A 269,223-nucleotide genomic window follows, 5' to 3' on the forward strand; every position below is an offset into this window, starting at 1 on the left:
TTTTCTAAGACCACCAGAGCGGGCACAAAAGAACCAGCGAGTAGGCAAGGCTAAAAGCAAAACTGCAAATTTATTCTTTGGTCATCTAGCTCCAGAGAAAAAGGTATGGGGGTGAAGTCTGTTGGCCTCCGGCAAAGGAGGCCGAGAGAGTCACCCAGTAGAGCTCTCGGGCAGAGTTCCTAATGCAGTCCCGACAAAGGTAGGGGCTGAGGAAGCCCGCGCATGGCGTCCCTCCGGAGCGGCTTTTCTAGGAGTGGGAGGGTGATAGGCGGGGCACGGGCGTGTCGGGGGCGTTCCCCAGGTGCAACCAGGTAAATCTTGGTCTCTTCGGATTGACATCACCTGGCGCATGCCTAGTTCGTCTGCACCTTCCCGGGTCGCCGGCTGCATTTTCGCACGCGCGGGAAAAGTTGGGGGGGGGATGAAGAACCCGGAAGTGCACCATCTTGCCTCCGTTCATCCAAACATTTTTCTTCCTAAATACTCCAAATAGGCCTTTCAGGGTTTTTCTTTTTTTGTTGTTTTTTTTAAGACAGAGTCTTGCTCTGTTGCCCAGGCTGGAGTGCAGTGACACAATCTCGGCTCACTGCAACCTTTGCCTCCCAGGTTCAAGCGATTCTCCTGCCTCAGCCTCCCAAGTAGCTGGGATTACAGGTGTGTCCCACCATGCCTGGCTAATTTTTTTGTTTGTTTGTTTTTCTAGTAGAGACAGTGTTTTGCCATGTTGGTCAAGCTGGTCTCGAACTCCTGACCTCAGGTGATCTGCCCTCCTCGGCCTCCCAAAGTGCTGGGATTATAGGCGTGAGCCACCATGCCCGGCTGACCTTTCAGTTTTTTCAAGATGATCTGACTTTGAAGAAAAGGCATTCATGGGAGGTCTGATGGTACATCTCACGTGGTCTCAGGCTGTCTCACATCAAGGAGAATGTGTCTCTACACAGCACACTTGTATTTAGGGAGGTGGCAAAACATACACAGGTTATTAAGTAATTAAACATATTAAAGTCAAGGATGGGCCCAACCCTTTGAGTGTTTAAAGCCTTTAAAGGTAGGGACAAACCCCGTGCTGACATGTGCCAGGACTGAGCCAGGCTGAGTCATGAGTGAGTCCGGAAGTGTTCTCTCCCACCACCGACATCTACTCAGCCCCTTTCCACCCAAAGCACCTCAGTGCCAAGCTTCTCAAGCATGATCCCTCTTCCCAAACAACTGGTCTTCACATGCCACTGTGTGATGTGGGTTGCTCGCTGTTCACAGACCTTTTTTATGGTTGGGAGAAACTAGGGTAAGGGGAAAGCTTAGCCAGCAGGTAGCTGTGAAGCTGGACCATCAGCCATCGCCAGGGGCACACCAGTGGGGAGGCGGACGGCATTTGTGCTCAGACTCTGGGTGCAAACTCCATGGGACCCAGTCACGCTCCTCTGTAGATGGAAGAGCAGCAAGACACTAAGTCTATTTTGAATTCTTCTCAAAGATGAATGGATTTATTGAGAGCATGGCTTATTTTTAGCCCTTCTCTTTGCATCATGGCTACATCCTGGTGGCATTTTGTTCATTTTGCCTAAATCTAACAGTTGCTTTTCAGATATACTTTTTCCCACTTTGACAACATGAGCCCTGTCACCACCCCAGGACATCAATGGAGGCCTGAACTCTGAGCACAGAGACAACACACGGTTTTGGGAGGCCAGTTTCTGACATGGGACATACCATAAACCCTGAGAAAACCACTTCTGAATAACTGATAAGGTCTAATTTGGACACATCATTTCTACCCTTTTAGGCTATAATTCTGAAAATGATTATTTTCCCAGAATATTTTTCTTCTCAAATGAGAATGAAAAAATCTGTTTCCATTAGGCTAGCTTGCTGTCCTGCAAAACCTTGCCCTTTTATTCTCTACCCTTCACTACCATGATGGTCCTCACGAGACTACCAATCCCACAGTAAAGTGACAGGAGGCCTCTAAATTGTTTTCTATCACCCATGTCTTAAATTACTGTATCAAAGAAGGGACATTTTGATGAGCTTTATCTTTTAACACAAACAATGTGTCATTCTCAGAGACAAATGATCTGGGTTCTCCAGGGTTCTTTTCTCTCCTGTATAAATCTAAGGGAGTAGACTATCTAGAAAACACATGTTTTCTAAGGTTCTACTGACTCTAACTTTGTGACCTGAGAAATGGCTTTCTAGTAAAAGTGCCAGAGAAGGATGAGGCCATTATGCATGCCACCCTGGTGACGTGTATGTGTGTGTGTGGGGGGAGGGGCTCCCAAAACCACTCCAAAGCTTTAGCTATTAAAGCTATAAATGGGGTCATGCTGATCAACTGAAGCAAGGTATATAAAAGTGCTTTGCAAACAGTCATATACAAAAATTATTCTATTCGGGTAATAGAAAAGAGGACCCCAGATAAATTTCTTAGGCTCTAGATATTAGGTCTCTACCCAGTTTAAAATACAGTCATGTAGAGGTCCCCCAATCCAATTCTAGCAACTGCAATGGAGTTAAAATTTGTCAAAGACAATAAACAGCAAGACAATAGTAATTGCTAATGAGAGAGGCCATAATTTTTAAAAATAGCTAGAGAGAGTAACTGCTGAAAGTGAAGGCTTCATTTGAAAGACATTTTGGAAATTTGCATTGGTTTTGTAACACCAAATTATGTGAGAAATGTTTATTTTTTTAAAAAAATCATAGGCCCGTTTTCAGTAGACTCCAGTGAAGAGTGCCCCAAGGTAGTCATGATGCTTCATGTCCATGCCTTAGTCCTGCCCCAAGTTCCCGTGCAATCTTAGAAAAACATCTGAATCTTTAAGTTCAAGTGCCCCCGGTTATGATGAGAATTCATAACAGATTCTCAGTGTTGTCATGTACTTCACTCCTAGTAGGTAAGTTAAAGGAAAGTTATAAAAACATTTGTAAGCACTCTTTAAGTATTTCAGATAAAAGACACTGTAACACAGCCAAGGCAGCACTTCTAACTTTTACAGAGCTGGCATGCCCTAAATCTTGTTTGTAAATAAAATAAGTGTGTTAGGAAAGGGATATGAAATACATTTATAAAGTGAAGAATTTCTTTTAAAACTCCTTTGGGAGGCAGAGGCAGGCGGATCATGAGGTCAGGAGATCGAGACCATCCTGGCGAACATGGTGAAACCCTGTCTCTACTAAAAACACAAAAATTAGCTGGGTGTGGTGGTGGACACCTGTAATCCCAGCTACTCGGGAGGCTGAGGCAGGAGTCTCAGTAAGTGTGAGATTGCGCCATTGCACTCCAGCCTGGTGACAAGAGCGAGACTCTGTCTCAAACAAAAAACCCACATTAAGTAAACATGTAAGTCTGTATCTTCAAAATCAAATTTTCTAAAAGCACAGTCCACCTGCAGTACCACTGACATTAAACAGACATAACTATTCATGGAGATCAGCAATAAGAGCTATCTTCACATAAGTACCACACTTTTAAGGAGCATCAGTGACCAACTGTGTCACTGATTCAGACCAAGAGAAAACATATTAGTTTGTGGAAAAGATTTCCCTGGAAATTTCAAAACATAGGTAATTAAAGAATAACCAGAGGTTGGGCACAGTGGCCACATGTATAATCCCAGAACTTTGGGAGGCTGAGGTGGGAGGATTGCTTGAGCCTCAGAGTTTGAGGCCAGGCTGGGCAACACAGTTGGATTCTGTCTCTGCAAGAAATGTCATTAAAACCTAGCCAGGTGTGGTGGCACATGCCTATACTGTAGTCCAAGCTACTTGGAAGGCTGAGGCAGGAGGATATCACTTGAGCCCAGCAGTTTGAGGCTGCAGTGAGCCATGATGGTGACACTGCATTCCAGCCTGGGCAACAGAGCAAGACCCTGCTGTCTCAAACAAAACAAAACAAAACAGAAACAAGGAGGAGGAGAATAATCAGGAATCACAAACAAGTTGACATTTTTCAAGCTTGCTTTTGATGTCTATCACTTTACTAAGAAAAATATAATAAATTCATTATATAGATAGAAATGACATGTACACTATTCCAATATTTGTTTCCTCTTGCAGGAGAAACCATCAAGAGGAAATCTTTTCTGGTGTATCATCATTAACACAACCCCCAAAATAGAGTAAGATTTAAAAATAGTTAATAGGGTGGTATATTTACACATACACACACATAATTTTTATATTTCCTGATTTAACAAAGACATGCTCTTGGGAAGCTGTAGACCTTATTGAAAAGTCTGGTCGTCTTTCCTTCTTTTATTTTCTGCAGTAAACAGACTGTATGAATCATTTGGCATCGGTGAATTGTGTTGTATCTTCTCATGCGTGTATTCTTGTCTATACAACTAGAAAGCGAGCCTCCAGAAGCAAGTTCCCTGTGGTGCTAAGCCCAGTGCCTTGTACATAACCTGGGTGCATTAATCATTGATTGATATGTGCATTTGCAGGGAGGAGCCTGGTAAGATACACTCAAAACCTTTATTCATTGATTTACAAAATGTACAATATTTACAAAGTTTAGGCATTAATCCCATATTGACATGAATGCTGTGGAGAGTCTAAAAATAAATATGTGGCACATAGCTTAATATACACATCATGGCTCTTTACACTTAAGCCATTACCAATGGTGAGATTTCATGGAGAATTTAATGTGTTGGAAAAGTCAGATGGCTGACCAGTCCTGGACCTTCCATGTGAATGACCTCTCTTGGCTCCTTGAGGCTGGAGATAGTGAGCAAATCACTTTCTTTCAAGAGAATTAAACACAAACCATTCTGACAGGCACATGGGATGCATGCAGCAACATCTATGCAGAGTCTGCAAGCACTCCCTGGGTGGCAGTTGAATCTGCACCACTGTGGAACTGATCCCTGTACATCAGCCAGGGAGGCTTTGGTGTGGTCACTTTCTTGTTTCTTATTCAATCACATGCAGTACTTGGAAGATGTCAGTGGAGTGTAATCATGCACAAAAATGGTACTTGTAGGTATGTACAACATCAAATTTTCATTGTCTTATAGCATCTTTAGATGCAATACCAACTATCTCCTCTTTTAGCAAGAGGGATGAATGAGGAAGCCAAACCCCTACTCCCCAAAGAAAAAACATCATCTGGGGACACATGCAAATGGCATCCTGCAACAGCAGGGCGAGATAAACTCCACATGATAAGATGGATGAATTCCCATGAAGTCAGGCCTGAAAGTATTCCTACGGGGATAATTCCACCTTTCTTTCCTCTTCAATCCCACCTCATCCCACATAACCTAAATCTGAAGGAAACGGCTTCACAACATTTTGTGTTTGAGTTTTGGTACCTCCATTTGGAAAGTGGAAATACTAGTAACATTCCTTATAGGATTCTTGCAGGGATTAATCCTAACTTATGTAAAGTGCTTAGCATAGTGCCTGGCACATATGAGGTGCTTAATAAATGTCTTGCTTTCTCTCCCTCTACTTTCCGACCCCAATTAAAAGCAACATATTGATAAACCTAACAAACTCTGAATTAAGGCCATTTGATGTAATTTAGATTATTTTGTATCAGAGTTACTGCTGTCAGTTCATATTTAGTCCCTGAGGGAATCTCATTTTATGAGCCAGAGACATTTTTCTATGGAGGGCAGATGGACCCTGACAACACTATCCTCCTTATTAGCCATGGTTCTACCAAGTTTCACACAAACACATCCCAAAACCCTGCACAGAAACTTAGACCAGTGATGGTCACCACCTGAATGATTCCTGGATACCATCACTGAGGAAACCATGAGAAAAATCCTTCAGACATATTGCTCTTGCTCACATGTTAACTTTTTCAACACTGGTGCAAGTATTATAGATAACTTTCAATAAACATATATTAAAAGCTCTACCACTGTTGAAAAATATGTATTCTAATTTGATCACTTTGTTCAGAATAATGAATTTTTTAGAATATATTTTAGTTTCTAGTTATGCCTTACAAAAATAAATACTGTTTAAATTATTTACAAGGAAGAAGAAACATCATAACTTGGGATACAAAAAATACAGGAAGGATGACAAAAATTTTACCATCTACTTCTAAAACAACATCTAAAAGAAATAAAAATTTCCCATTGAGTCTCCTTGTTAGTCTTGCAATCACCCCACTGGTCTACTTTCTCCTCATCATCGCATATTGTGCCTTGCTTCATTATCATTCTAAAGACAATTTAATGCAGAATCTTCTCCATAAAGTCACTGGGGATTTGGAAGTGGGAGCTCTTTGACAGTACGAACTGCCGATGGAGTAAGAAGCTGGCTGAGCCGCTTAGTCGGCCCTCAGAATGAACTAGGACTAATCTCCACACATTTTCCTTTCATTCTGAAATCCTCTGTCTAGATTACCTATGGCTGAATAGAGCCCCATATCTGGGGAAAACAACTCCATCCTGGTTTGGGGCTCTGGACACAACTGACTCAGGTGGAATCTAGGATCTCATGAAGCAGAATTAGGTGCCAAGTCAAGGAGAAGGCCGATCTCACCAATTACATGAAGTATATTATATGAAGAATATATTATATTATAACACAGTCACTTTATGGACATTGGCTCCATTAAGTTGGGGAAAATCCTCCTCCAGGCACCCCCACAAATGTAACGAACTTTTATGATTGCCTTTTTGTCTTCTGCACAGAACAGAGGGAATGTAATTCCCAGCACTGGGAGAAGACTGTTAAGAAAATTAATTGAACAAATGGCTGGAATTGTTGGAATTGTTGGAATTACTACTCTTCCAGGGACTCAGTCAGAATTTCCAAGGAAATAGTCCATTCGTTTTGGAGTCAATGTTTTAAAATTATAAAGCTACAAATGAATTCATGATTATATTTAAACCAATGGTTCTTTACTTTTCTCCTGAAAAGCCCACATCTATACATGCCCCTATAACATACTCCTAATATCTTAGAGTCTCAGGACCTATTGCATTTCATGCATGTATTCTTCCAAATTAAGAACCCCAGATCTCGATAAACGCAGAACTACTTCTTGGAATGAAAACAAAGGTTTATGGTATGGAACTTGGGCTGTACTGAGAGAAGGCTTTGATGGGTCCTGGTTAGACTCAAAATGGCTACAATGAAGCAACATTTATTCCTCATGGTTAAGTGGCAATGCTTGGCTGTGACGACCTCCAAGAGTGTTGTGTCACATGTGTGTAATTACTGTCAGGCCAATGACTCATGCAGGACTGTGGACCATCGAGATCCCCATGGATCGCTATTAACACATGGAGCCACTGAGCTGCTATAACATGAGCCCTAACCACAACCACAAGCAGGACACTATCACTGACATACAGCACGGGTGCCCGTTTGTCTGATTTATAGGTGACGTCGTGGCAAATGTGGCATCAGTTTCATTTCGGGGCAGCGGCAAGTTACAGATATTTCCTTCACAACAAGAAGTGCAGACCTGAAAGAAAGGAAGAAAAAAAGATAATGAGAAGCCAGCATGTCTTGGAAGGAGGCAGGGTTTTTGAAGGAACTGTCACCCACATGGCAAGACGCAAGTAAAAATTACCTGATCTATGAAGGAGATGCCAACTCTATGTTCAGGAAGGCTGGGGATAATATTTCATCTAGAAGCAATCTGGTCAACAGGAAAACTCCCCAGGCTAAACTTCAAGAGATCTAGGTTTTGTTTTTGACACCTCCCTACTCAAACGTTTCTTAGAAAGGTGTGTAGCCTTCCTGGGCCTCAGTTATTTCGCCCTTAAAACGGGAATAACGAAACTTGTCCTTTTTCCATGAGGCTCTTTCTGATTACTTGAGGAAGAGAGCGTAAGCCTTCATTTGCTAAGTTTTCAAGTGAGAGTCAAGTGGCAACAACCCAGGTAATTTCAACTTGCGTACTGACTTTCATAGAACTGTTTGCATGAAGTGTCTCCATTCTCATTGGGTGAGTTAATGTTTGAAGGGTTTTCATTCATGCAGCTATTCCTGCTTTACACCACCTTACTTGTGGATCATAAGAAAGAAACCCACAGAGTTAGTGACAAAAACTGTCTTGGGGCATGGCTACACAAAGTATAGACCAGCAGCTCCAATATCAGCTGGGAGTTTGTTACAAGTGCACAATCTCAAACCTTGCCCCAGATGGAGAATTAGAACTACATTTTAACAAGATTCCCAGGTGATTCCTAGTCATAGGATGGTTATTAATAATATTCTATACAGTCATTATCCTGCAGGGATTTGAGTCTTTAGTCACAGTTGACATGTGCCAGGAAGACAGTATAACGTTGCAGAGATAGACTCCAAACCAGAGGTGAGTTGGAATTCTGTACCTGTCACTTACCAGCTATGTGACTGAGCATATGACCCAACTTCTCTAATACTTAACTTTCTCCTTAGTAAAGAGGCCACAGTAACTCCTCAGAATCAAGTCCAATTTGCTGGAGAGGTCAGGGAAAGCCTTTGGTTTCACTCAGTTTGAACCAGGAGCAGAGTAGGCAGATTATATTTAAAATTTTAATTATTAGTGTATTCAAGAGGTTGCTTGAAAATTAGGTGTCTGCCTTAAGAAAAAGAAGTCCTTACTGACAGTGCTGTTCCCAGGTATTGGGAGTGGACATTGCCCAAACCAGCAGGAAGGCCACCTGCAGGAGAAGTGTTCAGCTGCTAAATAAAGGCCAAGGCCTGATATGTTAAGGTCACATGTATAGACAGCAGGAGGGCGAGGCTGTCTTTCTGTGATTCTCTATATGGCCCTTCAAGGCTACCTCCCAAGCTCATTTTACACTGAGTGCTTCTGTACGTAGGCACCAGGTGTTTCCATATACAGCCTTCTACAGGTACCAGGTGAAGAAGCTTAAGCAAACACACAAGATGGGTCTCTTGTCACCTATCTAATGACTCAAGAGCCAATGGACCCTCGCCAAACTGACATCCCAGTCACAACATGAGTCCTACTTTACAGAAAGTTATCAAAGCTGAATTGCCTCGGTCCCCCTGTGATGAATGAACGGGGTACATCTGCAAAGCTTCACCGTGATGGGCATAACTGGTCCCTCGCTCCTCTTTTTTCTAGTAGCTTTATTACTTTCCTCTGAGTGAAGAAAGGGTTTACAATAACACTGAATACCCTCTTGATGTGCGTTTACACAATTTATATCAGTTGTCCTATGCTCTGGTATAAATGTGTATTCTTTTAGAGCAAACACGAAAGGAAGAGTCTTTTCATAGAGCATAAAGACAGTCAAAAGGCAGCCTTCATGGGGGAATAAGAATCTGCTCCTGATTACTGGCAGATGTCTGAAGAGAAGGCAGCTGGCTATGTAGTACTGGTCACTTGCTTTGTTGCCCAGACCTTGTGGCCTTCATGCTCGGAGTCTCTGCAGCCAGTGGATAAGCACTCTTCCAGCGGGACGCAGCGTTTGGTGACTGAGATACTGTTTCCTGTGACTTCCATTGTGTGCTGAGTGTAGCAGTATCTGGTCTCTGTCAACAGAGAAAATATATTTTATTTGAGATGGGAAATGTTGGCCCAACCTGCCTAAAAGGAAAATAACAGGAGTGTCAGCATTATCATTTCAGAAAAGACCTAATAGCACATAAGATGTGCATTGCCGGCCGGGCGCGGTGGCTCAAGCCTGTAATCCCAGCATTTTGGGAGGCCGAGATGGGCGGATCACGAGGTCAGGAGATCGAGACCATCCTGGCTAACACAGTGAAACCCCGTCTCTACCAAAAAAATACAAAAAACTAGCCGGGCGTGGTGGCAGGCGCCTGTAGTCCCAGCTACTCGGGAGGCTGAGGCAGGAGAATGGTGTAAACCCGGGAGGCGGAGCTTACAGTGAGCTGAGATCCGGCCACTGCACTCCAGCCTGGGCGACAGAGCGAGACTCCGTCTCAAAAAAAAAAAAAAAAAGATGTGCATTGCCTTCAGTTTTTGTCCACCCCCAAAGACCTCCCTGGAGAGCTCCACTGTGCCATGGTAGGAGGACAGTCTTCAAAGAATATTGATTTCTCTGCCCAGCATTATTCCCATAAACCAAGACACAATGGTTTCTCCTTGCCTTTCAACACATTTTGCTACTGGACTGATTTTTATTTTTAGGGGATGAGTGGTTTGGGGGGGATGATTTAAGAGGTATAAGTCATAGCAATTTTAAGGAAGATGAAAGGACAAAGAGGTTCAAAGAACTCAGGGTTAAAATGAGTTAGGCAGGTAACAGCGGTCCTCAAGGAGATAAAACACTACAGCAGTGGCTGGCATGTGTGTGTGTGTGTGTGTATGTGTATGTGTGTGTGTGTGTGTGTGTGTTGGGGGAAGCAGCTATTCACAAGAGCAGAACAATTTAAAACTTTGTGCTATTGAGCATAACTGGGTCCAGGGTGCATTACAGAGAAAGACTGAAACAATAATGAACATTTTTCCAAAACTGAGGAGCTTCGTTTCTCCCTAGCACGATTTCAGTGTCCTCCTAGGATGACAGATGAAGACCATGATGGGAGTTTCCAGAGGTCCTTCTATGTGTAATGAATCTGAAAGCTTGTGATTTCTTCCAAAATTCTTTGGGGGAACTTTTTATGTGTAATTTAAAAACTAAAGAAAAATGGCTTTGTCAATGTAATTCTTTAAGACCTCCAGGCAACGTTCAGCCTTCTAAGTCTGGGATTTAGGAGAATGTTCTTGCTCTCCTTTCACATTAAAAAAGAAAATGAATAATTCTTAAGAAATGTCACTGAGCTGTTTTTCATCCACATCTTGGACCCAACTTTGCATGCTTTATACATTTCAGATATTTAGTGGCTAATATGGAATTATGACCTCCTATGAGGTTATTTATTAGGCAATAAAAACTCCCCCCTACCAGATTCTGTCATGATTTTGGCAGCTTTTAACTGAAGAACTAATGTCCAAAGAAGAAAGCGTAAGAAAATTTTAGGTTCTGAGAATGAGCTAATACAGACCCATTAGCACATCCTGGAAGTCATCAAAACTCAGGGGTTTTAAGTCTTCCTAGAGACCCTCACCTGACAGGAATCCCAAATGGTTTCCAATTAAATCGTACTAAGAGCTGCCACATTCCCAGTGGTGATGCTATTGGTGGGTGTGCCTGGGCAGAGCCTGTGTCAACACCCTCCCCTAAATGCTGTCCCACACTGCATCCTGGCTGGAATTGATAGTTGGATTGGGCTGAGGCTTGCTCCAAGGTTGCTAAGAGTCCTACGGAGCTCTTTGGGAGTAGGGTAAGGTCATCTGGGGAGCTCACAATAAGAATAGTTGAAAGTTTTCTACCTGGCAATAATTCTCCCAAAGCCCTAAACTATCTTAACATTGGAGTGATTGCTTTTCTGATGAAGATGAGGCAGCAGCTCTCCTCTTTTTTAAGCCTTTGACAGGTTTTGAAAAATGGAGGCCAGTGGACTGGGAGATTTACCACATCTTCTTAGAGGACTGGTTTACTTCTTTGGTATCAGACTCGATGGACGCTTTATGGTCACAATAGGTTCATCTTTCCCACCCCCACCCCAACTTCAAATGTTCTAGAAAGCAATAAAATCAGGAATGTTCTTATCTCCTGTCTCCTCTTCATGCAGACAGCTAAGAGCAGCTGCCAGAGGTTTTACTGCTCCAAATGTAAATCCGAGCAGATAAGATCATAGGCTTATGGAATAAGTAAATCACTACATAGCTGCAGTTCTGGAAATTAGCCTTTTCCTCCAAGTAGTGAATTATCCTGTTTTAAGTAAGCCTTAAAACAACAATTGGTGAACTTGATATGACTACTTCTTTGTTCATATTTTTCTGACTTTAACAAAATATCTTATACATTTATTAATGGACCGCGTATTCCATTGAATGAAAGTAGATACAACAACGGATGAAAATAATTTTTCAGAAAAACATGCAAAAGCTTAATACCTAATAAGCTGATTTTTTGCCATTCTGGGGGTAGAAGGGAGATCAGTGCAGTAAGAATTTTTTCTTTTACTTCACCCAGTCCAATTCATGAAACAAAAATATACAGAGAACACTGCCCTCACTTCCAGCAGCACAGACCTCAGTGCTGAAGCATCAATCCCTCAAAAGCATTTATTCCACTTCTTATCTTACAAAACTCCTAGGTGAGTTATGAAATGTTAATGTGGAAAAAGGTTCTGTGGTTTAAGAAGTTTTGAAAATGCTCAAAGTTGAACAGGTTTCTTCAGTGCACAATTTATGAGAACCTTCTATATGTGTTGTGATCTTGTGATCTCCAAAGGTATATTGTGGTGAGGAGGCAGAATTTCCCAAGTAGAACTAGGTGGGCCACATTTGGCTTATCACTGGACTGGAGTAAGGATAAAAACCAAGTTTCAGCCACAGAGCATTGTTCTCCATGCATTTCGAAAACTCATTGGGTTAGTAATGAGGTAATATGAGAATCAAGCCTGCTGATAACTTCACACTAAAAGTATTTCAAAGGCTTTTATCTAAAAGATAAAAAGATGAATTTGAATTTCCACCAGGTTAGTTTCAGTCTCTAAAATCTCATATTCTGCAACTACACGGTATTCCCAGAGGTTGTGAAACAAAAGTCTTTTACTATTAGATTCACAGGCATTCAACTAAAATCAGAAATGGAAAAGAGAACTTCATCAAGAATTGGAAAATACAATTTTTATGAAATTCATACCCATGTGCACGCATGCACACAGAGTTCATAATCTAGTTCTGAAATTTAAAAGTAACCCAAAGCTAAATTGTAAACTTTCATTTACCCACCAATACTGTTTTTACTAACAGAAACTATATTTAAACAAAACATACATAAGATGATTTGAATTGAGACATTACAAATGTCCAACTTTCTTATAAAAGGCTTTCTTGCCATTAATTATTCTTCACGGTTCTGCTAGTTTTAGTTTCTTCATAAACATACAGGTTGATAAAAGTGATGCTAGAGAATAATTCTTCACGTGCAAGAAAATTAATGGGTGGAGAATAGTAATACTAAGAACTATATTGAAAAATGAAAAGCCAGTCGCAGCTGCCTGCTCTCTCCCTGCCACCATTCCTTACTGTTCATGCAGCTCTTCACTTCTGCCACCTACTTCCCTGCAACGACTGTTCCTTCTACATCAAATTCCATGCCCTTTCCCCATGTCTGACCCAGCAGGATCTCTTTGTGACTCTGGGTCTCTACTATGGATAATCTCATCTGTGGGACTCTCCATCCTAGACTTCAGAGTTCCGTCTTACAGATGTTCTCCTCATCTCTGGTCTCCCCACTTTCAACACTTTCCCTAATATGAAAGTCAATATTCTCCCGTGTTCTGTCCTTGAACCTCTTCTCACTCAAGTGGCCTCATCAAACTTCTGATGCCATGTCTTCAGTCTGACTCTTTCTCCTGAACTGCAGAACCAAATTACCAACTATTTTCTGGACAGTGCCAGGATCACCTCACACCTAATGTGTCTCAACCCAATGCATTATCTCCCTCCCCTTTGCATCTTTTTATCTTCACATGTGTCTATCTCAGGAAGGGACCTCCTGGTCTCTTCTCCAGTAACTTGAACTAGAAATCTGGAATCAGCTCAGACTTCTCCCTAATCTGGGAGTCTCCAAGTCCTCTGAAATGTCTCCATTATCCATCTGGTCTTTCCTATTCCATTTTCCATTTCCTCAATTCAGGACTTCATCGTTTCTTGTTTTCTTTGTCTCTAACATGCAACTCACCACACACGAAAGCATGAATGCCACCTAATTGTCAAGGAATCCTGATTGTTGAATTACTATGCCTATTTGGCCTACCTGAGCGGCCTGGGAATAGGCCATTGCTCTCTCTGCTCCTGAAGCTGTGTGTCAAGTGCATTGGAGTAACTGCTCTTCCCAGACAGAATCATCAATTAATTTCATTCCTAACTCAGAGCCTGGCATTTGAAACTTAGCCCTCATTACTCAAGGTTCTCCTTGATGGAGGCTCCAAACTATCTCATTGCCTCATATATACCTTGAGACGTAGTACCACAACTTTTGACCATGCACGATGAAAAATGTGCATCCTTAGCTTGGTCTGCATATTTTTTCCTATCTTCTACTCCTGGACACCTGATATTCTTCAAGGCTCAATCCAAATGTGATAAATTCTGTGAAATCTTCCTGATCTTCCTCCCAACCAGGTCAATGCAAATCTCTCTTCTCCATGTTGCCCCAGTCCTTCTTAACTTTCTCATTTGGGGTATCTGGCTTTCCTTTTAGATCAAAGTTTCTGATCAAAACAATTGACCTTTTGTTTTTAAACTTTTTTTAAAATTTCACCTATTATTTTGAGATAACTATAGATTCCCATACATTTGTAAGGAATACTAGTAACAGTGAGATCCTCTACACCCTTTACCTAATTTCCCCAAATGGTAACAACTGCAAAACTATGGTATAATATCACAACTGTGATACTGACATTAACCCAGTCAAGATACAGAACATCTTCACAGCCATAACCATCCCTCATGTTGACCTTTTATAGTCACACCCTCTTCCCTCTTGCCCCCACCCCTTCTCTAAGGCTTGGCAACCACTAAACAGTACTGCATTTCTATAATTTTGTCATTTTGAGAATGTTATATAAATGAGTCACACACATGTAATATTTTGGAATTGGGCATTTTCACTCAATCTCATTCACTGGGTTTATTAATTTTTAAGAGTTTGTTAACTTTTATTGCTGAGTAGTATTCCATGGTATAGATGTTGAAAAGACATCCAGGTTTGTTTCCAGTTTAGAGATATTATTAATAAAGCTACTATGAACATTTGTGTAGAGGTTTCTGTGTGAATATAAGTTTTTACTTCTCTGTATGACTGACCAGAAGTAAAATTGCTGGGTTACATGGTAGTTGCATGTTTAGTTAAAAAACTGTCAAGCTGCTTTCCAGAGTGGCTGTGCCATTTTACATTCCCACCAACAACGTATGAGTGATGTAGTTTCTGCTCCTTTTTACTAGCATGTGGCATTTTTCCTATTCTTTATTTTAGGTATTCTGATAGAAGTACAGTAATATCTCATGCTTGAAATTTGCATTTCCCTTATGGCTAATGATGTTAAATATATTTTCATGTGTTTATGTGCCATCTGGTTATCGTCTCTGGTGAAATGTCTGTTCATACTTTTCCTATTTTCTAATTATGTATTTTGTTTACTGGTGTGTTCTGAAAATTATTTATATATTCTAGATAGCAGTTCTTTGTCAGGTATGTGATTTGCAAATATTTTTCCCATTTCATAGCTTGCATTTTCATTCTCTTAACAGGGTCTTGTGCAGGGCAAAAAAGTTTTAAATTTTGATGAAGCTCAATTTATTATTTTTTCTTTTATGAGTCATCAAGAACCTCACCTAGCCCTAGATTTATGAAGATTTTCTTCTATTTTTTCCTAAATGAGATATGCTTTTATATTTCACATTTAAGTCTGTGTCTCACTTTAACTTTCGTAAAAGGTGTGAGACTTGGGCCAAGATTCATTTTTTGCCTGTGAATGTCCAGTTCCTTCAGTACGATTTGTTAAAAAGGCTATCTTTTCTCCACTGAATTGCTTTTACACCTTTGGTAAAAATTAGTTGGGCATATTTTTAAGGGTCTATTTATTCTGTTTAACTGATCTATGTCTATTTCTCTGCCAATACCGCAGTCTTGATTACTACAGCTGTATATTAAATCCTGAAATAGGGTAATTTGATTCCTCCCACTTTATTCTTCTTTTTCAAAATCATTTTAGCTATCCCAGTTTCTTACCTTTCCATATAAACTGCAGAACACTTTTGTCTATGTCTTTAAAAAACAACAACAACAACAACAACAACAACAACAACTCTTCCTGGGATTTTGACAGGAATTGTGTTAAACCTACATAAAAATCTGTACAGAACTGGACATTTTACTCTGCTGTCTTTCAATCTATGAACATGGTTTTTCCATTTATTTAAATTTTATTTTTTTCATTGATGTTTTGTAATTTTCAGCATACAAGTCCTATATATATGTTGTGCTTAGATTTACCTGTAAGTATTTAATTCTTCTGAGCAATATAATGGTGTATTTTAAATGGTATATATAAGTGGTATATTTTAAATTTCAGTGTCCATGTGTTAATTGACAGCATATATAAACACAATTGAGTTCTGAATTTATCTTATATCCTATGACCTTGCTAAACTCATTTATTAGTTCCAGGAATTCTCTTCAGATTTGTTGGAATTTTCTACATAGAAATCATGTTATCTGTGAAAAAGGACAGTCATTTTTTTCCTTTACAATCTGTATGTCTTTTATTTATTTTTCTTGTCTTATTGCACTGGCTAGAACCTGCAGGACTGCACTAAATAAAAGTAGTGAAAGCAAACATAATTGCCTAGTCCTCTGTCTTAGCAGGAATGCACACAGTCTTTTATCATTAAGCATAATGTTAGCTGTAGGCTTTTTATCGATGTTATCAAGTTGAACAAGTTTCTCTCTATTCCTATTTTTCTGAGAGGTTTTAATCATAAATGGTGTTTAATTTTGCCAAGATACGAACATGTGATTTTTCACCTTTAGCCTATTAATACTGTGGATTATATTGGTTGATTTTCAGAGATTAAACCAGCCTTTCATCCCTGGATTAAGCCCCACTATGTCATGATGCACAATTCTTTTCACATATTGCTATGTTCTATTTGCCAATATTTTGTTAAGAACTTTAGTGTCTATATTCATAAAAAATAATAGATTGGAATTTTGTATTTTGTTTTTTTGTTTGTTTGGTGCTGTCTTGATCTGGTTTTGGTATCAGGGTAACTCTGGCTCCATAAAATGAATTGAGAAGTATTCCCCCTTCTCCTCTATTTTCTGGAAGATTTTGTGTAGAATTGGTGTTAATTACTCTATTAAAACGTGGTAAAATTTTCCAGTGAAATTATTTGGGCCTGAAGAGTTCTTTTATGGATGTTTTTAAATTATATAAAAAATTTTTTTAGTAGTTATAGAACTATTTATTTCATTTTAAGTGAATTGTGGTACTTTGTTTTTTGAGTTATGGTCCATTTCATCTAAGCTGTCAAACTTATGTTTTTGAGCTGTTCATACTATTCTCTTATTTTCCTTTTCTTAGTACCTTAATGTTTTTCTCCAATGATTTTAACTGAAAAAATTGTATGTCTTTATGGTGTACAATGAAATGTTTTAGTATACGTAATCTCATTGAGTTTTATTCTTATAATTATTTCCTGCTTTTTGTTTAGGCTTGTTTTGTTTTACTTTTGGTTTTTCTCTTCCTTTTCTACCTTCTTGATGTGTTAGCTTAGAGAGTTGATTTTCCTGTTTTTAAATAAGTGCATATAGTGCTATAAATTTCTGTCTCAGCACTGTTCATTGTCTTTTTAATTTCCCTTAAGACTTTATCTTTGATCTGTGGATTATTTAGATGTGCATTATTTAGTTTCCAAGTGTTTGGTAATCTTCCTTTTATTTTTCTGTCATTGATCTCTAGTTTTGTGTATCAGAAAACACTCTGCATGATTTCAGTTTTTAAAAGTTTGTCGAGGTTTGCTTTCTGGCCCAGGATATAGTTTATTTTGGTATGTGTTCCATGGTCACTTGAAAACAATGTATATTCTGGTGTTGCTGGATGGAGTGTTCTGTAAATGTCAATTAGATTCTGTTGGTTAATGGTGCTGTTGAATTCCATATCTTTGCTTATTTTTTCTGTAGTTCTACCATTGTACTCTATTGTAGTATAAAGTATGTTTACTAAGTTTTTTCTCCCTTTCTGATGTTTCAGGTTTCCTTCTTTTATCATTTCCTTTCTTCATATAGAACTTCCTTCAGCCATTCTTTTAAGGTAGGTCGGCTAGTGACAAATTCTCTCAGTTTTTCTTCCCTTGAAAATGTCTTAATTTCTTCACATTCCTGAGGGATATTTTCTCTGAATATAAGATTCTGTACTGATTTTTTTTTTCTTAACAGTTGAAAAATATTGTACCACTGACTTCTGGTCTCCATAGTTTCTGATGAAAACATTTCATTCAACTGATTTTTCTCATATCAGATGTTCTTTTTCTCTTGCTATTTTAAGACTTTTTGTTTTTAGAAGTTTGATTATGTGTTTTTGTGTAGATTGCTTTAGTTTTATCCTCTTCAGGGTTTGCTCAGCTTCTTAGAAAAATGTTTAGCTGCTGTTTCTTTGAGTACTTTTTTCAGCTTCACCCTCTTTCTACTGTTCTCTTGGAACTCTGATGATGTAGTGTTAAAACATTTGTTACAGCTCCATAGATCTCTGAGGCTCTGTAGAAGTTTCTTTCTCCTCAGACTGTTTTCTATGTGTTGTTCAGATTGGATAATTTTTATTGCTCTGTTTTCCAAATTCACTAATTCTTCCCTTTATTCCTTCCATTCTGCTGTTCAGCCCATCTATTGAGATTTTTATTTCAGGTACATTATGTTACAATTCTACAATTTCCATTTGGTTCTCCTTTATACTTTCTATTTCTTTAATGAGATTTTAAAAATTTGTTTCAGGTGTGTTTGTAATTACTTACTGAAACATTTGTATTATGGCTGCTTTAAAACCCTTGCCAGATAATTCTAACATCCCTATTTATCTTGATGTTGGTATCTATTGATTGCTATTTTTCATTCAGTTTGAGATCTTCCTGGTATGACAAGTGATTTTTTAAACTGAAGTCTAAACATATTGTTATTATGTTAGGACACTCTTGATCTTACACTCCCTGTTTGAGAGTGGCAAGAGTGCCTCATTAATGCTTCCCCTGTGGCCTCTACTGATGCCATGGGGTGGGAGATGTGTTGTAGCCTCATTGCCAATGGGTGGTGGTGAGAGGTGAAGTCTTGACTCTCCATTAAGCCTCCTTTGACACAACTGTGGTCAGGGGAAAGTACAGGCAACTCATTGTTGCTGGTGGAGGTAAAGTCTAGGCTCCCTAACATAGTCTCCATTGACACTGTGGAAGAGACCTTGTTATTGCCTGGTAGAGAGGGATAAAAATCCCCTTTACTTGTCCTTCTCTGATACAGCAGAAAGGTTGGGACATCTCATTATAGCCTGTTGAGGATGAAGTCAAAGCTTTCCATTTAGCCTCTGCTGGTATGGGGTTGGGGCTACAATTTTTTCCATAGTGTTTTGCTGAAGTAGAACAGCTATTGTCTAAAAGTTACCTTTCTAGGCTTCCCCCTTCCTAGTCCTTTTGCCAAAGAGCAAACTTTTGTTGGAGGTTTATTTTGCCAGTGCCTATCGCATTTTTAGGATGTTGACTGCCTCACCTTCAAGTCTAGAATATATGAGACTGAAAGAAAACCTAGTGAACTAAGCACTGTGTTATTCCTTCAGTCTTGAAGTCCCTAGTCTGTCATTTTCTTTACCCCTTTCAGTCTTTTCATGTTTTTGGTTTGTTTCTTAATAAATAATGTTCAGAAGTTTTTGTTGTACTTAGCAGGAGGAATTGAAAAGTACATCTGCTCCATCTCTCCAGAAATGGAAGTTTTCAGCTTTTGACATTTGGGGCTAATTTTGTTTTGGGCACACTGCTCAGTGATTTGTAGGACATTTAACAGCATCCAACAGCCTCTTCTCACTAGATGCCAATGTCACTGCCGACAATAACAACTAAGAATGTCTCCAGACATTGACAAATATACTTTGGGCAGGGAAGAGGGAATTGCTCCTGGTTGAGATCTACTGTTGTATTGTACATTATAATCTTGAGAATCAGGCCCATTCTTGTTGGTGTCTGCATTCCCTCCAACATATAACACAGGGCCTTGCACACAATAGCAGGCATTTAATTTCTAATAAACTCTGTATTGCCCGCAGAGATGGATGGGTGGGAAGAATATATCTAGCTGAGCTCTTCCATTCAAAGGTGAACCAAATGAAAACATTTTAATTTGGTTCTATGATGTCGATAACATATCTTCCATTGCTATATTTTGAATAGTCTCATCAAATTTAAAAGAGAAATAATACCACACTTCTGCCAGTAGTGCAATTTTCACATACTATCACCACCTCTCAAAATTATTTGCCAGGACTACCAAAAGTAAACCTATGTATATTCTATGAAGCTAAAATTCTACTCTTCAATATACATCCAACATGAATGGTAAGTCCTAGAATGTGCATAGAAGAACTATTCATACAAACACACTGTAAAAAATGTCAATTAGTGATAGAATGAATAAATGATGGTATCTGTTCACATAACAGTGAGAATGAATGGATTCCAACTAAATCTAAAGAAATGGATGAATCTCACATAATATTGAGTGAAAGAAGTCGAACACGAAAGAGTTGTACTGTATGATTCCACCTCTACAAAGAACCCAGTAAGAGGCAAAATTAACCTACACTACTGGAAATTAGGAGGGTAACTATATTAGTTTCCAGGGTTGCCATAAAAAAAACACTGAATGAGTGCTTAAACAAAGGTATTCTCAGTCCTGGAATACCTTTGTATTTGAAGGTAGTAATTGAAAATCAAGGTGTTGGCCAAGGCTGGTTCTTCTGAGTCCTCTCTTTTTGGGCAGTCTTTTCCTTGTGTCTCCCCATCAGCTTCCCTCGGTTCCTGTCTTTGTTCCAATCTCTTCTTATAAGGATGCTTGTCAGACTGGATCAGGGCCCACCTGAATGCCCTCACTTAGTTACCTATTTAAAGACCCTATTTCCAAATACAGTCTCATTCTGAGGTACTAGAGGTTAGGACTTCGACATATGAATTTGAGAGCAGGTAGGGGGAAAAGTGGGGAGGACACAAGTCGGTCCATAACTGCGACGCTTGGTGGTAGCAAAAGTGACTGAAAACAGGCATACAGGGAGCTTCTAAGATGCTGGGCAGTTTCTTAATCAGGGTGCCGCTTACATGGAGTGTTCAATTTGTTAAAGTCCATCACGCTATTTACTATTCTACATATACATATTATACTTCAAAGTTCAGTGAAATTGAAAGCAAAAGAAAAAAAGAGCCCAAGATGAAAGAAAATAGACTCAAGAAAAGGATGAACTACAAATTGAGTTGCAGATAAACTGAATTATTTAAAACTTACCCTAATTAGGAATTACTACAGTCTCTGCTTTCAGGCATCAGATTGTTCTTTTGGCTTTTCTGCTCTTATCAATTACTCTCCATAGATCTTTTACAAATATGTGTTTTCTCCTCTTGTCCCAAGTAAAAAATTCCTCAAGGCAGAAATTAAAAACAAATAAATGCTCATCAACCTGACTAAATCATAGCTGGTTGGTCTCCTCTACCCTGAAGTCAGCACCTCTTGAGGAAGCTGCCAAAGGGAGACTTCCCTATTTTCTTTTAAAAAATATTCCTTCACATTTCTTAATGAACCTCTCCCTTGAGGAACTTCTTTTAAAACTAATCACTTAAATTCAAGAGGCGATGTACTTATTACCAAGGCCAACTCCAAAAAGGCAGTTGGGAAGGTATGCAGAGGTAGTGAGGATAGACAGGACTTTATGGTGAACAATGGTTAGAATAAAAGTGGTAAGGCAGACCATCAAATGGAAGCGTCCCAGTTGAGGCAACTGGATTTGTAAAAAATATTTGGACAAAACATTGTGAACTGGAGAAGGTTAGATGCTCTCAGTGTATGAAAAATGTCTGGTAGTCGGCTGATAGAACTTAAGGGTAAAAACTTGCTGGAAAAGTTCTAACACTAATTCCGAGGATTACAAAGCCAGCTGAAATGGACTGGCTTACATTGTCTTACCAAGAAACAGAATAAAATTTAAAAAGCCAATTAAAATGTAAACAACAAAAATCTGTGTGAAAGCACGGGACTGCCGTTGTGGACTGGATTTAAAGAGCAAGGTACCAGAGAAAAGACAAGCCCCCTGAGTGGTGCCTGACATTCTATACCTGTTCTCCCCTCAAGGCTTTTGCTGATTCAAAAACTGCACAGGTGGAGAGGATGAGAAACCAAGCAGAAAGCTCTGCTAAGGGACAGAGAAGTAGGGCAGCACCTTCATCAGTCTCTAGGGGACTGGGAGCACAAACAGGAGGTCAGAGCTAGCAGGGCAGCCACAGGAGAAAGGAGGTTCAGAGAAGCAAGACTGATAGTCTCTACATAGAATTCCAGGACGGCAGTTATTTAGTTTCATCACTTTAAAAATGTCATCTGGTTAACTTCTACCTTCTATTGTTTCTGTCAATACTAGGCAGGTTGGCAAGATTGTGCAGCAACTAGTATCTGCATGCACTGCTGGTGAGATTATAAGTGGTACTGTCATTTTGCAAACGGTCAGGCAGTATCTAGTAAAGTCAATGCTTACATACTCCATGCCTAGCAATCCCACTTCTGGGAAAGACCCAGCAGAAACGCATATGAACATGTACCAAAAGAGATACAGAAGAATGTTCATAGTATTAAGAAACTGGAAACAATCCGAATGTCCTTCAGTAGGGGAACAGATGAATTTTAGTATATTCATATAATGATGTACTATACATCCCTGAGAAAACATGACTGTGCTGCTCAAAAATCATAGAGGAATTTCACATACATAATGTTTGAAAGCAAGGAGTACATTCTATACAACTCCACTTACATGATGCTCAGTGATAGTAATCTCAACATTGTTACCTTTGGGGATGGAGTATAATGACTGGGGCACCCCAGCAGCCTCTGGGGGTTCTATTGCTATAGGTGGAAACACGGCATGTTCACTTTGTAAAAATTCACAAATTGTGCACTTATGATCTCTTCACTTTGCAGTATGTATGTTCAACTTTAAAATTACTTTTAAAAAGGAGGAAGTCTAAGACTTTCACTGAGCAATATGACAATAATATGATAAGAGACATCATCTGAAAACATCTTATTAAAAAGCAGCCAGAAGTGTTGGATAAAATGTAACCAACACTTTTTGTAAATGTACAAATGAATTCTCCCAAAAGGAAAGTGTCAAGGGCCAACACTGGAAAAGGTACTGATTTCTCTCTCCTAGGGAAAGAACAATGTTAAAAGATAAGCCATAATAAATCTCAAGGTGCTGGGTCCCCATGGGATTCAGAGAGAGAACAGAGACTCCTGTATAAATGAAAACAAAATTGGAGGGCTATATTCTAACTGTAAAATTGCCTAAAAGGAAGAAAATTCCACCCTTAGGTTAAGTCAAACACAAAGGTTGTCTATTTCAGGCTGGGCTATGTCTGAAAAAAGTCAACAACAAAGAAATCATTACTGAAAATTTGTAACCATGGTCTTGTCCTCAGTTGAGCTGAGGATCATATTTACAATTCTTGCTTGTAGCAAGAACCATCAGGCAACTGATCTGGAAAAAGCTATCAAGGGATATGTCCAGCTTTTTCTTTACTTTTACAGAAAAACAGTGAAGAGCATAGAAGCTGGAGCCAAAAAAGTATGTGTCCTCTAACTCAAAAATTTCCTTTTCCTGATTATATATCAGCAATACTTTCAAATGGAGATTTTGCCTTAGAGGGAGGCATCTGTACTCCATAATTAAGAAGGAACATAATGTCTTTGGCTTAGGTATCCTCCACAAAACAGGCCTTTTAAAAAACTGTAATGTCTTTGACTTCACATTTAATTCCACAGACTTTTAATCACCATTTATACAATTCCTCTCTCTAGGACCTTTTCATCTTGCAGCACAGAGAAAAGTCATGGGCAAATGTAGATCCAAGCACATAACACTCTTGTTTGAGATCATCAGTTCCTTCAACTGGCCCCTCACATAATATGATTTCAAGAGCCTTTTCCATTCTGGCTCACAAAGTCAAGAAAAATTGGGACAGATTTATGAGTAGCTGATGAAATTAAAGTTGTTGCAAAGGAAGTGCTCAGAGACCAAAGATGAAATGGAAGCCAAGCAAGTAAAGCAACCAGAGTCAGTTATGGCGGGCATCTTAAGTTTCCGTTTATGGGAAGGAAGTATGGTACTGTGAATCTGGAAGCACCAGAGGCACAAATAATGTAATGGAGGAGAATGCACTTATATCACACACCTTCTGAAAAGAAGAGGGACAGGGAACCTGAATTAGCTACAGGTGTGTCCAGCTCATGCCGCCACTGCCAAAAGAGTGATTCCAGTCAGGAGGAAGCTTTCCTGACACTTACTTGGCCAAACAATAACTCAAAACAAGTCTGAATCCCTGAATGTCAGTTGCTAAGATACACTATGTCTCTATCCACATGCATGTGACTGAGGTCAGCTTTAGAAAATTCATGAAATTCAGTGAATCCCCTAAGCAATTTGGGGTGTGCACTTATTCCGTGTATATAAGATTGAATACTTAGGTGAGATGATTTTTTCACTTTCAACAAATTATTTTCACACCAGGTGATAATTTAAACCTAGTTAACTATGTCACAAAACAAACCAAAGAACTAGGAATGTCTTAGAATTTCCATATCTCAGTTGCCCTTCCTAAGCCCATTGGTAGTCCTAGAGCTGCTTCAGACTACTAACAAACAGAAAAATCTAGAGTTAGCTAGTAGTGAAATACATTTTCTATTTTAATTTATTAATAAAATGGCATTATTTCCATTGTTAGAAAAATCTGAAGAAAACCTGGAGGAAAGAGCAGAAGACTCATGGGAAATAGGGCTGGCCTAGCAGGAAGCTGAGTGTGGCCTCACCCCTTCTCAGGTTATAGCTTTAAGTTCCCACTCCTTACCTGATGCTCAAGGCCCTACAAAAATCACCTGGCTCCACTATTTTGGGTCCATAATCCTCTCATACAAACTAGTTGCTACTCCCATGTCAGGTCTCTCCCCATCCACTGAGCACACCTGGGGAATCTTGTCTCTACATCTTTGCTCTGAGTGAGCTCCTGGAAGACATGTTCTCTTCAATGCTGGACCTCCAGTTCCAAGTTGTTGAGCTACTGCAATCTTTCCAGCACGTGATGCTTTCGCTGGCCACCTCAGTCCCCAGTAGCTCTTCTTCCTGTAAACTCCCAGAGCGCTTAATGCCAGGTTCCACTTGGCACTTACCTTTGTCCTGCTAATTTTGACATCTGATATGTTCAGATCCTATCGACCTAACTAAACTGCCTGATCCCTGAAAGAAGAAACCAGATTCCTATCTTTCAATTTGTAATTCCCCAAGGGGCCTAGCATGGTTGTTTTGTATTTTGAACCTCAGTGCAAGACTTTCTATTTATCCCTTTAAATTGAAGGACAAGAAGATAAAAGTAGAGGGGAAAAAAGAGAAAAGGATAAATTGTGTAGAGACCACTCTGCAATACCTTTAGGTATCTGGACTTAGAAATGATAGATTATGACCTCAAAAGAAAGCATCAAGATGGAACTCCCTCTTTTCTCTGAGAGGCATTCAAGCAGTGTTTCTGGTCCCTTGTTTTTTTCTTTTTGACAGGGATATACTTGTATACCATTAAACGTGGCCCAGAGCCTACACAGAATAGCAGTTCACATTCCTTTTTCCTCTGCAATATCTCCACTAAGGTTACCTCAAAGCTCAGTCAGTACCAGAAGAAGCACAGTCACATTTTGCTATGGTCTGAATGTGTCCCCCAAAGTTCACATGCAACTTAATCACCAGTATGAGGCTATTAAAAGGCGGGGTGTTTAAGGAGTGATTAAATCATGAGCATGGAGCCCTCACAAATGGGATTGGGGCCCTTATAAAAGGGCTTGAGGGAGTGGGTCTGTTCCCTCCCCCCGCTTTTGTCTTCTGTCATGTGAGGGCACAGTGTTCCTCCCCTCCAGAGGATGCAGCAACAAGGTGTCACCTTGAAAGCAGAGAGATGATGTGATGCCCTTCTAGAACCTGCCGGCACCTTGATCTGGGACTTCCCAGCCTCAAGAACTGTGAGAAATAAACTTTTATTGTTTATATATTACACAGTCTGAGGCATTTTGTGATAGCATCACAAGTGGACTAAAACACACTTCCCACTAAAACACACTAGCTCTAACCAACGGGGTGCCAGCTTCAAAAGCAAGTCAGCTAGCTTTATCGCCACAGGAGCCAGCCCAAAGACGACTACATATACAAAGCAAATCATCTTGGTTTTGCCTAAAGTCACTGTTCATAATGGTTCTCAAATTTAGTTGCATATTAGAACCATCTGGAGAGCTTTTAAAAATCCTTATGCCTACCTGGACCATTTAATATGAATCGCTGGGAATAAATCTAGGTGTCAGAGTTTTCGAAAGTTTACCAGGTAATTTCAATAGACAGCCAAGTTTGAGAAGCAGTGGTTTAACCAGATCTATTAGCAATGGTCATTCCACAGTGGGTAATGTTAGAAAATACTGGCCCATTTGGAAATGAATAGTGACTATAGGCGGCAATAAAACTTATTTTTGATTACTCAGATGGCTGGATATCTAGTTTTCAGTTAAGCCAATCTTTAGTGCTTCCATGTTTTTCTCTGTCCTGTAGACCCCATTATCATCTCTACCTAAAAGTAAACAAGAAGAGTCTAGAAATGATAACACCACATTTCTCTTATGTACAGGAGCTCCCTGTAGTTCTTGCCCCTGACTTTTCATTAGAATCAACTGCAATATTTAAAGTACCAATGCAGGGCCCTAATCTCCAAAATGCTGGTTCAATTTGTGTACAGCTGTGATTCTTAACTCATCACCTGACAACCCTTTAGAAATACAAATTCTCAGGCCCTATCTCAGACCTACTGAATCAAAAATGTAGGTGTAGAAGGGTGTGGGAGCAGAAATCTGTGTTTTAATAAGCCCTCTGGACAACGATGATGCTGCTGAAGCTTGAAAACCACTGGTCTAGGCAGGGCAAAGCTTTCAGTGATTGCTTTGAAAAGTTTCACAGGTGTTTCTACTGCACACCCTAGGTGGAGTTTCCGGGGTTAAAGAGTACTAGCTTGGATAGTTGACGTTTCCTTTAATTTTGGTTTCCACGCTCTCCCAATTTCCAATCCTCCATGAGAAGCAGAATACCACTCACTGGGCTGAATATGAGAACTCTTGTATAATTCCCGTGTTATGCTGAAAAATAATGGATTTGGTGGTGTTGTGTCCAAGCCATTTTAACAACTGAATTAGATCAGCAGTGAAACCCATCTAACTACTCATTCAAACATTTGTCAGTAAAATTCCCTGTTCTCATTATCTCTACCCCCACCAAATAAATAGACTTTCCTCCAAAGTAAAATAGCCAGTTAACAGTGACTCTGTAGCCAAATATAACCATCTATTTTTTTATAGGATAAAAGAGACATGAATATAATGGGTATTTCTTTATTTTGAAATGGGCCTTTGGGTCAAAATTCCATGCTTCAGTTCAGTGTTCATCTCATCCTTCAAAAAAAACTTAATAGTTTAAAAATCTCAAGGGATTTTATTTGTGCAATGATGACATTTAGAATTCTAAATTTTAGAGACTGCGTGAAAGTCTCTGGCAAGATATGTAATCAATGGAATCTTTATATGAACATCAATTCATACATTACATCAAAGAGGTTACTATGCACTGACTAATGCCTCAAAGAGTGGCAGACAGACTGGCTGTTCTCTTGTCCTACATTTCACTGGACCTAGGGGTACAGGGGAAGGTATTACCTCCTGTGGAGTGCCAAAAATACTTCACGAGAAAGGAAACAATCCTATGGCTCAGTTTATGTCTCTGAGAATCTCTGATATGTTACTGGTGTGGTACAAAAGATCTAATAGCCTTAGAAAAGAGGAGCAGCTGAGATTGCAAGCATGCCTCTCTTTATACATGCACCAAAGTCAAAAGGGCTGTTCACTCACAGACAGCCCAGGGGACCCCAATCAGTCTACTGAGAGTTTACCTCGAGGGCAGTAGATGTCTGGAGCCCATCGGTTGCACTCATAATTGTCTGCTGCCTTTTCACAGGTGAAACATTTAAATCCACCAGGATATGGTGTGGCTAAAAAAAAAGGATTAAGAGAAAAGATTAATTTTTAGACAAGGCACAAAATCCTGTGAAGTTTGATGTTTTCTTCATTTTAAAGAAAGGATTCTCAAGACAACTTAGCAGTTTCTTAAACATTCAACTACCATATGACCCAGCAACTTTACTCTTGGGCATTTATCCCTGAGAAATGAACATTTGTATTCATGCATAAATCTGTACACAAGTGTCAACAGCAACTTTATTTGTCATAGCCCAAAACTGGAAATATCATCGATGTTCTTCAGTGGATGAATGGCTAAACAAAGTGTTGGACATCCATACTATGGAACATTAGTCAGCAATAAAAATGAATGAACTGTTACTACTTTCAACAACTTGGGTGAGTTTCCAGGAAATTATTTGGAGTGAATAAAGCCCATCCCAAAAGGTTATATATTGCATGGTTCCATTTATATGACATTTTTGAAATGATTAGTGGTTGTCAGGGGTTAGGGATGGCAGAGATGGGAGTAGGTATGGACAGGTGGGGAGAGAGGTGGGTTTGAGGCCAGCAGGAGGAACCCTTGTGCTACTGAAAGTTTTCAGTGTCTCGACTGTGGTGGAGGATACACAAACCTACACATGATAAAATTAGGTAGAACTAAACGTCCACACACAGAGTAAAATCGGGGAAATCAGAATGACATTGGTAGATTGATTGTATTGATATTAATATATTGGTTGTGATATTATGCTATAGTTTTTTTTCTTTTGGGTTTCACTCTCGTTGTCCAGGCTGGAGTGCAGTGGCATAATCTCGGCTCATGGCAACCTCCATCTCCCAGGTTCAAGCGATTCTCCTGCCTCAGCCTCCCAAGTAGCTGGGATTACAGGCATGTGCCACCATACCCAGCTAATTTTGTATTTTTAGTAGAGATGGAGTTTCACCATGTTGGCCAGGCTGGTCTTGAACTCCTGACTTCAGGTGATCCACCCGCCTCGGCCTCCAAAAGTGCTGGGATTACAGGTATGAATCACCACACCCAGCCTATGCTATAGTTTTTCAAAATGTCACCACTGGGACAAACTGTATAAGGAGTACATGGGATCTCACTGTATTATTTCTCGAACTCCTGGCCTCAAGAGATTTTCCAGCCTCGGCCTCCCACACTGCTGGTGTTACAGGCATGAACTACCACACTCAGCATCACTGTACTATCTCCTAAAATTGCATATGACTGTAAAATTATCTCAATAAAAATTTTAATTAAAAAGGCATTCTCTGGATTTCTAATAGCTTACTCATGTCAACTTATACACAGATGTCAACATGCAAATAAAAATATTGGGTTGAATCATCATGAAATTTCCTGATGTTTGAGCATTTCAATCTACAAGAGTGGCAATTTCTCTGGTACACTGTAAAATTTTTATCTGATCAGACCTGATGTTATGAATCCCTGGAGATGGTGAGCCTTAGCTAAGAGAAGAGTCTTCATTGCTCAAATATATGCTGCCCATGCAGAGATGACCCTCTTCAGGTGTCTTTTGGATCCATGTCCATAGAAGCCGGATGCTGAGGGGACGTGGGGATGAGGCACCAGAGGCTACCAGCTCCAGCCTGAGGACTAGGCCATTCCAGGAAACCCCACTTAACTCTTCCCACCACTCCCACTGGTGAGTTTCTTCTTCCTGCCTTCAGAAGGAACCATCCTCCAAGTGCTTTTATTCTTTACCTATAAGCTCAGGTGGGGAGGGGTCACACGAGATTCTAGCTCTGGAGATTGTCAGGGGCACCCAGGGCCTTCCCTCCACAAAAAGATGAGGATCACCGAAGAATGTCAGGCCCAGCTGTTCTTTGTCCTTACCACTGATGTGCATTTAATTGCTTCTTAGCTCTAATCATTTGCTTGCTTCACTACTTAGAGTTTTGCCTTTCATAAACAAAACTTGTGTTGTTTAATTTGTAAAATTACCTGGCCTATTTGAAAGCTGCAAACACTCAAACACTTCATCTGCAGGAGCCAACTGTTCTCCCTCGCAGATGGCTGAGCCTGCATATCCCACTGGCGGAAATAATCATCTCAGGGTAAATTGCTCTGCCCACATGGAACCAATTAGATATGTTATCAAAAATAAATGAAGGAGAAGGCAGCAGCTTAAGGCCAGAACGATGGACCAGATATCACTTTGATTTTCACCTTGCCGAGAATAGCTGCCCATCTATGTACATGCTTGCATTACTTCACAGACCTGACTGTGACAATATCAAATAATGTATCATAATCAAAAGTCATAAGCAGTCTAAAAAAGACGAGTAATCAGAACTTTTTATGGGCCCATTTGCATGTTCTAAGTCTCTCACATAGTAACTCAAATTCATAAACAGAATGACAGAAAAAGTGCATAGATCATCTTACAAAATGATGGAAAGCAGCTTAGACACAGCCATCCAACCACTCCATTTTCATGAGGAAATTTTAATAGGGGGGAAATGTCATATAATTGTGATAAAGTATTTTGTAAACTATAAACAAATACTTTTTATATCTTCACATTACCCACCTATAGAAAAATGGGTTACACTTGAATTGAAAGGTTCTATTTAGCTAAGGACAGGTATGCCTTGTTGTATCACAATTCATTTTAGCACACTTTGCAAATACTGTATTTTTACAAATTGAAGTTTCGTGGCAACCCACACTAAGCAAGTCTATCGGTGTCATTTTCCAATTGCACGTGCTCACTTCATGTCTGTGTCACATTTCGGGAATGCTTGAAATATGCCAAATTTTTTCATTACTTTTGTATCTGTATGGTGACTTGTGATCAGTAATCTCTGAAATACTATTATAATTGTTTGGGGGCACCACAAACTGCACCCACATAAAATGGTGAACTGAATAAATGTGTATGTTTTGACTGCTCCATCAACCTGCTATTCTTCCATCTCTCTCTCTCTCCCTTTCCCTGCCCCAGACCTCCATATTTTCTGAGATACAACAATACTGAAATTAGGCCAGTTAGTAACCCTACAAATGCCTCTAAGTGTTCAGGTGAAAGGAAGAGTAATACAATTTTCACTTTAAATCAAAACCTAGATATGATTAAGATTGGTGAGGAAGGCATGTTGAAAGCTGAGATAGGCTGAAAGCTAGGCCTCTTGTACCAGTTAGCCAAGTTGTAAATGTAAAGGAAAGGTTCTTCAAGGAAGTTTAAAATGCTACTTTAATGAATACATGAATGTTAAGAATGTAGAACAGCCTTTTTGCTGATACAGAGAAAGTTTGAGTGGTCTGGATAGAAGATCATACCAGCCATAGCATTCCCTTAAACCAAGGCCTAATCCAAGGCAAGGTCCTAACTGTCATTAGTTCTATAAAGGCTCAGAGACATGAAGAAGGTGCAGAAGAAAAGTCTGCAGCTAGCAGAGAATGGTTCATATGGTTTAAGGAAAAAATCCATTTCCATAACATAAAATCATAAGGTAAAATGCAAAGGGCTAATGAAGAAGTTGCAGCAAGTTATCCAGAAAATCTAGTTAAGATCACTGAACATGATGGCACTGAAAAGATTTTCAGTGTAGACAAAACAGCCTTATATTGGAAGAAGACACCTAGGACTTTCATAGCTAGAGAGGAAAAGTCAATGCCTGGCTTCAAAGGACAGGCTGATTCTTTTGTTAGATGCTAATACAGCTGGTGACTTTTAAATTGAAGCCAATGCTAATTTATCATTCTTAAAATCCTTGATACTTTAAGAATTATGTTAAATCTACTCTATCTGTGCACTATAAATGGAACAACAAAGCCTGGATGATAGCACATTTATTTACAGAATGGTCCACTGAATATTGTAAGCCCGCTGTTGAGATCTACTGCTCAGAAAAAAGTATTTCTTTCAAAATACTACTGCTCATTGGCAATACACCTGGTCACTCAAGCGCTCTGACGGAGATCTACAAGGAAATTAATGCTATTTTCATGCCTGTGAACCCAACATCCCTTCTGTAGGTGATGAATCAAGAAGTCATTTTGAGTTTCAAGTTTTATTATTTAAGAAATATATTTGTAAGCCTATAGCTGCCATAGATCATGATTCTGCTGATGAATCTGAGCAAAGTAAATTTAAAAACCTTATAGAAAGGATTAATCATCTAGGTACCATTAAGAACATTTGTGATTCACAGGAGGTCAAAATATCAACATTAACAGCAGTTTGGAAATATGTGATTCCAACCATCACAGATGACTTTGATTTCAGTAGAGAAAGCAACTGCAGATGTGGTGCACGCAGCAAGAGAACTAGAATTAGAAGTGGAGCCTGAAAAAGCGACCGAATTGCTGCAATCTTTTGATAGAAGTTAAATGAATGAGGTGTTGGCTTCTTATGAATGAGCAAAAAAAGCAGTTTCTTGAGATGGAATCTACTCCTGGTGAAGATGCTATGAACATTGTTGAAATGACAAAAAAGGATTTAGAACATCATAGAACTGTCGATAAAGCAGTGGCAGGGTTTTGATAGGATTAATTCCAATTTTGAAAGAAGTTCTGCTGTGAGTAGAATGCTGTCAAACAGCATCACATGCTACTGAGAAATCTTTTGTGAAGGGCAGAATAAGCTGATATGGTAAACTTCGTTGTTGTCTTATTTTTAAAAATTGCCACAGCTATCCCAGCCTTCAGCAACCACCACCCTGATCATTCAACAGCCATCAATATCAAGGCAAGACACTCCACCAGCAAAAGGTTCAGATGATCCTTAGCATTTTAACAATAAAGTCTTTTTAAATTAAGATATGTACATTGTTGGCGGAACATGGTGGCCAACAATGCAATCTCAGCACTTTAGGAGACCGAGTCAGGGGGATAGCTTGAGCTCACAAGTTTGAGACCAGTCTGAGCAACACGGAGAAATCCTGTCTCTACTAAAAATACAAAAATTAGCTAGGCGTGGTGGCGAACACCTGTGGTCCCCGCTACACAGGAGGCTGAGGTGGAGGATCGCTCAAGCCCAGGTGGCAGTGGTTGCAGTAAACCGAGACTGCACCACTGCACTCCAACCTGGGCCACAGAACCAAACCCTGCCTCAATAAAAAAAAAAGGAAAAAAGATATGCACGTTGTTTTTTAGACATAATGCTATTCCACACTTAATAGACTATGGTATAATGTAAACGTAACTTTTATATGCACAAGGAGACCAAAAAATTTGCATAACTTGCTTTATTGTGGTTAATTGCTTTGTTGTGGTGGTCTGGAACTGATCCTGCAATAATCTCTAAGGTATTCCTGTACGTGTCTGAAGAATTAAAATATCAAAAACAAAACAGGTTCTCAAACGCCAAAGCCATGCAATGCTCTTGAAGATATTTTAATTAATCATATAAAATATTTTAGGAAATTGTCCTGATTGGATACATTAAAAAATAGTTTCCCTATCAAGTTTAAAATACTCAATACATAAACAACTTTCAAAGATTGGACTTCAAAATAGCTTGTAAAATTTGAAGTGGAATGATCAAAGTAGACATTTTGGAAAAAAAAGATATAAAGCATTTGTCAAAGAACAGCATTTCTCAAAAAAATGATCATCATATTCACCAAGGTTTATGGCTGCAAGCTACCCGTACCACTTCAGTTTGCATGATTAATTCACTAGGGCATCAAATTTTATCTGTTCTGTCACTGCAGACAGTAAAATTTTTGGATAGAATATTGAATTAGTTATTCCTGGAAACTTTCCCATCAGAGATAAATTAAGAATTCTGAATGAAGACTGACGATCCAACTACTCCAAGAACAAACTTATTGAGACCCTAACCCTAGTAAGTTGTAGTGCTCCCAAATTTGAATTACTTAATAGACTTTTCAAAATGATCTTTTGTGAGACAAGTGACATACTAAATCAAACACTTATTTCTTACATAAGCAGGCCTGGATTCTGAAATTAACCCAAAGTATACTGAAATTTAAAAAGGAATGGGGACTAAAATACTATGGCAGCAAAATGAAGCTTTGCTTAAATTCATTTATCTCTGAGTTTATCAGCACGTATCACTGACAATTAACCAAATTATCTCATTTTGGGTGAATTTTCTTTTAGAATCTACAGTTCCATTATCTGTGCACAGTCTCGGTGGTTAGAGTTTAATATTTGCTTATAGGAACTTTTATTGACATCTTGGCAGGTAATACCAATTAGTGAATAATCACACCCTGATTAATAACAAATCTCTGCAAACATACTGCTTTAAGTGGATAATTAAGGTATAATACCAAGTAAACGGTTAAATTCTTCCCTCTTCAGATATTTTGCCAAAAATGAGGTCTACAGATGAACAACTATCACTATCTCCAGTAACTTGCTAACTGACACTGCATCTGATAAAGAGGTTTTTTTTTTTTTTTTTTTAAAAAAAAACGACGGAAAGAGGTTCCTAAGAGATGTGCTATTTGCTTCTTTGTTACTTCAAAGCATTGCAGAGCAAGCGGAGTTTCAAATTGTTGTGGCCCCAGCTGTGAATGAATCTAATTTGGCTCTTGATCACAGAGTTAATAAGCTCAGTACTCTGTATTTCAGGGCATAAGTCCTTGGTCCCTTAAGAGAAGGTGATTGTAAAGAAAAAAAGAAACACTAAAGTGCCCAGTTACTTCCTGTAAAATAATCTGTCCATTAACTCTCATGGTCAGCCATAGTTCAACCGACCATGATTCATTTGTACAGTATCAGAAAAGATTTAGTCTTTGTTTCCACCTCTTGGAACTTTTGCCTAGACAAAGGCCTTCAGTTACCAAAACCGTGGTGAGAACAGACTTTTGTTTTGAAAGGTATGCTGATGTGTAACGCATCCAAACATTTTTTGATTCTTACCAAATTAACTTCCATTGTTTATGAAAACTGGATGCAAATATAAAATTCTAGAAATCTAATAAATGTATCTTTTTTCTCAGTCCACTTGGCAACAAAATATTGTGAGTACAATTTTAATAGGGGCATATTTCTAACAGAAATAAATACATTATCTGGTACCTTCCCAGAAAGTCCCCTTATTCTCCAAGATTTACGTAATATAGTCTGAACAAACTTATTTGGCTCTCTACACGGACACAAACAAGCCCCCACAGGAATACAGCTCTTTGGTGCACATGATTAAGGAAAGATTCAAAACATGCAACCAGAGGAAAATTGGATATTCTTAGGAAAGGTTTCCTTCTATTCTAAGGAAAGAAATGGAGGCCAAGAATAGGTTGCACCCACTTAGTATATTAAATTCTGCTATCTCTTATGATGTCTGATTACCAAATAAGCAGCTCCATTTCTCTTAATACTAACTCTTGTTTTGAAATTTTTTATTTGATTTGGTATTTTAATCATAGGCTGGGAAGAAATTCATTTTTCACATAAAAACAAGCAAAGAAAAAAACAATAACAAATGACACAAGGATTACAGAAAAGAACATTATTGATGACAGTGCTTCAGATTTGAAAGCCATGAAGTTTCTTTCTTTTAAATGTTCAGAAACTTCAAAGATTAGGAAACCAGAGAGCAAAAAAGATTAGTCATGGGAGGCTGAATTTTCCCAGCCTGGGTTCCAATCTCTCCCCAGTTATTGTCAGTGATGGCTGTTCTGTGCATTGGAATGAGGAGAAAATAGCTTCTGTTTGTCTGGTACAGAAAATGTGTGTGTGTTCTCATGCCTCCAGCATCACTGTATTCCTCCTTCAGCAGGTTCTGAGCTTCATGTTACATATTGTAACATTAATGAAATGTGGCTCACTCACAAAAGAACCCTGTTTGTGCCTTCATCTACAAAGTGAGGTGACTACATAAATAATTCAAAATCAAACTAATCCCAGACTTCCCTCATATATTTTTTACCGTCTATGTTCAACAGATACCTGCTTATTTGTAGAGACTACATCTTAACATGGTCTATTGCTCAAGGACAGAGAACCATGCCATTTAAAACATCAAAGTGTGAAAACACACACACCACAAACTTCTAAAATAGTTCAAAGAAATTAGAAGTTAATGCTGATTTAAAAGTGGACAGAACAGGCCGGGCGTGATGGCTCACACCTGTAATTCCAGAACTTTGGGAGGCTGAGGTGGAAGGATCACGAGGTCAGGAGATCAAGACCATCCTGGCTAACACAGTGAAACCCGTCTACTAAAACTACAAAAAAAAAAAAAAAAAGAATTAATCGGGTGTGGTTGTGGTTGCCTATAGTCCCAGCTACTCGGGAGGCTGAGGCAGGAGAATGGTGTGAACCCAGCAGGCGGAGCTTGCAGTGAGCCAAGATGGCACCACTGTACTCCAATCTGGACGACAGAGACTGTTTGAAAAAAATATAAAAATTTAAAAAAAATTGACAGAATAAACAAAGTTCTGGCCAAGTAGCAGCCATTCATAGTAACTTCACTCTAACAAAAATTTTATACAGTATTCCCATCATAAGTTATGGAAGGAGACTCTAAAGAGAACTTGGACCCTGATCTGCTAGTGAATCATCTACTTATAATCTCCCTTAGGAACAACTTCTGTCCTTCTCCATATCTCAAAATCATATCAGAAAACCTCAATTCTTTTTTCTTTTACTTTTATTTGTATTTGTTTTATGCTGCATTTATTCCTATGCCATATGTTTTCGTTTCTTCAGTTTCTTACGGGATATCTTTTTCTTCTCGGCAACCTCCTCTTCTGGTTTAGGAACAATTTGATTCTTTTCAATAAGGGTCACCTCGATGTGACAGGGGGAGCTCATGTACGGCTCTTTAAGTAAGTTCAGCCGTGCATCTTGGATCCCTTGCTCACCTGGATAGGCTCAATGACCAGGGAATCTACATCTAAACCCTTAAGTACAGCATGACTCTCTGTGTTTTTAAGCATGGGCAGCAAAAAATCAGCACTCTCTTCAGGCCACTGATCCTGTGTTCAGCTTCACTGTTTGGCCTGGGCACAGCTACCAACTCCACCATTGTAATGTTAGAATGGTAGACATTAGTTTTGTAAAATGACACCTTTCAGACAACTTAGTGGCTTTTTGTACAGGCATACACTTGATGGCCTGGGCAGTTTCACAGGTGTTCTTAAAATGAACATGAAGATCTGAACCCTGATTTGCATAATTTGGTTTTCCAGGTCAAGTTTATAGTGAACCATTTTTACAGATCACCTCAGGCCAGTGAGGGGAAGAGGAAGCCCTACTAATTCTTTACATATGGCGAGTTTCTTCTAATCAGGCCATGGCTTTATTTAATTAACATTGGTCATATGAGCAGAACTTTTCCATCAATTTTTCAAGAGCAGAAGTGATTTCCCATGGCTTGCAAGACTCAGCCTTCAAGACCTCCTTCTGAAATTGACTTTCCAAATAGAGGCCCACCACACAGGGCACTGACCCACCACACTACTGAGGCAGAAGTGGTGTGTGTGTTGTTAAATCCAGTCACCTTAATTCTCCTTCCCACTCTGTGTGTACAATCACAGCCTCCGTGTAGGTCCAGTGTGGACCTTTTCTGCAGCCCAGTTACTACTGAGTCTGTCACTGAAGTTGAGAAAGAATCACACAGAAGTTGAGAACTCTGGCAATCAACCCTAAGAGACAGAAACCTAGGTTTTTGATTCACCAAGTCTAATAAAGTAGCATGCCTGTTTGCAGAAAACAGCAAAATGCAATCTAGAAAACAGAACAAATATTAAAGCACCTTCTCTTCATGAATATTATTAAAATAAAAAGCCCCACGAAACAAGCAGTCATATAAGTCTTCCATATGATTAACCAGTGGGCACCAGACTATACTGGTAAGAGGGTACGGAGACAATAGAAATCTAAAAAAATTATTTGCTGCCTATTAAAAGTGTATGGGAGTTATATAACACTGGAGCAGTGTATTCTCAGCACCCCCAGTTTACTAAGCCAATGAAAATAAAAGCAACAATGTAAACAACCATTTGATTGCTGGTGTGGTATAGGCCTAGTGTTTTACAGATATTATTTCTGTTCCATAAAATAATGCTACAGAGTATGTACTATATTACTTTATCACTTTAGAAAAGACAAAATTAACACAAAGAATTCTCCTAACATTGATTGAGCATTTCCTATGTCTCACACTCAGTGCTAAGTGCTTCATACACATTTTAAATTTAATCTTTACAATGACAGGGAATTTATTTTAAGTCAAAAGCAGCCAAGCTAGTTGCTGACCCTAGTGGGTGGACTCCAAGCCCCAGGGCATTCTGCATACCACCTCTCAGCTAACCCAGAACATGCAGACATTAAATATTCCAACCACGTGGATGGAAGGAGTCCACATGGCTGCCTTCACTTTGTAGACTATGTGATCCTCAAAAGCAAGGACTGTGTTTGATTTGCCTTTATGCTTTCAAGCCTATCACAATCCTTGACACACAGTGGACACTCAAACTATATGTGTTAAGCAGAGCATTTCAAAAGAGTCATGCACCTTGGGGCAAAAGCTGAAGGTCAGAACACACACAATACAACCAGCTCTCACCTCAACAGGGGCCATAGAGAAGACGATTCATACAAACAGACACAATAAATACAAAGATACAGAACGAAAGAGGAAGTCAAACTGCTGTGTTTCCTAAAGTGTGATCCTTAGAATATCTGCAGCAGAAGTACTCGAAGTTCTTGCTGAAAGCAAAAATCCACAGGTACAGCCTGAGATACATGCAAATCAGAAACTCTGGGGCAGGGATCTGGGCATCTATGTTATTATGCATTCCCTAGATAATTCTTAAATATAGGAAATCAAAAGGAGGGAGAGGGCATTGGAAGTTATGGGAGGAAATTATGCTGAAATTGAGAATTAGATGCACAGAGAGGAAGACCAGCTATTATCTCACCTATAAAGGACTGATCTTTTACAAACAATCCTCCTTCTGGGATATGGTAGTTCACTTTAATAGCTGACTTAGGACCGGCATGAGTACAAGGGGAAGAGTGTTCAGAATCAGAGTGATTGTGTAGGGAACAGAGAAAACAAGCCCAATAATTTGCCTTAACACCACCAAAAATCTTCTTGTGAAAAGGTGAGGGTAAAGCATAAAACATCTTTTGTAAATTACTGCGCCCCGCTAACTAAATCACCAGAAGTTTTCACTATACTGAAGGATGCCTTCTCCTGGCTGGTTTTGGAACCACTTCTTATTTGAGATAAAGTGATATTTCTGCAGCAAAGAGAACAGTCTTACTTGAAGGGTGGAGGTAGATAATGTCTTTCACTGTGAAATCTCGGGACTGAGCAGCTTTCAGACAATCCGCCAGCAGGCTCAGGAGCAGGAGCCAGGCCAGAGCAGGGCCAGGTTCCATGGCAGACCAAAGCGTCACTCATACAGAGGGCCTGGGAGCGGGCACTCAGGACGACAGCAGAGAACTTGCACCTGAAAAATGAAGAATCATCTCAGTGATCGACTGCAGAAAGCCACAGGAGGCTTGGCTGAGCTCCCATGCTGGTAAGATGGGATGGAGAGGGACAGGGCATAAGGAAGTGGGTAGACATGGAGAGAAACTTTATCAACAGTAATTTTAGAGAACTTAGAACATTCCAGCCCAGATACAGTCTTAATCAGGTTGCTAAGGCTCAATTGGTAGACATATCCTCTTATACCCAGCAGAGACTGTATCAAGGAGACTGAATTTTAATGAAATCCAGCTACTTTTTGCCAGGAGGCCACAGGATGGCTGTCAGAGTACGATAAAGAAGTCAGGAGCAAAAGCTCAGAAGCATTTCCCTGAGAATGGTGCAGGTCAGATAGGGAGTGCAGCCGTACTGGGCCACGGTGTCCATGCAAACCTGTAGAGGGCAGACTTTCAGATTTGGGAAAACAAACAAATACAGGAAAGCTGGTCTCTCCAAAATCAAAAAGTGCCTCCGTGACACAAAATCTCCTTAATGTAACTAATATTTGTTGACCAGGTACTACTGAAGTCCTTTATGTATATCCATTTATTCCCCCAGCAACCCTATGAGGTAGGCACAATTATTAACCCATTTTGGGTAAACTGGGGTTCAGCAAATAAGTAGCAGATCTGACTCCAACCCAGGCAATGTGGCTTTGGAGTCTGCATTTTTAAACACTAGGCATTTCTGTGTTCTTAAGACTGACTTAAGGTGTATTTTAAAAACTGATTGGATGGGTGCGGTAGCTCACGCCTCTAATCCCAGCACTTTGGGAGGCCGAGGCGGGTGGATCGCCTGAGGTTGGGAGTTCGAGACCAGCCTGGCCAACAAAGTGAAACCCTGTCTCTACGAAAAATACAAAAAATAAGCTGGGTGTGGTGGTGGGCACCTGTAATTCCAGCTACTCGGGAGGGTGAGGCAGGAGAATTGCTTAAACCTGGGAGGCGGAGGTTGCAGTGAGCTGAGTTTGCACTGTTGCACTCCAGCCTGGTCAACAAGAGTGAAACTCCATCTCGGGGGGGTAAAAAAAAACTGGTAAGATCGTGTTGGTGCTATAGCATGAAGTGATTATTATCTACTCTGTCCTTTATTCTGATTGTCCTTTTTTCACTCAAAATTGAGGAAAAGACAAATCTGTAATAAGGCTGAATTGCTCTGCTTACTGGGAATGCAGAGATCTGTCCTAATCTTTATATAGGTGCTATTCTCTTACTATCTTCTTGGTTTCCTATAAAGCTTATTCCTCATGTTCTACTACTTTTCTAAGTACCATTATCTCTATTTCTCTGCCAGGAGTCAAGGTTATTCATTTTATTTTAACCTAGCTGAAAACCAACAATTTTGATATTTTGTTTAATATAAATGTTCAACAAGATTTCTTAAATGCATAACAAAAGAATTCCAAAATTTGTAAAAATATGTACGCAAGGAAATATATTATGAAACAGAAACTCAGTAGAAAAAATCAGTATGACCCAATCAGATCTAGAATATACTACAAAGCAAAATTAATCAAAACACAATGATAGAAAGTGTAAAAATGAATTTAGAAAGTAGAACACTCTAAGGAGTCCAGAAATAGACCCAACTGTTTATAGGGTGCAAGCATTGTTCAAAATTACAGAACGGGCCGGGCGCGGTGGCTCAAGCCTGTAATCCCAGCACTTTGGGAGGCCGAGACGGGCGGATCACAAGGTCAGGAGATCGAGACCATCCTGGCTAATACGGTGAAACCCTGTCTCTACTTAAAAATACAAAAAACTAGCCGGCGACGAGGCGGGCGCCTGTAGTCCCAGCTACTCGGGAGGCTGAGGCAGGAGAATGGCGTAAACCCGGGAGGCGGAGCTTGCAGTGAGCTGAGATCCGGCCACTGCACTCCAGCCTGGGTGGCAGAGCAAGACTCCGTCTCAAAAAAAAAAAAAAAAAAAAAAAAACAAAATTACAGAACGGGACACATGTTAATAGTATTATAACTTTCTTAATTTTTTTTTTAAATAGCTGAAACCATAAAATGTATAACATGCTAAATTACTTCCAGATGTGTTGATTATTCTTTTTTAATTGGCAAATTGTTAGAAAACAGAGTAGAGCTCTCTTATCACTTGTAACAGCTTGATAATGCCAACCTTGCTAATTTCACGCTCACTACGCCATCTTCTGTTTATAATTTAGCCAAGCAAACCTGTTTATAATTTAGCCAAGCAAACCTGGCATTCAGGAAGAGAATGGGCCACTCGATCACTTAGTAAGTGTGACTGCCAGGCACTGTGCTGGGCACTTGGTTGAACAATATGATGAAAAAACAAATATCCACCAGTATCTTTTGTCTGCAAGTTAGCAGCCAAGTGACAGAGACAAACATCACTTCATCTTGAAAGAATGCAACAGTGCTTCTTTCCACATCCATCTGGCTTTTCTCTGCCAGCATGGTGAGGTTGGTAAGGCGAGGCTGCACCTCTGGGACAGGTCTGCACAGCACCCCATGGAGACCTGGCAGCACCATGGCCAACACCCCCATCTCCTCCCAATCTGTATGTAGCAGGGCTCAAATTGAGAGTCAGAGATCAAAATGGCATGAACATTATGTGTGTAACTATAAACATAAATATGAACAAAAGCACAGACAAAAGACCAGAGAGGAAAATACAAAATTAAGATAGTAAAGACATGGTGTATGAGTTAGCCCAGGCCGCCATGACAAAACACCATAGACTGGGGGGCTTATAAAACAGAGATTTCTCACAGTTCTGGAAGCTAGGAAGTCCAAGATCAAGCTGTCGGCAGGGCTGCTGTCTCCTGAGGCCTCTCTTCTTGGCTTGCTGATGGCTTTGCCCTGTATGCATAGTCCTGGTGTCACTTCCTCTACTCGTAAGAACCCAGTCAGACTGGATTATAATCTCAGCTTTATGGCCTCAGTTAGCCTTAATTACCTCCTTAAAGGCTCTGTCTCCAAATACAATCACATTCCAAGGTACCAGGGGTTAGGCTTCAACATATGAATTTTGGGGGCACACATTTCAGCCCATTGCATGCTTTTTGTTGTTGTTGTTGTTTTGTTTTTTAGGTAACATTTCCTCCCACATGACATGTCCCAGTGATGATAATGTTTCATAATTTTAAAAGAGTGTAACTGATCCTACGTGACACAGAGTACTGTAAACTCCTTCCCAGGTTACAGGACCATGAGCTCCTCACGACAGGAACTTGCCATGATTATCCTTACTTTCCCTGCCTCAGACTCTGGCCACAGAGAGGGCTCCAAGAGCCTCTGTGGAGTGGATGGGAACATTTATGTCAGACTATTCTAATACCTCAGGGGTGGCCTCCTGCCCTCCACTCCTTTTCTTCATCAACTCATCCTTTGTTTTGCCATAAGAGATGAGTGATAAAAACATCATCACATCGGCTAAAAACAAAAATCCAGATCCATGCTATAGAAAAGACTTAATTTGAAGCCATGTATACTATATCTTTTATGACCAAAAGTATGAGCAAGTGGGAGTGAGAAATGTCTTGAAGGCATCATTAAAAATTCACAGTATCAAGAATATAAAAAATTATCTTCATAGTAAAGTAAATAGTAAAGCAAACTCATGGCAAAGTTTAAATGGATGAGGATTAAGTATAGCAGAGCTTTCGTTCTGGTTACTTTTTGGAAAAAAGTAACGACTTATAAAACTATGTGGCATCACTTCAATTTTTAACTTACTCTTCCAGGTAATCTTATGAAGCATTTTCCATTTTTGTTTTGTTGCCTTTAATAGTGTGTTTAAATTGCCAAACATGCTTCCCCCCTCCCTCCACCATACCACTTACTTATCATCTAATTGGTTTGCAAATATCTATGTGCAGAACTAAGAGTGATCATGGTACCTCCATGGTGCCTAACATAGATGACGGGCTGATGGGTGCAGCAAACCACCGTGGCACATGTATACCTACGTAACAAACCTACACGTTCTGCCCATGTATCCCAGAACTTAAAGTATGATAATAATATAACAAGAAATGGTGGGCGATGTCTTTACAATATATCATGCTTCCACACCCTTTCTGATAAAATTATACACTAATGTTAATGATATATTAAAGGACAATACCAAAAACCCAAGGCTCAGGTCTAAAAGGAGATGGATATTTTTACAGACCAGACACAGAGTACATACATGGTGTGGGGAAAATGCCATAGGGCTGCAGAGAAATGGACCCAGTAGCAGGGATGTGGCAGCAGAACTTGGCCTCTGTGGAGAATAGTCTTACATGTTTTCACGTGAGTTAGGGAACTAAAACCAGGCTCACAGCATAAAACTAGGGACTGGAGTATAGCACTCTGCTTATAGAAGCTAAAAAACCCAAACGGCCAAAAATCCCAAATGGCTACAATTGCTGCTTGAAGCTGTGACTCATAACAAGCAGGGTGCCTCATGAGAAAACGAAGTTCCTGCTTTGCAGCCAGGAACTAAACCAAGTCCCCCACAGCTTTCCCGACTGTATGGCAATATCTCGACATCAAAAAAAAATTTTTTTTTACTTGTATAAAAGATGCTGATGGAGGTCAGGAGCGCATTGCCTTGTATCGCCTTGCAAGGCCACGTCCTGTGTGTGCACAGGATGGTGGATCAACGTGGATGAAATTAAAGCAACTACTTCATTCTTTACGAGAGATCCACCTCTACTCATCATAGGAAAGAGCAAGCTGAATTCTTTAGGCCTGATTTGTTTAGCACAAGTTTTCAAATTTGGGGGATTCAAATAATTTTTTAACATTGAATTTCATGTGTTTAATTCTGAATTTACAAATTCTTAAAGTAGTTGAATTCTAATTCTCCCAATACCTTTTACTTGTAAAATCATTTCTTCTTTGGAAAAAAAAAAAAGAGTATGTCTTTTCTAGGTTTATGTATAATTAGAAAAAGGACTGAAAGGATAGACACCAAAATAATGTAGGATTTAGGGAGTATTTTAATATTCACTTACATGTTCAAAACATCTTAATGAGCAGGTATTATTTCATAGAGAAAAAACCTTTAATAACATTTTTCAAAGAATGAGTTTGACAGACTTTTTATGCACAAGTCAGATTTTCACCTAAAACCAATGAACATAACCTCAAAATAGTCACGTCTTCTAAAATAATAGATTCAATATGAAACAGAATGTTCTGTCTTCTCTTACCATGCCCTTCCCTGTTGTCCTAACACTATTTGGAAGATGCAAGCCTAAGACAATGAGGCAAAGTGGGAAAAGAGAGATGGAAATGAATCTAGAAAACAGGAGGCAATGTGCTTGTAGGGTACTATGCTGCTCACCACCTCAAATCATGTCACAACAGTAGAAGAGGAAGGCCTGCATCTTTGTGTAGCCCGTGGAAGGAGAAAGGGAGAAGTCATCTGCCTGGTTCCTTCCTGCTTGATCCAGTTCCACTGATCAAGCTTCACTCCACAAGGAACTCCCTCCCTCCCCTACACTTCAGCAGCCAGAATGGAGGGCCATAGCCCAGTGTGGATGGACCTCTGATCAGGAAACAGAAAGCAAGCACCTGGTACGGAAATCTGAGGTTTCTTTTATTGTACGAACATAAGATGTTTATCCATTATCAGATGATATACACTGGGTGATTTTCACTTTTTGGCTATTGTGAATACTGCTGCTGTTAACATTCACATACGTGTTTGTGTGTGGACATATGCATTCTGTTTTTCTTGAGTATATATGCAGGAGTGGAACTGCTGGGTCTTGTGGTCTTATGTTTTACTTTTGGAGGAACTGCCAGTTTTCCACTGAAGCTGCACCATTTTACATTCTCATCAGCAATGTATGTGTTCCAGTTTCTCCACATTCTCACTGACACTTTTCTTTCTTTTTTAAAAAAATTATAGCCATCCTAGTTGCTGTGAAGTCTATCTCACACTGGTTTTGACCTGTATTTTCCAAGCAACCAGTGATGCTGAACATCTTTTCATGTGCTTATTGGCCATTTGTATATCTTCTCTGGAGTGACGTCTATTCAAATCCTTTGACCAATATTTTGCCCGAATATTGTCTAATTATTTTTGAGTTGTAAGATTTCTATATTCTGGATTCTAGATCCTTTTCAGATAAATGACTTGCAAATATCTGCTTCCATTCTGTGTTGTCTTTTACTTTCTTGATGGAGTCCTTTCATCTATAAAAGTTTTTAATTTTGATAGAGCCCACACATTATTTTTTATAAACATAGATTTTGTTCCCTTATGAAAGTCACGACCAACACAGGACTTAAAAAATGCATACAATGCACAGTAAAAGAACTTGTCTACTTTATAGTAGACAAGACTGTATTTTCCACCTCTCTTTTCCATGAGAAAAACAGGATGGGCAGGACTGTTTATTCATATCACCGACTGTTTACATTCCTGCAATAAATCATGAAGCACCACTCACTCTATTAGTATTTTCTAGGAACTGAAAAATGAAAGACGAGTGGCATGTATTCACAATCAACCTAACAGCTACTGAAATACAAGCTCTGCTGAGGGGATGGATCTTTTCCTCACAGATTCTCAGTAGTTGATGGGGCTTTAATCCACAAACCTCACACATGTGATGCTGGACATGTTCAGATATGAAGTTTTCCCTGGGACTTTGATGCTTTTCCACAGAATCTGCGGTGCCTTTGGACTGTTTTAGACATTTAGAAAAGACACTGTGCTTCCATTTTATGATGCTGCTATTTGAATATGCACTGCGGATCCTGTCCCTGAATACGGTTCTCTTTATGAAGAAGTACACTTTCATTTTCACAGCTCTGTGACCTTTCATTTGTTATTTATGAGCTTTTGCAAATCTAATGCCACTCTGACAGATTTAATTTGTGCTCTAAATTACCTTTGCATGAGTTACTCAACTGCTGGTTTTATTCCAATGGATTACTTGCTACATTCCAAAACAGAAAAAAAAAAAAAAAAAATTAGTTCAAGATCTATTGGACTTCCTCCACTTCAGAGAAAGTTGAGAAATGTTTCATTCTGAACCTTCACTCTGTAGATGGTACTAGACAATATAAAGGAGGATTTCTACATCAGTCACAGGCAAAGTGCTAGGACCATAACCCAGGTCAAGTTTTACAAGTCTACACCCTAATTACTATTTCATGTACAGTGTATAAAATGAGATACTTCCACTTAAACTGGTCACTAGTAGAAAATCAAGCACTTTGGAAGCTATCTTAAGAAACAAGTACTAAATTCCAAAATCTCAGGACTAAATCAACATACAAGCAATTATAAAGTGGCAAATACAAATCTAAATACTTCAATGCTATTCAAACAGAAATTTAAAAATGCCTAATACAAGAGCAGAATGGAAATCTGAAGCCTAAAAGATCACAATCAATCTTGATTTAATTTTTAATATGGTGGTACCTTAGTTACCTGAAAAAGTTAATAGTTTCCAAAAGTATAAACTAAAGGTAGGTCTTTCTAAAGCTAAGTCTCCTTAAATATATCACTCTGACCACAGGCACCTTTCTTGCAATTCAGGAATTGCTCAAGACATGCCCTGCTTTAAAAATTTGTCTAGGGGCTGGGTGCGGCAACTCACGCCTGTAATCTCAGCACTTTGGGAGGCCGAGGCTGGAGGATCACCTGAGGTCAGGAGTTCGAGACCAGTCTGGTCAACATGGTAAAACCCAATCTCTACTAAAAATACAAAAATTAGCTGGGCATGGTGGCGGGCACCTGTAATCCCAGCTACTCCAGAGGCTGAGGCAGGAGAATTGCTAGAACCCGGGTGGTGGAGGTTGCAGTGAGCCGAGATCACGCCAGTGTATTCCAGCTTGGGTGACAGAGTGAGACTTCATCTCAAATAAATAAACACATAAATAAATAAAATTGTCTGCAAATTCTTTCACGTCTCCATTGAGATGTGAGGTCTACATCTTGTCATTTTTGACTCTGGGTCAACTGTACTAACTAGTTGACCAAAGTGTGGTATAAATGATGCTATGTGATTTCAAGAGCTAGGTCACAGAGGGTTATGCAACTTACACCTGGTACTCTGGAATAATTATGCTGAAGCTCTGAGACCATGTAAGCAGCCTAAGTGCCTTAAGGCTGCCATGCTATGAGGAAGCCCAAGTAGTCCACAAGGAGCTACTGAGACTTCATGAAAAAAGAGAGCTGCCCAGCCAACCCCCAGGGGCTCCAGTCCCAGCTCCTCCCTTTTATTCCATAGCCACAGTTACCTTGCAACTGCATAGGAACTTCCAGAAAAGCCTAGTTTAGCCCTGCTCATGTTCCTGACCCACAGAAATCATGAGAGAAAATAAAATGATGGTTACTGCCTTCCAGCCACTAAGGTCTGTGGTGACTTGCAAAGCAGCTACAAATATCTAAATACAAGGAAGTGGAGCTAAAGAGCTAACTAGAAATTATAGTTCAGCTCACGAAGACAACTGCATTTTTAAGAACACAATGGTTGTAAGGTACAGAAATCCCAATCAAATAGGCTGTAACTAAAACTGCAACTGGGATGGAAGGGGAAGCATTATACTGTCTCACTTAACCATCTAGTTTAGACATGGCTGGACTTTTAGCCTTGTTTTCAGGAATTTTCATCCCTCAACTTTGCTCTGCCCCCTCTTTTACTTTTATTCTCATCAGGTCCTCCCAAACTACAGTCACCAGCAGTTCCAAAAGCATTCTCCAGAAGTCTCTTTCCAAAATGTTTCAAGAAAAGCTCTAAGAAAGGAGGGAGGCCCATCTTTGGACCAAGAATTGGCCAGAGTAATGTGTCATTCCACTTGCCCAGGGTTGCGTCACTATCATGTAGCTGGAACAAGAGCAAACGTGTAATTTTTATTGAAATCACAAGGTATGAGAGTGCGGGAGGTATTGGTTTCCCACAGGAAAACCTCGGTGTTTCAAGCTGAAGCAGAAGGACTGACTAGATGCTGGGAGAGCAAAACCACAGATGACCACTACAACAACAATACAGAGTTTGAATAACCTCCTTTGCCTAGGCATGCAAATGAAGCTAAAGGTTGCTCTGGTGAATATTTCTGCAAATACCAGAAGATAAAAGTGTTCCTTATTGATATGTTACCTATTGATAAGTAGGAATGTTACCTATTTTCTTCTCTAAAACTTTAATACCACTCCATTACAATTTTTCAAATCAATATATAAGGTTGAAACAATAAAACCAAAGTTCTAGGGGGCATTTGCAATTCATTCTGCTCTATACTTCCCCCTTCTTATGGGAATGAGTCTTCTGCTAACACCAATCATATGTTACTAATGAAGAGCTTCACATTCTTACATGGCCCATCCTACTGGCTACTGTTTTTTGGGTCAGTGTTGGACATTTTCGCCAAGTCTGGCCAATTAGAAGTCTTTCTGAATATTTTTCAAGTGGGAATGGAAAAATAAACCAGTCTTCTCTGGTACAGGAGCCCCCAAGGTGTGACACGCAGGAACATGTGTATGCCGTGTTCCTCCCATCATGGATAAGGAAGAAGAGAATGAAGGTCCTTGCTGGCTAAGAGAAACAGGAATGAGAAAGAGTCAGAAAAGCCCCAACTCTTGCATTTTGGCCAATTTTTAACTCTTCCCTTAATTATTATAGAAGCCTTAGTATCCATCTAATAAATCTCCCTTTTGCCCAAGCTAGTTTGAGCTGGCATTCTGTCCCTTGCAGTCAGGAACTCTGGCTCCAAAAGAGTCCTCCAAGAGGATCCAGCCACCAGCTTAAATTTGTTTTGTAGACAAATATGCTTTTTACATTAATATTTCTTTAAGGCATATCAACTAAAGGTTAAAGGTGGTTTTAAAAATGTCAATAATAGAGAACTAGGCAGAGATGATCTCTCTTGGACTTCATAGACACTGATGCTTTATTTCTACACCTAGAAGGAGAAAGTTATTCACATATACCCAATCTGAACTGAGAATCCATCTGTATAAAAATCAAGGTTTTTTAAAGAAGTTCATTTCTCTTTCTGGAGCCCTTTGGCAAGGCTAGAGTTATAGGGAAAAGCTGTCTTGCCCCAATTTGATTTAAAGTTCAACTGCATCAAAATATTTCAGTTCCTGAAGGGCAAATGATGTCTTTTTGTGTATGTCTAGTAATATACAATCATACACCATTTAACAATGAGGATATGTTCTGAGAAATGCATTGTTAGGTGATTTTGGTGTTGTGTGAACATCATAGAGTGTACTTACAGAAACCTAAATGGTTGCCTACTATACACCTAGGCTATTGAGTATAGCCACTATAATCTTATGGGATTACTACTGGATATGCAGTCCATCGTTGACCAAAATGTCATTATGTGGTGCGTGACAGTATTCACAATTCTAAAGGATGTATTTATTCTAGGAGCTATTCAGCTTGTTGGTTGTATGCTTGTTTGCTTTCTCCATCAATCTGAAGGTTCTTGAGAACTGACAAGGAGACATTTTCAAGTGCAAACAGCCAGAAAGGAAAGGAGTCAAGGAACTCCTAGGCAGCAATGGAACACTAGGTACATTTCAGTTACAGTTTGCCATTTTTTATTTATTGGGAGGGGGTGGTTGTCCGGAGAAATTTTTGTTTTTGTGTCTTTTATTAAACTCTTCTTAAACTCTTCTTATGTTTCAGAATGCCATTTTTCATTTTACTTTTTTCAGGAATTTTTACCCTAGAGATATTCCAAAAATGTAGAAGTATAAAACATACTCAGAAACAATATAATAGCTCTAAGTGAACTAAATTGCAGCCAGGTCTTTTCTTACATTCAAAATAACCTGGTTCCAAATCTAACATTAGATTATTAGGCATATGTTTTATATCCTTTAATCAAAAAAAAGAGTTATCTTGGCACTATACAGAGGTAGTCATTTCTGTATTTGGAGTGATGAATTTACCTTTCTTTTATTCATGTTTCCAAATATTCAGAAACAAGAAGCACTAGTAATCAATTATAAAGCAGACGTTGCCTGCCATGCACCCATGAAGATATTCTGCACTATTTGAACTCAGTTTTATTGGCAGTGTCCATTGAAAGGTGTTTTGGGCCACTTTGTCATCATTTTAGAGGGTTGGCATGAAGATTCTGTTTGAGGCTTTGAGGTCGGTTCATTCTCCCACCCCATCCAATGTCTTTGGCACTGCCCTGCTCGCCCACATTCTTAAGGGTTTTCTGCCCTTCCTGACACCCCTCACCACACTGTCTGAAAGCCAAATGTAAACAAACCACTCTGAAATCTTTAACCGCTTCATGAAATGTTTCTTCCATTGCTTTGTACTGACAGAAGCCCAGTTCACAGCAAAAAAAACTGCTGCTTCCTTTTTGAGCTAAGTCCAGTAGAGGGTACTCACTCTTTCAAGTCTCATGGATTCTGGGGATAGGAGGAAGTCAGAATTCTCCCTCCCACCATAGTTTACAAATCATGCCCTTTCTTTCCACACAAATTCTCCTCCTTAGCTCAAAGTCTACACCATCTGCCCTTGTAGCTAGCTGTCAAGAAGGGATTAGAGAATGTGAACAATATGGCTCACCTTCAACCATTAACAAGCACTTAGCCTCATCTTGATTCCCATTCAAGATTGGGAAGAACCAACTCATGCTGAATCTTATGTCCTACCTGGCATGGAGTAGGGTTTTTCCCATGGTTCCAAGAATCCTGACCAAATGTTTGTCAAAAAACCTTGAGAGTTGTTTCCATTTGGCCTTTGAAATAATTTAAGTTCAAGAAAGAGCTGTAATTACTAATCTGGTAGGTGTGGAGAGTCCTTCCAGAATTTCTTACAGCAGATAAGAGCCAGCCTGTGTTCTCTTTTCTTGCAGGAAAAAGAAAAAGAAAAATCAAACAGCCAACAACAAAACAATGGCTTATATAAAAACCCCATGGCTAAACCATTATTTGCAAACCACTGGGTTCATTAGCACCCAACTTCTAAATCTTAACCAGTATTTCTCACTTGACAATGAATATGTTTTAAAAACAAATCTATGCATGTACATATCCTCCAAATCTGTGATCAACCAATACCTTCAGCTACACACAGTATGTCTCCTGACAGCTGAAAGACCATCACAGTTTTGTTTTTGTGAAAGGGTATAAGATTGGCTAAATCAACCTAAACTATAATTTGACTTTTCAAACACATTTAACTAATTAGCACACTTATTTAGAGGAAAGGATTTCCCCATCCTGCATTTGAAGGCAAAAAAAAAATGTATCAAATAAGCTCCCAACTCTGTATCATTGAGGCAGGAATTCTTCCTTTGTAATGCACCATCTTCATTTACAAGTCTCTATAAACAATGATAATTAAAGAAGTGTATTATTGTAGCAAAGCAGAATATAATAAGATTTTACATAGCACTAATTTAGGCAGAAAAGGATATAGGGGTTATTAATAAGACGGTTTTCCTTGATAACAGAAAATTTTTGTTTTTGCATCAAAATTAATTTCTTTCTTAGAGAAAAAAGTACTGAGTAGCCTCTTATGGATAAGAAAATTGTCCTCCTTGTTTTCTATTTTACATGTTCACTCATTCACCCATTCATCATGCTCTACAAAGCAGGCATAGATAACATTATCTATTATATACATTATTGTTAATAGTTCTAGCATAATACTCAGATTCTTGAGCTCTCTTAGTAAAATCATTAATGTTATTCTTAAAATAGAAGTCCCCACAAAGGCTGCTAACAGCATGGGAGGAAATGCTGGCTTCAGTCACTTAGTGAAGAGTGAGCATGCTGTGATGCTGATGTGCCATCCTTAGAACCAAGGCCACATACATGTGAGATGCAGGAAGAGGAGCCAGGTGACATGACTGCACCAACCCTACACAGGCGTTATCCATGAAAACCAGTAAGACGTCCGTATTCTTTCCTTCCAACTAGGGCGGTTTATCTGGAAGAAAAAAGGAAGGAAAAAAATGGAGAGAGACAGGGATGACACACAACCTGAGGGGCAGGTGCAAGCTGTGGAATGCCCTGGACTCCCTGATCCAAGGTGATCCCATTGAAGCTTTCCAGTCTGGCAAGTAGGGCCCAGTTCTGTCTTCAAAACAACCCTAAGACGAACCTTGGGGAGGAAGTAAAGTGGGAGCTCCAGCAGCAATGAGAAGCATCGGTGCTGGGTAGAAGCGGAAGTCTACAATACAAGCCTTCCCATGACCTGGCGCCTGCCTACCATTTGCCCCTTGACATCTCAGCTCAACTGACAGAGCCACGATGCATTAGGTGTCTAGTGCACCAAGCTGCTTCTCATTCAGTGCTTGGCTCCTGCTGTCACCCTTGGTTTCCTTCAATTTTCTACTGAAGGCTCAGTTCACTTTCTTTAGAAAGGCTCCCATCCCCTCTCCTCACGCCAGATCAATTAGAAACCACCTTCTCTGCTGGTGTTTTGGCCTCTACCTATCTAAGGTGGCTACAGGCTTTATTTCATAAGCACAATGGGCTTTGTATTTTGACAGATTTGGGCTCAAGTCCCAGCTTTGCCACTTATTAGGACTATGACCTTGGACAGGTTACTTTCTCTTTCCTCATCTCTAGAATGAGACTGATAGCTTCTATGCTGTAGGGACATGATACGAATTAATATACCATGTATAGCTTTTATTAGTGATTGTGATTGCCAACATGTAGTAGAACTGTTAAGATGACATACTTTTTACTAAATTTTGAGCTCCTTAAGGGCGTAAATTTTACGGACATCATCTGATTTATCTTTAGGTCCCCAGCCCCGATGACATAGGAGGTCTCTGATAGCAGATTTGTTGAAAAATGGATTTTATGTAGAAGTAATCATGATAACTGCTTTTATAACAGAAGGATGTGTGTGTGTGTGTGTGTGTGTGTGTGTGTGTGTGTTGTGTGCACATTGACCTGTGTAGGCATGCTACAGGAACTTGGAGGAATTAAAGAATTTGGGGTGTTTCTGGTGAGGCCAGTGAGAAGATAGAGCTATCTTGAGAGGATGGCATCTTTCAGGGAAATCTTCAAGTCTTTGAGTAATTCTTTATCAGAGCTGGATGGACCAGCAACATGTTGTGTCCCACATCTCCCAAATCAAGCTTACTCAGAGGCGTCCATGGGAAATAATGTGCATTAAGAGTCAGAATACACATGAGCATACTAAAGGCACTGAAAAGTAGTGCAGTGAGGAAATCTCTTTGGTTTTGCTTAAGCCAGCATTTTGCCCACACTTATTTGGACAGTGACACCTGCGACCCTGCTGGCAGAGAGCTTATTTTTTCATGAACATCTATCAAGTCTAGTTTTCTGAGGAGTAGTTTGGGGACTCAATATCCTATTCAAAGTGTGTCATTTTATAAATGAAGGAATTGAGGCACAGAGTATTTCAGGTATCTAGCCACAGAAAAAAAGTTGGCAAACAATTAGAGCTTCAAGGGCAGCCTCGTTTTCCTGCCACCCTGGCTAGGACAGGTGTGCCATGTCACAGTCAGCAGAAACATGGCAACTCTAAACCTTGCTTAACTTCAACAGAGAAAGTAGGCAATCGTCTCATTTTGCAATGTACAGGGTGGTTAAAATCTACCCCAAATCTGCATCCCACCTATCAAAATTTCCCCCCTTCATGATACAGCTTGATATTATCACCAAATGGAAATGTATTTAAGGTTCACAAATGTTTTCTTTTAAAATTCAAATACCCCAGAAGCTTACTTTAAAAGAACCTTCCCGGCCAGGCACGGTGGCTCACGCCTGTAATCCCAGCACTTTGGGAGGCCGAGGTGGGCGAATCACAGGGTCAGGAGATCGAGACCACGGTGAAACCCTGTCTCTATTAAAAAAAAAAAAAATACAAAAAATTAGCCGGGCGCGGTGGCAGGCGCCTGTAGTCCCAGCTACTCAGGAGGCTGAGGCAGGAGAATGGCGTGAACCCGGGAGGCAGAGCTTGCAGTGAGCCGAGATTGCGTCACTGCACTCCAGCCTGGGCGACAGAGCGAGACTCCGCCTCAAAAAAAAAAAAAAAGAGCCGGGCGAGGTGGCGGGCACCTGTAGTCCCAGCTACTCGGGAGGCTGAGGCAGGAGAATGGCGTAAACCCGGGAGGCGGAGCTTGCAGTGAGCTGAGATCTGACCACTGCACTCCAGTCCGGGCGACAGAGCGAGACTCCGCCTCAAAAAAAAAAAAAAAGAGAGAGAATCTTCCCTTATTGAATGCTTCAGGCCAATCTAATTCCTTGACCTCCACATCCCACCTGAGATACAGCTGTCCCCACGGTGCTGATGAGAGAGGAAGACAGAGGCTGGGAGACAGGCAGGGCAGTCCAGCTGATCCTCCAGCTACCTATGAGGTCACCCTGTACCTCCTTGCCCTGTGGGGGCAAGTGGTTATCTGTCTTGGTGTTGCCTCCAACTGCCAACCCAGCTCAGGATCCATTACATTTTATAAAGATCAGATAAACCTCTATGTTCATTCATACCAGTGGTATACTTATTTGATTACTGGACACTGGAAATAAAAGGGCTTCGAGAAAAAGATGTTAAAATTCAGTTGCAGCAACATGGATGAAACTGGAGGACATTATGCTAAGTGAAATAAGCCAGGCACAGAAAGACAAATACTGTATTCTATGATCTCACTATATGTAGGACCTAAAAAAGCTGAACTCACAGAGGAAGAGTAGAATGGTGGTTGCCAGGAGCTGATGGGGGAAGATGGGTAGATATGGGGCAGATGTTGGTCAAAGGGTATAAAATGGCAGTAAGATAGGAGGAATAAATTCTGGGGATCTGTTGTACAGCATGGTGACTAGAGTTAATAACAGTGTATCATATACTTGAAAATTGCTAAGAGAACAGTTAGTTCTTAAATGTTCTCATCACTAAAAATTCTTATGTGAAGTGACTGATGAGTTAATTAGCCTGACTTAATCATTTCACAATGTACACATATTGCAAAACTTCACATTGTATACCATAAATATATATAATTTTAAAAATACTAATCCCAGCTACTCAGGAGGCTGCGTCAAGAGCATCTGTTCAGCCCAGGAGCTCAAGGATGTAATGAGCTATGATGGAGCCACTGCACTCCAGCCCAGGCAACAGAGTGACATCCCTAAAAAATAAAATAAAATAGATATTACATAAATAAATAAAAGGAAAAACTTCACAAATCCCATTGCTAGAGGTGGATGTATCATAGAGTTTAGTGGAATCTAAGCTTCAGGGTACCTGATTGCATGACAAGACCCTGCTCCTAATTTTACAGCTGTAATTGTGTATTCTTCTCCTTAGGGAGGGCCCTACTCTCTAAAAATCTGGATCCATCACCCCTGGCCAGAAAAATGCAATAACAATTTTTATGATTGATAATAATATTATTTTCTCTGAGAAAGGATTAATAAGTAAGAATACATGCTGTCATCGCATTTTCATGGAAAGAAACAAAGAGGGAAAGATGCCATACTAACAAAGGTAGGCCTTCTCAACATTGGGGAAGTAGAGTTACAGCTGGAGAAAACTATTAACCCACTGAATAACCCCATTGTCTCTGAGCCTCCTCCAGCACTGCCCTGGAACACTCAAAGAGGAGACGGTGTTGGGGGCCCCAAGGTAAATACAGTAAAGAGAAGGCTCCAGCAGCAGATAACGTGTTTTTTAGTTATTCTAAGAAGGCTCCAAGAAATCATTTCATCTCATCACCCTAAGCAGGGCAGAGAGTCCTGGTCTTGGAAAGGAGTGCCTCTAAGGGTAATAGGGCAGCCACACCCAACAGCCACAAGCAGGCTGACCAGGAACCACTACAGCAAGGACATGAAGTGCAGGGCTCCAGAGCAGAGAGACCCCAGGCCCCATTACCCACTTGCTAGGATTACTGTGAGGGAGAATAGGTAATGCATCGAAAGCAGTGTGGTGCAATACAGGAGCACAGGCTCTGGAGTGGGCCAGCTCAGCCTAGCATGCTGACTGCTACTGGGAAGGTTGCTCAACCTCTCTGTGCCTTAGTTTCCTCAATTGCAAAATAGGGAAATTAAAACCACAGGACTCTTAGGAGGTTTAAAGCAGACAGTACACTTTGAACAATGCTGGCACATGCTTGCTAGCTAATATAATACAGTCCTCAAAATCAGCTCACAGTAGGCGAAGAAGGCACCCGGATACTCATCTGGGTCAAGACACTGCCCAGGAACGTTTGCTTTCCAATCAGAAACGACCTTTGAAAGGTCTTCCAAAAGGCGCCATGGCGTGCCAAGCTCTATTATAAGAAGTCAAAAGCCTGGGTCACCTGTCCTAGCTGATCCCAAGCTAAGATCAGCATCTTATGGTGAGGATAAAAACACAGGCAGAAGTGAGACAGATTAGTTAGGGGAGGTCTGGGACAGACTTTCTCAAATTTGAAAAGTGTTTTCCCCTATAAAAGGAGAAAACAGTTTCACAGACAGAACCTCTCCCACTCCGTTAACTAATGAATGTTAATTATGACACTACTTATGAATACACACAGAAAACTGGGATTAAGCTTTAAAGCCCATATATGGCTTTAAAACTAAATAAAAATTTCCACATACAAATATTATATTCAAATAAAATACATTGGTTACATGGAAAGTAACAGCAACAATTAACACTTATTGAGCACTTACTATAGGACTGAACAGTATAAGATTGCCACTATTCCATCATTTTTGACCTACAAAAAGAGCAACTTCATATGGCTCAACCTAGTATGTGCAAGATGCTTCCATAAGTGCTTTCTGTGAATCCCCACAACACTCAGTGTAGTAGGGATAATTATTATTACTCCATTTTACAGATACGGAAACTGGGCATCAAGAAATAAAAATGCATTTTTTTTTTTTTTTTGAGATGGAGTCTTGCTCTGTCACCCAGGCTAGAGTGCAGTGTTATGATCTCAGCTCATTGCAACCTCTGCCTATCAAGCTCAAGTAATTCTCCTGCCTCAGCCTCCCAAGTGGCTGGGATTACAGGCATGCATCACCATGCCGGGCTAATGTTTTTTATTTTTAGTAGACACAGGGTTTTGCCATGTTGGCCAGGCTGGTCTCAAACTCCTGACCTCAAGTGATCTGCCTGCTTCGACCTCCCAAAGTGCTGGGATTACAAGCATGAGCCATCACATCCAACTCCAAAACACACATTTTTAAATCTAAAAAGCTGGCAGGTGCCTGAGACCTGGAAGCAATAAAGCATCCTGGGGATGAGGTGATAGAGAAATAGACCCAGATGAAAGTTTGGGCGGTCCGTGTGAACTAGAAGGACACGGAGACCCTGACCAGTGTTTTCTGCGGGAAGGTGGGGACCACTGAAGACCACCTTGCCTTGGTTTCCTTTTGGTTTTGCTTATTTTCCTGTTGTTTCAGGGTGGGGAGGAAAGAGGGCTTCCCTGGTACGTCCCAGGAAGACAAGTGCTGGTCCACAGTAGGGAACAACCGTTACAGGAAAACCTGCAAAGGGGAAGAGGAGGGGGAAAGGATGGTGAAAGGAGAGAAGGAGATGAAAGAAAGAACCTGTCAAAAAGGGCCAAGGTTTCCAAATCTGCTGCACATCGGAATCCCCTGGGGATCCTGAAAAACTGATGATGGCTCTCACCTACTACCATTTCACTGCTATGGGATGCGACCTTGACACTGGGATTTTAAGAATCCTCCACATGATTCTAATTTGCAGCAGTTTGGGAAACCTTATAATGCTTCTGCAAAGTTGCCAGCGGGAAGAAACAGCCCGAAATGTGTTCTGTTCTCCCACAGGCCGCGGCAAACAGCACCGAGAAGTTCTCCACATGGCTCAGTGAAGGGGCTCTTAGCAGTCTGGCATAATCAGAGCACGATGTATTCCACTAGGTCTCCTCTCTCTATCCTGCCTGTGGCTCTTCCGAGTCTTTGGGGAAAGGAAGTAGGCAGGCCCTGACCTATGAAACTACCATGGCATCTTTCCTGGTTTCGACAATGCTCAGCCCTAAACCTGATGGGATTCTCGTCACTTCTTTGGCAATAACTTCCCTAAAGTGTTTTTCACCCTCTTGATGAAGTGATTGTCTGGTGTTACCCTTGAAATATTCCAGGTGAAGTACACTCTACCTTTGCAGTCAAGCACACTCAATTTTTATGACAACAAAAAAGAAAATGTCCTGAGGCTTCTCCAGGGACGAACATACACTCACACCCATTACTCTAAAGGTAGCCAGTGGGACGGGTCAGATTTTGAGAAATGAAACATACACAGACACCAACCAACATTTTCAGAGGCAGCATGCAGCAACTGGAAAAGAACAGCTTTTGCAGACTGCAGACTTGAACTTTGACTCCTGCTCTGCTACAAAGAGCAGGGTGAACTTGAGCAATAAAACTTCCCTGCAGTTCAATGTCCTCATCTGCAGTGGCACACTGAGATGCCTTCAGCTCACTGGGACCCCCGCCCTGACATCTGGACTGTGAGTAACTATGCTTGTGAGAACTAAGCCTTGATTACGTGACCCCTCTCTAAAGGTGGCATACTTTCTGTCTTCTCTTTCTAGTCACTTGTTCTGATGTTATTCATACCGGAAAAGCAGGCAGGCCTGGGAATAAGGCAAAAGGGGATAAATACAAGTAATGTAGTCAGGAATCAACAGGAAAGGTAATGATACATTCATTCTGATTTTACTCTGTAACGTAGAATAACATAGTTCCAATATCATAACCATACAATTTCTGTAGTTATGTTGTATCCTGCAAGGTCTTTTTCCTTATGAACGGAAACACACACACACACACACACACACACCTGAGCACATGTTGTAGAGAATTATCCTACAAGAGGCAAAGGAATTTGATCAAAAGTCTTTGAAGGATTGGCATTTGATATGAGATAACTGGTTGTTCTAATTCCTGTTTTTATGGTTGTTCTAATTCCTGTTTTTATGCTTATAAGGATCTGAAGCTTTCTGCCAGCTTGTCTGTGCACAGGAGCATGCAGGTAGTGAGGATAAATGCTACAATGATTCTCTGTAACAAGGGCAGCAAAAGAAAGGGTCTAAGTCAGTGCTGTCCAATAAGACTTTCTGTAATGACAGAAATGTTCTATGTCAGTGCTGTCCAATTTGGGAGTCACTAGCCACAACTGAAATGTGTGACTGAGGAACTGAATTTAATTGTATTTAATTGAAATTTAAGTTAAATAGTCACATGTGGCCAGTGGCCACAGTACTGGACAGTAGAGTTCTTAATTAACGATAGATGAATAAAATTCAATCACTTAAAGCTGTGACCTCAAAACCAATTAGGACTAGGGTGAAGAAGAATGAGTATTACCCAGTGAAATACCAACACATCAACATTAATTAAATCAGAAAATATAGCACAGCTGCTTCTATTGGAGATACTCTGGCCTGATCATTAGAGCCCAGTAAAAGGGGATCAAAAGGAAATGAAATAGACCAGGCGTCATACCTGCAGAAGTACTACACTACCCTCACCTCTTTTGTAGTCAATGGCTGACAATGATAGATTATTTGAAAAGAATCATTCCATGCTTTACATTTGACTCTGTCAATTACCCTCTGAGGTAGGTTATTATCTTAATCCCAGTTTTTACAGATGAGTAAGCTGAGATCAATTGTCACCTATAATTGTATTATAGAAAGTGGCAGACTCAAAATTTGAATTGAAGCTGCCTGGTTTCATATGCTAGGCTTTAAAAGTCTTCAGTCAGTTAGAAGACAGGGTGAACAAAAGAACTGCCTTTGAGAGGAGGCTGGCATGCTCAATGTATCCTGGACATGCTAAGACTGTGTCACTGTAGGGGAAGTGATCATTTCAGTTTTAAGACGCATAAAGCAAGCATGTGAAAGCTGGGTGCTGAAGAAGGGTTAAGAGAAGGAAGCAAACATTGAAACCTGGGGTTCTGGGGGACTCGCACTTTGCCAACTGGCCAATTGCTCTAGGCCTTCTCTGAATCTGCTAGCTTCTCCTTAAGCTATTAAAGTCAATGGGAAGATTGTGGACAGGTATCTGAGAAATAGCGCAAGTTTTGAGAGAATTAGAGGAAAGAAGTGTTTTTATATGTTAGAAGTTGCTTTCTCTTTAACCCAGTTTGCTTTAACTATAAAATTTTATCAATACAGAACAAAATGTAGGTTATTTTAAAGGGCCATGTCCCCCATTTCAATCTCTTATTATTACTCATTTCAGAGAGTTCCAAATTTTTATGTTCTAGATAATGCATGAGCAACATCCTTGCTACCACATTATATGGTCTATGTCCCATTGTTTTCTTAGAAGAAACTCCTAGACATGGGGGGGAGAAAAGGAAATGATCGAATCCCAGTTTGCACTGGTTGGACCAGTAAGAATGTGGTGGTTTCCCTGCCCCTACAGTTGTGTCACAAAGGGATTTCCATATTGTCTGGAAATCTTTGTTCCCTTCGGCTTATAATCAACAGGAGAAAAAAGAGGATCTTTCTTGGTCCCCTCCTGATGTAAAGATTTGATGAGGCCATAAAGATCGAGCCCATGCAAAATCAGGAAACATTCGAGTTGTCCGTAATTTAATACAACCAGTCCCACTTACCGCAAGATGAGTGAACAAAGCATTTCTCCTCCAATATTTATTACACTGCAAGTTCAACATCTCCCAGTAGTAACTCAATGCTCACGGCAAAAATGAATCACAAATTTCGGATTACTGGTTTAGTTGGGAGAATTCATTCATGTAATAAATATTTACTGTGTCTCATATGTATTAGGTACTGCTATAGGTTCTGGTGTTACAAAGAAAACAAAAGAGATGAAAACAATATTTGATATTCTAGTTCATTATATTTCTGGTTTATCCCAGCTCAGTTTTTTTGGAAGAAAAATTAATTCAATATGAATTAATACTGGGATTCACTTAAAAATCCAGCTGATTAAATACAGCTCAACACAGTTCAAGTTTCTTTTAGTGGTATAGTCCTTGGGAACTCTTTACTCTAAAATGCAGCATCAAAAATTTAACACATGAAATCCTTTCTGGTTACTTTGCAGATCCCCAAACCCCAGAATTGTTCTAGACAGTTTTTCCCTCCCAACATGCAATTTCCCCATTTTACTGAACCTACTTTCTAAAAAGTCTTCAAATCACTCCCCTTTTCTTCATCATGACTATGGCCTGAATTTTAGTTCAGACCCTTAATTTTTGCTGGTCTGTTTCTTTTCTTTCCAAACATTCTGTATTACAGTTCTCTAAAGGATCTAATAATATAGCCCTACAGTTAGAAACTGTCAGTGGTTCCCACTGCTCACAGGCTAAAGAGTAAACACTTTATCAGTATATACAAGGCAGTAGAGAGCTTGTGGGGAGCCCCAGTGGGAGAATCATAAAATAGGCCCTGGGATTCTGGAGCAAGTCCATGCCATCTGCAGTAGAAGAGTAAAGCCCTTTTAAGAAACTACCCTTGGCATGTTACTGATTCCTGCCAACAATGGAGTGTTACCCATGTGATAATGAGTGATCCTGAATCTGGAATTACCCATCATGAGCTAGGTTCTACTGGGCATGCCCAGTCATAAAGGCACTCACACCCAGCAGAGCCCCAGCCAGCATTGTTACCTGGGGGCTTGTGGACTGCCTGGTCCATAGGCATGAGATCCTGCATAGCATGACATCTTCCCATGCTGTCACAGAAAAGAGATGCAGGATTGGGCCCAAGACCATGGAATCCAGTGTTGTATCACATACCGCACCACCCAGGAGCGGCAGGCCTCACAGAACACTAGAACTGCCTTCTAAATGTGCAACTGAAGCACCAACTAGGAGGCGATCTTCTGAAAGGATGTGGTGCTGTCCTTCAGGATGCAGCATACGCACTGCATCAGAGTCCTCCACAGGGTGCTATGTCTCAAATAGGAAGATGACATGGGCCCCAAAAGCAAGAACAGGAGTAGCCCTGCTTATTAGCACTCCTGATAACTCACCAGAGGATTCTATGCTTCCCCTTCACAAAACTCCGGGCTCTGTAAGGTGGGAGGTCCTAGTCTCCTTACCCTCTTGCCAAAGAACTTACCAAGGGTCCCACTGAACTACAATTACAGCTGCCACGAGGGCACCTTGGACTCTTTGTGTCCAGGGACCAACTGGCAGAGAAAACTGGCCCTAACTGGCAGGAAGAGGCAGGGCTGTTTTTACCCAAGTAAGGCAGAGAGGAATACATATGAAACCGAGGCAACCCATGTGGGTGCCTCCTGATACTCCCTTACCCCACTGTAACTGAACAGACACATGCAGCAAACCTAGCCTCTGAAGGGCATGACTACAAGGTTTCATTCCCCCAGGAAAGAGGATTTGGGTCACATCATTAAGTAAGCCAGCAAGACCCACCAAGGTGATAATTAGGGATACGGAGAACTCAGAGCTGGTAGCTCAGGAAGGAGAAGATGAGTACCCACTGCAGACCCCAAATTAACTGTGGTGAGGAAGGGATATAGTTTGTTGTGCTAACCTTACTCTTCTGAGTTCTCTCTTAGGAAAAGCAGTCCATGGAAATCATGGAGGCACTGCTCTTCAAACTTGAGTGGAGAAAGAGGTCTTTAAGGCACAACTGTGGCAACTCTGACTCGACATTGTTAGCTTTGTCAAACTTTCTTAGTATTACAGGTTAGGCTGGGCATGGTGACTCATGCCTACAATCCTAGCACTTTGGGAGGCCAAGTTGGGCAGATTGCTTGAGCCCAGGAGTTCAAGACCAGCCTGGGCAACATGAAGAGAAACCCTGTCTCTACAAAAAATACAAAAAAAAAAAAAATGGCCGGGCGCGGTGGCTCAAGCCTGTAATCCCAGCACTTTGGGAGGCCGAGACGGGTGGATCACGAGGTCAGGAGATCGAGACCATCCTGGCTAACACGGTGAAACCCCGTCTCTACTAAAAATACAAAAAAAACTAGCTGGGCGAGGTGGCGGGCGCCTGTAGTCCCAGCTACCTGGGAGGCTGAGGCAGGAGAATGGCGTAAACCCAGGAGGCGGAGCTTGCAGTGAGCTGAGATCCGGCCACTGCACTCCAGTCCGGGAGACAGAGCGAGACTCCGCCTCAAAAAAAAAAAATAAATAAAAATTACAAAAATTAGCCTGGCACAGTGGTGTGCGCCTGTAGTCCCAGCTTCTCAGGAGGCTGAGGTGGAAGGATCAAGCCCAGGAGGTTGAGGCTGCAGTGAGCCATGATCATGCCACTGCACTCCAGCCTGTGGGACAGAGTGAAACCCTGTCTCAAAGAAAAAAAAGAATTATAGTTTAGTGTAAGGCCCTTCTACCCAAACTTTCCTTCTTTCCTTCCTTCCTTCCTCCCTTCCTTCTCTCCTTCATAAGGGTGAGACCTGCATTGCAGTCTGATAGCTCTCCAAGCCTTCCCCAGCTCTAGCACCATTTCCCTTAGAGACATTTCTTCCGGTCAGTTGCTCTCAGCGTCTGCTTCGGTCCTTCCTAATTTGCCTGTACCATCACTAGACTTAGCCCCCTTCTTTGCCCCTAGTAAACCCACTGCCTTCTGCCATGTGCTTCACAGACTCCACACTAAAGAGCCGTCCTCCTTTCTCAGCTAGGCAGAGGGGGATCTGTACTACTCCCTCTGCTTTCTCTCCAGGAACATAGGTTTGGCAGCCAGTCTAACGATGAGAGTTGATTCTGGCCCTGTTTTCCCTATTTGTTTTTGCATGGCCATTCAAAAGGATCTGCCTGACTGGACCACAGATTCCTCCACATCCTACACCAAGTTGTAGGGTTCTATATATTTATACTACACAGCATGCATCCCACAAAATGTCTCTTTCCCACTGGACAGTGATAAAATCTAGAGTGTGTGTCCATCTATAAGGAACACCCGCTACCAGCTCTGGCTGAATGTTGCCACAAGGGCTAGTGAGGTTAGCTCTGTTGAGTTTTTAAGAAACCACAGAAGTCTGTACTTTTATTGTAAGATCACCGCATTTTTAATGTTGTAAATGGATTCAAAATTAACAAAACGTAACAGGAGGACAAATGCACCCAATGACTGTTTTGGTTCCTGCCTGCCAGCTGGTGTCCACCATTCTAAACGCTCTCGCAGCCTCAACATGACCTTCACAGAATGCCTCTTAAGAAGCTGAACTGTCACAATTTTAAGAAACTAAGTCATTACATTTTGGGTTTTGTCCTTTCAGTTCATGGGGTATTTCATAACCTCAGGCTACTACAGAATATATTAACCTCACCAAAGAGGCAATTAATATATTGTCTTATTCAGCATGTATTTTCTGAGCATTCAGTATGGGACAAGCCCTGTGCTAGTTATGAAGGTTCAGATCTGAGTAAGAGTTGATCCTTATCCTCTAGAAAATAATAATTTAATAGGAAAGACAGAAATGTTAAAAGCATAATTTTATATTATTTGAGGTGATTTTAATATATATATTCTCTACTAAAGGCCAATGCTTTGATTTTTCAAAGAATAGTACCATCTCAAACAAACAAAAATATAATGCAAATTTAAAAATACTATTTTTTAGAAACACCTTTAAACATAAGCTATTTCCAAAGAAAGATTTTAATGGATGAGAAATCTTGTGATTACAAAATTGTAGAAAGTAAGAATTTGAGAAATATTAAACAGTGAGTATTAAAAATATATTAGGGAATATTTAGTAAATGTTTTAACAAATGCTTTAATAAAATCACTTTAAAATTATATCTTATTCTAATACTCTGAAATTTCTTTTTCTGAATAGTGGCATAAAACACAAATTAATCTGAGGGAAGAAAACAGGTACAATACAAGTTTCTTAACTGAACATCTACTTTATCAAAGTTCCATTGCTTATCAAGTCCTATTTCTAATTATGTAAATTTGTAAAAATACACAAACACAACACCAACTAGTTCTGGGGAAAAGTGGCCATAGATTCTGGGATTGCTAAAGAACAACCTACACATTTTAAAGATGTAAGTGGCCACCCTTTGGCCAGTATCCCTAACTTATGCACATTTTCAATAACCTGTAAAGGTTATAAGATATGTTCTTATTGATTGTGTTGCATGGTGCAGAATGCGAAGGGACCCCAGAATTAGAGTAGACTTGGCAATTGTTCCCAATACCTCTTCTCTTCCTCTTCCCCAAAACCTACAGTCACACAGCAAATCAACTGCCAGGTACCTGGTGCCACAAAGTAGATATGTGAACTTCGCTTTTCTAATGACCCTGGCCAATACTTTAAAACACACAAATTGAAACTGCTCCATGTCAGCGAGTATTGGGAGAATTTTAACAACTAGATTAAAAGGCCAATCAATAGGTAAGTCCCCAGGGGAAGTGCTAAATGCCAGGGAATAGATTAACTGTTAACTGATTTCAAGAATAAATGGAAAGTGCAAATCTCACAGAAATGAGGTGGAAAGGAGAATAAAATAAGCGGAAGATGAACAACTAAAAGAATTCTGGGCCAGATAAACCGTAGTGTGATAAGTCTGTAATATAGTAGAAAGATGAAACTCTTCTTTTTTCTAATTTCTCTCTCTCTCTCTCCTCTCTCTCTCTCTCTCTCTCTTCTCTCTCTCTCTCCCCCTCCCTCCCTCCCTCCCTCTTGTCATTTCATTTTTCTTTACACATCAGAACATTGGGGCTGGTTTATTTATCCATGTTTCTCTATCATGTTGCAGTAAATCAGAAGGCAGAAAATGTATCCAGTAACTCACAAACTCAACCTCCTCCTTCCCCCATCTTAGTCTCTCCTGGGCAAGGAAAGGCTGCCTGGCAGGATGTTGGTGCCATGATTACTGAGTAACAGAGGGTGTCTGGAGGACCCAGCTGGGGATTCCCAAACATCCTCGGTTTGCCTTGGGTGAGGAAAAGGCCAACTGCAGACGATACTTAAAGATGTGTTAATCCTTTATAAAGTCAAGAAGAAGGGAAAACACAAGCCCCAGTAGAGTTTTGGAGATGACTGTAACATTCTCAAAAACAACAGAAATTCGAAAAAACATATAAATATCAGAAACCTATCAAAGTACAGGCGCTATGATTGTTCTTAAAATTCAGTTCTGGGCTTCTAGGCTCAAAAGGTAGTATGAAGAGCATGATGAGTTAATGATTATGAAAGGAAAACACTGAACTAGCACATCATTCACAAATGGGAATTCTCCTAGAAATAATTATTCCCTACCTTCCATGTTCATTTCTGCCACAAAAGACAGTTTGGATCCTAATACAAAATTACTTTGTACATATACTTTTTTGGCTTAAAAAAGTTGACACAGTATTTTGGCTTCCAATGATAATATCGCTCATAATGCAATATTGAAAACTGATGTCTAGTCAATTGCTTATAGAGAGCAGAGACACTTCTGGTGTGAGAAAGCTCCCTTAGATGTATATTTATGCTGCTCTTGGACCACAGCCTACACCTGACTGATTGGCAAAAGAATCTGTAAAAGCAGGCTATTCGAGTTGAGAAACAGACTCAAGAACTCTAGAGCAGAATCAGAAAATCTGTATTAAAAAAAATAAACCAAAACAGCTTCTCCGGTGGATTCTAAGGATTTTCAGGTATGGGAACTTTAAGATTAGATCATGAAAAACATAGATAAGTGTCATCTCTAAACACCAATCCACAAAAAAAAAAAAGAAATAAAATTAGCTAATAAATCCTTTTTAAATGCTGAACATTATCAGTTAAAGAAATGTGAAAACAATTAGATTCGATTTGTACATCTATAAAATTGATAAAAAGGTTTTCATTTGATAATATCCTATGGGAAAAGACAGTCTCATTTGAAAAGCAAATTAATTTATATTTTCTGGAAAGTTACTAGGCAGTACTTATTCATTTTTTAAATGTATATACTTTTTCATCCCGAAATTCCATTTCCAACAATTTTCCTAGCTGATAAATTTTGAAAGTGTGTCAAGATAATACAGGTGAGAATGCACATAACCTAAATACCTGATAATAGGAGGTAGGTTCATAAAGTACAATCATACAAAATAATATCATATAGACTTTAATGAGAAGACCATACGCTATATTACGAGGAAAAAAGATGCAAACAAGAATGTACACTAGGTCCCTTTTGTGATTTTTAAAAGGCAAATGCATAAATACATATACATACATACATGGGCTCTGTCTAACCTTTATTTTCTAAACTGTGTTAACGATTATCTTTGGGGAAAGAGCCATCACCAGGGGAGTGAGGGAGGTTTTAAACTTTTCATTTTATATTTCTCTATACTGTATGCATTTTCTTACCATGTATAAATATTCAAGGGCATACATGGTATTTGCTGCAAAATACGCTCAATTCCATGCTAGCTTCCCCTACTATCATTTCTTTGTCAAATACTTCCACTGTCAATCATATCATGTGAGTGAGTCAATTTGTTTCAAATTATATCCCACCCTACACTGCCAACCCACTTACTAGCAAAATGGATTTGAGAAGGCCTATAATCAAAGATTCATAGAAAGCCTGTTAAATAAAACAATCCAGTAAAATTCATGGAAAGGAAAAGGAAATAAAAAGCCCAGGTAAATGGAATAAATGGAATGCCTATGATTAAGCAATAAGCACAGCTCCAAGTTTCCTGAAGGAAAAGGCAGAAATGGAAACATGATGAGTGATGTCACTCTTGTTGTCTGGAAAAAGACTTCATGCCTATTTATTAAAAAAAAAAAAAAATAAATACACACACATTTTTACCAGGTGCTGAATTCTGAGATGTTATGCAAGACACTTTGAAAACATCTTGATTTTACGGCTTAGCCAGTGGTTCCCAAACTTGACCCTGCATCAGAGGGCTTGTTAAAACAGATTACTGTACCCCACTCTCAAATGAGTCATTAGGTCTGTGGAATGGAGCTTGAGACTACATTTCTTACAGTTTCCTAGGTGATGCTGATGTTGCTGATCTGGGACCACACTTTGAGACACTGGGACCTTAGACCAACCATTCCACTGTACTAATCCTAATGGTTGATGACTTTATCAGTAGTTCTGCTGAAGATGTGGAGATACTCTTCACATAACCATTTCAGTAAAACAATGAAATGTAACATGGTGAAAACATTTACAAACCTAATGAGGCCACATAACTTTCCTGTGATCTAACCAGAAAACAAAGATAGAACTGGAGTACACCCATACATACAAATGTATTGTACTTGCCTGGGCCCTTCATAATGCAAATGTATTACACATCACCTGCCCCTGATAGGGCTTAGACAAGAGCTCATAATACAGATTTATTGAATACTGACTCGCATGAACAATAGCTTTGTTTTATCCACACAGAAGGCTGATCTCCTGCCAACATCCAAAATACATTATAATTCAATTCAAAATCAGGAATCAATGACCTTTAGACAATCTGCACTCTTTATTTTTTTCTATTGACATGGGGAATGGAGGATTAACTGTACCAGAAATTGGCATAGGACTTTTCTCCAGAGAAGCAAGAGTTACTTTTCAGGTAAACAACCTCGTTTGTTTTCCAACATCCCTGAGGGGTAAACTGCACCTCAGTCACAGCACTAGAATCCTATGTCTGAGACCATCACTTCTAACTCCTACTTGGTTCACAGTTGTCAAAAGCACTTGATGCCATAGGAAATAGCTCATGTATTTAACAACTGCACCTAGATACAAATCACACACGCATACAAATATTCATGTATACTTGGCACCAACAACCAGCATGTTTTACAAGATTAAAAACAACTAAAAATGTATCCAACAGATACATTTATAAATGTATGCATTATACTCAAAAAAGAGAAAAATGAGAAAAGAATTTTTACAAAACTAGAAGTATTCTGAGATCCCTAAATTTCAGTAAGTTTTACTAGTTTCTGACAGTTCAAGTCAACAAACTTCAGCTAAGCACCTACTGTATGCTAAGTGCAGTGTTAAGAGATAGGAACCGGGGATTAAGATGGCACATAAGAGGCAGGACTAGCTTGCAGCTCCTGCTCAGAGGGACACAGCAGTGTGTGGCGATGCACATCATGACCTTTTGCTCCAAGAACTACTGCAGGAACACACCAGGGAAGCCGAGAGAATCCACAGGCCCTTTGAAGGAAATGGAGAAATGGATCACTGCTGCAGGTCCCCTGAAATGCCGAAAAACTGTGAATCTGCTGCTTGCTTTCTCGATGGCTCATGGTCTGGAGCAAGTTCTCAGCCCTGGTCACTGGCTGCCTGGAAATAGACTTGGTGCTATTGTTGGTGGGGGGCATGGTAGGCGTGAGACCAGCCTTTAGGACTGCCAGCTGTGTGGAAGCAGGGCGAGGTCAGTGACTGCCAGCTTTCCCCCACTTCCCTGGCAACGTATATGACTCAGAAGAAGCAGTCATAATCCCCCTGGGAATATAATTCCATTGGACTGGGAACCACACTCCCATCCCCCACAGCAATTGCAACAAGCCCCACACAAGGAGATGCTGAGCTCAGACACGCGTATCCCTGCTCCAACCTGGTGGTCTTTCTCCACCTGCCCTGTTAGCCAAAGACAAAGATCATAATTTCTTGGAAGTTCTATGGCCCTGCTCACCACCTGAGAAACCTGAATACTTAACCAGGTGTCCCTAAGGCAAGGGTGCATCCTCTCCCTATAGGACTGCAGCTAATGTGCTCTTGAAAGCGCCACCTCCTGACTGGAGGCCAACCAACACAAAACCAGTGCACTAAACAAAAACACAACCAAGGACTCTCAGAGCCCACATCACTCTCCTGCTACCTCCACCAGAGCAGGTGCTGGTATCCACAGCTGCAAGACCTGAAGATGAATTACATCACAGGACTCTTTGCAGACACTACATAGTACCAGCCCGGAGCCTCGTAGCTCTGCTAGGTGGCTAGACCAAGAAGAGGAAAACCATTTACTATAGTTTGGCTCTCAAGAAGCCCCATTCCTAGGGGAAAAGGGAGAGCACCACATCAAGGGGGCACCCCATGGGCCAAAAGAATCTGAACAGCAGCCCTTGAATCCCACATCTTCCTTATGACATCATCTACTCAAATAAGAAAGAACCAGGAAAATAATTCTGGTAATATGACAAAACAAGGTGCTTTAACACCCCCAAAAGATCATACCAGCTCACCAGCAATTAATTCAAACCAAGTCAAAATCTCTGAATTGCCAGAAAAAGAATTCAGAAAGTCAACTATTAAGCTAATCAAGGAGGCGTCAGAGAAAGGCAAAGTCCAACTTAAATAAATCAAAAACATGGTACGGGATACAAAAGGAAAATTCTTCATTGAAATTGAAGAGCATAAATAAAAAACAATCACAACTTCTGGAAATCAAGGACACACTTAGAGAAAAGCAAAATGCACTGGGAAGTCTTCAAATGAGCAGAAGAAAGAACTTCAGAGCTTGAAGACAAGGCTTTCAAATTAACTCAATCTGTCAAAGACAAAGAAAAAATTTTTTTAAATGAAAAAAGCTTGCAAGAAATTTGGGACTCTGTTAAACATCCAAATCTAAGAGTAATAGGTGTTCCCAAGGAAGAAGAGAAATCTAAAAGTTTAGAAAATATATTTGACAAAATAATCAAGGAAAACTTCCCAAGCCTTGCTAGAGATCTAGATATTCAAACACAAGAAGCTCAAGAACACCTGGGAAATTCAATGCAAAAAGATCATTGCCTAAGCACGTAGCCTTCAGCTTACCTAAAGTCAAGACGGAGGAAAGAATCTTAAGAGCTGTGAGGCAAAAGGATCAGGTAACCTATAAAGAAAAACATCAGATTAACAGCCAATTTTTCAGCAGAAACCCTAAAAGCTAGAAGGGATTGGGGTCCTATTTTTAGCCTCCTTAAACAAAACAATTATAAGGCAAGAATTTTGTATCCAGTGAAACCAAGCTTCATAAATGAAGGAATGATAGTATTTTCCAGACAAACAAATGCTGAGAGAATTCACCACTACCAAGCCAGCACTACAAGAACTGCTAAAATGAGCTCGAAATCTTGAAATGAATCCTTGAAATACACCAAAATAGAATCTCCTTAAAGCATAACTCTCATAGGACCTATAAAACAATAACACAATGAAAATAAAAAGCAAGGTATTCAGGCAACAAATAGCACAATGAATAGAATAGTACCTCACATCTCAATATTAACATTAAATGTAAACAGCCTAAATGCTCCGCTTAAAAGATATAGAACGGCAGAATGGATAAGAATTCATTAACCAAGTTTCTGCTATCTTCAGGAGACTCACCCAACATATAAGGACTCACAGAAACTTAAGGAAAAGGGGTAGAAAAAGATAATCCATGCAAATAGATACCAAAAGCGAGCAGGAGTAGCTATTCTTGTATCAGCCAAAACAAACTTTAAAGCATCAGCAGTTAAAAAGGACAAAAAGGAACATTATATAATGATAAAAAGAACTAGTCCAACAGGAAAATTTCACAATTCTAAATATATATGCACCTAACACTGGAGCTCCCAAATTTATAAAACAATTACAACTAGACCTAATAAATGAGAGAGATGGCAACACAGTAAGAGTGGGGCACTTTAATACTCCACTGACAGCATCAGACAGGACATCAAGACAGAAAGTTAACAAAGAAACAATAGATTTAAACTATATCCTACAACAAATGGACTTAACAGATATTTACAGAACATTCTACCGAATAACTGCAGAATATACATTCTATTCATCAGCACATGCAACAGTCTCCAAGATAGACCATGTGACAGGCCAAAAAACAAGTCTCAGTAAATTTAAGAAAATCAAAATTGTATCAAGTACTCTCTCAGACCACAGTGGAATAAAACTGGAAATCAACTACAAAAGAAACCCTCAAAACCATGCAAATACATGAAAATTAAATAAACTGCTCCTGAATGATCATCGGGTCAACAATGAAATCAAGACAGAAATTTAAAAATTCTTTGAACTGAATGATAATAGTGACACAACCTATCAAACCCTCTGGGATACAGCAAAAGCAGTGCTAAGAAGAAAATTCATAGCATTAAATGCCTGCATCAAAAAGTCTGAAAGTGCACAAATAGACAATCTAAGGTCACACCTCATGGAACTGGAGAAACAATAACAATCCAAACCCAAACCCATCAGAAGAGAGAAATAACAAAGATCAGAGCAGAACTAAATGAAACTGAAACTACAACAAAAAAATACAAAAGATAAATCAAACAAAAAACTGGTTCCTTGAAAAGATAAATAAAATTGATAGACCATTAGTGTGATTAACCAGGAAAAGGAGAGAAAATTCAAATAAGCTCAATTAGAAATGAAACAGGAGGTATTACATCTGATACCACAGAAATACAAATGATTACTCGAGGCTACTATGAACACCTTTATGGACATAAACTAGAAAACCAAGAGGAGATGGATAAATTCCTGGAAATACACAACTCTCCTAGATTAAACCAAGAAGATATCTCTGAACAGACTATCAACAAGCAGTGAGACTGAAATGCTAATAAAAAAATTGCCAACCAAAAAAAGTCCAGGACCAGACAGATTCACAGCTGAATTCTATCAGACACTCAAAGAATTGGTACCAACCCTGTTGACACTATTCCAAAAGATAAAGAGGGAATCCTCCCTAAATCATTCTATGAAGCCAGTATCAGCCTAATACCAAAACCAGGGAAAGATAACAAAAACAGAAAACTACAGACCAGTATCCCTGATGAAGACAGATGCAAAAATCCTCAACAAAATACTAGTGAACCAAATCCAACAGTATAATGTAATTCCCATCAAAATACCACCATAATTCTTCACAGAACTAGAAAAAGCAATCCTAAAATTCATATGGAACCGAAAAAGGGTTCGCATAGCAAAAGCAAGACTAAGCAAAAAGAACAAATTTGGAGGTATCACATTACCTGACTTCATACTATAAGGCCACAGTCACCAAAACAGCATGGTACCAGTATAAAAACAGGTGCTCATAGACCAATGGAATGGAATAGAGAACCCAGAAACAAAGCCAAATACTTACAGCCAACTGATCTTCGACAAAGCAAATATAAACATAAAGTGGGAAAAGGACACCCTATTCAACAAATGGTGCTGGGATAACTGGCTAACCACGTGTAGAAGAACGAAGCTGGATCCTCATCTCTCACCTTATATAAAAATCAACCCAAGATAGATCAAAGACTTAAATCTAAGACCTGAAACCATAAAAATTCTAGAAGATAACTAGGAAAAAAACCCTTCTAGATACTGGCTTACATAAAGACTTCATGACCAGGAACCCAAAAGCAAACGCAACAGATAATAGATGTTGGCGTGGATGCCAAGGTGAAAAGAGAAAACGTCTGCACTGTTAGTGGGAATGTAAACTAGTACAGCCACTATGGAAAACAGTGTGGAGATTCCTAAGAGAACTAAAAATAGATCTACCATTTGATCCAGCAATCCCACAGCTAGTTATCTACCCAGAGGCAAATAAGTCATCATACGAAAAAGATATTTGCACAGGCATGTTTACAGGAGCACAATTTGTAATTGTAAAAATATGGAACCAGCCTAAATGCCCATCAGTTAACATGTGGATAAAGAAAATGTGATACACACACACACACACCCACACACACACACACACACCATGGAAAACTATTCAGTCATAAAAAGGAATGAAATAATGACATTTGTGGCAACCTGGATGGAACTGGAGACTATAATTCTTTTTTTTTTTTGTCTTAAGTTCTGGAATACATGTGCAGAATGTGCAGGTTTGTTACATAGACATGTGCCATGGTGATTTGCTGCACCTATCAGCCCGTCATCGAGGTTTTAAGCCCCTCATGAATTAGGTATTCAGAGACTATTATTCTAAGTGAAGTAACTCAGAAATGGAAAACCAAACATCGTATGTTCTCACTCATATGTGGGAGCTAAGCTATGAGGATGCAAAGGCATAAGAATGATACATTGAACTTTGGGGACTCGGGGGAAGGGGTGGGGGCTGGCAAGGGATAAAAGACTATGCAGTGGGTACAGGGTACACTGCTTAGGTGATGGGTGCATCAAAATCTCAGAAATCACCACTGAAGAACTTACTCATGTAACCAAACACCACCTGTTCTCCAAAAACCTATTAAGACTAAAAACATTAAAAATTAAAATAATACTAAAAATAAAAGAGCTGGGAATAAACATTGAACACAAATCCTACTCTCATGGTACTTACAAGTATAATGAGGTAATACTCTTAAAGTAGAGATTTCCACCAGATATAGAAAATTTATATGTGGAAAAAGATAGGGAATATGAGATGCGTGGATACAGAGTACCATCAATGCTCGAAGAATGGACACTTAACCCCACCTGGGGCTCACAGGGGGCTTCCTGGAGATGACACAGACAGAGGCCTTCCAGATGAGCAGAAATCAGCTGCAACAAAGACAGAGGGGAATGGTGAAGGCTCCTGTACCTGGCACTTCTGCTTACATATCCCAAATCCAATCACTCCTTCTTTATTATGAATAGAAAAAATTTTGTTCAAGGTAACAAAATTTTTACCAGCCTGACCCAAAATACACTTCCCAGAATTCCATACAGGTGGTCATGTGGTGCATTCCTGACCAATGAGAGGTAAGTGGAAGCCACTAGATGGATCCATACAGATGGTCATATGGTGCATTCCTGATCAATGAGATGTAAGTGGAAGCCACTAGCAGGCCTTCCAAGAAAGCTTTGCACTGGACTTTTGCTTTTCTTCTTTGTCCTCCAGCCTTCTAGCTGCCTGAAATACAGACAAGAAGCCCAAAGGCATGGCTGTCATTTGGGGGAGCATGAGGTACAGAAAGATGAAATGAGACTAGCATCCCAGAGCTTTCATACCTGCTTTTGGCTACCCACTACCAGTCTTCATATTATTGAGAAAAGTAAATCCCAGTTTAGTTAAGCCCCTGGAGTGAGGATCCATCTAGATATATACAAACAAAAACCCATCTCATATACATAGTGCATTTAAGCATTACTATTTGGTGGCATATGCTGGAGAAGGCTCCAAGTTTTAGATAACTGAAAGCAAACTTTCTGAATCTTTCACTCTTATCAGAATGGAAATTAAGGATGCCCTGACACTTTTGTAAAATGCTGTTATAATTAAGTAGCAAACGCTATTACAATTGTGTTACCAGGAAGTTTATATATGACATTTAGTCAAGAACTAACACAACTACAATGGCTAGCAACATTTGCAGTTTCCTCCAAAAAAGTTCACATGACTATATAATCCCAGGGTTTAAACAGCATTCGTTTAAACAATACTTGTTCCTCTCTCATGCTCCGGAAAGACACTGAACTATAAACACACCAACGCAGCATTCACTCACACACACACCCTGCCCCCATCCTTTTATCGTTTTCTCACATACAGTCACCAGTACCAAGAATTGATGTTGTTCTCCGTTTGCTACATAAACAGCCATCTGTGACCTATGGTCAGCAGGAAACAATTCAAGCATTCTCAAATCCACGTCTTCACTACCCCTGTAAGAATGGGAAGAACCGGGTAACCCAGGAGGGTGGAGTAAGCGGCAAGAAGTGCTCAGACAGTGGACACACTACTGCTGCTTCTGCCCACACAGGGCACACATCACTAGCTGTTCTCGCAGGTGTAAAAGCACCAGGCCATTGTGCTGAGACTTCCCACTGCCAGGACTCTCTCTCCAGCTGCAGTGTGCTGGGAAGGACTCAGCTGCTCCCCTCCGACAGTCACACAGGCTTTTCCACCCTGCATCTGTGGGTCGTCAGCTGGAGGGTTTTGTGGACTAGTAAAAGTGTGGTCCAACAAAGCTTTGCCATTGTTGTGTTTTTCTTAAAATGAACATCCAAATAAAGCAACAATAAAGGACAAAGCCTTTTAGACGTAGATGTTCCCAACCATCCTTTATTGGGAAGATTTATCCTTTTATTATGAAGGATTCTGTTCTTCCCATTTTGGGTGTGTTAGACTGTCCTCTAAGTCTCCTTATGTCCCCCTTATGTCCCTCTAACGATTTTATTTCATTTATTTCATTATGTACTTATTTTTATTTATCCACATACTTATTTATAATTTATATATTTATTTTATAATTTATCATTTATTGTTTTTGTTCCACTTTTATTTTATATTTTTTATATGTTTTTGCTCTGTATTTTAAATTTCTTTTTCCACTTGATCTTCTGGGCCAATAGTTTACTCTAGTGGCCCCTATATCCCACAGGTTTCTTGACCTTTTTGAGGGCATGATCCCTTCGGTAGTCTAATGAAAGATAGGGACCCTATTCCAAAAATAACGTGTTTAAATGTATAAAGTAAAATCCATAGGATTACTAAGGAAACCAATCCTATTTAAGTATCAAAATACTAAAATGCACAAACTCAATGACATGTGCTTTTATTATGACATTAAATACCAAGCTCTAGTGGTGGTACTATGAACAATTACAACTTTAAGCTCTGATGAACATAAATGATATTCAAATGTCTGAAACTACTGTATGAAAATATTTTTGATTTCTATCTATTGCTGACAAAGTTACAGGTACGAATAACATTGTTGCAGTTTCATTAGAAGAAAATGAAAATAAAGATGCATTTTTTTACTTACAAATTAAATGTTGTATTCTACTATAATTCATAAACAGGAATTTCCACCCTGGCCTAACATCACTGCTTGATTTTTTTAAAAACACCTTCCTCTTCATTCTCCATTCAACTACCTAACTGCATACATACATGATACATCATTCTGGCATAGTGGCAAATGTTAATGAATAAAGGAAGTCATCTTCTCATCTTGGTCCCTAGCCGTCCCTCTGCCTCCTCTCTGGAGGTAATCTCTTAGCAATTTCCTGGGTATCTTTTCCATATATTGAATGTCTCATTTTTACACTACTTGTTTAAATTCTAGAAAACTTACTTTTTGCAATGGAATTATTTTATACCTTTTTTTTAGGATTAAACCTTCTTCTCCTCTATCCACTCTGTTTGACTTGCACCACTTACCTTTTGCTTATTATTTTCTGGTGGCTGAGTTCCCCTTATGTTGGTTTCCAGGCTTCTCATGGTTCTATTCGCCCTCAGAGTTCAATTCAGGTCAAACTATTTGGGCACTCTGAACAGCAACAACCTCATGAGAGGGGTTGGGCTGCAGCAGGTCTAGCTGCCTGTCCTTTGTTGAGGTCTCCAGGAAAGCTTCTCTGCTACCCCCATCCCTTTCCCACTCCAGCCTCCTCAGTAACAAGAAAGTAAGGAAAGCAGCATCCCTCTGAAAATCTGCTGGAAACATTTTCAGGACAGCCAGGAGACAAAAACAACAAAGTGCATGCACACGTACATACACACACACAAACATACACACATACAGACACACACACACAGAGCCATCTTTGCTATTCCCATCATATCATAAAGGATGATCTTCTACAATAGGAGAAACAGAACTTTATAACAAAAGAACAAATCTTCCCATGAAAAGGCAATTGTCATACCACAGCCAAGCAAATAATAGAGAAAAAGGAGTATATGAAAGAGAGACAGAGACAGTAACTGAAGAAAGAAAAGAGGAAAAATTCCTTTTTTTTTTTTTTTTTTTTTTGAGATAGAGTCTCGCTCTATTGCCCAGGCTGGAGTGCAGTGGTGCGATCTTGGCTCACTGCAAGCTCCACCTCCCGGGTTCACACTATTCTCCTGCCTCAGCCTCCCTAGTAGCTGGGACTACAGGTGCCCGCCACCACGCCCAGCTAATTTTGTGTGTGTGTGTTTTTAATAGAGACAGGGTTTCACCGTGTTAGCCAGGATGGCCTCGATCTCCTGACCTTGTGATTCGCCTGCCTCAGCCTTCCTAAGTGCGGGGATTAGACTTCAGTTGGCATAAGAAGTCTCATTCAACTGAACTGAAAGAGCTGATCCAGTTCCAGGTTAAGAATAGATTATAAAAGACTTCTATCAATCCAAACTATGGTACTTGCTAGAATAGGGAAAAAAAAGCTATTATGTTTCCATTTTTATCTTGTAATCTCTCATCTTACCACGTTCCCTCTTTAATTCTAGTTAGTTGTTCTTTTCTTAATGGAGTTTCCTGGGTTTGCTAAAAATAATCATCAGCACAGAGAAGAAATTTTATTTTTTTCAATATCGACTTCTTCCTTGTCTTATATTTTCTAGAACCTCCAAAGGTCTGTCAACAAATCGTGATAAGTACCTTATTTCTGCTTTTACTGAAAAATCCTGAAAGCTCCTAGATAAAAATAACAACTTGCCTACAAAGGAAAAGTCATTAGACTGGCATCACACTTCATCTGCACACTACTTACAGAAAAGAACCGCAGTCCTAGACTTCTATACTCATACAAGACATCATTCAGCTCTCCGAGTAAAAGCAAATTCTGAAGGTAATTGAACAACCGCAATGATATCAGAGTTAATAATTCCATAGCACTTATTCAGTGCCAGATTCTCGTCTAAGCGCTTCACTTATTGTGGTAGTTTGTCTACAAATGTGACTATCATTAATTCCTTCCCTCCCTCTCTACTTGTGCCAGTCCTCCAACTCAAGGTACAGTCTATTTTTCCACCTCAAAGAATGTGGCTGAAGCATGGCTACACCAGTTCTGGGCCAAGACATTATGAAGACCAGCAGTGTTCTGCCTCTGGGAACCCTGAATTGGCAGGTAAGAAATCCAGGTTACTCTGATGGAGACAGAGGGCTCTTGGAGGACCACTGAGACAATAAATAAAAAAACCATCTGGGGTGGCGGAGCAAAATGGCCAAATAGGAACAGCTCCAGTCTCCAACTCCCGGCGCGAGCGACACAGAAGACCGGTGATTTCTGCATTTTCTACTGAGGTACTGGGGTCATCTCACTGGGGAGTGTCGGACAATCAGTGCTGGTTAGCTGCTGCAGCCCGAAAAGCGAGAGCTGAAGCAGGGCGAGGCATTGCCTCACCTGGGAAGCGCAAGGGGGAAGGGAATCCCTTTTCCTAGCCAGGCGAACTGAGACACACAACACCTGGAAAATCGGGTAATTACCACCTCAATACTGTGCTTTAAGTAAACGGGCACACCAGGAGATTATACCCACACCTGGCTGGGAGGGGCCCACGGCCACGGAGTCTCCCTCATTGCTAGCACAGCAGTCTGCGATCTAACCGCAAGGCAACAGCGAGACTGGGGGAGGGGCACCCACCATTGCTGAGGCTTAAGTAGGTAAACAAAGCCACAGGGAAGCTCGAACTGGGTGGAGCTCACAGCAGCTCAAGGAAACCTGCCTGTCTCTGTAGACTCCACCTCTGGGGACAGGGCGCAGCTAAAAAAACAACAGGGAAAGCAGCAGAGGCCTGTGCAGACCCGAACGACTCTGTCTGACAGTTTTGAAGAGAGCAGTGGATCTCCCAACACAGAGGTTGAGATCTGAGAACGGACAGACTGCCTGCTCAAGTGGGTCCCTGACCCCTGAGTAGCCTAACTGGGAGACATCCCCCACTAGGGGGAGTCTGACACCCCACACCTCACAGGGTAGAGTACACCCCTGAGAGGAAGCTCCCAAAGTAAGAATCAGACAGGTACACTCGCTGTTCAGCAATATTCTATCTTCTGCAACCTCTGCTGCTGATACCCAGGCAAACAGGGTCTGGAGTGGACGTCAGGCAATCTCCAACAGACCTACAGCTGGGGGTCCTGACTATTAGAAGGAAAACTATCAAACAGGAAGGACACCTATACCAAAACCCCATCAGTACGGCACCATCATCAAAGACCAGAGGCAGATAAAACCACAAAGATGGGGAAGAAGCAGGGTAGAAAAGCTGGAAATTCAAAAAATAAGAGTGCATCTCCCCCTGCAAAGGAGCGCAGCTCATCGCCAGCAACGGATCAAAGCTGGTCAGAGAATGACTTTGACGAAATGAGAGAAGAAGGCTTCAGTCCATCAAACTTCTCAGAGCTAAAGGAGGAATTATGTACCCAGCGCAAAGGAACTAAAAATCTTGAAAAAAGAGTGGAAGAAGTGATAGCTAGAATAATTAATGCAGAGAAGGCCATAAATGAAATGACAGAGATGAAAACCATGACACGAGAAATACGTGACAAATCCACAAGCTTCAGTAACCGACTGGATCAACTGGAAGAAAGAGTATCAGCGATTGAGGATCAAATGAATGAAATGAAGCGAGAAGAGAAACCAAAAGAAAAAAGAAGAAAAAGAAATGAACAAAGCCTGCAAGAAGTATGGGATTATGTAAAAAGACCAAATCTACGTCTGATTGGGGTGCCTGAAAGTGAGGGGGAAAATGGAACCAACTTGGAAAACACTCTTCAGGATATCATCCAGGAGAACTTCCCAAACCTAGTAGGGCAGGCCAACATTCAAATTCAGGAAATACAGAGAACGCCACAAAGATACTCCTCCAGAAGAGCAACTCCAAGACACATAATTGCCTGATTCACCAAAGTGGAAATGAAGGAAAAAATCTTAAGGGCAGCCAGAAAGAAAGGTCGGGTTACCCACAAAGGGAAGCCCATCAGACTAACAGCAGATCTCTCGGCAGAAACTCTACAAGCCAGAAGAGAGTGGGGGCCAATATTCAACGTTCTTAAAGAAAAGAATTTTAAACCCAGAATTTCATATCCAGCCAAACTAAGTTTCATCAGTGAAGGAGAAATAAAATCCTTTACAGATAAGCAAATGCTTAGAGATTTTGTCACCCCCAGGCCTGCCTTACAAGAGACCCTGAAGGAAGCCCTAAATACGGAAAGGAACAACCGGTACCAGCCATTGCAAAAACATGCCAAAATGTAAAGACCATCGAGGCTAGGAAGAAACTGCATCAACTAACGAGCAAAATAACCAGTTAATATCATAATGACAGGATCAAGTTCACACATAACAATATTAACCTTAATGTTAATGGACTAAATACTCCAATTAAAAGACACAGACTGGCAAACTGGATAAAGAGTCAAGACCCATCAGTCTGCTGTATTCAGGAGACCCATCTCACATGCAGAGACATACATAGGCTCAAAATAAAGGGATGGAGGAAGATCTACCAAGCAAATGGAGAACAAAAAAAAGCAGGGGTTGCAATCCTAGTCTCTGATAAAACAGACTTTAAACCATCAAAGATCAAAAGAGACAAAGAAGGCCATTACATAATAGTAAAGGGATCAATTCAACAGGAAGAGCTAACTCTCCTAAATATATATGCACCCAATACAGGAGCACCCAAATTCATAAAGCAAGTCCTTAGAGACTTACAAAGAGACTTAGACTCCCATACAATAATAATGGGAGACTTCAACACTCCACTGTCAACATTAGACAGATCAACGAGACAGAAAGTTAAAAAGGATATCCAGGAATTGAACTCATCTCTGCACCAAGCAGACCTAATAGTCATCTATAGAACTCTCCACCCCAGCCGGGCACGGTGGCTCAAGCCTGTAATCCCAGCACTTTGGGAGGCCGAGACGGGTGGATCACGAGGTCAGGAGATCGAGACCATCCTGGCTAACACAGTGAAACCCCATCTCTACTAAAAAAAATACAAAAAACTAGCCGGGCGTGGTGGCAGGCGCCTGTAGTCCCAGCTACTCAGGAGGCTGAGGCAGGAGAATGGAGTGAACCCGGGAGGCGGAGCTTGCAGTGAGCTGAGATCCGGCCATGCACTCCAGCCTGGGTGACAGAGCCAGACTCCGTCTCAAAAAAAAAAAAAAAAAAAGAACTCTCCACCCCAAATCAACAGAATATACATTCTTCTCAGCACCACATCGCACTTATTCCAAAATTGACCACATCATTGGAAGTAAAGCACTCCTCAGCAAATGTAAAGGAACAGAAATTATAACAAACTGTCTCTCAGACCACAGTGCAATCAAACTAGAACTCAGGACTAAGAAACTCAATCAAAACCGCTCAACTACATGGAAACTGAACAACCTGCTCCTGAATGACTACTGGGTACATAACGAAATGAAGGCAGAAATAAAGATGTTCTTTGAAACCAATGAGAACAAAGATACAACATTCCAGAATCTCTTGGGACACATTTAAAGCAGTGTGTAGAGGGAAATTTATAGCACTAAATGCCCACAAGAGAAAGCAGGAAAGATCTAAAATTGACACTCTAACATCACAATTAAAAGAACTGGAGAAGCAAGAGCAAACACATTCAAAAGCTAGCAGAAGGCAAGAAATAACTAAGATCAGAGCAGAACTGAAGGAGATAGAGACACAAAAAACCCTCCAAAAAATCAATGAATCCAGGAGTTGGTTTTTTGAAAAAATCAACAAAATTGACAGACCGCTAGCAAGACTAATAAACAAGAGAGAAGAATCAAATAGACGCAATAAAAAATGATAAAGGGGATATCACCATGGACCCCACAGAAATACAAACTACCATCAGAGAATACTATAAACGCCTCTACGCAAATCAACTAGAAAATCTAGAAGAAATGGATAATTTCCTGGACACTTACACTCTCCCAAGACTAAACCAGGAAGAAGTTGAATCCCTGAATAGACCAATAGCAGGCTCTGAAATTGAGGCAATAATTAATAGCCTACCAACCAAAAAAAGTCCAGGACCAGATGGTTTCACAGCTGAATTCTACCAGAGGTACAAAGAGGAGCTGGTACCATTCCTTTTAAAACTATTCCAATCAATTGAAAAAGAGGGAATCCTCGCTACTCATTTTATGAGGCCAACATCATCCTGATACCAAAGCCTGGCAGAGACACAACAAAAAAAGAAAATTTTAGACCAATATCCCTGATGAACATCGATGCAAAAATTCTCAATAAAATACTGGCAAACCAGATTCAGCAGCACATCAAAAAGCTTATCCACCATGATCAAATGGACTTCATCCCTGGGATGCAAGGCTGGTTCAACATTCGCAAATCAATAAATGTAATCCAGCATATAAACAGAACCAAAGACAAGAACCACATGATTATCTCAATAGATGCAGAAAAGGCTTTTGAGAAAATTCAACAGCCCTTCATGCTAAAAACGCTCAATAAATTCGGTATTCATGGAACGTACCTCAAAATAAAAAGAGCTATTTATGACAAACCCACAGCTAATATCATACTGAATGAGCAAAAACTGGAAAAATTCCCTTTGAAAACTGGCAGAAGACAGGGATGCCCTCTCTCACCACTCCTATTCAACATAGTGTTGGAAGTTCTGGCTAGGGCAATCAGGCAAGAGAAAGAAATCAAGGGTATCCAGTTAGGAAAAGAAGAAGTCAAATTATCCCTGTTTGCAGATGACATGATTGTATATTTAGAAAACCCCATTGTCTCAGCCCAAAATCTCCTTAAGCTGATAAGCAACTTCAGCAAAGTCTCAGGATACAAAATCAATGTGCAAAAATCACAAGCATTCTTATACACCAGTAACAGACAAACAGAGAGCCAAATCAGGAATGAACTTCCATTCACAACTGCTTCAAAGAGAATCAAATACCTAGGAATCCAACTTACAAGGGATGTCAAGGACCTCTTCAAGGAGAACTACAAACCACTGCTCAGTGAAATCAAAGAGGACACTAACAAATGGAAGAACATACCATGCTCATGGATAGGAAGAATCAATATCGTGAAAATGGCCATACTGCCCAAGGTTATTTATAGATTCAATGCCATCCCCATCAACCTACCAATGAGTTTCTTCACAGAACTGGAAAAAACAGCTTTAAAGTTCATATGGAACCAAAAAAGAGCCCGCATTGCCAAGACAATTCTAAGTCAAAAGAACAAAGCTGGAGGCATCACACTACCTGACTTCAAACTATACTACAAGGCCACAGTAACCAAAACAGCATGGTACTGGTACCACAACAGAGATATAGACCAATGGAACAGAACAGAAATAATACCACACATCTACAGCCATCTGATCTTTGACAAACCTGAGAGAAACAAGAAATGCGGAAAGGATTCCCTATTTAATAAATGGTGCTGGGAAAATTGGCTAGCCATAAGTAGAAAGCTGAAACTGGATCCTTTCCTTACTCCTTATACGAAGATTAATTCAAGATGGATTAGAGACTTAAATGTTAGACCTAATACCATAAAAACCCTAGAAGAAAATCTAGGTAGTACCATTCAGGACATAGGCATGGGCAAGGACTTCTTGTCTAAAACACCAAAAGCAATGGCAGCAAAAGCCAAAATTGACAAATGGGATCTGATTAAACTAAAGAGCTTCTGCACAGCAAAAGAAACTACCATCAGAATGAACAGGCAACCTACAGAATGGGAGAAAAGTTTTGCAATCTACTCATCTGACAAAGGGCTAATATCCAGAATCTACAAAGAACTCAAACAAATATACAAGAAAAAAACAAACAACCCCATCAAAAAGTGGGCAAAGGATATGAACAGACATTTCTCAAAAGAAGACATTCATACAGCCAACAGACACATGAAAAAATGCTCATCATCACTCGCCATCAGAGAAATGCAAATCAAACCTACAATGAGATACCATCTCACACCAGTTAGAATGGCAATCATTAAAATGTCAGGCAACAACAGGTGCTGGAGAGGATGTGGAGAAATAGGAACACTTTTACACTGTTGGTGGGATTGTAAACTAGTTCAACCATTATGGAAAACAGTATGGCGATTCCTCAAGGATCTAGAACTAGATGTACCATATGACCCAGCCATCCCACTACTGGGTATATACCCAAAGGATTATAAATCATGCTGCTATAAAGACACATGCACACGTATGTTTATTGCGGCACTATTCACAATAGCAAAGACTTGGAATCAACCCAAATGTCCATCAGTGACAGACTGGATTAAGAAAATGTGGCACATGGCCGGGCGCGGTGGCTCAAGCCTGTAATCCCAGCACTTTGGGAGGCCGAGACGGGCGGATCACGAGGTCAGGAGATCGAGACCATCCTGGCTAACACGGTGAAACCCCATCTCTACTTAAAAAAATACAAAAAAACTAGCCGGGCGCGGTGGCGGGTGCCTGTAGTCCCAGCTACTCTGGAGGCTGAGGCAGGAGGCAGGAGAATGGCGTGAACCCAGGAGGCGGAGCTTGCAGTGAGCTGAGATCCGGCCACTGCACTCCAGCCTGGGCGACAGAGCGAGACTCCGTCTCAAAAAAAAAAAAAAAAAAAAAAAGAAAATGTGGCACATATACACCATGGAATATTATGCAGCCATCAAAAAGGATGAGTTTGCGTCCTTTGTAGGGACATGGATGCAGCTGGAAACCATCATTCTTAGCAAACTATCACAAGAACAGAAAACCAAACACCGCATGTTCTCACTCATAGGTGGGAACTGAACAATGAGATCACTTGGACTCGGGAAGGGGAACATCACACACTGGGGCCTATCATGGGGAGGGGGGAGGGGGAGGGATTGCATTGGGAGTTATACCTGATATAAATGATGAATTGAGGGGTGCTGACGAGTTGATGGGTGCAGCACACCAACATGGCACAAGTATACATATGTAACAAACCTGCACGTTATGCACATGTACCCTAGAACTTAAAGTATAATTAAAAAAAAAAAAAAAAACCATCTGGGACTCTCAGCCCAGCCTTTGGATGACTCCAGCCACTGCTGCTATCTGACTCCAGCCACGAAAGCCCCCAAGCAAGAACTTTCCAGCTAAACCCAGCCAACCCATAGACCCATGAAAGATAATAATACATTGTTGTTACATTGCTGTTTTAAAGTAGTTCATTATATACTGTTGGCCCTCCATATCCACAGGTTCGACACTGATTAAGTCAACCAACCACAGATAGAATATATTTTTAAAACATAAAAAATACAGTATAACAACTGTTTGCATGGCATTTACACTGTATTAGGTATTATAATATAGAAATGATTTAAAGCATATAGGAGGGTTGCAAAGGTGATACGCAAATACTGAGCCATTTTACATAAGGGACTTGAGCACTTGTGGATTTTGATATGGGAGGGCAGAGGGTGTCCTGAAACCAGTCCCCCAAAGCTACTGAGGGACAATGCAGCAATAGATAACCAGAATGCATATATTAACTCATTTCATCTTCATAAAGTTCCTGTAAGGTCTCTGTTCTTAGTATTCCCATTTTACAGTTAAGGAGACTGAGGCCCAGAGAAGTTAAATAACATTCTCAAGATTATACAGTCAGAAAGAAAATATTTGGAATAATGCAGAGGTTCAATAGTAAATCAACCCCAGGCTTCATCTGAGGAAAACATCAAGAAAGACTCTAATGCAACAAAAATAAATCAGAGCAGAGATCCCAGGGAGATGGGAGGGGAAAGGAGAAAAGAGTGGTGAGAAGGGTATCTTGCAAATACATTATGAAATCTAAATGGATAATGATACCATGACTGAGAACATGTAAATAAATATTAAAGATTTCTGAAATAAGAGGCAAACTTCAAGAACAAAAGAAAACATAGGCATTAGGAAGAAGCAGGGCTGCAGGCAGGAGGGGGAGAAAGAAGAGCATTCTGAAGTTCTTGGTGTGACTTTCCACAAAATATAAAGGAACAAAACTGACTCAAGTAGAAAACTGAATAGACCAGTTACCACAGGAAAGACAGGAGAAGAGATTTTCTACCACTAAGAGGAAAAAAAAAAGCAGAGAGCAAAAACAGTTGATTTCACAGATAGTTCTATATAACTTAAAGGACAGAACTGTTATTTAAATTATTCAAGACAACAAAAACATAGGGAAAATCCCCAAGTCCATTTTATGAAACTGGTTTGGCCTTAAAACCAAAACTGGTAAAGGCAGTACAATAAAAGAAAACTACAGAGCAATCTCACCTGTAAATATTTGCTAAAATTCTAAATAAAACATTATGAAGTAAAACCCAAAACTATATCAAATGAATATCATCAATGATCAAACGAGGATGACTCCAGAAAGGCAGTTTTCACATCAGCAAATCCATTACCATCATTCATGAGAGCAACAAATGCATGGAGTAAAAGTGGTTGGTTACATCAATAGGTTCTAAAAACTCATTTGGTGAAATTCAACAGCCATTTCTAATAAAACTTCAAGTAAAATAGGAATAAAAGAAACCTCTTGAATATGGATTCATCAAAAATCAATTGCAAACATCATTCCAAACAATCAAATGCCAGGAATAAGATGGGATACCTGCTGTTATCATTATAATTCAAATTGAGGGGGAAAAATAGTTTCTATAAACAGAGTAAATGAGAAGACGAATTTTCCCTTCTTGCTAATAATATATTCCTACTCCTAGGAACACCAACTCTAAAAATAAAAAGTACTCAAATCAATGAAGGAATTTAATCAGGTGGCTGGAAAAGTTTAGGGCGTTTTAAAATATCTGTAATGCAAATCAAAAAAATTACAATAGCATTATACTGTCATTAAAAAGGAAAAGAAAAATTAAAGCATATAAATTCAAATTTCACATATACATTTAATTAGAATCCCAAAATTTTTAATGTGGATATAACACATTTTTAGGTAACATCAAATATTCAAAAATTGGCAGAAAATGTTTGAAAAAGAATAATGATGGAAGTATCATATCAGACTGAAATCCATTAAAATGAAAACATGGCATGGCAATAAACAACAGAACCGACTGATGAACTCAGAAATCAATTCCAGTACCAACAGAAGCTTCTAGGTGACAAGGTGAGTCTTGTGATCCAAGGTGGAGAGAACAGCTTATTGATAAATGGCACATGCACAACTGACTACTCATATGGAAAAGAAAATGGTTGGTCTCCCACCTCACATCGTATTCCAAGGCCATTAGAGAGTGAGTCAGCCCTAAACCATCAGGAAGGGCAGTCCATGAGATATTGTTGAGTGAGAAAAGTAACATGCAGAGAATATATGTTACAATAATCTCTTCATTTTTTGGAATATCTTGTCCACCATTTTGATTGTGAATAATGGATTCTGGGCACATGACAAATACTGCTTTGGAGGGTGACTTTTTGTAGAAAACAAAACATAAATATATACATTTATAGATGGTTACAAAAACATGGATAGAAATGTGGACATCTACAAACCAGGAGGCTGTTCAACACTGGTTGATGGTGGTGAGCGGGGAGTGAGTATCAAGGGGAGGAAAGGAACAAGACATAATTTTTAAAAGATATGTACAATAAGTACAAAATGTATAATAATTTGTGAAAATCTCTTTATGCCCACGCCACACACCAGTGCATGTGTAGAGAGAGACAGAAAGAGAGAGAGAGAGATATGAAAGAATGAGTACCAAAATGTTATTTGTGGTCATTACAGACAGATGAAATGTCAAATAGTTTTTACTTTATATGATCAAAAAAACAAATTTCATTATCAAATATACTGAAATTATAAAATATAAATGCATGGGTGTAAATTTAGTTTTAACATATATCCAAAATGGATTCCAAGTTGGTGGGTTTTCCTATTGTATTTTGAGGAGTTTAAATACGGTGGAGAGTAAAAGCCCATGACACAGTGCCTGACACACAGAATAATGATTGCTACTTTTACTACTATTTTCAGAGGTCTGTGATCACCTGTTGACAACTCGGTCTACTTGTACCAAAAGTATCCCCTCAGGGACCCAGAGGGGAGGGAAGTTTCTAGAAGCACTAACGGCTCTAAAATCACCTCCATCCAGAGGAAAACAAGAATATGGGCTGATTTTCTCCACAGGACTGTGCAACAACAGGAGATGACATTATTGGGAGCTGAGAGTTGAAGCAAAAACATTGGTTTCTGACTTTCCAAACAGAAGGTCTTAAGTCCTCTTGTCATCCAGCTAGAAATGTGACAGTGTAAACTAATGACCACATTTTATATTTGAGACTGTCGAGCTGCCCGATTTGTAAGCGGGCTTTGTGTAATATCTCCCTAGCTCTATCAGCAGGTCTGGAGAACCCTTCCAGTCTCATCTGGCACCTTGGGATTCAAACCCCACCACAAAGGAGAGCAAATTGCCCTGTCACTGCCCTATCTTTTTGGCAGTCAGTGTTTCAAAGCTAATAGATGGTAATGGATTCCAGGAGAACTTAGAAAACCCTCCGGTTAAAATGCTTTTTAAAATGTCTCCAGTCTCTCTAGCTGGGGAAAGCTAATCTCATCTTCTCTCACGGTACAGAGCAACCCAGATCCCTTAATCTTCCTCAGATTTGTGCGTAATACTTACCCTCTGATATTTAAGTAATACAGTCCAAAAAGGCAGCTCCTTAGTGCACCACGGAGTCAGTAGCCTGCTGGCTGCCTGCACAGGGTCAGGAGGACCACATTTGGCTCAAGCTCCATCTTGGTGAGGCTACCCTGTCCACTCTGCTTTTATGCCCCCTAACTCAGTAGGCCTTAATTCTTGATAAATTGGCTCTTTAGTACCTGAAAGAACAACTATGAAGCTATTTACTTTCAAAATGTATGCTTCTATAATTGTGAGCAGAAAATACACTGTTATCGTCACACAGAGAAGAGCTTTTAATTTACACACTCACCCGAAGCCATTTATGACCATACTGACCTCAGCTGCCTGGCTGCCGAAAATGATGGGAACACAAGAATAGGTTCTAAATGGACCGTCTTCGAGCTAAATCAGCCCTCAAAATACTTCTGATGGCATCTATTTACGTGTAAAACTGAGAAGCTACAGATGCATAAATGTATTCAGATGTCTGATTATAATTACCATAAAAAAAGGCTTTTATAGATGTCACTGAGTCATTGTAACTTTGGAAGCAAGGAAAGACTTGTGTGAGATTCTGCTCAATCAGGTGAGTATATCAAAAGAACACAAGACCATACACTTCACCACGTACCTGGGCCAAAGTACAAGGATTAGTCTTTCTTTTTGAGATGGAGTCTCGTTCTGTCGCCCATGCTGGAGTGCAGTGGTGCGATCTTGACTCACTGCAACCTCTTCCTCCCGGGTTCAAGCGATTCTCCTGCCTCAGCCTCCCAAGTAGGTGGAACTACAGGCGCTCACCACCACACCCAGTTAAATTTTTTTGTATTTTTAGTAGAAACGGAGTTTCACCATATTGGCCAGGCTGGTCTTGAACTCCCGACCTTATGATCCAGCAGCCTCAGCTTCCCAAAGTGCTGGGATTACAGGCGTGAGCCACCGTGCCCAGGCAAGGATTAGTCTTTCTAGTGGGGTCATACATAAAGCAGTATCCTCTCAAGTGACAGAAAACTTTCCCAGGGTGTCAAATTTGAACCTAACGTATTTCAAAAGAACAGATATTCATATAGCCTCAAAAATAAATAAATAACACATCTACATTCTGCTTATGGCAATGGGGACAACACTCTCCCATGCCATCACAGCTTCCCTGGTCCTCAGGGGGACTGGTCACCCTATGAGTTTCCAAGAGTTGAGAGAAGAGCTGAGGTATGCCAAGCATTCACAAGTCCCACTTGCCTGTTACTTGCAGTCCAAACAGACCACTGATCAATTGTTTTCTATAACCTTCTTGATTGTGCCTCTTATGCCCACACTTAAAACACCCACACACTTGCCCTGACCATCCTGGAGTGCAATCTTCCTCCACATGTTTTAACCTCTCCACCCTTATGCTATGTACTGAATTGTACCCCACAAAATTCATGGTGAAGCCCTAACCTCCACTGTGATGGTATTTGGAGATTTGGCCTTTGGGAGGTGATTAGGTTTAGATGAGTTCAGGAGAGTAGGACTCTAATGGTGAGATTAGTGCCCTATAGGAAGGGGCACCATGGAACTGGGTCTGCCCTAACCACCCCGTCCCCATGGGAAGACATAACTAGACGGCAAAGGTCTGTAAGCCAAGAGGTGTGCCCTCACTAAGACCCAAATTGGCAGGCACCTTGATCTTGGCCTTCCTGGCCTCCAGAACTATGGGAAAATAAATGTCTATTGTTTGAGCCACCCAGTCTGTGGTATTTCGTTATAGCAGCCCTAGCTGATTCAGGCACCAACTTCTATGGCTTCCCCCTGCTTTGTTTTTGGGCCCCAGGTGGTCAAACCATTTGTCCTGCTGAGATACATCAATTAGTTTCTATTTCCCCACCAATAGGGATACACATAATCACATTTCCTTCTAATATACCTTCTATTCTTGCAGAAAGCTTCTGCCAGCAACACCTCTTCCTCTTATTGGAAGGGAGGTATGTCACAGGCAGGGAGAACTCAGGGTCATGTGCAGATCATCACATACCCTTGAGTGGCTCCTAAGTGTACCACAGTGAAACAGGGATCAAATATCTGCCCTTCTAGGAGCAAATCAAATAATGTATATGGAAGGCATTTTATAGATCATGAGGGGGCCCTACAGATGTGAAACATAATTATACAATCTTAGCTCCTTTTGTGGAATTGACCTCAAAGCAAAGATCGCACAACTCCAGTAACAAAATAAGTTTAAAGAAAAAAAAAAACCCACGAGCATATGAAGATTCACAACAGTCTATGCCATCCCTTAAGGTGTGTTTCTTTAGGGCAAGAAGTTTTCTCCATTATCAGGGGAAAATAAGGGAGTTGGAATAACAAAAAGCTCAAAGGTAATAGTTTCACGACCTTTCTACACCAGACCAAAAACATCAGTGACATTAAACAAGTGGTTCCCCCACTCAACTATGAAACGTTTGAGGTAAGAGCTGAAGTCTTACTTACATTTAAAACTTGAGACCATCTCAGCACCTGGCACATAACAAAAAAGGATCAATCAGTCAATGAGCAAACATGGTGTACATTCAAGAGAATGCCAGTGTCTTCTCCTGCCAATAGTAGGTCACTAATTATCACCACTAGGAGTCTTCTTTGTGAATATATAGCCACACAGCCTAATAGAAAACTGACTTTGAAGTCAGATATACCTGCACAGTAAAACTGGTTCCACCTCAGGCAAGCATCTCATATCCTTCCTCTATAAACTGGAGATACCAATGCTCACTATACACGTTGAAAGCATTAGAGGAAATACATAGAGCATTATGCAATCCAGCATATGTTCTCAATAAATAAAAGTTGTTTTTATTATTGATGAATCTCTCCAAGGAAGAACCCAATTATATCTACTACATGTCATAATCTGTTCATCATCTATAAAGTGCATCTAGTAATATTTCCATTCAATTAACTGTCCACACTATTCTGTGCATTAATGGATTGCAATATTTTCTGCTGAACATCAAGAAGTCACAATACTAAGAAGACAGAATTGGCTATTATAAGACTTGAGGTACTGAGATTTATAATGTAAGCTAGGATATGTACCCCGATGTTCTAGGATAAGCAGTACAGACAAGGCCTACATAACTGAGGAATGGGCACTGCTGCAACAAATCCCAAGGAATTTTCCAGAAAGCCAAAAAAGTTAGCTGTCTCTAAGTAGGACAGAGGGCCACTGAGCAAGGTTGAAATGACCAATACACAAATGTACAATTAAATGGAACCACAGTAAGTACTGCATGAGTGGAAGACAGGGACCCAGGACAAACCAGGCCTCCCCAAATCCCCTAAACCAGTAAGAACCAGTGAGCATTTAGCTTCATAGCTACAGCATGTAGGAGGGTCTCCCCTGAGGGACAAGGGCCACTATCCTCCCAAAGGATGGACAAGAGATCATTCAAAGTAGAGATGAAGTAATAAGATGCTGTGGGTAAGAGGCCAGAAAGACAAACTAAATGGTGGGGCTGAAGGACTAACCATTGCATGGCTAAAGATTTTCAAAACTGACCAAGACTTCTTTCAAGGTCAATATATGGCACTGTGAAAATTAATCAAGATCCAAAATACAAATGAACTACCTGTACAGAATATCTACCAACAAGGAACTGAATGCAAAATAATGATAGTCAACCACATCTGATTAGAAAACAGCATATAATGCTGTTCAATGTGCTTACACATATATCATTCCATTTGGGAAAATGCCAAGAGGCTATATGCTGAAAGGTCAAGAGCCAGGGATAGGGAGGGGGTCTGCTAACATAATCTCAAGAGAGCCGGCTACCATGCTAACCATACAAATGACAGTTTAGTACTAAAGTGGATCCCTGCACTGCAGCTCAAAGAGAGAGAGGGCTTGGGGGTCCTGTCCTAACAGGACATCCATCAGTAGTCAGCAGCAGGGGGAGTGTCTGACTAATTAGAAACATGAAGCCAGTCCACCTCCACTCAAGGCCTGACTCAGGGAGAGATCAACTTTGCCTTGAACAAAAGAGCTTACAGATCAAAAATAAAGATACCAAACCCAAACCCCATTGCAGTGACAGGTCAAAACTCTTAATCCTGGTGACCTTCCATGCTATTCAAATGCAGCCATTGTGATGAAAACGTCCCTGGATTCAGTTTCTAAGCTAAGACGCAGACAATCACAAATGTCCCCTCAGGCCATTCATTAATGCATGGGGTCATTTTGGCTTCTCTAATTTTCATATATCTCTAATTTGGTTCTCATCATCTATGTGTCTAACTTGGTCATTCTCCCCGAAGCTGGTTCCATGCCTAGCTGTGACTGTTTTTATGCCACAAAATTTTCATCTCTTCAGGTGTCTTGATTTCAGTAAATTCAAGGAAGCAGTATCAAATCAACTAGGAGAGATAGGAGTAGCTCCCGAAACTCTCCCCCACCCTGGCCCCACCTCTCTCAGGCATCCACAGAACAGTATTTTTGCCATGAAAGAGCTTCCTAGGAAAAGGTTAGGGAGATTGTTATCAGAATGGAAATTAAGAAAAGTGATTCATCAAATGTCACAAAGGGAATACAATTTCATAAGTCTTTAAGCCAAAACTTAGGATTTTTTTTTAACCTTCTAGCCACTCTCCCTTTCCCCTAAAGTCATGGCATAATTGACCTTTAAATCCTATGCCGTAAACTGATCTGACAATGCCCACAGTAAAGCTGAATAAAGTGTGCAGTACAGTACTAACCTATTTTGTCGGGCAACTACTTTCCAGAATTTCCCCAGTCCATCCAGGAAAGGAGAGCTAATGTGTCCAGCATTAGGAAGGGTTAAGTATACCAAGCTGTTGGTAATTTTTTTATCTTTCTTTTAATCTAACTCATAGTACTATTAACTTGAATGTTATTGAAAACAGGTTGAGTTGATCTGCTCATAAAATACCAACATAGAGAAGAGGAAAAGATATTACAACTCCAGTGAAATTAAGAATGTGTAAAGAACAGGTTTTTAAATGTAGCTAATCATCTTGTAAAAAAGAAGCCAGTCCTCGAAACAAGAATTACATGACTCTCCCTCCCACCACACCCCCTACTTTCTCAGCTCCTCATCCCCCTGGTGGAGTTGTGAGAGTTCCATGAGCATTAACTAATACCCAGACATGTTCTCCTGACACACCATCTCTGCATAAGGACCTCCTTGTGCGTGGCTTTGCTCAACAACAGAGCCCAGTGCTTCTCAGTCTTCTTGACAACCCTACTGCAGAGCACAGCAGGTGCCCATCCAAGAGGGCTTGAGATTCAGCCCAAAGTAGAAACTTCCTTCACACCTCATGTTTGTTTTTAAAACATGCCCATTGCATTCTACTCCATAATATATACATTTCTTTTTCATTTAATAGCAATGTTTCTGATTTCATGTGAATGAATCATCCCAGGTTAACCCTGTGCCCTTGTATATCCATGGCACACCAACAGTATCAAAGTACACTACTCTCTGCTTCTAAAGAAATCCACCAACTCTTTCAGACATTGTAGACCAACTTAGACCAAAAAAAAAAAAAAAAAAAAGGAGAGAGAGAGAGAGAGAAAGGAAGTTACACATATTTAATTACTTAAATGAAATGTAGGTTACTATTTAGAAGCCATAGAGTATTTCAACTTTACTTAAAATTTCATTTTGGCATAAGGTGATTTAAGTAAGGCTCGGTCATTTAGAACTGAGGGTCACAATACATTTTCCAAAATGAAAATACGGACATGTAAGTCCCAATTGCAAATCCTTAAGTGTTCCCTACCAAATACTTAGAAGTCAAACTGCGTGGTATAACAACAAGGTCATATTTCACGTAGACCCCACCTTCCATAGGCCAAGAGACTGATGGATGAGCCTTGATTTTGTGTACTACATGCAAAGACAATTGAGAAGATGCTCCAATTCTTGATAAAGTACACGTTCCCATTTTCTCCATTTATTTCATCATTTACACTCATAGCTCCCTCTATATTCTCTCACTCACCCACGTTTCTTTGACCTATCCCCTTTGCTGGGAGCGTCTCGTGCTCATCTTCTGCCCTATCTCAGCTCAAGCAGATTCCCCCTCTAGCGCTCCACCCCAATCCTTTCCTGCTGAGTTGCTAACTTCTTTGATGCTTCCTTAATTCCACCCAAGGAGTCACTCCAGGCTGCAACCTGTCTTATTAATCTTTGCATCATTAGCATCTAACACAGTGCTTCCCATGCAGTAAATCTTAGGTGCATATTTATTAAATGAAAAATGAATCAGTGAAATTAACATACCAGTCAGTGCTACCTCAAAAAAGGGCAAGGTGAGAAAGAGAATGGAATTGAATGCCAGTTTGCTTATTTCCACCTGGAACTTAGCCAAGGACCTCTGTTACTCAAAGTGGTTTGGCCTAAGAGAAAAGTATCAAGAAGACTAAATTTATGGAACTAGAAGTACTAAAACATTTTCTTTCTCATTCTGCTATCCACACTCAATACAATATCTCCCCTTGGCTCTATTCATTTGGAAAAACTTTTTGTTCAGATGTTCACATTGAACTGAAAGTTAGTATTACATGAAAATAGAGGATCACAAACTAAGGAAGAGGCTGGCTTTCCTAAACAGCACACTTTGATATTGCTAGAGGGAAGTGGCCTGCTGGGTGCACTGAGATTTTTTTTTTTTTTTTTTTCCACTTGGTTCAATGGCCATTGCAGTCCCCAGCCTTTCCAGGAGACACAAGAGTCATGCGGGTCATGTTGGGGGTGAGGACAGAGTGCTCTGTTTTCATAATTGGGAAGCATGATAGCTGGTGTGAGAGCGATGATTGTGTACTACATGTAAGGGTGACTGAAAGATCTTCCAAGTCTTGATAAAACATCTTTCCATGTTCTCAATTTTTTTTCCTTGTTTATACTCAAGAGGTAGTGAGGGTAAAGCCCACAGGCAGCCATCTGCTGCTTGGCTACAGGCTGCCACACAGAAACTGTACATTCATTTTGGTCTACCAGAACTTCCCTGTGTTGATTACAGCATACTTTACATCCATTCTCTCCCTTTTCAGAAATTCTATTAGCATTCATATTTGTTCTAAAATGTCTATTTTCTGAATATCTGTCTTTGTTAAATGAGAAGACGTGGTTCTTCACCACCAGCACCATCCTGCGCTCACCACACCTCCTTGTTTTCAGCAGCTGGGAATATGTCTACATGCACGGCTCTCATGGTTTCCATCTGGAAAGTAGGTCACAGGTCCCCACTCTGAGTCTCATGTTCAAGAACCCATTTCTACCCTCACTGCTGAAGGCTTTAGGTTGCAGACAGGCTTACTGTGGAGAGAACAGTTTCTAGTAGCTGAGGTAAGAGGATGAGACTGGTAAGAAGCAGAAAATCAGGACCTTTCATGTCCATAACATTATCAAAATTTAAAGCATGTGGTGAATGAGAAATCTAAAAATCGTCTTACACAGAGGAAGAAATGCTCAGGCAGCTGTAATGGAAACCAAAATACTCTAAATCTAGGTACAACAGGATATAAAACCTAGCACCTTGCCATTGTTTTTCTAAAGATTCTCCTTTCCTTATAATTATAGCTGAGTTCAGGTTAATTGTCATTCTTCAAAAAGGAGTAACTTCCCCCACATGCTATTTACCCCTTTACAAAAGATTTAAAAGGTTAAAATATGTGGATTAAATTTTAAGGAAATTTTCATTTTGGAAAACATAGGCAATTGTAATGGTTAATTACAGGTCTGGGGGGAAATTCTGAATCTTTTGTCAAGATGTATCTATTTAACCATACCCGGGGAACAGTAGCAGTTTTCTAGACCCAAGTGCTGCCTTAATCTTCCAACTCCTGGAAAGGGTGTCCCAACCCCACTCCTCTCTCTAAAGCAGGTAATTCCTGTTCTCTGCCTCACTCCTTCTCTGCCTCTCTCCTTCTCTGCCCCAACATTCTCTTTTTCCCTCTCTTTCTGTATACACAAAGACAAATGTGCATTTTGATTTCCAGTGCCAAAGAGAAGTCAACCCTTTTCCCCTCCCCCTTTGCCATAGCTGTTCTGTTCCAGAATGAGCACAAACAAACAAGGCTTAATTACTCTGTTTGTTAATCATGGGAAAGGAAAATTTCAGTATCTATACAGAGTCAGTCTAATTGCTTTCACTGAATCCACTGGTCATTTCAGTCCCAGAAAATAAATCACTCCAAATGCCTGACTGAGGAGACCAGCCAAGTCCCTGAATTTTAGCAGAACAGTCACCAAGGTAGCCCTATGCAGACATGACTGACATTAGGACCCTGTTAGTAGTTTTCCAAATTGCCAGTGCCTTTGGCACATCATGGCTGGTCTCAGGCTAATACCATTAAACTCTGATAAATCCAGTATGTCCTTGCTGGGTTTGTCTTCTTGGAGGCTTAGTGGAAGAAATGTGACTTTCAGATTCTTCTGCTCTGAATGCCACATGTTAAATAGAGGATCTCAGGCAAAGGCGGTCTGTGAGATGGGTAGGCTGGGTTTACACACAGTGAATACATCAGGCACTAATGAACACCCCATCTTTCCCCATTTGCACTCTGCCACCTAGAGATTCATAACTTTCCTTCAGGGCAAAGGAGGAATCAGAAGGGAAACAAAGGGAAGAGAGAGAAAATGAAAGGAGAAGAAATGAAAGGATGGTCCCACGAAGCTACTGAAGGTAGAGAAATGCTGTCTACATCCACAAACAGAGCCTGGAGAAGAATAAGGGAAGTCCCACTGTCTAGTCACAAAGATGCATGGTGACACCTTGAGTCAGGCTGTTCCCTCTGTGCCATTACCACTGTGGTACTATTAATAGCTATAGTGCCAACATGAGCACACAACTGTGGTAGGTGCCATGTCAGATGGAATGTTCCCCCAACCAGTGCCCATGACTGGGGCCAGTGCTGAGCCTTTGCCCAGGAACAAAGCAGATGATAGAGAGTTCACAGTCTAGCACAGGCAAATTGGAGGAGACACATCCCCCTGTAGTGGGAGATGTGTCTCCTCCAATCAACAAACACAGACATCCAGGTATTTCTATTGCAGATGTCATTTGAGTTTTCTATAGGCACTGACAAATGCCCACAAGTTTGTGATAAGAATACTTTGCCTTCAGCTTATGTCACAAATGGAAATGTCTGCTGCCTCAATGCATACAATTGAACCCTATATATATTTTGCTGATTGCCTTAGTAAATAAACTATGAATATCTTATAACTGAGATGCTGTTAAAAAATGAAGACTCCAGTATGGATGCTTACATTGATCAGTTCATCCATTCAAATAGTGAGTCAACAAATATTTAATGGGATTCTACTATGGGACACGAACTATACTGAGAATATAAGCAGGAATAAGAGATAGCCCCTACCCTTGAGCAGCTTACAGTGTAGAAAAAACAGGAATTTAATGTGAGGTTTGCTATAATATGTGTTTCTTGTAGCATATTATTACACCAAAGGAAGATTGATTGACTGTCTATGGGAGTTGGGGAAGACTTCACAAAACAAAGTATTTAATTTAGATCCTTAGGGACGAATATGTGTTTTATAGGTGAAGAAAGAGGTGTAGGTTATAATAAACATATCATATGTGGGAAAACTCATAGTTTTATTACTCACTAGTACATATCATCGGGTTACTAGGAAATCATCCCCACTATCATCTAAAAGCAAATGGACCAATGCTTTAAATCGAAAAGTTATAAATGTGCTCAGCGTATGATCACTTCACTAGAATTTACCAAACTGGTTCTTTCTATGGTTTTTATACAGGTACATGGAAGGCTTTGACCCATAATGACTCAGTAAGATGAATGCTTCTCTCACTCCCATTTCCATGTACTGTTTCCTTTAGTCAGCTGTTTTTGGAGTCTCTTTAAACTGAACTGACTTTCATCTTTGGACTGTACATGTGGCAACGCACATGATCATCAAATCTCTTTGATGTTAAACAGATGTTGAGTTTAATTTTGTGGTACTCTGATAAAAAGGATTAAAAGAAGGCTCACAAAAGCAATCACCCTACCCCCCAAAAAACTGAATTTTAACAATAATCAATGAGCCAAAAGATGTGGTTAAGTTTATCCTAGTAAGAAACAAAAATATTACAAAATGAACACTCAGTTTTTGACCCAAAACATTTTTACTGACCTATTAAAACTCAAGGCATTATTCAGGGTTAGTCAACCGGCATAGAAAAGTTTTAACAATTTTCTGTAATTTCAAAAGCACTTACTAAGTTTGGGTAATGAAAAGGTTTTGGAAATAGTGGTGACAGTTGCAAAACACTGAATTAATTAATGCCACTGAATTACATACTTTAGTTAAAATTGTAAATTTTATGCAATATATATTTCACCACAATAAAAATACCCTATTGAAATATTTTATTTAAAAAGCACTTATTAGAATTTTTTATAGAACAGATACTGACATCTGAAGTTTTTATTCTGACCATTTTCCTTGGAGAGTATTGTAAGAGATCAAAGATTGTAGATATATTGCCTTTTATCCAGGCAAAACCATATATGAAGTACTATAAGAAAACTTTATCTTAAAGAATTCTAGAGAAGAGTCCACAATATTTTCATAAATTTGTTACATTAATGAGCTAACAGAATTATAACAGCTATCAATTTGATAGCAAACATGCTATCAAATCTACTACTTTTCTACAGATGTTCTAAAATGATCTCAATTCTTATAGTTTTTGTTTGACGAGAATTTGTGCACAGTTGAATTGTTCCGACACTAACTAAATCTTATGCAAGATTTGAATCAAGCTGATGAGAGATTTAGAAACTCCAGTGATTTATGGTGTAGACAGTAATACTGAACTGAAATGCTGACTGATGTCAACATGAGGTTCACAAACATGATTTAGGGCCACAGAATCAAGTCTGGGAAAAAAAGGTGGAAAGAAATGGGCAAATATTCCGATGGTGGAGTATGTCAGAGTTCATTTTAAGAGTAGTCATTCTGAGGAGAAGTTGTATGAGTTGAAATTGATTAAACGACTTCTAATACAACAGGAAAATAATTCCACCTAAAAATTCTAATCATCTCTAAGGGAACATGAGAGACATTTTAACCCAATATTACTTATGCGTACAGCACAATTAGCATTGTATGAGATGTGACTGCAAGGTAAGAAGAGCAATTCCATCTACCTCAACCTTATTTATAATAATACTTTGCACTTAAGGAAATTATAACTTCTCATGTTAATTAATGTATTTCTAAAAATGTATTTTGGGGCTGGAAAGCAACCAAAACTTCCATTAACAAGGTTATGTTTTTCCTATTAAGAAGGTTTCATTTTTAAGCTCCACAAGGACTTTCTCCCCATTAAAACTTGCTATACACTGAACTATAACTGAAAAATGGTAAAACTCAACATTTAATAGTAATGAACAAAAAATACTTAATCTGATCTTGTCTCTCTAGGACTATTCAAAGCAATAAAACACATAAGGGGAAAAAAGAGATCCTATGAGTACATTCAGACCTGGAAATCATCACAAATTAACAGTCATTTAAAAAGAGAATATTAACAGAAGGAAAGAATTCTATACTGCAATTCAGATGACCTGGATTTGAGACCCACGCTTTGACTTCAAGCTGTGTGATTTTAGAACACCCAACTCTCTGCCAACTTCACAGGGTTGTTGGGGCAACCAACATATGAGAAAGCACTTGGTAAATGGAAAAGCATTGACAAAATGTAGGTTAATAAAAATCTACTGTTACCATTAAAATTTAGTCTGCAGTATTAGACATTAGTCCACTCATGATCTCATTCTCTTTGATGACAATGTTCTATCTTCCTTCTCTATCTTCCAATTTCTATCATTTTCTACCCAAGCATCACTCTTTGTTGGTGACCTACTTTCTGACTGCACTAAAAAATCTTAAGAAATCAGAAAAGAACTTCCACATGATCTCACCACCACCTCTACTTACCTGTGAGAATCTTGCCCATACACTCTGCCTACCTCCTGTTACAGAGGATGAACTATATTCCTAAAACAGGGCCACCTCGTCAACAGACCGCATCTCTTCCTCCCTACTCAGCAACCCAATAGCAATTCTCCCCTCCATATCATTAACTTTTTGTTCGCTACTAGATCAGTGCCAGCAGTAAACCTTTACATTGATGTTTTGCCCCTCTAAAAGCAAAACCAAACCAAACAACAAAACAGAATCCTCCTGACTGAAGTTCCCCTGTAAGGTACCAGACTATCCTTCTCTTCCTTGTGCAGCAAAACTCTTCAAGAGTTTTTACACTTGTCTCCAGTTCCTCTTCTTCCATTTTGTTTTCAACTCCCTCCAAAAAGCATCTGCCCCACCACACCACCCAAACAATTCTCCTCAAAACCACCGATGACATCCAGGGTGCTGAATATACTGCTCAGTTCTCAATTGTCATCTTATTTACAGCATTTGACACAGCAGATCACATCTTCCTCATATCCTCTTCTTCAACGGACTTCTGGGACTCTTCCCTGGGCTGGCTTTCCTTCTTTTTTTAATGGTTGTTTTTTCTCACCTTGCTGTGCTATGTCCTTGTGTCCCAGACTCAAAATTGAGTACCCCAAAGGTCAGTCCTTAAATCCTTCATTCAATACCTTCTTTCTCACTCATACCTTGGTGTGCTCATCCAGGCTGATGGTTTTAAATACCATCCGTATGCTCATGTCTCTCAACTATATATTTTTATCCCAGATGTCTTCACTGAGTTGCATACTTCTGTATCCAACTGTCTACCCAACATTTCCTCCTGGAGGTCTCATGCTCTTAGAAAACTTACAATGTCCAAAACAGAATAACTGGTCAGTCTCCAAACATCTGCTATGGTCACAGGGTACCCTGCCTGAGTTAATGGCCACTCCCATACTTCTAGCTGTTCAGGCCAAAATGCTTGGGACTATCCTTGACTCTACACTTTGTCCCACACCCACAACTTACCATATGCAAATCTTTCAAATGGATCACCCCTTTACCACCTCCATCAATTCCTGTCTGGAATACTGCAATAGCCTCCCACCTGGGCTCCCTGCTTCACCTCTATAGCCTCTTCTTAGCACGTCATGTAGAGTGATTCTTTTAAAAGATAAGTTATGTTATATCTTTGCTCTGCTTAGAAACCCCCTGTGGCTTTCTTCCTCACTCAACAAAATCCAGAAGTATAACAAAGGCCTTCAAGAAACTATATAATCAAGAGCCGCCCCCTCTCCCCCTTTCTGACCTTATCTCCTATTCAGGATCATTCCACTGCTCACTATTTCTCACACTTGCCCACAAGGTTCTGCCTCAGGGCATCTGCATGTGCTCTTTCCTCTGTCAGGAAGATTCCCCAGAGACCCGTGGCATTTGCCTCCTTACCTCCATCGAGTTTTTCTTCAAGGTCACCTTCTCAGGTGAACTGAAATATTCCTTATTTCAATAAGGAATAAGCCTTCCTTATTGAAAACTGCAAATCCTTCCCATTCCTCTGCTCTGTTTCGAGGGAGTTCTCTACAGTACTTCCTTCTCACCTTCTGATACCTACTGTTGTTTACTGATTTATCTTGCTCACTGTCTGTCTCACCCATGCTGCAGATTGAAGCTTCTCAGGGGTAGGGATTTGGTTTGTTCACTGCTGTAAACTAGCACTTAGGAAGATACCTGGCACTTAGTAGGTGATGCTTGATAAACATGTGTTGAATTAATGAACTAAATGATGGAATTACAGCTATTAGCTGTGAGTGATTTCAGATGTCTAGTCCTTGCCTTATTCTGTGGTTCTGAAGGAGCATGGCTGACATGAGACACAGCTGAGCTCAGGGCTCTTTCCAGCCCACAGCCTTTCCTGACACAAAGACAGAGCTGAAGCACCCACCCAAGATAAGTTCAGTCATGATCATGAGAATAAATTCTTCCACTGCTGATTTTCATTGAATCTAATATGAACTAATCCGGAATTTTTTCCAAACATCAATTGTAAAATGAAGGTCTCTTCTACTTCAGGCATTGGGCATCCTTTGGTAAACTTTTAAAAATTTTTTTCTCAAAATTTAAGTGTTAAACATTTAAGGTAAGTGGTTTGTAAACCTCAGGCTTCCAAAGGTTTAGCAGTTGTGTCCATAAAGACCTGAGGCAGGTGTTGATGCACAGGTCCTAGTGGTCTCTGAGCCATCTCTGCTTCAATTACCTTCCTCGTGGGCTCCAGTCTACCAGTTCTCCTGACTCCCAATTTAAAGCTGCTCATCTGTTACCAAAACCAGCTGCAGCATAAATGCTGTTTTTTTTCCAGCCTCTAGTTGAGGGGACTCCCATACCACAGATGCACAGCCCTCCTGCCTGATTGAACCAACACAAACTTTGGTTTATATAGTGCTGAAGAATTATTTAGAGGGCAGGTTTCAGTCAATTCGGTGAATTCGTAACTTCTTCAAATAGCCTGAGATGATCAGAAAAAAAGTTTGCTAATTCTTGGCATCCTCAAATATAATCTCTCTGTCAAATGTCAGTTACTATGACATTTGACAACCAGTACTTCTTGTGATCTATATTCTGGTTGAGGACCTTGGCTAAACACTGTATAGAAAACAAGGATATAGGTAGAAGTTTCCAGGATGGGGCAGTAAGGAGTACATTGCAAGATCATGCCCCAGAAGTGGAGGAAAAGAGTACTTGAGAGATACTGACACTGTGCGTTTCATGAAAGAAGTTTTCATGTGTCAGTTGGAGGGTGAGCTGCAGGGCTATGTCATAGGAGGGGAAGACACAAGGTGGCTGGCTCATTAAATACAGGGCATATTGCTGAATGCAAGACTCCCCTTTCAACTTCTGCAAATTCTCATTTAAAAAATCTATACAAACAAAAATAACCACTCATCAAAAACATGAACCACATCACACCTTACAGATAAGAGACATCCGAAAATGTTTGTTAATACACTAATGAGTATTAGAGTAAGTTAAAATATTGCTGTTAAACTGACTACTTAAAAACAGGAGAATTAACATGAAACGATGGGACAAGTCCTCTTAAAAGTTTAATCGGGCCGAACACAATGTCTCATGCCTGTAATCCTAGCACTTTGGGAGGCCAGGGCAGGTGGACAGCTTGAACCAAGGAGTTTGAGACCAGCCTGGGCAATATGGCAAAACCCTGTCTCTTTAAAAAATACAAAAATTAGCTGGGCGTGGTGGCAGGCGCCTGTAATCCTAGCTACTCAGGAGGCTGAAGTGGGAGGATCACCTAAGCCAGGGAGGGTTGAGGCTGCAAGGAGCTGTGATCATGCTACTACATTCCAGCCTGGGTGACAGAGTGAAACCCTGTCTCAAAATATATATATTATTAATCATAGATACCCCCTTGATTCTTACTATGAGTTACACATAACTAGGAAAGTCTTTCCAAGAATAGGTAAAATGGCATCTCCAGCTTTAGAGAGCACATAGAAAAAGGAAGAGACAATATACAGATAGGAACTATGTCTCATGACTGGATCCCCAGGGCCTGACTCATGCCTGGCACATTGGAGATGGTGTATGTGCGATGAATACACATGAGGCCTGCAGGAGACTCCAGGGCAAGAGTAATGATAAAGCCAGCAAACACAGATACAGACACTGGAAGGATCAGAGGCGTCCTAACAGTTTCCCTTGCTTATTTTTTTTTTGGAGGGAGGGGTACAGGGGTGGGGATGAAGTCTCACTCTGTTGCCCAGGCTGGAGTGCAGTGGCATGATCTCGGCTCACTGCAACCTCCACCTCCCAGATTCAAGCAATTCTTCTGCCTCAGTCTCCCGAGTAGCTGGAGTTACAGGCATGCGCCACCACACCCAGCTAACTTTTGTATTTGTAGTAGAGACAGGGTTTCACCATGTTGCCCAGGCTGGTCTCGAACTCCTGACCTCAGGTGATTCACCCACCTTGGCCTCCCAAGTGCTGGGATTACAGGTATGAGCCACCACGCCCGGCCACTTTGCTTTTTTATGCTCACGTTATTACCGGGCCTGTGAGAGCCACTGTTCCTTCAAGGTTAGAGCCTACATCCGGGAGAAGAACTCTTGCCTCTTGCAGCATCCCTTTAAGTCTGATAAAGCAGCTCGTGTACACAGTGCCCACTTCAACCTGGGACTTGCTCAGCAACTGTCTTTTTTTTTTTTTTTTCCAGTGATTAAACCAAGCAGGCAGATTCCTGCATAGTCTCCTTGCAACAAAACCTGCCAGCAGACCTGAGAGACATCACTCAGCATGTTTCCAAGAAAAAAAAAAAAAAGAGTCATCTACTTCACCACAAAAAACCACTTGCCTATTCAAAGTCGTTTGTTGTTAGACAAAGTTCTAAACCAGGGGTCATCAATTTTCTCAGCAGCAATAGTCCAGACCCTGGTTAAGACGGCTGAGTTCTATAGTGAGATGGCTCATATATGTATAACCTTATACAGCAGAAGTCTGTTTTTATGCTATCTCTTGGTCCCAGTGACAAAGGAGATGCAAAGGTTTCGTGACTGCACTGTCGACAGTTTACATGAAACCAGGAGAAAAGAACATGTGAACTTTGGATTGCTCCATATTTAATTAAATGAATTTAGTCAGTACTACACCTACAAAATGCCAGATTCCAAATTAGGGAACAGTAGCAATGGTTACATGTGAGCTTTGCCATCAGTTCTGAGGATTTCAAATCTCTCTACACTTTATAAGCTTTACGTGCGTCCCTGGATTAAGTTGCTTATCCCAAATGAGAAACTGCATATAAAGACAGTGAAACAGTGGGTAAGACACGATGAGTACCCAGTAATATATTTTTATTAGATCTTCTACACATGCATGGAATCTAATGATAATGAATTTTATATTAAATTGTAATATTATTAATTGCATTTAATTCTCACAACAACCTATGAAGTAGTTATTATTAGCAACATTTTACAGATGGGAGATTAGGTTTATCTGACTTTGTTCTTTATCCCCTCCTATAGAACACCCAAGCAGTGGTTTTTCCAAACTAGGAGGACCCCCCTACTGAGCAGAGCTCAGAAAGCAATGGAAAAAAAAAAATGTTCTGTGTCGGAATGGGGTGGGTGAGGGACTTCTAACTCCATTTATTTTAATAGTATTCAGATGAAATGCAGGGCACACAAATAGATATGCACAGTGCAAGTTAACCACCAGAAAGCTCTTCAATCTTGCCAAGTTAGACAGAGCTGTTTCTTTTGTACCAGTTTTAGACCGCAAATCTGGAGAATTTATCTGTGGGGCTGTTTTCCCAAGGCCTCCAAAACAGACCCAGGGCAAACCACACATCCCGGGCTGACACTGTTCAACTTCAGCTTCTGTTGTTTCAGCTCTGAGGCGGTTTCCATGCCAGCACACAGCCCTTTTGTGTTTTTGCAGCTTCATCCCAGGCCACATTTGTTTAGGTGCGTTCACTATCTCCAGTTCAGCAGCCTCCTCTCAGGCTAAAATAACACTTGGCATATGCACTAAGAAAACGCTGCTATTGTAATTTTGCAGTGGTAGCATTTTTTGAACCAGACTCGCAATTCTGTATGCTTTGCATATTGATGGCATTGTTCTCACTAGTCACATCCTGTCTAACTCTCTCTATATCCCAGTCCTCGGCTTCCCATCATCCCAGACATACTCTTGTTGGAATTCCCCCTTCCACCTGTCAAACCCAGTTCCTTCCCTCCCTGCAATCACAGCAATAATAAAAAACAACAAACAGCAATACTAACAACGCTGTCTCTTTATAGCGCTTGGGAATTTCAAATGTCATGGTAACAGGTACAGCAAATGGGCCCACAAAAAAGCATGGTAGAAGAAACAGAGAAACAAGAATATACAAAGAGAAAATGTTTGGGAGAACCCCAAACATTTTTCTGATTCTCTTTAGGAAAGGTATTTTCTCAATCTATTTTCAGACCATTGGGATTTCAGGGCCAAAGAACACATAAGAACTTGCCAAGCTTTATTTTCATCATGCCAAGACAGAGGGCAGAACCACATCTGTGCCCATTCAATAAACAGTAGGCATCATTATCATCATCATCGTTCCTTCAGAGGAAAAGAAACCTCTCACTCAAGTATTCCCCACTCACACCCCATCTACCTCCCACAGTCCATGACTTCATCTCGCCAAGACCCTTTACAATTAGTTTGATACCAACTGTATATCAAAAATCACAGGGCCACCCATGGGCACTTACTTATTGGGTTCATTTATGCTGATGAAAAATACTCAAGAAATCAAGGTAAATCCTGGTTTGTCTACCTTCAAAACAAACCTACTCATACCTTCACCTCAATCTAAGAAAAATTTACGAAGGCACTGTGATTCTAAACCGAAACAAACCCTGAGGTCTGTGGAACAGTTCTTCTGATGAATCATGGACAACCCCCAAGTCTCTCTAGATCCTTGAAGACTGAAGATCACCTGGACCAAACTGAACATCCCATCTCCTCTGAAACCCTGACTTCCTGCCAGAACCAAACAAGCTCCACAAATAGTGGGAGTAAAGTTGTTTCCTTCACTGTTTTCTTTCCTGGTCATCCCAGCACATTTCCTTGCATGTGAAATGAAACAAAACAAAACAAAACAACTTTTTCCTTATAATTGTATTATAACATCATATTGCATAAATATGACTATGCTATAAAATCAAACTTCATCCTGAAAATATTAACCATCTATAGTAAAAGCCTAACATGTGCTACCTTCCTGCGAGGCAGGATGTTAACGCTCCCTGTTGACAACAGCATAGAGAAACCTAGAGATTATAGATTGAACCTCTTGATTCTCAGCAGAACCTCCTAAGTACAGGAATAAGAAGAAAATTAATACAGAGCACTTCTCGTAAGAGCATGAGACTCAGCAAACAAAAGAAGGGAGACTGTCAGGGACAGACTTCCCTTCAGTGTAACATTATTCAACACAATATCATTCGGGCACCCACTACTTGTTGGGCTCTACCTAGATAATACTCAAATTGCCGCCTTCGTTCCCAGTATCATGGAGCACCAGGATCCAGGGCTAGATGTTACTGTGTCCCGGGAAGTAGGAAAGTCACACATCTACTCTACTTTTCAACCTTGACTAAATACTGAGTTGATATCAAATACAAACCTGTAAGATGCATCGTATTCACAAAACACTTCCTACACTCAAGACCTGAATATAATTGAGACCTTTTTCCCTTTGTTTTTCTTTTTTCTCAGTCTATGTATTTTAGTCAACAAAACCATATGCTTGACTTCTGAAATAAAGTGATGTGAGCCCTCCCTGCCCTGGTTTCTTTCCATTATTGGGATTTCCATGATAGGTTTCTTTTTTTATTTTTTATTTTTATTTTTTTTGAGCTGGAGTCTTGCTCTGTCACGCAGGCTGGAGTGCAGTGGCGCAATCTCAGCTTACTGCAAACTCCGTCTCCCAGGTTCACACCATTCTCCTGCCTCAGCTTCCCGAGTAGCTGGGACTACAGGCACCCGCCACCACACTCAGCTAATTTTTAGCTTTTTTTTTTAAATAGAGACAGGGTTTCACCATGTTAGCCAGGATGGTCTCGATCTCCTGACCTCATGATCCACCCACCTTGGCCTCCCAAAGAGCTGGAATTACAGGCATGAGCCACTGCGCGTGGCCCATGATAGGTTTAAGAAAAGATGATGGCCATTTAGCCTCCAGGGATACTTAGCCTCAGGATCAGCTAGAGAAATTCTAAATGTCCCAAGAAGTTCCCTCAATACCTTGCCCTTTAAAGCAATATGAATCAAGTATCATGCAGTTCATTCCTGCATGGGGGCAGGAATGGACCATAAAATGACCTCTTTAAAAATCCAACTGAGTAAATACAAAGCCTCAAAAATAGTTTCCCACAGCAATTTTCTATCTTCAATTTATTTCACTAAAACAGCTAAGGAAACTGGATTCCAATTAATCCCTTTACATTACACAATAGAATTAAGCTTATATAATTACATGTTACATGCAGGATTGATATTCTGAATACACGACTAAAGCAACAAATAACCTGCAAGAAAAAAAAGTACAGCTTTGCTTCACTGCAGTGTGGCTTCTACCAGCACACCTCCATATAAGCCATTCTTGCTGAGATGATGGATGGCCTCCATGCTATGAAATCCACTGAGGATTTCAGTCCTCCACTTATTCGACTACTCAACAGCACTCACCACAGTTGACCACTCTCCACTTCTTGTAACATTCTTCCCTTGGATGCCAGGATAGCCCAGTCTCCTTGCTGCCCTTGTACTCCCCTTTCACTCCTCTTCAGCCTCCTATTCTGACTCCTCCCCTACCTGACCTCCAAATGTGGCAATTTCTCAGGACACAGTCCTGGAACCCCTTTCCTTCCTATTCTATGCTGTCCCTCAAAATGATTTCATGCATTCCCATTGCTTTAAATACCACGCCAGCAACTCCCAAATTTATAATTCAGCTCAGACCGATTTTCTGACTCCAGACTTATCTACTTAATTACCTACTTGTCATCTTCAAGGGTGGCTCGCTGGCATTAGAAACTAAACATGTCTGCAGCTGAATTCTTTATCTCCAGGCAATGGCCCTTCCCTCCACACAACTGCTCGTGTATGACTCCTGGGAGTCACCTTCAACACCTTCTCTTGAACCCCACAAAGCCCCTTGCCTGCACTCTAATCAAGGGCCCGCTCTCTCTTACTCACCACAGCATCAGCCTCCCAGTCATGGCCACTGCTCTCACTCAGTCCCCTCCAACCCCTTCTCTAGCAACAACCAGAGAGCTCCTCAAAGCATAAATCTGATCCTGTAACTCCCTATGGGGTCTTAAAACCCCACAAAGGTTTACACTAAGGACCTATAATGAAGCCTGCAATCTTAGGGAATGATGGGATCAACACCTAGATGAAAATTTTTGTGTTCTTTTTCACTGCTATAAATAAAGCTCTATGAATTTTTACATTTGTATGCCCCTACCGCACACCTGAACCAAGTTATAAACACTTCCAGCATTCTAGAAAGCTTATGCCCTGTCCTGTCCCCACCCTCTTCAGAGGAAACTACTACTCTAGCTTTTATTACAATGGATTAGTATTGTCTTTTCTTGACCATTATATACATTGGCTCATAGAGGTCAATAATTTTTTTTTTTTTTTTTGAGACAGAGTCTTGCTCTGTTGCCCAGGCTGGAGTGCAGTGGCGTAATCTCAGCTCACTGCAAGCTCTGCCTCCTGGGTTCACGCCATTCTCCTGCCTCAGCCTCCCAAGTAGCTGGGACTACAGGTGCCTGCCACCACACCCGGCTAATTTTTTGCATTTTTAGTAGAGACGGGGTTGCACCATGTTAGTCAGGATGGTCTCGATCTCCTGACCTCGTGATCCACCCACCTTGGCCTCCCAAAGTGCTGGGATTACAGGCGTGAGCCACAGTGCCAGGCCAGAACAATAATTTTTTAAACTAAACCAAATATTTTGAATGCTCTGCAAGTTTATTAGACCAGCTTTAAGACAGTGGTATCCTGGAGTCATCTAATGTCAAATGTCTCAATTCCCAAAATAGTTTGCTAATTAAAAAGTGAGAATTAAATGCACCCAACACTCCAGATGAAGGTGTCCTTGTGAATTGTCCCTCGGTGATTAAGACAACAGTATTTAAGAGGACCTACTGCCTCTACTCACGGGTTTTGAACCAATCTGGATATTCTGCTAGGGAAAGTTAGTCAAAGAGACCACTCTTTAAATTCAAACAGAGACTTCAAAGTGACAAAAATTCAATAGCAAGAGCAAAGTATATGGCTATAGTCTTAGGAGAGGAATGGGACTTTATCAGGTGTAAGGTCTCACTGATAGAGTTGTATTGCAAGTATTAGCAATCAATGAGGATGGGCTGTGGTGGGGCAGCTTGAAGTCTGATGAAGCCTTACCTGCACCCACTGAACATTCTATTCACCCAGGAAGAAGGCTAACAAACCTCTATTTCAAGGCACAGTCCTGTAGTCCTTCGTCCAGAATAAGGGTCTATTCAAATAAATACCCCAGGGAAGCAAATCCCTGGAACGCCTCAGCTCTCCTACGAGTTATTCTGCCACCTGAAGCCCAAAGAGCCATCTCCCCTGGGTTTGGAATTTCTGAAGCCTCTGTGGATGGGTAGACAGAAGGGCTTAAGGACTTGTTTTTGCTCCCTTGATGGTCCAATACCCTTTCCTCAGATCAAGCAGAGAATTTCTAGGCCTAACATCAGGATTAAATAGGAGTACTATGGCCACTCCAGCAAAGTCTGGCAGCTTTGACAAAGCTACTCTCATAGCTCATCCCTGGTACTAGAAAGTCTGCCCTCCGCATCTTCTGGTAACACAAACACTAGTTAAGTCCATCAGCAGACCCGTGCCTCCTGACGCCTGCTAAGTGCCAGGCACGGGTTCTGACGACACAATTTCAGGCGCATATGAGGCACTCAAAAAATGCTGGTGACTATTACCATGAAAGAATTCCCACAAATCATGGTTTTTGCTTCCTAAATACAAAAAAATAAAAATAAAATAAAAAACCATGCTTGCTTCTTCCATTTGAAATATAAATTAACTTGAGTAAAATCACCATCATCCCATCCTCTTTTCGATAAACTAAACCAGAAGATATCTTAGAGGAAAAAATATTGCTTTAGAATATTTCATGTTATATAACTCCACTTTCTCTTTTTTACTAAACCTAAGTTTCTCTTGAATCCTATGCGAGTAATTCTCACTTAGCCTGGCTAAAGATGCATGGAAGAAAACCTTCCAGGTCTTCTGGTAAATGGAGTGGTGGGTGGGAAGATGAGTCCAGTTAGGGTCACACATCCTTAGATACATGCTTCGCCAGTGACAGCTGACAGACTTGGGGCAAGGCCATCTTGCACAGGATCCCAGCCCTATACTGTTCATGCAACCAGGAGTCGGCCTCAATCACCTGAGACTGAGAGGTCAAGGCTGCAGTGAGCCATGGCCTCGCCCCCTGCTCTCCAGCCTGGGCAACAGAGTGGGATCCTGTCACTTATAAAAAGAAGTCAGCCTCAGTGAGGAGAGGAAAGCCATGGCAAGAAGACAGGAGAAACACAAACTCGAAATTTTCTAATTTGTGTACAGTTGTCATTAGCTACATTCATTATTTTTTAACAGACAGGTTCTTACTCTGTTGTCTAGGCCAGAGAACAGTGGAGAAATCATAGCTCACTTATGTAATTCTGAATTCCTAGGCTCAAGCAATTCTCCTGCTTCAGCCTCCTGAGTAGCTGGGACTACAGGTGCACACCACCATGCCCAGCTAACTTTTTTAATTTTTTGTAGCGACAGGGTCTCACTGTTGCCCAGGCTGGAGTGATACATTCATATTTTTATGTTTGCTTCTCTTGGGATGTTCCTGAACTTACTTAGGAATTGTCCAAGTCTGTTTGTTCTGCTATAACAATATACCACAGACCGGGTAATATATTTATAAGCATCAGAAGTGTACTACTCACAGCTCTTGACGGTGGAAATTCCAAGGCCAGAGCACTAGCAGATTCCGTGTCTGGTGAGGGCTGTTCTCTGCTTCCAAGACAGTGCCTTGCTGCTGCACCCTCACAAGGTAAAAGAGATGGGAGGGGAACAGGGATGAACAGCACCCTCACGCCTCTTATATAAGGTCATTAATCCCACTCATGAGGGCTCCACCCTCATGACTAAATCACCTCCTAAAGGCTCCACCTCTTAATACTATCACACTGGAAATTAAGTTTCAACATATGGATTCTGGGGGAACACAGACCACAGCAGGAACACAGGAGCATTTACTTCAGACAGGGACACTGGGCCCAACTGGGGGCTCCTATAAAGAGTCCCGGCCTGGCCTAAGCTCTCTATGTCAATCCCCTGGCATAGGAATACCAGATTCTTTAGTTGTCAAAGATCTTTAAATTGCAGCATTGATGCAATACATTTAAGGAGCAAGAGAACTTAGGGTTCTGTCAAGAGTAAATAATTCCTGTCACCAGAATCTAGACTTAATTTCTTAGCAGCCCACCCTCCAAATTATCTACATCTGCACCCCACTTTCCTGCCTGCCTTGGTGAGAGCCATGGCCTGTTCCTGTCTGCTGCTAATCCCTCCGCCTGTGTTCCCTCTTGCTTCCTCGGGAATCTCATCCAACCGTTATGCCCTCCTTCATCTGTATTGTCTACCCTCCCAATTTAATGCCTGTTCCTCCTCTTCCCCCCACAGAGAAGCGTACTTATGCCTTACCAACATGAAAACCAACAATTGCCCACTTATTTTCACAAACATAGCTACTCAGTCATGGACTCACAGTCCTCTTCTTCCTGAAGTCAATCCTTCTGTTCAGTCAGCAGCATCTAGCACAGTGGACCACTTTCTCCCTCCTCTTCGAATTTCTCCCTTTGTCTGGCTTTTTTGACCCCTCTTCCTGCCACCGTCTTCCTATCATTTTGGCTGCCCATGATAGATACGATTCTAACTACATCCTTCTTTCTCTAAGGGCTGACTGCAACCAAGGTGGGCCCTCATTAGCTACATTTGTACTGCATGACACCATGGGCACCTTTCCAAGATGAAATACTAGACTAACGCTCCCAGAAAACTGGAGTTGAGGTCGAAAGGCAGTCAATTGGATGGGTGACCTCATTATTTGGGGGAGGGGTGCTTCAACTCAGGAGCTGTGGATTTATCACTCGCACAGAGCAGTGGAGGAAGATGGTGTTTAGACAGAAAAAGGAAAGAGCTTTGCTGCAATATGAGGACCTTAGTGTGACAGAGTGCCTGCTGTGCTCCTGGAGACTTTTTGGGTCCTAGTTCCAGAACCTTTAGTGCCTGATATTCTAAATTCTAAAAGGTGTGTTTTTGTTTGAGCTAGCTTGTGTTGGCTCCTGTGGCCTGTAACCCCGGGAACCTCGATTATCATACCACTCATTTCTTCTCCTCTCTTACAGTGTCCTCTTCCCCCTAACTGCAGATGTCACAGGCACTCACCCTTCACTCTTTTTCTCCTCTGGGTCTGCATACTCTCCCCTGGTGGTCTCCTCCATATTCACCTGAGCTCCAGATCTGGACACCCTGAAACACTGCTCATCTCTGCTCAGATTCCTACAAACCCCTATAATGTATAATTCCAATTATACTCAAATGTATCACTTTCCAATATTTTGTAGACAGGCGAGTCACCCCACCATCTACCCAGTCACTGAAGTCAGAAATCTAAGTCAAGCTTCCCTTCTTCCTGTTTCCCCCTTCACAACCAGTGCTATCATGCTGTCTTGAGGATTCTGCATCCTTAGGATCTCAAATTCACTGTCTCCTCTCCCTCTGACTTCATTGTATTTTAGACCCCCTCTCCCTTCGCCTACATACTATTTGGTCTTCTTGTCTCCTAACACCCCTCTAATCCTTCTCTACTTCTAAAGCATAATCTGATTGAATTATCCCGATTCTTCTAAGGTAAAGTCCAAAATCATTGGAACAACATTCAAGAACTCTGATGATCATTTTATTCCTGCCTACCTTACCAGTTTCATCTTTTTATTTTTTATTTGTAGAGATAGGGTCTCACTCTGTCACCCAGGCTGGAGTGCAGTGGTGCAATCACAGATCACTGAAGTCGCTGACTCCTGGGCTCACGTGATCCTCCGGCTTAGCCTCCTGAATAGCGGGGATTTCAGGCATCACCACACTCAGCTCCAGCCTCAATTTTTACCAATTCCCAAGAAGGCCCCTAAACTCCATCCACACTGAACAACTCGCAGTTTTGTGAGGTCCCAAATGCTCTCCTGCTTCTAAGCCTTTATATCTAATACTCCAATGCCTCCCAGCAAAGCCTGCCTTCATTCCTTCAAAGGTTCAGTCCAATTAATTCAACTCTGTGTCACCTCTTCCATGAAGGCTTTCTTGAGTGACGTCTAATACTCACCCACCTGCAACTTAGGATTAGGTTTACAGCCTCTGTGCTCACACAGTAGCTTTCGCATAACTTTTTCTCAGGCTTTTTGATGATATTTGGTAACTGTCCACTTCCATCTGTGTCTCTTCCTTAAGACTGTAAGTTCCTTAAAGGAAGAGATGGTGTCTTTCTTCTATTTATATTCACAGTACCTGCGATTCAAAAAAGGCTTTTTGGATATCTCGTCCTGGAGCACCCAGCCAGGAATTAATGAGATAAAAAGAAAACTGAAAATCTCCAGAACCAGAATATATTCCCTTCCCTCTAACACAGCTTTGAAAATGAGAAGGAAAAGATAAGGATATGTTTTCTGCCATTGTTTTGCTGGCGCTCTGAGGCCTCTTCTTTCTCTTGCTTGATATTGCTCAAGGAGGTTGTTTTCTACGTGCATTTACAGAGTGGCTGGTCTTTAATGCCGCACACAGTCCTAGCCCAGGGCTCTACAATCCAGTTCAGCACAGAGTGCTAGCTACCACCTCACAAAGGTTTTGTAAATATTTTAACTACAGAAAAAAGGTCTCTTCCCTCAAAGAATCTAAGATCCTGAAGGCTTGTTGGGATGGAGTCACGTATCTCCTTGGCCTAGGATCCTAAGGTGCCCCTCGATCTGGTGTAAATGTGCTTGTGTGTTCTCCTGCCCTTTAGTGTGGGCTGGTCTAATGGCTCTCTAACCAACATAATATGGCAAAGATGGTGGATGCCTTTCCAGCAGACTGTATCTCTTGCTGGCTTTGAGGAGGCAAGTTCCAATGTCGAGAAGGCCCACATAACCAGGAACTGAAGGTGGCCCCCAAAGCAGTTAGGAAATGAGGCCCTCAGCCCAAAAGCCCTCAACAAACTGGATTATGCAACAACCATGGGAGCACAGAAGTGGATCTTTCCTGGTTGAGCCTTCAGATAAGATCCCTGTCCTGGCTAACAACTGATTGCAGCCTTGTAAGAGACCCTGAAGCACAGGACCTGCCTAAGCCATACAACATTTGATATAATAAATATTTGTTGTTTTACTTTTGGCAGTTTGTTATGCAGCAACAAATAATTCATACAATCTCCTTTATCCTGATTGACAGTCTAGCACTTGAAAAAAAGAAAAAAGAAAAAAACGTTGTTTTTCAGCAGGTTACATAGAAAGCCATCATCATGTAAATGTTTAACTAAAAATGAAATATCCTCTAAAAGCAGGCTTGTAAATAATTTTAGTATTCTACAAGCTAAGGCTAAAAGAATCACACAAGACAGTGTGTAAAATGAAGTGGGTGGAAAGGAAACAAAGTTAAAACTTGTAAAGGGGCCCTGGAGAAAATCCGCAGGCTCATCAGTTTATTTAACTTTTAAATCTTATTAAATTTGCAAGATGTGTGTTAGCATTCATGGTTCATTTACTTTTATTCTGACTTCTATAAATAGATAATTCTATGAGCCCTGATAAATGACTTAAAATCTTGCTTGACTTCAATAAAAAAAATTAGCGAGTTAATCTTAAAAATTCTACACATAGAAATGAATGAAAACCTTCTTCAGGGCCAACCTCCACTCCCTGCAAGTGTACCTCCCCCAGTCCCTGGGCTCTTCTTGCCATCCTTTTTCTTTTTCTCTGGCTCTGTGTTTATAGTATCTGGCATTCTCCCAAATCACCTAGATCTGGCTCTCTTGCAAAAACAAACAGAAGCTACCTGGGGCTCTTTATTCTCACTCATTTACATTCTTTCCCTGCCAAAGGGTCAGGGATGTCAGAGTTAGTGGCAACCAGTCAAGCCCAGCATGGAATGGCCCTTATCTACCAATGCAGTGCTTTCCTGCGTGTGAACATGCCAGCATTTATTTATCTAAAACTATAAGTAAAAATGTAAGTAACTGCCACAAATCAGAAACTAATGAATCTAAAAGTTCAGCCCAGAGCTGTGACCACAAGTAGACAAAAGCCTCATACAAAGCTCATATTTAATAATAAAAAAAAAAAAAGGCAGGCAGTGGGTGAAAGGTGGAGATATAACCTATATGACCCATAAAATATATGGAAAACAAAAGCAAATGTGAAATTCCATGTGGTTTAATCATACAGAATGCATGTTTGAATAATTAGCCATCCACACTAAGCACAGCTTCCCTGTAAGTCATTAGTTGATGTGAGCTGAGAGTAATGTCAGTGTCATGTGTTCCACTAGTTACACACATATGGTTATACGATCCATCAGTATGCTCAACAGCTCTCCTCTCTGCCCTGATAGCCAGGGTTAGTCATCTAAATTGGTGTGTCCATTAACAGCATTTCTGAACTCCCAAGAAGATTAAAATTGGTTGTTGAGGAACAAAGTATCAGACATCATAGTTTGTGGTCCTCCAAGGCTCAACTGTACCTGTCAAAATCTTATTCCTTAATATCTAATTTCTCTTCACTTCTCAGCCTTTTGGCTAACATCAAGTATAGTATCTGTTCTTATCAGTTTAATATTTAATTTCTATCATTAGGAAGAATGTAATTTAAATTAAATTTTTCTCCTAGGAAAGGAGGAGCAATAATAAAAAAAAAAGTTGAGAAACACAGCTGTAAATATGTAGAATTCTAAATGAGCATACAGAGAAGACAATGAGCATAAGAAATGCAGACACTAAAAAAAAAAAAAACCTTAATAACAATCCAATAACCAGATCCATTTGCGTATTTAAAAAGCAGGAGAACTAGAGAAAGCCAAAGACAGGTTCTGACACAGCATTGGAAACTCTGAACTTGAAGTCAGAAGACCTACACTGAGTCCTAACATGTGATTATAAGTTGCACAACCTTAGAGAAAACCTACTTATTTGAGTTCCTTTTTGTTTTTCTGTAAAAATAGAATGAAGATGTCTAATTCCAAGGTCCCTGCAATAGTGAAATGATAGTATTCGTGAAGTGCTTTGCCAACAAGATGATGCAGTTCAGTTGAAAGGTAACATCATCCAGCAGAATTATTTGAACACTGGAGAGCTTTGCATGGGCAAAAGATTATGTTAATAAGCCTAGAGGTGACATTACTGTGAATTAGTGGTTCAAGAGAGTTTTAGACTGATGAAGGGACTGCTCATTAGGAATAGTATGTCCTGTATAGCAAAACGCACCAATGACCTAAAGCGACTGATCTATTTTAAGGGGATAGTGAGAGAGATTCAAACCACTAAGAGACAGTGAGAAAATACTTTTCTCCTATTAACTAAACCAGTGGTTTCAGCTTCAAACCACCTAGGGTGACTTGGAAAACTTCTGAAAAATGTCCGAACCTGGAAGATTGTGAGTACTCCAGAGACGCTACGGAGTAAGTGAACACTGACAAAGTTGCCGTGAGATCTGCATTCTCATACGCTACTGGTGGGAGTGTTCATTAGTACAGCCTTTAGGGAATACGATCTATTAATATGCATCTTTTTTTGGTTTGGTTTGATTTTAATGTTTTAAGTTGGTACCCTTCCTGGAGTAAGTCTATGTCTAAGAATTCATATCAGGGAAACAATGAGAGAGGAACAAAAATGCATCCATAAGGATGCCCCTCAAAGTATCATTTTATGTCTGTATGTTGCACCAATCAGGATAGCTTGACTTACTTTGAACATGCAAAAGAAAAAAAAAAAATTCTACTCTGTAAATCCATGTTGTGGGCGGGAATACCTGACAAGTAAACAAAAGAAACAATAAATAAAAACAAGATGCTGCAAAAGTCAGGTGTGTCTCAGCCAAAACTCATTATTTTTCAAAAAGTTGAGAATGTACCAATGAATTCAGGTCTGGTCAGGTCAGGCCTTCCATCATCCTGGTGATCTCAACTAACCTCAAAATCAAACAGCAGACAATTAGCAATTAAAGCATCTTAAAGGAATAAGTAACATTGCAGGCTAAGGCAGGACAGGGAGAAAAAGAATCAAACGTATTTCACTGGCTTTCTTTTTAAATTCCCTATCTTCTTGAGTCAGGACTCCCCAGGATTTGCAACTCAACACTGGCCTAAGACTCTCCGCCACAAATGACTTTGCATTCTCAAGAGATTAACTGTTCACTCAAAGCCCTTCTGAAAAGCTGCTGAAATCATTGCAAATCTTCTGTAAGTCCCACCTTCCTATGGGCTACAAGATAAAAATACTAGCTCAGGAATGAGATAAGAAAGCCTCACTTTTTTAAAAGTAGGAAAGAAAATAAAGTTCTATGAAGGAGACTAAATTCTGAGCTTTCAGATTTTTAGTGTCAACAACCCAAAATATAAGAATGAGAACTAAGAGGACAAAAGAGTATTTTTATCAAATGCATCTAGCAAATATTATTAAGCCCCTAGTCACGAAATGAGTCAGACCAGCCAGGTAATCCTGGTATGAGGAAATCTGCAGAAGATACACATCAAGCAAATATATACTGATAAATAGCATAAGTGTAGTGCCTGCTGTTTCTCAAAGCACTTTCTCATGTGATTTATCATTCAGTCTTCATATTAACCCCATAAGGTAAGCACAAAAAGAATGATTTAACAAAGACAGGGACACAGATCTAGGTTAGCTGACTTGCCCACATTTACAGAGTCAACTGATTACTGTAGGCATCAATATTCAAATCTAGCTCTTCCAATTTTCTTCACAACATACCACACTAGGACAGCACACATGAACTCTATACATGTGACATGAGAACATGACTAAGCAGGACAGAGTGCTGTGGCCACAGACCTGGGAGCCAGACTGCTCACTTGCAAGTCCCAGTGCCATCACCTATTGGGTAGTGTGACTGGGGGAAAATTATCAAAACACTTTGTGCATCAGTTTCCTCATCTGCCAAATAGGGATAATAATAGTGCCATAGCATGATTATGAGGATCATGTATAAATGTTGACCACAGTGACTGGCACACAGCAAAAGGTTCAACAAATGTTAGCTTTCATCATCATGGGCATCGAGAACAATTCTCTGATTAGTCAAGGTCAGATGCAAATACACTGAGCCCAGCTGCATGTTACATGTGTGTAAGTGCTGCTGATGGGGCTCAGACCATACTAACCCAAAACATGGCACTGTGGCGGACTGAAACTTTAAGGCTAAAGGAATGTGAGAAAAATTCCTTCAGTAGCAGGAAGGTCTCTCTGACCTGCCCCTACACTTCTCCCCTAAAGCTGGTCAAGAAACCTAGGAAGAACTTACTGACCTTCCCTTGAAGGAGATCATTGACCCTCATCTAAGAGGTGCTTCCCTATACCAGGAGAAAAGGAACTTCCTTGTCTCTGAAGATGAAGGATCACTGTTTTGAGTTGAACGTGTCCCCCAAACTGCATGTGTTGAAAACTTAAATCTCCCATGCAACAGTGTTAAGAGGTGGGATCTTTAAGAGGTGACTTGGAATGCATTAATGCCATTAGTTTCAGAGTGGGTTATTTATCATAAGAGTACATTCCTAAGAAAATAATGAGTTCCAGCCCCCTTCACTTCTCACTCTCTCACAAGCACTCTCCTTCCCGTCTACCTTCCACCATGGGATGATGCAGCAAAAAGGCCCCCCGCAGATGCCAGATCCTTGATATTTAACTTCTCAGCCTCTGGAACCATGAAACAAGTAAACTTACATTGTTTATAAGTTGCCCAGTCTCAGCTATTCTGTTGTAGCAGCGCAAAATGGATTAAGACAGTTACGGAGCAGAATCTGAACAAACAGATCTTTCTAAGTTCTCCTCAATTTATTCCCATTACATTATGCCCTTTTTATCCTATCATACTTCTCCACTACTATCCACTCATTATCAAACCTAGCCTACAAATACTCAGGTTTACCCATTTCTGTGGGTCTCAATTTCCTTATGAAGACTCCCACATCACATAAAAATTTATTAAATAGATTTGTATGTTTTTTTTCTTGTTAATCTGTTTTTTGTTAGAGAGGCCTCATCCATAAACCTACAATGGGTAGAGAAAAAAATATTTTTCCTCTCCTCCACTGCATTAGTTTCCTATTGCTGCTGTAACAAATTACCACAAAATTAACAGCTCGAAACTTACACAAATGTGTTATCTCAAAGTTCTGAAGGTTAGATCCAATATGGGTCTTACTGGGCTAAAATCAAGCATCTGCACAGCTTCATTCCTTATGGAGGCTTTAAGGGAGAATGAGCTTCCTTGCCTTTTCTAACTTCCAGAGGCTACATGCACTCCTTGGCTCATGGTGCCTTCCTTTATCTTCAAAGCACATCATTACAACCTCTGCTTCTTCTGACTATCCCCTCTCTTCCCCTGCTTCTCTCATCACATCATCTTCTCTGCCCCAACCCTCCTGCCTTTCTCCACCATGATAAGATAATAGCCCCATCTCAGGATCTTTAACTTAATCACATCTAAGAAATCCCTTTTACCAGGTAAGGTAACATACTGACAGGCTCCAGGGATTAGAACATGAAAATCTATAGGGGACTATTATTCAGTCTACCACAGGTACCAAGGATATAAAAATGAATTTGATACAACTGCTGAGCTCAAGGACTTCACAAACTATTGAGTAAAACAGATATATTCAAAAAGAAAATTAATTCTCATGCACATCAGACTATAGCACTCAGTATGGTTAGAGAAGAAACAAAGTGCTCTGTGGGTAACAGAAGATCCATCTGTTTATCTCGACCAAGAAAGGAAAGGAGGCCTCATAAAGGAAGTGATGTGTTTAAGAGACCAGAATACACCATCTCAAAGTATGCCTCTTTGGCATAAAGATTATTTCAAGCTGATTATTTTGAACACTGAAAATACAGGAGAAGCTCTAAAAGTAGAGCAGAAGTTACCCTTTTGTAGGAAAGTTTACATCTGTAAAGGAAATCTCTATTTGTAACTGTGTCACCTTCTCTGCATCAGGAAAGATGACTCTAAATCACTAGAGACTCATATTAATGGAGAAGGCACCAATTTAAATCTATATAAGGAATCTTACCCTTGTGTCTCATGCTTTTCCTGGTTACCTCCCATAACCGTATGCCTCAACAGCTTTCTTTGTTTTAGCTAAAGATGTAATTTAAGACTGAATTCAAATCTACCTTTTTGAGATTTACTCATTTATCTCCCATGGATATATGAACTATATGTGCTAATAAACTTGTGTTTGTTTCTCCCATCTTAATCTGTCTTTTGTTACAGGGGTCCACTCCAATTAAGAATTATGAAGAACAAAGGAAAACAACTTTTCTTCTCCTACACCTGCAAAGAATTGAGCACTGATGTGTGCTCAAATTGAGGCGACGAAGGGCGTCCCAGGAAAGTACGTTGGAAAGTTAGGAACATTCAATGGGCTGGTGTGATCAGAGTCTTGGCAGATAAAAGGAGTAGAAAATGGTCAGAAGAAAATGTTGAAGAGGGACATCAAAGCTCTATTGTGAAAGGCTACAGCTAGAGAAAGGGACTTTTCAATAGAATGAAAGGCCAATGAAGGCTAGTAAACCCATCATTCAGATTTATGTTTCAAAAAGAAAACTCCAGAGGCAGTGGAGACAGTGGATTGCAGAAGGCAGAACCCAATTAAAAAGCTAATTTAATAGTCCAGGGGGGAAAAAAGACAAAACAAGGAAAGACTAAATTAAGGAAGTAATGTAGGAAATAAAAGCAAGTACAGGTGTGAGAGACATTTCCAAAGTGATACCAAGAGGACTCGATGACTAGCTGAATGCTGTATAAGATGGAGACAAAACTGATGCTGAAATGACTAGCTCAAGTGCATGGTAGATGCCTGATGCCACTGAGGTGTCAGAGGCATTTGAACCACAGCAACTCCATCTTGAATAGGGGCTGGGTAAAATAAGGCTGAGACCTACTGAGCTGCATTCCCAGGAGGTTAAAATTAAGGCATTCTTAGTCACAGGATGAGATTAGGAGGCTGGTACAAAATACAGGTCACAAAGACCCTACTGATAAACAAGTTGTGGTAAAGAAGCTGGACAAAACCCACCACAGCCAAGATGGTGACAAAAGTGACCTCTGGTCGTCCTCACTGCTCATTATACACTAATTATAATGTATTAGCATGCTAAAAGACACTTCCAACAGCACCATGACAGTTTACAAATGCCACAGCAACATCAGACTATATAGTCTAATGTTTTAGACTATATAGTCTAAAACAAGGAGGAACTATCATTTCCAGGAACTGCATACCTCTTTCCCAGAAAACTCATGAATAATCCACCTCTTGTTTAGCATATAATCAAGAAGTAACTGTAAGGATACTCGGGTGAGCAGCCCATGCTGCTGCTCTGCCTATGGAACAGCCATTCTTTTGTTTCTTTACTTTCTTAATAAACCTACTTTCACTCTACAACATGAACGTGCCACAAATTCTTTCTTGCACGAGGTCCAGGAACCCTCTCTTGGGGTCTGGATTGGGACCCCTTTCTGGTAATAGAGGGATACAAAAAGCAGAGAAAGAAGAATAAGTTCATGAAGGGCTATGTTTTAGATATGCTGATTAGAACCTTTCATGGAGTTAACTCTAAGAAAAAGAAAAAACAGGAAGAAATGCCATCTACGTATCTGAGAGACATGAAGGAGTTAAAAGACCTGGCTTCTGGTCCTTCTCTGTCATTTAATAGCCTTGTGATGTCAAGTCACTCAACCTCTCAGGGCCTTGGTTTCACCATCTGTGAAGCAGAAGGTTGGGATATGAGATAATCATTAAATTCCCTTCTAATGTTTATATGTATCTAATATCTGAGTCATTATTTTCTCCTCAGTTTCAAACATTTTCCTCAGCCACTCTTGACATTAGCCACTAACAGAAAATCCAGTGGCTCCTAATTTTCAACTAAAGAGCTAAAGTTTAAAAGGAGAAGCTAAAGACACTAGCAATCACTGTATGCCTACTGTGTGCCGGGCACTCAGCCTGCCATATTCTCCTCCAGCAGCTTCTCCCATTAGCCTGGACACCCCCAAAAGAATCTCAGAAAAGCCCTGAGTCATGAAAACTGAAGACATGCATGGAAATCAAAGATGTGCAGTCATGGAAATCAAAGATAGACACATATAATGTCAATTTTGTTTTCCATTTCTGTTTTATGTTCCATTCCCAAACACTCCTTTCAAAATATGTTTATGGCAGCAGCACAACAAATGAGTTTTTTTTTAAATTTGATACCGAAAAATTACATAGGGGATCATGGGAGCATAGAGATGGAAGAGGTAACTATATTTTTCAATTGTTTTATTTAAAGAATAATAAATTGAGATAGTACTGCAATGAGGTCACTGATATTAAGGACTCCACTTAAAACTCAGTGGTTTCTACTACCAACAGCAATGATTCTCAATGGGGAGGAAGCAAGGACTTATCATAATCACCTCGTGGGCTTTTTAAATTATTAATGTGCCCCTTTCCTCCACCCAACAAGATTCTGATACTTCCCCAAGTTGACGATCACAGGAATATTCATCCTCCTCTTAAATTTAATATTGTAAACCAAAAACACTGCAATACTACTAACATCTAGAATAAAATTCAAATTCTAGTCATAAATATATATATAGAAAATATATTTATTTGCATATTCTTCTCTGATTAGGCTCTATCCCACCTTTTTTGTGTCCCACTTCTAGATACTCACTCCTTTACACATTTGACTCTAAACTTCAACAAACAACTTCCCCCAATTGCCCATGCTGCTTTATGCTCTAAGACTTGACTCACATTCTTTTGGCCTTCTTTCTGGCCCTCTCTGGGTACTCCCGGTTAGCATAACATTACTTCAAATGTTATCTTCTAGTTAAAGCAATCCCTGAATGGAACCAGCCAGTCCCTATCTTTTAGGTTCCCAGAGGTACAGTAATCGATGTTTGCTGATTGAGTGAATGAATATGATAGTACAATAGGAAGAAACAGCAGGTGCATTATTTGGTCTCTTTAAGGCAAGCATATGTTCAAAATCAATTTATAGGTCCAGAAAACATTATTTTGTTTATTTACTATTAACAGTTAAAGGTAAGAACTTCTAAGGGTAGTAATGTTTTTGAAATATAATGTATTTCAGCTGGGCACAGTGGCTCACACCGGTAATATCAGCACTTTGGGAAGCCAAAGCAGGCGGATCACCTGAGGTCAGGCGTTCGAGACCAGCCTGGACAACATGGTAAAACCCTGTCTCTACTAAAAATCCAAAAATTAGCCAGGCATGGTGGCACACATTTGTAACCCCAGCTACTCAGAAGGCTGAGGCAGGAGAATCACTTGAACCCGGGAGGCGGAGGTTGCAATGAGCCGAGATCATGCCACTGCACTCCAGCCTGGGCGACAGAGTGAGACTTTGTCTATTAAAAAAAAAAAAAGAAAAGAAAAGAAAAGAAAGAAATATAATGTATTTCATGATTTAGAGAGCACAGAATGAACCAGGCACACAAAATGGTCATGAAAATTAATTGAATAAAGTGTTTTTAAACTGTATTTATTCTACCATCATGTCAAAATCAAAGAGTAGAAATTGAATTATCACCACCTTAAAGTTCATGCTGTAGTGAGATTATAATTTGTAATCCTAAAACAGTGGGACATTTGTTTTTGTTTCATCTGTGCTGAAACAGGTACAGTTTTAGCCTTTGGGGATATATTTATGGCCATGTCAGTCAACAGGCCCAGAGAAACAGCTCTCAGGGAATATGATAGTTACTGATGGCAAAAACAAAGTAACCATGTTAACATGTGCCAGGTGAGATTGTTATTGATGTGCCCACTATTAAATGGAACCCTGGAAAAAAGTGTCTGGAGACTATGTGTCCAAATCCTCCCTCAATCCTAAAAGACAATGCCTTTTCCTGCAAAAAGTGCTTACTCAGTGTCAATCACAATGCAAACAAATCACACTGTGACACAGGCACTTGAAGTTAAAGCTCATAAAGCTCTCTTCAGTAGAAGAAAAATCTAATTCAATGGTTAAATGCCAATCAGGGTAGATAACTAGGCAGGAACTGAAAACACAAGGCTTAAAAATCTACTGCAACTCCTTTGGAAATGCATTACTACTGAATGGCTGTCAGAATTAGAACATAAGTGTGTTATCACCATTAACTTGGGGGAAAAAAAAAAAACCAGAATGGCTCCTATTTAAGCAAACACATAGAATCCCAGTAAAGTTTTGAAGAGTCGCATGTTAAAATGGTTTGTAAAACTTTCTCAGCCTAAAAGTACATACAAGTGAATCTGGATAATGAAAACAAATTAGTAAACAAAGAAAAACCAAACTGGCTTTATCTACAACTATTACACAATGTTATACATACTTAAAGAATCAAATATCTCCTATAGTAGTCAAGAATATTTGGACTTGACTGAACCACTCATCCTGAAAAAACATTTAGCCTTTAAGAAAAGGGCATCATTTCCTTGGACAAGCAGATTGTGAGCTTCACCATTTAACCTTTCTATCTGCCTTCTCCTGAGTTGCCACTTCCTCCTGCATGACAGAAAGGAAGATGAGGGTCATTGGGCTCAGGAGAAAGGATCAGAAGAGATCTGCTCTAAATCACCAACCCAGAAATTCTCCTCCTGTCTACAGTATGTCTTGCCCCAAGTTCTTTACCAAATCATGAAAAGAAATGGCACTCAGGCTAGAGGTAATGGCGAAGAAAGAAGATATCCAGAAGAGGCTAGTAGTCATACTTGGGAAGACTGAGGTGATGTGTCCATGTAGGGAAGGAAAACATCTCATGTGTTTGAAGTTTCTCCAGCCCACAGTGATTTTTCTTTTACTAATACATAGAAAAGGGGTCACCAATGACAAGTTTGTACAATGTGGTCCTACCTCCAGCCACAACTCATTGGTCCATGTTGATATCTGTCCCAAGATAGGCCAATGAGCTCTCTTCCCTAGGATTGTTGAGTCTGGTACTGGAAAAAGCATCAGTCAGTCCTAAATGGTGGCATAAACTATGACATTTGTACATTTCAGGAGCATCTGAGGATATCACTCCCACCTTGTTTGCATACTTGTTTTGCATTAAGAAAGAATGAAACCAGTAAGATGATAGAAAAAAATAAAAAGGTGGGGAAAGAGTATTAAATGCTCTCAAGTCCCTGCTATTGCCCTGTTCTTCCAGCATTTTGACTATTTAATTCTTCTTTCAATTTATTTTACACTTAATAACATAAGACAGGGGGGCACAGTTCATCACCATAAAAATTTATTCCCAGGTAAGCACACAGACCCGGAGTACAAAGACCAGTCCTCACAGAGTCCACAGAGAGTAAGCCAAGTGAAAGAGAAAGACACATGAGATACATGTTCCTAAGTTAATTTGAACTGCGTATTTGCTGCTTACAAACAAGATTCTAAATACTTGATAAGAAAAATAAAAAGATTTTATTCCTGGGTACCTCTGAACATAATAGGAGACTTCAGGGGATGACTAGAGAAGTAAAGACCTCCATGACATTTGGGAGTATACACAAGTCCCTTGTCTTGCTGACCGCTGGGTTCCTTGGGAACTGATTACTCATGTATGTGGATATATGTGCATATGCATGTATGTAGGTTTATGACTATTGGGTCTTAGCACCAGAGGCTAAAGCCAACATCTCCTCTCTGGTTCAATGCAATCTCAAGATAACATGAGATTATTTTGGAAGGGTAACAAAAACGATATTGAAGTCCTCAAAAAAGTTCTAAAAGTTTCTAATTTTCTAAAACTGTATGCAAGACTTTGACAAAGTATATAAAATGCTAATGGTTATAAGATTAATTGAAGACTATGTCTCATGCAGCTGATCAGAACTGACAACTGAGGCTGATTTAATTCCTATCATATCAATGTAAACCATGCATTTTAGCAAAAGGTGATGTTACCAAAAAGATGTATGCTTCCACTGACACTAGCAAGTTTTGATATTTAGAAATATAATGCTGAGACTGATGGTAGTTTTCTTGGGCACATCTTAGTACACAACTCTATGAGCCTGCAATATTAAAAACACTCCAGATTAACATGTAATGTAACTTTGGGGTCTGGATTGGGACCCCTTTCTGGTAATAGAGGGATACAAAAAGCAGAGAAAGAGGAAGAAGTTCATGAAGGGCTATGTTTTAGATATGCTGATTAGAACCTTTCATGGAGTTAACTCTAAGAAAAAGAAAAAACAGGAAGAAATGCCATCTACATATCTGAGAGACATGAAGACCTGGCTTCTGGTTCTTCTCTGTCATTTAATAGCCTTGTGATGGCAAGTCACTCAACCTCTCAGGGCCTTGGTTTTACCATCTGTGATGCAGAAGGTTGGGATATGAGATAATCATTAAATTCCCTTCTAATGTTCATATGTGTCTAATATCTGAAAAGATTAAGCCATTTACCAGGAACAGTTTTATCCCACAGAAAAAATATAATTTTTTTTTTTTTTTTTTGAGGCGGAGTCTCGCTCTGTCGCCCGGACTGGAGTGCAGTGGCCAGATCTCAGCTCACTGCAAGCTCTGCCTCCCGGGTTTACGCCATTCTCCTGCCTCAGCCTCCCGAGTAGCTGGGACTACAGGCGCCCGCCACCTCGCCCGGCTAGTTTTTTTTTTGTATTTTTAGTAGAGACGGGGTTTCACCGTGTTAGCCAGGATGGTCTCGATCTCCTGACCTCGTGATCCGCCCGTCTCGGCCTCCCAAAGTGCTAGGATTACAGGCTTGAGCCACCGCGCCCGGCCAAAATATAATTAATTAAACAACTTTTAATTACATAAATTCTAGTTTTCTTCATTTGAGTGTCTAGTGGCTACTGAATTCATACCACCACAAGTGCTCTATGCTTATAAGTCTATGGTTCCTCAAACTCTTAAATGCCCCAATTCTCAGGGCTCACGAGCTTTCAAGGCAAACAAACCTGCACATTGTGAGAGAGTACACGAGACACAATTTTTGGCTAGCCCTACCATTATGTAAGCCAATATCGTCAAGGTTAGCTGCTTCTCCAAATTCTGCAGGTCATTAATATTCTTGAACTTCTATTCAAACTTGAAGCATGTCGGCTTTTTCACAATGTATAAGGTCAATTGCATTCCATGCTGTACAGTGAAAAGAATAGGTGAGCACAGGTGGTTGAGGGACTTGTCTCATGGTTTTCCAACAACATAGGTGCATTCCTTAATACAAATTAAATAATAGGGCCATAGAATGCTGCTGTAGCTTGCTCTAATCTCTTATTCCTTCATGTGTTGATGCTCTGCGCCTCTGTTTTGAATGGTTTGCCTTTTGAAATGCTATAGGAGGCCGGGCGCGGTGGTTCATGCCTGTAATTCCAGCACTTTGGGAGGCTGAGGTGAGCAGATCTCGAGGTCAGGAGTTTGAGACCAGCCTGGCCAACATGTTAAAAACTAAAAATACAAAAATTAGCCAGGTGTGGTGGCATGCATCTGTAATCCCAGCTACTCCGGAGGCTGAGGCAGGAGAATTGCTTGAACCCAGGAGGCAGAAGTTGCAGTGAGCCAAGATCATGCCACTACACTCCAGCCTGGGTGACAAAGCAAGACTCCATCTTGGGGGAAAAAAAAGGCTATAGGAAAGAAGCCACCAAAATGGCCTGAACTAACAGGGGCAGCCTCTACAGCCACCATCATCACTGCTCCCACCTCTTATGCCTTATCCACCAGTACAATCCAGTGTGGGGTAAAGGATGGGTGAATTGGGGAGGAGACAAACACAGCATCTTCTGTTTGTATCTTTCTGACACCAGACCCTATCCCTAGTGATAGGTTCTCACGCCAGACTTCACACACTGCTAAATTCACACTCAGTTTCTGAGTGAAGTTTCAGCCCCTGAATGGAAGGCAGAACCACCCTTTTGTGACTCCCATTAAGCAGTGATCCTTGTTACAGGCCCACTGTTTCCACCATCATCTATCTCGTGCCAGAAAGATTTGATTTCATTTACAAGCTGGAGAGTCAGAGAAAAGAGCCTTAAAAAGGTTTCAAGGTGGAATTTTTTTTGAATGAGTACATTTATGATGTTATGAGCCAAGTTCAAAATTCAAGTCACATATGAACAAATTTTATAGGGGGAGGAGTAACCTGATGTTCAAATTCATTTGCCTCCCATTTTGAAGTAATTCATCTTTAAAATTTCTGTGAAAATTCTAGAGTTGCCCAGAAAATGGCACCGACCATCTGTAAGTAAAAACAAAAGCTCTCCATAGTATATATCACAGGTTCAAAGCACTTTGGCGTCGGCAGATTGAACACGTTATTAAAGGAATTTAACTGCAAGAAGAGCTACCATAATTACACAGCAGCTGGTCTAATGTTGACAAAACAACTTTTAAAGGCTTGCAGAAGCCTTAAAGGCTAATCAATTAAAAAGGCATGAATAGTAATGTGCATCATCCTATCCTTAACACTCCGAGTTGCATCTCCTGCAAATACAGTGAGGTTTTCACTTTGGAACCATCATTTCTTACATCCTACAATTAAGCAGAATATGTAAATAAATTCTAAGTTGTGTCTAGGTGAGATAATTATACTTAGAATAAAATAACTCTGCAAAACTCAATGATGAACATTGAACTTTATGAGCATTTTCATTCTGGCAAAGTTAGTATCAAAATGCCAACATCTCATGCCAGAATTTGTGCTTACTTTACCAAGAGCAGACGCAGACAAAGAAGTGTTTGTAGATGACTACATTGGCCTGCAATATGCTGGAGGCACAATGCATGAATGAATGCATGAATGTCAAATGTCGGAATGCGTCTGTACACTGCATTCAAGGACCAGAGATGTAGTCCTCTTGAGATCTGCCCAAGTGTTCCATGTAGACAGGCCTCCTCTGCCAGGACCAGCAAGTGCTTTCTTTTAACATCCAACAGAAAGTTCCCATTTTGCAAGAAACCCACAAGGCTTTTGTCTTCTTTTCTGAATCCCTTACAACGAGAAAATTAAAAAGGATTTTACAAATCTTTAAATCTAATCCTAGGTAGGGCCCAGCAAACTTTTTCTGTTAAGGGCCAGATAACAAATATTTTAGGCTTTGTGGAACAAATGATCTCTGTCCCAATTACACACCTTTACCATTGTAGTGCAAAACCAACCATGTAGGATATTTACACAAATGGGCAATGACTGAGTTCTAATAAAACTTCATTTACAAAAGGAGGTAGCTAGCCAGATTTGACTGACCCCTGCTCTACCAGAATGAAACCCTTTTCTCAGCCAGTAGGCAAGGTCTCTTTGTGAACACCTCCGAGGAAGGGGGATAACCTCCTCATGGCAGCCTGCTCTGTTTTCTGAAGCTCTCCCTTCTATTTACTGGAATGAACTTCCCTGTAACTTGCAACCACTATCGTATCTTCACATCCTGCACATGCTGTTCTCTCCTAAATCACTCTCTCTCCCCAGAGTACTCTACACAAATAGGCCTTCAAAAATCATTTTTTTAATTAAAGAGAAATACCACCAGTTTTGCCTTCCGGAGCCCCAGAGAGTAAGTCTAACACCTCTTCCACCTGACAGCCCTTTATGCATTTGAAGACAACTATCGAATATGGCAGTTACTGTCTGCACCACTCATGGGAGATCTATCTTGTAGCATTTTTTATCATTATTTTTCTTCTTCCATGTACACATTTTTTTCTTCCTCATTTAGGTGGCAAGTGAAGCATGGTCCCTGGCACATAAGCTCCATTTAGTTTTATGAGTGAGAGTGGCAGAATGTCCACAGAAATATCAACCAACAAATCTTTTTAAACACCTTTCTCAGCAAATTCAACTGGGACAGCTTTTGGTACTGGGGCAGGGTGGGGGCAGCTCACCACAGCAGCAGTAAGACTGTGGCCAACTTCTTCAGTGTAAACACTGACCACCGAGAGGCAAAAAGACCTCCTTTATCCTGCATCACCCATCGTGCTCCTGGAGTGTGATTTTAACCAGCATTTCTGTAACAGCAACACCCTTCTGGAAAATTCCAGGGCAGGACCCATTGCCTGTCCTTGTCACACACTCCAGTCCTTCCTTGGCTTACAGTAATCCAATCTTCATCATTTTTATGCCCTGTGCTATCTACGCCTTTCTTTAATAACCCCCTTCCTGGAATAATACATACACATTTTGTATTCACGTAAAGGCACATGGCAGACCTTCAATAATCCACTTTTAATTTTTTAAAACAATAATCTAGAGAATATTCCTTATGAACACGCAATCTTCCTCCAGGTATGAAACTGGGTCCTTCACAGAATTCTTACTTTCAAGACACCAGTAAGATGAGAATGTACTAATGTTTCCTCTAACATCTACAGCCCAGGATAATTCTCAATCAGTAATAAAATATACAAGTAGGCTTGTTTTTCTTTTCTTAGATGGAGTCTTACTCTGTCACCCAGGCTGAAGTGCAGTGGCATGATCTCAGCTCAATGCAACCTCCGCCCCCCAGGTTCAAGGGATTCTCATGCCTCAGCCTCCCGAGTAGCTAGGATTACAGGTGTGCACCACCACACCCGTCTAATTTCTGTATTTTTATTAGACGCAGGGTTTCATCATGTTGGCCAAGTTGGTCTCGAACTCCTGGCTTCAAGTGATCCACCCGTACGGTCTCCCAAAGTGCTGAGATTACAGGCGTGAGCCACCATAACCAGCCTAGGCTATTTTTAAAAATATCTCTGTGAGAAAAAGGTCTTTAAGACCATACAATGACCTCATCTCATCTAATGTCATTCTGCCTTTCCTTATTCCTTCTCCCCACTTCTGGTAAGGACAAGAGGGAGGCATTTCAAAAAGTCATGTATACTGTCCTGGAAATAATCAGGGGTGCCGTGTCCCTGTGTGAAAGATCTGCCAGTGGATAGCAGAAAGGCCCCGGCAAGTGTAGTGCGGGCATCTGTCCACTCTGTGCTCCAGAAAACCCAAGATGAGCTGTCAGCTTTGGCTGTGCAGTCACTATTTTATCTACAGAATAAAAACAAGTGCACAGGAGACACTAACTACATGTGGCTACTTGCATTTAAATTAATTTAAATGAAATCAACTTAAAATTCAGTTCCTCAACTACACTAACCACACTTCACATACTCAGTAGCCAGTATGGGTAGCATCTACTATATTGGAAAGTACGTAAGTAGAATATTCCTGTCACCAAGAATAAGATAGAAAATTCTACTGGACAGCACTAGAGGGTCCACAGGGTTTCTTTACAAACCCCTTTGCCACTAACTGCTCGCTGCTCTCCAGCCAACACCTGCAGGATTCAAGGGACACAGATAAACTGTCAAGTCCTGCAGGAGTTGTACTCTGCACCTCCCTGAAACCCCAAAGGACAAATGGGGATATGGAACGTCATGCCTGGTTATGCCAAACAATTAACACCACATTATTTTAAAGGCATTCTTTAAGGAAAATGAACAACAAAATGCATAATTTGCTCTTACTTCGGGGAGTTCTGCCAAAGTCCTTAGCTTCTGCAACTCCATGAAAAACTTTGACACAGAATAAAAACAACACTTGATTCTCATCTAGATTCTAGGGAAAAGTGGGGAGAGGAGACAAGAGGCAAAATGTGTCTAACCATTTGTTCTGAAGCCAGCATCCTTCGTAATCTTTTATGAGGTTCATTTTTGCTTTGTTACTTTGCATCAAAAAGGACTGCAGGGTTGTTGATGTTTTTCCTTTTTACAAATATAACTCCAAAGTTGCTGGGAAAGCATTAAAATACTCATGTCCCTGAGATTTATCACCAGGCAAGTAAAGTTATTCGATAATCTGCCTCAAGGTAACATAGCATATATATTTTTTTTTTCAGATTTAATGAAATTGCCATCTCTCTAAAATCTAAGAACAAGAGAAAGTAGCTAATAAATTTTAAATTTCTCATATAGTTACTTAGGAGCATGAAATTATAAAAGGAACTAAATTCAAATTCCAGGCTGCTTTTTGAAAGACAAGATGACCTCCTGATAGTCTATGAAGTCTGTGAAACATCTGTTTTGATAACATATGTACTTAAAATTCCCCACATGTCAGTTTCAAGTTACTACCAAATATAAGGCAGCGCCAGCTGCAAGGGTAAGGAGGAAAAGCTGTTAGCAAAGTATTGGGAAATGTTAAAAAATTTAATGGGACCCAAGTCTCTTTACCACTTGCATATCATGATCCCTGGAAACAGACTGAACAAAGGCTTCAAGTCCTACCCCTTCCACACATGAGAAAAATCCCATCATGACTTTGGTATGTTTTCCCTTACTACCTCATACTGCATTGTGTTTAACTCTGGTAACTTTTAACCCAAATGCCCTCTCCTCATTTTCTCTACCCCTCCAAATCCTAACCATTTGCAAGGACCAGTCCAAGTCCCACACTTTTCATGAAAGTTGCTTCAGTTATTCTAGCCCACAAATTTCTACTTCTCTCTGTACCTACAGCAAATAATAATGGAGCACACAACTGCAACTTCATTGTTTTCACTCTGTCTCCGACAGACAGATCTCATCTCCTCACTCTCGTGGATTTGCTCCCCTTTTATGGCTTTTACTGAGATCATGCAGCTCCCAGCATTATATCTTCAGCCCAGATGTCTCCCCTGAATTCACATTCACATTCCCAACCTCCTACTCCATTTCTACATTTAGAAGCCTAATAGGTGTCTCAAATTTAAGGTGTGCACACCATATCTGATCCTATTACAAATCTGTTCCTCTTCAGTCTTTACATCTCAGTATATGACAGCCCCGTCCTTCCAGTTATCAGTCCCCCAAACCTTAGAAGCATGCTCGACACTGCTTTCTCACTTATACTTCACATCCTATCCTTCAGAGATCCTCTCCTCCACTCTTTCCAAATAGATAAAGAATGCCCTTTTTCAGCATTTCCACTGCAACCACCCATATCTAAGCCAACATTTGGACTGCTACAACAGCCTCTTATTTAGTCTCCCTCTTTCCAACCTTGCCCTCCTATATTTATTCTCACAATAACCAGTGATCTTTAAAATCATTTAATCAGATCATTCCTCAGTGCAGAATCTTCTAATGGCTCCCCAACTCACAAAGAAGGAAGGAAGAAAGTGGGGGAAGAGTCAACATAATGTGATAACCTCTAAGGCTTTGAATGTTAGACAGCCTGCCCTTTACATCTTTGACTTTTTACTACATTCCCCCTGGCTTGCTCCACCGGCCTTCTTGGAGAGCAAGCCAGGCATGAGCCCACCACAGCACTTTTGCATTTCTGCCTGGAGGGCTCTTCCCACAGAGGTCCTAAGGGCTCTCTCCCTTACCTGGTCCAGGTGCTCATGTGATACCTTCACAGTGGAGTCATCCATGACAACCACAGATAAAGGTACCAGCTGCCTCCCACCCAACCCTGCACTTCCTTTCCCCTTCCTTGCTTTAGTTTCTCCCTAGCACTTACCACTGCCCAACATACTGCACATTTCTGATTTATTTTCTTATTTTCTGCCTCTATTCCTCTAGAATGTAAGCTTTACCAGGACAGGAATTTTCTGTGGTTTTTGTTCACTGCTTTATCCCTAGAGACTTTTATCCATTTCATTTATTATTGTTTTTCCACCTAGAACTATGATTGGCATGAGGTGGCCCTTGGGTATTTAAAGAGAGAGACAGGGAGAGAAGCCAAGTTCCATGAGAACAGTTGCCGTGTCTTCCACTCCTTTTGTGTGTGTGTGTGTGTATTTTTAGTAGAGTCAGGGTTTCACAATGTTGGCCAGACTGGTCTTGAACTCCTGACCTCAGGTGATCCACCCACCTCAGCCTCCTAAACTGCTGGGATTACAGGCTTGAGCCACGACGCCCAGCTCCACTCTATTTTTTTATATCCCTGGGTAGGGCCCAGAAAAAAAGTACTTGTTGCCTGATTGTTGTTATGTTTGCATTGGCAAATATAAAATATTATGTCATTTAAATAGTTGGACATGTTAACTATAGACAGTGTTGATGCAATTAAAAGATGTAACTATTTTTTAAAGATTTCAAAGCTATTTAAACTTAAGCTCATAATCTCTGTTCAAGTATGAACAATTCTCAAAATCACCAATCAGAGATAGTTTCTTAAGTGTTGCCAAAAAAATGACACAAATACCTACTCAAAAAATATGAAAAAGGAATCTGTCATTTTGGGGATAAAATTACAGCAAATAAAATAAATTTCAATGCAAGACTCCAAAACAAGTAACTTGAATTCTTTTTCCTTTAGGTTGATTATTAAAATGAACAAGTGCTTTAATAAATCAATTCTATTTTGTCAAGTGATGATGTTGGTCATGGCTTTGGTTAAACTGTTAGGAAATTGGGGAAATAAGGGGAATGCCACAGACAGATGAGGAGGCTTTCCCCTGCCCATCCTAAAAAAGAATGATATGTACTATAAACTGAAGGTCTGTGTCCCCCAAAATTCATACACTGAAACCCTAAACCCCAATGTGATGTGATAGTATTTGGAGATGGGACCTTTGGGAGGTCATGAGGCGGGGCTCTCTTGGCGTTAGTGCTCTTAAGGAGACATAGAAGAGCTTGCTTCTCTCTCTTCTCTCTTCTTCCTCTCCCTCCTCCTCCTCTTTCTGTACTAGTAAGTAAGTCTGAGAAGTGGCTTGAAAGCCTCAATCTTTCTACACATCCAGAGTGTTACCTATAAAACATCAACAATTATCTACAGAACAAATGCAAACTAAGTTCTTTTTCACACAAGATGACTTGAAGGTTATGTAGAAGACTTTATGGAAATCTTCCATCCATAAAATGTTTGAGCATTCCCGAGGGGAAATGCTGTAACATGCCAAAACAAACCCTACCGTAGAAGTGATTTTATGGCACTTATGTTCAGTCCCATAAAGAGTAACTCAGTCCTACGTGAGAGGACTCAGGTCTCTTCCAAGTTCATTGAGCTGCTGCAGTACAGAACCAACTGCACGGACACATGTGTTCAGCTTTGTGAAATTTGTATAAAAACTTCTATGTACAATAATTTTAACTTTATGTATTTTTTAAATAGAAAAACAAACATTAAATACTAATTAGCATCAAGTTTGTGAGTTACAAAAAAAAATCATTTTTTGATTGTTTTTAAAAAATAGTGTTAGATGCCAGGAAGTGGCTACATTACTGGAATGAAAGTGGTGACAATTATAATAAGCACTTATCATTAACAATTTATTCATTTATTCAAAAAACACTGATCAGGTAGGGAGAGTCTGCTCATCAAATATCTATTGGGCATCTATTCTCTGCCAGGGCTTGAGACTAGTAAACTAAGGCATCATTTATACGTTTAGGAGAATAATAAGGTGGCCTATAAAAACGGAAGAGTTGAATTCAAAAACTGGAGCACAGTGCAGTTTGGAAGCCTCTCTATGGCAATTCAAGGAGGCTGTGGACCTACGAGACCTCAGAACAAAGCTAATATTATTAATGTATCTTTTATCACTTGAGAAAAATATAGTTATCGGTTGTCTGCCAAATTTCAAAATACAATTTGGAGTTTTAAAATATATATAATCAAACGTACACAACAAATTCCAATTTTTTAAATAAGACAAGGAAAACTAAATAGAAATATTAATGTTTCATCAGAGGTAAGCTTGAATTCAAATAACAGAAAATTTGACAAATATTCCTAAAAATTTAAATTAAGGGTGGACGACAATCAAACCAAATACATAGCCTTCAGTAAGCTGTCTGCTGTAGATTACCTGTAGATATTCAGATTGCTCTAATTTCAGAGAATTCATGACATGCAACAATAAGTATACGAAAAATAGTGTGAATCCTTACTCTTTATTCATTATTTTTTTTCAGGGATGGGGTCGGGCAGTGTCTCAGTGAGAATCCTTACTCTCTTTTTATTTTTATTTTTGTAAAGATGGAGTCTCACCGTGTTGCTCAGGCTAGAATGCAGTGACTATTTACAGGTGCAATCACAGCACACTACAGCCTCAAACTCCTGGACTCAATCCATACTCCTGCCTCAGCCTGCCAAGTAAGTGGACTATAAGCACGAGACACTACACCTACCTCTTACTCTTCCTTTCTGACCCAGGAGATTACAGATGACCACCCTGTATTCCCTCACTTTAAAAAAACCTCTGGAAGAGGAGCTATTTCTGTAGGAGGAGGTCTAATTCAGACACAGCCATCCTATGTCCTGGATGTCTATACCTTTCTCCACTCCCACACCCACTCCCACAAAGCACTTCGGCTTTTACTTGCCCCTCATCAAGTCAAGGGTGAATCCGGTACAGAAGCCAAACAAAAAATCCAAGACTGGTGTTCATATGGCAAGGGGTGATAAACATCTTTTGTAATCCTAAAGATGAAGGGAAGAATAGTGCACATTTTCTATATATTCAGTATTCATCTTTTCATCTTTATGTTATAGCTCTATGATTAATTGCCCTGCTTTGCTTAGAAATGCCTCTGTGGGAATAAAATCTGGGTCTTTATAAATTGTTCTTTTCTGAAATATTATGCCCTCTATTAGTATAAATGTTTCAATATTTTTGTTAGGATATTGGGGAGGGTGTACAGCACTTGGGGAATTTATTGTTTGCTTTTTGACTGCCTTTGACTTACTGTAGTCTCAAATATAAAAATAAAAGGGAAAAGTGCATAGCTTGCAGGTTTGCACTACCTCAACATGCACTTCTCTTAAAGCAGATGCAGAGATTTTCTAACAGAGTACATTTTTGATCAAATGGTTTACGCACAACACAAAAACTGTTCTAGGTAAGAGGCAAGGGGGTTCGCTAGGAAAGAAATAGGAGGAGAGACAAACTAATTGTATATTCACAGAATTTAAAACTCAGAAGAACGTCAGACACCAGATAGTCCATTATTTTGTGTCGCAGAAAACATTGACCCTCAAGATGAACCCTCAAAATGAGTATCACTGTCAAATAGGTCTGGAAGTCACTGAATATTATATATTACACCTTCTTTTGGATATACAGAGTGAACATTCAGTTACTAAATATTCTAAAAGTCCTGCAACTCAAAAAGCAAAAACATTTTTAATCCATTGTTTCTCAATCCATTGTTTTATCTTCCTGCAATATCCCACAGAACCAGTGTTTTTCCTTACAGATCCTCCTTTGGAAGTGCTGATCTTATGCAATCATTTTGAGGAAACTGAGGTTCAAAGATGTTAACTGGCTTGGCCTAAAACCTACCACTAATTGGTGGTTGATAATTCAGCAAACAGCATGATGAGAGTTTAGATAAAAGTGGGAAACAAGTAAAGATCTCAACATCTTTCCTTTCCACCTACATCTTACAAGGAAAAAGTTACCTCCTCTATTTCCCTATCTCAGTCCCCTTGCTTGGACTCATATTCCCCTAGCTTTCACTTGTCTACTGGAAGAGTATGTTACCCAGCTTAGATTAATTCATTAATGAGCATGATTTTCCCCTCAGGGAAGACTTTTAACAGTGATCTTCTAAGGCTGAATCAATGACTTGCCAAAGGAGTGGCTTTGAAGGTGGGAGTGGCAGAAATCTGGGAGATAATTTAAGGCAGATGGATGTTTGTCGTTCTCCTCAAATTTCTTTATTTTAGGGATTTCTCTGATAGGACAGGAGTCAGATAGGATCAAAAAGTTTTTTTTTAATCTATTATAAAGCAGATGATAATTTCTTTACTAAAAGTCCTTTAGCTCCACCTTCTCTGCCCACTCTTCCTTTCCATTTCCGTGTTCAATCTTATTCAGTACGCTGCTTCTCCAGAAGAGATCTGAAACCCACATGCAATGCTAGAACTGCCCAGAAGCTACAGGAAATGAGTTTGCTTACTTCTCTAGTGTCTTGTAGACGCTATGGCACTGCACCTTTCTTGAATTTGCATGTCCTAGCTGAAAACTGTCTCCTCTAGCAAAGATCTCTCCTAGACAGTTCCCAACTGAGAAGAAAGTACCATTATAGACAGTACACGTCCTTAAAATGCTATTCTATCTATGAAATGCAGTGCCCTTCATTTAGAAAGTTGAGCCACTGAATAGCTTTGGTGAGAAAAATTTTTTTGTACCATGTTGATTTTTGCTTGCCTGGTTCACCTTACCAAAGAATAAGAACATTGGCAACAGGAGGAGTTGAACCCTGAGTCGTTTATCAGGACTGTGGGGAGCTGATGCTGATCTGGCCACATCTCACCTGGTGCTCCTTAAAACAACATTTTAAGCCAACTGGCTGTGATTCTAATCTATGGAAATAAACAGAAAGAACATTGGCCATTAGAGATTAAACAGATCTGGCCTTGTCTATGTCTTTGTTTAAAAAACACCAGCCCTAACCATGCACATTAGTCCCTTCCACAAATAGGAGGCCATATGGGAGCCTACTGATGAAAGAGTTTTTCAGTAGCATAGAAGAACAGTGCACATCTTTATACATAGTCAATGTGCTATATTGGCCTCTGGTTTACTCTATTAAGATAAGGATCAAATACATTCAACATATGCTATATCCATAACTAGGCAGCCACCATGTGATATACAGAAAAAGAATACCACTAAAATAATAAAGAAATTATACATGAATAATTAAATCAGTGTGATAAAATGGGGAATGATTATTTTCTTCCTTAAACTTTTGTGATTTTTTAAAAACCAGAAATTACTTACTGATATGGTTTGGGTGTTGTATCCCATCCAAATCTCATGTTGAAATGTGATCCCAAGTGTTGAAAGTGGGGCCTAGTATTTGGGTCATGGGGGCAGATCTTCCTTGAATGATTTGGTGCCCCCCCCCCGGATAAGGGTAAAAATATCATACCTAACTTTCCAAAGTCCTAGGTCATGGGCAACTCAGGGCTTAGAGTCTGTTTTGTGAATACCCTCAATACCTAAAAGGTATTCATTCCAAGGACACAGAGGCAGAGTACAGTCTCTAAGAATGTGTATAGCTTGTGGTATTCATTTTTTCTTCCTGGACATCCAGGGACCCAAATTAGTTGACAGTTTGTCATATAATGCAAAACCCATCCTTTCCATCTAAACCAATCTGCTATGGTTTCACTGTGATCCCTCCAAAATTCAGGTGTGGTCAATGTGATAGTATTAAGAGATGGGACTTTCTTTATTTTTTATCATTACCTCAGATATTGATTTTCTTTTGTGGTATGAACATTTAAAATATGCTCTCTTAGCAATTTTGAAACATACATTACATTATTATTAACTATAAAGTCACCTTGCTGTGCAATAGATTTCAAAACCTTATTCCTTCTAACTGAAACTTTGTACCCTTTGACCAATACCTCCCCAGTACCCTTTTTTTTTTATAATTATACTTTAAGTTCTAGGGTACATGTGCACAATGTACAGGTTTGTTACATATGTATACACGTGCCATGTTGGTGTGCTGCAGCCCGTAACTCATCATTTACATTAGGTACAAGACAGGTGGGACTTTCAAGAGGTGATTACGCATGAGTGCTCCTCCCTCATGAATGGGATTAGGGCTTTGTACAAGAGGCTTCTTCACATGGCCTTAACTCACTTGCTCTTCTACCTTTCCCTATGTGAGGACACAGCAATAAGGTACCATCTTATAAGCAGAGAGACTGTGCCCTCACCAGTCGGTGCCTTGATCTTGGACTTCTCAGCCTCAGATATGTGAGAAATAAATTTTTGTTTGATATAAATTTCCCAGTCTCAGGTATTTTGTTATAGTAGCACAACGAGTCTAAGATGCAATCCTTTGTGACTACCCCCAGATCGTTACAGCTTTTCTCTATGAAAGGTATTCTTCTATTCAGCATATTTACTGAGGGCTTACTCTATGCAAAACATTATGTTCATGCTGGCATTCATGAGAAATAAGATTGCAAATACAGGTAACAAAGAAGAGAATGTATAGAATGTAACAAAGGACATGTCAGTACAAAATACAGGTATACGTAAAAGAGCAAAATTTACACTGATGAGGGAATCAGGAGAAAAGGTGTCTTTGGGGAGGCTGCATTGAACTAGGCTTTGAAGGATGAAAAGCATTGTCAATTGTGGAATAATGGATGGAAGGAGACTCCTGACCAAGGACACACCTGACTGAGAACAAGTCAGTACTGCTGCAAAACTTTTTGTGAATTCACTCGGGTAGGCGATCGGGAATATGAATTTAAAAGAACTCAATAAAAGAAAATTCTCCTATTAAGTTATACATAAAAGAAAAACCACGTACTTCTAATGCCATTCCTTTGATCTGCCATGAAAAGCCACTATGTAAACGCAGGGTATTACTTCTATTAAAGTCAGTATTTTTAAGTGGCAATATTTTCAGAACACTTGAAAGTGAATTTTTTTCTCCACAATTGAAAATTTTCTAAGAAATTAAATGTATTCCACATGGCGAGTCAAAGAACAGTGAAGATCTATATAGCAAGAAAATATATTCTGGGGAAATGCGCTACATCTTTTAAATTATTTATTAGAGGTATCATGCTCTTAGAAGACAAGAATTCTTGAATGTTTAATTATTTTAGGCTATATACCAATATTATGCCACACTTTCAGTTAATCAAAGCAATTTTATTAGATCAGCATTAATGGGTAGTTTTAAATGTCAAAAAATAAACGTTGGTTCCCACTCATCTGGGAAGTTAGTGCAGCCTTTTGATTTTTGTAGTTGAAGCAAATGATGCCCACACAGTGGGTAACCTACTGGCTAAAGGTCAGCCAGCTAGTTAATGGTGTAGTCAGTAAAACTGGAGGAAACTAAATAACTTGCCCAAGGTCACACAGGTAGCAACTGGTGGAGGCAGAATTACACCACAGGAGAGCCCAGACCTCCAACCTTCCCTCTACATTGCCTCTCTGCCAATGAAAAATTAACATAATCTCTCACAAGCAGGTAGAGTCCTGTGGATGAAAAACCATGCAAGTAAAAGTAGAGGGTAATAAATGCTGTTATTATAAGTGCAAATAAATGTATATATTATCTAAAGTTCTATAACAGCATAAAATAACTAGTATTTCTAGATATATTGATAGAAATTTAAGTAATGTGTACATTTGGGCTAATATGTTACACTATAAGGTACTAAAAATTGTGCTTAAAACCACCTTTATTTCTCCTGCTTTTTTAGATCATAAAAATATTAAATATTTTTTGAAAATGTTTACCCAAAATCCTACTACTAAAACACACTGACTGCATTGTTATATAATCATCTGGAATGCTTAAATGTACTTTTTTGATAGTTCAAGTAACAACAATGATTTCTAAAAAAAAAACAGGCAGAAATAGTAGGACAATGCTGGGTTTATGAATTCCTACATCTATGGCTGAGAACAAATCACAACTGCTGCAAAAGTTGCTGTGAATTCATTCGGTTAGGTGATCGGGAATTTGAATTAGAAGAATTCAATAAAAATTCTAGCAAAAGATGAAGATTTTACACTCAATACTTTCATTTCACCTAACAATCTATTATGTGGTAATTACTCATGCATACACCTAAACACTTTTGAACCTATTTTTAATGTTGCTTTGCACCCTCTTGTCCAGAGAATAAGGATGAGCAGGTGGGAATGCAGGACAGGAGGCAGGGGTATTACATAGTCTGACCTTATTGCTTTCTGTCTAAAATCCCTTGTTTTCAGATATCAACAGATGTATTCTAGTTCTAGTTTTTAATGTTTGTAAAAAATAATGCAAATTCACTCTACTTGTAACTGTGCATGAGAATTTGACTTTGGGTATCTGTCTGTTTTATTGTAGCCACCTGATAAGGGTAAAAACGTCATAGTAACAAGTTACAGCTATGACTGTAATTGGTAGGCTGGGTGAAAACTAAAATTACCTGACAGGACATCATGCTTGGCGCTTCCCTGAGGGCCATGATTCTGTAAACTGGGCTCATCCCCTATGAGACTCGGGAAGCTTTGTCTATGGAGTTACAAGAGATATCAGCTCCTAGGGGGATGAGGTTTCTAAGTCAGGATGGCTCCAGCACCTGTCCAATATGGATCTCACCTCTTCACACCTGAGTTGTGGACCATTTCAAGAACTCCCTCAAAGAGAAGCACCTGATGGCAAGCGGGAGTTCCTGCCCTAGGGCCTTCTGGTTATACGTAGCCTTTGGGTTGGTCTATGTTAGTCCTGGAGTCAGATTAGTTAAAGAAGACTCTCAAGTAGGCAGTGGCCTTCATAATGTACACACAAGGTCCTATCCCTTGAGCCTTTATCTTCCAAGCCAGAGTTCTCTTTACATTCTGTCATCAGAAAATAGCTACTTCCCCTAAGTCCTCACTCAAAATCCTGGGCACTGGCTTGACTATGTTATTGCTCTTATACAATTCCTCCCTATCTGTCTTTCTTGAAAATGACAATAAGGGTTGCATATTGTAACATATATATCAGATTTTATGTAAGAACAACATAAAATTTTCTGTTCTTCTGCCAAGATTCCTTCTGACAATACCAGGGATATTACTGAATAATCTGACTACAGTGCCTTATTAAGCTAATATTGGAGAACAATCTACAATGACTCCTAGATCCCTTCTGGGGATCAGGTGTTAATATTTGTCTTAGTCCATCAGGCTGCTATAATAAAACACCTTAGCCTGGGTAATTTATAAATAACAGAATTTTATTGCTCACAGTTCTGAAGGCTGAGAAGTCTAAGATGACAACACCAGCAGATCTGGTGTTTGGTGAGGACTTATTCTCTGCCTCATGGATGGCACCTTGTTGCTGTGTCCTCACATGGTAGAAGAGACAAGGGGGCTCCCTTCAACCTCTTTTATAAAGGCACTAATCCCACTCACGAGGGCTCGCTCCAAAAGCCCCACCTCTTCACACTATTACATTGGGGATTATGTTCCAACACATAATTTTGGAGGTATGCCAATATTCAGATCACAGTAACATTCAATTGTTAATATTTAATAGTTTGTGGTATAAACCACTCTGTAAAAGATTCTAGCTTATCAAGAAGGGTCAGTCAAAAAATAAAAGATGCTGACATGGCTGCAGAGAAAAGGGAACTCTCATATACATTGCTGGTGGGATTGTAAATTGCATCAGCCATTGTGGAAAGCAGTTTCGCGATTTCTCAAAGAACTTAAAACAGAATTACCGCTTAAAGCAGAGAATGACCGAAGATGGCCGAATAGGAAGAGCTCCAGTCTCCAACTCCCAGCGCGAGCAACACAGAAGACCGGTGATTTCTGCATTTTCAACTGAGGTACTGGGGTCATCTCACTAGGGAGTGCCGGACAATCGGTGCTGGTCAGCTGCTGCAGCCTGACCAGCGAGAGCTGAAGCAGGGCGAAGCATCGCCTCACCTGGAAAGCGCAAGGGGGAAGGGAATCCCTTTTCCCAGCCAGGGGAACTGAGACACACAACACCTGGAAAATCGGGTAACTCCCACCGCAATACTGCGCTTTAAGGAAACAGGCACACCAGGAGAATATATCCCACACCTGGCCGGGAGGGTCCCACGCCCATGGAGCCTCCCTCATTGCTAACACAGCAATCTGCGGCGATCTAACCGCAAGGCAGCAGCCAGGCTGGGGGAGGGGCGCCTGCCATTACTGAGGCTTAAGTAGGTAAACAAAGCCACTGGGAAGCTTGAACTGGGTGGAGCTCACAGCAGCTCAAGGAAACCTGCCTGTCTCTATAGACTCCACCTCTGGGGGCAGGGCTCAGCTAAAAAAAAAAACAGGGGAAGCAGCAGAGGCCTGAGCAGACGCGAATGACTCTGTCTGACAGCTTTGAAGAGAGCAGTGGATCTCCGAACACGGAGGTTGAGATCTGAGAACGGAGAGACTGCCTGCTCAAGTGGCTCCCTGACCCCTGAGTAGCCTAACTGGGAGATATCCCCCACTAGGGGCAGTCTGACACCCCACACCTCACAGGGTGGAGTATACCCCTGAGAGGAAGTTTCCAAAGTAAGAATCAGACAGGTACACTTGCTGTTCAGCAATATTCTATCTTCGGCAACCTCTGCTGCTGATACCCAGGCAAACAGGGTCTGGAGTGGACCTCAAGCAATCTCCAACAGACCTATAGCTGAGGGTCCTGACTGTCAGAAGGAAAACTATCAAACAGGAAGGACACCTATACCAAAACCCCATCAGTACGTCACCATCATCAAAGACCAGAGACAGATAAAACCACAAAGATGGAGAAAAAGCAGGGCAGAAAAGCTGGAAATTCAAAAAATAAAAGCACATCTCCCCCTGCAAAGGAGCACAACCCATCGCCAGCAACGGATCAAAGCTGGTCAGAGAATGACGTTGCTGACATGAGAGAAGAAGGCTTCAGTCCATCAAACTTCTCAGAGCTAAAGGAGGAATTATGTACCCAGCGCAAAGAAACTAAAAATCTTGAAAAAAGAGTGGAAGAATTGACAGCTAGACTAATTAATGCAGAGAAGGTCATAAATGAAACGACAGAGATGAAAACCATGACACGAGAAATACGTGACAAATGCACAAGCTTCAGTAACCGACTCGATCAACTGGAAGAAAGAATATCAGCGATTGAGGATCAAATGAATGAAATGAAGCGAGAAGAGAAACCAAAAGAAAAAAAGAGAAAAAGAAATGAACAAAGCCTGCAAGAAGTATGGGATTATGTAAAAAGACCAAATCTACGTCTGATTGGGGTGCCTGAAAGTGAGGGGGAAAATGGAACCAAGTTGGGAAACACTCTTCAGGATATCATCCAGGAGAACTTCCCAAACCTAGTAGGGCAGGCCAACATTCAAATTCAGGAAATACAGAGAACACCACAAAGGTACTCCTCCAGAAGAGCAACTCCAAGACACATAATTGCCAGATTCACCAAAGTTGAAATGAAGGAAAAAATCTTAAGGGCAGCCAGAGAGAAAGGTCGGGTTACCCACAAAGGGAAGCCCATCAGACTAACAGCAGACCTCTTGGCAGAAACTCTACAAGCCAGAAGAGAGTGGGGGCCAATATTCAACGTTCTTAAAGAAAAGAATTTTCAACCCAGAATTTCATATCCAGCCAAACTAAGTTTCATCGGTGAAGGAGAAATAAAATCCTTTACAGATAAGCAAATGCTTAGAGTTTGTCACCACCAGGCCTGCCTTACAAGAGACCTGAAGGAAGCACTAAACATGGAAAGGAACAACCGGTACCAGCCATTGCAAAAACATGCCAAAATGTAAAGACCATCGAGGCTAGGAAGAAACTGCATCAACTAACGAGCAAAATAACCAGTTAATATCATAATGGCAGGATCAAGTTCACACATAACAATATTAACTTAAATGTTAATGGACTAAATGCTCCAATTAAAAAACACAGACTGGCAAACTGGATAAAGAGTCAAGACCCATCAGTCTGCTGTATTCAGGAGACCCATCTCACATGCAGAGACATACATAGGCTCAAAATAAAGGGATGGAGGAAGATCTACCAAGCAAATAGAGAACAAAAAAAAGCAGGGGTTGCAATCCTAGTCTCTGATAAAATAGACTTTAAACCATCAAAGATCAAAAGAGACAAAGAAGGCCATTACATAATGGTAAGGGATCAATTCAACAGGAAGAGCTAACTCTCCTAAATATATATGCACCCAATACAGGAGCACCCAGATTTATAAAGCAAGTCCTTAGAGACTTACAAAGAGACTTAGACTCCCATACAATAATAATGGGAGACTTCAACACTCCACTGTCAACATTAGACAGATCAACGAGACAGAAGTTAACAAGGATATCCAGGAATTGAACTCATCTCTGCACCAAGCGGACCTAATAGACATCTATAGAACTCTCCACCCCAAATCAACAGAATATACATTCTTCTCAGCACCACATCGCACTTATTCCAAAATTGACCACATCATTGGAAGTAAAGCACTCCTCAGCAAAGGTCAAAGAACAGAAATTATAACAAACTGTCTCTCAGACCACAGTGCAATCAAACTAGAACTCAGGACTAAGAAACTCAATCAAAACCGCTCAACTACATGGAAACTGAATAACCTGCTCCTGAATGACTACTGGGTACATAATGAAATGAAGGCAGAATAAAGATGTTCTTTGAAACCAATGAGAACAAAGATACAACATACCAGAATCTCTGGGACACATTTAAAGCAGTGTGTAGAGGGAAATTTATAGCACTAAATGCCCACAAGAGAAAGCAGGAAAGATCTAAAATTGACACTCTAACATCACAATTAAAAGAACTAGAGAGGCAAGAGCAAACACATTCAAAAGCTAGCAGAAGGCAAGAAATAACTAAGATCAGAGCAGAACTGAAGGAGATAGAGACACAAAAAACCCTCCAAAAAATCAATGAATCCAGGAGTTGGTTTTTTGAAAAGATCAACAAAATTGACAGACCGCTAGCAAGACTAATAAACAAGAAAAGAGAGAAGAATCAAATAGATGCAATAAAAAATGATAAAGGGGATATCACCACGGACCCAACAGAAATACAAACTACCATCAGAGAATACTATAAACACCTCTACGCAAATCAACTAGAAAATCTAGAAGAAATGGATAATTTCCTGGACACTTACACTCTCCCAAGACTAAACCAGGAAGAAGTTGAATCCCTGAATAGACCAATAGCAGCCTCTGAAATTGAGGCAACAATAATAGCCTACCCACCAAAAAAAGTCCAGGACCAGATGGATTCACAGCTGAATTCTACCAGAGGTACAAGGAGGAGCTGGTACCATTCCTTCTGAAACTATTCCAATCAATGAAAAAGAGGGAATCCTCCCTAACTCATTTTATGAGGCCAACATCATCCTGATACCAACGCCTGGCAGAGACACAACAAAAAAAGAAAATTTTAGACCAATATCCCTGATGAACATCGATGCAAAAATCCTCAATAAAAGACTGGTAAACCGGATTCAGCAGCACATCAAAAAGCTTATCCACCATGATCAAGTGGGCTTCATCCCTGGGATGCAAGGCTGGTTCAACATTCGCAAATCAATAAACATAATCCAGCATATAAACAGAACCAAAGTCAAGAACCACATGATTATCTCAATAGATGCAGAAAAGGCTTTTGACAAAATTCAACAGCCCTTCATGCTAAAAACGCTCAATAATTCGGTATTGATGGAACGTACCTCAAAATAATAAGAGCTATTTATGACAAACCCACAGCCAATATCATACTGAATGGGCAAAAACTGGAAAAATTCCCTTTGAAAACTGGTACAAGACAGGGATGCCCTCTCACCACTCCTATTCAACATAGTGTTGGAAGTTCTGGCTAGGGCAATCAGGCAACAGAAAGAAATCAAGGGTATTCAGTTAGGAAAAGAAGAAGTCAAATTGTCCCTGTTTGCAGACGACATGATTGTATATTTAGAAAATCCCATCGTCTCAGCCCAAAAGCTCCTTAAGCTGATAAGCAACTTCAGCAAAGTCTCAGGATACAAAATTAATGTGCAAAAATCACAAGCATTCTTATACACCAGTAACAGACAAGCAGAAAGCCAAATCAGGAATGAACTTCCATTCACAATTGCTTCAAAGAGAATAAAATACCTAGGAATCCAACTTACAAGGGATGTAAAGGACCTCTTGAGGGAGAACTACAAACCACTGCTCAGTGAAATCAAAGAGGACACAAACAAATGGAAGAACATACCATGCTCATGGATAGGAAGAATCAATATCGTGAAAATGGCCATACTGCCCAAGGTTATTTATAGATTCAATGCCATCCCCATCAAGCTACCAATGACTTTCTTCACAGAATTGGAAAAAACTGCTTTAAAGTTCATATGGAACCAAAAAAGAGCCCGCATTGCCAAGACAATCCTAAGTCAAAAGAACAAAGCTGGAGGCATCACGCTACCTGACTTCAAACTATACTACAAGGCTACAGTAACCAAAACAGCATGGTACTGGTACCACAACAGAGATATAGACCAATGGAACAGAATAGAGTCCTCAGAAATAATACCACACATCTACAGCCATCTGATCTTTGACAAACCTGAGAGAAACAAGAAATGGGGAAAGGATTCCCTATTTAATAAATGGTGCTGGGAAAATTGGCTAGCCATAAGTAGAAAGCTGAAACTGGATCCTTTCCTTCTCCTTATACGAAGATTAATTCAAGATGGATTAGAGACTTAAATGTTAGACCTAATACCATAAAAACCCTAGAAGAAAATCTAGGTAGTACCATTCAGGACATAGGCATGGGCAAGAACTTCATGTCTAAAACACCAAAAGCAACGGCAGCAAAAGCCAAAATTGACAAATGGGATATGATTAAACTAAAGAGCTTCTGCACAGCAAAAGAAACTACCATCAGAGTGAACAGGCAACCTACAGAATGGGAGAAAAGTTTTGCAATCTACTCATCTGACAAAGGGCTATTATCCAGAATCTACAAAGAACTCAAACAAATACACAGAAAAAAACAAACAACCCCATCAAAAAGTGGGGAAAGGATATGAACAGACATTTCTCAAAAGAAGACATCATACAGCCAACAGACACATGAAAAAATGCTCATCATCACTCGCCATCAGAGAAATGCAAATCAAAACCACAATGAGATACCATCTCACACCAGTTAGAATGGCAATCATTAAAAATCAGGAAACAACAGTAGTTGGAGAGGATGTGGAGAAATAGGAACACTTTTACACTGTTGGTGGGATTGTAAACTAGTTCAACCATTATGGAAAACAGTATGGCAATTCCTCAAGGATCTAGAACTAGATGTACCATATGACCCAGCCACCCCAATACTGGGCATATACCCAAAGGATTATAAATTATTCTACTACAAAGACACATGCACACGTATGTTTATTGTGGCACTATTCACAATAGCAAAGACTTGGAATCAACCCAAATGTCCATCTGTGACAGACTGGATTAAGAAAATGTGGCACATATACACCATGGAATACTATGCAGCCATAAAAAAAGATGAGTTTGCGTCCTTTGTAGGGACATGGATGCAGCTGGAAACCATCATTCTTAGCAAACTATCACAAGAACAGAAAACCAAACACCGCATGTTCTCACTCATAGGTGGGAACTGAACAATGAGATCACTTGGACTCAGGAAGGGGAACATCACACACTGGGGCCTATCATGGGGAGGGGGGAGGGGGGAGGGATTGCATTGGGGAGTTATACATGATATAAATGATGAATTGAGGGTGCTGACGAGTTGATGGTGCAGCACACCAACATGGCACAAATATACATATGTAACAAACCTGCACGTTATGCACATGTACCCTAGAACTTAAAGTATAATAAAAAATAAAATTAAATTAAAAAAAAACAGAATTACCACTTGACCCAGCAATCCCATTATTGGATATATACCCAAATGAATACAAATTGTTCCACATAAAAACACAAGAATGTGTATGTTCACTGCAACACTATCCCTAATAGCAAATACATGGAACCAGCCTAAATGCTCATCAACAGTAAACTGGATTTTAAAAACGTGGTACATAAACACCACGGAATACTATGCAGCCATAAAAAAGAATGAGATCACGTACTTTGCAGCCACATGGATGAAGCTGGAGGCCATTATCCTAAGTGAACTAATCCCAGAACAGAAAACCTATTACCACATGCTCTTATAAGTGGGAGCTAAATATTGAGAACACATGGACACAAAGAAGAGAACAACAAACACTGGGGTCTACTCAAGGGTAAAGGGTGGGAGGAGAGTGAAGAATGAAAAATTACCTATTGAGTACTATGCTTCTTTCCTGGGTGAGGAAATAATCTGTACACCAAATCCCTGTGACATGCAATTTGCCTACATAACAAACCTGTGTATGTACCCCTGAACCTAAAATTAAAGTTTTTTAAAAGAGGGCCTGAGCTAACTGGGATTATATACACTGGTGTCCACAGTGGGAGAAAAAGATAATGAACCCAAGCCAAAGCCTGAAAGAGAGATAAAATCCAGAGCCAAGGAAAGAAACAAAACACCAGCCTCAAAGCACAAAACAAACTGAAATGAGAGATGGATGCAAGTGGCAGGGGCTGGATCAAAACTTGAGAATAAGCCAGAGGATCCCAGATGACCAGCACAAACCACTTTCGTGGCCCAGGAGTCATAAGATACAAAGACTGCCAGGATAACTTACAGAGAAACAATTAAACTAAGAATGAGTGAATCATATGACCTCAGAGGATACAATGGACCCAAGAAACTCTTCTTATTTCAAATTTCTACATGCCTATCAGAGTTTTCAATCCTTTCATTCAATTCAAAACATTCAAACATATTTACTGGGAGAGTCTTCTGTGCTAGACACCAAGGCAAGCACTACACAGAAAGGAAAGAAACAGATTTAGTGCCTGTCCTCATAGCACTTACAGTCTAGAAAGAACTCAGCAATGCTTCTATAACTTGGTTCTTCGAATCCTAAGAGTTACAGCAAAAACAAAATCTTTTTACATTTCCTAGTTGCACAGGTGTTCATCTTCAACCACATTTTTTCCTAACACTAAAAAAAAAAGTTATTTCAACATGCTGCCCTTTTCACATGGGGAATTCAGAGGGGAGAAAAAGGCAACATTTTCAACTACAGATTTTCAGAAGACAAAGAAATGATAATCAAATGAGCCTTTCTTTCTATTAAGACTACACGAATCCTGAGATTATAACACTAAATCTTAGTTTCATAATGTTTTGTCTTATAATAATAATATGTGTTTAATGTAGAAAATTTGGAGAAAACAGGTAAAAGAAGATAATAAAAATCACTTCTAATCCCATAATACTTAGAGATAGTCACGTTAATATTTTGATGTATTTCCTTCCACATAGCGGATTTATTTATATAAACTTATTCAACCATATATATTTTTAAAATAGCACCACATTAATACAGAGTTTTATATCCTACCCTTTTTCTAACACTGACTTTAACTTGGTGGACACATGTTTTTAGACAGCTGAGAGACTATTAGCCAGCTATGTTGTCTGCTGATGGGAACAGAATTTAAAACTATCTCCTATAAATGTTCTTGGGATTGCTTTTTCCAAGTACACTTATCTTCAATCTTCCATTTTGACTTTAATCTTCTATTATTTTTCTTCCTATTTAGATTGTCTTTTAAGTTATTTCTATAGTTCAACTTTAGCAGCTTGGTTTTTTCTTACCATAAGAACTAGATATCACCCGTAAGCATTCATAAAAGTGTTAAATTAGACCATCCCCAAACCACTTCTTGGAAGAGGCTATTTGTCCACTCAGAGACATACCTATTGATCTCCATTTTTTGTTTCTTGTTTCCTTAGCCAATTTCCCATTCATAAGAAAAGGTCATGAATGAGGAGGGAACTGGAATCGGAAACCTGGTTAGGCTTTCTGAAACATTAAAATATATTTCCTGCAACACTTAGGAACAAACATATAGTCATGTATCACGTATGTCTGTGATATCATGTATCATGTATGTATCATGTATGTATCAGTCATGTATCATGTATGTTCTGAGAAAGCCATCATTAAGTGATTTTGTCACTGTGTGAACATCACAGAGTATATTTACACAAGCCTGAAGCCTACTACGCACCTAGGTTATATGGTACAGCCTTTTGTTCCTAGGTTACAAACCTGTGCAGTATGTTACTGTATTAAATACTACAGGCAACTGTAACACAATAGTAAGCATGTGTGTAAACAAAGAAAAGGTACCATAAAAATGCAGTATAAAAGAAAAAAGATAAACCTATATAGGGCACTTACCATGAATGGAGCTTGCAGGACAGTAAGTTGCCCTGGGTGAGTGAGTGAGTGGCAAGTGAGTGAATGGGAAGTGAATGTGAAGGCTGAGGACATTACTGTAGACTACTAAAGATTTTATAAATACTACATTTAGGCTGCCCTAAATTCATTTTAACATTTTTTCTTTCTTCAATGATAAATTAACCTTCGTTTACTGTAACTTTTTTATTTTACAAACTTTTATATGTTTTAACTTTTTGATTCCTTTGTAATAACACTTAGCTTAAAACACAAACACATGGTACAAATGTATTTTCTTCAAATCCTTATTCTGTAAGCTTTTTTTCTATTAAATAAAAAAATGTTTTAAACTTTTTTGTTAAAAACTAAGACATAAACACACACATTAGCCTGGGCCTACACAGGGTCAGGATCATCAATATCACTGTCTTCCACCACCACATCTTGTCCCACTGGAAGGTCTTCAGGGGCAATAACATGCATGGAGCTGACATCTCCTATGATAACAATGCTTTCTTCTGGAATACCTCCTGAAGGACCTGCCTGAGGCTGTTTACAGTTAACTTTTTTTTTTTTATATAAGTAGGAGTACTCTCTAAGATAATGATAAATCACATTAACAGTAAATACATAAACCAGTAACATAGGTGTTTAACATCATTCTCAAGGATTACGTACTGTACATAATTGTATGTGCTATACTCTTATAACACTGGTAACACAGTGTGTTTACACAAGCATTACCACAGGTGAGTAATGTGCTGTGCCACGACATCACCATGGCTAAGATGTCACTAGGTGATAGGAATTTTTCAGCTCCATTATACTCGTTTGGGACCACCATCACATAAGCAGTGCATTCTTGAGCCAAACATTGTTATGAGGCGCATGACTGTATTTTCCTTCTTTAATATGTCAACCCCTCTTTTCTTCAGAAAAAAAAAAAAAATTGTGACTTGCTGTAATCTGTGTTTACTTTGAATATCCATCTCCCAATCATCCACAGGGATGCGGGCCTAGTTTCTCGGCCCCCAGTCCTTCTGGAAACCCTTCCCCTGACTGGATCCCCTAAAGACAACAGCCAATGCCCCAGCAATACCTCAGATTGCCATCACATACACACCAGGCTTCTTCAATATACCTAGGTGAAGGCCATCTAGTCTTGGCGATTTATCTCTAACTAGTCTGCTGATTAGGTCTGGAATATCCTCAGCACTTGCCACTTCTTGATCTATTACCTCCAATGTATGTATTGCTTGAGAAAGCCTGGGTGTAGGAATATTACTCAGCAAAATCAGAAGCAAAGAATTCATTTACACTCTGTTTTATCTCTTTTTATCTCCCAGTACATCTTTGGTATGATGAAAGATGAGTAGTTCCACAATCCTTATTTCACAGTATTTAAGGGACTTTCATTATTGTTTTGGAAATCCATTGCAAGGATTTTTTTTTTAACAAATTCACTTTTGGTTACCCCATTTCTAGTATGCCTGGGATCTGTTGCCCTTCATAAGGTCAATTTAATAAACTGACCCTCCAAGTTTTCCTTTTTCATTATATGTATCCAAGTAAGCTTTCTTTTTCTTTTCTTTACTTTTTCCCTGCGTGTTTTCCCTATGTGTTTAGTGTTTTACAGAGCTTGGGTACAAGACTTGTTTTTCTTACCACTTTTGGGTTCCTATAAGGTAATTCATATGCTCCCCACTTTCTTACGGGTAAATTATTTCTTTTCATTTCTTCCCTAACATATCAGCATTGAATTCCTTTTGAGAGACTGATTATACTCTTGGATGTCTTTCTTTGGAGTCCCCTCTTCCATTAGAAGACTTAATTGAATTGAAATACATATCATTCATCATTACATGCTGCAATCTGTGTTACATCTGGTAGGCACTCTGAACATTTCCTGAAAGAATGTATGATACCAACAGCTAACAATAATGGGGCATTTGGTAGGTGTCAGGTCCCATCCCAAGCATTTTAAATGCATTGTGTCATTAGATGTCAGGCACCAGATGGTAAACTTCACTGGCAAGGAGTTTGCACATGTATCCCTAGCATCTAGAGCAGAGCTGGTACATAATAGGCAATCACTAAATATTTGCTGCATGAATAAATTTTAAAAACTGCATGAGGTAGGTGCATTATTCATGCGTTACACATAAGAAAATCAAAGCACAGAGAAGTTCAATCATCTTTTAAAGTTCCACAGTTAGTATATGTTAAGACAAGAATTGAATCCAAAGCCCGCATACTTAATCAAGACTTACTACTAGTAAGCTCAACACTTCACCACATTATTGCAAATGAAATTAATCCCATTAATAGATATTATGCAATGACACAAGTCAATACTGTAAGCAATCATATTCCAAGAAAAGATTTGCAAATGATGAGCCCTTAAAAAAATAAACAGATAGATATCTTTATGCTTCTTAATACTAGCTTTGCAAGTAAAAATACGATTTCTCTTTAACCAATGTCTTCTGCTACATTTGTACACAAGTCAATGAGGATTTCAGGACTTTCGATAGGTGGGTGCTTTTTGTGTTTCCAGAGCAGTTCTGATTTTATTTAAGTCATCAATTTTGTCAATTATCTTTAAAAATAATAGCACTAATGAGATACTCATTTATTGTTTCTATTGTTAATTGTCTACAGAGCTTACAAAGAGTGTGTTTATAAAATAGGAGACTTACCTATTTCTCACACATCTCTCCTACTGTTACTTGGTTTTTCTGAAACATTACCATTAGGACATCCTTCTTTAAGGTTTTGATGGTATGTACCTTTAACAACTCATTAGCAAAAATAATGTATCTCTTTGAAAAGGATAGCTCTCTAAAATCATTCTTAGTTTTCACCTTAAATCTTTATCAGCCCTCACGTTAGTGAAAGCTAAGTGATATTTAGCAGACAGCAAAACCTTTTGGGGATGACTCATAATGGTCCCTCAAGCTACAGGTTAAACACTAAAGAGGTGCAGAAATCAGAAGTAGGTAAACACCAAAAAGGAAGGAAGGAAGGGGAGGAGTGAGGGAGGAAAGAATTTGAAAAACACTTGACTTTAAACTCTTCTATTGATTTTTGAAAAGTCAATCTTTGAAAGCCTCAGTTGTTTCATCTGTGAAATGGGGATGATAAAGATATGATTTCCTCAGACACTTTAATAGCAGATTTCAATGTGCCATATAAACTATCCAGTATGATACAACACATGGTATGGTTTTTTACTTGATATTATTTGCCTAAAATCAGCCCCATTTATTCATTATGTACTATAAACATTCACCTTACAAAGACTGTCAACAGTTTCAGAATGTAGCTTCATCAACTGTCTGTCTTATTTGGTCTGGAAGCATTTCCATTATTTTTAACCCAAGGAACCAATTTACAATTTTTAACAAGCTTTGTGTGCCTACAAGCTCAGCAAGCTTACTGTGAGCTCTCAGGACGAGAGTTCTATAAACATCTATTTAAGCCTCTTTTAAGTCCTGTTTCAGTCTGGTGCCTTTCGTCGAGGTGGAAACTAAAACTGAAAACAGATAGATGTTTTACATTTAGATGAGTTTAACATAAATGTCCATTAAGCCATTTCATGGGCGATTGCACAAATATCTTTTGCAAACTTGGTACACGTGAGGGCATATACAGTAACCATTAATGTCTTCTAGAGAAATAAGGTGCAGATCCCAAATTTTAAACAGCTAGCTCAAGTTCCTCTCACTCGAAAGAAAATGTAATGGCTTTAAGGGAATTGCTCTAATAATATCATGGCATCTGCAATGGCTGGCCAGAGCAGAGCAGAACAGAGTGTATGTCACCGCAAGTCAATTTAACAAGAAATAAGCTTCCCCCTGGAGAATCTAAACTCCCTTGCCTCCCACAAAGAAAATTGAATTTTGGAGGTCACACCTTGGGTAGGTTACCGGAGAAAGAAGCTTAACATTCTTTTTGTCATATGCTCTGGGAGGTCAATGCTGTTCTTCCAACAAGTCACTACCAAAGACCCTCTTCCATCCCCCCAACCCCCACCCAATTCTCTCCCCCATCCCATTATAACAAGTCTTTGGAGTCCTCTAGGAAACGGGATGTGATTGTGACACTTGAAAATGCCAAGGACCACACCGAAGGCAATCATGCTCAAACACCAAGTTTTGAGCCTCGCAGTGAGGAGCAGGGCAGATACCGCGGCCGGAGAGGGGACTGGAGGAGGGCAGCCGCAGAGATGGTGAGGATATGGTGGGGGTCAGAGTGAGTCACACCGTCAGATAGCGAGCTTTAGTTCGTAACTGAACGCTTAGCCAAATGTGAATCAACCGAACTGCTGTTACCAGAGAGAAAAACAGGTCGCCAAGTCAAGCCCAGGCCAAATCCCAACTCTGTGGGTGGATGGCCCCTTCCCCGGGTCGTCGGGGTGAATGGCTGAAAGGCCTAGCGTAGTCTTGCAGCTGCGGGGAGGGACCCCCAGCACACTGCACCTCCCTCAGAAGCTCCAGGTGAGCGCAGCAGGGCCACCGCCACCGCCCCCGCCCCGCAGCAACATGTGGGGTGCTGCCAGTCCGCCGCCCTGGAACTCCCTCCAGCTGGAGTTCCTGGTGGACGCATGCTGGGCCGTGGGAAAATGCTGAATTACTACTCCTGGGAAAGGTTCCTCCAGCCTTGAACTTGGCAGCTCCTGACCTTTCCATTCCACCCTCCGCGCGCCAGTCCAACACACACGAGTACACACGCCCCTCTGGACCCGTTAAGGCTGCACGCTGGGCTCTCTGCCCACTCGGAGCAAAACGCCAGAGGCCGGGACCCCAGTTCCTCTAACCCCAGGGGGCTGCCCTAACACTGGATAGTTTCAGCGACTCAGCGCACTCCCTGGCTTGGCCAGGCCCCGCCTAAGCCGGGGCCGCTGGCACCAACCCCCTGTTCTTTTGTGCTCTCCCGGGAAGCCCGCCTCTACTCACCCGGGCTGCGCGCGGATTCCGGCCGCCAGCTGCAGCCCGCTGCCCCATCCCACGAACACTGCGGCGCCCCCAGAGTGTGCAATGCGGAGCCCCGCCAGCGCGCTGCCGGAGCCCGGGAGCTCAGGGAGGGAGCGAGTAGGAGGGAGAGAAGGAGCGCGGCAGGGAGAGGCGGGGGGCGGCCGGGGGCGCGCGCGCCACTCCCACTCGCGCCGGGCACTGGCCGCCGCCCGCAGCCGCGGCCGGCCCGGCCTGGAGGGCCGCGGGACCAATCAGCGCGTGCGGGGGGAGCGGAGCCCTCCGCGGGGCGCGCTCATTGGCCCGGCGCGCGCGACCCAACTCCAGGAGAATCGGCCCGAGCGCCAAGTCTGCAAACTCTGGCCTGCGGGAGCCGACCGCCCCGCGCAGGTGGGGCACCGGGGCGCCGCGCTCCGGCCCGCCGGGTGAGCGGAACTGGAGAGATTTGGGACCTGCCTGGGAAGCCTGTTCCCAGTGAGCGTTGGAAGCGAGCAGTGTTTGCTGATTCCTTCCTGTGCGCGACCCCCTGCGCCTCTCCCTGGCCGCCAGCCTGGCGGTTGCGTGCGTGGCAGGAGGCCCGGCAGTGTGAAATGACCCCCGCCATCCCCTGGGCCCCGCGAAATCCGGCGGACCGCAGAGCTCAAGAGCAATTGAAGCTGCTAACCCAGGGCAGGCAGAGACCACTTGACGTTTGCAGTAAAACACCCAGGCTGCTGGGCGGAGAAGGGAGACTGTGGGAAGAGCCAGGAAGGCAGGTCTTTGGAAGTGGGAATCCGGTTATGGGTTTTGGTGAAAAAAAGTCCAGGGCATAATACTGCCACCCTCTGCCCAAGCCTTTCTCCAGGTAAAGCCCCTGCAGCCTTCTTGGGACGTATTGGTTTTTCTCTTCCTTGTTGTAAATCCTGTCTGACCCCCCTGGACGTTTCGATCTAGAGTCTTAGAGTGGAAGTGGGTCATAGTCCTATTCTCAGAGCAACGTGGGGGCCCAGCGGGGAGCCGGGGTGACCAGGGAAGGTCCCCGGGAAGATCTGGAGGAAGGACTCCGCGGGTATGCCGGGGAGTTCGGAACCAGCCTCCCCACCGCCGCCCTGAACTTGGCTTGCAAGTCTACCTTCGTGAGGGCGGCCCGCCCTGTGGCTATTTGTCCGTCCTTGAGACCCCTTCACCTTCTCCTTGGATTTTCTACCCCTGGAGCATTTTCTCAGGCCTCTCCTGAACCACCCTGCCTCCGATCTTCCAAATAATCTATCCATCTCGACATAAAAACATTCTTATTCTTTTTTTAAACTTCCTTCCCCGTCCCTCTGTTTGGAAGGGCCTAAGATAACCTGTTTTTGATCGACAGCTGGTACACCTCAGAAAGATTTTCTCTTAGTGTATGTGCACAGGCTTGCCCAAGCTCAGCGTTCAAGTAGGCAAAAAAGAGCGCCACCTCAAGGTGGAGATCGCTGCCGCGCTGTCTTCCTGCAGGGCTCAGCGGGGTGAATGAATTGAATGTGAATTAATCAGCCTGAAATTGGAAATGTCCCTCCGTGTCTAGGCAGGTTACCTCTGCGGGTTAGCATCTACTAATGAGGGCATGTCCCGGTTGTCACTGCTGACACTCATTTAGTTTCCAGTTGGCAGTTCCAGTCCATGTACTTATTCACTTTATTAAAAAAAAAAAAAATCGCTGTATAGTTTAGTGAAAATACTCATATTTGGGCTCAAAGTGAAGCTCAACATATTAATGCAATTTATGAGAGCCGAGTTCCTGGTAGAGATGGAATCCTTAGGATCTCTTTTCAGAAATATATTTTCAAAGAAGGCTAGAAATATATGCATATGAAATGTCTGCAGTGGTTATCTCTGCGTGTTGGGATAATGGATGGTTTTCTTGTTCTTTCTACTTTATGGTATCTTCTGAAGAACCTTAATATTAATTAAAAAATTTTTTAAATTATGTTGACTACCACCAACATGCAACACTCCTCAGGCATCAGAAGAGCGAAAATGTTAAATCTTCCTTCTGCTGTTCCCTTCACATCTTATCAATCACCCAGTCCTGTGTTTCTGTCTCCTAGGATGACTTCCAGATCCATCCCTCCCAGCATCTCTATTTCATTGCCAGACCTCATCATGCCTTACCAGCGCTTCAGCAACAGGCTTTCACTGCTCTGCTCTCCAGTCGGCCACACGCTGCCCTCTCTATTCGAGAATCACTAATGTAATCATGTCACTTTCAACCTTAAAATTCTTCAGTCCCCCAACCCCACTTTTAGGAAGTTCAAATAGAGCCTGGTTGGCAAGGCGTTTCCTTCCCAGTCTGTTCCCAGCCTTCCACATTGGTCTCGTCTTCTGTCCTCACACTTATGCAGGCAGGATGGTTCTATTCCACATACAACTGTCTGTCCATGGACCTTCACACACCCGTGTCTAAGATTTTACAGTGCTAGAATGCTGTCCTCTTCCTTCTCAACTATCTCCTGCCTCAACAGCAAGTTCCTATCTTTGCTTCAAGATTCACTTCAAATCCCACCTTTTTAAAAATAAAGTCTTTGAAAATGCCAGGGGCAGAATTAAGCAACACCTTCTTTATACTCCTGGAGTGCACGAAGAGAGAGATGCACTTAATTTATTTATTTATTTATTTTAAGCCCTCTCCTCACCGCTGCCCAACACAGCAGAGTGCCATCCTCTGTTTCACTGCTGATGAGTCTGCCAGCTCACATTTACCACAGTTGGTCTCACCCTGCACCTTCCCAACCTACCCAGCTCTCACTACAGATGTGTTTATTGATTATTTTGTTGTTGTTGTTTTGTTTATGTTTTTGCTTTTGAGACAAAGTCTCGCTCTGTCACCCAGGCTGGAGTGCAGTGGCATAATCTTGGCTCACTGCAACCTCTGCCTCCCAGGTTCCAGCGATTCTCATGTCTCAGCCTCCTGAGTTGTTGGTGCCCAGCTAATTTTTGTATTTTTAGTAGAGATGGGGTTTCACCATTTTGGCCAGGCTGGTCTTGTACTCCTGACCTCAGGTGGTCCGCCCTTCCTGGCCTCCCAAAGTGCTTGGATTACAGACATGAGCCACCATGCCCAGCCTTGTTTATTGATTATTTTAAAAGCAGTCCTTTCTGATTTTTTAAATTAATGTATATTTTTATTTAAATAGCTCTGGAAGTACAAGTGGTTTTTGGTTACATGGGTGAATTCTATGATGGTGAAGTCAGATTGTAGTGTACTCATCACCCAAGTAGCAGAGAAAGACTTTAGATCAAATAGTCACATGAACAATTTCAAACTGAGATAGGCATGAAGACACTACCACATGTACAAAAAGAAACCTGGTTCATTTTGAACATGTGTTAATCACACTTCTTACCACATTGTGTTATCCATTTATCTATTTATTGCAAGTTCTTGGTCCAATCATATGAATCTATATACCCCCATGTAGAACACAGGGCCTGGTTTATAGTGGGTGTCAGTAAATATTCTAAAATAAATGGGTAAATAAATGAATTGGTATTTGAAACCCCATGAGGCATTTTATTTCATGTGTTTACATGCAACTCTTACCCAAAATCGAAAAGACATTAGTTCCGTGTTTTAAAAATTATTAGATCCTTGTCTCATCTTTCTTAACTCTAATTTGTTTTTTCTGCACAAATTATCTAATGTCTTCTTATTTAATTTCACATTTAGGAGATATAGGTAATTATTATTTACATACATGTAGATAATCTGTTATTGCTAGGAGGAATTCTTTTTTTAGAAATTTTACTTTTAATATATAAAAATTGAAGGTTGAAAATACAAAGCCAAAAGCACAATACATAACAAAAAGTAAATCAGAGGGGGCGGAGCAAGATGGTCGAATAGGAACAGCTCCAGTCTCCAACTCCCAGCGCGAGCAACACAGAAGACCGGTGATTTCTGCATTTTCAACTGAGGTACTGGGGTCATCTCACTGGGGAGTGCCGGACAATCGGTGCTGGTCAGCTGCTGCAGCCCGACCTGCGAGAGCTGAAGCAGGGCGAGGCATCGCCTCACCTGGGAAGCGCAAGGGGGAAGGGAATCCCTTTTCCTAGCCAGGGGAACTGAGGCACACAACACCTGGAAAATCGGGTAACTCCCACCCCAATACTGTGCTTTAAGCAAACGGGCACACCAAGAGACTATATCCCACACCTGGCCGGGAGGGTCCCACGCCCATGGAGCCTCCCTCATTGCTAACACAGCAGTCTGCGATCTAACCGAAACAGGAGCAGCGAGGCTGGGGGAGGGGCGCCCGCCATTGCTGAGGCTTAAGTAGGTAAACAAAGCCGCCGGGAAGCTCGAACTGGGTGGAGCTCACAGCAGCTCAAGGAAACCTGCCTATCTCTATAGACTCCACCTCTGGGGACAGGGCACAGATAAAAAACAACAACAAAAAAGCAGCAGAACTTCTGCAGACGCAAACAACTCTGTCTGACAGCTTTGAAGAGAGCAGTGGATCTCCCAACACGGAGGTTGAGATCTGAGAATGGACAGACTGCCTGCTCAAGTGGGTCCCTGACCCCTGAGTAGCCTAACTGGGAGACATCCCCCACCAGGGGCAGTCTGACACCCCACACATCACAGGGTGGAGTACACCCCTGAGAGGAAGCTTCTAAAGTAAGAATCAGACAGGTACACTTGCTGTTCAGCAATATTCTATCTTCCGCAAACTCTGCTGCTGATACCCAGGTAACCAGGGTCTGCAGTGGACCTCAAGCAATCTCCAACAGACCTACAGCTGAGGGTCCTGACTGTCAGAAGGAAAACTATCAAACAGGAAGGACACCGATACCAAAACCCCATCAGTACGTCACCATCATCAAAGACCAGAGACAGATAAAACCACAAAGATGGGGAAAAAGCAGGGCAGTAAAGCTGGAAATTCAAAAAATAAGAGCGCATCTCCCCTGCAAAGGAGCGCAGCCCATCGCCAGCAACAGATCAAAGCTGGTCAGAGAATGACGTTGATGAGATGAGAGAAGAAGGCTTCAGTCCATCAAACTTCTCAGAGCTAAAGGAGGAATTATGTACCCAGCGCAAAGAAACTAAAAATCTTGAAAAAAGAGTGGAAGAATTGACAGCTAGAATAATTAATGCAGAGAAGGTCATAAACGAAATGACAGAGATGAAAACCATGACACGAGAAATACGTGACAAATCCACAAGCTTAAGTAACCGACTTGATCAACTGGAAGAAAGAGTATCAGCGATTGAGGATCAAATGAATGAAATGAAGCGAGAAGAGAAACCAAAAGAAAAAAGAAGAAAAAGAAATGAACAAAGCCTGCAAGAAGTATGGGATTATATAAAAAGACCAAATCTACGTCTGATTGCGGTGCCTGAAAGTGAGGGGGAAAATGGAACCAAGTTGGAAAACACTCTTCAGGATATCATCCAGGAGAACTTCCCCAACCTAGTAGGGCAGGCCAACATTCAAATTCAGGAAATACAGAGAACACCACGAAGGTACTCCCCCAGAAGGGCAACTCCAAGACAAATAATTGCCAGATTCACCAAAGTTGAAATGAAGGAAAAAATCTTAAGGGCAGCCAGAGAGAAAGGTCGGTTTACCCACAAAGGGAAGCCCATCAGACTAACAGCAGATCTCTCGGCAGAAACTCTACAAGCCAGAAGAGAGTGGGGGCCAATATTCAACGTTCTCAAAGAAAAGAATTTTAAACCTAGAATTTCATATCCAGCCAAACTAAGTTTCATCAGTGAAGGAGAAATAAAATCCTTTACAGATAAGCAAATGCTTAGAGATTTTGTCACCACCGGGCCTGCCTTACAAGAGACCCTGAAGGAAGCGCTAAACATGGAAAGGAAAAACCGGTACCAGCCATTGCAAAAACATGCCAAAATGTAAAGACCATCGAGGCTAGGAAGAAACTACATCAACTAACGAGCAAAGCAACCAGTTGATATTATAATGGCAGGATCAAGTTCACACATAACAATATTAACCTTCAATGTTAATGGACTAAATGCTCCAATTAAAAAACACAGACTGGCAAACTGGATCAAGAGTCAAGACCCATCAGTCTGCTGTATTCAGGAGACCCATCTCACATGCAGAGACATACATAGGCTCAAAATAAAGGGATGGAGGAAGATCTACCAAACAAATGGAGAACAAAAAAAGCAGGGGTTGCAATCCTAGTCTCTGATAAAACAGACTTTAAACCATCAAAGATCAAAAGAGACAAAGAAGGCCATTACATAATGGTAAAGGGATCAATTCAACAGGAAGAGCTAACTCTCCTAAATATATATGCACCCAATACAGGAGCACCCAGATTCATAAAGCAAGTCCTTAGAGACTTACAAAGAGACTTAGACTCCCATACAATAATAATGGGAGACTTCAACACTCCACTGTCAACAGTAGACAGATCAACGAGACAGAAAGTTAACAAGGATATCCAGGAATTGAACTCATCTCTGCACCAAGCGGACCTAATAGACATCTATAGAACTCTCCACCCCAAATCAACAGAATATACATTCTTCTCAGCACCACATCGCGCTTATTCCAAAATTGACCACATCATTGGAAGTAAAGCACTCCTCAGCAAATGTAAAGGAAAAGAAATTATAACAAACTGTCAGACCACAGTGCAATCAAACTAGAACTCAGGACTAAGAAAATCAAAACCACTCAACTACATGGAAACTGAACAACCTGCTACTGAATGACTACTGGGTACATAATGAAATGAAGGCAGAAATAAAGATGTTCTTTGAAACCAATGAGAACAAAGATACAACATACCAGAATCTCTGGGACACATTTAAAGCAGTGTGTAGAGGGAAATTTATAGCACTAAATGCCCACAAGAGAAAGCAGGAAAGATCTAAAATTGACACTCTAACATCACAATTAAAAGAACTAGAGAGGCAAGAGCAAACACATTCAAAAGCTAGCAGAAGGCAAGAAATAACTAAGATCAGAGCAGAACTGAAGGAGATAGAGACACAAAAAACCCTCCAAAAAATCAATGAATCCAGGAGTTGGTTTTTTGAAAAGATCAACAAAATGACAGACCACTAGCAAGACTAATAAAGAAGAAAAGAGAGAGGAATCAAATAGACGCAATAAAAAATGATAAAGGGGATATCACCATGGACCCCACAGAAATACAAACTACCATCAGAGAATACTATAAATGCCTCTACGCAAATCAACTAGAAAATCTAGAAGAAATGGATAATTTCCTGGACACTTACACTCTCCCAAGACTAAACCAGGAAGAAGTTGATTCCCTGAATAGACCAATAGCAGGCTCTGAAATTGAAGCAATAATTAATAGCCTACCCACCAAAAAAAGTCCAGGACCAGATGGATTCACAGCGGAATTCTACCAGAGGTACAAGGAGGAGCTGGTACCATTCCTTCTGAAACTATTCCAATCAACTGAAAAAGAGGGAATCCTCCCTAACTCATTTTATGAGGCCAACATCATACTGATACTAAAGCCTGGCAGAGACACAACAAAAAAAGAGAATTTTAGACCAATATCCCTGATGAACATCGATGCAAAAATCCTCAATAAAAGACTGGCAAACCAGATTCAGCAGCACATCAAAAAGCTTATCCACCATGATCAAGTGGGCTTCATCCCTGGGATGCAAGGCTGGTTCAACATTCGCAAATCAGTAAACGTAATCCAGCATATAAACAGAAACAAAGACAAGAACCACATGATTATCTCAATAGATGCAGAAAAGGCTTTTGACAAAATTCAACAGCCCTTCATGCTAAAAACGCTCAATAAATTCGGTATTGATGGAACGTACCTCAAAATAATAAGAGCTATTTATGACAGACCCACAGCTAATATCATACTGAATGGGCAAAAACTGGAAAAATTCCCACTGAAAACTGGCACAAGACAGGGATGCCCTCTCTCACCACTCCTATTCAACATAGTGTTGGAAGTTCTGGCTAGGGCAATCAGGCAACAGAAAGAAATCAAGCGTATTCAGTTAGGAAAAGAAGAAGTCAAATTGTCCCTGTTTGCAGATGACATGATTGTATATTTAGAAAACCCCATTGTCTCAGCCCAAAATCTCCTTAAGCTGATAAGCAACTTCAGCAAAGTCTCAGGATACAAAATCAATGTGCAAAAATCACAAGCATTCTTTTTTTTTTTTTTTTTTTGTTGTTGAGACGGAGTCTTGCTCTGTCGCCCAGGCTGGAGTGCAGTGGCCGGATCTCAGCTCACTGCAAGCTCCGCCTCCCGGGTTTACGCCATTCTCCTGCCTCAGCCTCCCGAGTAGCTGGGACTACAGGCGCCCGCCACCTCGCCCGGCTAGTTTTTTGTATTTTTAGTAGAGACGGGGTTTCACTGTGTTCGCCAGGATGGTCTCGATCTCCTGACCTCGTGATCCGCCCGTCTCGGCCTCCCAAAGTGCTGGGATTACAGGCTTGAGCCACCGCGCCCGGCCCACAAGCATTCTTATACATCAGTAACAGACAAACAGAGAGCCAAATCATGAATGAACTTCCATTCACAATTGCTTCAAAGAGAATCAAATACCTAGGAATCCAACTTACAAGGGATGTAAAGGACCTCTTCAAGGAGAACTACAAACCACTGCTCAGTGAAATCAAAGAGGACACAAACAAATGGAAGAACATACCATGCTCATGGATAGGAAGAATCAATATCGTGAAAATGGCCATACTGCCCAAGGTTATTTATAGATTCAATGCCATCCCCATCAAGCTACCAATGACTTTCTTCACAGAATTGGAAAAAACTGCTTTAAAGTTCATATGGAACCAAAAAAGAGCCACATTGCCAAGACAATCCTAAGTCAAAAGGACAAAGCTGGAGGCGTCACGCTACCTGACTTCAAACTATACTACAAGGCTACAGTAACCAAAACAGCATGGTACTGGTACCACAACAGAGATATAGACCAATGGAACAGAACAGAGTCCTCAGAAATAATACCACACATCTACAGCCATCTGATCTTTGACAAACCTGAGAGAAACAAGAAATGGGGAAAGGATTCCCTATTTAATAAATGGTGCTGGGAAAATTGGCTAGCCATAAGTAGAAAGCTGAAACTGGATCCTTTCCTTACTCCTTATACGAAAATTAATTCAAGATGGATTAGAGACTTAAATGTTAGACCTAATACCATAAAAACCCTAGAAGAAAATCTAGGTAGTACCATTCAGGAAATAGGCATGGGCAAGGACTTCATGTCTAAAACACCAAAAGCAACGGCAGCAAAAGCCAAAATTGACAAATGGGATATGATTAAACTAAAGAGCTTCTGCACAGCAAAAGAAACTACCATCAGAGTGAACAGGCAACCTACAGAATGGGAGAAAAGTTTTGCAATCTACTCATCTGACAAAGTGCTATTATCCAGAATCTACAAAGAACTCAAACAAATATACAAGAAAAAAACAAACAACCCCACCAAAAAGTGGGCAAAGGATATGAACAGACATTTCTCAAAAGAAGACATTCATACAGCCAACAGACCCATGAAAAAATGCTCATCATCACTCGCCATCAGAGAAATGCAAATCAAAACCACAATGAGATACCATCTCACACCAGTTAGAATGGCAATCATTAAAAAGTCAGGAAACAACAGTTGTTGGAGAGGATGTGGAGAAATAGGAACACTTTTACACTGTTGGTGGGATTGTAAACTAGTTCAACCATTATGGAAAACAGTATGGCAATTCCTCAAGGATCTAGAACTAGATGTACCATATGACCCAGCCATCCCACTACTGGGTATATACCCAAAGGATTATAAATTATTCTACTACAAAGACACATGCACACGTATGTTTATTGTGGCACTATTCACAATAGCAATGACTTGGAATCAACCCAAATGTCCATCTGTGACAGACTGGATTAAGAAAATGTGGCACATATACACCATGGAATACTATGCAGCCATAAAAAAGGATGAGTTTGCGTCCTTTGTAGGGACATGGATGCAGCTGGAAAGCATCATTCTTAGCAAACTGTCCCAAGAACTGAAAACCAAACACCGCATGTTCTCACTCATAGGTCGGAATTGAACAATGAGATCACTTGGACTCGGGAAGGGGAACATCACACACTGGGGCCTATCATGGGGAGGGGGGAGGGGGGAGGGATTGCGTTGGGAGTTATACATGATATAAGTAATGAATTGATGGGTGCTGACGAGTTGATGGGTGCAACACACCAACTTGGCACAAGTACACATATGTAACAAACCTGCATGTTATGCACATGTACCCTAGAACTTAAAGTATAATAATAAAAAAAGAAAAAAGAAAATAGGAAAAAAAAAAGCAAATCAATTGGACTTTCTAGAAGTTAAAACATTTTCTCTGCAAACAACTCGGTTATGAGAATTAAAAGACAAGCATAGACTGGGAGAAAATAGTTGCAAGTCATACACTTGACAAAGGGCTTGTAGCTAATACATACAAAGAACTCTCAAAACTCAACAATAAGAAACCAACCAAATTTTTTTAAATGGCCAAAAGATTTGAACAGACACTTTACTGAAGACGATATATGGGTGACAAACAGCACATGAAATGATGCTCAATATCATTAGTCTTTAGTGAAATGCTAATTAAAACTGCAATGATAACTTCTAGACACTTATTAGAATGTCAAAAAAAAAAACAAACACCTGACAATACCAAGTGTTGATGAGGCTACAGAGCAACTGAAACTCTCATACAGCACTGGTGAGGGTGCAAAATGGTATGTCCGCACTAAAAATAGTTTTGCCACTTTTATAAAATTCAATATACACCTAACCATATAACCCAATAATCCTACTCCTACATACAGACATATATTGTTTTATTTCACTTCACTTCATTGCATTTCAAAGATACTGCATTTTTTTTTTTTTTTTACAAATTGAAGGTTTGAAGTACCTCTGCATTGAACAAGTCTATCAGTGCCATTTTCCCAACGTGTGCTCACTTTGTGTCTCTGTGTCACATTTTAGTAATTCTCACAATATTTCAAACTTTTTCATTATTATTATATTCATTATGGTGACCTGTGATCAGTGATCTTTGTTGTTACTATTGTAGTTGTTTCGAGGGGCCATGGACCATGCCCAAATAAGACAGCAAGCTTAATTGATAAATGTGTGTGTTCTGACTTACACACCAACAAGCCATTCTCCATCTCTCTTTCCTCCAGCCTCCCCATTCCCTGAGGTGCAACAGTATTGAAAATAGGCCATTAATAACCCTACAATTCCCTCTAAGTATTCCAGTGAATGGAAAATTTGTATGTTTCCCACTTTAAATCAAAAGCTAAAAATAATTAAGCTTAGGGAGGAAGGTATCAAAAGCTGAGATAGGCCAAAGCTAGGCCTCTTGTGCCAGTTAGCCAGATTATAAATATAAAGGAAAAGTCCTTGAAGGAAATTAAAAACGCTACTCCAGTGAATACAAGAATGATAAGAAAGCAAAACAGTCTTGTTGCTGATATGAAGAAAGTTTCAGTGGTTCAGATTAAAGATAGCTAAAACATTCCCCTAAGCAGAAGCCTAATCCAGAGCAAGGCCCTAACTCTCTTCACTTCTATGAAGGCCGAGAGAGGTGAAAAAGCTGCAGGGAAAAAAAAAAAAAATGTTACTAGAGGTTGATTTATGAAGTTGAAGGAAAGAAGACATGCCCCTAACATGAAAGCATAAGGTGAAACAGCAAGTGCTGATGGAGAAGCTGCAGCAAGCTATCCAGAATATCTAGCTAAGATCATTGATGAAAGTGGCTACACTAAACAGCGGACTTTCAATATAGACAAAGCAGCCTTCCATAGGAAGAAGATGCCATCTAGTAATTTCATAGCTAGAGATAAGTCAATGCCTGACTTTAAAGCTTCACAAAGCAGGCCAACTCTCTTGTTAGGGGATGATGCAGCTAGTGAAGCTACCCTATTTACCATTCCAAAAATCCTAGGGCCCTTCAGAATTATACTAAATCTACTCTGTCTATGCTCTTTAAATAGAACAATGAAGTCTATATGACAGCACATCTGTTTACAGCATGGTTTGCTGACTATTGTAAGCCCACTGTTGAGACCTACTGCTTAGAAAAAAAAAAAAAAGATTTATTTCAAAACTACTACTACTCATTGACAATTCACCTACTCATCTCAGAGCTCTGATGAAAATGTACAAGGAGATTCATGTGTTTCCTTGCCTGATAACACAACATCAATTCTGCAGCTCATAGAGCAGGGAGTCATTGTTAGATCTTAAGGAAGTATGTATTGTCCATTGTTTATAAAATCATTTGTCTTTCTGATCTAAACATTTTAATACTTGAATTTAATAGGTTTTTCTTCTGGAAAAGTTCTTTGGCATTCAAGTAAAATCAATACTTTTGGAATAGTCAGCTGCATCACACTGGAGTGACTGCTTTAATTTCTAAATCCTCAATTAGTGTAATCCAGGGATACTGACGGCCTTGATACATAATTTAGTCTTGTCATCATAGTGTGTGGAAATCAGATCTTTGGGGGGTAACATCTGACCCCGTTTCTTTTTACCACAATGGTTCCTGCTACATTGTCATAGACTTTGATTAAGTTGAAAAAACAGCAGTGTGATGAAAGCAGGGAAAAAAAGAAGCAATCAAAAAAATCTTGATCAAACCTCATATAGTGGACATTGCAATGCTAACATTTGAGAAAGGAATCACTAAAACCCGACTTAGTGCAATAAGCACTAATGTATCACATGTCACCACCAGGAACTTCCCTGGGGTAGCTCCACCTGCTCCCCAAATGCAAATTATCTCATAAAAACAAACTAATAATCTGTATATAAGAGCCACAACCATCATTTTCTGCAAGTCTTCCATTGATGTGTCTTCATCTATTTCTTCCATTATATGGTGCATAGCAAACTTAGAGCTATCCTTTATCCCACTGTGGTGCGTAATGCTGAAGACAATGGTTGCTTTTACAAAGAAGAGAATAAAGAAACTCACCATCCTTGCCATAAATCTGTGGCCCAATGATGGAATAACATATTCTTTGCCTGCCTGTTGCCCAGTCTCACTTGGGCTTCATGAAGGGGCTGCAGATCCTACCTTCCTCACTGGAGTGGCCCAGACTGATGCCTGCACATGAGGATCCCGGGGTCTCAGGCCCATGACTGGAGCAGGGGTGTTGATGCCAGCAGCTGCCCCAGGGTCAGGCCCCACAGCCCAGGGCTCAGGAAGTAGAAGGGGTTGCAATAGCCCAGCCACGGGGATGGCGGCACCATGGCCTGGGGGACAGCAGTGCCACATGAAGGGAAGCTCTGTGGGGATGGTTGGGGGCTGCAGCAGGTGGGGAAGGTGGCTGGGCCACTGTGCCAGGTGAGGTAGCCACAACAGGACTGCTGCAGCCACTCGTCCTCTTGCCAGGAGCACCCACAGATGCTCAGCTGCTCTGGCTCCCCTGCGGCACCATGGCTTCGGACGCTTCACAGCCTGCCTGCTCCTGCAGCCCTGCACGGGAGCCAAAGGTCGCCTCCTGGCTCCTCCTGAGCCTGCCAGGTGGCTCTGACCTGTTAGCAGTTGTGGCCCCAGGGGCCACTGCAGGGGCATGGGATGGCGGCAGCAGGAGAACCGCTCAGGGAAGGGAAGAGTTCATGGTCCCCTATGCCCTCGTCGTGCCCTGGAGGGCAGCCTCTGGCTTCCTTGGGTCCCTCTGCCATCATTGCCTCAGCAGCACCCTCCGTGGTACCTGTCATTGCTTGGTCTTTATACACCTTTTTAAAAAAGTCTCTTCCAATTCTCTCCCATTCATCCAACTCCATAGTCCTCTGTTCCAGGAATCATGGGCAAAACTGCTTTACTGTACTAAAAAGTGATAACAAACTCTGAGTACTAACTTTTACTCACCAACTTCATAACAAACGCTTTAAAAAAAACTTAAGTAAGCAGAATGTCTGCTTTCACTTTGTCCCATTGTTACCCTGGCTCTTCTGAGTGCTCAGCTTTCCCACCGAGCTTTTTTTAGACGTCCTCAGGTATCCTTTGATGATGTATCCTTCACTTTCACATGCTCTGGCAGTCTTTCACTGGGATCTTTGTCACCCCATGTTCGGCAGCCAGGAATGTTGGGGTGATCAGACCCAACACCAGGTCATGGGGGCGAAGAAGTCCAGTGGAGTCAAAGGAATGAGAAAAAGACAGTTTGGGAGAGAAAGTGGGACCAGGGGGCCATCTCGAGTGTGGAGGCTGCAAAGGCCCCGAGCTCTGGGAGCCCATGCTATTTATTGGTGCTCAAACAAACAAACAGGTGGTGAGGATGTGGGGGTTGAAAGGAAACAGTGTATCAAGTGAATGAAAAAACATATGGCTGCTTGAGATAATGGGAGTGCTAGAAGCAAGGAGCCAGCAAGTCTAGCAGACATGCAAGCCCTGCCTCAGCTTCTCTCCCAACACTCAGCTTTTCTCCCAACAAATCATTTTGACTTTCAAGTCTTATTATTCAAGTAATACATTTTGTAAGGCTATAGCTGCCTTTGATAGTGTTCCTCTGATGGATCTGGGCAAAGTCAATTGAAAGTCTTCTGAAAGGATTCACCATTCTAGATGCCATGAAGAATATTTGTGACTCATGGGAGGAGGTCAAAATAGCAGCATTAACAGCAGTTTGGAAGTTATTCCAGCCCTCATGTACCACTTTGAGGGGTTCAGGACTTCAGTGGAGGAAGTAACTGCTGATGTGGTGAAAATAGCAAGAGAATTAGAAGTGCAGCCTGAAGATGTGACTGAATTGCTGCAATGTCATGATAAAACTTTTACATATAAGGAGCTACTTCTTATGCATGAGCAAAGAAAGTGGTTTTGTGAGATGGAATCTACTCCTGGTGAAGATTCTATGAACATTGTTGAACTGACAACAAAGAGTTAGAATAGTTCAGAAACATAGTAGATAAAGCAGCAGTAGAGCTTTAGAGGACTGACTGTGAGTAAAATGCTATCAAATATCATCATGTGCTACCAAGAAATCTTTTGTGAAGGGAAGACTCAATCCATTTGACAAACTTTATTGTTGTCTTAAGAAATTGCCACAGCCACCCCAACCTTCAGCAACAACCACCCTGATCAGTCAGTAGCCATCAACATTGACACAAGACCCTCCACCAGCAAAAAGATTATGTCTTGCTGAAGGTTCAGATGATTGTTAGCAATTTTTAGCAATAAAGTATTTTTAAATTAAAGTATGTCCTTTTTTAGACATAATGCTATTGCACACTTAATAGACTACCATATAGTGTAAACATAACTTTTGTATGTACTGGGAAACAAAAAAATTTGTGTGACTTGCTTTGTTGTGATATTTGATTTATTGAGGTGGTCTAGAACCAAACCCACAGTATCTCCAAGGTATCTCTGTATTTACCCAAGTGGAATAAAAGGCCTATGTTTACACAAAAAAAACTGTAAACAAATATTTATAGCAATTTTATCACCAAAATTTTGAAACCAAAATTCTCTCAGCTGGAGAATATATCAGCAAACTGCAGTACATGCATAGAATGAAATACTACCCAATCATAAAAAGAATGGACTATTGATATAAATAACATTACATATCTCAGCTGCATTACGCTAGGGGAAAGGAAATGGACTCCAAAGACTAAATACATACACTGATGAAGAATGGCAGAGCAGCGAGATAAAAGGACTCAAGGTGTTTCATAATGATGGAGCCACTCTTTGAGTTCCAAAGATTTATATTTGCATTAGGCAATTGTTTAAATTATTGTCATTTCAGATTTCATGCCAGACACAGCTACACCTTATCTTACCTAATATAATGAGTGTGTGAAGCAGTCAACGAAAATTCCACTAAATGTAGGCTTTGTGAAAAGAGAAACTGTGACTATCTTATTCACAAATATCACAATTTCCTCCCACAACACCATTACACAGAGCGGGTATTCGATAAATATTAGTTTAATGATTAAACAGATAAGAATGAAAATAAAGTTAGGGTTTTATAGGAATATAACAAAATTTTGCATTCAGATGAGCATGCTCCCCTTCAAAGTAGCAACTGGCACATTACATTTTTCATTCCAGTGATGCTGCTTTCATTTGAAAATATACTCCCTCTCCTATTTCTGCTTATTAAAATATTGCCCTTTCTTTAAGTAAAATTGTTTTTCTTTTTTTTTTTTTTTTTTTTTTTTTTTGAGACAGAGTCTTGCTCTGTCGCCCAGGCTGGAGTGCAGTGGCCAGATCTCAGCTCACTGCAAGCTCCACCTCCCGGGTTCACACCATTCTCCTGCCTCAGCCTCCCGAGTAGCTGGGATTACAGGCACCTGCCACCTCACCCAGCTAGTTTTTTGTATTTTTTAGTAGAGACGGGGTTTCATCGTTTTAGCCAGGATGGTCTCGATCTCCTGACCTCGTGATCCGCCCGTCTCAACCTCCCAAAGTGCTGGGATTACAGGCTTGAGCCACTGTGCCCGGCTGTTTTTCTTAAATAAATTATTGACTTTCGTTCTTTCTCTCAATGAGCCAACAATAAATTTAACATGTCTTAACATTTTATTCATTTTTCAATATCCCAAGTAGTATCTAATTTATCTTCTTTTTCTCTAACAAATATAAGAAGTTTATATGACAGGCACAGAGTAAAAATAAAAATTCAGATTCTATGCAAAGCTTGAGAGACTTTGGCTCAAAAAACCATTATATTTCCAGATGTATCACTAAAAGTAATTTTCATTTATTAGACACTGATGGTTGACATTAAGCTCTTGAAATATCATTAAAATATTTCCGCTCTAACCAGTTTGCACAGTCAAGTGACTTTTAAAAAATCATTTACAGCTAAGCTGCTGTTATGGAATTTATTATAAGAACTCAATTTTCTCTACCAGTTTTTCTACTAGGAAACAGTAATCCTGGCTACCAGTAGAGACCCCTTAGTTGCTTTAAGACATCAATCAGTTTTATACCTTGTTTCTGTCACAGAGCACTTTTGCGTAAACACATAGACCATCCTACATGGGATTGACACTGTAATTCTTCAGCTAAATAAGCTTTTGTCCTAATGACCATCTGATAATAAAAATATTGGGGGTTAAGGTGAGGAAGTTAAGGGAGATGGGCAGATATATATAAGCTAAATAGGATATTGTAAAGAAAATCTAAAAGTTTTATTACCTTTATTTTTTCCAGTTTCTATCATTGCACTTGAGATCGAGTATAGTTTGAATTTTTCCCTGTGATCTTATTTCTGTACTCAGAGCCAGGAAAGGTGAAATGGGTAAGATTTTACGACACTGTGTTTCCACCATCCCATCAACTTTTTCCTTTACCCCCATTGCAGATGCCTATAATTCTGCCATCAGAGCAAATTTCCTTAGTCAGATGGCAAAGAAGGTTTATTCTGAATTGAGTACTAATCTGAAATGTCGTAATGGCTGCCTAGGACACAGTGCTCATAGGGATCATGAGGCCAATTTGATGGATCAGTTAACCCACTTTTATTTTAATTTCAGGCATGTGCAGATTGAGGTAGTTGGGGTATCCAGATAAGATTACCCAGTGGGCAGTTGAATATGCAGGTCCAAAGTTCAATAGTGACAAAAGAGATAGACATTTGAGACTTAAGTATAAAGTTGAACCTCTCACTACTCTCCACTTCTATCCATAATAGACAGGGTGAGCCACTCATGCACTTGTTTCTTCTGAGTCCAGCTTGTTTCTCTGTACACTGGTGATCAAAGCCACCACCAACAGATAGTTAGAATCAGATATGAAAAACAATCTTCATTACAAGTTGTATTAGGTTGGTGCAAAAGTAACTGCAGTTTAGAAACTGCATGTTTAGCACTCTGGGGGCTAGTACAACAGGACAGTAGTTAAGGAAGTGTTTATGATAGTAAGATCATCATTCAAGTGACTGACCATGTTATCTAAGTTGGACAAAGAAAGAAAAAATCAGGAATAAACTTTAAAATGATTTTTTCCTCATGAGTCCCAGTAATCACTATGCCCAGGTACTGTATTTTCTCGCCTGGTTTCCTTAGCTCTTGTGAGGGTATTTTCATGCATAGATACTTGTTCAAATTGATGTTTCTGCAGGGAGATGGACCTGGAGAATGCTATCATGCCATCTTCCTGAGGTCCCTCCCAATCCCAAGAATTGAAACCAATAGAATTCCCCTGTATTGTGCTAGCCATTTCTGGGATCAGGCATACTTTTCTCTCCCTATGTTAAATATGATTGAGACCAAGCAAAAATTAGCCTACCTCTTTGCTCCATAAATACTTGCTCCTGTGCACCTATTTAAACTGTTTTCATTTTGAGAATAACAGCTTCTCATGGAGTGAGTACTTCAAGATCCTCACCTTACTGGGCCTTCCAATCTAAAAGTATCATGTTATAAACTGCCCATTCCAACCAGTCCATTTCACAGGGTTTTAGGAATTCAGGAACTATCTAGTTTGTCTTTGTAAGCCTAAGCTGAAACTTGAAAAGAAACCTGGAATATAAGGATAACCTTCCAATCACTTAGCAAATTCCAGGGTTTTTTTGTTTTTGTTTTTGTTTGTTTGTTTGTTTGTTTTTTGAGATGGAGTCTTGCTCTGTCACCCAGGCTGGAGTACAGTGGCGCCATCTCAGGTCACTGCAAGCTGCGCCTCCTGGGTTCACGCCATTCTCCTGCCTCAGCCTCCTGAGTAGCTGGGACTACAGGCACCTGCCACCATGCCCAGCTAATTTTTTTGTATTTTTAGTAGAGATGGGGTTTCACCATGTTAGCCAGGATGGTCTCGATCTCCTGACCTCGTGATCCGTCCGCCTTGGCCTCCCAAAGCACTGGGATTACAGGCATGAGCCACCACACCTGGCCACAAATTCCATTTTTGTTAAGTATCCCTCATAATCTCATACAGATACATGGACACACCTCTTACAGTGAATTCCTGTATCGTCTTTGCTACTCTCAGCAAGTAACTGCACGTGTGTGCATGAGTATGTGGTGGAAGTGGTAGCCTCCCACAAATTTCAAGTCCTTTTTCCTATAGTTAAAATGCAGGTACCATTGGGTGGGTAAAGTTCTGAGTGAATTGCTTATCAAGCATGAGCCAGATTTCGACTATTGTGTTGTGAGTAAGCCCACTCTCTACTGGGAAGTACGTGGGGGCTAAAGTGCTTGCCTGTATTTCTTCTGCAGATGTCACACCTTGTCACCAGCCACCCCCACCGTGAGAACACCCTGCAGGCATCTGTTCCCTTTGAGTAAATGCCACCCTCCAAAGTGTTTTATTCTTTCTACAGGATAAAACATGCTTTGCACAAAGTCCATTCCTGATTCCATGGTGGGCACACACGCCAAAAAAAATTCTTCTTAGAAGTAAATAAATGATCTAAAATACAGAGGATACAAAGTTTTGTGTTTTTCCCACTGGCTGCATCTTACCAAAGGAAAGATTCTTATTGCTGAATTATGAACAACTGATGGTGTGCATTAATTAAGTTATTGGAGTGAAAAGAAAAAAGGGAAAACTAGTAAGTACTTTGGTCAGCAGACACAGGAGCCTTTCCATGCAACAGAGTAGAGAAAGCCTGGTAAGATGTATTTTGTTGGATTTCTTCAGTCTTTGCCTGGGGCAGTGCAGCCCCTGTCTTTGAACAAGGTCAGGTGCATTGTGCATGCCCACGATTTAAAGAGCATTGAAAGATTCCTGCAGGGGGTGTAACCCCAGGAACAAATGGCTCTGTGGAGGAGAAGGGACCCCACACAGACTGCCTCTTTATCTCCCAAAGGTAGGGGCCCTGCAGGCTCTTAACTCGTGGGGGTGGGTTAACACCTGCTCCCAGAAAAAATGTACTCAGGCTGTCTGGTCACAGGTAGCTGACTTCCTGATAGGCAAGGCTGGAGGCCCTTTTCATGGGGAAATTTTCTCTCTCCATATAAATGCAAAATGGATTGTAGATAACTGCATTATGTTTTCCAAGTTGAAGGTCGATAGGCACTAACTCTCGAAGCACATAGCAAGGAAATCCCCCCATGAAAGTGTCAAATATGTGTACACATTTGTATGTTGTATATAGTTGTCCGTTTTTTTATTTCAACATTACCTTTGGATATATTTTTATTAATCATTATGGTATACTTGATTAAGTAATTAAGAAAGTTTGGGATACCTGGAGTAAATCAATCGGATAATTGATATTTATATTGAAGCTTACTGTGTGTGGCTACCAGAAAATATGTCATTTAGGGAATACTTTAATGACAAGTCATAGTCCCTGCTTTTAAGCAGTTGGCAGATTATTTGGAGAATGGTGCATGCACACACATAACATTTCTAGCAAATCAACAAGTACCAACTTGTACAACATACCACAGTATTAATAGAAGATATCAATGCTCACGCTCTGTCAAGTGGAGGAATAAATAGGAGTTAATCAGAGGTGTCTTCCACAAGGATTTCTTATGTTATTGTAGAGGATGTGGATCTCACTCCAGAGACTTGTACTTGAAAGAAATGTCATTTATTTACCATTTTCAAATGAATTAATTCAGATTTTTATAATGATCAAAAGCCAGTGAATTCACCTTTCTTCTGTGAACACATAGCAATGACAGATGAAATATTTTTTAAAAAGAAAAAAAAAAAAGCAGGAAAATCTAACTAGGCTCTGGTTCAAGATAAACATCTCTGTAGACCAGAAACAAAAAAAATCCCATAAATCGTGGGTTGTCTGGGCTCTGGAAGTAGACACTGGTGACTGAGAGTTTGGTCCTATGGGAAAAGGAGTTTTGAATGTGAGTGAGACCTGGAGCAGAGCCAGGCTTCCTATGTGATGCCAGAGGCGAACAAGGCTCACTGCTCTATTATGACTATGGCTTCAGATGAAGCTGCAAGCCTGAAGAGACAAAGGGCGAAGACGAAGTGTGACTCCCAGGAACTGAGCCAGCACCACGCACTCGGTAATGGATCTGCTATACTCCACAATGTCCCCTAGGGGCAGTACATCCCAAGCTGGATTGTAAACCTGATTCTGGTTTAGGAGTAAAAGGGCTGGGCTAGGTAAAGAAAACCACCAAATTCTTAGGGAGGGAAAAGTTTGAAAGGGATGCTCAAAACGAGCCTGCAAACCAAAGTTCCAAAACACACGAAGAAGTCTAATTTCTCAAAGGACAGCCAAGGAACAAGACTTGGTAGTATAATTCAAAAAGAGTAATTCACCCAGATAAAATTTATTTTAGAGAATAGCCTGAAAATAGGCCAGAATAAATTTGTTGACGTGGTTCAAAGACATAATAAAGGCATTTGTACATTAAAGAAATAAATTATGGAACATAAATAGGCAGAAATGAAATATTAAATCACATCATCAGTTCCTACATTGTTGGAAGAGCTGGGAACCAGCCTATGTAATAATCAGACTCCTTCCCCTACCTCAGAAGGAACGATAAATCTATGAGGCTTACCTAACATTATAAGATGAATGAATGATCCCTATGGTTAGTCTGTCCTGGTCATTGTTACTATCCTCATGTCTAGGGTCTTATGGTCTTCCATGATGACTGAGCTGCTTGAGTTACAGGTAGGCAGAGGTTATACTAAAGCTGAGACCCCTCCTGTTCAGAGCTGAGACTTCCTACCTTGCATCTCCTCAGAAGTCATGTCACTGAACAGAATGCCACCAAGGAGGACACTTTCTCTCTTAGAACATTCCATTACTACTGTATTTAAATACATAGCTTCTCAGGCTGGGCTTGGTGGCTTAATGCCTATAAATTCAGCACTTTGTGAGGCCAAGGTGGGAAGATTACTTGAGCCCAGATATTTGAGACTAGCTTGGATAACATGGAGAGATCCCATCTCTATCCAAAAAAAAAAAAAAATTAACCAAGGGAAGTTGCCAGTACCTGTGGTCCCAGCTACTTGGGGAGACCGAGGCAGGAGGATTGTTTGAGCCCAGGAGGTTGAGGCTGTGGTGAGCCATGTTTGTGCCACTGCACTCCAGCCTGGGCCTCAGAGTGAGACCCTGTCTCCAATATATATTTTATATATATCAGATATATATCCATATATGTAACATATATATAATGTGTGTGTATGTGTGTGTGTGTGTGAGAAGGGGAGAGAGAAAGGTTCTCAGGCCCTACTCAGAAATTTTGATTCCCTAGATCTGGGGCAGGGCTTAGAAATTAGCATTTCTGACAAACTCCCTTATGATTCTTGTGCAGCAGGCCCATAAATTGGAAAACACTAATGCTGTTTATAATCCTCATTTTTCAAGTGATGAAATCAGGCAGAACCAGAGAGAACAATACTTGCCCAGGTCACACCGTTAGTTGTTGTTATAATAAAGCCCAACCCTTTTTTTATGCTCATTTTGGGTTTAATTCTCTCCTGTTTGTCTAGTTTCTTGGGTGGAAACTGAAGTAATTTATTTGAGACCTTTCTTCTAATATAGGGGATTAGTGCTGTAAACTTCCTCCTATGCACTGCTTTAATGGAATCCCACAAATACTGATATCTTATATTTTCATTCTCTTTCACTTCAAAATGCTTTTTAGTTCCCATTTCAAATTCTGTTTTGATCCATAGATAATGTATAGGTTTGTCACTTATTTTTCAAATCCTTGGAAATTACCCTCCCTGGACCACACTGGGAAACTGTTTCTAGGCAATAAGTTGGGGGCACTTATAGGGCTCACCTCATTTGTTTCCTGTCTCTCAGATATCACTGGCCTTCATTGCCTGATGTCCAATGTCCTGAACATGTTTGCTTCACATACTTTGTTCAAGATTTTAGTTGTTTCAGATGGGAGGGTAAATCTGCTCCTTGTTATTCCATCTTAAGCAGGAGGCCACTCCAGCCCCTACCTGGCCCCACAACACAGCCAGAGGGTCAAAGCGGGGCCGTGCCACAGCTCTGTGTTCATACAAGATCCTCTCAGGGCAGTGTGGTGGCCCCTCCCTGCTCAACCTCATTACCCTATTTTCAAGCTTCCTTCTGCTGCAGGGAAGCCTGGTCCTGCCTGCAAAGGGGATGGAGCTCCTTGAGGAAGGAACTATGTTTTCTCCAGCAGCTCATCAATGCCCAGTATACACTAGGGGCTCAGTTATTGTTTGTCTTATTTTCTTGTTGACTCTACTCTGACGTATGACATGTCACTTTCCCCTCTTGACCTCCATATTCAGATCTGTGAATAAGAATAAGTGGGTAACATACCTTCTACCTTTAACTATAGAGCAAACCCTGAAATTAGAAGCAGAAGCTGAGGACTTGTGAATGGGGCATTTTCCCTGGCATGATGGATAGGACCTACAGATGTGGCTATTAGGATGTTTGCTTGCCAAGTGAATGTTTCTGCAGAATTTGACCCTAGTTTTCAAATCAGACTTTAGTGTTGGTGTTTTTTGTTTGTTTGTTTTTTCTGTGAGTTTGTGTATTTTGGGACTTTGACACAACAGCTTCTGGAAATCTTTTTCACGGAGAGTATGGAGGCTTCTTTGGCCAAACTGGGTGGGTGCAGGCTCCCATGTGCTTGGCAGCTGCTGTGTGAGCTGCAGCATGCCCCATGCATCCTGCTCCTCTACAGAGGTTTCTTCAGACATTACCCTGTGTCTGGCCACGTCATTTGTCACGGATGTAAAGGCAACAACCGAAAGCCTGAAGCTGCTGGGATGAGCACCTGCTGCGGAATCCTGGCCCTTCACAGATGCATTAAGAAAGTGCTCCGTGACCTCCGCCCTGCTCTTTCCAAAAACGCCACTAGGACTGCCAGGATCCAGCTCCCTGGAACACCACATTCTGTGTGGGCAGTAGGCCTGGTGAGAGCAGCCATGATGGTGAGGGCTGAGAGCCAGATGATTGGATTAGAAAGACAGTGGCCTGGCCTCCTGAGAGCAGAGAGACTCGGCCTCCATTTCCCACTGGGGGCAGCCATCTTGTCACGGTTTTCCTCAGGAGCACTGGGAACGCTTCCCCAGGATCCCCTTTCTCAGCTTCTCTTAGCAGGACTCCCAGTGGGCTGTGGCGGCTGAGGACTGCGAGCAGGGAGGGGAGGGGCAGCCAATGGGCCTGAGATGGACTGACGGCCAAGGGGCCTCCACAGGGCCTGTCCCTCCCTAGCTCTGGGCCTGCACTGCCGCCACAGCCTCCAGGAGCCCCGAAGACTTAACAGATCTGAATTGCCCCATAGCTTCTGGAATGCAATGACATCTGCATGTCTTAATTTTTGTAAATAAAAGAAATCTGCTTCCTACACCCCTTTACCGAGGTTGATGGGAAGATTGACTATCAGGGAGTAGTTGACACTTTTAATCTTACAAGAACCTCAATCTTACATTGCCATGAAAAATGGAAGATAACCAAGTTAAGGTGGAGCTATTTTCTCTTATTTCTCAGGCCTTTAAGGGTATACCGACAACTAGCATTGCATACAGTCCCTCCAACACTTTTCCACACTCCCACTAAGCTCAGCTAAGGAAATCTTTGCTGGGACCTCAAAGTCTATGCTGCTTGGCTGCCAGTTTCACAGAGTCATTTCTATCTGAGATTCTACCATCTCTAGAATATTGTAATGCGGTGACCTCATCGCTTTGCCCAGTTGCAAGAAAACGACCATACTCCAGGGCCAGACCCTGTAACATAATAAAATCTAATATATTTGGTCTCTGCCCCTGGTTCCTGCCATAGAGCTCCTAAAACCCTTGTAATTTCCTAAGTGCTAGAAGTTTTAGAAACATCTTTTGTATAATGTGGTCTTTGATCCTGGTTCCTGACACAGAGTGGCCTAAATCCCTTAGAATTTCCTGGGGAGGATAAAAGTGTCTTGTGTTCTAATGAGGCAACTTTGGATAGGCTTCTGGCTAGCTTCAGGATGGGAACTGGTACCCCCCCATAGCCACGGTTAGAGCTTGGAACTTTCAGTCCTACTTCCCATTCTTCAGAAAGGGAAAAGGGGCTAGAGATTGAGGTAATGGTCAGTTATGCCTCTCTAAAATTCCCTAAAGTGTGGCATTCAGAGAGCTTCCAGGTTGATGAACGTGCCCATGTGCAGGAAGGGTGATGCATCCCAATTTCACAGGACAGAAGCCCCCGGGCTTGGGACCCTTCCAGATCTCACTCTCTGTATCTCTTCATCTGGCTGTTCACTTGTATCCTTGGTTATATTCTTTATAATAAATCAGTAAATACAAGTAAATGTTTCCCTGAATTCGAAGCCATTATAGCAAATGATCAAACCTGAGGAGGCAGTCATGAAAACCCTCGGTTTGTAGCCAAGTTGGACAGAAGCGTGGGTAATCTGGGACTCACTACTTGTAATTTGCATCCAAGCTGGAGGACAGTCTTGTGAAAGTGACCACTTAACCTGTGGGATCTGCACTAACTCCAGGTAGTTTAGTGTCATAATTAAATTGTAGGGCACAATTGGCGCCTGGAGAGTTGGAGTACTGGTTGGTGTGGGAATGCCCTGTCCCCACATTTGGTATCAGAAGGGCTGTGAAAGTAGATAAAAACAGTTTGTTTTTCCTATTTAGGCCCCTTTCCTCTTCCACCTAAACAGCACCAAGTCCCCATCTTGTTCTCTTTTCAGACAATGCAGCCCGTTCTCTCAATGGTCCTAAAGCAGTGTTTTTTATAGTGTGGTCCAAAGAACACTGGTGGTCCCTGGCAGCTCATCAAATCAGCTGCATGTGTTTCAACAGTTTCAGATAAATAAAAGCAAATAAGCAACGTTGTTTCCAACCAGTTCACAAATTGGAAATGTAAGATTAATTATGACTTTTACAGAAAACCCATTGGATCCTTTGTAATAAACCCAAGCTTACCAGGAAGCCTCTGCTGGAATAGATACCCACAGGAATAAGATGAGATAGTGTAAGAAAGGACAAGTATAGGAGATAAGCCCTTGGTGTTTTGTGGGTAGCATTAGGCATTAACCAATGTGACCTCTGCAGAAGAGCACAAGAGGTCTCCTCACACAGTATCACTCATCTTGTCATCTCCTTCAGCTTCCCCAATAAAAAGAGTGCAACGCAGCTGAAGCAGGATCTTCATTACAAGAAAATGCTAACACACCTCAGGGTTTAGAGTGTGTGACATGAGGACCCAACCACCATGCCACATAAAATAGTAACAGGATTGATGGTAAATGAAATCATGTAATGGAATCTACTGTCTTTAAAAGCTCCGTCATTAGTCTCCATGAACATTGTTAGACATTTTAGGAAAAGTTAGAAAACATTTTTAGGAGAGAAGAATGAGTTTAGTTAGTGGGATAAAAGCTACCAGGTAAAAGCTTAAATTAGCACCCCTTTCCCCATGGTAACCCTTCCCCATCGCCCTCAAATTCAGCCTAACACATCATAGCTGTATTGGTATATTCTTTTTCTTCCCTGACACTAGAGTAACTAATAGGATCTGATATCAACAATCATGAAGTGGTCCCAAAACAATGCAATACAATCAAGAACAAGATTTTTTAAATGCTGCCTAAGAGCTGCCTCCTCCATAGTTACCTAACAAAGCTGTGCCCTAATCATCTCTCTGCAACTGCTTCTTCATTTCTAATCTATACTATGCAATTAACACCTCATTCTACCCCACTTTGTTCTCTGGACTTGATTCTTTAGCACTTTGTTTTGTCAATATAAAATATAGTTAATTATCACATTGTCTTCTCACTAATTGCTATTTGAGATTATTTTGTTTCCCCATCTAAATTTTAAACTTCTTGTGAACAAAGAGTATTGAAACTCTTTGGCATGTTATAATGACTAACATAGGCATAAATACCTAATTAAATGATCAATAATTGGTTGACTCAGGTTTAAATCACACATCAAAAATAAAACAAAATTGGATTATTTCTTAGTTTCTTTCCTTCTGAATTAGATGTTACCTCAGAGGCACTACAAAATATTAGACTTTTAGGTTATAAAATCCATTTTTTTAAAGTCACTCTTAGTAAGCTAGTCAGAAAAATGCAACACCCCAGAGAGATAGGGACGTCGTAGGAGAGTGAGGATAAAATGAACTTTCTCTTAGGGAATTATTTTAGTTTCCAATTTGCATCTTTGATTGGACTAATTAGATTAAGAAGGATGGAACCATTCCTCAGGCATGTTCAGAAGAGTCAAATTTGGAGTAGGTGGAAAACTAAGGATACAAAAACAGGAGCCAGGTCAAAGTTCTTCCCCAGAGAGAGGCTTCATGACTCTGCCTGATGAAACCCTTACTGCCTGTCACTATCTTCAAAGCACAGAACAGTACACAGCCCAGAGCAGGCCCCAAGTTGTATCTGCCCTGTGATTAGTTGACAAGATCACTGAATTGTGGGCTGATGATCCCAGTCACTGATGGAATCTGTCGGGCTCACTTTTCATCATCCTGGTACCCTTTTGTGAATAACTGGAGTTTCCTTCCTTCCCTTCCTGTCTGGTTTGCATCACTGACAAATTCCACTTTTCCTCTCTTGAGAAAGACATTCTTCCTCGGCCCAACCCATTATAATAGCACATTCCATTTCAAGATGAACTGGAAGATAGCCTTCATCATAAAACAATTGTAAGTGGTTGAGATAAAGCACCCAATAAAGCAACTGAAAGCAGAAAAAGGCAGAAAGAATTTGTGCCTTCTTATGGAGCAATATTCCCCATCCATCAGCTAAAAAGGAAAATCTGGGACACGGCTTAAAATTTTCATTAAAATGGAACAGAGCATCAGGAAGTCAGATTTAGACCAACAACCATGAGATATTTTTCTTACAGTTCCTTTCTCCTGGACAGTCTTGCAGTGGGCTTCAAAGTTCTCTCTGTGACCAAGTTCAGCAAAGTTGCTTTTTCCTCCTCTTTGATTGTACCAGAGCTTTGGGAAGGGCAGTGAAGTAAGCCGAAATGAAATTGCCAAAGTTATGGTTCTCAAGTAAATGAGATTTTCTCTAATGCTTACCAACTGTCACCAGGTCAGATGGATTTTTCTGCTTGAAGTCCCCTGATGCATTAATTTCTTCGCTGTCTTATGGTATCCCTCCAAAAGTAACCCCAGCAGCCATAAAAGCATAAAAAGAAAATATATAGCATAACTGGTGCACAAAAGGATGGCAAGAAATAAAAAGCAGGGAGAAGGCAGAAAGAAAGGTCTTTAGAAAAGCATGTTGTTTTCTTGGCTTTTAACTCGGGGGACAATTCACACATCACTCCACTCAGACCTAGCAGAAAATAGCATGATGTGACAGGTCTGGGTTGGCTGAACTAGAAATCCTTAAAGGTGGGTGCATGTTTTCTTTTCTTGATTCATCTAGTACAGTGATTTTGGAGAACATTTTTAAAGCAGCGAAACCACTATATATAAAGCAGCTGAAAGTAGAGTGACAGTGGCTGAGTTAGGGGTCTCACTAGTAGTACTTCCCCTCCCCACAGGAGTAGCCCATATGAGTCTTAAAGTAATTGCAGGATTGGAGGCACGAAAGTCACCACTCGAGAGGATTTTTGGTGATCCATCAAGTGACAGCACCAGGACTTAATTTATCTGAATACAAATGGCTGTCATCTAAATTAGGGAACAAGAAGATAGTCTCTGTTTCTCTCTAATGTATTCACCTACAGTTTCCTCTTTGACTCTGGTTTATTGGGCTAAAAATTAGCATCATTTTTTAATAGAGATCACAAGTCTTATCACCTACCAGCTAACTGCCCTCATCTTCCTTCCTTCGTAAAACATTTCAACAGATGTTTATTGAATCCCTCTTTTAAGTCTAAGGCACTATCTTGTTGTTGAAAGTTACAAATAAGTATAATAGTAGTAGCAGTTAACAGTAATAATGGTAAAAATAATAGCAAATATGTAGATAGTATTAACTTCCAAACACTGTTCTAAGCTCCTTATATATGTTAAATCATTCAATCATCTAAATGACACTCTAGGAAAGACATGATTATCTTTCCCAGTTTATACATGAATAAATCAAGGAAAGAATGATGAATCTGCCTCAGTTTATGTTGATTTTCATTTCTCTTGCCTACCAAACCAGCAAACAAGCAGTGCACATAACATATATAAGATTAGCCGGGTGTGGTGGTTCATGCCTCTAATCCTAGTGTTTAGAGTGGCCAATGTGGGAGGATCGCTTGAGGCCAGGAGTTCGAGACCAGCCTGGACAACATAGCAAGACCCCATCTCTGCAAATATTTCTAAAAATTAGCCACCATGATGGCATGTGGCTGTAGTCCCAGCTACTTGGGACACTGAGGCAGAAGGATCACTTGAGCCCTAGAGTTCAAGTGACATACTCATAGCTCACTGCACTCCAGCCTGAATGACAGAGCAAGACCCTGTTTCTGATATAAAAATTTAAAAAAGAAAAAAAAAAACAAGATTAAAGAGTAAAGCAAATAGCTGTCATTCTCCAGTTCCTTCTGTAAAATTCAGTGTTCCACTGGAGTGAGGACTCTGCTGTGCTGGAAGACATAGACCCATGGGTTTACAGATTTATTATTCAGGAATGCCCCGGACTGGGTCAAATACCCATACAAGTGCCATCTACTATGGCACAGTCATATCTCACTGCAGCCTCAAACTCCTGGGCTTAAGCAATCCGCCTGCATTAGCCTCCCGTGTAGCTAGGAGTATAGCTACTAGTGTATGCCATCATGATCAGTTAATTTTTTTAAAAAATGATTAGGAATTTCTTGCAGCACCACTCTGCTTCTAAGTTCTATTACTTACTGCATCACTGGGTTTGTAGCAGGCCTGGCCGTGGCCTACTGACAAATAAAATCACTAATGTTTTATGTGTCAAATAAAAAAGTGCTGTCCATGCCAGATACCATTGGGTATCTTGTCTGGGCTGGGTGTGAGACTGTCTGTGTAGAGTGTGAGGTTAAACAATACAACTTCCTAAAAGTCTCTTTGGTTTTCTAAGCAGAAAGCCCCCTGTTGTAGATATTTACTGAATTTTTAAATTAACTTAGAGTACCTAAAGATATTTCAAACAGATCCCCACTAATTTTACTTGAATTTTATGGAAACTTGGAGACCTATGTCAAATAACTTGCATCCTCTGTATAATGTGGCTTCAGACATTACAAACCCATTGGATGAACTAAGTATTTTCAAAGAGAAGCGAGCTCTAAGAAATGGAACCTGGACCCCTGGAGAAAAATCATCTTGAAAGATGAAACCTGTCAGGGAGGCTAACTAAGCAAGAAGGGCTAACACTTTAGTTCTGAGTGGGGATTAAGGCCCTCACGTACACACCCAGATATAACCCCAACCCCAGAATGCCTGGGGGCTCTGCAAAACAGAGGAATGAGGAATAGAGAACTTTGTCTTTAGAGGCCCTACAGTTCTGCTATAGGAGGCCCTTCTGAAAAATGTGGTCAGTCAATGAGAAAGTACTTCCCTAGTAAATTATGGGGAAGAGCAGCAGTGGCAATTGGTGAATTAGAGGAAGTTGGGAGCTGTGCAACAGGAACCTGTTGACAGCATGGAGACCAGTGGTTTCTAGGGCAGGCCAGGTATGATCAGCAGTATAGTCAGCAGGCTCAAGCTTGATCAGTTTCCTGTGGTGGTGCAGACACCAGTCTAGAGGATAACTGACAGCAATATGAGTAGCAGCAAGGGCAGTGTCCAGTGGGTGGCTAAGTGGCAGCAGAAAGGTGAAAGTTCTGCAAAACTGCATCCACTGGGAGATGATACCCTAACCTGGGACTCCTGGAGGGAGACTAACTCTGTGCTGAACCCCTAAATCCTAGAGGAAGAGTAAGGAGAAAGCTAGAATCATTCAGAATACACCTGTAGGCACAGTTGGGGACTCTCCACTGTCTTTGGGGAAAGGAGATGACTTATTATCAATTAGGCAGGCAGCGGCTTTGAAGCATTGAGATTCCAGCTATTACTATAAATGTGACATTCTCACTGTATGAAGTCTGGGACTTAACAAGCTACATATATAACATTTGGGGTTTTTTGTTTGTTTGTTTTGTTTTTGAGACAGATTCTTGCTCTGTCACCCAGGCTGGAGTGCAGTGGCATGATCTTGGCTCACTGCAACTGCAACCTCCACCTCCTGGGTTCAGGCAATTGTCCTGCCTCAGTCTCCTGAGTAGCTGAGATTACAGGCACCTGCCACCATGCCAACTAATTTTTGTACTTTTAGTAGAGACGGGGTTTCTCCGTGTTGGCCAGCCTAGTCTCGAACTCCTGACCTCCGCCTCAGCCTCCCAATGTGCTGGGATCACAGGCATGAACCACCTTGCCTGGCCCATATGTAACACTTCAATCTTAGTCCCAATGAATGCAGTCTTCGTTATTTATAAAGGAGTGCTGACAGAGTTATGTTTCAGTAGATATGTCTTTGGGGGCCTCTTTAGTTCATATGCTTCTATGTTTCTTAATTTATCAAACATTTATTGAACATCTATTATATGTCTGACAGTAGGCCAGGGGTTGAGCATATAAAAATACGTACATCAAAATAAAGATGGTATAGTCTCTGATCCCAACAATCTTACAGGTTAGCAGGGCACTAATCTATTAAGCAATGATGGGATGTGAAGTGGTCAGTGTCACAGAGCGGTACGGCCATGTGTAGGGAGAAGCAAAGAAGGGGCTGGTGAGAAGTTGCAGAAGGTGGCATAGTGGGTGAGCTACACAGGGCATAATAGGTGACAATGAATTTGCTAGGACAACAGACGGAAGGCAGGGCATTTGGATCTGTGAGGGTAAATGGAGAATGCCCAGCATAATCTCCAGGCTTCTCCCTTTTCAGTATGCTGCGAGTTTGACTTCTATGGACTGCATTCCCTCTTGTTCCCTGCCTTTCAGGTTTGCATTTCTGAGGGGAGGTGCCAGCAAGAGGAAAGAGAGATATTTATTCCTCCACCTCCCTGTCCATCCAGTTTGATTGTAGCTTTATTCTTCCATCTGACAAGGACTCCCTCCCAAGTTCTAGTGAGAGAAGGAAACAGTTACTAGAAGGGACCAAGGTTGGCAGCTGCCTGCTGTTGCTGGCCCCAGGGTATGCACCTTCCCTTACTGGCTTCATTAATCCTGCCCACATCTCTACAGAGAATCCCTTTACTTTACTACCTTCCATTACCTTTCTGGGTGCACCACCTGTTCCCTGTTGGGACCCTGCATGATATAGCACTCTGAGTATGATAGTATATGTAAAGGAGATATGAAATGACACCACTCAGTTAGGGAGCTAGTATTAGTTCACTGGCTGTAGGCAGAGCTCAAGAAGCAGAAGCAAGAGATATAGCTGAAGAGGATGCCAGGGGCCAGGTCGCACGGAGCCTGGTGTGCTATGTGTGAGAGGCTTTGTCCCAGCAACTCTGCTAATACAACTGGTGTTCATGTATTTGACTTTTCTGGTGATTTCCTCACAAATCCTCAAAATTCCTTAAAATCTTATATTATCATGGCATTAGATTAAAGGCATTTCTCTGCCTGTGAATTATAGAACACATTTCAAATAACCTGGTTGAGACGTAATAGAACTCCTCTATTTTCTGCCGAGAACCCATGTGAATTACTCTTAGGAATGAGAACACAGGATTTGGTTGAAGGTAGTAGCTTTCCCCTTCCAATATGTATAATCCTTAAACAAATCATGTTCTAGTAGATGATCCAGAATTGAGTGCTTCCCTAGAATTCAACATCGTTGTTCTTCACTTTTTATTTTTCTCCTAAACCAGCATGGAATTATCTCGGAAAGATGAGTCAGATGAGAGAGCCATTGCAAGCCCAGAGAATAAAAGTTCTCAGTATATTCCATATTCCTTCTCAAATACAGACCTTCTTGCTAGCTGAGAGCAGAAGAGCCAAGTGGAAGAGAAGGCAGTTCTTTACTTATTATTAAGCACAGTATATTTAATATAATAGGATATTATTGGTGGAGTGATTGTTCTAAAACAGATACTTAAACTCTCCGGCCAGCCCTGAATGAAACAGATATTGTAGGTGGGCTGATTCACACCCATTCACAATTTTTTCCCCCCGTCAGCCTCTATCATAGAGAGTAGAAAAGTTAAATATTCATTTTACCCACCTCCCTTGCATAATAATGACCAGCCAATGAAATGGAAGTGGAAATCTGCTAGGGATTTCTGGAAAAGCTTTTATAGCTCTGATAAAAAGAGACAATCATAGTTAGCATTATCCTCTCCTCCTTTCATTTTGACTTGAACATGGGAGGGCTGTCTGGAGCAGCAGCAGCCATCTTGTAAGCAAGAGGTAACGACTAGGAGGACAAAAAGTACACAAAGAGATTGGATCCAGCATGGCATTACTAAGCATTTAAAAGAACAACAGCAATGTTTCCAGATTTTTTGTTATGTTAGATCCTTTGAGGCTAATATTTGTTGAGCAATCTGCTCTTATACCTAAATATATTCTTAACAAATACACAAGAATAACAGAAAAACCAAAGCTATTTGATACCTCTCGTTTCTCAATTAGAAATAGTGCTTTTGTTTTTAAGATAATAGCATGTCTTGTATAATGAGCCAGTAGTTTTTCCAGAATAACCTTGACATGTCTCTACACAGAAATTAATGTTCCTATCTCAACTGACACACATTTGGCAAGAACAATAAGCGCACTTCCATTCTAGTTAAGTTTAGATTCCATGGTCATTGTTATAATAATTTTTTAAAAGACCTTCCCCTCTTTAACCCCTCACTCCCTGTTTCACAATCAATTGGCAAAATCTCAATAATAGTGAGATCCAACCATCCTCTTCTTGTAGGCACCCAAGCTGTTAAATACTGCAGACTAGTTTCATGTTAAGTCATAGTTGGAAACCTCAAATGGGTCCTCAACTCTGCCCCCAAACCTAGTTATGTTTCTTTAGGGCTTACATTTCTACTCTCTAAGATAGTTTTTATGCCTTTATCTTCTCAAATGTCTTATTCAGCTTCCCCCTCCCTCACTCTCAGAGTTTACTTAGCAACTAGAAACTATCAGGTAACTGCCCCCATCCCTGCCACCTCTGCAGCTACCCATCTTCTCTGGCTTCCCTCCTCTCGCAACTGAAGAAATGTCAGTTCTTCAATTAAAGGCATAACCCTTTATGTACTTCCCTTGCTACTCAAAGTGGTCTGTGGACCGGCAGCACCAGCATCACCATCACCTGGGAAAATGCAAGAAATGCAGACTCTCAGGCCCCATCATACACCTACAGCCTCACAGTCTGCCATTTAACAACCTCTCCAGGGGTTTTCTGTGTTTATGTACACAAACACTTGAGAGCACTACTCTTGACTTTATTCCTTCTTAAGAACTTCATGCCTTTGGTAATCCTTCTTCTAAGTCATCATTTGCTTTTCCCCTAGTAATACAATAGTTGATTCCTATCAGTAAACTAATAGTGTCTGAATCTTTATATCTAAGAAAACCAAACACTCCTTTCCAATGACTACTCTGTCTCCCTAATTCCCTTTACCAGGTCCCTGAGATATTTTCTGAGTGTGCTGTTTCCACTTTCTCATCTCCCACTCACTCATAACTCAACCTGCTATCTGTCCCCTCTACTCTACCAAAACAACCTTGTCCAGGTCATTTCTCATCTTCGTGTAGTTAACAGGGCTCAGAACATGCTACCCCAAATTGTGGTGCCTGAGCATACTGAATATTTGAAGCTGAAGCACACTGAGAAAATCACAGAGCAGGAAGGTCACTCTCTGACCTTCTCTCTCCCTTCTCCCACAAAGTAGGTCTTAAGACCTTTTATTAACGTTCTTATTCATGAAAGAAGACACGGGGACACAGAAGAATCTGAGGAAACAGGCCTTGCCAGGTTCTTCCAGTTTAGTACCATTAGATCATACTCCTTTGGTCCAATCATTCATCTATGTGACTGTGTACTCTTCATCAAACTGAAGCATTAAAAATACACAATTTCCCTGTTTCTTTGAGTCTTCATTTCTGAAGGATCCCATGTTGTGTAAAACTTATCTTAAATAAATGTGTATGCTTTCCTCTTATTAATCTGTCTTTTATTATAGGGGTCTTAGCCACGAACCTACTGATGGGTGGAGAAAATATATAACTTATTCCCCCCCACATAGCAAAACCCTCCCTTCTTTGAGCTTTTTCTTCCAGATCTCTCACAGCTGAGTACTTCTTCTTCTGTATATATTCTTTCCTTGCCCTTTATAAGCCTCCATTTTCCAGGTTTTCTTCCTTCCTCGTTGGTGGCTCCTCTGCAGTCTCTTTTGCCAACTTATCTTCCTTTACCTCTCCATTAATTATGAGGCTTCACAAGGCTTGATCCTTGATCCTTCTGTACCTTCTCTACCTTGTCCCCAGGTGATCTCATCCAGCTACAGGCCTTTAAATACCAATCTGCTTATGTTTCTCAAATGTCTATCTCCAAGCCCTGAATTCCTTACTGGAATATTCACCTGCTATGTGACAAGTTCTATGTGAATATCTTGTTAGCATCTCAAAGTTGTCATGTTTAAAACTGAACTCACTTTATTTCCCACTCCCTCCTCTCAAAACCTTTTCCTCCCCCAGTCTTCTCTATCTCAATAGAGGGCACACTGGCCCGCCAGTGGCGTAAGGCAGAGACTTAGGAGTTATTCTTCATCCCTCTCTCCCTCACACCCTACAGCGTATCAACCACTAAGAACTATTTTACCTTCAAGATACGTCTCAAATGGTCTACATCTCTTGGGCTCTACATTTTACCACCCGACCAAGTCACCACCATCTTTCACTTGAACCACTATAAAAGCCTCTCCTCTGTTCTCCCTTCTTCACAATTTTGCCTCCTCCAATCTACTCTCATATGGAATCCTAAGTCTTTTAAAATCATAACTCTGATTAAAAGTATCTGAACTATGTAAATGGCAGTGTAAAAGAAGACTCCAATGTCTTCTAATCGTATTTAGAATAAAATTCAAGCATCTGCAAGTGTATGTATATTTGACTCTTGCCTCTTGCTACTCTCCCCTTCTCCCTCTATACCTTACTTCCTTCACTTCCTTGAAAATGCTGAGTCTTTTCTATGTCCAGAAACATGCTGTTTTCTCTTCTCCAATCCTTCTAATCCTTCAGGGACCAACTTAAATGTCTCCTCCTTAGGGAACCCTGTCTTGACCACCATATCTAAATACTGTCCCCCATTCCCTTTACTCTCTATCACTGTACCCTGTTTACCTCCCAGCACTTCATATGTACATATTTGCTTACTTACCCACCCACTAGACTGTAAGCTTCATGAATGCAGAGATGGTACCTTCTTTATTCCCAAATAAAATGTAAATCTGGTACCTCCTCCAGCCAACAAACACGGGCCAAGGCACCATCCCTGGAAATCTTTCTTTTTTTTTCCTGTTTCTTTTTTTCTTTTTTTTTTTTTTGGGGGGGAGACGGAGTCTCGCTCTGTGTCCCAGGCTGGAGTGCAGTGGCCGGATCTCAGCTCATTGCAAGCCTCGCCTCCCTCCTGCCATTCACGCCATTCTCCTGCCTCAGCCTCCCGAGTGGCTGGGACTACAGGCGCGCGGCCGCCACCTCGCCCGGCAAGTTTTTGGTCAATGAATAATAAACAAGCTAACCCATCCAACTATCTCCATCCTTACAACAACACAATAGCAACATGTTGCTTATCATTGTGTTTTTACACTGATAATGATTTAAATATCATGGGACAGAGTGCCCTGGCAAAGACTTTTGAAACTGGGATGGATAGAAGTTAAAGAAAATGTCTTAACGACTGCAAAAAGTGCTCTGTTTATCAAGGGGTAGTAGGTTGTTTTAATCTTGGGGAAGGCAGTTTTCTCAATTTGGGAGAACTATTAGAAGAGGACCTTTGCTTTCACATAATTAAATCAGGTTCTTACCAAGTTTTGTTTGGGAAAACTTTGAAGTCCTCATTGAGCTAAACATACATACTTTAGTCTGGATGCTAAGTGCTCCAGGCAATCTGAACCATTAAGAAAAAGTAAAGCAGAGGGATGTCTTTGCAAAAAATATTTCTCACCCCTTTTTATGGGTTAGGGCAAAAGTGTTTTATCGGGTTGGTTGTATATTGCGCTTTGCCTGCAATTATCTCTTGTTCTTCAAAAGGCCTGGGTACATTCTTTTGTAAACAGAAGCTCACTGAGGCAACGAGGACTGTAGAAACTCAATAGCAGAGGCTATTATCTAGTTCTGTTATGTACAGAACTTACTACAAGTCAGGCACTAGGCTAAGAAGCTGATAGATAATGTCTCAGTTCATCTTTTGACGTGCCTTTGAGGTAAGTAGTCTCTTTGCCCCATTTTATATTTGAATAAAACAAGACTCAGAGTGGCCGAGCTACTCTTTTTTTTTTTTTTCTCAGATGGAGTCTCACTCCATCTGAAATGTGATTACTCTTAAAATGTGATTTCTTAGGTTGGTACAAAAGTAACTGCAGTTTTTGAAATTAAAAGTAATAGCACCCACCCAATAGCTACTTTTGCACCAATCAAATAGCTGTTTAGCAGTAGAGCCAGACTTTCAGCTGAATTCTGGGCACTGTTAAGGGGTGTGTTAACTGGGCAGCATTAAGTGCTATAAGTTAACGAATGCCATAGGTTAAGGAGTGACCTTCACCTCTTGCTGGAAGAGAGACACTAACAAAAACAACTCAACTGGACTGGACTGGTGGGGCACTGTCTTACACAAGATGTTGTTAAAGGCTGAATGCATTATTAACTAGTATGTGCTGAGCCATCAGCTTGCTGGGACCGGTGAGCAACACCTTGTTCTTGTGGATGGCATGGGCTTCCTCCACAAGAGAAGCCATTTCCACTGTTCACTGTCTTGGAAATAGGTTGCTTCTAGAAAAGGAAGTAATGTTTGGGGAGGTGGGCCTTAGACTGGAGAAACTAGAAATTGGAGATACTTTGGTTTCTTGACCCCCAACTTCTGAATATAACAAGAATCTAGCCTCTCTCATTCATTCATTACTTAATATCTGTGGAATTATATTTCTGGTTACAGGCTAGTGGAACTTTTCTTGTTTAAGGTGACATTTTTTACTATAACTGGCATTTTGTGTTTGTATTTTTGTCAAAAACCCTTAAGATGCTGCGGCAGAAATCCAACTTAACTAGCTTATGCAGGAATGGGAATGTTTTGGCCCATTGGCCTAGAAAGGCTAGAAGCCTGGGGCTCAAATATCTCAAGCAGTCCATGAAGCTCCCCCACCTCTCTCTCCTGACTTTGCTATTCTTTGTGCTGGCTTCTTTCTTAGGCAGATTCTCCCATGTTGTGGCAAAGATGGTCCTTGCAAATCCTAAGTTTTACTCTTAGGATTCAGCTAGCAATTCCAGATGAAGTATAAGGGTCGCTTTCCTAAAAGCTCCCACAAAATTCCCAGAGAGGCTTTAGGAGTGACTTGGTTTAGGTCACATACCCTCACCTGAACCAATAAGGGTTCAGGCTAACAGGATGGGGCCAACCTGAGCTGGGTACCAGAGGAAGGGAGATAATGCAATTAGACAGCCCCTCCAGGCAGGTAGGTCCTGAAAGAAAATCATGTTGAACTGACAAAAAAGAAGCGTATGTCCCTTATTAAAAGAAGAAAAGGGATGACAAGAGGCAGAGAAAAGGTTAAAGTGTGTTGATTCCAAAATAACCGAGGAGCTGGCACACAATTGAAAATATCCCACAAATAATAGGAGTGTCCATGGTTTCCAGAAGATACAGAAATGGTTCCTAGAGCTGAAGCCCAGAGAGATACAACCTGAGACGATGTCATTCCCTTCAGTACCAAGGGAGAAAAAAAGACTAGTCACAGATTGGAATTTAAGATGCAAGGGGGAAAAGGTGTCCATAAAAAAAAATCACAGATATTAGGTTTGTCCTCTATTATTTCTTCTAAATTAAATTTCTAGGCAGAGGATCCATATTTTTAAATATTTGAATGAGTTCTGAGCTAACAGCAACTACTTTCCTAAAGCAGAATACCACGGGATCTACATATGATCAAAGTGACAGGAGTGTTTGCGTGTAATATTCAGGGTGGCCAAAGACAGAGAGAAAGAAACTGGGTGTTGATGATGATCTTGAGATGCCATCTGACTCCAAAAGTTTGTAATCAGGCCCAACTGATATCTCAGCCAGTCAGTCTCTGGAACAGCAGCCTGACTGTGGACTCCTGTTAAAAATCAATCTCAGCAGCACACCAACATGGCACAAGTATACATATGTAACAAACCTGCACGTTATGCACATGTACCCTAGAACTTAAAGTATAATAATAATAATAATAAAAATCAATCTCAGAGAGCAAGGCAGATTTCATAGGCTATACATGATCTGGTATTAAGTATGTAAGTGACTTCACTTCAGAATTCCTTAAAAACAGGAAAGGGCATATAGATAGGGACAACATACAAACAGAGGGAGAATGAGAAAAGGATTGGGGAATATATTGCACCTAGCACCTTATTTTCACAAACAAAGAAACTTAAGAGAGGAATGTATGGAATTCCATAAGGCACACATTAGCCAAGGGCCTCTTTTAGCACATAGTGACCTCATCACAGAGGGATGATCCCCATGGCTTTAGCCAAAGGGCCAGCAGAAAGATGCCTCTGATTTTCAGCATTTCTGGTTATCATCTTTCCTTCACAGTGCCCCAGTCCTTTGCCCATAGCCATCCTCATAGTGCTGGGAATCTCTTTCAGTGGACAAGATATCTAACAATGTGAAAAGGAGCAAAAAGTACAGAATAGGTGAGAAAAACGCACAGGGCTATGTAAGTGACGCAGGGGAAAGGTAGAGTGCAGGTGTCTATCTCAGCCAGCCCCTCAAGGGGGCTAATCAGTTCCACAGGAAATTGTCAAAACAATTGTTCCATTGAAACTTAAACACCAGCCATCATCCCTGTTATATCGTTTTGTAAGCGCTGCTCATCTTTCAACTTCAAGAGCTAGGACACTATATCGCTTAGTTTTGAAAATATACTAATAAATACCATACCTTGCAGATTCATTTTAATCAGCCCTGTCTTGAAAAAGCTGTTTACTAATTTTGCATAATATAATTAAATTCCCAAACACTGTACTTAAGAACCACTAAAGATGTGACTTATCCTGACGAGAGATGGGAAATTCCAAATTTAGGATGTCTACAATCCCTGGTGTTGTGAAAATAAGATTCTCCATGAGGACAGCAAATTGGAATGAGAATTAAAGAGTACAGTTTCCCTTTTATTAAATATTACGATACATAAAGCATACAAAAGGCAGGAGGCTCAGACAGGCTGAGAATCTGGTTCAACATTTTCTCCCCTGGTGAATCCAGTACACAAACACTGATTTTGGCATTAGGTTTCACAAGCTCCTAGCTGCAAGGGTTTACAGCAAAAGGAAGAGAGGTGTGGTGAAGTGAGTTAATAATTTCTTCCACCTTCCAGACTACTGATTCTTTCTCTTTCATTTCATGTCTCTCTCTCCATCCACCCTCTACCACCAAGCAAGACATCCTTAATTTCTCCCTCTTCCCTTCACATATTTTGACAGTCTCTTATCCATCCCACATGGCCTTTGTCCTAGTGAGGCCCTCATCATGTTATACCTTATCTCGTTTATTGCAAAGGTCTCCCAATTAGTTTCCCACCCTCCAATATCTTTTTACTCCAGTCTTTGCTACTCATGCTGTCGAATTAACCTCTAAGAGTTGTATATTTCACTTCCACTACTCAAATCTCACCAATATTCTTTCAAACTCTTGCAGGCCACATTTCTAATATATTTTGAATGCTCCTCTACTCAAATGCCTCTGCCTCAGTTGAATTGATCTTCTTTCCCCCTAAAAAAGTAGGTAAATGACCTAGACAGTGCTTGGTACATAGAGGGGAGAATAAGAAATATTAGTTTATTCGGCTTGGGATAAAATAAAGCTATTATACTCCTAGACCTTTGCCTGTATCTTCCCTTTTATGTAATGTACTCCATTCTCTTAACTGCCTTTCAAAATAAGTTCTTTTTAAAAAAAGATAAAGTTTCACCTCTTCTATGCAGCCTTTTCTATTCAGCCATTGTGATTATTCCCTCTCTAACCTTCTGTAGCAGTTGCTTCTCCATAGCACCATTTGGTTCCAGTCCAAGGGAGAAGAAGTTGGGGTATTTTTCCCACTAACTCCCATGTAGCACAGGTTGAGAGCTGCTTCTGGGAGCATTGGCTCCCTGGCATGTTGGCCTGCCCCATGAATTGACCAAGAATGATTTCAATCCCCCATCAACTGCCCCCCCCCACCCACTGCAAGAAAAAACAAAAAACAAACAAAAAAAACACTCAGCCAGAAGAAAGTCTTGCAGGTCTTGCAATAGAAAGCTGTGGAAATGTAAGGTCATATTGAGGTCCTAGGAGCATGGGAGGGGCATCCTTCCATGGTGTTTTATTGTAGGGAAGTATTAAAATTTCCCCAGGGAGCCTCTTATATGTCAGATGGCCTCTTTCCAGCTCCCATGCTGTAGCAGTCACCCTAACCCCTCAAAATGTCAGTGTCAGCAAGTGACTTTAAGAACCCCTTTCTCTGCCTGCTAGACCACTGGCAGGAGGCACCAAAATGCCTAGGCAGCAGTGGATTCGTATGATGTTCTGTGGAATGTCAAGATAACCAAGATCCTTTGGATTATATTCTGTCAAAGAGCAGTAAACACCACCCTGGGGTAGGGCTCTGATTGAGTACAGCTGTTCATCCCAGGTGACTGGAAGCTGCTTTTGATCCTAATTCCTGATGCAACCTGAAGGGTATATATGCCAAATAAATAGTCCACATACCAAGTCCCCAAGTGTGAGATGCTATGTAGATATGTTCTAGAACCTGTCAACACTGATATGACACTGCATCCAGCACAACTGCTGTGATTGAGGCTACTATTTGATTAAGCTTACAGTGGTCAACCATAATTTGCCATGATCTACTTGCATTTTTTTCAAGGGCTAAGTTGGCATATTAAATGCAGTAAGCTGGGTTTATACTCGGAAGCTTGTCTACAGCATCTTTGACATCTTAATGGAGATACTAGGAATGAAAAACACAGCTGCTTTCAACAGGGAAGAGTTGGAGACTTGGATCCACTTAGATGGTTTCATCTGAGAAAACTACAAGAATCAACCATTGATTTACATAAATGATAGATACCATTACTAGAATTATAAGGGTTGTGAAATGCTCTGGCTATACATTGTCAAATGGTTCAAAAGTTACCTATGTGAGAAGCAGCAAAAACTGGCAAGGTAAGGGGCTGGGACCTCAAAGTAGGAAGCAAGAATGGTGGTGCAAGCCTAGGTCCTAAACTCATTCATGAGAAGTAGCTGTGGTCACTTCTGGACCACGCTGGATAAAGCTTAACCTTGACTGTATATCCTATACATGATATTTAGACTGAATAAGTCAGACTTAGGGAAATACACTTGTGTGTTTTGTTTTGCTTTGTTTTGTTTTGTTTTGTTTTGTTTTGTTTTGTTTTGTTTTGTTTTGTTTTGTTTTGTATTTAGACAGGGTCTCACTTTGTCGCCCAGGCTGGAGTGCAGTGTCGTGATGATATCAGGGCTCACTGTAGCCTCAACTTCCCTGAGCTCAGGTGATTCTCCCACTGCCATAGCAACCCCCCACCCCCCTAGTACCTGGGACTACAGGTGCAGGCCACCACGTCAAGCTAAGTCTTGTATTGTTTGCAGAGATGGGTTTTCGGCATGTTGTCTTGGCTCAAAGCAATCCACCCACCTCAGCCTCCCAAAGTGCTGGGATTACAGACATGAGCACCTGGCCACACTTGTGTATTCTGATATCATTTTTTGGAGGAGATAAAAAGTCAGGGTTGGGCCTTCCCTGGGGGACTGGTTCTTTCCACTCTCAGTCATCCTGGGAAGAGTCAGCTCCTAGGACAAGATAGAGATTATAGACAGGTTTCCAAGGACATAATACTTTGAGAAGAAGATAAGCATATGAGCAGTGATTATTAAAATAAATAATTATAAGAAAAAAACAGAACTGAGTTATCATTATTTTCATCACAAGTTTAGCTGCCCAAGCAGGTTTAGCCTGCACTCCTATGAACCAGTTCCACAGAAGGGAAACACACAACCCTTATCAAAGACCCACACAACTAAAAAGCAACTGTTTCATCCTCCAAAATAATTTCCAAGTTGATAGAAAATATGCCAAGAAGAAATGGACTAAGGTCAAGGATAGAGGAATGAGCAAAAGAGCTCAGAAAAAAAAAAGCAGTGGTTACATTGACTTTACTCCTCTCAAAATCTTTGATGGAAAAGATCAACTCTCCATGGGCAGTCAAGTATTTATAGTGATGCTGCTGGAGGCTCTTTGAGGTTATAGTAGGTTATTACTGACCAGCTCAGGGAACTAACTTGCAGGGATGGGTCTATGTCTGCATCTTCTCTAGTCATAATCCCCTCCTACTGCTCATGGGATCCATCAGGGGCCTGTGCAAGGCATTGGATTTCTACAACCCCATCATCAGAATGCAGAATTTTCTCTCCATGCCTCTTAGGGAATTTTGTTTTATGACATCATTTGATTTTCAGTGTCCCATCTCCATTGATTTCCAAGGCAAATAAACCTACTAAAGCTCATAAGAAAACCAACACTTCATGCAGTTACAAAACCACCCCTATCTGTAGGGCATATGCTCTTAGGTATTATTAGATAATATTAGGTATTATTCTACCACCACTGGATAGATCTTAATTATTGCCAAGTTTATAATAATAAAAAGTAAGTACATTAGTTCAGGCTTCATATCACATTAAAAAATGCTAAACATTACACCTGTGAACTGGTCACTTCTTTTCACAAATGTGTCCCTCTTTGCCTTTGTTCACAGTGCTGCCAAATGTTATACTTTTGTCTGATGCTAATGGATGTGCCTCCACTTGGTCTACTCTCAGCAGCTGTGACCATCATCTAAATGAATATAAGAATTGAATTAACATGGAATGAGTGCCCACAGTGTCCTGAACTATATTAAAAATGATGATTGATGGCTCTGTGGAATAAGTTCCTATTTTCTTTGAAGCTCAAAATCTGTGTGAGGAATAGATTAAAACTATCTCATACATAGTTTACCTCCCAACTGTGAACTAATAAGATGGATAACTCATAAGAGTACTATATCTGATTCTGGAGTTTATTTCTTTACTAACTTGTAGAGGTGTGGATAAGATTTTGAGAAATCATAAAACTGTAATCAAAATAACAAAACCACTATGTGAAGCTCTGTCTCTGCCAGGAAGGTGTTCAGTTTCCTCTTGGTATTTCATTTCAGATTGAAGAAGCTATCCCTGTATTCGTTGGGACCCACAGAAAATAGAAGGCATGCTCTGATGGGGTTTCTGAAGAGATTGTAATGAAAGAAATTTTTGCAGAGGTTTGGGTGTGATCAAGGAAATCTATAGGCAAAACTGAGGATTCTAAGGATAGTACTAGGGCAAGTCAGTACCACCCTGAGACCTGAGTCCTGACAGAGTGAGAGAAGATACATGTCATTGGATCCTGGGAGAGCTGAAAGAGAGTAAGGGGGTTTGCTGGGGAGGCAAGATCATCAGGGAGGGATGCATCTACCGCTAGGGCTGCAGTTCCAAGCAAAGGGAGCGGGGAAGACATACTCTGACCTCTCTCTTCCTGCTCTTCCATCTCTTGCATTGCTTCCCACTGGCCAAGTCCAACCGGAAACCAGAGGGCAATGGAACCCAGATAATGGAGCCTGTGGAGGTCAGGATAGAGGAGAGTAGAGAATGGATCTGAGGAAGGGCAAAAGGTGAATGACCAACACGATCACCATCTAGACTAACACAAAATGCCACCCTCTATTGAACTGTCTTTTCTTGCTCTAAGATAGTATTTCCCCAAATATATTCCAGATGGGTGCTCTGTGTTGGGGGGATTTGGGGAGAGGAGAATTTCTTGTGCATACATTCATTTGGGAAACACTGGATTAACACATTAAACTCACACCAAACAGAACTCTTTACTCAAGAAATTTTCAAAGCTGTACTATGTACATAATTTTTTAACAATAATTATTGAGAGTTATGATGAGCCAGGCTCTGGGTCTGGCTAGTGATACAATGAATAGGACAGATACCCACACTTGCAGGACTCACAAACAAGTGGAACGCAGACAATAAGCAGTAAACCAAAAACTAATTAATTACAAAGTGTCTGATGAAGCTCCCAATGGGAATGAAACGTGCAGCATATCTCATACATTATTTAGCTTCATAAATCTTTGTTTCTGGAAATCTTTCGGAACGTGGAAGACTCTCTTTGAGAAAGACCACTCTAAGTTTTTATCAACTATTGGTTACATATTTTGGTCTGGAATTTACATGATTAAATGCTTGATACCTAGTTTTTGATAACAGCTTTTACCCTGCTGGCCCTACACAGTCAATCAAAGAGCAAATCTGATATTTACGGAAAATGGGGAATGGGAAGATAACACAAAAAAGGAGAAGCAAAAAAGGGAGAACACAAAAAAGGAGAATTTTAGTTGTCAAAGCCATTTAAATCAGCTTAGCATTTTTCTTGCAATGTAGACTTTTCCTTGGAGTCCATCCTATAAGGCAAGGTGATACTGTTACTAAAGTTAGCATTGGGGTGGATGTGCATGAAGAAGGAAAACCTACTTCCAGGTTTTAAAGTCCGCAGGGGTTCAACAAAGATGGAGAAAGCAACTGTATGGGGTCATTTGTTCATAACACACATGTACATGACTTTTCGTTAGAAAGGTCTTCACAAGAAAATGTATGGCTTGTTTGTCATAGATATGATTTGGTGCCCCATCTCCATTCTCTTTACTGGGCCTGCACATGCCACCCCAGCTGTGAGTATTGCTTGCTATTGCCTCCTAAGAGCTCACAGCTGCCCCTTCTCCAGCCTCCTCTGCCCTCCCCTCTTCCAAGGGGCAAGTGCTCTTGAGTGTTTTATGCCAGAGGTGCCAGTGAATCAGGCCAAGCCTCCACTTTTCCAGGGCCGCATGCTTGCTGACTCTTTCTCCTTTGCTCCATCCCTCATAAATTCTTCCCAAACAGCCTTTCCATAGTTGTGGTTTCCTGTTTTCTTCAGGCTCCACAGGAAACTGGAATCAGAAGAGATTTGGAAAAAGTCACACAGTAAGGTAATGCCAGGACATGAAAGACACCATCAGCCTCTTTATACTGTGCTCACTGGTCTTTCCATTTGCCCCATGGAGATCTAACACATTTGCTCATTTAATAGTTTTCCATTTTGATTTATCTTCAAAAAGAATATATGTGCAGAAAAGCTTATTGAACTAGCTGTTCTCCACACCTATGAGAAGCTATTATCCACATCTGTTATCCACATTTATGAGAACCTAAGCTGTTTAGATCATGTCATGATTCTTTTGTTGACCATTGATGCAAATTATAGACATAAATATCTATGAGGAAAATTTAAAATGTGAGCTTCCAAGACCAGCACTCCAGTAAACTCTTTAAAGTGATAGCAAAGGTTACAATCCTTAAAGAATCTTTGCCACATATTAAATATTGTTAGAATATATAAGCATTTGCATTGCATATTATGATTTATAATACACGATCATAAATATTTTATTCATCCTCCCAGTAACCGTGTGACTGGAGTAAAGTATTAGAATCTCTATTTTATAAATGAAGAAACTGAAGTTCTAGAATAATAAGGGACTTGGTCAAAGTCTAATAGTGATTAAGTTGCATAGTGAAAATTTGACAGTTTTTTTATTAGCAAATTTTAAGGCTTTCTACTTTATTGCCTATTTTATCTACTTTGTCATATTTTATCATTTCTTAAATTGTTAGACCTTATAACATCAGTGTATCATTTAGTCATCATAAAACTCTGTAGTACTATTTGTATTCTAGAACACAGGACCTTCTAGAATTTCTATGGCATAACAAAACAGACTGCATAATCAAACATTTATCCTATTTCTAGGAAGTTGATGTGTCAAAATTTTTATTTCTCTCCACGTGCTATAAATTTGACTTCTATAAAATTAATTTTGGTTCTATAAAATTAATGTCCATTGATTTCTTAGAAAACAGTGCACTCCCTACACAGAGGGTTTGGTTTTCAGAAGAACCAAACAGTACATCATTATTGATTATGTATTGCCTTTCCTTAAGAGCTGTTGAGAATGTGAATACTTTTCTAAATGGCTACACAGACATAACACTTTATTTAATTCATTTCCAAAATTCAGCCAGTCTCCTAGCCAACTACAACATAGTTTAGTTTAAAAATATCAAAATATTGTTTCAGCAAAAAAAAAAAATTCAAGCAAGAAAATATTGCCCAAGTGTTAGCTTTTATATACAGAGAAAATATATGGTTTCAACTTGGTAGGAGAAAATAGAAACCATTTCTTCTCTGTGGGTTAAAAGAATATACCCTCCATGTACAGTATCTTCTTGAGTCTGTGCAGTTAAAAGTGACAATGGGACTGTTGATGAGCCAGAAAGAGAACACAGAACTATTGAGGGTCTCATGCGTATCTTAAAAATTATCATTCCAAGTGCCTGATGCACTTATTTCTAACTCTAGGCATGCATGAAAACAGCCAAGCAAATTTCATGTAATTGCCATACTCTTACAGTTCCAGAGGGAAATTACTGATCACAGTTATTTACTTAAACACAAATGGGAAACTAAAGTAACCTCAGGGTCACACTGAAACATCCCTTGACTTGGGTTACAACTTCAAAATTAATGGGAAAGAGCAGGCAGTAAGGTCATTGGGGTGCATTAGGCAGCCTCACCATAATTAAAGACCCACAGGCAGACAAATGACATTATCTGCTGCTCTGGGAAGGGAGACAGTTTACCCATTCCAGCAGATCTCTAAACATCAGTAGTTGTGAGTTCTTGCCATATGGTTCTATGCCTTTAAGAAAGCAAGCTTCCTTCAGTGTTGTCGATGAACTGATAGTCATGGGCTGTCTTTTTAATTACTTTTAAATCTTCAGTAATCATGCTACCAAAGGATTTAAATATCATCCCCCACTTCAGGCACCACACACAAAAAGTATCCATAGGCCAGGCACAGTGGCTCATGCCTGTAATCCCAGCACTTTGGGAGGCCAAGGTGGGCGGATCACCTGAGGTCAGGAGTTTGAGACCAGTCTGGCCAACGTGGTGAAACCCTGTCTCTACTAAAAAATACAAAAATTAGCTGGGCACGGTGGTGCGACACGTGTAGTCCCAGCTATCGGGAGGCTGAGGCAGGAGCTTGAACCCAGAAGGCAGAAGTTGCAGTGAGCCGAGATTGTGCCATTGCACTCCAGCCTGAGCAACAGAGTGAGACTCTGTCTCAAAAAAAAAAAAAAAAAAAAAAAGGTATGCATGTACAATTAGCTCTAACAAGCATAGAGAGCTTAACTCTGCAATTTTCAAACAAACAGAACTTGCATGTTGATCAAGTCGCTCAGAGCCAGAGATCTAACTTAGATTCCTGGAAGTACAATACTATTTGGAAGATTATTATAATAACAAATGAAGTAAGAGTTAGAATAGAACAAGAAACACATGACAGCCCAGCCAACCAAACCCTGCTACCAGTTCTGCCACGTGAACACATTCAAGCAACAATTTAAACCTGTGGATAGGCTGAGATCATTGCAGTCATCTGGCTATTTCATTATGGCTGGGTTTGGATCACTCTATGAGCAGTCTTTCCCCAGAGGTGTGTCTTCACACAAGGAAATAGCTCTGCTCTGGGGCCTCCCAAAACTTCTACTTTGGCCACTAGTCCTTAAAAATGAAGATGTCAGAGAGCTCATTTTTGAGAAAAATGTAAACATAAGCCAGGCAAAGAACCCAAGTGATATAACAATAATGGAAAAAAGATTGTTTCTTTCAAGATAGCTGATAAAATTAGCAGAAATTAAGGTTTTTGTTTTTGTTTTTGTTTGGAATGTAGTGTGTTTTTGTTTTGGTTTGCTGTTTGGGGTTGTGTTTTAGCTTTATCCACATAATTGCTTCTGATCTGCCTGGTCTTGGTGGTGATACACTAGACGTCGGGGTATCACCGACGTCTTTAGACCCTTCTTAGGGTCCTAAAAGATCTCGTTAGAACCCAAGGCTGGGCTGTGCGCAGTGGCTCATGCCTGTAATCCCAGCACCTTTGGGAGGCTGAGGCAGGCTGATTACCTGAGGTCAGGAGTTCAAGACCAGCCTGGCCAACGTGGTGAAACCCCGTTTCTACTAAAAATACCAAAAATTAGCCAGGCGTGGTGGCACGTGCCTATAATCCCAGCTACTCTTGAGGCTGAGGCAGGAGAATCTCTTGAACCCGGGAGGCAGAGGTTGCAGTGAGCCAAGATCATGCCACTGCATTCCTGCCTAGATGATAGAGCGAGATTCCATCTCAAAAACAAATGAACAGGCCGGGCGTGGTGGCTCAAGCCTGTAATCCCAGCACTTTGGGAGGCCGAGACGGGCGGATCACGAGGTCAGGAGATCGAGACCATCCTGGCTAACATGGCGAAACCCCGTCTTTACTAAAAATACAAAAAATTAGCCGGGCGAGGTGGCGGGCGCCTGTGGTCCCAGCTACTCAGGAGGCTGAGGCGGGAGAATGGCGTGAACCCGGGAGGCGGAGGTTGCAGTGAGCTGAGATCCGGCCACTGCACTCCAGCCAGAGCAAGACTCCGTCTCAAAAAAAAAAAAACAACAAATGAACAAACAACAACAACAAAAGAAAAAAAAAAAACCAGGGTTGTTACAGGAGCAGCTAACTTGATTCAGATCAAGGCCACCATTCCCTAAGCTTTCCTGGCTTAGAAGGAGTGATAACAGCACTTTAGAGACCAACAGTAAGAACAAGAGATTTTATTTACACTGCACTTTCCCACATGACATTTGAAAGGCACAGTTGCTCTGAGAAGATGAATAATGAGGAAACTGAGTCAAAGTTGAAGAATTACTTACCAGTTGAAGAACTATTTCTCTATCAGAGAAACAGAGCCACCTCGCCCAGGTGCAGTAGAGCCTGCTTGTCAGTATAAGTGTTTGGGATGAGTCGGCCACAAAGACACCCGCTGTTCTTCAGTGAAACTGACTCTCAGCAAGCACCTGAAAATAATCGTGTTTTTGTGTCTCGCTCTAATTCACCAGTATCTTCCTTTGTCATGGATTTCTACTTCATTTCCACCTTATACTTTTTTTATATGCAATATCAAATTGCTTACAAGTACTTACAGAATTCTAGATGTGATATCTGGAAGATTTGAATTTTTAAAGTTTCCCATTCCCAAGCACTAATGTTCATGCTATCTTCTTCCCAGTATAACTGAATCAGATGAACAGAGAAAACTAGGATTCAAATACTCATATTGTAGGCAGACTACAGAAAAATCTGTATATAACAAGAATTTCTGATATAACAAAATATTCCATATGCTTTCTCTCCAATTATTGCACATTGTGTTAATTTTTTAAAAAAATCATAAATATTTAATATTTAAGTGAATTGTTAAACATGCAATGCTGGCGTACTTGCTGCTGAGTACAAAAGCAATTTTAACATGCCACTTGGTTGATTAAGTCATGTGTATACAAGATCACACATGACATACATTCCTTCAAAGTTGCCTTAAGCACAGGACCTACAACTACCTCCCTAGACAGTAGGATCAGAAGCCTATAATTTCTTCCAAAATCTTCTATGGCTCTTTAAATGAAAGTTTTAGACAGAATACAAATTAAGCTACATGCAGAAAGAGGCATTTAAAAAAAAGAAGTTGAGGAGCTACCCTAATATTAATCTATCATTCTTGTTTTAAAGAAATCTATTGTGTACTTTTATAATTAATTAAAGAAAGGAAAATTACTCATTTCAGAAAAGTAAAGTTAGGTCATTTTTGTCTTCATGTTTTTAATGACTCATAGGCAGGGTTTTTTATTTTTTTGTTAATGAGTGTTCTCTTGGTTTTTTGAAATAAATATCATGTGTTCTGAATGTAATGCTTTATTTTCAATTAATTCAAGACCTGAGAGCATTAGTTATCTTAGCAGCAAGTCAAACTAAAACACTGATTACAGACATTTAAACTTTGACCCTAAGAAATAGTTACTCTTCAGCATGATTCATTTTGTTTTTTTCTCCAGAGGTCTAATCTTTCAACCCTTCCCAGACAACCTATAATTCTGTTCCTTTGCCCTCTCTGAAATTACCCAAGTGCTGTCTGCCTTTGGGGGAGATTTATGGTCCTAATGGTAGAAGTGGTGAAGGTCAGCTGAAAGCTTCAGGTCTGTCTACCCAGGAACAAGGAATTCCCAAATAATTTCAGCAGTCCTAAAAATAATGATTGGTTTCAGCAACTCGATGACAGATAAACTACTACCCCACTTGGCAAAAGAGTTTGTTTCTCCATTGGGAAGAATTCATTTGCTGAGTTTCTCTGTATAATGACGATAACCATGGGCAGAGTCAACGTGACTGACCGTGTAACATCATAAACAAGCCATTAAACCACAACCACGTCTCCTGGAGTTTGTGGGGTGATTTTCATTGCTCCCTTTTAAGTGCACACAGTGATGGTTCTCATGCTAGATCTTTCACTTGTTTTCCTTAGGGCCGTGCAAAGCACTGTTTTATCATCCATCATGAAATCTCGTCAGACCTGGCTTTTCCCAGCTTCTCTTAAAAGTTGTATGAGGTGTTTTCAACTAAGTTCTTTTGAGGGTTTGGTCTTGAACTAGGTTAATATCCATCAACTTTGTGAGCTAATAGTTGACTCTGATTGCTAAAGTCAATATTCTCTTACCTGAGAGGGTTTACCTGTGGCTCCCCATGACTTCCTACCCTGCCTGTGGGTCAGTGCATGAAATGTTAAAAGAGTAGATGGTGGGGGGATGAGAATGTGAAGGTACCAGAGATTGGTGTGAGTGCCTGTAGCTCAATGTCCTTCACATGGCATGATGAAGGCAGATATTGACAGCCACTCATTTGGTGTTCACTAAGCCCATTTATTAATAACTCCTCAGCACCTTCCATATTCTTCCCTTACTAATTGTATGCATAAATTCTTAAAAAAAAAAAAAAAAAAACCTTGTCATAGGCATGGCACCACATTTGTGAACAACTCCACAAGTATTTGTCTAAACAGTGATTCTCTTAATCAATTTTTCAGTCTCATGTGGACAAAAAGTAGAAAAAGAAACATACCAATAGCATAAAGCAAGGATCTGGAAATATCAGAGAGTTGAGTTCCCAAGACTTGGTTTAAACATATAGGTGGCATCATAAAAAAATTATTTGAATAATAGAGAACTACAGTTTTTTTTTTTTTTCTACTCCATACCATCTCCTTTCAGTTTTAATTTCTAGAATTAGGGTTACTTATAAAGCACCAAATGAGACACCAACCACATACTGTTCATGATCTCTGCTCTCAAAGAACATTCAGTTGTACTGTTTGCCATAAAATCTTCACAAATCATTATCTTCCGTTTCTTGGCCCTCATCTGCCTTTCTCAAGGGGTAACATTGACTTCTTCCCTTAATGTATACAACATCAGGGATCTCATCTCAGACTTAAAATGTCTTCTAGGAATTGTTCTTTCTTAAATTTCTTTACTGTCTTCACCATTTCTATTATATTCTGCTTCTCTAATTTCCTACAAACTTCCCCTAGTCATTTAGTGTTGTTCCTTTTCCTTTTCCAAGCTGAATTCATGTACAAATTAAATGACACAAACTATACATATATGCATGAGCTGTTTGGCTTATTTTTGTCCTTACTTTAAGGTAAAACTCATTCAGTTTTAACGACTAATTATTTTATATCATAGTGCTGGTATGTATACCCCCAGAATACACACAGAAGAAAAGTTATTGGTTTTCTAAATACTAGGCCATTACCTCACTAATTGCTATTCTTGTTTAGAGCTATTTATGCAAGCTTGAAGGTCATAATTTAGCCTGGATTCCTTAAATAAGTTTCTGCCTCATTTTTCTTCCTTTATTTAAACTTGTTTTGTCCCTTTTTTCATCCTTCAGTTTGATTATTAATCACTTGTCCTTGTTTTCCACCAAACTTAGATTAAATCTCTTAATAAAAATCTCCCAAATACTAAGTCAGCATTTCCTATGCAGCAAAAGATACAACTATTCACGTTGTGCTGATGATTTCCCATCTATCCACAATAATATCTGCTTCCAAAAACAAAGTCAGACGTACGACTTTTGTTGATTTTTATATTTTTGTTTCTGGCTTTCTCAGATGCTCTGGATTTATTGCTCCATTACTATGATTTGGTCCCTTCTTCATCTTTGTATTGTTGACCCTTCCATCTATTCACTGATACAATTACTTTCCTTCGAAAATGGAAATAAATCTGCCCAAACTTGGGATAGAGTTATCATTCATTCTTTCAGTTGACTTCCTTGATTAGTTTCTTACTTTTCTTTAAGAGTAGCGGATATTTCACATCATCTCTTTGTCCTTGCTTGTCTACTAGAGTCAACACCTTGCAGTAATTTGACAAAAGTCAGGTAGCACTGGTTACACACACACTTTTCTCTCACCCAATAAATTCTACACTAGTTCCCTAGGGTTTAATCAAGATAACTTTTCTAGTTCTTAGCTGAGCAAATGAACCTTTCTTGATGTTTTCCAATGAAGGGAACTAGCATTTACTGAGTGCCTTCCCTGCATCTGTCATTATACCACATTAACTCGTTTAATTATTGCAAACAGACTTATGAACTATGTACTATTATTCCTATTTTGCAAATAGGAAATCGACCACCTCACAGGTGAAGCGACTTTGCACAAATTACATAGCTGCTAAATAGCAGATGGAATTAGTGCCCACGCTAGCCTGACTTCAGAATAGCTGCTTTGTCTACAATATAACATTCTGTCTCTAAACCAATTCTACCTTTCAAGAAACAGAAAAACAAGACCTACCAACCAACATTCTCCCCAAGTCAGAATAATAAATAAATACAATTCACATTTTTTGTAATGGTTCACCATATATTATTCCCAGGCGAGCTGGGGCAAGCAAGTCATTCCATAAGTGTTCATGCTAGAAAAACTTCTTATAAAAAATCATTTGTTACCTTTAATTCCTAAAGTTTATTTAGATCTCTATTCATACTATTCTTATAATTTAGTATCACCAACACCTAGTTCCTTGAACTAAGACAAAAATTATTATCTTGTTCTTAAACATTGTTGATTGTCAGTATATATAGCATATTTGTGTCTACAAAATAAGCATTGACCATTAGAAAATTTTTTAAAAACTTTAAAAATTTATCTCTATGATTCATCTAACATTAAATAATTGAATACGTATTTGAAAGCATCTGGATTTTCGACTACATGTCTTCATTTTCTCCCAGCTGTTAAGCATATAAATTCTGCCTGTCGTTATCTCTTATTTGTTCTTCCATTATAGAATTTTCTTTTTTTTTGGTTTTGCCTCCTTCAGTCCATTCCCACAAACTTGGTCCATGGAATTTTGTTCTTTTATTGCTGAAAAACCTTCCTCTCTCTGCCTCTAATTCATCCAACATACCATAATAACCATTGTAATCTTTTTAAAGCTTTGCTTTCATCCTTTTACCCCCTTGAACAAGCATTTCCAATTTCTACCTGTTTCATCAAATATGAAATTCCTCTAACTGCTGAGCTCTCAGAAATCATGCCCCACTCCCATCACACTCCTTTCTCACTGCTCCTCAGCACAAAACCTTCACTCTGATTAGGCTAGTTCTTTCTTTGGGTTCCATATGAGTCTTTGTTATATAGCCTAAGTCCCAGATCTGAGCCAATGTCATGTGGCTGCCTTGATTTAAAGCCTTCTCCACATCCTACTCCTGTTGTATAACTGGATGTGCATATGATGGAATGAACTGCTGGTAGACAGCCAGAGCCTAAAGATCAAAGACACCAGGTAGCCTGGAGAAGGTAAAGGGAGCTGTCCTGCCAGGGAAACTGAGTGTCAGTAATGGACCTGAGAGGGATGAGGAGTAGAAAGAAGGAGAAAGAAAGGAGGAAACTTATGGAAAAGGGGTTAAACCAGTGTTACCCTTACTGGATCAAGGGTCTTGAAGAAGTAAAGCATGAGTCATTTCTGGACTTTAGGAACTAATGGGAGATCACCAGATGTCAATGAACTAACTGGAAAAGTTTCTATTCTCTTTATGTAGTTTCTATTCTCCTTGTAGATTCTCAAGACAGACTTACCCATACCCTTGGGCAAGGTGACTCAAGGCTGCAAAGATCAGAAAATGATAATATCAGGGTACCAAGTAGAGCATTACAGCATTGAAATACCCAAGGGCGATTCAGCAGCTTTAAAGAGGACCATGATATGAGACTAATTCCCCCTTTCACAGAGGGCACGTTTGCTCAGTCTCACAATGCTCAACATCCTCCCTGTAACACCAGAACTGTTACTAAGCTTATGTGAAACTTACGTTTTCGCTTATGTAAGTGTGTGATTGCAGGGGAATGGCCTTTAATACAAATCCTTACACTAGCAGAGCTAGGCCAAAACCAGGTCTTTGAAATTTTTTCCCTCTTGAAACTCATGAATCTTTTTATTCAACTGTATATGAATCTGGAGATCTGTGGGTAGAAATTAATCTTCCTAGAGCTTCAGAGTGCCAAGGGGAATTTCGTTTTGGAGTAGTTGGATGACAACAAAATAATCCTAAATTTGCTATTTGTATTATTACTCAACATCTTTTCTGGTAAGGGAAAGTGGGTTCCAGAAGTTTGTCCACAAATACTAAATCTCTAACAATAGCCTTAACCAGTCTAGGACTGGCTGTATTCTAGGACAGGAGTTTTAAAGAGCCTCTTAATTTTGCAGTCAACATTGGGAATTCAGCAAAAGGTTTATTTTCTAGTGTGATGCTCTTGAGGAAATGTATAGGCATAGCTGGTGAGCTCTGTCAAATGACTTAAACTCTTTAAGTCCCAGATTCCTCAACAATAAAATATGTATAATTATAGTACTATGGTCGAATCATATTGTTGTGGGAATGAAATGAGATCATACATGCAAAAACCTGAGCAGGTCTTCTGGGACATGGCAAGTGTTTTATTATGAGAAGCTATCTAACTTTATTGATAGTACATACAATAGTCCCTTTTTTGCTCATTGTTTGGAAATACAATGTATTTTATAAGTGACTAAAGCCTAATTCTGTATTAAAACTTTAAGATGTCCATTTTTTTTAGTTGAAAGTATTTCTAAAATGTGTTTCATACGTTTGTATTCTTCTTAATTACATAAGATAAGTAAGGTTCGTTCTAGGAAAAGGGCAGAGGGGGCTTTGTGGAAGGATATTGTACCTCCTGGATTTTCAGTTGTTGTATGTTTTTTAAAAATTAGACCCCAAGATGATGCTGACAAGGACTAAGAATTTCAAGACTAATAACAAATTTGTTTCAATCTTAGTCTTTATTTTCATCCTCCCAAAACACCTCTCAAGCTCTGAAGGGAAGGAATTAGCTTATTTATTTAACAAATATCTATTGGGTGCCTACTTTGTGCCAGGAATTGTTCTAGATGCTGAGTAAATAGCAGGACATAAAACAGGAAAAACATCCCTGTTTATTCAGATAAACAAAATGCTTTATGTAAGATAGTAAAAGGTAATAAGTACTGGGTGGGTGGGTAGGGGGTATACTTTTCAGTAAGTAGTCAGGCAAACCCTCACTGGTAAAGTGATGTTTGATTAATGTCATACATTTGTTTAGTATAGTTGTTGCCTGGGTATCCAATTTTAGGCCTGATATAAATTGTTGAAATCCAGGTGTACCCTGTCACCTTTGCCCTGGTTAAAATGTCCCCTCCCTGTGTGGTTGTTTCTGGATAGTCCACTTATTCCTCATCTCACTGACCCAAAACTCAACACTCCCCACAGCTGCTGATGGTGATAAAAACCTAATGGCCAATGCTAGAGTCATGTCAATAAGTTCCTGCCTTGTGCATGTTTTCCTTAAACTAACCAATCCACAACATGCGAAGGAAAGCCTAGGGGATAATACCATGGACATTAAGAAAGGCATAGTTCCACAGGTTCTCTCTCTCTTTCACACCAGTTGCACTCCCTGCCACCATTGGATTCCTCACATCAGCACCCCTAACCTCCCTGGGTCATATGCATAATAAATTTATTCTGTTTCATGAAAGTCTTTTGGTTTCATCACCTCATTGCATTTCACCTGATACACACACACACACACACACACACACGGGAACCTAGTCCCCTCCCCAACAGTCTCTCCTGGAGAGTGACTATCTGGGCTTATGGCTACTCTCAAGAGAGAGATCTCAAGATCCAATTAGAAAAGATCACAGCAATCAAAGACATGAAGGAAATGCAGGAGGAAGAATATAGAATAATGGAGAAAGTGCATTCCAGCAGAGGAAACAGTGCCCTAAAGGCCCTGAGGTAGGTAGAACCTCACCTGCCATCAAGGAACAGCAGCAGGGAAGGGGATTGTGATGAATAAGACAGAAGGGAGTGGTAGGAAATGAGGTCAGAAAAGGTTTGCAGGATATGAAGGTTATTTTCAGGACCTTGGCTTTCCTCCAAACCAAGGAAAAGTCTCTCCAGTGTCTTGAGCAGAGAAATAATTTGACTTAAGTTTTCCAACGGTTTTGAAACTCCAGCTGCTGAAAATAGACTCTGAGGAAAAGGGTGGGGACAGAGATCAGTATAGTCATTTGGGTGGGAGTTGGTGTGGCCAGGGAAGTGATTACATTCTCGATGTATTTTGAAAGTAAAAGTACTGTTGGAATTGGTGTAGGATGCAAGAAAGAGTATCCACAATGACGCCAAGATTTTTAGCTTGAATGATTGGAAGAATGGAAATATGACAAATTGAGATGGAGAAGACTACATGTAGAAGAAATTTGAAGGGGAGGAAGGAGCACAGTCCGGGAATATGTTTAACTTGAGATGTCTATTAGACACAATAGACAATGTCAAGTAGGGCATTTGAATATGAGTCTGGAGTTTTGCAGAAAAATCCAGAAACAACCCCTCACATTAATAACCAATAACAAATCATTGAAATAATTAAATAGGGAAATGATATTTTCAATAGTTCCTGCAGGAAGTGGGTATTTACGTAGAAAAAAGTAAACTTGGGTTCCTACCTAACACCATACCTATACATTAATCTGAAATGGATTATACATCTAATTGTAAAAGACTAAAAACTTTTAGAAGAAACATGGGAGAATATCTGCACCACCCTGAAGTAGGAAGATTTATTAGACTGGACTCCAAAAGAAACACAAAGTGTCCCATGTGGAAAATTCATAACTCAAACTTCATCAGAATTTTAATCTTCTTCTAAAAATTAAGTCTCAGAATAACAAAATATTTTCAATATATCTGACAAATAGCATGCCTCCAAAATATACAGAGATCTCTTAGAAATCAATAATAAAATAACAACCACATTTTTATACAGAACTCTTGAATAGTCACTTCATTTAAAAACATACAAAAATAATCAATAAGCACCAAAAAATGTGCTCAGCATCATTAGTCATCAAGAAAGTGCAATTATAACACCCAAGAGTTACTACTTCAAACCTATTAGATTAGCTATAATCAAACTTTTTTTAAAAAAATAATTTTTAACATTTATGGGTACATGGTGTATATAAGATATCTTGATATAGGCATACAATGTGTAAATAATCATATCAAGGTAAATGGGGCATCCATCACCTCAAGCACTCATCGTTTCTTTGTGTTACAAACATTCCAATTGTACTCCCAGTTATTCTAAAATGTACAACAAATTTTTGCTGACTGTAGTCATGCTGTTGTGCTATCAAATACTAGATCTTGTTTACTGTATCTGACTATATTTTTGTGCCCATTAGACATCCCCATCTCCCACTCCCAACTACTCTTCCTAGACTCTGGTAACCATCATTTTACTCTCTTTCTCCATGAGTTCAATTGTTTTAAGTTTGAGCTTCCATGAGTTAGAACATGCCAAGTTTATCTTCCTGTGCCTGGCTTATCTCACTTAACATAATCTCCTCCAGTTCCACTTATGTTGTTGGAAATGACAAGGTCTGATTCTTTTTTATGGCTAATACTCAATTGTGTATATGTACCACATTTTATTTATCCATTTCTCTGTTGATGGATGCTTAGGTTGATTTCAAATCTTGGCTATTCCTAATCGTGCTGCAATAAATGTGGGAGTGCAGATACACTTCAATATACTGATCTTGTTTCTTTTGGGTATATCCAGTGGGAATAAATAATAAATGTGGGAGTGAGTGCAGATATCACTTTGATACACTGATTTATTTTGTTTCGGATATTTCCAGTGCAGTTGCTGGATCATATGGTAGTTCAATTTTTAGTGTTTTGAAGAACCTCCATCCTGTTCTCCACAGTAGTTGTACTAATTGTCATTCCCACCAACAATGTATGAGGGTTCTATTTTCCCCACATTCTTGGCAGTATTTGTTATTGCCTATTTTTTGGATAAAAGACATTTTTACTGGGGTGAGATGATATTCATTGTAGTTTTGATTTACATTTCTCTGATGGGCAATAATGTTCAGCATTTTTTCATATAGCTTTTCAACATTTGTGTGTCTTCTTTTAAGAAATATCTATTCAGATCTTTTGCCTATTTTTTAACTGGATTTTTAGATTTTTTCCTATTGAGTTGTTTGAGGTCCTTATATGTTCTGGTTATTAATTCATTGTCAGATGGATAGTTATCAAATATTTTCTCCCATTCTGTGAGTTGTCTCTTCACTTTGATGATTGCTTCCTTTGCTGTGCAGAAGCTTGTTAACCTGTAATCCTATCTGTTCATTTTTGCATTGGTTGCCTGTGCTTTTGGGGTATTACTCAAAAATGTTTGCTAAAACCAATATCTTGGAGAGCTTCCCTGATGTTTTCTTTTAGTAGTTTAATAGTTTCAGCTCTTAGATTAAAGTCTTTAGCCCATTTTGATTTAATTTTATATATGATAGAGATCTAGCTTTATTTTTCTGCATATGGATATCCAGTTTTCTCAGCACTATTTATTGAAGAGACTGTACTTTCTCCAATGTATATTCTTGGCAACTTTGTTGAAAATTAGTTTACTGTAGGTATATGGATTTATTTCTGGGTTCCTATTTCTTTTCCATTGGTGTATGTATCTACTTTTATGCCATTACCATGCTGTTTTGGTTACTGTAGCTCTGTAATATAATTTGAGGTCAGATAATGTAGTTCCTTCAGTTTTGTTATTTTTGCTTGAGATGGCTTTGGCTATTTTGGGTCTTTTGTAATTCCATATAAATTTCAAGATTATTTTTTCTATTTTTATGAAGAATATCATTGGTATTTTGATAGAGATTGCATTGAATCTGTAGACTGCTTTGAGTAGTATGGACATTTTAACAATATTGATTCTTCTAATCCATGAATATGGGATATCTTTCCATTTTTCTGTCTTCCTCAATTTATTGTATTAATGTTTTACAGTTTTCATTGTAGAAATCTTTCACTTATTTGGTTACATTTATTCCTAGGTATTTTATTTTATTTGTAGCTATTGTAAGTGGAATTTCTTTCTTTCTTTTTCCTTTCCTTCCCTTTCCTTCCTTCCCTTCCCTTCTCTTCCCCTTTCTTTCTTTCTATTCTTTTCTTTCTTTTCTTTTCTTTTCTTTTCTTTCTTTCCTTCCTTTCTTTTCTTTCTTTCTTCTTTCTTTCTTTCTTTCTTTCTTTCTTTCTTTCTTTTCTTTCTTTCTTTTCTTTCTTTCTCTTTCTTTCTGAGATGGAGTCTCATTCTGTTGCCCACACTGAAGTGCAGTGGCACAATCTTGGCTCACTGCAGCCTCTGCCTCCCAGGTTCAGGTGATTCTTCTGCCTCAGCCTCCTGAGTAGCTGAGACCACAGGCACATGCCGTCACATCCAGCTAATTTTTGTATTTGTAGTAGAGATGGGGTTTCACCATGTTGGTCAGGCTGGTCTTGAACTCTTGACCTCAAGTGATCTGCCCACCTTGGCCTCCCAAAATGCTGGGATTATAGGCATGAGCCATTGCACCTGGCCATCTTGTTCCTTTTTCAGGTTGTTCACTTCTTGCAGCTAGAAATGCTACTGATTTTTGTATGTTGATTTTTTACCTGCAACTTCACTGAACTTGTTTATCTGTTGTAATAGTTTTCCAGTGAAGTATTGAGTTTTTTCCAAATATAAGAGTATATCACCTGCAAACAAAAATAATTTGACTTCTTCCTTTCTAATTGGGATGCCCTTTATATCTTTCTCTTGTCTGATTGCTCTAGCTAGGAATTCTAGTACCATGTTGAATAATAGTGGTGAACGTGGGCATCCTTGTCTTTTTCCAGATCTTAGATAAAAGGCTTTCAGTTTTTCCCCATTCAGTATGATACTAGCTGTGGGTCAGTTGTATATGGCTTTTATTGTGTTGAGGTATGTTCCTTTTATACCCAGTTTGTTAAGGGATTTTATCACGAAAGGATGTTGAATTTTATCAAATGCTTTTTCAGCATCAATTGAAATAAATATATGATTTGTGTCCTTCATAGTATAGCTAAAATTAAATGTTGGCTGTTAATACCAAATGTTAGGAAAGATGCCAAACTCTAGAAATAACCCAAATGTGCATGAACACATGCATGGATAAAACAAGTGTGAAATATTCATACAATGAAATTATATTCACCAATAAAAAGGAAACAATTATTGACTCATAACAATATGGATGCATATCAAAAACATTTCGCAGACTGAAAGAAGTCAGGCCAAAAAAAGTACATAGTATAATAATATTCCATTTGTATGAATTATAAAAACAGAGAAATCTAACCTATAATGTTAGAAAACCAGAACCATGATTATTACCTCTTTAGTTAGATAGGGTTGACCAGAAATAACATGAGAGAATTTTTTGAGGTTACAGAAATGTTCTCTCTCTTGGTTTGGGTGTTACTTATATGGGTATACTCACTTATTACAACTCATCAAGCTGTTTGAGTTCTGTTATGTCTTATTGAATAAAAAGTAATCTTGATTTTAAAATAAATCTGCTCTGTACAGCTGATCAAAGTCATCCTCCCTGTCTTCCACATAAGCAGTTTTCCTCCCTGTTCTCCCATGTTATCACAAGATTCTCCTCAAAGAAATCAAGGGAACCCACAAGCAGAGTGTGAGCCTCCTAAGCCCTCTTGGGTACTGATACTTCTTAGATCTTGAGATGTTGGGGGTGAGAGGGAAGAATTTATAGAAAAGGTAGAATTCGTGTTTATAGATATGTCAGAGCTATTTCTTCCAAGATTTTACCTTTCTCAGTTGTGCCGAAGGTTAAAAATAACCTGATTTAGGTAGTTATGCATGTTGCAGAACAATATTACAAAATTTGCATGTTCCACAAGCAATTTTCCAAAGAGAAGAAAGCACACTTGCTAAGTAATTGGCTCAGTTATTTTGTGAGCTGATTTAAATTTGTATTCCTTTTTAGTTCTTCTATATTTTGAACAGATCACAAATAAGGGCTGAAATTTACTACATAACATCCAGCTGGTAGAACAGGGTCTGGGTTTTCTCCATTCTTCACAATAACCCAGTTCAGTCTGAAAGACAGGCTCTGATTCTAAGAATATGTGAATGTTTATTTTTTATAGACTGAATTCTTCATGAATATCAATCATTTAGTGAAAGTCTCAGAGGTTTTGGAGATCTTTAAAGAAGTTTGACTTTTATTTAGTAATTCCAAATAATTTTTATTGAATTTCCACTACTACTTTGTAGTGTTTTCTGTCTCTCACCTTGTAGTCAAGCTGATCACAATTATTTCTATTTTTCCAGCTTTATCAAGATATAATTGGTAAATAAAAATTGTATATATTTAGAATGTACATGATGTTTTAGTAGGTGTATACATTTTGACATGATTACCTCATTAATTAACATATCATCACCTCACATAATTACCTTTTGTATGTTTATAGAGAACATTTAAGATCTACCCTCTTAGCAAATTTCAAACATGTAGTACAGTGTTGTTAACTATAATTACCATGCCGTACATTGGATCTCTACAACTTAATTATCTTGCATAACTGAAATTTTGTACCCTTTGACCAATATCTCCCTGTTCCTTTCACCCCCAGAAACTGGTAACCCTCCTCTTACTCTCTTGATTCTACAAGTTTGACATTTTTAAATTCCACACATAAGTGAGATCTTCAGATATTTGTCTTTCTGTGTCAGGCTTATTTCACTTGGCATAACGTCTTCCATGTACATCTATGTTGTCACAAATGGCAGGATTTCTTTGTTTTATTCTAAGGCTGAATAATATTCCACAAAATCATTTCTTGATATATTCATGCTTCCAAGACTCTTGGGGTTACTTCCTATAATTTGCTAAGGGCCAGGAAACTAGAAACCCAGTCAAGCATTGTGTAAATTAAGTGCATATTCAACAATAATTGAAACTAGTATAATATTGATGCAGAAATGTATTCATTAATACAGCATAGAAATTGAAGAAGAAGGGGCGGAGCAAGATGGCCGAATAGGAACAGCTCCAGTCTCCAACTCCCAGCGCGAGCGACACAGAAGACCGGTGATTTCTGCATTTTCAACTGAGGTACTGGGGTCATCTCTCTAGGGAGTGCCGGACAATCGGTGCTGGTGAGCTGCTGCAGCCTGACCAGCGTGAGCTGAAGCAGGGCGAGGCATCGCCTCACCTGGAAGCGCAAGGGGGAAGGAAATCCTTTTCCTAGCCAGGGGAACTGAGACACACAACACCTGGAAAATCGGGTAACTCCCACCCCAATACTGCGCTTTAAGGAAACAGGCACACCAGGAGAATATATCCCACACCTGGCCGGGAGGGTCCCACGCCCACGGAGCCTCCCTCACTGCTAACACAGCCGTCTGTGGCGATCTATCCGCAAGGCAGCAGCGAGGCTGGGGGAGGGGCGCCCGCCATTGCTGAGGCTTAAGTAGGTAAACAAAGCCGCTGGGAAGCTCGAACTGGGTGGAGCTCACAGCAGCTCAAGGAAGCCTGCCTGTCTCTGTAGACTCTACCTCTGCGGACAGCGCACAGCTGCAGTCCATTAGGGGAAAGAGCGGGGGCCGCTGCAGACGTGAACGACTCTGTCTGACAGCTTTGGGGAGAGCCGTGGATCTCCTAACGCGGAGGTTGAGATCCGAGAACGGACAGACTGCCTGCTCAGGTGGGTCCCTGACCCCTGAGTAGCCTAGCTGGGAGACATCCCCTACTAGGGGCAGTCTGATACCCCACACCTCACAGGGTGGCGTCACCCCTGAGAGGAAACTTCCAAAGAAAGAATCAGACAGGTACACTCGCTGTTCAGCAATATTCTATCTTCGGCAACCTCTGCTGCTGATACCCAGGCAAACAGGGTCTGGAGTGGACCTCAAGCAATCTCTAACAGACCAACAGACAGTCCTTCTGACTGTCAGACGGAAAACTATCAAACAGGAAGGACACCTATACCAAAACCCCATCAGTACATCACCATCATCAAAGACCAGAGACAGATAAAACCACAAAGATGGGGAAGAAGCAGGGCAGAAAAGCTGGAAATTCAAAAAATAAGAGCGCATCTCCCCCTGCAAAGGAGCGCAGCCCATCGCCAGCAACGGATCAAAGCTGGTCAGAGAATGACTTTGACGAGATGAGAGAAGAAGGCTTCAGTCCATCAAACCTCTCAGAGCTAAAGGAGGAATTACGTACCCAGCGCAAAGAAACTAAAAATCTTGAAAAAAAAGTGGAAGAATTGACAGCTAGACTAATTAATGCAGAGAAGATCATAAACGAAATGACAGAGATGAAAACCATGACACGAGAAATACGTGACAAATGCACAAGCTTCAGTAACCGACTCGATCAACTGGAAGAAAGAGTATCAGCGATTGAGGATCAAATGAATGAAATGAAGCGAGAAGAGAAACCAAAAGAAAAAAGAAGAAAAAGAAATGAACAAAGCCTGCAAGAAGTATGGGATTATGTAAAAAGACCAAATCTACGTCTGATTGGGGTGCCTGAAAGTGAGGGGGAAAATGGAACCAAGTTGGAAAACACTCTTCAGGATATCATCCAGGAGAACTTCCCCAACCTAGTAGGGCAGGCCAACATTCAAATTCAGGAAATACAGAGAACGCCACAAAGATACTCCTCCAGAAGAGCAACTCCAAGACACATAATTGCCAGATTCACCAAAGTTGAAATGAAGGAAAAAATCTTAAGGGCAGCCAGAGAGAAAGGTCGGGTTACCCACAAAGGAAGCCCATCAGAATAACAGCAGACCTCTCGGCAGAAACTCTACAAGCCAGAAGAGAGTGGGGGCCAATATTCAACGTTCTTAAAGAAAAGAATTTTCAACCCAGAATTTCATATCCAGCCAAACTAAGCTTCATCAGTGAAGGAGAAATAAAATCCTTTACAGATAAGCAAATGCTTAGAGATTTTGTCACCACCAGGCCTGCCTTACAAGAGACCCTGAAGGAAGCCCTAAACATGGAAAGGAACAACCGGTACCAGCCGTTGCAAAAACATGCCAAAATGTAAAGACCATCGAGGCTAGGAAGAAACTGCATCAACTAACGAGCAAAATAACCAGTTAATATCATAATGACAGGATCAAGTTCACACATAACAATATTAACCTTAAATGTCAATGGACTAAATGCTCCAATTAAAAGACACAGACTGGCAAACTGGATAAAGATCAAGACCCATCAGTCTGCTGTATTCAGGAGACCCATCTCACATGCAGAGACATACATAGGCTCAAAATAAAGGGATGGAGGAAGATCTACCAAGCAAATGGAGAACAAAAAAAAGCAGGGGTTGCAATCCTAGTCTCTGATAAAACAGACTTTAACCATCAAAGATCAAAAGAGACAAAGAAGGCCATTACATAATGGTAAAGGGATCAATTCAACAGGAAGAGCTAACTCTCCTAAATATATATGCACCCAATACAGGAGCACCCAGATTCATAAAGCAAGTCCTTAGAGACCTACAAAGAGACTTAGACTCCCATACAATAATAATGGGAGACTTCAACACTCCACTGTCAACATTAACGAGACAGAAAGTTAACAAGGATATCCAGGAATTGAACTCATCTCTGCACCAAGCGGACCTAATAGACATCTATAGAACTCTCCACCCCAAATCAACAGAATATACATTCTTCTCAGCACCACATCACACTTATTCCAAAATTGACCACATAATTGGAAGTAAAGCACTCCTCAGCAAATGTACAAGAACAGAAATTATAACAAACTGTCTCTCAGACCACAGTGCAATCAAACTAGAACTCAGGACTAAGAAACTCAATCAAAACCGCTCAACTACATGGAAACTGAACAACCTGCTCCTGAATGACTACTGGGTACATAACGAAATGAAAGCAGAAATAAAGATGTTCTTTGAAACCAACGAGAACAAAGATACAACATACCAGAATCTCTGGGACACATTTAAAGCAGTGTGTAGAGGGAAATTTATAGCACTAAATGCCCACAAGAGAAAGCAGGAGAGATCTAAAATTGACACTCTAACATCACAATTAAAAGAACTAGAGAGGCAAGAGCAAACACATTCAAAAGCTAGGAGAAGGCAAGAAATAACTAAGATCAGAGCAGAACTGAAGGAGATAGAGACACAAAAAACCCTCCAAAAAATCAATGAATCCAGGAGTTGGTTTTTTGAAAAGATCAACAAAATTGACAGACCGCTAGCAAGACTAATAAAGAAGAAAAGAGAGAGAAATCAAATAGACGCATTAAAAAATGATAAGGGGATATCACCACCGACCCCACAGAAATACAAACAACCATCAGAGAATACTATAAATGCCTCTACGCAAATCAACTAGAAAATCTAGAAGAAATGGATAATTTCCTGGACACTTACACTCTCCCAAGACTAAACCAGGAAGAAGTTGAATCCCTGAATAGACCAATAGCAGGCTCTGAAATTGAGGCAACATTAATAGCCTACCCACCAAAAAAAGTCCAGGACCAGATGGATTCACAGCTGAATTCTACCAGAGGTACAAGGAGGAGCTGGTACCATTCCTTCTGAAACTATTTCAATCAATAGAAAAAGAGGGAATCCTCCCTAACTCTTTTATGAGGCCAACATCATCCTGATACCAAAGCCTGGCAGAGATACAACAAAAAAAGAGAATTTTAGACCAATATCCCTGATGAACATCGATGCAAAAATCCTCAATAAAATACTGGCAAACCGGATTCAGCAGCACATCAAAAAGCTTATCCACCATGATCAAGTGGGCTTCATCCCTGGGATGCAAGGCTGGTTCAACATTCGCAAATCAATAAACGTAATCCAGCATATAAACAGAACCAAAGACAAGAACCACATAATTATCTCAATAGATGCAGAAAAGGCTTTTGACAAAATTCAACAGCCCTTTATGCTAAAAACGCTCAATAAATTTGGTATTGATGGAACGTACCTCAAAATAATAAGAGCTATTTATGACAAACCCACAGCTAATATCATACTGAATGGGCAAAAACTGGAAAAATTCCCTTTGAAAACTGGCACAAGACAGGGATGCCCTCTCTCACCACTCCTATTCAACATAGTGTTGGAAGTTCTGGCTAGGGCAATCAGGCAAGAGAAAGAAATCAAGGGTATCCAGTTAGGAAAAGAAGAAGTCAAATTGTCCCTGTTTGCAGATGACATGATTGTATATTTAGAAAACCCCATCGTCTCAGCCCAAAATCTCCTTAAGCTGATAAGCAACTTCAGCAAAGTCTCAGGATACAAAATTAATGTGCAAAAATCACAAGCATTCTTATACACCAGTAACAGACAAGCAGAGAGCCAAATCAGGAATGAACTTCCATTCACAATTGCTTCAAAGAGAATAAAATACCTAGGAATCCAGCTTACAAAGGATGTAAAGGACCTCTTCAAGGAGAACTACAAACCACTGCTCAGTGAAATCAAAGAGGACACAAACAAATGGAAGAACATACCATGCTCATGGATAGGAAGAATCAATATCGTGAAAATGGCCATACTGCCCAAGGTGATTTATAGATTCAATGTCATCCCATCAAGCTACCAATGACTTTCTTCACAGAATTGGAAAAAACGGCTTTAAAGTTCATATGGAACCAAAAAAGAGCCCGCATTGCCAAGACAATCCTAAGTCAAAAGGACAAAGCTGGAGGCGTCACGCTACCTGACTTCAAACTATACTACAAGGCTACAGTAACCAAAACAACATGGTACTGGTACCACAACAGAGATATAGACCAATGGAACAGAACAGAGTCCTCAGAAATAATACCACACATCTACAGGCCATCTGATCTTTGACAAACCTGAGAGAAACAAGAAATGGGGAAAGGATTCCCTATTTAATAAATGGTGCTGGGAAAATTGGCTAGCCATAAGTAGAAAGCTGAAACTGGATCCTTTCCTTACCCCTTATACGAAAATTAATTCAAGATGGATTAGAGACTTAAATGTTAGACCTAATACCATAAAAACCCTAGAAGAAAATCTAGGTAGTACCATTCAGGACATAGGCATGGGCAAGGACTTCATGTCTAAAACACCAAAAGCAACGGCAGCAAAAGCCAAAATTGACACATGGGATCTAATTAAACTAAAGAGCTTTTGCACAGCAAAAGAAACTACCATCAGAGTGAACAGGCAACCTACAGAATGGGAAAAAATTTTTGCAACCTACTCATCTGACAAAGGGCTAATATCCAGAATCTACAAAGAACTCAAACAAATATACAAGAAAAAAACAAACAATCCCATCAAAAAGTGGGGAAAGGATATGAACAGACATTTCTCAAAAGAAGACATCCATACAGCCAACAGACACATGAAAAAATGCTCATCATCACTCGCCATCAGAGAAATGCAAATCAAAACCACAATGAGATACCATCTCACACCAGTTAGAATGGCAATCATTAAGAAGTCAGGAAACAACAGGTGTTGGAGAGGATGTGGAGAAATAGGAACACTTTTACACTGTTGGTGGGATTGTAAACTAGTTCAACCATTATGGAAAACAGTATGGCGATTCCTCAAGGATCTAGAACTAGATGTACCATATGACCCAGCCATCCCACTACTGGGTATATACCCAAAGGATTATAAATACTCTACTACAAAGACACATGCACACGTATGTTTATTGCGGCACTATTCACAATAGCAAAGACTTGGAATCAACCCAAATGTCCATCTGTGACAGACTGGATTAAGAAAATGTGGCACATATACACCATGGAATACTATGCAGCCATCAAAAAGGATGAGTTTGCGTCCTTTGTAGGGACATGGATGCAGCTGGAAACCATCATTCTTAGCAAACTATCACAAGAAGAGAAACCAAACACCGCATGTTCTCGCTCATAGGTGGGAACTGAACAATGAGATCACTTGGACTCGGGAAGGGGAACATCACACACTGGGGCCTATCATGGGGAGGGGGAGGAGGGAGGGATTGCATTGGGGAGTTATACATGATATAAACGTCATGCACATGTACCCTAGAACTTAAAGTATAATAAAAAAAAAATAAAAAATAAAAAAAAAATAAAAAAAAGGAATTGAAGAAGAAAATAAGAATTTTTAATATTTTAAATAAATGAAAAGGGGGTGGATTATTTACTACATAGGTAGGGTTAAAAGACTAATAATTTAGGAAAAATAAAGATGTCTCCCTATTTATATCAAAATGAATTCCAAGTTGATTAAAGTTTTAAATGCACAAAAAAGATACCATAAAAACAATAATAGAACATTGTAGGTGACTATTAAGATATTCTTGGGATGAAGGTGTACTTCCTATCATACTCAAGGCAGAAATAAAGAAAAAGATAATTGATTTACAACATAAAACTGTAACAATTTTATCTGTGTAGAATGAATACAATTATAAGGCAATAAACAGATAGAAAAATAGCTATACATTTATGGCAGCCTAAGGATCAATGAGTTTAGTATGTTCATAAATTCAATATAAAAATCACCCAAATGAAAAATGGAGAAAGAACATGCAAAGGCAATGCATGAAGGATATATGTCTGCCAAGAGTAAGTATTAGAGAGACTCTCCTAAATAAAGAGGCATGTGGACCTGGGATTTATGACTACTATCTGGGTAATGTTATGGTCTTCCTAGCCCCCTTCTTGGTCCCTGAATGGTTAAATTTGCCAGTTAAAAGTATAGAAGTAGAGAAGGATTTTTATTGATGAAGCAGCATTTTCACTGGGTTTCCATTAATCCAAGACTACACTTATAAGACAAGTAGCTTAGGCTAAGAATGCAGATCATGAACATGGAGTAGATAAAAGTTCCTTTGTGTTTACAGCCTAGAATCCATGGCTTTGTCCTCATTTATGTAACTGGCCTACGTTCCTTAAAATAAACAGTGCTATGGACTGAATGTGTTTACACACAATTTTTTTTTTTTTTTTTTTTTTTTGAGACGGAGTCTCGCTCTGTCGCCCAGGCTGGAGTGCAGTGGCCGGATCTCAGCTCACTGCAAGCTCCGCCTCCCGGGTTCACGCCATTCTTCTGCCTCAGCCTCCCGTGTAGCTGGGACTACAGGCGCCCGCCACCTCGCCCGGCTAGTTTTTTGTATTTTTTTAGTAGAGACGGGGTTTCACCATGTTAGCCAGGATGGTCTCGATCTCCTGACCTCGTGATCCGCCGGTCTCAGCCTCCCAAAGTGCTGGGATTACCGGCTTGAGCCACCGCACCTGGCCACACACAATTTTTATATTGAAATCATAATCCCCAATTTTATGGTACTAGGAGTAAGGGCCCTTGGGAGGTAATTAAGTCATGAGGACGGAGCCTTCATGATGGAATGTGCATCCTTTTAAAAGGGATGTCAGAGATCTCTCTGGTCTTCTTTCCACTCTGTAAGGACACAAGAAGGTGGCAATTTGCAATCCAAGAGGTCAGCCCTCACTAGAACCTGGCCATGCTGGCACCCTGGTCTCAGACATCCAGCCTCCAGAATGATGAGAAATAAATGTCTGCAGTTTAAGTCACCCAGTCTGTGATAATTTGTTATAGCAGCCCAAACTCACTAAGACAAACAGCCATAGACAGACACCAAACGTTGTCTTCCATGTCACTGGTGCAGAGATAAGGGTGTGGAGGCAGTTCAGTGGAGTGGTCAAACTGCAGGGCCTACATTATTCTAGAGTCATGGCTACCTCATTTTGAATCCTGGCTCACAATTTGCAATCTGAGTTCTTAATCTCACAATCTGAGCTCTGAGCCTTACCTTCCCAACTGTAATATAGGGATAATATTATTAGCTACCTTCTAAATTTCCTATGAACATTTAATGAGATCATGTTTATAAAGCCCTTAGCATAATTGACTGATAACATAGGAATGGCTCAACTATTGGCTATTATCCTTGTTATGGGCAAAGAACCTTAATTCTCTACCTTCTGAGTAAAAAACATGCTAAGATATCACAGGATGATTTAGGTTATCTTTATGTGGACATTTACATGGCATCTTGGGAAAAGTGTAGTACTTGGGATCAGGAGATCTCATCCTGGTCTCAACTCTGCCTAACCACATAACCATTTTGGGCCTTAGCGTCCCCATCTTTTAAAGTTGTTGAACTATTTATTGCTATATACGCTTTTCGGTCCAATGTTACGCCCTGGAGAAATGCAAAAGAACAGATAAATCAGGGTTATATCTACAGTAGGTAATAATTAGGTCTTCGAGCTATAAGTCAAAGTGTTTAAAGCCTAAAAGAAAATATTTATTAGTTTGCCAAACAGCAGGAATTGCATCAATCTGTTATAATACTGACTACGTCACATCAATCAGAAGCTCCAATTAGCAGTTAAACATCTTTGATTAATGTTTCAAAATTAATAAAAGGAGCTCATTTATTGTGTTATGAGATATGGAAAGCTCTTTAGTGGTAACATATTTGTGAACCATTAGCCTGTGTGCTTAGCATTGATGAAGATATCCCAGCCAGTAACAGTTCTGTAAGAAAGCAGAAGTTGATGCTAATTTACAATGCAGAGCACATAGCAATAGTAATAATGAAAATACCCAATAGTGTTGACCATTTATAGTGAGGCCACAACTGTCTCAATATCTTGTGTAGATCACCTCTTTTAATCCTCATAACAACCTCTTTAGTATTTCCATTTCACAAATGAGAAAACTGAAACTTGAAATCCAGCTGGAATGTCCATAACACAAAGAAATGATGAATGATGCGTGATGAATACTTCATTTACCCTGATGTGATTACTACACATCGTATGCCTATATCAAAATATCTCACCTACTCCCAAAATATGTATAGACCTACTATGTACCCATAAAAATAATTTTTAAGAAACCTCAAACTTAAGAATGGGATCTATTGTCATCTAAATAGAAGAATCTCCAACACTGCAGTGTTTCAAGAATCAAGAAGTCTACAAAAAACAGCTTGAAAACATTGAAATTAAATGTACCTTTTTTTCAGGCAAAGTATTGATAATATGCATATGAAATAGCTCTTACTGTTGAAGCCCCAATCTTTAGGGGAATCAGGGGTTGGTAAAATATGTAAATAACATATTGCTGTCATTTAGAAAAATTAACTGGATTACCCCCTTAAGAATTCTTACTGGGACAGTTTTACTCTCCTCTTGATGTCTTCTTGCTATTCAGCACCCTCGACATTTCTAAATTCACGTAATTAATGTGAAAGTGCAAAAACAAAAACATGAACTTTAGTATTAACCCAAACAAAATGTAATTAAGGAAGTAAATCTACACCAGAAAAAAAGAAAACCGTATAATGTTTTGCCGTGCCTAAGAAAAACGGCTTTTGGATTATCTGCTATTAGGAATTATTTTGCTCATGTTCCCTTCTCTTTACTTATTTACATATTCGTTTCATAATTATAGGGAACCTGCCAAATATGCAGGAATATGACCCTGAATTAAGGCAGATCACGGAAAACTGATGATGCTGAATTGATGTTGAACAACTGTAATCACGATTAACCTGAAGTTTCTTCTAGAAGTGTCCTTTGATCTCCAAATACAGCTACAAAAAGTGAAAAAGAAAGAGAAAAGCCAACATTGGCTACAATTAGGGCTTTAGCTTTTGGTCAGAGGGTTGAAGGCGGATTTACAGATAAATCTTTCACAACTGATTCCAATTATACTGCTGAGTCTCATACACCATTGGTGTCGTCCTAATATCCCCCAAAATACAGAGGTCACTTTGAAAGTGCCTTAAACTCTCTCTCAATTACCAGGCTTACTTGCTGTTTCTTTGAAAATGACTTTCATGTGAAAATGCTCCAGCAACATAAAAGTTAATCACCCTCTATCATTACTCGCATCTAGCAGCAGGGTAAAAAGGAAATTAAATTCTTCTTCATTCTCTCCTACAAAATGAATTAGAGCTTCACTCAATCTTCTCCGCATTATATGTAGAAATGGAGCACAACCCAATTCTTCTCTCTTTTCTTTTCTTTTTTTTTTTTTTTTATTATACTTTAAGTTCTAGGGTACATGTGCATAACGTGCAGGTTTGTTACATAAGTATACTTGTGCCATGTTGGTGTGCTGCACCCATCAACTCGTCAGCACCCCTCAATTCATCATTTATATCAGGTATAACTCCCAATGCAATCCCTCCCCCCTTCCCCCTCCCCATGATAGGCCCCAGTGTGTGATGTTCCCCTTCCCGAGTCCAAGTGATCTCATTGTTCAGTTCCCACCTATGAGTGAGAACATGCGGTGTTTGGTTTTCTCTTCTTGTGATAGGTTGCTAAGAATGATGGTTTCCAGCTGCATCCATGTCCCTACAAAGGACACAGACTCATCCTTTTTTATGGCTGCATAATATTCCATGGTGTATATGTGCCACATTTTCTTAATCCAGTCTGTCACAGATGGACATTTGGGTTGATTCCAAGTCTTTGCTATTGTGAATAGTGCCGCAGTAAACATACGTGTGCATGTGTCTTTATAGCAGCATGATTTATAATCCTTTGGGTATATACCCAGTAGTGGGATGGCTGGGTCATATGGTACATCTAGTTCTAGATCCTTGAGGAATCGCCATACTGTTTTTCATAATGGTTGAACTTGTTTACAATCCCACCAACAGTGTAAAAGTGTTCCTATTGCTCCACATCCTCTCCAGCACCTGTTGTTTCCTGACTTTTTAATGACTGCCATTCTAACTGGTGTGAGATGGAATCTCATTGTGGTTTTGATTTGCATTTCTCTGATGGCGAGTGATGATGAGCATTTTTTCATGTGTCTGTTGGCTGTATGAATGTCTTCTTTTGAGAAATGTCTGTTCATATCCTTTGCCCAATTTTGATGGGGTTGTTTGTTTTTTTCTTGTAAATTTGTTTGAGTTCTTTGTAGATTCTGGATATTAGCCCTTTGTCAGATGAGTAGATTGCAAAACTTTTCTCCCATTCTGTAGGTTGCCTGTTCACTCTGATGGTAGTTTCTTTTGCTGTGCAGAAGCTCTTTAGTTTAATTAGATCCCATGTGTCAATTTTGGCTTTTGCTGCCGTTGCTTTTGGTATTTTAGACATGAAGTCCTTGCCCATGCCTATGTCCTGAATGGTACTACCTAGGTTTTCTTCTAGGGTTTTTATGGTATTAGGGCTAACATTTAAGTCTCTAATCCATCTTGAATTAATTTTCGTATAAGGAGTAAGGAAAGGATCCAGTTTCAGCTTTCTACTTATGGCTAGCCATTTTTCCCAGCACCATTTATTAAATAGGGAGTCCTTTCCCCATTTCTTGTTTCTCTCAGGTTTGTCAAAGATCAGACGGCTGTAGATGTGTGGTATTATTTCTGAGGACTCTGTTCTGTTCCATTGGTCTATATCTCTGTTGTGGTACCAGTACCATGCTGTTTTGGTTACTATGGCCTTGTAGTATAGTTTGAAGTCAGGTAGCATGATGCCTCCAGCTTTGTTCTTTTGACTTAGAATTGTCTTGGCAATGCGGGCTCTTTTTTGGTTCCATATGAACTTTAAAGCCGTTTTTTCCAGTTCTGTGAAGAAAGTCATTGGTAGCTTGATGGGGATGGCATTGAATCTATAAATCATCTTGGGCAGTATGGCCATTTTCACGATATTGATTCTTCCTATCCATGAGCATGGTATGTTCTTCCATTTGTTAGTGTCCTCTTTTATTTCACTGAGCAGTGGTTTGTAGTTCTCCTTGAAGAGGTCCTTGACATCCCTTGTAAGTTGGATTCCTAGGTATTTGATTCTCTTTGAAGCAATTGTGAATGGAAGTTCATTCATGATTTGGCTCTCTGTTTGTCTGTTACTGGTGTATAAGAATGCTTGTGATTTTTACGCATTGATTTTGTATCCTGAGACTTTGCTGAAGTTGCTTATCAGCTTAAGGAGATTTTGGGCTGAGACAATGGGGTTTTCTAAATATACAATCATGTCATCTGCAAACAGGGACAATTTGACTTCTTTTCCTAACTGGATACCCTTGATTTCTTTCTCTTGCCTGATTGCCCTAGCCAGAACTTCCAACACTATGTTGAATAGGAGTGGTGAGAGAGGGCATCCCTGTCTTGTGCCAGTTTTCAAAGGGAATTTTTCCAGTTTTTGCCCATTCAGTATGATATTGGCTGTGGGTTTGTCATAAATAGCTCTTATTATTTTGAGGTACGTTCCATCAATACCGAATTTATTGAGCGTTTTTAGCATGAAGGGCTGTTGAATTTTGTCAAAAGCCTTTTCTGCATCTGTTGAGATAATCATGTGGTTCTTGTCTTTGGTTCTGTTTATGTGCTGGATTACGTTTATGGATTTGCGAATGTTGAACCAGCCTTGCATTCCAGGGATGAAGCCCACTTGATCATGGTGGATAAGCTTTTTGATGTGCTGCTGAATCCGGTTTGCCAGTCTTTTATTGAGGATTTTTGCATCGATGTTCATCAGGGATATTGGTCTAAAATTTTCCTTTTTTGTTGTGTCTCTGCCAGACTCTGGTATCAGGATGATGTTGGCCTCATAAAATGAGTTAGGGAGGATTCCCTCTTTTTCTATTGATTGGAATAGTTTCAGAAGGAATGGTACCAGCTCCTCTTTGTACCTCTGGTAGAATTCAGCTGTGAATCCATCTGGTCCTGGACTTTTTTTGGTGGGTAGGCTATTAATTGTTGCCTCAATTTCAGAGCCTGCTATTGGTCTATTCAGGGATTCAACTTCTTCCTGGTTTAGTCTTGGAAGAGTGTAAGTGTCCAGGAAATTATCCATTTCTTCTAGATTTTCTAGTTCATTTGCGTAGAGGTGTTTATAGTATTCTCCTCATGGTAGTTTGTATTTCTGTGGGGTTGGTGGTGATATCCCCTTTATCATTTTTTATTGCATCTATTTGATTCTTCTCTTCTTGTTTATTAGTCTTGCTAGCGGTCTGCCAATTTTGTTGATTTTTTCAAAAAACCAACTCCTGGATTCATTGATTTTTTGGAGGGTTTTTTGTGTCTCTATCTCCTTCAGTTCTGCTCTGATCTTAGTTATTTCTTGCCTTCTGCTAGCTTTTGAATGTGTTTGCTCTTGCTTCTCCAGTTCTTTTAATTGTGATGTTAGAGTGTCCATTTTAGATCTTTCCAGCTTTCTCTTGTGGGCACTTAGTGCTATAAATTTCCCTCTACACACTGCTTTAAATGTGTCCCAGAGATTCTGGTATGTTGTATCTTTGTTCTCATTGGTTTCAAAGAACATCTTTATTTCTGCCTTCATTTCGTTATGTACCCAGTAGTCATTCAGGAGCAGGTTGTTCAGTTTCCATGTAGTTGAGCGGTTTTGATTGAGTTTCTTAGTCCTGAGTTCTAGTTTGATTGCACTGTGGTCTGAGAGACAGTTTGTTATAATTTCTGTTCTTTGACATTTGCTAAGGAGTGCTTTACTTCCAATTATGTGGTCAATTTTGGAATAAGTGTGAGGTGGTGCTGAGAAGAATGTATATTCTGTTGATTTGGGGTGGAGAGATCTATAGATGTCTATTAGGTCCGCTTGGTGCAGAGATGAGTTCAATTCCTGGATATCCTTGTTAACTTTCTGTCTCGTTGATCTGTCTAATGTTGACAGTGGAGTGTTGAAGTCTCCCATTATTATTGTATGGGAGTCTAAGTCTCTTTGTAAGTCTCTAAGGACTTGCTTTATGAATCTGGGTGCTCCTGTATTGGGTGCATATATATTTAGGAGAGTTAGCTCTTCCTGTTGAATTGATCCCTTTACCATTATGTAATGGCCTTCTTTGTCTCTTTTGATCTTTGATGGTTTAAAGTCTGTTTTATCAGAGACTAGGATTGCAACCCCTGCTTTTTTTTTGTTCTCCATTTGCTTGGTAGATCTTCCTCCATCCCTTTATTTTGAGCCTATGTATGTCTCTGCATGTGAGATGGGTCTCCTGAATACAGCAGACTGATGGGTCTTGACTCTTTATCCAGTTTGCCAGTCTGTGTTTTTTAATTGGCGCATTTAGTCCATTAACATTGAAGGTTAATATTGTTATGTGTGAACTTGATCCTGCCATTATAATATCAACTGGTTGCTTTGCTCGTTAGTTGATGTAGTTTCTTCCTAGCCTCGATGGTCTTTACATTTTGGCATGTTTTTGCAATGGCTGGTACCGGTTGTTCCGTTCCATGTTTAGTGCTTCCTTCAGGGTCTCTTGTAAGGCAGGCCTGGTGGTGACAAAATCTCTAAGCATTTGCTTATCTGTAAAGGATTTTATTTCTCCTTCACTGATGAGACTTAGTTTGGATGGATATGAAATTCTGGGTTTAAAATTCTTTTCTTTAAGAACGTTGAATATTGGCCCCCACTCTCTTCTGGCTTGTAGAGTTTCTGCCGAGAGGTCTGCTGTTAGTCTGATGGGCTTCCCTTTGTGGGTAACCCGACCTTTCTCCCTGGCTGCCCTTAAGATTTTTTCCTTCATTTCAACTTTGATGAATCTGGCAATTATGTGTCTTGGAGTTGCTCTTCTGGAGGAGTATCTTTGTGGTGTTCTCTGTATTTCCCGAATTTGAATGTTGGTCAGGGACCCACTTGAGCAGGCAGTCTGTCCGTTCTCAGATCTCAACCTCCGTGTTGGGAGATCCACTGCTCTCTTCAAAGCTGTCAGAGTCATTCGGGTCTGCACAGGCCTCTGCTGCTTTCCTTGTTGTTTTTTCAGCTGCGCCCTGTCCCCAGAGGTGGAGTCTACAGAGACAGGCAGGTCTCCTTGAGCTGCTGTGAGCTCCACCCAGTTCGAGCTTCCCAGCGGCTTTGTTTACCTACTTAAGCTTCAGAATGGCGGGCGCCCCTCCCCCAGTCTCGCTGCTGCCTTGCGGTTAGATTGCAGACTGCTGTGCTAGCAATGAGGGAGGCTCCGTGGCCGTGGGACCCTCCTGGCCAGGTGTGGGTATAATCTCCTGGTGTGCCCGTTTGCTTAAAGCGCAGTATTGGGGTGGGAATTACCCGATTTTCCAGGTGTTGTGTGTCTCAGTTCGCCTGGCTAGGAAAAGGGATTCCCTTCCCCCTTGCGCTTCCCAGGTGAGGCAATGCCTCGCCCTGCTTCAGCTCTCACTGGTCGGGCTGCAGCAGCTGACCAGCACCGATTGTCCGGCACTCCCCAGTGAGATCACCCCAGTACCTCAGTTGAAAATGCAGAAATCACCAGTCTTCTGTGTCGCTCACGCCGGGAGTTGGAGACTGGAGCTGTTTGTATTCGGCCATCTTCCTCTCTTTTCTTTTCTTTTTCTTTTTCAGAAAGCAAAACGTAAAACACAGAGAATGTTCTCACATTTTTATAGTTGGAGAGGAATTCCAGGGAGAGTTGCATTTCTGCTAGAGGTATATTGTGAAGGTGTGGAAATACAAATTAACGAGAGGTTAGTTCTCTACCAAACGAGATGTGACTTATTTACATCTTCAACATAAACCATGGAAAGCTACATAATAAGTCTGTTATCCTAGATATTTTATTGTCAGTGTTCAGCAAATCCTTTATGTTCATTATTTAATAATGAGGCCCAATCCCCAAGCTTCCTTCTATTTCAAACTTTTTCGTAGACTGGCCTGAGTGTGAAATAGAAACCTTGTGCTTTACTAACTCCGGGGTGCTCAGCTTGAGCCCTATGAATAAAATATGACTCTGATCATTAAAATGTAATAAAAGCTAGTACTTTGAAGCCTTAACCTAAACAAGCTTGCTCTCTGATCTTGGGGGCAAACTTCAGCTGTTCTCTCAGCAGGGCCTCCTCTGCAGAAAGCCCAGGGCTCCTAGAAACGACTGCAACCTGGTAATCTGTGACCTGCACAGCTAAACACACAGTCAGAGCCATTTCCACAGTGCGATCTCCCAGTGTCTCTCAGTGTCTCATCATTTTCAGGCTACCACAGCCTTCCCAATTTCCTGCTGGAAAGAACAGTGCACAAGGCAGGTGTCAGACTCAGGTTGTAGAGAGGCTAAGTTTGAAGTTTAGTGTCCCTCATTTTTATCTTCCCAAAAATCCCCTTCCAGGAGAACAGAACAAAGTGACTTTTTGGTCAGCTCATTCTCTAAGGGAAGGCTGGGCAAATATTCATGAAGATTGGCCAATAGGATGGAGAGAGAAGGCCGTGAAGTAAATAACAAAGAAATGGTACAATGTGATCCAGTTGTGCTCTTGGAATTTCCTTTTGATTGGTGCTAATATAAGCCACTCAATAGTGGTTAGGAAATATCCCCAAACCATAGCTGTTGTTGCTGCTGCCAGGATTCCCCAGAAAGGATGTTGAACACCCAGAGAAAGCTGTCCTAAGGCTTGTGCTCCAATGCTGCGGGGAAAAGGCCAACTTCAGCTCACATCCCAGAAGAAAGTCACTTCTGTTTAAGAGAACATAGTGCAAGATTTCTCTCCCATGATCACAGCATGGATAGAAAACACAACTACCTGACTAGGGAAAAAAGATTTCATTGAAGAAAAAGGAAGCAGTAAGGAAATAAATAACCCCAGGCGCTTCTCAGAGAAAGGAGAAAATATCTTAGCAAAACTAGCAATTAAACTCTTATACTTAAAGTAACTTGGGACATCAAGTAAAAAGAGTGATAACTTCTGGGAAAAAAATACATAAATAAAAAACTAAGAGTGTAAATTTAAGATCTCAAACATCCTAGTACTAGGGAGGTGCGACTATATGAAAGTGCTGGGGTTTGAGACTACTGAAATACTAACAACTGTAAGTTTTTACTCATAATACACAGCTAGAAGCAGAGATAAAAGGTAACTGGTGGCCAAGCATCCCCTCACCCCCTGCCTGCCCCTCATGCACTAAGTGATATCTGAATTTGGTATGGGATTTTCGAAGCATATGGCCAACCTGTAATGTAACTCTTAATGTATGCTTATCCCAGATTTGGAACTCTGTTGAGCAAGTTTCTGTTTAAGAGGTTTGATGAGGCCGGGTGTGGTGGCTCACGCCTGTAATCCCAGCTCTTTGGGAGGCCGAGGCGGGCAGATCATGAGGTCAGGAGATCAAGACCATCCTGGCTAACACGGTGAAACCCCACCTCTACTAAAATACAAAAAAATTAGCCGGGCATGGTGGTGGGCACCTGTAGTCCCAGCTACTCGGGAGGTTGAGGCAGGAGGAATGGCTTGAGCCAGGGAGGCAGAGTTTGCAGTGAGCTGAGATCATGCCACTGCACTCCAGCCTGGGTGACAGAGTGAGACTCTGTCTCAGAAAAAAAAAAAAAAAAAAAAAGAGGTTTGATCAATGGCTTGAATCTTTCAAAGAGATCAAATCATCAGATAACATGGGGTCAAGGTGTTGTTTAGATATAACACTGCCAAAGTTCTATGCTCAACTGAAGTATTATTCTTCACCTTAGCTCCTTACTAGTCAGGGTGCCCCAGACAAGCATAGCAATCTAATCCCAAAGTTATGCTGATATCTGGGAAATATCTATATCATTGACTCAACTTTCCTCTTTCATTTAAGCTAGAGTCAGGAAGGCTGGCCTTCAAACCACATCTAATCCTTGTCCTCATTTCTTCCAGCCTACCGATGACAAAATTTTTATCAGTACAGCTGAAATGCAGAGAATAATCCTTCAGTGCTGGGTGTAGTGACAACCCCATTAACACAGGGGTGACATTCAAAGTGTTTGCCAACCAATCATCATGGATCCCTGAAGCAGGGATCTGAAGACTCTCTGCTGGTCCAGAGATTAACCCTTTGGTCATTGACAGTGAGGAGTTTGGTTCCTGAGAAGGGGCTGAGACATCAGGAGCAAAAAGGGCTGGGTGGGCAGGTGTACCTCTGGGCTGAGACTATCTGCAAACTCAATATTACAACAGCTACTACAACTACACCACTTCATCCTGGCTGAATCTAAGAAGCAAGTGGCTCACAGATTACAGAAGAGAACTAGACTTGTGAAATTTGAATATCCATAGAATCAAAACTTTAAATGCCTTGTTTAATGTACCTGATAGTGAACCACAACTAAAGATTCCTTCAAAACGCCTCTGCTTCCCTGTAACCCATCTCCACCTTTCTCTCGATTATCTCTCATTTTTCTCCATTATTTATCTTCCATTTAATACCTTGACTCTCCCATTACCTCTTTCCTTTAAAAAAAAATATACTTTTACGTTTCTCTCTTTGCTCCTTTTCTTGGCTATTTTCCCTTTCTCTTTCATTTCCCATCTTATCACTTCTCTCCATTCTCTAAAATGTACTAAAGTACATTTATTTTTTAAGTGTTTTTTGTAAGTCATTGTGGCTCACTCCACTTAAGGGCTATATGTAAGAAAGTATACACAAAAGAAAGTAAAGTGAAAAATAAGCCTTTGTTTTCATTGTGTGCAAAAGAGGAAGGCGTCATTTCAAAATTACTAGTTTGAAGATTCCCCACCTTGGCTTCCTTGGGTGCATTACGGAAGGCATCCTGTTCTTAACCTTCCCAAACCAACTGGTCAGACTTATTCCCATAAATCATTTAATTGCATTGTTCAGCCAAGGTCATGAGTTTGGCCATTGGGCTGCTTACCCCTCCTTTATCTTCCAGCTGCACTATCTACCCTCCAAATTTTCACAGCCTTGGTGGAACTTAAGGAAGACAGTCATATCCCTTCCAACTGATAGCAGCCTAAGCCATAAAGCTTAGTCAGCAGATTTCAAGAGCTACTGCCAACGCCAGCAGATGGCATGCATAAAAACAGGTAGGATCTTCCAAATAAAGCAGGAGAGGATTGTTGGTATCCCATAGCACAGCGGTACTGAGTACACTTTGCCATACTGGTTCTGTTTGCCTTAGATTGATTCCTTGCCCTTTCCCCACTCGGTTCTGCTTCCCTGGTTCTCAGGTCAGTTGGTTTCTGGCTGGGTTGGCCAATAGAAGACACTGTCTGGAGGAAGGAGATGCCAGTATGTTTCTCCTGTTTCCTATCTGCTTTGGACTTTTTTCCCGCTACTCTTCTGCTTTAGACAGAACTCTGGCTTGGCAATCCACTCCCTGGTTGGTTTTTTAGCCTCTTCCATCTTTTGTGAAATCAATCCCCTGAATCAAATTCCCTCTGTTTTCAGTGCTCACAATGGTTTCCATTATTCTAGTTGAACCTGGACCTTAATACTACTCCTTAGGAACAGCCACTTTCCTAACAGGCAACACCATTCTTGCCTACCTCCACTCCTCTAACATTCCCACTCCACACCCACACACATACTCAGCCACCACTTACACAAATCCACACCTTCCTTTTTGTCATTCTAGTTCAATTTCTGTCATTACAGGAACTGCAGACCTACCTTTTCTCCACTAGAGGAAATATAAGACCAGGGGCTGGAATCAAGCAGGTCTAGATTCACAACACAGAAGAATAGGTGCTGTCTCTCCAGCACCCAGCATCTGTGCCTAACCCCAGCCAAGTCATTGTAAACTCAGCGGACAAATGACAAAAACTTCCCTAGAGCCCCTGGATAGATGCCAGGGAATCAGAAAACCTCATAAGCTAGCATGTGAGATTTCATTCAAATGTATCTGTTTTATTTTTATTGGGAGATGGTCTATTTATTTTATTGATTTCTCAAAGGGAACGTAAGCCAAAACCTAGTGAAGAAAAATGTAACCACATCAAAACTTAAAACTTCAGAGCATCAAAGGACACAATCAACAGAGTGAAAAGGCAACTTATGAAATGGGAGAAAATACTTGCAAATTGTGTGTTCTGATAAGGGATTCACACCCAGAATATATAAAGAACTCCTATAACTCAATAACAAAAAACCCAACTAGACTAAAAAATGAGCAAAGAACGTGAATAGATGTTTTTCCAAAAACATATACAAATGACCGACAAGCACATGAAAAGATGTTTAACATCACTAACCATTCCTGGGCGAGATGGCCAGATAGGAACAGCTGTGGTCTGCAGCTCCTAGCAAGAGCAATGCAGAAGGCAGGTGATTTCTGCATTTCCAACTTAGGTATCCGGTTCATCTCACTGGGACTGGTTAGACACTGGGTACAGCCCATGGAGAGTGAGCAGAAGCAGGGTGGGGCATTGCCTCACCCAGGAAGCACAAGAGGTTGAGGAACTCCCTCCCCTAGCCAAGGGAAGCCATGAAGGACTGTGCCATAGGGACAGTGCTATCTGGCCCAGATACTACACTTTTCCCACGGTCTTTGCAACCCACAGACCAGGAGATTCCATCAGGTGCATACACCACCAGGTTCCTGGGTTTCAAGCACCAAATGGGGCGGCTGTTCAGGCAGACACCAACCTAGCTGCAAGTTTTTTGTATGTGTGTGTGTGCACCAGTGGTGCCTGGAATGCCAGTGAAACAGAACCGTTCACTTCCCTGGAAAGGGGGCTGAAGTCAGGGAGCCACGTGGTTTTGCTCAGCAGATCCCACCCCCACAGAGCCTAGCAAGCTAAGATCCACTGGCTTGAAATTTTCGCTGCCAGCACAGGAGTCTGAAGTCGACCTGGGACTCTCAAGCTTTGTGGCGGGAGGGGCGTCCGCCATTACTGAGACTTGAGTATGTGGTTTTCCCCTCACAGTGTAAACAAAGCCTCCTGGAAATTCGGACTGCGTGGAGTCCACCGCAGCCCCCTAAAGCCCCTGTAACCAGACAGCTTCTCTAGATTCTTCCTCTCTGGGCAAGGCATCTCTGAAAGAAAAGCAACAGCCCCAGTCAGGGGCTAACAGATAAAACTCTCATCTCCCTGAGACAGAGCAGCTGGCGGAAGGGGTGGCTGTGGGCACAGCATCAGCAGACTTAAACATTCCTGCCTGCCAGCTCTGAAGAGAGCAGTAGATCTCCCAGCACAGCACTCAAGCTCTGCTAAGGGACAGAGTGCCTCCTCAAGTGGGTCCCTGACCCCCATGCCTCCTGACTGGGAGACACCTCCCAGCAGAGGTCAACAGACACTTCATACAGGAGAGCTCTGAATGGCATCTGGCCAGTGCCCCTCTGGTACGAATCTTCCAGAGGAAGGAGCAGGCAGCAATCTTTGTTGTTCTGCAGCCTCCGCTGGTGATACCCAGGCAAATAGAGTCTGGAGTGGACCTCCAGAAAACTTCAGCAGACCTGCAAAAGATGGACCTAACAGTTAGAAGAAAAACTAACAAACAGAAAGCAATAGCATCAACATTAGCAAAAAGAATGTCCACACAAAAACTCAATGCAAAGGTCACCAACAGCAAAGACCAAAGGTAGATAAATCCATGAAGGTAGAAAAAAAAAAAGCACAAAATGACTGAAAATTCTAAAAACCAGAATGCCTCTTCTCCTCCAAAGGATCACCACTCCTCGCCAGCAAGGAAACAAAACTGTACTGAGAATGAGTTTGATGAATTGACAGAAGTAGGTTTCAGAAGGTGAGTAATAACAAACTCCTCTGAGCTAAAGGAGCATGTTCTAACCCAATGCAAGGAAGCTAAGAACCTTGATAAAAGGTTAGAGGAATTGTTAATTCGAATAACCAGTTTGGAGAAGAACATATGTGACCTGATGGAGCTGAGAAACACAGCACGAGAACCTTGTGAAGTATACACAAGTATCAGTAGCCAAATCGATCAAGCAGAAGAAAGGATATCAGAAATTAAAGATTAAATTGATGAAATAAAGCATGAATACAAAATTGGAGAAAAAAGAATGAAAAGAAACAAACAAAGCCTCCAAGAAATATGGGGATATGTGAAAAGACCAAACTTACATTTGATTGATGTACCTGAAAATGACAGGGAGAATGGAAGCAAGTTGGAAAACACACTTCAGGATATTATCCAGGAGAACTTCTCCAATCTAGAAAGACAGGCCAACATTCAAATTTGGAACTACAGAGAATACCACAAAGATACTCCTCGAGAAGAGCAACCCCAAGACACATAATTGTCAGATTCACCAAGGTTGAAATGAAGGAAAAAATGTTAAGGGCAACCAGATAGAAAGGTCGGATTACCCACAAAGGGAAACCCATCAGACCAACAGTGGACCTCTCTGCAGAAACCCTACAAACCAGAAGAGAGTGGGGGCCAATATTCAACATTCTTAAAGAAAAGAATTTTCAACCCGGAATTTCATATCCAGCCAAACTAAGCTTCATAAGTGAAGGAGAAATAAAATCCTTTCCAGAAAAGCAAATGCTGAAGGATTTTGTCACCATCAGGCCTGCCTTACAAAAACTCCTGAAGAAAGCACTAAATACGGAAGGGAAAAACTGGTACCAGCCACTGCAAAAACAAATCAAAATATAAAGACCTTCAACATGATGAAGAAACTGTATCAACTAATGGGCAAAATAACCAACTAGCATCATAATGACAGGATCAAATTCACATATAACAATATTAACCTTAAATGTAAATGGGCTAAATGCCCCAATTAAAAGGCAAATACCAGCAAATTGGATAAAGAGTCAAGACCCATCGGTGTGCTGTGTTCAGGAGACCTATCTCAGGTGCAAAGACACACATAGGCTCAAAATAAAGGGATGGAGGAAGATTTACCAAGCAAATGGAAAGGAAATATAAAACAACAACAACAAAACAAAAAACTGGGTTGCAATCCTAGTCTCTGATAAAATAGACTTTAAACCAACAAAGATCAAAACAGACAAAGAAGGGCATTACATAATGGTAAAGGGATTATTGCAACAAGAAGAGCTAACTATCCTAAATATATATATATATACCCAATGCAGGAGCACCCAGATTCATAAAGCAAGTTCTTAGAGACCTACAAAGAGACTTAGACTTCCACACAATAATAGTGAGAGACTTTAACAGTCCACTGTCAATATTAGACAGATCAACAAGACAGAAAATTCACAAGGATATCCAGGACGTGAACTCAGCTGTGGACCAAGTGGACTTAATAGACATCTACAGGCCGGGCGCGGTGGCTCAAGCCTGTAATCCCAGCACTTTGGGAGGCCGAGACGGGCGGATCACGAGGTCAGGAGATCGAGACCATCCTGGCTAACATGGTGAAACCCCATCTCTACTAAAAAATACAAAAAACTAGCCGGGCGAGGTGGCGGGCGCCTGTAGTCCCAGCTACTCGGGAGGCTGAGGCAGGAGAATGGCGTAAACCGGGAGGCGGAGCTTGCAGTGAGCCAAGATCCGGTCACTGCCCTCCAGCCTGGGTGACAGAGCGAGACTCCGTCTCAAAAAAAAAAAAAAAAAAAATAGACATCTACAGAACTCTCCACTCCAAATCAACAGAATACACATTGTTCTCAGCATGACATAGCACTTATTCTAAAATCAACCATACAGTTGGAAGTAAAACACTCCTCAGCAAAGGCAAAAAAACGGGGGAAAAAAAAAGGAAATCATAAGAAACAATCTCCCAAACCACGGTGCAATAAAATTAGAGCTCAGGATTAAGAAAATCACTCAAAACCACACAACTACATGGAAACTGAGTAACCTGCTTCTACATGACTACTGGGTAAATAACAAAATTAAGATAGAAATAAATAAGTTCTTTGAAACCAATAAGAACAAAGATGCAACATACCAGAATCTCTGGGACCCAGCTAAAGCAGTGTGTAGAGGGAAATTTATAACACTAAATACCCACATCAGAAAGTGGGAAAGATCTAAAATTGACACCCTAACATCACAATTAAAAGAACCAGAGAAGCAAGAGCAAACAAATTCAACAGCTAGCAGAAGACAAGAAATAACTAAGATCAGAGCAGAACTGAAGGAGATAAAGACATGAAAAACCCTTCACAAAATCAATGAATCCAGGAGCTGTTTTTTTTAAAGATTAACAAAATAGATGGACTGCTAACCAGACTAATAAAGAAGAAAAGCGAGAAGAATCAAATAGCACAATAAAAAATGATAAAGCGGATATCACAACTGATCCCACAGAAATACAAACTACCATCAGAGAATACTATGAACACCTCTATGCAAATAAACTAGAAAATCTAGAAGAAATGGACAAATTCCTGGACACATACACCCTCCCAAGACTAAACCAGGAAGAAGTCAAACCCCTGAATAGACCAATAACAAGTTCTGAAATCGAGACAGTAATTAATAGCCTACCAACCAAAAAAAGCCCAGGACCAGACGAATTCACAGCCGACTTCTACCAGAGGTACAAATAGGAGCTGGTACCATTCCTTCTGAAACTATTCCAAACAAAAGAAAAAGAGGCACTCCTCCCTAACTCATTTTATGAGGCCAGCATCATCCTGATACCAAAACCTGGCAAAGACACAGCAAAAAAAAGAAAATTTCAGGCCAATATCCCTGATGAACATCAATGCAAAACTCCTCAATAACAGTCTGGCAAATCAAATCCAGCAACACATTCAAAAGCTTATCCACCACCATCAAGTTGGCTTCATCTCTGGGATACAAGGCTGGTTCAACATATGCAAATCAATAAACATAACCCATCACATAAATAGAACAAATGACAAAAACCACATGATATCTCAATAGACACAGAAAAGGCCTTCGATAAAATTCAACACCCCTTCATGCTAAAACACTCAATAAACTAGACATTGATGGAACATATCTCAAAATAACAAGAACTATTTATGACAAACCCACAGCCAATGTCACACTGAATGGGCAAAAAATTGGAAGCATTCCCTTTGAAAACTGGCACAAGACAAGTATGCCCTCTCTCACCACTCCTATTCAACATAGTAGTGGGAGTTCTGGCCAGGGCAATCAGGCAAGAGAAGGAAATAAAGCGTATTCACATAGGAAGAGAAGAAGTCAAATTATCTGTGTTTGCAGATAACGTGACTGTATATTTAGAAAACCCCATCATCTTAGCCAAAAAACTCCTTAAGCTGATAAGCAACTTCAGCAAAGTCTCAGGATACAAAATCAATGTTCAAAAATCACAAGTGTTCGTATACACCAATAATAGACAAACAGAGAGCCAAATCATGAGCAAACTCCCATTCACAATTGCTACAAAGAGAATAAAATACCTAGGAATACAACTTACAAGGGATGTGAAGGACCTCTTCAAGGAGAACTACAAACCACTGCTCAAGGAAATAAGAGGATACAAACGAATGGAAAAACATTCCACGCCATGGATAGAAAGAATCAATACCATGAAAATGGCCATACTGCGCAAAGTAATTTATAGATTCAATGCTATTCCCATCAAGCCACCATTGACTTTCTTCACAAAATTAGATAAAAACTACTTTAAATTTCATATATAACTAAAAAAGAGCCCATATAGCCAAGACAATCCTAAGCAAAAAGAACAAAGCTGGAGGCATCATGCTACCTGACTTCAAACTACACTACCAGGCTACAATAACCAAAACAGCATGGTACTGATACCAAAACAAATATATAGATCAATGGAACAGAACAGAGCCCTCAGAAATAACACCACACATCTACAACCACTTGATCTTTGACAAACCTGATGAAAACAAGCAACTAGGAAAGTATTCCCTATTTAATAAATGGTATTGGGAAAACTGGCTAGCCATATGCAGAAAACTGAAACTGGACCCCTTCCTTAAACCTTATACAAAATTTAACTCAACATGGATTAAAGATTTAATAGTAAGACCTAAAACCATAAAAGCCCTAGAAGAAAACCTAGGCAATACTATTCAGCACATAGGCATGGGCAAAGACTTCATAACTGAAACACCAAAAGCAATGGCAACAAAAGCCAAAATTGACAAATGGGATCTAATTAAATTAAAGAGCTTCTGCACAGCAAAAGAAACTATCATCAGAGTGAACAGGCAACCTCCAGAAAGGGAGAAAAATTTTGCAATCTATCCATCTGACAAAGGGTTAATATCCAGAACCTACAAAGAACTTGAACAAATTTACAAGAAAAAACAAACAACCTTATCAAAAAGTGGGCAAAGGATATGAACAGACACATCTCAAAAGAAGACATTTATGCAGCCAACAAACATATGGAAAAAAGCTCATCATCACTGGTCATTAGAGAAATGGGAATCAAACCACAATGAGATACCATCTCACACCAGTTAGATTGGCCATCATTAAAAAGTCAGGAAACAACAGAAGCCGGAGAGGATGTAGAAAAATAGGAACGCTTTTACAATGTTGGTGGGAGTGTAAATTACTTCAACCCTTATGGAAGACAGTGTGGCGATTCCTCAAGGATCTAGAACTAGAAATAACATTTGACCCAGTAATCCCATTACTGGGTATATAACCAAAGGATTATAAATCATTTTACTATAAAAACACATGCACGAGTATGTTTATTGCAGCACTGTTCACAATAGCAAAGACTTGGAACCAATCCAAATGCCCATCAATGTTAGACTGGATAAAGAAAATGTGGCACATATCCACCATGGAATACTATGCAGCCATAAAAAACAATGGGTTCATGTCCTTTGCAAGGACATGGATGAAGCTGGAAACCATCATTCTCAGCAAACTACCACAAGAACAGAAAACCAAACACCGCATGTTCTCACTCATAAGTGGGAGTTGAACAATGAGAACATATGGGCACAGGGAGGGGAATATCACACACTGGGGCCTGTCAGGGGGTGGGAGGTAAGGGGAGGGATGGCATTAGGAGAACTACTTAATGTAGATGATGGGCTGATGGGTGCAGCAAACCACCACGGCACATGTATACTTACAGAACAAACCTGCATATTCTGCACATGTATCCCAGAACTTAAAGTATGATAAAAAAGAAAAAGAAAAAGATTTCAAATAGTTTTACCACTTGCAAAAAAATATAACTAATCATTACGAAAATGCAAATCAAAACCAAATGAAATATCACCTCATAGCCATAGGATGTTCGCTACAAAAATATACAAAATAACAAATGTTGGCAAGGATAAGAAAAAATTGGAAGCCTCATTTCCTGTTGGTGGAAATGGTACAGGCACTATGAAAAACTGTATATATAGCAGTTCCTCCAAAAACTGAAAATAGAATGACCACATGATCTGGCAATTGCACTTCTGCATATACATCCAAAAGAGTTGAAAGCAGGGTCTCAAAAAGATCTTTGTATATTCATGTTCATAGCAGCATTAGTCACATTGCCCAAAAGGTGGAAACAACGCAAATGTCCATTAACAGATGAATGAATAAACAACATATGGTATATGCATATAATGGAATATTGGGTAGCCTTAAAAAGGAAGGCAATCCTGATACATGATACAATGGATGAAACATGAGGACATTATGCCAAATGAAATAAGCTAGTCACAAAAGACAAATAGCATATGATTTCACTTATATGAGGCACCTAGGGTAGTCAAAGTCATAGAGACAGAAAGAATGGTGGTTGCAAGGGCCTGCAGGGAAGGGAAAACAAATGGGCAGTAGTGATTTAATGGGTACCAACTTCCCATTTCACAAGATGAAGAGAGTTCTAGACATTGGTCACACAACAATGTGAATGCACTTAATGTATCATTAGATCATACACTTAAAAATTGGTAAGAAGGAAAATTTTTAGTTACTTGGATTTTACCACAATTTTAAAAACTTTTTAAAAGTTTTTAAAAGGAAGAAAATAAAACCTACCATACACTTGAGAATTTATTTTATAGCCCAAAAGAATGGATTAAGGAAGATTGGATTTAGGTCACATTATATTTTTTCTTCTTCACAGCTTAAGTAATTTATTGGATTGAGGTTTGGTTAGAGGTGTGTAACTGGCCAGAATTTCTCAGATGAAGATGGCTTTGAAGATGTGGTTTGCAAATGCTGATTTGGTTTTAAATTTTAATGAATATCATATGGCATATAAGTTTACTGCTATGCAGCCAATGCTAGTAGCTCTGTCCTCTGGTAAAAATGAAAGCAACATGATATGAGAAAACATGATATGATAAAAGGAACATTAAACCTAGAGTCAAATCTGGGCCAGCCTGGGCGTGGTGGCTCATGCCTATAATCCCAGCACTTTGGGAGGCAGAGGTGGGAGGATTATCTGAGGTCAGGGGTTCAAAACTAGCCTGGCCACATGGTGAAACTCCGTCTCTACTAAAAACACAAAAATTAGCCAGGCATGGTGGCACATGCCTGTAATCCCAGCTACTTGGGAGGCAGAGGCAGGAGAATCGCTTGAACCTGGGAGGCAGAGCTTGTGGTGAGCCGAGATCGCACCATTGCACTCCAGCCTGGGTGACAGAGTGAGACTTCATCTCAAAAACACACAAAAAAATCTGAGCTAAATCCTTGTCCTACCACTTGTGACCCAGGGCAAATCAAACAACTTCTCTAAGTCTCAAATCCTTCTTCTATAAAATAAGGCAGATAATACATGTTCCTCTATTTCATTGTTAGGAGCCTCCAATAAGAAAATATATGTGCATATACTTTATAAACTGTAAATGTGATTTCAAAGAAGGTATTAGTATAATTTCCACTTATGATCCTTGGTTTATGTTCTCTTTCAATTATTTTTACATCACTTTTCCAAATCAATCTATTATTTATTAGTTCTTTTAAGCAACTTAGCACACAATGAAAACTATAATAAATGATTAATACCAGCCTTATGAAAACTATCTTCCAATCTTTATTAACGTACAGGCACAAATCTCTAATTATAATTAGCTGTTGCATGCCACTTTATATTCTGTCTTTTCCATTTAACATTATACACCATTCTCAGGTATTAACATGCCATGTAGAATAACTATGGCATTGCAAACCATCAAAATGCCATAGTTTGCAGCACGGTTCCTGAATGAGCATTGGTATTCAAATATCAACCAATAAACAGAAAGCTTTAGAGGAAAACCTATGTGCTGGATATAGCCTTGTACAAAAGTACCAGAATATAATCTGATGGGATTGGGAGCAGAGGCAGTACCTACCTCCTTGGCTGAAAGAATTCTGAGGCAATAACTGAAGGAAGACAGTAATGATGAAAATACTCCTACAGGACAGAGACCTGAAGCCTGCCAACTTACTAACCAAGAAACAAGACTAGATTGATCACAAGTCAAAGACCAAAAGAGTCCGGTAGGGAGCAAGGAGACTGTACAAAGTGGCCCACAATTTCAGTAGTGGAATTCATGAAAACTTGAGTTTGAGTTCTGAATCTGCCTCCAGTGAGGGCCACTTATTTACCATTGGTACTTCACTTTTATAAATCTTCATTGTTCCATTTATAAGAAGAGAGAATAGTAGCATCTTACTCATAGGGTTGTTTGGAAAAGCAAATGAGGTCATACACATAAAACACTCAGCAAGTGCTCAAAAACTGCAGATATGAAATTAAGTTTGGCACTATGTTTCTATACATAACCAAATACAACGTAAAGGCTCAATGAGGTCTCTGCAGAATGTGCAAGTCATATCAATCTTGTGGGAACTGACATACTCACCGAAGGGGTGCTGACTGAATCCTTTCTTAGGGATATTAAATATTTTACAAAAGCAGCACTTTGTTTGCATTCAAACAGTCAGTGAAAGGATAGCACCCATACCTTCTACTCTAAACCCTTGAGTGTCCCCTAGGTGCAGATCCAAAAATTCCAATGATCTAATATGAATAAAGCAATGTACCAGGCAGCCCTACCTGAAGTCTCAGAAAACGTCAGGTTGCAATTCACCCTTCATTAGATAGCAGCATCTATTAGCAAAGGAAAATATCAAAGTCCACTTCCAGATGTTACAGAGCTGTTAATGCGAAGAAGCTTTATCCACATGTGAAAGCAAATTCTGTGGCCTGAGGAAGGCAGGTGCCATGAAAGCAGCACCTTTCATGGCGATTCACAGAGTTACTAAATTCTAAGGGTCTGAAACTGCCCAATAAGCCATGACACCCAGCAGCTTCAGAATGCATGTTTCTCCTTTTAGCATTGACCCAGTAGTAAAGGTCATCTCCTTGCTTCATTTGGCAGAAAAGATAGTTTCCAACATGCAGAAAACATTGAGGAGTTGATGTAGAGAAGGGAAGTTGTGGAATTTTTCTTTTTTCCAAAATTTGTTCATTACAGGCATACCCTGTCTCAGAATCCAACTCATAGGTGTATACTCAACAGACAGGCTTTAATTGTGCACCAAAATACATGTACAAGATAGCAATGGTAGCTTCGTTCCTAATGGCCCCAAGGTGGAAACAACCCAAATGTCCACAATTGGAATGGATAAATAGATTATGGTATATTCATATAAAGGAATAATAACCAGCAACAAAAATGAATAAACTACCACAGTGCACAATATAAATGAATCTCCTAAACATAATTTTGAATAAAGAAGTCAGACAAATAAAGAATATATACCATATAATTGCTTTTGTAAAAAGCTCAAAAATAGGGCAGCTTAATCTATGGTATTGGAGGTTATGACAGTGGTCACCTCTGGCTGGGGAAAGGGCAGGGGGAAGAAGGGCATAGGGATTGGGAAAGTGTCAGTGAGGTTTTGGGATGCTGGGAAGGTTCAATTTCCTGATCTAGATGGTAGTATATGAGTGTGTTAACTTTATGCTAATTCATCCAACACTTTGATTTGTGCATTTCTCTATATGCATATTATATTTCAATTAAAATTTTTATCAAAATAGATTTTTACTTTATTGTAATTTTTAAAATTTTCTGTATTTTATGTTTTGATGTCTTAAAAAATCTTTCTGGCTAGGGAGAAGCTGCCCTTCTTGGGGCTAGTCAATTCTTACAGGTAGCAAAGGGCCCAGCCTGGGTCACATCTATATGCGAACTAACCAATCCAGAGCCACACCTCCTCTATCTGGCCATACACCCCGGGGGTAATATTTTTTGTTTAATCCTCCCCAGGCCAGGTGCCAGATAACTAGGCACCACACCTAAGTCCAAAGCCTGTGGAAATTATACAAGCTAACCAGTCCAGAACTATTTACCTGGCCCTACCCTGCCTTTTTCTGGGGAACCACAATAAAGGCAGTGACCTAAACTCTTCTCCCTTCTGACCACCTGGTGTCTTTCTCATGTGGCCCTGTGTGGTGTGGCACGACTTCCTCTTGTCTTTAGGATCTGTAAGCATAACAGACGTTGTTTTCCTGAACCTCTCCTATATCTCTTCTTATGGCCACACCCAACTGATCATCTCATAAAAGAATACAACACATTTATCAAATTGACTAACACCTTAAAAAAAGGAGCTATTGCCTTACTGTATAGGACTGATGAACAATTCAATCTAAGTTTCTTATAATGAAACCAAGAAAATGAAACCATGTGTTGAAGTTGCCACCCAGGGCATTATCATTAAGTTAAACTTCCTTCTTTTGTCCAAATAATGTGATCTGAAGCTCTAATCTAATAATTCATTATTACCATCTTTAAGTTTCATTATTTTTATTTGATCTGATAAGTTTCATATATTCATTATTGCTCTGAAACTATTTTTTTCATATGTACTGACAGTCTCTTTTAAACCTTGAGGAGTATCCCACCTATCTTAATAGGCCAAAATTTAATCAACAAATTCATTTTCCTATTTCATAATTGTGTTAATGTGTTTGGTATATTCTCTCTGAATATTCCTAGCTTCAACATTTCTAAGGTTTCAGAAGCTGCTGATGAAACGCCAGTGTTGGAGTTTCTTTTTATACATGTCCTTCTGGCTTCCTGATCATTTGTGTTGCCTTCTTTGGACTGGGTCCACATTCATTATGTTTTTCCTAAGTTCACAATGTGCAGTGATTACATAGGAGGTGGGGAAGCTCTGCAGGGAGGAGTCTCCCTCCATCTCTTGCCCAGCCTTTCCTGGGCCTTTGTGGCAGCTTTAAGGAAGACAGCAACTGGTCTGGTTGGCCGGGACCAAAGCTGTTAGCTCACCTTTCATACATGTTATTAAAAAAATGCATTATTTGTATATTTGCCACATTGAAGTTCATCTGCCTCATTTTGAAACACTCCAGAACAGATCCTTCTGTTAGCTTTCTAAAAAAAAAATAGTTACTAGACATTCCTAGGGTTTGAGTAATTTTGCAAAGTTGGCAACTTCTGTTCTCCTGCCTTCAAAACAATTATAAAAGACATAAAAATGTATAGGCCCAGCACCAGCTCCTACACGACCTCACATTTGGCCTTGCTGATCCAGAGAAGTACTTACGTAGTTCTTAGTTTACATTTGCTGGCATTCGTCTGGTTTCTTATCCTTGATAGCATATTTTCCAAAGCCTATGATAATACATTTTTAAAAGATTTTGACATGAAACCTTGTCTGACATTTCAAAAATCCAATACATACATCCAGTAGTTGATGCATTCAAAGAGTGACGATAATAGTAATTCACATTGGAAGCTTATCTCGTACTGAGCCCCTAGCTAAGTGATTACATGCATTTCTCTCTTTTAATCCTTTCAAATATCTGATGAGATAAGTACTGTGACCATTCCTGAGGTCACCTTTTTCTCCAACAGCATAGTCTTGATGAGAATTCTGGCATGTCTGATGCTGTCCACACTCTGAACACATTACTACCCCCTTTTCAGCTTAGTTACTTCCTTAAATAATTGAACTAGATACCACACGTTGTGTGAAATATTATGAATCTTCATGATCCCATCTTAAAATTAAAGCACCAAAGTGCATTTCAAAGCTAAATTGAAGTCAATTTTGGATTAGGAACACTCCTAAATAATCTGCCACTCTTAGCATTGGTAATCCACATTTGAATGTAAATAATAACAATTAAAAGAGTAATTGGAAAAAACATTCGACCTAAAGTTTTGGTACAAAGAAAGGAACAGAAGGAATCCCTCCTTTTGTCCCACTTCCCTGCTGCATGCGAATGTGATTCCATCGCACTGGAGATATTGCTAGCAAGCAAATATGTAGGCAGGCATATTTGATGTCTTTATATTTGCTACTTTATTTTTTCACTATTGTTCTCTCTTCTCAAGTAAGAAGACAATAGGATTAGTGTGCCAGCCACTTATTTAATGTTAATATATGAATTGTACTTTAATTTTTAAGGACCATTACAAATGCCCAGGTACTGGTCTACAGAAATCTCAAAAAAGAGGTACTTAAATTTTCAGAGGAAAAGTTAAAGGCCAAGGAGTCACTGAGAACATTATGCTAATGTATACAAATACTCATCAACAGAGTCCACTAAATTAGAAGCTTTGAACTGAATTGGTAAGATAAGTGAGGGTCACTATGACAATGTTCCTCTAAGACTGCTCCTCTAAAACAGGCTCAAATGAGGACAAGGAGATTTTAAAAGGCTTAATTTGAAACAAGCTGAAAAAAGAAGCTTGAGAGTGAAGAACTGCTGGACAGAAGTGAACTGGCATAAATTTCATTTTAGAAGAAGTATTTTTATGCTCAACATCATTAGCTCTCTGACTGAATCAAGAAGAACGCTTGAAAATTAATTACTCCTCTATTCAAAAATGGAGATAAGCCAACACACACAGGCCAAGAAAAAGCTCGTTAGCCAAGCGTGTTAATGCGAAAGTTCTGAGGTCATGGAATACTCTGTGCATACCTCAGTCACCTTTGGGAATTGGGCAATGAAGAAAGAGAGCTGATGGGACCTAAAAGACATCTATTCATCTCAAGTATAAGCCAATTTCACCAAGGTTGAATTGTCTCCTTGGAGGGGATGATAAAATATTCACCAGGAATAGGCTTTTCCATGAAGAAAAAGAAAAAGAAAAAAAAAAAAACCTTAGATCTTTTCACTGCATCTGCCTTACTTGTCCTAACTGTAGTTGCAAAAGGAAGAAAGAGGGAAGGAGGGAAAAGCAGAAGGGAGGGAGGAAAAGAAGGGAGGGAGGGAAAGTTTGCCAAAGGATAACTCTTCCTTCTTTGTCCAAAAGGCTATCTAACATTTATGGTGAGGCTAAGACTGTAGTATTTAAATTTCCCACCACTATCACATTTTATTCTTTTACTCTGTTTTATTCTTTTCACAGTGCTCATTGTCATGTGCTGGTTGTCATATATTTTCTCCACTGCAAAGCAAGCTCCATGCAGGCAGGGGTGTTGTCTCACTGCAGCTGTGGCTCCAAGTCCTAGAACAGTGCCTAAAACAGTAGGCACTCAATAAATATTTGTGAAATGACTGCACAAATGAGTGAATTGATGAGTTAATTAATTAGCTAGGATACCAGAATATCTTGTTTTGTTGAAATATTAATATCCGGCTTCCTTTTCCTCATCTAGCCATATTTACATGGAGGTAAGATGATTCTGACATTACTTCCTCAACCCCAATCCCAATTTAGGACCACTGTCTTATGCACATACACACACAGACACACGTTTTTGTTGCAAGAAATTCAAGCTAAAAAAAATACAGTCTGGTGGAAAGGGAAAAGATAGGAATGGACCATTTTTAAAAAAGAAGAGAAATAGCAAAAAAATACACCCTCTGCATTGAAGAAAAAAAATTAGAAATGAGATACCAATTTTTTAAAATCTTTGCCATTGGGATGCAAAAAAGCAATAATCACTTTTGCAAGTGAACAGGGAGATGAACACTTTTATATGATGCTAGTAGGAGTGTCAGGTGTTAAACATTCTCTTCACACCACGTAGTCTTCGTAGAGCTGTCAACTACAATATCCATGCTTCTGCCACAGAGGCAAACCCAAGATGGTCATAGGATCCAACAGAAGGAAGAGAAGAAGTTGTGCTTGGAAGACTAATTCTTTCCCTGATGGAGATTACTGCAGATATATAAGGGCATTGAACTAACTCAGACAAATCAATGACCCAAGGACTGATCTACCACTTTTCAATTGGCCATAAGTACATATGGACTTTTGGAGAAGGAGCAAGAAAAAGAACATTTTTTTAAAGAGACAAAGCCAGAAAAGATGCACTATCTAAGGCAATGGAAATAAAACTACCCTGTAAGTGTCCAGTTCCTGTCAAACCAAAACCCCATAGAACGATGTCATTATCTAATAACACAGTAATGAAGAAAGTCAAAAGGAAGTGCCTCACTGAATAATGTGCTAGGAATTATGTGTGATCCTCTCCCTGTGTATGTTTCCTTCTTGAAAGACAGTAGGTATGTTTCATAAGTTATAATCGATTTTTATCTATATATATACTGGAAGAGATATGAACAATTTTGTGTTTGGTATCAATACTAAAACAATCTTAAATGGATTTTCATTTGCTTTGGCTGAACATAGGTTAGTTAGATAACAAGTCATTTTTTCAATAAAAACCATCTGGAAATTTTCTGTTTCACTCATCTTTTTTCTAAAGTGATTTCAAGTAAGTAAATGGAAATGTATTCTCTTTTCAATATAATTGAAAGAGAATCAAGAATAATTTTCAGAGTTTTTAAATAAAATATCCACCACTAAAATAGTACACCAGGAATGTCATATCTATAAAGAAAATGTCAATTTTGAACCTAGTCACTTCAGTGATGTAAAAGTCAAATTATTGAGTCCCCAGACCCATCTGGCGACAACAGGGGGAGGGATGATAGTGACTCATCACTTTGCAGGAGTAATGGCAGATTTTGAATCAAAGTGATTCTGGGTAAGATTTCTGAGTTATATTTTTTATTATTTTCTCTATGTTTCCTCTTTAGGAATTCTGGAAATTACATTTGGTTGAATGGGAATGGTAAAAAATAGAAGAACCATGGTCTGTCTACTGCTGAGTAAAAGTTCATGGAAAGGCCATATGCCTGTTTCTCCTTTCCTTCCTACCCTTCCTACAAGTAACAGAATGTTCTTCTGAAAGTAAATGAGAAAAACAAGTCTTTCACCATCAAATCCAGAGCCACTGAACTTCTAGAATCAGTTGGCTCTAGATCTGATTCTTTATTGGCACTTATCTTCATAGTCATAAAATAGTTCAATGATTGAGCTCCAATCATCATACAATCACTTTACATTACTGGAGGCAGAGAAAATCATATGATTTATCATTCAAACTAGATTATTTTTATTTTATCTCTTTTATTTGATTTTTCATGTCAATAGTTTTTGGGGTACAGGTGGGTTTTGGTTACTTGGATAAATTCTTTAGTGGTGATTTCTGAGATTTTAGTGCACCCTTCACCCAGGCAGTGTACACCGTACCCAATATGTAGTCTTTTATCCCTCACTCCCAACCCTCCCCCCTGAGTCCACAAAGTCCATTATATCATTCTTACACATTCTTATATCCTCATAGCTTACCTCCCACTTATAAGTGAGAACACACCATGTTTGGTTTTCCATTCCTGATTTACTTCACTTAGAATAATGGACTCCAGCTCCATCCAAGTTGCTGCAAAAGACATTATTTCATTCCTTTTTGTGGCTAAGTAGCATTCCATGGTGTGTATATACCACATTTTCTTTAGCCACTCATTGGTTGATGGACACCTAGATTGGTTTCATATCTTTGCAATTATTAATTTTACTGCTATAAATATGCATTTGCATGTGTCTTTTTCACATAATGACTTCTTTTCCTTAGGGTAGATACCCAGTAGTGGGATTGCTGGATTGAATGGTAGTTCTACTTTCAGTTCTTTAAGGAATCTCCATACTGTTTTTCATAGTGGTTGTTTACATTTCTAACAGCAGTGTAAAAGTGTTCCCTTTTCATCACATCCACACCAACACAAACTAGAATATATTTAAAAGTGAATGAAGCACTATTCATAATTATTCAAGAACAATACACATAAACCAGTGCCATCTCAGGAAAATTGGGATATATGCTCACCCTACTTATTAGAGACAAAAGCATTTCCCAGAATCCCTGGGAGTTTGAAGGGGGCTCTCCTTCTCTGAGCACTTTGTCACCTATATATGCTTCTGTTAGCAAGGAAGAAGATGGATTTGCTGTTGAGTGGGCAACAAACTGTATACACCATAATCCCAGCCCTCAGTCCAGGTCTATGATAATAAACTGAATTTGCTCTTCAAGTCCTAGAAATAAAAAAGGTTGCCTGCTTTTCTGAGAACAAAGCTGTAGGAGGAAGAGATAGATATTTAATGGTGGTAACCATTCTTCCTCCTGGCTTAAATCCCCACAAATCCCATTATTAGACACAAAACCCTCCACTGTCCTATTTGAGTTAGTATTCTCAGAGTGTGAAGAGCAGTACCCTATCCTTGGCAATGCCTGCACTTGGCTTTTCAGTGAGTGTGCAGTGGGATAATTATGGAATCAGAGAGACCGAGGGGTTGAGGAGGAATTATTTAATTATTTAGGTGCACCGACCCAGTTGGATTAACATCCAAAGGACTGAGCCCCGGACAAAGACTCAAGCTACCTTTTAAGCATTTTATGGGGTGGGGGGAGATTTGTGCAGGGGGGAGCATATTACAGAAATGAGAAACAAAGACAGTTATTCAATTAAGACATGTGTTGCATTATTTCTTACTTTTTAAGGAACAACATGTTTTATGACTTGAGATTATCTGCCTAGTGACCTTGCAGCTGCACAGCTAGAGAAACAGAGTCTTCACAATGCCTGGGAAAGGGAGAGATAAGGCTCACTAGCCACAGAAAAACAGGCAGTTAATTTTAAAGGACTCCAGCTCTTTCTCTTCTTCAGGGGGAATTGGGTTTTCTTACATACAACTGAGTCTTTGCTTACACATTCTTTAATTTCTTTTAATTCCTGTTCCAAGTGGACATTCATTCCCTAGCCCAAAGCACATCAATGCACATGCAGGCAAGCAGAGACACATTTCACTCCCCCTGTCAGGTTGAATGGCGTTTATATTCTCAAAGTTGAGAATTACAGAATAAATATTTTAAGATTTTATTCTAGTGTCATTCTCCAAGTCATAATAATAAAATATTGCCTCTTACATAACCTCTAACCATCCCATTTTAAAAAAATCATTTGATGCAACTTTAAACCAAAAAGCATCGAAGTCCTGAAAGATTATTGAAAAGGTTGGAAGCAGACAAACAGATGTGCAATTAACATCTTTGTTGTCCTTTTCTGATGGCATCTGAACCATCTGAAAACACAAAATCAACATTCTGTTCTAAGACTTTGCTTCTTATGGTGTGAACACGTATATAACATGCCTTAAAAACTAAATGCTGAGAGCACTGAACCAATTCAAGTTCAACATGTTCACAACCAAAGGGGAAATACTTGCTGTCAGATCTTGACTTCCCTTCACATTTATAAAGTATGATGGTTAAGGTCCAAAAGCCAAGGCTTTTATATTCAGGATGAAAATAATACTATTAACCCTTAGATTTCTATTATTCAATCTTCATTTCTATCTGGAATAATTGGCAATGAAGAGTAGAAATGAAGAGAAACATTTTTACATTTGCTTAACTCTGATGCCTGACATAAGAAGGCAAATTGAGATTACGAAGACCATTGGCTAGAGCAAATGGTCATGAAAAGAATGCTGTAGGATGCATGTGCTTGCATGTGTACATGTTCAGGGATGATGCTGGTCACTGAGGAAGAACTCTGACTTAATCGCCACACCTCTAAGAGCATCGGTTCCAAGATCCCTGAAAACAGGAAGTTAACCTGTATGTCAACTACTGATCCTCTCAGCTTGTGAAATACAGAAAACTTCTAATTAAGTAGCAGGCAATAGAAACCAGGCAAGATTCTCCATTTTTAAAATAATTATAACCCCATCATTCTAAACTGATAAATTGTACTTAGTTTTTAGTGTGTGGTAAAGAGGCACCATTCTTTCTTATTCATTTTTATTTTTTTGAGATTGGGTCTCACTCTGTCACCCAGACTGGAGTGCAGTGGCACAATCATGGCTCACTGCAAACTCGTGCTCCTGGACTAAAGGGATCCTCCTGCCTCAGTCTCCCAAGTAGCTGGGACTACAGGCATGTGTTACCATACCCAGCTAATTTTTGTATTTTTTGTAGAGATGGGATCTCATTATGTTGCCCAGGCTGGTCTCAAACTTCTGACCCATGTGATCCTCCTGCCTCAGCCCCCAATGTGCTGGGATTACCAGAAGGAGCCACTGCACCTGGTCAGCATCTCTCTTTCCATAAATGTATAATGTGCCCAAGAAAAGAGAGAGCCCCAACTCTACTTTGGCTTCTGTGGGCATTTACCAAGGAAAATTGGTATTCTCATTAACATGCTTCCCAATGGTTGTGTATATTCTCTCCTAATCAGTCTAGTTCATTTTTTTTACATGATCACTAGTATTTCACTATTATTTTCAGCCACGTTGAATTAGTTAAAAACAAAAAAGAAATCAATTCAAACATTGAAAAACATTATATTTCTCATGAATCAAACAAAAGAGCAATGCTACCTTAGTAGTGGTCTCCTTCATGGCTCTTTTTTTTTTTTCATGCAACAACAAGAAATGATGTAATGAAGAAGATATTAAATAGAGAAGTGCTTTTCAGGAATAGCAGCTTTCTGAATTTAAATTATTGCCAATGATTGGAGGGGAAAGGAAAGGGGCTGTTTTGTACCTGTCAGACAAAAGAATTTTCCTTCAGTACATTGCAAAGTGAATTCGTACAGTCTCCTACTAAGATCTCAGTTTGAACCCTACAAGCATCACAAAGTCCACCTTCTACCTTGGAAGGCTTAGCTGATTTCTTTGCTTTGCAGTTCCTCATGCAGAGATCACATGTCAAACATATCATCCCAGGAAGAGCACCAAAGTGAAATGCAGTCAGGATCCTGTCCAAGTGTATTAGAGGGTTGACAAACAGTCAAACAGATGCAGGTAAAAATTTTCTTATTCAGCGATGGCCTCAAAAAGCCACAGGGACATGTTTTGCTTCTTTGCTTTTAACATGCCTCATTTATGTAGCCTAAAATTGTACATTACTTAGCAAATGCGCAGATAATTTTAGTCAGAGGACAAATTCCATCAGACAATGGATGATTTGCCCCATGACTCCCAGGCCTCAATGGTGATTCTCAGGAAAGGCACACCTAAGTCAGCATTCAAGGGAAAAGGATTGGAAAGTAAAATAACTCCAATAACAAGAAATAATTCCCTAAATAAGTAAACTTGTTCTCAGTATACAAGTTCACTCTATCCTCTTCTGTATATAAAATAAGTCTCTCCTATAGATTGGGGTGCTCTGAGCTAGCAACACTAACATTTAAGAATTTCATAGCAAAGTCATCCTTCACACTCAAAGCTATTGAAATAAAGCTTCTCTGCCTCTGTGTGATTCTTCTGTCCTAGAACTTGAGATCCCCTTTCACCCCAGTATTATATAGTGATATGAAAAGAAGGTAAGTTATAAAAGTTAAATGAAAAAATTATGATACACAGAAATATGGCAATAATAGTTATTCTTGAGGTGTGAATATTAGTACTGTGGGTAGTACTATTTCTCCTTTTCAACTATTCCTAGGGTTCTTCAACAAGTATGTTATTTGCATAAAGAAAAATAAATGCATAAAAACTAATAGTCACAATAATTACGTTGTTGATATATTCTCATTCTGAAATAAAGTATCTGTATTTTTCTAAATGAAAATTTTATGCAGTTCTCTTCAGAAGGTTTATTTCCTATTCAACTTTTGTCTTTACTTTTTTTCATTTCATTAGAATTTCCAGTTTTCTTTTATCTTACACTCGAAAGGGTTCTCTCTTTCATCCTCTTTAACAGAACGTTTAGACATTAGTTGAATACAAACAAGTTATATATACTGTGTTGTAATATATAAATATCTTCCAAGTATCTATGCATTGCTCCTTTACAGAAAAATCTCTTGAAGGTAGGGAAATTATTTTTCTATGCATTGTGTACAGCTGTAACTATGAGGGCTTAAGTGGAAAAGTAATACGGGCCTATTCTCTTACTTGAAAGAACGTTTTATTTATCCATTATCTGTTCAAATGTTCTCAAAATCCATCAGCTGAAGTCCCAGAGTCCTGACTGATAAAGTGTGGAAGAGATGTCCTCGATCTGGGCTATTCTGAGAGTAAGGTCTATCAACCTTCTGCTGCTTCCAAATGTAACCTCAAGATTGTGCCAGTGGAATACTTGATTTTTGAGGAAGACTGCATACCAATGAGCCTGCCAGGTCAGTTAGCTACAAATGTACTTCCAGGTAAATCATTTAAGCATGCCCTCTGATGCACAGTGAGCCCTTTTAAATACAATTTCCACATTGAATTGAAATTATTTGCATACACCTTATCATTCTGGACATGAGGGCTCCATGAGGACAGAATTTCTCCTTCTCCTTCCTGCCCAGTTCTTATCAGAGTGCTTAGTACATAGTTAATACTTATCAAGTATTTATTCAAACTTACTTAACAGTATAATTGATGATTTGAACTTTTAGATGAACAAGGCTATTACCAGGAAAATGTTTTTTAAATCAGACCTGTGTGACCAACACAGATTAGCCAAGGCATGACACTTCAACATCTTCCTCTGCCCAATCCTGCTCCCCCTGCCCTTCCTCTCACAGGAATTGATCTTTAGTTAACACTGTGCACCTCAAAGTCGGTTTCAGCTTCTGCTTCCAGAAAATCCAATCTATGACGGCTGGGAAATAAAATATAAGACAAAGTAGACTTCAAGGCAAAATACCTTAATGGCGTCTGATCGAACGTCACATCCTCAGAGAGGCCTTTGCTGAACCCCTCTCTAAAACAGGTCCCCTTGATCACTCACACACACACTTCCCTCCTCTTCATTCCCCTCATATTGCTTTTTCTTTCTGGCAATATTTCTTCCTGAATTGTCTGCTTGCTTACTGTCTCCCTGTACTAGAAGATAAATTCCATAAAGCAAGGACTTTGACTTGTTCATTGCTGTAAGCTCAGCACCTGAGAGCACTGCCTGGAATATAGTAAGCATTCAATAAATATTTATTGAATGAATAAACCATTACCACATTTATTATCTTGGAAGCATAAAGGGAAAACCTAGAAGCTGGGTTCTATATAGTGAAATTTTAATAAGAGTTTCTTATGGTTAAACTTAGAAATATATAGTGGATATTCTAAATAGTCTCAACTGTTCATTGGATTCAATGGTTGTAACTATAAGCCTTTGTGCAATCATGGAAATAATTACAAATTCATAAATCCCAAAGAAATAAAAATCTGAGAGGCATTCCTAAGAGAATCATCATCTACCTTTCTCCACTACTGTATTTGGGTTTGGTTTCCATGTCACCTTCTTTTCTTTTGTTTTTAGGGAAAACTTCAAGGATATTTGTTTTAGGATGTTCTCATGCTCTCAGAGGCTAGAGGAGGAGATTGTAATAGAGGGAAAATGCCGTGCCAAGGAAGAGAAGGATATGACATTATTCCGTGTGAGCTCAGCCTAATCATTAATTTGCTTTAAAAGTGTGCATTTGCTTTTAAAATGATGTATTTAAAAGCACAGCAACATAGAGATAACTTGTAAAGCCTTGGAAGTAGATCCAACCACCTAGGAGAGAGCAGGTTTTCAACACTGGCTGCTCATTAGAGTTTATATTGTATCCCTTTACGCTTCACCTCTGACAGTTCACACTCCTTACCTGGTATTTCCTTCCTCACACTCCTCACTTCACACTTCCTGTTTCCCATTCACAAATGGAAAAGTTTACCACAGTGTAATTGTATTGGCCTTCCCGTTTATCCTATGTGCCATTGTTGTCATTTCTTTTCCTTCTATATTCATTATAAACTCCACCTTAAAATGTTACTTTTTTGCTTTTAGTTAATTTAATTTATTTATTTACTTTTGAGACGAGTTTTGCTGGAGTGCAGTGACGTGATCTTAGCTCACTGCAACCTCCACCTCCCGGGTTCAAGTGATTCTCCTGCCTCAGCCTCCAGAGTAGCTGGTATTACAGGTGCTCACCACCACACTCAGCTAATTTGTTTTTGTATTTTTAGTAGAAACAGGGTTTCACCTTGTTGGCCAGACTGATCTCGAACTCCTGATCTCAAGTGATCCCCCCTTCTCAGCCTCTCAAAGTTCTGGGATCACAGGTAGGAGCCATTGTACCCAGCCTGTTTTTGCTTTTAAATAGTCAGATGTCTTTTAAGAAAATTAGAAGGGAAAACCATATTCTTTTGTTTAGGTGATAGATTATGTACATTTTTTAATAACCATAGAACAAAATACTACACAGCCACTAAACCCATTGTGTAAGTAAAGTCAGTGATATTGAATATAATCCTTTCCTATTATAGTAATTGAGAAAAGCTTACAGAATAAAATCTATAATATTATCTCAATTATAACAGAATCCACATATATTTAGAAAATTGTATAGGAAACATATTATTCAAAACCTCAACATTACCTGTTTTTGATCCAGAAACACTAGAATGTTTTATTTTTTTGTTTTTCCCTCCAGTTTGATATTCAGGTTTATTGTAATTTCTATCAAAAAAATTTCTATTTATCTTTGTTTTTATTGCATTTGCTTTTGGATTCTTGGTCATGAAATCCTTGCCTAAGCCAATGTCTAGAAGGGTTTTTCCAACGTTAACTTTTAGAAATTTTATAGTTTCAGGTCTTAGATTTAAGTCCTTAATCCATCTTGAGTTAATTTTTTGTTTAAGGTGAGAGATGAGGATCCAGTGTCATTCTCCTACATGTGGCTAGCCAATTATCCCAGCACCATTTGTTGAAAAGGGTGTCCTTTCCACACTTCATGTTTTTGTTTGCTTTGTCAAAGATCAGTTGGCTGTAAGTATTTGGGTTTATTTCTGGGTTCTCTATTCTGTTCCACTGGTCTATGTGCCTATTTTTAACCAGTACCATGCTCTTTTGGTGACTATGGACGTATGTATAGTTTGAAATCACGTAGTGTGATGCCTCCAGATTTGTTCTTTTCACTTAGTCTTGCTTTGACTATGCGGGCTCTTTTTTAGTTCCATATGAATTTTAGAATCATTTTTTTCTAATTCTGTGAAGAATGATGGTGGTATTTTGATGGGGATTGCATTTTGTAGATTGCTTTTGGCAGTATGGTCATTTTCACAATATTGATTCCATCCATCCCTGAGAACGGGCTGTGTTTCCATTTGTTTATGTCATCTATGATTTCTTTCAGCAGTGTTTTGTAGTTTTCCTTGTAAAGGTCTTTCCACTCCTTGGTTAGGTGTATTTCAGTATTATTATTATTTTTTGCAGCTATTACAAAAGGGTTGAGTTCTTGATTTGATTCTCCACTCGGTTGCTGTTGGTGTATAAAAGAGCTACTGATTTGTGTACATTAATCTTGTATCTGGAAACTTTGCTGAATTCTTTGATCAGTTCTAGGAGCTTTCTGGAGGAGTTCTTAGGGTTTTCAAGGTAAATGATCAGACCATCAGCAGTGACAGTTTGACTTCCTCTTTACTGATTTGGGTGCCCTTTGTTTATTTCTCTTGCCTGATTGCTCTGGCTAGGACTTCCAGTACTATGTTGAAGAGGAGTGGTGAGAGTGGGCATCCTTGTCTTGTTTCAGTTCTCAGAGGGAATGCGTTTAACTTTTCCCCATTCAGTATTATGTTGACTGTGGTTTTGTCATAGATGGCTTTTATTACATTGAGGTATGTCTCTTGTATGCTGATTTTGCTGAGAGTTTTAATCAAAAACTGATGCTGGATTTTGTCAAATGCTTTTCTTCATCTATTGAGATGATCATGTGATCTTTAAAAATTCTGTTTATTCAGTGTATCACACTTACTGACTTGCATATGTTAAACCATCTCTGCCTCCCTGGTATGAAACCCACTTGATCATGGTGGATTATCTTTTTGATATGTTGTTGGATTCAGTTGGCTAGTATTTTGTTAAGGATTTTAGCATCTATGTTCATCAAAGATATCAGTCTGTAGTTTTCTTTTTTGGTTATGTCCTCTCCTGGTTTTGGTATTAGGGTGATGCTGGTTTCATAAAATGAATTAGGGAGGGTTCCTTCTTTCTCTGTCTTGTGGAATAGTGTCAAAAGAATTGCTACCAATTCTTCTTTGAATGTCTAGTAGAATTCTGCTGTGAATCCACCTGGTCCTGGACATTTTTTTGTTTGTAATTTTAAAATTACTATTTCAATCTAATGCTTATTATTGGTCTGGTCGGAGTATCTAATTCTTCCTGAATTAAGCTAGAGGGTTGTATTTTTCAGGAATTTATCCATCTCTTCTAGGTTTTCTTGTTTACGTGCATAAAGGTATTCATAGTAGCTTTGAATGGTCTTTTGTATTTCAGTGGTATCAGTTGTTATTTGGATTTTCTCTCGGTTAATCTTGCTAATGAACTGTCAATTTTATTTGTCTTTTCAAAGAAATAACTTTTTGTTTCATTTATCTTTTGTATTTTTTTGTTTCAATTTCATTTAGTTCTGCTCTGATCTTGGTAATTTCCTTTCTTCTGCTGGGTTTGAGTTTGGTTTTATTCTTGTTTCTCTAGTTCCTTGAGGTGTGACCTTAGAATATCAGTTTGTGCACTTTTAGTCTTTTTGATGTAGGTGTTTAGGACTATGAACTTCCCTCTTAGCACTGCCTTTGCTGTATCCCAGAGGTTTTGACAGGTTGTGTCATTATTGTCATTCAGTTCAAATTTTTTAAAAATTTTCATCTTGATTTTGTTTTTTACCCAATGCTCATTCAGGAGTAGGTTATTTAATTTCCATGTATTTGCATTATTCTGAAGGTTCCTTTTGGAGTTGATTTCCAGTTTTATTCTACTGTGGTCTGAAACAGGACTTGATATAATTTCAATTTTCTTAAATTTATTGAGGCTCCTTTTATAGCCTATCATATCATCTATCTTGGAGAAAGTTCCATGTGCTGTTGAATAAAATGTGTATTTTGTGTTTGTTGGATGAAATGTTTTGTATATATCTGTTAAGTCCATTTGTTCCAAGGTATAGTTTAAATCCATTGTTCCTTTGTTGACTTTCTGTCTTGATGACCTGTCTAGTGGTGTCAGTGGAGTACTGAAGTTCCCCACTCTTATTGTGCTGCTGTCTATGTCATTTCTTAGGCCTATTAGTAATTAATTATACATTTGGGAGCTTTAGTGTTAGGTGCACATCTCTTTAGAAATGTGATATTTTCCTGTTGGACATAGGCCTTTTACCATTATATAATGTCCCTCTTTGTCTCTTTTAACTGCTGTTGCTTTAAAACTTGTTTTGTCTGATATAAGAATAGCTACCTCTGCTCACTCTTGGTGTCCATTTGCATGAAATGCCTTTTTCCACCCCTTTACTTTAATTTTATATGAGTCCTTATATATTAGGTGAGTCTCCTGAGGGCAGCAGATGGTTGGTGAGTTCTTATATATTTTGTAGTACTATCTCTTTTAAGTGGAGCATTTAGGCCATTTACATTCAATGTTAGTATTGAAATGTTAGGTGCCATTGCATTCATTGTGCTCTTTGTTGCCTGTGAACTTTGGTTTTTCTGTTTTTCATTTTCACTTTTTAACATGTATTTTTGTTTTATAGGTCCTGTGTGATTTGTGCTTTAAAGAGGTTCTGTTTTGATGTGTTTCTAGGATTTATTTCAGGATTTAGAGCTCCTTTTACCAGTTCTTGTAGTGGTAGCTTGGTAATGGCAAATTCTCTCAGCATTTTTTTGTCTGTAAACAACTGTATCTTTCCTTCATATATGATGCTTAGTTTTGCTCAATACAAAATTCTTGGCTGATAATTGTTTTGTTTGAGGAGACTGAAGATAGGGCCCCAATCCCTTCTAGATTGTAGGGTTTCTGCTGAAAAATCTGCTGTTAATCTGATAGGTTTTCCTTTGTAGGTTTCC

At 40.1% G+C, this 269,223-nt stretch overlaps 1 protein-coding gene and 3 pseudogenes across 3 annotated transcripts; 1 reads left to right on the plus strand and 3 right to left on the minus strand.

Moving 5' to 3' along the window:
• Positions 1-4,179: 4,179 nt before the first annotated feature.
• Positions 4,180-159,187, minus strand: LYPD6 (LY6/PLAUR domain containing 6). 3 transcript variants are annotated; one of them, XM_033231549.1, is made up of 6 exons: positions 158,971-159,118; positions 91,883-91,909; positions 39,069-39,257; positions 27,776-27,874; positions 9,338-9,468; positions 4,180-7,441 (listed from the first exon to the last, which is right to left on the minus strand). In XM_033231549.1, the coding sequence occupies exons 3-6, from the start codon at positions 39,184-39,186 to the stop codon at positions 7,274-7,276; spliced, it is 516 nt and encodes a 171-aa protein (XP_033087440.1). In that variant the 5' UTR covers positions 39,187-39,257; positions 91,883-91,909; positions 158,971-159,118; the 3' UTR covers positions 4,180-7,273. The 3 variants fall into 3 exon arrangements, with proteins under 3 accessions (XP_033087440.1, XP_033087439.1, XP_033087441.1); XM_033231548.1 differs by lacking the exon at positions 91,883-91,909 and having other exon boundaries at positions 158,971-159,187; XM_033231550.1 differs by lacking the exons at positions 91,883-91,909; positions 158,971-159,118 and adding an exon at positions 112,917-113,040.
• Positions 36,465-38,164, minus strand: LOC117095212 (annotated as a pseudogene).
• On the plus strand, positions 117,777-117,903 carry LOC117095557 (annotated as a pseudogene).
• Positions 159,188-171,513: 12,326 nt separating the features above from the next.
• On the minus strand, positions 171,514-172,711 carry LOC117094214 (annotated as a pseudogene).
• Positions 172,712-269,223: the final 96,512 nt, after the last annotated feature.

This window comes from Trachypithecus francoisi, unplaced genomic scaffold (assembly GCF_009764315.1).
Source record: "Trachypithecus francoisi isolate TF-2019V2 unplaced genomic scaffold, Tfra_2.0 Lachesis_group13, whole genome shotgun sequence".
Classification (NCBI taxonomy): Eukaryota; Metazoa; Chordata; class Mammalia; order Primates; family Cercopithecidae; genus Trachypithecus; species Trachypithecus francoisi.

Excerpts from the sequence above, each read along its gene's own strand:
- LYPD6 (XM_033231548.1), bottom strand. The coding sequence starts at position 39,186 with ATGGAACCTGGCCCTGCTCTGGCCTGGCTCCTGCTCCTGAGCCTGCTG. Across the intron at positions 9,469-27,775 it reads AGACATCTACTGCCCTCGAG|AGACCAGATACTGCTACACT; the intron begins GTAAACTCTCAG and ends CTCTGTTGACAG. Across the intron at positions 7,442-9,337 it reads CCGAGCATGAAGGCCACAAG|GTCTGCACTTCTTGTTGTGA; the intron begins GTCTGGGCAACA and ends CCTTTCTTTCAG.